The sequence below is a fragment of the Vanessa atalanta genome, chromosome 16 (assembly GCF_905147765.1).
Source record: "Vanessa atalanta chromosome 16, ilVanAtal1.2, whole genome shotgun sequence".
In the NCBI taxonomy this organism is placed as follows: domain Eukaryota; kingdom Metazoa; phylum Arthropoda; class Insecta; order Lepidoptera; family Nymphalidae; genus Vanessa; species Vanessa atalanta.
In genome coordinates, this window is record NC_061886.1 from 6124695 (window position 1) to 6364282 (window position 239588).

A 239588-nucleotide genomic window follows, 5' to 3' on the forward strand; every position below is an offset into this window, starting at 1 on the left:
ATTTTTAAATTTTTCGTTCTATTTGTTGAGAGTTTATATATTTTTGTTGGTTACGCTCACGTAAACGGCTAACTTTACTGACTTAAAAAAACCAAGTTAGATTTTCGATTATTTGGAACCCTGCTGCCTTTACATATGGATAAACAAAGTCACTTTAATTCTACACTCTACTGCATTAAATTAATAAATTATATTAACTTTTATTAGTATTTGTAATGTTTACATACGTAAATTCTTACATACGTTAGACATTCAGTACTTTTTATGGAACTCACGGTGGAAATTATATTAAAATTTTTCAAAATTACACATTATGACTTGAAATTATTTTATGGAAATATTAAAGAAAAATTAAGCGATGAGATTATGATAGATTCAAATTATGAGAACAAAATATTTAGGTGTTGTACAAAGGAAAGACAATTCTTGTGAATAAATGTAAAGTGGATTTAAAAAAAGAAACTGTGATATTAAACTTCTTAATTATTTTATTTGCAATTTCTTTGTCCCTATAATCCACATAAAGATTCTAAAAACTGAAGTTTAAAATTACTCATTCGCAAGAGATATAAATAAATACTTCATTATTATCAAATAAAATAAAATCTAATCAGTTTTAATGAATTATACTTTAAATATTTTAAAATAGTTTTTAATTTTCTAATTACATATACATATAAAATATTTTTATATTCACAATCAAGAGTATAAAATCACGCAAATTTAACATAATGTTTATTACTTTAAAGAATAAAATATATTTTTAATTTTGAACGCGGCTTTATACTTCCCACATGGGTATCCGGTAGCCATGTTAGTTTAAAAAGTTATCCTTTTCCGTTTTGTTGTCGAGAAAATGACGGGCTTTAGTAATAAGGTGAGATAAAATTTGCCAATTTTGCTGACAATTAACGAAATATATAGTTAAAATTTGTATTACTAGTGAAGATATGTTCTTCTTAAATATAATTAGTGTTAAATTTTTAGTAAATGTGTAGAATTTAACATGCCCTGCGACATACACGTGCTGGCGTGTCTAACAAGTGAAATTATTTTTGAAAAACGTGGTATTTCTATCATAATATATTTAATTTGGATCTAATTCATGCTTTCTAGCATTAAGTTTTATCTCTATTAAAGTTTAGATACATTTAATACCACGTATTTTTTTTAACATTGAGGTTAGATTTGTATAGCGGCAGTGTTTTCAAATATTAATCCTCTCAATTTGTTTTATTTTAGGCCATAATTATCGATGGCCGTGGCCACCTGCTTGGCCGACTGGCCGCAGTGATTGCAAAGGTCCTTTTAGAAGGAAACAAAGTCATTGTTGTGAGATGTGAACAACTTAACATCTCAGGAAACTTCTTCAGGTATGTCTTTGTAATAACTTACCATTTAAACAATATTATAATTATGTTACACGTTTCATATGATGTTTCATTGGGTAATTTGCGACTGAAAGCATTTATGTTGTTACTATTGTATTTTCTGATTTTAATTAATTGATAGTATTTGATGAGACATGAGGAACATCATTATATTTTTATCCATTATTTCAGGAACAAGCTGAAGTTTATGTCATTTTTGCGTAAACGTTGCAATGTGAACCCAGCCCGTGGACCATTCCACTTCAGAGCTCCCTCTAAAGTTTTGTGGAAGACCGTTAGAGGTGAATTTATGTATTTTTATGAATGTTATTAGTTATTCAAAATGTTCTAAAATTAGGAACTTATCTTTTCTTGCAAGTAGTTGCTTATTACCATCGTAAAGTGTTACAAAATTGTATTGAAATTGGTTTAACTGTCTAGTGGTATCTTGAGGCAAATATTAAAATATAAAGCTAGACAGGAACTAATTAATTACTTCTTATATCAGTTTATTTACTTTTGATGGTGGTTTCTGAATTTGTATTCAAACCCAAACCATTCAACATAGCTGCTGGCCTCACAATCAAAATTAAGTATTTAATGATTTCATTAAATTGTATTTTTATTAAGTATTTGTTTTCACAGCACAAGCTATGCCTGCCAAGCCCTAAATTTGTTTATTTTTAAGGCATTACAATGTGACAAAATACAAATGAATGAACTATCTTAGTAGAGTAAAATATATAATAGTTTTTATATTCAAATCAATACGAATCTTTGACTATTAAAAAGTAACTGTAAATATATTTTATGTTCAATTATTTAAAAAAAAAAAAACAACTTATGATTATTTACTTTTTTACCTACATTATTTGATGATTCTGTGATAATACAAAATGTATGAAGTTCATTGAAGTATTAAATTAATGTTACATATTAGGAGTTCTATATATTAATTTGTTTTAATATGTTTATACTAGGTATGATCCCACACAAAACTGAGCGCGGAAAGGATGCACTGAGAAGGCTCCGCGCTTATGATGGATGTCCTCCTCCATATGACAGCCGTCGTCGTGTGGTTGTACCTGCAGCTCTTAGAGTGTTCTGCTTGAAACCAGGACGCAAGGTAATGGAAATTATATTAATCTATTATTTGGATTAAAAGATAGTTTTACTATAAATATATATTACATATTTAATAAAATACATTATTGTTATAAATATTAGAATAGGTATCAAATGATGTTATTTCTTGGGTAATTTGCGACTGAAAGATATCAACTAATGTTGAAATTTTATATTTCTGATAGTAATATGTTAATAAATCTTAGTATGGGTGTATATACTTTACTGAGTTTGTATCAAATATCTTCCAGTACTGTCACGTGGGCCGTCTTTCTCATGAAGTTGGATGGAAATACCGTGATGTTGTCCGTAAACTGGAGGACAAGAGGAAGTTCAAAACCATCCACAAACTTGCATATGAGAAGAAACTTAAGGTATGTGCAGCCATCTTCTTATTTTTTTAACTTTAATCTTAAATTGATATTTCTTAAGTTTATATTTGCTGTTAACAGACTTTTATTTAATTCAACATATAAATCTTTGTTTTCAGATAATAAAAGATTTCATGTAAAATACAAAATTAGGAAGTCCTTTTTTTAAAAATTACTGTAAATTTTGGCTAGTGTCTATGATGATTATACCAACTTACCTACATTATTTGATGTTTATGAAAAGATAAACCAACTGATTTATTATAAACTTCTCACTATTTTTAATTTTATGAAAGAGCAAATTACAATATATACATTCCTTTTTTTACAGAAAATCACCAAGGAAGCTGGTGAAAAAGTTGCGAAGGTTACAGCTCCCTTCACTGCTGTCATGCAATCCTATGGATACAATTAGGACTAAGGAAATTATATAAAAAATAAACCTTTGGTTGCCCAACAGTTGTTTTATTTTAAATAAATAAACGCTTATTTAGTTTTTAAGTGCTCTCTTACAAGTCAACAAGCTTTTTTGTCATTGGACAATACAAATGTTTTGAATCTGTAATATATTCGAAAATATTTATTTAAATTACATGCTGTAAAGTTCAAATATTAAATGCACTATGTATTTAGTCATTTAATTGGATAAGGATTAATGCTGAATTGCATAAAATCGCTTCGTAAATAAGGCATTATTTATCCCTAAGAGAAGACATAAGCGCAACTTTTTGTCTACATTTTTACGTACGTATAATCAGTGGTGTAGGTATCATAGGCCCAGATCCTGTAGTGCACCAGGGCCCTCTAACCTAAGCTTTGAAAAGAGCAGGTCAGCTAACTCGCCAGCTCCTGAAGCTAGAAAACCTCGACTCTGCTCGCAAGATTTTTTTCTTATCTAATGTTATAGGGCAATATAAGTCAAAGAAAGGGTGAGGGACCGATTCTTTTACACGCCACTGTACAATACTGCAGTACATTATTTTGATCTATCTCGTAGGGTTCAGCCAGCATTTGCAATATAAGCTCAAAAAATGTGTTTGAGGTTTAAGTAAAAACTCGGTATGTACTCTGTATGTTTGAACTTCGCCGACACTAAGAAGTGCGATGCTTTCAGGTACCGCTACATGTGTTTACGACATCACATTAGAAACACACTTAAAAATATACATATATCGAAAAATTAGCAAGAAAATAACTAGTAGTAACTACTATTAGGTACCTACTATTTTAGTAATAGAGTAACCAATACATCAAAAAATATTTATATTACTAAAGTTATATGAATACCATCTGATATTAATTTTCAAAATAGAAGTCAATGTCAAATTTTCAAGTATAATTACTACTGAATTTTCATGCTCTTTGCTTATGCTTATAATAATTTATCGCAACAGAAAGGAATCTGCGTGGCGGATGAATTTTTGTTTATTTACGCTTATGGCTTCTAAGCTAATACATGTAACGATATGCTTTAAATTACACTCGAACATCCTAATTTAATTATGTATTCAAGGTAAATTAAGCTCTTGATCCTTATATTTTATAGCGAAAACTCTCAAGTTTTCATAAATAGTTAGTGGTAGGGCTTTGTGCAATCCCATCCGGGTCTGTACGAGCTACTCATTCTACCGCTTAACAGCATTAGTTAGTATTTTGGTGTGAAGACTATGTCATTTGCGTCTAAGATTCTAAGGTTGGTGGAAGAATGATTAATATTTCTTACAATACCAATATGGCCAGCGGAGACCATTTATCATCAGATGGTCCATTTAACAGTCCGTCTACGTATACGACAAAAAAACCGTGACTAAAGTTGGTTCTAAGGTTCTAGATCTGACATGAATGGGCTTTTCACAAGGAGCGATTTTTGGTACTTTTCTGTTCCTGCTAATCATTTAAAATATTTTTTGTAATAGAAGCATTTGTTTTATTTTATTGGTTTTTTATGACATGTGTCATAAAAAACCAATAAAATGCCTTTTTTTGGACTAATGATTAATGACAAGGAAAGTGGTGGTAGCAGTAAAACAAAGTTAATGTAAAATTGATCGTGAAAGCGTGAATCATTTAGGGTGAAATGGTTATTTAAAAAAAAAACTGTAACCCGACTCTATGTAGTAGTAACAAAAGGTAAAAAGTTTATCCTAGTTCAAGTACTTCGTATATAATAGTGACGTAAGAGCGTCACCATTATATACAAAGTATACCTATAACAGAATGGTGCTTTAAGATTTTATAGGCATGTAAGATTTGTAGACATTTGAAATTTCTATAGAAAAGTCAGCGACAGCACATTATCCTTTCTTTTACGCATATATTGCATAATAGTAGGTAACTATGTACAGTACAAATTTAACTATAATTAAATTGAAAATATTTGAATCATATTTAAACAGCTGTATTACAATACTAAAAACATTAACACAACTTTCTTGTCTAACGGAATAGAACTAATTCCTATATAATTAAACTCGATTTGATTATATATATACATATAGCAGATGTTAGTTATCTTTAAATATATACCTAGTGTGGACACACACAAGTTAAGTACATGTTTTTTTTTAAATTGATATATTTTCTCACACTCGTCACTCATGAAATATCGACTCCAGTACTTGGTTATGTCGTATTCTGTATAATATGCATATATTTTAGCACCAGCTATGAGATAGTGCACTTTGAGCTTTTTTAACGTAGGTGCTGCTTGGTTCTTGGTTTCGGTATAATCTAAATTATAATTCAGCTCTATAGCTACATTTAATAATAATCTTTTAAAATGACTATCCAAAAGTTTTTGTGACAGCCTATTTGAATACATTTTTATAATATCATGATTTACACTCATAACAATTTTTTTTTTTTATAAATAAATAAATATTGGAACAACATCACATACATTACTCTTATCCCAATGTAAGAAGCTAAAAGACTTGTGTTATGGAAATCAGAAGTAACGACGGTACCACAAACACCCAGACCCAAGACAACATAGAAAACTAATGAACTTTTTCTACATCGACTCGGCCGGGAATCGAACCCGGGACCTCAGAGTGGCGTACCCATGAAAACCGGTGTACACACTACTCGACCACGGAGGTCGTCAACTGGTAATTTGTTATTTTTAATATAGAGGTATATGATATTTATTTGATATGTTTTCTCAATTAGAAAACAGAACAGTATAGGTATAATTGTTGCCCCATTTTTGTGTGTAAATATAAATATAATTAAATAAAATTGGAAGTGCGTCTCCAAAGATTATTTGATTTCAAAATAACTGCCTTGTAAATTAATAAGGCTGAGATTTGCAAGTTTACAAAACCACAACAGCAATTTTTCTGTCTGGTTTGTAATTTTTTAAATAGGGTAAAGTAAGTAATGTAAGTATGTAATAAATAAACTGGATTGAGTATTATGTAATATAAATATATCATTTATTCGTTATAACTATCTTTAGGTTAAATACAAATGTAGTATGAGATAATAAGCATTGTTTAACTTTCGTTAATATTGTTAGGTGATTGGATATAACATTATTTTATGGACAGGTGCCTTATACAAATTTAACGCGCATTAAATCGCGTGATAATAATAGTTAGGTACTTTGTATAACACGACTTGATGTGCCCACGAATTCGTGCGCGTATGAATTTACTAAAAAAAATATTGTTGTACCCTAAATTAATCCTTATTAGATCAGCTATTCATCTGCCAGTGAAAGTCCCGCCTAAATCGGTCCAGCGGTTCCAGAGATTTGCCGGAACAAACAGACAGATAGACAGACGGACAAAAATTTAAAAAAGTGTAATTTTGGTATATGTACCAACCATGTATACATACATATGCATTTAGTAAAAAGCGGTTATTTTAATATTACAAACTATTACTTTTAATAAACACGTATTTCTATAATATTAATTATTAACATTAAGGCATTAATTATATTCAAATAAAATTAAAAATAGGTATTGTATGAATCATGATCGTGTGGAATGGTGACAAGAACGCTAGCAGCATTTTCTCGTCGTAGTTCCGATCCTTTGAGCAAAAATAATCCGTGAAGGAAATAAGACGAGGTGTTATACTTTTAATGAAATTTGGTTTTCTGTAAAAAGTTTCTCAATTATTTTATTTTAAACCAGTTGTATTTTCCTTCCTTTCTTCGTCGCATATTCGAATTAGCTTTTCGTAAATACTTACTGATCAGATAATAAGAGAATCTTCATATAAGTATTAAAAAAAATCAAAAACTGCTTATATATTTTTACAATTTATGTGCTGCGGTATTTGGATATATTTTATATGCATTCAAGGACGAAAACGTTTCGGACAAAAATAACTTTCGTTTGACGTCATGTATAATTTCAATTTAAGCATTCCATATATTGCTCCAATGGGTTTGATCAGATAATTATTTCGCGCGAGGACAAATTTTCTTGTGCAGCTGCGACCAGAGATAAAGCGAATGGGGTGGTTATAGCCAAACCAAGTATTTTTAATCCTTGCGCTTGCAAAAGTATTAGAATGTTCTTTTTTTCTAAAAAAACATGAATAAAAATAATAAGATATAGGCAGAATATAGATTATACGAATCGTGTATTTTTGCAAATTTGAACATCTATTACTACTAAAATTAACTAACTAAATAACTAAAGAAAGTCATTTGTCTTATCTTCGTTTTAGTAAACCTTTAATTTTTATTCGTCCAGGTCTGCATCAGGCAAATTTTATGACAGCTTATAATACTACTAGTATTTCATGTGACACAAACAAGTATCAAGACTATCTGTTTCCACGTCCTAAATGTGCTCCTAAAGGTTATTCGAAAATTGGATCCGTTCTTGCGTTTAATAGCAGTTTAATCGCCATAGTCACCGATACAGTATAAAAGGGCACGTTGTCTGTTCCAAAGCATCAGTACAGAAGCATCTTCTTACAGTTACAGTCAAGAAAGTAATAAAAACAAGTACAACAAGTTAATACTATGAATAAGTGGCGTTTACTATTATTTTCAATTTTTGCCCTATTACATATAACAACATCAGAGCGCCCTTTTATTGATGGAAGGTACAGATGCTACGATCACTCGCCACGTATCTTGCCTTCCGATAAAAGCTTCTCCGCTTATGAAACTAATCGAGAACGCCAATTTTTACCTGAAATACGACAACTGAATCCACCTGATAATTATCCAAATTCTAATTTACGGGACACCGAAATTGTTCGGCTATCAAGAAGATGGCAAATAAGGGACATAAAACAACATTCCCGAGATGAAAATCGTCAAACTATCAGTCCTTCAGTTCCTATACGAGATAAAAGAGATAACAGAGAACAAAATTTCGTTGAAAGTACTTCCGAGCGCACCAACGATTTACGAAGCAACCTCCGACATAACAGGCTCGATAGAAATCGAGATGCAGAATATCAAAGAAATATTCGAACTACCTCATTATCTCGCGAAAATTATAGAAAACACTATGCCACAAGAACTCCCGTCGAAAACAGAGATGTAAACCGATACAGTAATATCGACCGTGACGTACGTTATACTCATGATAATAATAGAGATCAAACCCAACGCCAGTTTTCTGATCATGACGAACTGAATACACAACGTTTTACTAACAGCGATGCTATGAGAATTGGCTTTAACCATGTCAGATATACTAAAACTTATGACAGATATATTCATGAAGAACCGGATCTACGTAACTTAAGAACAATAAGGTCTGAACGAGCCAATGATAACAATAAACTATCAAATGTTCGCAACAGTAGACTTGGAATGCAGCGAGACTTATACGAAGATCTTTCTCAAGGAGAGTCGAGTAACGATCAAAGAAATAATCTAAGAAGCCTCGATAGAATGGACTCTAGAGAAAATAAAAGGCGTTTCCCTGGCGATAGCCAAACTAACAAACGTTCATTGGTTCGAGATATTGCAAATTTAAATTCGTTGTATGATCAAAAAAGATCTGCACGTGTACATAACAGAGCCGTACATATAGAAAGACCAATGGGAGAACACAGGTTGGCACTACATGAAACATCTCTCGTATCACGCACACAAAGAAGACGGAGTCAACCTTTTGATCGAGTTGATGGCGAAAGAGAAAATAGATTAAGAACTAGGCGTAGTTCCTCTGAAGAAATGTATCTGTTACGAATGGGTCAAATTAATACTAGATCTCAAATTGATAGAAGGAATGGAAATAACAATGCTAGATCTACTAGGGACACAGTTGAAAAAGAATCTTTAGCAAACAGGGAAGTAAGAGAAAACGTTAGACCTAAAATGTATCATATAAATATGAATTCCAGATTGCAACTCACGGAACACGAAACAGTTGTATCTAGACCTGATAGAAGGAATAGAAATAACAATGCCAGATCTACAAGGAACATTAATGAAATAGACACTTCAGACAACAGGGAAGTAAGAGATGACTTTAGACATAAAATTAATCGTGTAAACATGACTACTCGATTGGAAATGAATGAACGCGAAACAGTTTTATCTAGACTTGACCGAAGGAATGTAAATAATAATGCCAGATCTTCTAGGAATTCAAATGAAATAGAAATTTCAGAGAACAGGGAAGTAAGAGAAACCGTTGGACCTAAAATGAATCGTGTAAATATGAATTCAAGATTGAATATGAGGGAACGCGAAACAGTTTTATCTAGACTTGACCAAAGGAATGTAAATAACAATGCAAGGACTTTTAGGAATACAAATGAAAAAGAAATTTCAGAGAACAGAGAAGTAAGAGAAAACGTTGGACCTAAAATGAATCGTGTAAATATGAATTCCAGATTGGATATGAGGGAACGCGAAACAGTTATATTTAGACCTGACAGAAGAAATGCAAATAACAATGCCAGATCTACGAGGAACATAAATGAAATGGAAACTTCAGAGAAGAGGGAAGTAAGAAATGACTTTGGACCTAAAATGAATCGTGTAAATATGAATTCCAGATTGGATATGAGGGAACGCGAAATAATGATGTCTAGACTTGAAAGAAGGAATGTAAATAGTAATGCTAGAAATACTAGAAACATAAATGGATTAGAAATTTCAGTGAACAGGGACATAAAAGAAAACGTTGCACCTAAAATGAATTCCAGATTGGAAATGAGGGAACGCGAAACAGTTATATATAGACTTGACAGAAGAAATGCAAATAACAATGCCAGATCTACGAGGAACATAAATGAAATGGATACTTCAGAGAAGAGGGAAGTAAGAGGTGACTTTGGACCTAAAATGAATCCTGTAAATATGAATTCCAGATTGGATATGAGGGAACGTGAAACAATGATGTCTAGACTTGAAAGAAGGAATGTAAATAGCAATGCCAGAAATACTAGAAACATAAATGGAATAGAAATTTCAGTGAACAGGGACGTAAGAGAAAACGTTGGACCTAAAATGAATTCCAGATTGGAAATGAGCGAACGCGAAACAGTTATATTTAGACCTGACAGAAGAAATGCAAATAACAATGCCAGATCTACGAGGAACATAAATGTAATGGAAACTTCAGAGAAGAGGGAAGTAAGAGATGACTTTGGACTTAAAATGAATCGTGTAAACATGAATACTAGATTGGCAATGAAAAAACGCGATATTAGAGGTACAAACGAAAATATGATAATTGTTCGAAGGCGTAAGGTTGTAACAGATTTATATAGGGATAATATAAGAACAGTTCGGCGTAATGTACCATCACAAGAATTTCGTGTCAACGAGTTAAGACGGTCTGAAAGAATTCAGCGAAGCATCAACGATGCAACTAATACAATGTCAAGACGTACTCGTGAAGCATTAAGCTTATCTCCAGAAAACCGTATACGCTATGATGCTAGACAAAATTTGAGGGAATCACAATATGTTAGGTCTAGAGAAAACCGTATTAATGTCGAGCGAGATGAAAGACAACGATCATATAAACATGAAATTAGTACTGATAGAATTCACATTAACAATTTACAACGTAGGGTTCAAATCAGAGCGAGTATCCGACAAGATGAAAACAGGATCACGTCTAGAAATGACAGAAACTTTGTAAGCGGCATTCATATCTCAAGGAGTACTACTGAAAACGAAAACCGCCAACAATCTCGAAACGTAATTAGTGAAAACCAATTATCAAATAGAAGACATGAGGTACGAAATGCTCGCGATGAAAGAAGACAAACTAAAATGACTCAGGTAGACATATCTATTGATATGCGAAGATTAGCTACGGTGCGATATGAGGATAATGAAAAACCTATTCCAGTTCAAAAGTTACAATATGAAATCCATGTCTTTGAAATGAAATGGCAATATCTATTTTACGTACTGCAAGCTGTTTATATATTTAGCATTATTATGAAGATGCCAAATTCCAATCAAGAAAATAAACATACAAAGTGGTAAGCAAAATTATTTGTATTTGATTCTAGTTTTCAAATCTTACAATTTTATTCCAAAGGTTGTTCAGAATAAAATTTTACTTGAGCATTACTTATTAATTTAAAAAAAAACTGTTCTTAATTGTATTATTAAAAAGTGTATTTCTCATTTCAGGATATCTACCTGGTTTACACCGACCAAATATTTAAAAATGGACTAAAATGCTGTATCTTTATATTTTATAACCAATGTATAGACAAATTGTACACAAATGTAATGTTATATCCTTGAAATGTTTATCTTATATTTAGCAAAAATAAAAAAAATATTCAAAATGTAATGTTTTTAATATCTTCAATAGCCTACAACATCAATGCAAGTACAATTATAATTGCTCTTACAAGAAATAAAATATTCTAGTTTGTTTTGAAATTATTCTTACAGATAAATGTAACTTAAAATATGGTCTTAAAAAAATTATACAAGCACATCAGAGGTCCAATGTGTCTGACTTCTTCTTTTGTTGACCTTCATACCAAGCTTTTGAAATCATTCTTTTCATTTCATCATCACCAGTTTCATACCTGGAAATCACAACATAATGAAGCAGAACAATTCTTGTAAATGAGTTAAATTAAATAACAAGTTACTTTTAATTCTATTATGCAGTTTTAATTGTCTGAGCCACAGAGCTCAATAAATTCTTTTAAAAATGTATAAGCTGTGTTATATGAGATATTTCATGATACAACATGCATGAGTTTTTGGTTTGTGTTTTCTTCTTAAATATAAAAAGATTAGTGACTTCTGTTCCTAAGCTTACATTGTATCCTCAGTATTCCCACACATATAGAAAAAAAAAGTGTTATCTCAATTTCACAAAGATTAAGAATGACTAATTTCAGGTGCTATTATGATTATGTAAACAATCAACAAAGTCTAAGAAAAAGTTACTTTGAATCAAAATATTATTATGATATATTGAATGGAGTATTAATAAGTGAAGAATTCCTGATTACTTAAAAGCTTTCAATACTTACATATTCTTCATAAGACTCATGATAGATTCTTGTGGATCTTTCTTTTCCATATCATCAGTCTTAAATTTGTTGTTGCGTTGGTCTTCGAATTTCTTTTCAAGTTCTGTCATGTGAGACCACTTGATATTCTGTTGTGATTTGGCCAGGAAAATGACAACCATGTCTAAAAATTAAGACACAAACAGCTACTTACTAAGTATTTACTAATCATTTGTTTCCACTCTCAACAATTATATAAAATCTTACCTAAAATAGACCGCTCAATCAAAAAGATCTTATATAAAAAGGATGAAAGTACTACTTCCATATTTTTGCAGTAATTAGAAAAGAATGAATATAATTAATGTAAATAGTATTAATACTATAATATTAACCTTTAGTATAAATACTTTTTTATTAATGAAAACCCAATTATTTTAATTTTCATTAATTATATTACCTGTTTTTTGTTTCCAATGACTTTCCTCAACATTTATAGAGTTCAGCAGTTTGTTGATAACAAGCAAATAATCTTTATTCTCCAAATTGTCAACATGTAGCTCCATTGATCGCTCAGTCAACTTACAGTAGACCTGTTCTTTTGGTACATTTTGCACATTCTTGAGTGTTACAAATATTTTAACATATTTATCTGATTGATCCCAGCCTAAAATTAACAAGAGTAATGATATTAGCTCTCCTTAATAATAATGATAGTTTAATACTGACGCAGTTGGAACATGTCTAATAATCTTTAAAATGAACAATTTGGAAATAACTAAAATTAGTCTAAGGAAAAACCTTTTTATGAAATTTTTATATAGTATTTATTGTTTTTATTTCCATAAAATTAAAATAATGAATCTGTAAAATATTCTATTCATAGCCATTCTCTTTTAAAATTAAACATACAAAAACGGTTCTAATTTCTTATTGCAAAATGTGTATGTTAAATATTGTTTATATTGGAACTTTACCATATCCGTTTAATTTTATTTGGTATCGCTTTTGTGACTGTGTGGATGTAGTGGGTGTAGGAGAAACATCCATAGCAGCTTCATTTTTCTCGCTCTCCTTAAGAGTAATTAATTCTGTTTCAAGTTTGCGGATTTCCAGAGAAAGAATATCCAGAACTTTCTTGCGTTTGGCTTGTTTAAGCAGTTCATTTAATTCGTCGATATCACTACGCAGCTGTAATTATATATATTAAAATACTAATAGGAAAAACATTTCAAAAGTAATTTTGCTTCTAAATTAAAACCTTACCTCGATAATTTTTGCACCAGACATAATGAGAAATATTATAGCAAATTCGGCTTTTGGATATTACTGTTTTGAGAAATGTATATAATTTTTTTATTATACAAACGAGGATTAATGTGAATAAATTGTGTTAACCGGTACTGTAGATTTGTAAAACAGAAATGTTTGCCGAAAGGTTAACAATACATTAAGTGTAAATCAGCGTTTTTGATAGACATTAGACACTCACTTTGACAGTACGGTATGGCTATGGTTCTAAAAATAGATACGACAATAGACTATACTCTCCATTTGGGCGGTATGAGTATAGCTATCACAGATAACAAATTCGGTTCTTAAAACAAAGAACATAATAAGATTATGTTAGTAAAAGTACCTAAAACTGAGAGTTATAAAAAAAATATATTATTGTAAACAATAATAATTTTTTTAATACCTTAACAAACTGATATTTTATTTATGTTCCAAACTTATGTCTAGGTATATGTTTATTACGGCAGTAATAGCCATAACTCTCCACGCTTCTCTTTTAAGCCTTACAATTTAGATCACGCAAGTTATTACCTCTAATAGTCAGACTAATATTATACTAAATGGAATTTTACATAATTTGTTAACTTATTATATATATAAAATTTAATGATTTAATAGTATTTCTCCTTGATATCTGTTCCTATTCCTATACAATATATATAAAGTAAAAAACTTCAACTTCAAAGGGAAAGGAAGCCTTGACCGAGCTGTAGGAAATTTACATGCCGTTACTTTTATTTCATTTTTATAATTGAATTGACTGTAATAAGGCAACATTTTAAGTTATACGTTCCTATTTCCCTTAAGATAATTTACAGTGTGCTAAAATAATTATATTAATGAAAAAAAAGCGTAGACTTAGTATTTGTCGATTTCTAGGCAGAATATATATAAATTTAATTGTACTTCATAGATATACTTTGCAATTAAATGGTGGAAATTACCTACCGAGTTTCTTGTCCTTGATCTTTTGGGTAGATTCTACTTTCCAAACATTACATTTAATTAAACAGTGTAACATGAGGATTCAGATGCTTTTCTGAGCCTACTTGTATAAATATAAAGAGTATACAAATTTCGAAGCCTTTGACAGGTTTTTTAATTTAATTTCTTTGTTAACTGACGACGTCTGTTCGCACGATTTTCATTAGTTTTTTACGTGGCCAGTAACTTTTTTTCGTTCTCTAAAATTAATTCATAAAAAATGTAACTAATTGCAGTCAAGAATCCTCTTTATTTTTCTGCACTACGCTCTCCTAATTGAGACTATAACCGTTTTTTTATCTCTCATAATCACTGGGACGAAAATCGTCTTACGCTATTAATATAAATAAGATTATGAATAATTATCATTGACCTATTAACTCATTTTGCATAACTAAAACAGAGAAAAGAACCCTTAAAAAGATTTTTCAAAAGTTTATTTACTATTCTTATGATTTAAGCCTAATACATATTGCATTATAAAATGCAAGCAAATCTAATATAACACATAGGTACATTTTACTCATCTTCATAGTATTAAGGAATATTTTAAAAGACAAATAGAACAGATAAAAGTTATAAAAGAGATCTACAAAGGTGACGTAATTGCTTTTTTCAAATTTAGAGTTTTAATTGTTTTATTAGTTTAAGTATTTTTTACATATATTTACGATTAAAGAGTTTAATCGGAATGAATGCACATAAATTACTAAACGTAAAATACATCATAAGTGTTTTATTACTAAAATATATTTAATAGTTCTTAACATTTTTGCCTTTTGTTCTTATGTGAATGAATTCTAGAAGCATTAATATTTTTTATAGCTAAGTTTAAAAATATTCTATAGATTTGATTACAAAAACACAAAAAAGATCAAAAATTCGTAGTAGGTAGGAATTCTTAGATGATAAAAGCTGTTAATAAACAAGAAATTTATATGAAACAAATAATACAAATGTTTCTGGTGATTACAACTTTACCATTTTTTATTTGAATATCAGCAATGTTGTTTTCTATATAATATCAATCAATCCTGTCATTATATCCGTCAGTATAGTAAGCAAATTTTCATTTTTACATATTCAAGTAATTTTTAAGCTTGTTATACACATCAATAGCTTGAAACATTGAAATGACTATTGATACTGAAACATTTTTCTATGAAATAATGTAATGAGTATTAAAAGTTTTATTATGGATCGCAAGTGATCACGATTAATCATTAATATCTATTATTTAAAGTTTACATTTAAAATGGTTTCAACTTTACAACAGCATGTAGTTGAAGTCAGTTCTTGCGATGTGCGCGGTTCCTACGCATGTTAGTTTGGCACTGCGGGCAATACCACTTGCCCTTCGGAGGTGCGGTAATTCCAACACATGGATAATGGAACCATTCGTATGGACACTGAAATTATATTATTAGATTGTTATTGCAATATATTCTTAAATATATACTCAAGAATAAAATATAACATATAATCATTATAAATATAATTAACAAATTGAAATTTGAGTTAAAAACTTTAGGTCAATAAAAAAATCTGAGTATAAACTTAAATTGCAATCAGTATCAGTAAGTAAAAATATAAATAAATAAATAAAATAAACTTTGAAACTATATTTCCGTGTTTAATACTTACGTCTTGATTGTCACAAGCAACCATGTCCCCATAAGACACTTGGTTGCAGATGCAGTAGCGTGGCTCGTTAGGATCGTACGTCCATTCCTCCTCCATTGGTTCTTCGATTGCTACATTGTTTACAACAGTACTCATTGCACTAAAAAGAATAAAAAAATATTTGTCACTTTTTATAAAAAAATTTTTATATATGTATGGAAAAGAGTGTTTTGAGGAGATAGTTAATTTTAATCTTAAAAAAATGCATAATAAAAATTAGACATACATTGGTGCTGTAAGAAATATTAACCATTCCTTAAATCGACAATGCGCTGATAAACTTGGTAGCTCAACCAAAATATACTTTATTCAAGTAGGCTTTTATAAACTTAGTTGTTATATCTGTGTGCCTGTGTAGTAACACTGGCTCACTCACTCTTCAAACCGGAACACAACAATACTAAGTATCGCTAGCTGTAGAATATGGGTAGAGTGGGTGGTATCTAACCAGACAGATTTGCCCAAAGCCTCACCACCTAGTGGCAATTCATTTTATATCATATATATGATTTAATTGTGTTTTGACAACTCATAACTAGTTGTATATTTTAAAAAGAAACATAATGACAATTTTAATGTAAAATTTCTTACCCGACAGTGGGAGAGGAAGATCGGCTAGCAGCTGCTGAGACAGATTGTTGGGAATGCAGTGATGAAACATTGCTTGAAGAGCTGTAGGTGCTTTTCCTGTAAAAGATTAGAAAACATACTTGTTACACATTAAAAAAATAATGCTACATAAATTATAGAAATTTGCAAACTTATACACACTTTTGTTTGGTATGCCGCTTGTTAGATGACGTAGTTGAGGTTGAGTGAGCACTAGTACTCTGGGTGTGGGCTGTTGGAATGGTTTGACCTGTAAAATTTTTAAATTAATAAAATTATGTATATTTTTCTTTTAAATTTATAATATTCGATTTTAAAATTGTTATTGAATATTGAAGTGTTAGCAACAACAACATACTTTATAATTTGAAATAAATGTAGGTAAAAATATTTACATTTAGAATTATTCGGTTACCATTTTAATAAACTCTAATTTATATATATATATATATTTTTTATAGGATTGTTACATACTGTGGTCGTGGTGAGAATGATGAGCATGGTGGTGAGCTTGGTGCGCCAGTTCACCAGCTACTGCTTCGTATGACGCCTTTAACGATGCGGTGCGTCGACCTTGTTGCATCTAGGGGGTAAAAAAATTAAGATATGACATGGAAATATATGTCATCCATAATGAAATTTGATTCTTAGCATAAGAAAGAACTCTTATAGTGAGAATCAAACTTAGGAACTCACATGTTTCACTAGTGATTAACTCACTAGTGAGACATGTGAGTTTTCAACTTTATTTTTCAATAAAATTATCATAAATATTTTATTATTATATTTTACTAGCGAAACGCCCCGGCTTTGCACGGGTGCAATGCTGATACTAAATATACTACAGAATATCTTACAACTTTCACAGTTTTTCAGTCATTAGGCAATACAAACTGCTTTGTCCCTGCATTTTAAATCTATATCTTCGAAAATATTCATTTAATTTACATGTTGTAAAATGTTATATTGCTCTAGATTAAATGCAGAATGTATTTAAGGTAGTTAATTAGATAAGAAGAAAATAAGCAATTATTTCTCGTAAAGTAAAGGATAAAAAATGGTTGTTCTGGGCTATTCCTAAGAGATAGTCCATACCATTGCGGACTTTTTTGAAGACCTTTCTAAGGTGTACAATACTGTAGTACATTATTTTGATCTATCTCGTAGGGTTCAACCAGCGTTTGCAATGTAAGCGCAAAAAATGTGTTTATTTACGACATCACTTAAGACACCTCTAAAATTATCAATGTTTCTCTTGTGTTTTCTCTTCTCTATTCTCTTGTGTTTGTTTATATTGTGCATGTATCATACGTATAAACCTTCCTCTTGAATCAATCTATATAATAATAAAACCGCATCAATATCCATTGTGTAATTTTAAAGATCTAAGCATCCATAGGGACAGACAGCGGTAAGCGACTTTGTTTTATACTATGCAATGATTAGAATTCTATCATATAATTAGCAAAAATAAGGTCCAAACAAAATTACATTTAAATTCTTTTTAATTTAGGATTAAAAGAAATAAATTTACCTGTTGTGTAGCAGCTATGGCTTGACTTGCAGCAGCCGCGATAGCACTACCAGCGTGACCCAAGGAGTATGAATCTCTGCCCAGTGCAGCCTACAACATTAGTCAGTAAAGTAATACTTAAAAGGGAAATAAAATGTATGATCTGGATTCTATTTCAAATTTAAAGATTTAAATCAGTATAGAATTTTAGATTACAAAAAAAAAAAACAATCATTTCCAGTGTGCGTTAACTTATGAGCAAAAATATGCACCGGAATAGCAGATTCAGATCTGGAAATGCTTCCATTGCTTTGGTGAGCTCGTGAGTCTCGCGTGGCCCAGCTATCACGACGTTTCTCAGCACGAATACGATACCTAAAAAGAAGGTATTATTAATAAACATCAAGGTGATTGCACTAAGAAAAGATATATTTTATGTTTACTTTTTTAAACCACTAACTAGATCTAAATATTTTTAATAGAATGAGAAAAATAAAATTTTGTGAGTATGAATAATGATGCAAATTTTTTGACCTCTTATTTTCATAAACCATTTCTATATTTAATTGGGTTACTAACATAGAACTTATATTTCTATCAGTTGTAAATATATATAATTAATTTTAATATTATTCAATAATATTTTGTTTTATTCACCTGCTATCCTTATAATGGTTGTTATTTGATGTGCTGGTATGATTGGTATTTGTGTCGAGATCTAGTGAGCGCTTTTCTAGAAGCTCTGTTACACCCTTATTATCAGCTTCCAGTTCACATTTGAATTTGTGAAGCTCTGTGTCTATAAATTACAAGCAACATTGTTATTAAACATTAAAAAAAAGTTATCTATTTTAAAAATAATTCAATCGTAATAGATTTATGATCATTGTGTTTCATTGTTTTTTATTAAATAATTTTTTTAATAAATATTAAACTAAATTTGATAGTAAAGTCAAATATTTATTTAACATACCTAGCCTACGAAGATATCTGTCTACTAAGTCGTACATCTGATTTGCCAAAGTTACTTTCTCATCAGCTTCTTCGAGAGTCTTATTGTAACCTCTCTTTATATCAGTAAATTCTGTATTGGCTTGGTCTGTGTTTATCTCACCACGTCGACACCCACCAAATAAAGTGCGCACTCGCTTTTCCAATGTGTCCATGTTATCTAAGAAATAAAATATATTTTAAAATAAGTTGTGCTGGAGGAGTCATCCAATCTCAACAGAAAAATAATAATTTTAAAATAAAATGTTCATAAATAATAATAAATGTGAAAGGACACGTAAAACACTTATATTTTAACAAAAAAATACATAAGTTAATATTTAAGAATGTTTGTTTAATAAACATATTTACTTACTCTGAACTGATAAATCCATTTCCCTCATTTCTGTGAATCTGTCTCTTAATTCTTGAGGAAGATGCTCAATCACTGTAAGTTACATGTCTGGATTAGTTATGTTCAATTTAAATATTTATTTTTTCAATTTAATTTAAATTGTCGCGGTCAAAAATAAACTATGCTTACTTCAATGCTGCCAACTGTAATGGCGTATATGTTCGTAACAAAGCAATTAAAGAAGGACTTACTTTCTAAATAATCTTCAAGGTACAGCATTTTGGTGAGTTGAATTAAGATTTTATTGAATATTACAGTTAATACTACACGATTGAATATCAGCTAGTTAATTTAACAAGCAATATTGAAAAATATGTTAAGCAAGCTGACGTGTACACGGAACAGAGAACACTCAATAATGGCGATAGTGATGTGCGATGCGTTTTATGTCTGACGGTGGTTTACGAAGTTAGACAGAAAGTTATCGATGAGAGTCTCCATTTTAATTTTGGCTTGAATAATATGCCTCATTTACCAAGGTTTTTTGGACATGATATTTAAATTTATTAAAAGGCCAAGTTATAAATAATTCTAAAATTGTTATAAATTACTCCAATATGGAGAATTAATAAATACGTAATTATTAAATTTTATTAAAAATATTAATTGATAGATATTTCATGTTATACTTATAAATAGATATTTTAAACAGGAGGATTTATAGGACAATGTACCTAGCATTTGCAGAATATTATTGTTTGTCGATAACTTTAAATGTTGCATCTCTACAATGTGTTTGTTACAGAGTCTACCAACTCTCAGATTCAAAAATTAAACACTCCAAACGCAAATTATGATGCGTTCATTTTATAATTTTAATCCTTTAAATTTACAGATACAAAAATGATACGAAGACCTTTAACAGAAATAACTCTCAAACTTGATGATTTGCAAGAGTATGAGGCTTATAGACGCGAACAAGCAACCAATTCATCGGTAAATAACGAAATGCAGGAAGATACCCCTAAATCATTAGCGGGCGCAACAAAAACAACAGAAGAAATACACAATAGAATAGGATATGCTCCAAAGAAAAAGCCCAGTGGACCAAGTACTGTATAAAATAAAAACATGGTGTCATAATCTGAATATTTAATAAACTTCATTATATAATAGTAAAGTACATTTATTTTATTTCTAAACTAAAAATACAAATCTATAGGTACGTAAGAAAAATACGCTGTTACTACCACCTTCATTTGAAACAAGTGCAGAAGTAATTGTGTGAATCGCCGTTATCCTTAGAGTGTCCGCAAGCGACATACGCGCGGCTGGTGGCTCGTTTCTCTAAATGTGTTGAGCGCCACCGCGACGTCGGGCCTTAGGCGGAATTGCAGAGTGGACTCACTTCGTGCACAAGCGCGAGTTTTAGCGTTTATTTAAAAAATAAATAATTGTAATGTTTATTTGAAGTGTGATTGAACATTAATAAATATGCAGATCCTTAAGTTTTCCATTTGTTGGATTTAGTGCATTTTGTTTTAAAACGTTACGTTTTTTAGATTGCTGACGTTTCCAAAGTAGACAAAACAGTCTGAAAATAAAAAAAAGTTAAATATTTTTATTTTTTTATATTAGAGTTAATGTTATATAATACTGTACCTGAGTGTAAGAAAGTATATGATTTCGGCGACGCTAAGTATCGAAAAGCCCATAAAAAGACCCAGTAGACCGCCGCAGTTGGCTAGAAAATCTGTTTGACCATAGAGTTCTGAACGCCGAGAAGTAATAAACTGGGCTTCTTTGAAAAAAATCATTACACGTGCATATAACAGGCTGAAATAGATATATTATATTAATGCAACAATACGTTAAATTAGGTAAAAATATTGTCCTTTATCAAGTTAAGATACATCAAATCATAGATGCTAAGTCGTTTAGCATTGACATGTCTGATGTACAAAACATGACGGTCATAGCATTACAAATAGGTAGGTATAATATATTTTGTAATGCTATGACAATAGCAATTCACTGTAGTAGTGGTAGATATACAAACAGACACGACCGTGATCTTATAACAGTATTTTTATTGGCTGTGGGATGCTGATAAAATTAATGTTTGTTTTTGGCATTCCTAACATAATTGAAATTTTGTACACTAGCCCGAAGATTTCATAGTATTATAAACGCGACATTGAGCACTATATAGAATAAGGAAGTGAATTCTCGTTATTTTTTTAAAAAAGAAAACGAACTAGTGATTTGTTTTGCAATATTTGGTAATACATATTCATAAAATGAGTTTAATAAAAAAAGAAAAATTGTGATTTAACAAATTATTTTATTTAATCTTGAATCCATTCTTACTCTTTATCCTCTTCGTCTATTGGTAAATTGAAAGCTTTAAAAATTGCTTTCCAGTCGTAATCGGCCTGTGACGTTTCTGCTTCATACTCAATAGAAGTGCAAGCTGGTAGACATTTGCATTCTGAAGCTACTCGTCGAGCTTCACCAAGAGTGTCATTGTCATTGGTTTCTTTCTCCAATCCACTTTGAATTTCAACTGTGACTAATTCCACTGAAATTGCAAGAATCATTATAGTAAAAAATTAAATATGTGTAAAATTAGTTAAAAACATCTCTTAGCGAGTGTGACAGTAGTAGTCGAACATTAAATTAAAAGTAATAAAGTAAGTAAAGTAGCGAGACAGAATGGCACTAGCGAGAAAAAGTGGGCTACTTGGATAAAATTAGTTGCCACCGCTCATCTAAGAAAAATTCAACATCACTCACATAGTGCGCCAGCAACGTTGGGAGGGAAATAAATTTTTCTTTACACTATTAAAGAAAAATTAAGTAATGGTGTTTGGCAGTAGAAAATGTGGTTAAAGTATGGTATTTACCGAGACGGACGGTTTGCAAGCCCGTTTAGCCAAGCAATATATGCCATTAGTGGTTTAGGGATAGTATATTAGATATCGTAGGTATAGGTTAATTTACTTAATTAATAAATTGGTAGAAAAATAATAATTATAAAAAAAACTACAAAATGAAACATGATTAAATAAATAATAATGTTAATATTTAAATGTTACTTTAAGGTAACATTATTAATTAATTAAATCAAATATGCTTTAAATAAGCTTTAAGTGCTTTCTATGTACATATTTATGATCATGGCTAAAACTTTTACTTTTGTAACTGGCAATAAATTTTAGTAAGCTTTAGAAGTTTTGGTTAAGTACTGATGATTTTCTGAACTAAATTAAATATTTTTTATTTTTAGTTTCGTTTTTAAGCTTTACCAAATGATTGTAAATTTCAATTAAATTATCTTCCGGTAATACTTGAGGAAATTGTATGGACATTAAGAAGCGGATATATAATACGTTAGGGAACTTTTATAGTAAATATATGTTATGTATATATCAAAATAGTTCTAATTGAAATTATTCAGATACATAATATCGATATTATGTAAAAAAAATGTTGTTACCGGAAGTATTATATCGATTTAGAACCAAATTTAAATTTTAAAAGGGAAAGTTGTAAAAGTGTCATTATAAATAAATGTGATATGAATAATCTTTATCGAAATGATGCAACTAATCGATTAAATAATACACTCATCGCTATTTATATGTGTGTATGTTTATATATGTTTAACACAGAATAGTCTACTGATAGGTCTACTATGGGTATGTTAAATCATTAAAAAGTACCTATATAGTAAGATTGTTTACGTTTAAATCTGAATGTATTTGACATTTTTTTAATTCTAACATTTAATCTATAATGATATATTATTGGGTAAGTAATATATGGGCGAAAAAATTCAACAAATTTCGATTCTTAACCGAATTGCAAATGGAATGATAGAACAGGACAACTATGTATCAGTTTGTTAGTTTACCCCTGACTAGAATTTACCCCTGGAATATATGTTTTAAAATTATGAAGAAAAATTTAGAAATAAATAATTATGCTTTGCATAGTTTTGTTCGTTTCAACATTCGTAAATCTTTTTTATATTAAACTAAGTAATTATTGTTACGTTTTTGTTTCCATAAATAAATATAAAATAAAGTATGAATTATATTAAATTATATTAATATATATTTTATTTATTTACTTATTTGAGAAAGCTTAAAAATTTAAGAACGTTTTAAATTGCATCTTACCTATATTTTATATATATTGTTAAATATATACCCGATACGAGATTATTTTTATATTACATAATAAATAATAATATTACATTAAAATTGTGAGGACTTAATGAATAAATTTACTTACTTTGAGCTTGTTTTATGCAACCTACGCTTCCAGCATTGCATACTTGCATTTCGGGACCATCTGAGATAAAAATAGAATTTAGGTTAAAACAAGATGTTACGAAATAGCGGAAAGATGCAAGATATAATTTAATTTTAAACCAACCTACAATTTTGATACAAATATAATTCATATAAGTACCTACATAGATTTTCTTTGATGGATTTATGAATACTTCTAATTATGTTTTCTTTATTAGTTTATATGTGTTCTTTATTAATTCCTAAATATTACTAAGAAGTAATAAAATTACAAGTAGTATAAGGTAGCAGTAGGCATTAGTAGTTGGAGGTTTTGATTGCTTTCAAGCTAAAGTCTTGTTACTACTCTATCTAGTTATTACTGTACTTACTAAGTGCTACGATGTCGTATATATGTATATCGTACCTATATATTTTTATTTAAAACGATGTATTTAAACGTATATTGACGCAATTGTACAGTATTGTAACGGTAGCTAAAAAATAATAATAAAGCAACTGTAAAAACGTATAGATCATTTTTTATTTGTAAAAGACTCACGTGGCATGCCAAAGTGGACGCAACCGCATCTCGCATAAGTAAATTTGGTTAGGCATTCCATTTCGCAATTGGCTTGCGTGTACACTTTAAAATATTTCAGGTAACGTTCACTTGGGAAATAGCATTGACGTCTGTAAATAATTATCAGTTTTTATTATGTCATATTTTATTATTTTATCTCGTAGTCTGTTGTCGCTTTGTCCATAATAAAAGCAACCTTATATTTAAGGATAAAAATCTGAGAATAAAAAAAAACAGTATAGGAAAATAATATTACTTTGTAAAAAGAAGCACGCCTTGAGTCTCAAGGGATCAAAGAAAACTCGAGTGTTCTCGAATATTGATTCAGGTAAGAAGCTGAGGACTGACACGCTACGTTGAATCATATTCAAGATGTTAAGGATACGATCTAAGCATTTTTGATAAGGTGAGGTCGTAGTAATGTAATGGTAATCAATGGTAAATTTAATTAATCCTTTAAATATAATATTATTATTGCTAAACCGATAGGATTGACATTGTAAGCCAATTAAAGTAGTAAATATAATCTAGTAGTTGACGCCCGCGGCTTCGCTCGTGCTTAAGGCGTTGCACGTCAGGTATTACTTAGACAAAAAAGGAGCTTATGTCTTTCTTTGGAGTTGACGCTTACTTCATACTCTATTTCATCAAGTTAATTTCAGTAACAAAAAGGCAGACAGAGAAGGTCAGGCAGAGAGTTTTTTTTAAGTTCGAACAGAAGCATTAAAGATCTATGATTTGAAAAAACTTACAAGTTACAACTATTTATACTGCGTTTAAACTCAAATAAATAACCATAACTTTGCCTTGATCTAGTATTTAAAATATTTATGACAATATTCATATGTATTATTGTTCATATATATTATTCTTCACAATCACAATTAATAACTATAATTATATATTTCTACATAATTAAGTGTTTGATATTCAATAACTTTAAAAAATATTAGTCGTTAGGATGATTTGATGGTCACCGTCATTGATCGCTGGGTAGCATTTGTGGGCACAGTAAACCAAAAGTTAACTTCGTTAATCGTTAATTCGTTAGATAAAAAATTTAACTTCGATAATAGGTAGAGCGTTAAATTTTCCAAAATATAACGCAAGTTAAAGTTAACCATTTAAAACTAATACTGCTTTTGGGCTAAGAGAAATAAGAAAAAAAAAACAAAAACAAGTAGAAAGGACAATAAAAGACACATTTATTTATGTCGATAATAAAGTAGGTAAGAATAAGGCTAATATTCATCGTTATTTTGCATTAGGTAATTTAGACGCATGTTTCCCTTCATAAAAATTAGCATATAAAAATTGACATCCGACAACGATGGTCGTTTAGCCCGTAAAATATCTTTGCCCAAAAAAAAACTTTCTATTGCAGCACTAGATTAAAAGATTTATTTACACTGGTTCACCTAAGAAGGCAGCACCCATAAAAGATTCTTTTAACTTCCTGTCCAGCCATGTTTTTATCAAATTCTAAGCTTTGTTTTTCAGAGATTTCTGGCTTCTAGACCTATTTTCTTCCAAATTAGTAACAGTGCTGTAAAAATCATCCCCTTCTTCTTCATTATTGCTGCGTCCGCTATTGCCGACAGTCGCCGAACATACGAGCGTGGCATGGCGAGTAATTCAAACAAAAATGACGACAGCATGTCAACAAACGACTAATGTAACGGACTAAAGTTAACAAGAGCGTTAACGTTTTTTTGAAGTTAACTTAAAAGTTAATCCGTTCAGAAGATTGTTAACTTCGTTAATTAACGATTAATGGATTAACGAGTTAATGCCCCCCTTTGCTGGATAGTTCTGACTTTTGTGCTCTTAAGCCTTTCCGTATAGGCACACGGTCGGTCAACGGCTTATTAATATTATACTCATAGTTTCACAATCGAAAAGAAGAGCAACAAAATATAAGATTTAATATTATTGGTAAATTGTACGATTATTATTTAACACAGTTATCACGTTGCTTACCCGATTGGATTGTAAGGTTTTAGCCCTTCAGAGGTCGTCATCATTTTTGGCTTGACAGCTACAACTACTTCTTGGGACAGTGGTGATCTAAAATATTGCTGCGATAATCGTGGTAATTCAGCCGGATTGTGTAATAAAATCTGTAATTATAATCAAATTATACATTTCTATTAAAACCTTTACTATATTTAGAATTTTTTTTTTGACGTGAGTGCGTCACCTTAAATCCTTGTACTGGACCTCTGCAAAGATAATCCAAGTCTACTTGTTTAGCTCTTAATAGGAATACCAATCCAGCTTTTGCACCATAGCCCTGAAGGAATAAGTAGATAGAACATTTTATAATTGTGCTTTTTTATTAAAAATTAAATTTTTTTTTATAAAATACGAAAAAACAGCGTTACCTGGTAAGTTTTTTATTAAGCATGGAAAAGAACTAATAATAAATGTATAAAAATATATGTTTAAGCCTTACTGTTCCTCTGTGTGGATAAGTTTCAAGCGGTGTGTTTGGAGGATATCCATTTTCTAGAGACCAAGTTTGCGATCTATTTGAATATTCTAAATAATCGTAGTCAGTATTCAAGCTTGAAAAAACAAAATACTTTTTTATAAAATAATTAAATTGCATATAATTTACGAATTAAGATAGATTACTTTTCAGTCCGAAATAGTTCTTCAGCGCCCATTGTGTTAAATGTGTAACAAAGACCCTCTTCTGTCAGGATAGGTGAAAATAAATCGGAGCAACTGTCTTTTGGTATATCCTTCCATTTACATCCCAAAAACACTTCAGTTACATTCGGTGACACCTATTTAATGTAACAAAATGAACCGAAATATTAATTCCAGATATTATTTATTTACCTAACTTTACGAATACCTATGATATGTTTTGTTTTGATTTATACTCATTTTTATTCCAGGAAAGAATAATCAAGAATATGACTTCTAACGTATTTTTTGTATTGTGTATAACATACCTGCTTAAGATTTTCGACTGTGTCATTTCCGAGTGAAAATTTCCTTCCTCCGGTAGGGGCAAGATGATCGTCACATACTAAAGATACGTCTTCAAATAAATTGCGCCTACACATAAATTTGCTATAGTTCTAGCTTTAAGAAAGGTATTAAGTGGCATTTACACAAATTCTATGTACTCTACAATGAGTAATTTATGACAACACTATCCACATCGTTCTTTGTTTAAAATTTACAAAATAAAAAATATTGTTTTTACTGTAAGTGAGTACTTATAAGTGGTTGTGAAATGTATATCTTAATAATGTAAATTATCCTTTGTTCATATACTTACTCTTCATCTGTAAGGTTTCCAAGAGTGCTTGCATTGTTGTAGAGGTGATAATATTTTGTAAAATTAAATTTCGTTTGTTGAGCTTTTGTTTCGAAGCACACAGTTACAGCTGGATATGGTATCTAAAATGTTATTTTTATATCATAGTTTTCACAATCATTTTGTTATGTAAAAATATAATTTAAGTTTATTGAATCTCTAATTAAAATTAGACTATCAGACCCGACCACGCATTGCTGATGTTACTTTAAACGTTAAAGTATATTGTGTGTTAATGTTTAGCCAAAAACTTTCTGTGAAAAACGCTGAATATGAATTTCATGTTAAAATATTCAATGTTTTTTGTGTAATAAAAAAATAGCGATATTTTTATAGATAAAGAGATGTGTCATAAATCATGGGCCGAGATGGCCCAGTGGTTAGAACGCGTGCATCTTAACCGATGATTTCGGGTTCAAACCCAGGCAGGCACCACTGAATTTTCATGTGCTTAATTTGTGTTTATAATTCATCTCGTGCTCGGCGGTGAAGGAAAACATCGTGAGGAAACCTGCATGTGTCTAATTTCAACGAAATTCTGCCACATGTGTATTCCGCCAACCCGCGTTGGAGCAGCGTGGTGGAATATGCTCCAAACCTTCTCCTCAAAGGGAAAGGAGGCCTTTAGCCCAGCAGTGGGAAAATTTACAGGCTGCTAATGCTAATGCATAAATCATAATCGAATTTGTACCTGCCACACTGGGGTCGAATTTTCTGCGAAGCTTACGATTACAGGACTTTCGTTCCATTTTAACCACACTTTACGTATTAGACCAGCACAGAGTACAACACAGCAAGTGAACATGAAGAGCCAGAAAATTCTGAAATAAATAAATAATTATAATAATGTTAATGTGACCACAAGTGTATGCGTAAGCACAGGGGCACTCTCTATTCCCTCACTGTCATAATCTGATGGGATTGTCAAATCCGTATCGAACGGAAAGAGTTCAGTCATAGGACCAATAGTAAACACTTCCAACTTTCAAACTCCAGGCTGCTACTGAGAATTCGTTCATTGAAAAACCCAATACTATTTAATGGACCGAGGTCGGGACGAACCCCAGGACCTCGGGATCTGCGGCCTGTGAGCCACTAGACAAACGAGGCAGTCTGAGATGAGATGTATAATAATATCCTTCGCTATCTATCAAGTTCGAGACTAAAGCTTTATTACGCGTATTTAGAGCGATTTTTAATTTTATTTATTATATGCTCACTTTTCGACCGAAGTTCGTTCCTTTTCGCCAATATATTTAAGGCCATGAAGATTCGAATTAGCTGAATAATCAACCAAATATTGCTTTATTAAGCTTATTTTCCCTCTTTTGATTTTAGGATTTCCTTTTGCTGCCGATTGTTCTATTTTATCAATATCGTTCTCTGGAACATTTCCCATACTTTCAGATCTAGAAAATGTAAGATAAATTAATCAGGGGCTTTCATTTGATGCTTTCACTAGTTTTGCAAAGGTATGATGATTTTTTTTTCTTTGTTGATAAAACTTCAGTTCAGTTAAATGTCTACATCAGCTCCAAACCAAGTTTTAATTCCTGATGAGCTCTTAAATATAGTGGAGGATTAATTTTGGTAAAGGAAGTTAAACTAATAAACACTTCAAATTTAAACAGGAATTTTCACTATAATAACAAAGAAATTACCTTGAGTGTCTCTTCATGATGATAACGAATGACTGCTCAAAATGAAGGTTTGAAGAGTAGTGTAGTTGGGGCTTGGTGACGACAATACCATATACTCATTACTGTTACCCCATGGAATACCCATTTGGCTATTATGAAATTAGAAATGTTACGAAGAATTTTACATTTGATTATGACATCAACATAAACAGAAAACTATGATATATACAGAATAGGTCACTCGTAATGAAGGAGTGTCAATCATTTAATTAAAATTTAATTTGGGTTGGGTTGTTTTTTAGTTTTGCATTCCCATGTGGTTTGTGAATGGCTCATTTGATAAATATATGTAATAAGTGAATAAATATGAAGAATTTACTACTTGAATATGTATATTAAAATGACAATTATAAAACTCGTATGTATCTTTGTCAGTACGTGCCTTAGGATTTGAAATGCTTTTTGCATTAGTCAATTTATTGAAGATTTAAAAATTGATGAAATCCTTTTATCAATAATATTTGCCAGTACCAACTTCTGTTTATGTGTATGCAACCATTTTGATATTCAAAAAATAATAGTATACTTTATGTTATAGAAACAATATAGGTATAATTAGGTTTGGTTAGTTAATTCAGAAATAAATGTTACGTCAAAATGTAAATTGTTATGTGTTTACCATAAAATTTCTTTTTTTACTATATTAATAAGAAACATCCTCTTATTTTCTTGGTTTATTTCAATAAATAAAAACTTCTTAAAAATACGATTTTGTTTTTTAAATCAAAGACATATTTCCAAACAAACGAAGCAGACAGTACCAGAATTTACTTTAACTTATCTAATAACTGCTATCTTATCAAAAATCAACAAAGGGTTATAAAGTTCGTCTTACATCAACGTGTAGCTACAAGCTAGTTATCTAGATTTTATTTTACTTTTTAATACTTTGGATTAAATTTTAAGGATTTTAATAGTTTTAGGTAATTATGATCGAAATTAAAATTGTCTTGCATATTATTAAATATTTATTTATTAATGTAGTCTGTACTCTCTCTATTAAATGTACTTATATATTGTATCAATACTCTAATAATGCTATAATAACGTGTATAATATCAGTATCGCTATTTATATTAAACAACAAGCTAACAAGGTTGAGCCGAGATGGCCCAGTGGTTAGAACGCGTGCATCTTAACCGATGATTTCGGGTTCAAACCCAGGCAGGCACCACTGAAATTTCATGTACTTAATTTGTGTTTATAATTCATCTCGTGCTCGGCGGTGAAGGAAAACATCGTGAAGAAACCTGCATGTGTCTTATTTCAACGAAATTCTGCCACATGTGTATCCGCCAACCCGCATTGGAGAAGCGTGGTGGAATATGCTCCTAACCTTCTCCTCAAAGGGAGAGGAGGTCTTTATCCCAGCAGTGGGACATTTACGGGCTGCTAATGCTAACAAGGTAACATTTTGGATCAGAAATTCTTTGCAGACTCACACATAGTAAATCTTGTGTATTTATATATACGCTAATGTTATTATTTCATATTATTATTTTATTTCTCAGGGTTCAAGCTCATTAAAGATAAGTAAAGGTCCCAGATCAGTCTCTATAATATTTGTTTATAAAAATATACGAATACTATCAGAATTAGGTACCAAGTTGTAGGTTGATGGCTTCATAACGTTACATTATTAGGTTACGTGTCTGATCTACATACTAATGGCGTTTGACAATATTTAAATTCGTGTTTAATTTACGCATTTTTTATGTAGTACTAATACATACATATATATATATATAGGTATATATTAGTAATAAATTTATTGACAGAAATTTTGTCCGAAACTATTTAGTAATCTGAGTCTGGTGCATTATTAATAAATATTTGACCAAACTATATATCATATCTATATATTTGAGAAATATATCTTACCAGATCATACCCAGATCTTTTTACGAGTTTTACGCCGTCAGTAGAAATAAATAAATTATCAATATTTGATGTAGTTGTTTATAAATTAAAAACTAAAGAGAGTGTATGAAGTAAATACGTGGTAATATTTTAGTTTAGTTTTATCCTTAATAACCGTCATTAAAATAATATATTATATATTAAATTGGCGAACCTGGCTCTTATTCGTTCAGTGTTTAAAATTATTGTATAAATTTGCTTACGAAGACAACTGCTAGTTGATAGGTATTTTAATATTTTTAGAATAAACTCCTAGTAAAACAGTAATTTTAGCTCCATCATAAAATGTAGAGCTTGTAACTAAACGATTTTTTTGTCCATAAGTCTCATAAAAAATATAGAAATATTTCGAGATTAATAAAAATATAGGTATCTGAATATTAATCGATATATAAAAATATACAAATAATATGTATACATATGTATAATAAAATCAAACGCTAAATCTTCGCATGTTACGAAGAGATAGAATACTAATTCATTCGATCAACTAACTTTTTATTTATTTTTGTGACTGATAAAATTCATCCACCGGATGTTGTATCGTTCAAGACAATGAAAGTCCAAAGTTCTGCCAGTGTCAGATGATTTTGAAATTATATTCTTCGAATACGTGATGCGGTTGATTTAAAAATAATTAAATTATAGCCATTACAGTATATACGTATTATATATATGATTTGAGTTTAATCTACTATTTATCTGTTGTGATAATTATATGTTTAATTGTACCAATAATGTAAGTACGTATAGGAAATTCCCATAGCGCACATTAAGTTACAGTTAACAATTACAAAAAAAATAATGTTTTTTTTACTATAATTAGTCACAACTCACAACGTAATAAGAACGCATGTAAAAATATCATATTATTATTTATAAAATAAATAAAACAAGTAGGTAGTAAGCATGTTTTGCTTTTCTGAAAGTACTATTTTAATTATTTAAGGAAAATGTTACACGACTTGTATGACGAAGAAAAAATATTTTCCCTTTTTCCATAAAATAAATACATAAATGCAATTAGCATAGAGTATAAGTACATAAGCATTGCTTATTATTATAAATACTTTTATTATAAATAAATTTAAGCACTAAAATTTTAGTACCAAAACTTAGGAGAATAGTTTTTTAGACCTTAAATGTATTCATTGAACATTATGTGTTCATATAAACTAATTTAGATATTTAATTTAATCTATTTGTAACTGTTGTACCGTTACAGAATGATAGAAAGTAAGTAAATAATTTGAATGACAATATAATAATTTAGTACCATCAAGCTGATCTTCTGATTGAGCTAGAAGTTAGAGGTATAGTGGAAATCTTTAAAAACTATTAGTGTATCTCTCTAAATTTGGGTTAAGTTGGTTATTGGCTATTGCTTGCGAAACCCAAAAAATATTACTCATAAAACATTTTTTTATTTTTTTTTTGTTAAAGTATTAGGTTGAATCTTAAGTAATATTTTTTTCAGGCATTTATTATTATTTCATTTATAAAATATTACATTCATAAAGTGGGTATTTGACACTGGGCATATATAGGCATGTTTTGGCGTTGCTCGGCAGAAGTCGATGTCGATCTCGATCGCTTCAGTATCGGTTGGCGCAATAAAACAAACCTTTCATCTACTTTTTTCTTGAGTGAATTTCATACAACAAGTGCGATTCCTTTGCTATAATATGCGGTTGCGTTTTGTCGTGTATGAATGAAGAATGACGTCGTTACGATTGACGAGGCCACTGGTTTTCAGTATTTTCCTCCATTTTGTGGTACCCAATTGATAATGGCGTATTAAATGTTTCTGACATAATTCCTAAAGAATGACGTAAATTTCTCCAATATTATTTCTAATAGACATATATTAAAGAATTATTATATATTATAGTCAGAAAGCTGTCCCATTCCCAGTGTATTTTGCCTTCTCTGTATATTATTACAGTTTTCGCTTAGCAATATTGCTTAATAATAATTCCCAAAGCAATTATGCACTTTTTAAATTTTTAGTGTAACGAAAAATCGTTTAATTTAATAATAATTTTCCAGAAAACGGATTATTCAAGACTTTGATATATTAAGAAAAGTATTTCGTTAGATGTCAAATGAATGAATAAAACCTACATAAAGCTTTTAGGTACTTTAAGTTCTGACCTAGACCTCTTTGCCTTGAACTGATATCTACTTGACAAGACTTATTGGACTTCTTTAAAAGCTTTAATTTGCTCTGTGCTATTGTGTTGAAAATAGAGCGAAATGCAACCTTTAAACAAATATTATGAAAATATTTTTGCCATGTAGAACATTGTATTTTATAGCATATAGCTTAAGAAGACTTTTAGATTAGAATTTTTGCTTAAGTGTCGAGATCGTGATGTATCTTACCGCAAGGGCATTCGTACAGTGAAGGTTTATGACTAAGTATTAAACTTTATTTGTATCTCAGTAGTAGCAAGATTTGTTTGATCGTAGAATGGTGCGCGGCACATAGTTGCGTCGATTCGTCCGTCCCCCGCGACTTGATTGTGATACGCGGGAGCGCGGAGTGCGACGCACTGACTGCTGTGCCGACTGCGGAGTTCAGACCGGCCAAACAGCCACAGCCAGTGCCCGTAAGTTCGTACGATAGTGAACAGTGTCTTTACGCCGTGCGCAAATCTCGTCTTTCCGAAAAATCACTTTTTTCTACCTTTTTTCGCGCGCATTTCGTCTACATAATGGCAGCTACTGAAGAACTTAGTGGAATCCTAATGAGGAGACAGGCCATAAATGAAAAATTAGAGGAAGGTGTTGAGGTCAAGCCCAAATATAAATTCGTGAACGTTTATACCGAGTTTCACGAATTCTCTAGGAAGGAAATAAAACAATACGAAAATACGTTCAACAAGTAAGTTCAGGCTTATTTAACCTTTAATACATTTTCGAAAGATAAATTATTTACAATGCGTGCTTTGTTATTAGACAGGTTACAACCCTGACAGGTGTTTGTCGTAGTTGTTTTAGTAAAGCCAGGTTGTAAATGAATATGCTAAGATTTATGGACTTAATTATCATGGAAATAACTTGTTTCAACTTTTAATTAAGGAAATTATTATTTGTATTACTTATATCTTTTATTTTATGAAGTTAAACAATTTAAATGGGCTGGTAGTCAAGACTAGTTTAACCTTATACAATACTTACCTTTACCTTCTTAAAATATTTATAATGATAAATATAATATATATAGTTTTTATATGAGTACCTACCGAATACCACAAACGAATGCCATCAGTTAAGGATATATACATACGTATATAATATCCGCCTACCTTAAACTAAAACAAGCTAACTTATCCGGTACGAGTCACGTACAACATATTAATAAAAGTTTCAAACTTTATCGTTTTATCCCATTCAAATCACTGACTTTCCTATGTCAACTGATTTTTAAACAACCTTGTGGTGTTACATTCTTCGCATTAAATATGCATGTTTTATAACCATGTTTAAGTGAAAGTAGTAAAAGCACAATATTAAATTGATAAAACTATAATAGATGTAATTTATTAAGTAATATGGTGAATCGTCGTGGGAGACTCTGAGTATGAATAGGACGCGAACTTATTATGAGAGTTATTATTCACTTCATTATAACTTTCATTTATCTTTTAATAAGATAACCGTGGATTCACACGGCGATTTATTGCAATTTGACGACTTCATTGTGAAAAATACACTTACATTCATAATTCAGGTCAATAATTAAATAGTTAACGACTTTAAAAGGAATACTTTTAAATGTAATTGTTTTTTAAGTGAGGGTAATTGTCGAAACTTATAACATTCGCCTTCTTTAGTTTGTATCAATTTAAACTTCAGCATCCATAAAAATATTTGTGCGTGACATTCAATCTAAATGTCCCCGAACTATAATATTCCTATGAAATTTTTATGGGCGTCAATTTATCAAATGTCACAGACATTAGTGTAGTAACTTTAGTTCTGTTTATACTTTGTATTTGGTTTCACTTATAAGATAGATAAACATTATATACAAGTGGTAAATAAAAAACAACGCAGGCGAAGCCGCAAAAAACCGCAAGGTACATTTTAATGTGTCTGGAATTCTGGATTCAATTTATTAAATTTTTTAAAACGCCAAGTAGATTATGTTTTAAACTTTAATAAGCTCCAGAAACAGCAATTTTACAAAACGACGATGTTAGCGACCCGCATAGTTATTATTTTCGGTAAACCGTTTGTACCTACTGTAGTTATAGGTATGTATTATTATTGTATTACCCAGACCATACTCCTTGTCGGCATTCATTAAACAAAAACGGTTATTGTTTGCTCTTCGCCAAACAAATAAACATCGCGTCATTCATTACAATAACTATAGAACAACAATTAGGTAGGTATGTACTTATGAAATTGCCAAATATTTTTTTATTGTGCATTCAACGAGCATTTAAGTTGAAAATATAGCTTCCTATTTTATATACTTAACTTACTTGTAGAGAAGTCTTTAAAAACATAGTCAATTAAAAATATTCAACCCAAAGAATTGTGTTCAAAAAATACTTTTTAAAATAACTCAACATGGATAAAGTAAAGCAGATAAAGTTTTATTATTATTATTATTATTTTATAGTCTTTTAAACACTGCCGAAGTAACCATGTCAGGCAATACTCTTTTCGGGGACCCTTTACCCCTTTTACCCCTAGACCATTCGAGACCTGAGGCAGTTGTCCACTCTGATTAATGGATAACTTAGCCCTGTTTTATACATAGTGATTATAGAGCACAAAGACTTATAAAAAAAATACTTTTTAATCAACCTCAATAGAATAGGGAAGGTTCTTAATACGTCTGTAGGTATATATTTTCTAATTTCACTGAAATGATGGGCTATAATCATATAGGTTATAATGTAGTATGACATTTTTTATTACATTTAGCGTATTAAATTTATCAAAGAAGTCGGAGTGAAAAATTGTATACCAACATATAACTATTAATTATATACCTAAGCATACAAATGAAAATTATTCTAAGTAATTATAATTTGTATCATATAGTATTTTAAAATAATAAAGTACTAATTCTTATCTTATTAGATTTGATAGTAGTGAAAAACTTTCCACCTTAAGATAATTAAGGTAATTTGAAGTCCCAGACTCCTTTTCCTTACCTCGACCCTACGACACATATTTACTTACATATGTAAATGTTATTAAATTCAACAATAAACAAGTCATTTGATAGTATTTTTTTTATTTTCTTCATAAGCGCGAAGAGAGTTTGTTTGTAAACTGTTAACTTCAAGAACTTAAAGTTACAGACAGTTTATTGAAGAATGTTAGTCTAGTATTCTATACTTTAAACTTAATACTACGAACTAAGCAGTTCACTCACCAATACACAACCAAACAATTACCAAACCGGTATATATACGGTGTATAAAACAGAGATATATATAAGATCAAAATTTAATGAAGATGAAATCGCAGGGCACTTTAACTATAAAATAAATATCATGAAGTATGGTTGAAAAATGCGCAATATGGTGACCTGTTTAATTTTTCGAAAATTGTCATTGAAATGTGCCAGACCATTTGTGACTCATATCTGAATACAGTTTTGGAAATTTAATAACCAGGACGATGTAGAATGTATATAATAGATCAGTCAATTATTATTTTATTAACGTCATTTATGTGGCATTACATAAAACGAGCAATTGTTTTTATACCCTTTTATATAGCATGTTTGCCTTGAAAGGTTTTATTAATAAAATAGCGCCGTAATTATATTTGTTCATTAACTAGTTAATTTTTTGTTTATTTAAGTATCTTTTTAACTTTGTTTTAATAAGCTGTTTCATATTTTTTAATAAAAGAAAAAAAATACTGATTCATTCCGTTATAGTTAATTGTATTGATAAATAATTGATATGTTTCGGTTTAGTTCACCATCATCGTCATTCATTCTTCCGGTTCCGTCACTAATTAATCGTAAGAATCAAAAACGTGGTTTGACTGATTCATATAATTTATAATACAAAGTAAGCGGTATATTGCTCGTTTTAAGTATAACGTAAAATACCTGTTTCCTTGATAATATATAGTGTCAACAATTAGTCATCAGTGTCTCATTCTTGCGGTTTATTCATAAACTCCAACACGCACACTCATTTTACTTTTAGTATTTTATGTGTTTGTACTACCAAGATTGGTTTAGTCCCCTAAATTAAAATTAATCATGTTCATATATGCGCACTTAATTCATCAAATTGAATCGTTTTGAATGTTAACCATGGGAAATGAATTTATTACATTATTTCTTTTAATTTTGTGCCGAGCTTTTAAGGGCCGAGATGGCCCAGTGGGTAGAACACGTGCATCTTAACCGATGATTTCGGGTTTAAACCCAGACAGGCACCACTGAATTTTCATGTGCTTAATTTGTGTTTATAATTCATCTCGTGCTCGGCGGTGAAGGAAAACATCGTGAGGAAACCTGCATGTGTCTAATTTCAACGAAATTCTGCCACATGTGTATTCCGCCGTAATGGAACAGCGTGGTGGAATATGCTCCAAACCTTCTCCTTAAAGAAAGAGGAGGCCTTTAGCCCAGCAATGGGAAAATTTACAGGCTGCTAATGCTAATGCTAGTAATTTACCTAAATACTAAAACCAACATTGATAAAAATTTAGCTAGGGCCCTCTAATATGCAAGTTAATATAATAATTTTATGCTGTTAGTTGCATTAGGTATATGTTTGTTTTAATAATATTTAGGTACACCTCCACTATCTCACAAGGGTAAATGATTATTAAACATAATATACAATAACAAATAAACTTTAAATTACTGTTACGAATCTAATCAAATTTCAAGGAAATATGATTGCACTTCCATGACCAAGTATGGCAGTTGTTATGATAAATGCACTCGTCGTGAGTTTAAAATTGATCAGCGTGGGGAGTAAGTGCGACTGTCGAGATATCAGGCGACAAAATCAATGACGGGTGCCCGGTGAGGCGGTGACCTGTGACTCACAAAAACACACCCGCAATTTTTTTATTTTAATATATTTTAAAGTTTTAAAATTATTCTTTGATACATATATTGCTGTTTTCTTAAAATTGATATAATCCTGATGAATCAAGCCGAGTACGATATGGTGTTTGTTAAGTTATTGTTTTTTTTTTTTACGAATTAAGATAATATACGAGACAATATGTTGAGAGGAAGTTGATGTTATCGCTCCTAGAGAGGATGGGGGCGTACTGCCACTGACTGTATTGATAACCATCATCATTGTCGTCATGAAATTGGTCATTTAGTTACATAAGTATTACATATATATATATATATATATATATATACTTATATAAGTTATGATACATATATGTACTTATGTTTGAAATTAAATGTTATTAGAACTTTGACTTTTTTAATTGTTAAGTAAATTATGAAATTCAGAAAGAAATTATAATATGATAATGATAAAAAAGTATGGCAAGTTTAAGTAACTATTTATATCAAGTATATTTCAACAACAAAATCTAAGAAGGTATATTACATATGAATGAATCTACATTTAAACGATTTCTGATCCCTTCTGAAGCTTCCCGTAATTCTGCAATTTTTCACTTATGATCTTAAGGTCATTCTTTTTTTAGATTTCCCCTTTGATTCGTTTTATTTCAAATATATACTTATATGTAATATATTATACCTGTATATAAATGCAGAATAACGTATGTTAACTATATATATATTTTTAATCATATCTAAGTTTGAAGCAAATATGATTAATCGGTTGAATTTATCTAATGATGTTTTGTATTTTTTTGAAGCAATCGGCGTTTTATTGTTTAAATTAATATTGTTTTATTACCATGTCAGATAAAATGGTATCAAATGCGATTACTAATATTTTAGGTGTAGCTAATGTTTTTGTATTTTTTTTTAATTAGTTATCGTTAAAGGAAAATAATAAAAACTCAACGATCGTCTACACGATAAATAGTTATAATAACATGAAGAATTTGTTAAAAGACAACGTTTCAAGTTTAAGTAAAAAATAAGAATAATAATTTTTATTTTAACTTTATGATTAGGTCGAATGTTAAATTCTAAAAAACAATGTAAGTATACATATTTATTTATGTTGTAATTAATTAAATTTGAATGTAATATGTGAATATATAATTTTAGTTTCACATCATGCACATTAGACTATAACGATATTATCGATTATTACAAAAAATAGACATTTTAGTCAATCCAGGGATTAAAGCAATGGTTACTGCATATTATGATAGCTGTAATGTCTTTTGATCCGGGGCATATATTGGATAATCTATAAAAACTACCAAAATAAAAAGGATACTAATAGCCTGTAAATAGACTACTGCTAGTCTAAGGCTAAAAGATCCTTTTGAGGAAAGAGTTTGAATCTTATTTCAACTCGTGATGCTCCACTACGTGATGGTCAATACACTTGTCGAATATTTTTATCTGAAACATGCAGCTTCCTTGCGATATTTACCTTTAACGCCGAGCATGAGATTAATAATAAAAACAAATTAAGAACAAGAAAAGTGGTGCCTTGCCGGACATGAACACACAATCTTCGTTTAAGTTTCAAGTGTTCTAGCCACTGAACCTTCTCGACTTTACTTTCAAATAAAACTTATTGAAATATATCAGTTGTTAATGGTTAATTACTATGCACACAATTCCAATGTTTATATTTTTATTTATTAACTACGCACCTTGTTATAGATTCAAGACAATTCTTGTTTACTTTGGAAATTGTAAACTAAAGCTAATGTACAGCAATGAAAGGTTATGTGTCATCAATTTAAAATACATTAAATCAATGTCTCGTGCAAATATGCATCCGTAACTTTCTCTTATAATACATTTATTCATAAATTGAATATATGTTTGTGTTATTTTCATCTAAAATATCTCTTTAATGTTAATTTTTTGTTAGTCGCTCACTACTTAAGTACTGGGTTAAATAGCGTGTTTTTGTACTACGTTTTCAGATTTATGATTACGTTTTGACTGTCTATTATATATGTTGTATATTGAGGTACAACTTGATCAGGGGAAAAATGACTAAACTTGGTAATATTTTCGATTGGTCTTGAACTCCTGATATTATCTATTTTATATAAACTAACTGTCCACCATTAGATATACTATTATTGTAGATAAGGTATCTTATCAAATCTCACCTTTTTACCCAATAATACATTAACAAAACCCATTTGGTTATAAATGGTTATAATATACATGAAGTGATTGAAAAGTTTTTATGGATTTGGCACGAGTACAACCACACTTCTATTTTAAGTTATTTTGAAGAATTGCATTTACGAAATTGTTCTGAATCGTGTTGCGGTCGATAGAGCTATTAAAGAAATAGGAAATTAAACGCAGCTAGGTCGGAAATAAACAATAATAGTTTGTTGGGAAATCGTTTTGTTTCACAGTTAATTCGTTTAGTTGCTATTTTGCAATACATATTTATGCAATCTACATAGATAAGTATTGCGAAATTACAACTTAAAAAAAAAAATATTCTTTTTGGTATTATTTATGCTATTAAATTGATATTTATGTGGTCTGGATGAAAAAAAATCTTTTTAGACATTACTAAGATTGTAAACCACCATCCATGTAATTAAAATTAATACTTGCCTTGGGCCCATGATTGGAATATCCTAATACTAATTCATACTGGAACTGAGAAATAATAAAAAAACGCTCTTTCATGTTAGAATACCTATTAATTGGGTGGTATGCAAACATTCAGTAACAGTAAAAGTAGAGTTCGTGTCTACTGTATTTGTCGGGTTATATCTTCTACTATCCTTAAGCAGCTTAAACTATCTATATTTAATTATGGTAACGTAATAGACACCAACTATCTTGTCACACGTCATTAAACTTTTGTTTTAATAGTTTGTATATGTGTTATATTATAGTACCTGCCTGTTATTTTTACTATCAATTAGGTTGTATATGGTTTAGTATATTTAAATTCATATCATGTCATATAAAGAGATAATTATTCGTTATTTAAACGTACTTGTTGCTAATCATCCGTTTGCATATTCTACGTACTAACACAACTATCCAGTTACGATACGTTCGAAAATGGATCGAAATATAATCGGGATCGTGTCGTAACCGATATAAGTAAAAATTCGCCCTCGGTTACGATTGAAATAAGTTTTATTTTTGTGAGGAATAATCGAAGTAAGATCGGAATAGAATCAGGAACGTATCATAACTATAACACATAAAGACCCACTAGAAACTATTGAGAGGTCGAAGACAAAATTTGACATTCGACCAAAACTATTTTACCTCCAACCTCTAGATCCTGGATCCAATAGAACAGAAGCATTTTTCAGATTTTTTATGGTTTATATATTTTAAATGTCCACACCAATTGAATCTAGACCAATATATCCATTTAAAAATTAATAATGTATTAAAAAATACATATTTCAAAAATCATATCCAGTTTCTTAATTCGACCTTGCATTTACATAACTATCTAAAATATCCATCACACTTTTCAATGAAATCCGCACGATAGGTACATAAACATTACGTAACACTTTCAAATAATAATATCAATTTTAATCGGTTAAATAACTTACGGAAAACATTTTTAACCGGCTATCTGACATTGCACAATAAAATTCGCCAAATCGTCCACATACGCCGATATAATAAAATAATTTTCGAAACTGACAAACCTAATGAGTCATTTAAAGTCGTCGATGTTATTCATACCTATAACAAATTTCATTTAATTATTTTTAGATTTTGAAATCGAATTTTGTTTGCAAATTTAGCAATTAATATACAAATATTCAAGCAAAAATGTATAAATGTTTTTATTTGTTCCTGTGATATCGTTGCCTGAGGATGTGGACTTCGTTATTCTAGATAGTAGGGCGATTCCATTTCATTATCTCTGACCTCGTTTGCTTTAGCACCATTGCTTATTGGAGGTTTTTTTATGACAAGACTATCCTAATTGGAAAATCTAATGAATGTATATTGTGTATAGACAGATATTATGATGCGAATCCGTTCAGTATGTTGAGAGTTTTTGTCAATTTCGAAGTGTACTATGGCCCGATGAAAATTTACATGACACTCGCTTTGGCTCGTTTGTTGATTCAGTAATCAGTAGCAGTACGTCAATGCCCGAAAGTTAGGTAAAGTCTTCCCTTTTTATCGTGTTAAGGAGATCGATTGCAGTTTAATTCAATACGCTACTTCAGTGCAAGTTTGTGGATATGTAATGTATGTTAATTTCATATCTCTTAAGTTTAAGCTATGCCTTGCATAAAATCAGTTAGTCAAGTAGTCAAGACATTTTATATCCAAAAAGTTTTAGTTTGTCTTGTGAAGGAAGATAATATTTAAGGTTAGAAGATGTTAAAAAAAGAATAGATGACAAGTGTGCGCACTTATATAATATTACGACTCCCGCAAAGAATTCCTTGAATCATGAATACACAAGGAACCACGTTTGGGGCATTTAGTTAAAAATACAAAGTTTATATTTCCAAAATATCTTCTTATTTTTGTTCTCATTCTTTATGAGTGCTTTTGAATTCAAATTATGCAACGAAGCTATGAAATGTTTGTTCTTTAAACATGAGTTTTTTATTATTTTCGTACCAAGACTAAAGTTTTATATTCATGTTCAAGTAAATTTATGCACGCATTCTGCTGCATGAAGCGAAATGAACAATATTTTTAAATTAATCTTTATTGGGCATGGATATCGTTCACTTATTGATTGTTACGAATTGTAACTGCCTTATTGGACTAGTGGCCTAATAAGCTATAAAAAATAAGACCTTAGTTTTGAATTACTAGGTTAGGCCATTAAAAGTTATTGGATTTTTGTCACAAATAAGTTAATTTGCAAATACAAAAAAGCAATGGTAGGTTTACTTGGTGGTAAGACTTTGTGCAAGCCCGTCTGGGTAGGTATCACCCACTCATCACATATTCTACCGCCAAACAGCAGTACTCAGTATTGTTGTGTTTCAGTTTGAAGGGTGAGTGAGCCAGTGTAACTACAGGCACAAGGGACGTAACATCTTAATTCACAAGGTTGGTGGCGCATCGGTGATGTAAGGAATGGTTAATATTTCTTACAACGCCATTGTCTATGGCCGGTGATGACCACTTACCATCAGGTGGCCCATTTGCTAGTCCGCCTACCGATATCATAAAAAAAGGTATTTGGCAATTTTAAATGTCGTATAATAAAAAACGTAAAGCTCTTAATTCCGCTCTTGATCTCTTTACAATGTCGGAGGAAATAGAGAATACGAATTTGTTTGCGCACACAGACTTTATGCACTATAATATTTTTGTACACATAGCCAGTCTCCGTTTAGAATGTGTCAGGAAAACGTCATCAGAACGTATCTTTTGAGCTGTTACCACTTCGTAAAATAAAATTAATTAATTAAAAATAAAAGAAAATATATATTCCGGAGGACTCTGTAGTAATAATCAATGCATAGTACAAATAGTAACTAAAAAAAACTAAGAACTCAATAGTAATAATTATACATTTTTCTGCATAAACGGAAAGTTTTAAAGTATCTTTATATCCAAGGTAACAACGACGTATGTTGTAGAAAAATATACAAGTTTTTTTTTTTTATAATGTATTCATTATCGTTACGTGTATTTGTAGTTACGTGGTTTCAAGGTACCTACACGCGTTCTTTGACATGGCTTGCCTCGAGACAATACAATTTGTAATCCGCAACTAGCGTTACGTTTTGCGAGTGAATGCATTTCAATAGCGTATACTTTGTCACAATGTACATATATCTTTTGTGTAGGTTGTTGACATCACTATTCTATATGGTATACAAAAGAATAGGTATATGTAGTTTGAAAGAGAACAAAAGCAGCTTTGCGGTTAAATTAAAAGTTGAAAACTTAAAAATCTTAAGCATTGTTTTATGTCGGTAAATCGGTCAAGTCACAAGTGTGCAGTAAAGAGGTAGCGAGTTTACACTAGGTACACGTGTATATTATATACTCCAATAAACTGTTCTAAATAATCTTGGACGTTGGATGACGTAATGACTTTTATTGAGTATCTATCTTAAACATTGTAATATTTAAACTGGTCGTGGTAATAAAATGATTGTCATTGTCTCAATGCAAAACTCGTGATGAAAATATTGTTGTTGATTTCTTTTGCAAACGAAACATGTGAAAATATTTAATTAATTAATTAATCACATTAAACACACATCATATAACTGTGAATAACATTTCGGTATGTAATTATTCAGAATTGAAATTTTAAAGCAATGATAAAGTCAACTAGAAGATAAAATATCGTGATTGTATGACACTCCCTAAAGGCAATCATTTTGATAAATCTGTTTTATTAAACTATATTAAATAAGTCGTTAATAAAAAAATTTTATCAATGTCAATAACTAATAATTATTGCAGATATTTGTGATATAAGTCAATATTATTACATAATATTTATTAAACGACTTGGAATATTAATTTTATACACGTTATATATATCGTATAATTTTAAATACTATATCAAATTTAGATCTGTCTATCAATATAAATTACACATGTAAAATTATTTTCAGGTAAAGTTAATATTGCTTGCTGTAATGACATACAAATATTTAAGTTTACCTTTAGGTAAACCTTGTCTAAATATCAAGATCCGCTATCTACCGTACCTACCTACCTACTTAAGAATGATAGTTAAAACAGCTTAGGTAAATCCTGATCAATAACGTTACGATCATCTATAAAGCAGAAAGGATTCGCTTTAAAATAAAATATATTCGGCGTGGCGCATGTTAAAGTTAATACATAATATGACTGATACGTCATTCAAATTTATTATATTGTTTTCGACAAGGTGATAGTCTACGAAATTAAATTAAACAAAATTTGCATACAAATTATTGCTGGTTGAGTAAAAATTTAAGTTGGTATTTAGACTAAAAATTGAATGAAAAGAGAATAAAAGATATTTTATTAATATTCTTTGGATATTTAAATGTTGATGCTTGTATTAAATCTTTTAGCAATATTTTATGAATAAAACAGGCCCAATATAAACTTTATAAATAAGAGGTACCTAGTCAATTTACTTAATGAGCAACTGCTCATTTTTTATTTTATTAGGATTTATTTCTATAAGAATTATTATTATCCAACATTGGGGACTTATATGAGCACCTATATGTAAATAATCAAAGCAAATAAAATTGATTATTTAAATATAAGTATTAAAAAAAAAACTTGAAATATTTTGATAGACTTGTATTCAATATCATCCATCAACATGCAGTCCACGCGTATAATAACTTTCTTTATCAAATAACTTGCCTTACAGCAGTAATAACGGTTCTCCAGTATGGAAATCTGGATAGGTATTTGTTAGGTACCTACTGTTTGTGGCACATCGTTTTTAATCACTTGTAATTATATAAAATTACGTGTCTTGACTCTTGACACATCACTTTATGTGAATACGATTAAGTACGTGATTATCTGTATTTATTTATGTTATAATAAACAACATTCTTAGATGTTTTTTTTATTATAAAAAACAAAGAGCAAAAAGTTATGAATCATATAAAAAAATGAATGAGATTTCCTTTTGCTGTCTCATTTGTCTTAGGTACCTACCTAATATACTTTTGTTGTTAGTGTACAATTTCATCACGATCGCAGATATGGCCGGGTAATATTCGTAGTTCGGCTTACGGAGGTTTTTCATAATTTCTCTAAAAATCTACCTAATAAGCAAACACACATTTAATTACTACATGTTGAATATTATTTTATTGCCAGAATCAAAAAACAATAATTATTTAATAATTGTCTACACATAACATAAACTACGAATGAATTATACGTTTAAATTTTAAAATTATAAAATGGGCATAGGATAAAAATTATATCCTCTACACTTTTGATTATGCAATATGACAAACACTATGATGACTGTATAGTCATCATAGTGTTTGTATTAGTAGGTATCTACTAATACATTTATTGTTTGTATTTAATATATCAAGTAGTAATTCATATGCAAATTTTGTTTCAGATTCGATGAAGGTCAAGACGGGTTTCTGGACCTTACCGAAGTTAAACGTATGATGGAGCGCCTTGGAGCTCCACAAACACATCTCGGCTTAAAAGCTATGATCAACGAAGTCGATGAAGACGGCGACAACAAGATTAGTTTTAGAGAATTCTTGCTGATTTACCGGTTAGTTAATTTGAAAAATACGTAAATCATAATTTTAAATATATACCTAATAAAGGATTAAGTATACAAAAAGTCTTGTATAGGTACTAATTTTTTATAGTTCGAAAGCTTTAAGCTCAAGCTACATACGTAACGGACAAGTAGATTAACGTAACATTCTTTAAAAGGCCTGTCTGCGAGCGTTTCTCTCGACTGGAACCTAATGGAAAAGTTATTGATTACAGATTCAGGGACGTATATGGCTACATAACATTAGTTCAATATTTAACTTTCATTTTTTTTGTCTAGTTTAGTGAAACTTGCCATGCGATAGCGGTAGTTGTAACATGAATAATGACTAAACGATTGCCTGTAATCCTAATTAAATCATAATTTATTTTATGCGTACGACACACATTTATCTATATTTTAAAGACCAAAAATAATTATATATTTAAATAAATGTAATTTATTAAATTTTCGCTTATATTTTAGAAAAGCACGAGCGGGTGAACTTGAATCAGACTCTGGATTAGAAGCCTTTGCGAGATTGACAGAAATAAATGTTGACCAAGTTGGTGTTAATGGAGCAAAGAATTTCTTCGAGGCAAAGATTGAGGAACTTGCAAAAACGAATAAATTCCACGACGAAATCATTCAAGAACAGGAGGAAAAGCGCCGCGAGGCTGAAGAGAAGGCCATGCGAAGGCAAAGGTTCAAAGAAAAAACAGCCGTATTTCAACAGTAATTAAGGCGTAAAGATAAGTTGTTGTCTATCTAGTCTGTAAGCTGTTACCACATGGCTTTAGAAATGTAATCCAATGTTATATATATAAAAGTCTAGGCAAATAATCAACATTAATGTTTGTCTATAGTGTTTTAACTGCCTTCAAGTTTAGGCATTTGTTTTAATCATTTATTATAATAAATTAAAGTAACAAATCTTGTGTGTCAAATTTAACGATTATTTTTTTTAGTTATTGCTAAATGTTAAAGATTTCCTAACACACTAGATGTATTATGTTATATTAGTATATTAAAATAGTGTTATCTAGGTGCGGTTACTGTTAAAATGTTTTTATTGCTTAAAGAGAGCAATGTAAATCTGTCTGACATTAAATCAGCTAAAAATAAGATCACTCACACAAATCGTTGTTTGCATGTTGAACATGTAAAAACAGATATTTAAGTAAATTGTGATGGAATGTTAATTTTTAAATATATTTAAATAAACATTTGTATTAAAAGGCATATTTATTTATCTATTATCATTGAAATAATAATTATTTGTCAAATTTACTGATAATTGAAAATAAACCGAAACCGAACCGATATCATACGGTACCAAATCGAGCACACTAATCCCTTTAATTCTTAAGTTTGCAACTATTAACCATTTACGTAATTGAAAATATGAAGACTGGATACTAATCATTAAAAAAAAACAATATTTATAAATAGAACAACAGCAAAACAAATGATTGATTGGGAAAAAGAAATTTACGCACAGAAGTGTTATTATAAGTAGTCGTTTTAAATTGATTGTTATTTTTTTCATTTTCTGATTGAATTATTGTTACTAATATAATAGTTAGGTAGTCTTATAAACTCAAAAAGAGTTTCGGAACAATAATATGAATACTTCGTCTTTACAAGCCGCACAAATTTTGGCATAGGTGCGACAAGGCAGTTAAGCTAGAAAATTTCTAGCTTAAAATTAAAGCCATTTTACGATTTCTAGGGTGCACGGAATATTTGTAAAGTTTCTTAGAAAAGAAGACGTAGGATTCGGGACTATAGTGTCACATCATAATTTCCTTAGTGGGTTAAAATAAAAACGGCTCAAAGAAATGCACGGAGTAAGCCATAAGGCGGCTAAATTAAGGCACTTTCATCCCTTTTGAGTCGTCTGTAGTTCACGTTCAGTTCAGTCGTTTTAGTTCAGTTGATGGGTGAGGGACATGATTAAATCGTGCAGACGATCGCAGAAGAATCTAACGTGCATTAAGGCCCCTTGCATATGGCGTATTATAAACGCACAGACGACGCGCGTTTTTTTTGTTTATTTTTGCGTTTTTGTAGATTCGAACGCGATACAAACGCACGTGTGGTCAGCAAGCAGCCCGGACCTTGATCACATCAAATTGGCCGTTTTAGTAAAAAAACGTTAAATTTTTAGGATTACTACGAATTTGTATGAAAAAATTTGCTTATTTGGTTTTAATATTTACTCCGTCTTACACTGTATGTCATACAGGCTTGGATTAAGCTATTTACTTTCTTTAAAATCAATTCTATTTTAGACCCGGCTTTCACGCGTCCAGTGAGTGCATCGCATTAGGAATCACAATTTTAAGGGCTTTGCTACAAAGTTGCAAAGTTATTCGTCAAAATCCAAAAGTACCAACTAGGACTATCAGTCAGGCTCGTACTCAACGACTTTTTCGCTATCAAATAGTCCGTCTCGTCTCTCGTCCGATGCGCGTAAATCTTATAGCCATTCTTAAGGCCCGTTAAGGCCATGAGGGACAAAAGCAAAATATGTATAAAAAATATGCTAATGGCATATTGTATTTTTACTATAATGTTAGAATCAGCTAATTTCATAAAGCTTATGCTAGCTCCTGCATTTTATTTAATATATTCAAGTGTCTTACGCTCGTTGTTTCCTTTTCAATTATGTTCATAGTTGATAGTTATTTTTTTTTTATACAGGCAACCCAAATATAAACAATCAATGACATTAAAAAAAGGCTTTATTCAACACTTTCAATCACAAATTTCAAATCAAATCAACCAAAAACTAAGAATTCCAACGTTCAATATAGAAATTAAATAATTATTCACAACATCAATTTTTTTACCATATTAATAAAAAATAATAATGTAATTACAGCTAATATATTTACAAATCATTGTAATTCTTAGTCCTAATTACTGAGATTCATCCATACTGTTTCTAAAACTGTCATGCTGTTCATAAGACATATTCTGATTTGTATGTTGGCTTAAATCCAGTTGAAGGTGTTTTACCGGAGGCAAGTTTGTTATATTTATCTGCTGAATATTTGCAAGACTTGCTATTGTTGAGACATTCTGGAAAATATGTAGATTAGAATTTTAAGATATTTATATAATATATTCTACCACTAAGCAACAATATTTCTTTTTGCTGTTTTGGTATTGATGAAATCACATTTTAATTCTAATGGTTCATAGTGAATAATGTCTTTATAAAGAATGATTAATATTAGTGATATTGCCAATTTCTATAAGAAGCAATGTCCATCTACCATCAGATAACTTCTACGTAGTCTGCATTGCTATATTAAAAAAAAATAGTATTGAATAGCAAAACAAAAATATATAAGTACCTGTTTTATGTTCTCCTCAAACTCGCCACCTGGATTAGTAAAATTTTTAATTTTTTGCACCTCTAATGATCTGCAAAAGAATCGGTGGTTAATATTTGCTTTGTGTTTATTCTTTCATTGGTAATATTAACTAGTTTAAAATTATACCCTTACTAATAAATACTTACATAAGCCTTAAAAGTTGATTTGCAGTGGTCAGTTCATTTTGTAAATCTTGTTGTAATTGCTGAACATTTCCAGCTGTTGACATGATTATTAAAAACTATTATAAAGCAGAAAAATGATTATTTTGCTATTAATTTGAATATAACCGTAGGCTGACAGTACGTAAACTTTAAACAATAATTAAATGACATATCCTAACTTTCAGTTAAAATTTGAAATTAAAAATACAAACTTGACCTTGAAAACAGTTGTCTTGACATCTGTCATCATCGGATGTGTTCATTTAGCCAATTGGTTATTCATATCAACAAAAAATAATAAGTTATTAGAAAACTATTATTAAAAATAAAAGGGTTGTTTTTGTTTATTTATTTAGTTGAAAAAATATACTTAAAATCACTCAAATCAATGATACTCATGAAAGTTATTGTCAATAATTGATAAGTTACTCTACGCAGTTACAAATGAATCAGCTCATAGTTTTACAGCACTTTGTGTCTTACAAATTAGTTCTCTACGTGGTAAGTTTAAGGGGGTAAATTCCTTTGAAGAGATAAAAACCAATATAATTTCGTTATTATGATATGAATGTATTAAAGTTACTTATTAAATGTGTATGATTTACTTGAAACCTTTTCTTAATTATCTAAAATTATTGGTTGTATTAATAATTTTGTAATAAAAGAAACTAAAAAGAAGTAGTCGTATTCGGATTTTTTGTCAACATACTATTATTTTGGCGAGATTGGTGAGATTGGGCAGGGAAAGAAAATTTACATACCTAGTAACACAGCTGTTGAGCCAGTTGTCAACTTTTTTTGTCAGATGTAAAAATGGAGGAAGGTATATCCGTTAAAAATGAAGAAAAGAGTATTGATATTAAACAAGAAAACGAAGAAAATGTTGATAACTTTAAATGTGACTTTGAATCTGGAAGCCAAGACAGCAGCAAAAGTGGAAGTGGAGGATATCAACGATGGGCGCCTAATTTAAATGGAGTTAGAAAAAGTGCATTTACACCTTACAAGTCTGTCCAGTGCACGGCTTTGACTAATTTACAAAGAGGTGACGTTTTTCTTTAACAATGTACATTAAGTAGCGTTGATTATGTCTTCTATCGATTATCCTTTGTGAGGACTCGTATTAGTTTTAAAGAGTTCAAGGTCGCGTTTTTAGGTAATACGCAGGCGCGGGTCCCCGAATTGCCCCAGCCCGATTGTAGCTTTCACGCGAAGGCTGGTCGCGGAGAAGTTACCCGTGAGGACGTGAAACTGGAGCAGTATGTTGATATCACGGACGAGCACGGTCTCACGGCGCTGCACTGGGCAGCAAGTTATGGACAGTTAAACAGCTGCCAGGACCTTGTTTGGTGAGAATGCTATTTCCATTGTTTGTTGAATAGTAGGTTGTGTGGGTGTTCCTATTGAGTTGATGACAAAAAAGACTTTACAGATCTTTTTCTACTTGTTATATATATTGCTACAAGATGAATAATATTAATGATATTGTAAATAGAAATATTAATTTATTTTGAAACAAAGAAACAATCCATTTCAGTGGTGTGACTAGATGACAATTGTAAATATTTAATATAAATGGATTACCAACTATGCAAAAAAATACAATAAACTATTTTTTAATATATATAAATTTTAATTAAAGGAGTGGTGCCAATGTTAATATTAGAGGTCCTGAAGGTGAGACTGCACTCCATCTTGCGGCTGCAGGTGGGCACCACGAGGTTGTGAAATTTCTGTTAAATGAAGGAGCAGATGCTGATATTCAAGATGATGTAAGTAAACTAAAAATTATCAACATAAATATGAATGAAACTTTGAAGATAAAAATATTTTTATAAACAGTGTTGTATGTTTTGAAAATAAATTGTGAATTTTTGTTTCCATATATTTCCGTATATATCATAAATATTCCGATTATATTACATTAAATCTCAAGTTTTTGGCACTTTAAGATTTTAAGATTGGAATTTTTAAAATTTTGATTGTTTCTTATTTTCAGTCTGGTAGTACAGCATTAATGTATGCAGCAGCTGCCGATTTTCCCTACACTTGTAATGAGCTCCTCATCAGAGGTGCTGATTTAACACTTACTAATGACTATGATCAAGATGCCTACACTCTGACCACAACCAATAACTGCAAACTGGGTATTAATATATTTGTACTTATTCTAGAGAGATTAAGTTATCATTACTTTATTGAGTGATATTTAAATCAAAGTTTTATTTTCAGCTCAAACTGTGATAGAAAACTTTTTGATTGGCTGCCTCAGCAAGATGTGAAGTATTTACCCATTCATGTTCAGTTGCCTTGGACAACCAACACAATGGATTCATTTGCTTACAGCAGTTAAAATGAAAATACAGGGATTTAGTTTTTAATATAAAACGTATTTAATATATATTTTAAGTTCAACTTATACAAAACATGTGATGTTATGTGACTCAATAGACAGACAATATATGAATTAAACCTTAATTATTGTTCTTTATTTATTCCTCATAGAAAAATATTTTTATCACAAGTAAACTTTAACACTATACATAATAATTGTCACTTATAAAAATTCCTTTAAAATTTGTATACCCCATTTATACCTTAAATAATATAATACATTCATTGAAATATAAAATATATGTATAAGAATCCTATAAACCACAACATAAAAGATGTCATTTTTAATACCTTCTTTAACAAAACATACACCAAAATCCCATTTTAATTACATGTACCTCTTTGTTTTAACAAAAAATATATTGTTACAAAATAATATGTAGTTTTAAATAGGATTACAGTTTTGATTCAGTGAGCCAATTGAAAGTTTGGGGTTTTCTATTAGCCTGTGGATTTATCAGTATATTAATAATACTAGGTCTATCTGTAACGGCAACAGCAGCCTTTAGAGCAGTTTGTATTTCTTCCACAGTGCGACAGAGATGACCAGTAGCACCGAACATTTCCATCATCTTCTCGTATCGAACTTCAGTTGATAATGCTGTAGGTGGTGTACTAAAAAATGGAAATGATTATTAAGATAACAATATTTCTTCGATGAATGTGTTTAAGGCAATATAGAAGTGTATATTTTTGTGGTTATCATTTTAGTGTTACATATTGTTATATATATACTAATATTATAAACGCGAAAGTAACTTTGTTACCTCTTAATGGGGGAGGCACCCCTCCCTGTTGGCGGTTGGTGTACTATAATTAGTTTTATGAATTTCGCGCAGTTCATCGAGTCATTTGTAAGTCGAAAAATTTAAGCTAATTTATTTAAAGTTGAACATACCATTGAGCAATATCTCCACTAGATTGAATATCTTTCATCATTTCTTTGTCAAATCCACTATAAATTCCATTGTTATTAACAATAATAATGATCACGGGCAGTTTATACCGGAACATCGTTTCAATTTCCATTCCTGTTACAGAAAAATATTATTTGGAGTAAATTTTATAGTATATTGTTTATACATTTTTAGAATAAAATTTGTGCCGTTTTTCAAAAACACTGATATTATAACCATCTACATACAGAAATTTCTTGTAACTAAACTTACCAACTAGGTCGATAAAGTGATATGAATAAACTCTCCTAATACTTTTTTTATTGATTGCTCTACCTATAATTACACTAGCCCTAATCACTAGAATAATTGGTACTGAGTAATGAATACCCAGATTGTTAAAATTATTTTAATATTGTAGAAACTATTAATTAGGTATGAAGTTTAAATTTTTCGGGAATACCTGAGAATCCAAATGCTGAATCGCCTTCGACACAAATAACTCTCTTATTAGGAGCGTAATCACGACACCACATTGCTGCTGCAACAGCGAAGCCAGGTCCTACCTAAAAATTTAATTAAGAATCATAAAATTACAGTTTGTAAAATTAACATAACTTTTCTTTCTTATATAATATGCTATTACTCACTCCCATGGTTCCAAATGTTCCCGCGTCAAGTCTGTGCCTAGGTTTATTATTTAAGAGCAGTCCTCTACCGATGTCCATGGTATTAGCACCCTCGCTCACAATAATAGAGTCTTGTGGTATATTTGCTTGCACTGTTTTAAATACTGCATAGTAATTTAATGGTACAGATTTGTCATTAGATTGGGCCTGAAAGTATTTTTAAATGTCATTTTCATAGGATTCAATTCTTAATTTATTCCTACAATGCATTTCAATAATTAATAAATAACAACTTCCAGAACTTGATATTATAAGTATGCTGTATTCATTTATAGAAACTTATAATCTTTATATAATTTAGTAAGCGGTAATAATTTACTACCACTACTTATATGATTGTAAAGTATAAATTAAAAATATATTATTTGTTTTTAAACTAATTTGTGTTTGAAAGCAAGTGTATTTTTTAATGTTCGGTGATACCTCTACGAATTCCGTATTTTTCATCTGCTTTTCTTTTAAAGCCTGCCACCAGCTGCTGGACGTTTGCAAGGAATACTTTTTCTCAGTCAGTTTTTGAGTTAGCGCATCTACAAAAGGTTTTATGTCGGAATGTACAGCTATTTCAGACTTGACGCTGTTGTGTAATTCTTCTGGGGTTATATCAACCTGTAATATTAATTTAATAATTGAAAAATGTATCAAAACCATTGTATGATTTTGTGACATGCAAGTATAAGGCGTCACTGGCTTACGATTGTTTCTGTATTTTGTATACCTGAATGATTTTAACGTCAGGTGCATATCTAGGCGTCTGACCAAAGTGCAGCATCCAGTTCATTCTAGCTCCTAGCAGTAATATGACATCGGCCTTTAGTAACGCCTGTGTGCGGGCCGTGGACACGCAGAATTCGGAATTATCCGGAACTACGCCTTTCCCTGGAAATATTTTATGTCCAATTACTTTCCATCGAAATATACATTTTCATGACCATTTAGACAAATTTATTGCAACATTAATTTATTTATGAGGTTTATTTATCGAACTAGTCATTTAGTGGGTTAATTATTAATAAAGAATTTAAATGTTACCCATAGGTGTCGGCAAAAAGGGAACTTTTGTAACGTTGACAAGTTTGCACAAGGATTCTTCGGCTTTTCCATAGGCAGCTCCCTTCCCCACGATTATAAGTGGTCGCTCAGCTTTTGAAAGTAATTCTGCCGCTTGTTCGACAAGTTCTGGATCAGGGTGAGCTAGCCTCGCTGGTCCTGTCGCGTAGTAATCCAGAGGTACTTTATCTTCATCTACTTCAGCCTGAAATATAACGAATAATAAAATTACATCTTCCCATGTGGTTTAATTCCGGTTATTTTTTTAAATAGTTATTTATAATGCAATTGAAATAACAATAATAATATAAATTATTAATTATAAATATATAAAATAAATAAAATAAAATAACAAAAAGTAATTGTACTGCTGATTATGCGATATTACGAAATGAAAGGAAATACTAGTTTGCTTCGGTTGTAGCCAGAAGAATAAGTTTTTTCCAAGCTTTTAGCTTTCAATAAGGGATAGTTTAAAACAAAAATAATAATAATTAAACGAAAAACTAAATTGAAATTGTCAAATTGATTGCCAATCGTAATTACTGAAATATTTAAAATAAAAGTTATTCTTTACCATGAGCAAAGTTGCAGGCATATCCAGATAGGCAACACCAGGTCTGCCCGAGGACGCGTACCGAACGGCCTTCTCCACGTGCAAAGGTATGAGTCGTGCTGACGGCGGTCTGAACGCATACTTGCAGTACAGACGGCTGGACTCCACCTAGTAATTACATATATTTTTTCATTCCAAACAATTTTAAGCTTGAAAATACTATGTCCGCATTGGGCCAGTATGGTGGAATAATCTCCAAACTATATTAAGAGGGAAGGAGACCCGATAATGGTTCATTTAGGCTGTTACTCTGGTGTACTATAAATGGATAACGTCAGTCCATCTATAATAATATTTATATTATATTTTTAATTCTTACTTATTTATAGTTAAGGGCTTAAAGTTAATAATTCTTATGTATATAAATGTTTATTAATATATATATATATCGGAGCGTGGTTACTTTAGTTGTTAATTTGGATAATTAATGAATCGAGTAGTTGGCAATAATGTTTGATGGCTGATTTACTTATAAGAGCGGGTCACCCCGAATGGAGTTGTAAGCGTCATGGCAACGCGAGTCGTTATGTTTTGACAAGCTTCTCGAATGCGATGGTTGCTTGCAAACCCATTTGCTCTTAATCGAGATGAATTATTGTAATCCTTTGATATTATTGTGGTGTACGATTATTGAATCAATGAATACAATGATTAGACGATATTAAATACGTTTTATTTTGTGAATATCTCCATTGCACGCCCACATAGTCCTCCAAATGTCGGATCAATCCCGAACACAACTGTTCGGCATCCTGCTTCTCCGACATCAGAAGTGGGATCAGAACACATATCAGACCACGCAGGCTCACTCAGCAAGTTAACAACGCCAAAGCTCAAGCAAGCAAGAAATACAATGGACGTCTCGAAGAAAACATCCCCGCTGACGTGTTTTTCCTGCGGCGAGCGAAGCCACATATCGACGCGTTGTGCGAAGAAGGAAAAACAAAACAAGCGAGTCGATTGTGGAACGTCGAGTGGATGTCTGCACGATGAAGCCAACTGTAGGCTTATTCTTTATTGATAACGGTGGGCAGTTTTCATTTTGTTTTGATTTTGGTGTTAACAAATTACTTGGTAAGAGAAAGCACAGCATAGTGACCCTACTAGAGATTGACTTGGTGACAAAATTGGCCTTGGTGACAAATGATGGCCTTGGTGGCAAGTGACAGCCTTGGTGGCAAATGACAGCCTTGGTGGCAAATGACAGCCTTGGTGGCAAATGACAGCTTTGGTGGCAAGAGATTGACTTAGTGGCGTAAATAGACCTTGGTGGTCTTGCTGGTCGCTTACCTTGTAAAGTTATGCTGCTAGAGAATATTATGCTATTGAGATAGCATGGACGGTTATAATATTCATCGTGTGGTGGTCAGAATGGCCAAGCGGGTTATGATGTGTACATTTGTTGTTTTATTGTTCACAGACGAGGAGGTTTACAGCAACGAGACACACGAGGACGTGTGATAGTTCAGGATGGCCGTATCGGAGCGTGGTTACTTTAGTTGTTAATTTGGATAATTAATGAATCGAGTAGTTGGCAATAATGTTTGATGGCTGATTTACTTATAAGAGCGGGTCACCCCGAATGGAGTTGTAAGCGTCATGGCAACGCGAGTCGTTATGTTTTGACAAGCTTCTCGAATGCGATGGTTGCTTGCAAACCCATTTGCTCTTAATCGAGATGAATTATTGTAATCCTTTGATATTATTGTGGTGTACGATTATTGAATCAATGAATACAATGATTAGACGATATTAAATACGTTTTATTTTGTGAATATCTCCATTGCACGCCCACATAGTCCTCCAAATGTCGGATCAATCCCGAACACAACTGTTCGGCATCCTGCTTCTCCGACATATATATATATATATATATATTATAATAAATGCGAAAATAACTCTGCATATCTGTCTGTTTCACGGTCAAACCACTAAACTGAACCCCCAAAGAAGGACACCCGACAACTAATCTTTGAAACGCGAGTGAAGCTGATGGTTACAACTAGTATTTGAGTTGTCAGAGATAAATCCAATTTCATCAATTTATTTTTATTGTGCTGTGAAAACATGGTGATGGAATTTGCCATTCGAATTGGAGCAGCTTGTTTGAACGATGCTCCCGCTCCTAACGAGGAGGACCCCTATCTTTAGCAGAAGTGAGGCATTTACAAATTGTGACATTAATGATAAATACATTTAATCGTTTCATCGATTGTAGCTTTATATAATGTAGAGGTTAAAATGAAACAATTTAAAACTGATTCTATTTGCATTAATGACGCGACAATAAAAAAAAATGTATAGTGTCACGAGTATCGATACTTGTGACACTATACATTTTTTTTTAACGACCATATAACATACCATATCAATCCTTCGTAATTGTATAAATGTATATATTGGAAATTCGAAAATGTTGTACATATTTAAAATTTAAATGATTCTAATAATTATATCAATTTCTTGTTTTTAATTTATTCAATTCGAACAATTTATCTTTCAATAGCAAGTCCGAAAACGTAAAATTCATTAACAATTCCTAATTAATATTAGGAATATATTTGAGAGAGTTTTTGTGGTGGTTAAGAATTTAATTACAATATTATATGCATTAATTATCATTTTCGTTAGTGTAGTATTATTAGTATTTTTAATCATTAATATTGGTTTGGCATGAGCCTAGTAGATATCTCATCGCGAATTTAATATATTATATTTGTACATAGAGAATTTATTGTAGATAAAACACATTTTTTAGTCACCAAGTAATTAAGGCGTCATGATTGTCATCCATCATTTTCCAAAGTTCATATTCCAATATTTTTATCAATTTTATCAAAATATAACGAATATCCATATCTTTTGTTTTATCTTGCCTCACGTGTATTATATCTTTACTTTTAACAATTAGAGACAGTACCTAAAAAAACTAGGGTGTCGTATCGATTTTAAACTTTGCAAGGTTATATGTACAATATACACTATAATACTACCATAAAGCTAATATAGTGTAGGAGCTAATACTAATAGTAAATATTTTGAGTTTGTATGGGACTGGACTAGAGACATTACATTAATATATGAGACTCTTTACAATGGTGCCTACTATCACCAAGCTCTATACCTGCAGCCATTCTTGGAAGCCTCCAATGCCTTCATGATCTTCTGGACACGAACCCGCGATGACTATAAGTGGCCAGCAGTTCACCTGTGCATTGGCCATACCCCCTATACAATGTAGAAGACCAGGTCCAGACACAACAAGACATACTCCCGGTTTACCTAAAACAATGAACTATATGTTTGATAATGGCATAGTTTTAGTGTAATATAATTTACAGAAATGTATATTTGAAGAAAAGAATATGTATTATAAACATCTTTGATAACTAAATATATTGTATATAAGTTACAATGTTTTATTTATTCATGTAACAGATTTCATAACTTTGATTTAAATTAACTTAATTACAAAAAATGCAAATTAACTAAAAGCAATTGTTACTTTATTTGAGTAGGCTCATAAAAAGTAAATTTGAGTCATTCTTTAAAAAAATAAAAAAAACTAGTACCAGATCAGTGTACATATTATATGAAAAGAACAACATTAAGTATAAACTTATTTCTTATCTTAGTTTTTTTACTAGTATTTTACTGAAATGTAGTATTTAAATATGTTTGAATAATAATTAGATCAATAAACTTAACTACAACTAAATGAAAGGAAATCATTTCCATATTGTTATTCTACATGATAATAAATAACGTAAAGAGATTAAAATGATAATAAAATTAAATTAAGGAGATTACGTGGTACATAATATCGAGCTATTAAAACTATTTATTAAATCACATGAATCTTGATTATAATTACGAAATTCAAATTGTTAAGTAGATTATCAAAACATTTGTAAAATTTAGTTTGTTTTATCATCAGTTTATTACTCTGAAGTACTTAAACAATCTTAATTTAAATTCAATTATGTGTTAGTTTTTTATGCTTATATTTTAATCAGCGACCATTAAGTTCTTTCAAATTGCTCCATGGACAGAATAATATCCAATCAATTATTTTAAACATGAATTGTTAGTTATATACTAAATTATATTTCACTGTATAAATTTGACAGTATTTATAATGTTATGTTTCGCTGATTATATTTTAGAATAATTATAATTGATGTCAATTAAGATATAAGCAGAGAACAAATGTAATAGATTATATGGATGTATGAAATTAATCATGTATTTATAAGATAAGGTTTTTAGGCAATTATGATTATTTCTAATAAGGAACACAATTGAAACAAAAAAAAAATAATTAAAGGGAATACAATTACTACTTAGTTTTTTTTTTTTTAAATTATTATAATTTAAAAATAGATACAGTATGAATAAGTAATTTTTGAAAATTCTCTTTGTAAATTTTTACCTTTTAAATAATATTTTTTTTGTCAAAACAACATTATATGACTTAGTTATGTAACAGAGTATGTATATTGTACTCTAGCTAGTGATTTGTTAATAATAATTTTAGAAGTAAAATATTTACCCGTTAAATAGCCAATAGCTTGTGCTGCATAACATGCTGCTTGCTCATTGCGCATACCAACATACTTAATGCCTGCAGCTTGAAATGCAAGTGATGTCTCGATCACTGGAATACCAACAATCCCAAAGACATATTCAATACCCTGTAAAAATATTTTAGAATTAGTCCATTTTTATTTTATACAACTTATTACTTTACAAAAATTTCATTAAGGTGTTTTGATAAAATTCTAAACATATCTAGCTTATTTCAGTTAATAAATATTGGCCACAATATTTGAACATAACATGATGTCAAAATTAGAATATACCATATTCTCAATGAGTTAAGATTCAATTTCAACTAGTTAACCTTTAGATCCCCACCATAAAAATTGTTGAAGAGAATGTATTAAATAACACAAACCTGTTTTTTTAAGCTTTCGGCCAGTATATTATTTCCATCAATCCCCATAGCTTGGTTTAACTTTGGTGAAACGTGAAAAGACCTACGGAATAAGGGTTGTGCAAGTCGCGTTAATCGTCCTAACAACATTTTAATTGTAATATTTACATAAAAGTGATTATAAATATATAATTCGTCGAAAAACCAACAAACGAAATGAGTCTCTATCTCGTTGTTAACTTACTAAAAACTTTATCAGTTATTGTAAAACTCGCAGCAAAAAAGTTATTTATTTTTATCATAAAAACAATAAAGTTATCAGGTAGGTGAATTATAAAATATTTTACGATTATCACGACAACACAAATTTCGTCAGTGTTGGACACTTGATGAATTTAATCTAAGACCTAAGTACATATTTTTTATTCGCGAAGTCGATAACAGTTTTTTTAGCTATGTAATATGCATGAGTTTACAACTTTGTTTTGACGTACAAAATTAGTACAGATATTTTGATAGCTGACTTAACGCTGTCACTGTGACAGTTGCTCTTTTGTAACTGTCAGTAACTGTAACTGTCATTTTGAATTCATTTACACAGTCGCGCGACTGACGATTTTACAGTTTACGTTATTCTCGCAGTGCGCTTTGACAGTAATCTCACTAGTAGCACGGAGCACGGACGAGTGAAAACTTTAGTTAGCGCTATCTTTATAATAGCGAATTGGATAGAAATAATCACTAATAATAATAGAAAATAAATATTTTACATAATTATTAACGTCTTATTTGAAGTCGTCTCTTTAACAATTTCACAAATATAATATCTGGAACAATACTTTATAAAGCATTTAGTTTTCGATATATGTAGGTACTTACATTACTAATGGCTCGGATTTTAAAAATAAAAAGCAAATGGAGCGCGCTGAGAATTATAGTACAGGAACAAAAGGGAATAGAAGATCAAATTTCCATCTGCCTTTGGTTTTATAATCTGAGACTGATATGTACTTCAAGAGTCATTACTTATTAGTATAAAAAAATACATTTCTTCAATTGCAAAAAATTGCTGATGCATCTAAAACTTAATCGACGTTATTTATTGCAAGTCGGATTACAAAAGAAAACCACGCTAACGTTTAAACGGATATAATATGTAATGTCGATTGGCGAAGCAAATCGCGAGTGTAAAAGTAATAGATTATTATGTAACAAAAACGACACAATTTTTGATAATAGCAGTGATTAACTTGTGCCAGATATATACGTATATATTATGTATACATATAAGGAAACGAATAACTTCAAGTTAATATTGTGTATAACTTCTAGTCTAGTCTATTTTATTTATATTTATTTGTCCATTGTCATTAGAAATTAAAAAAGTGCTGAAGAAGAAGTTGTTATGGTCTCATGGATAATAAATGAATATTTAAAAAAATGAATATGACCTAGCTCATTATTACATGTAAATATGTTATCTTTGTACGTTTAAACAAATTATTGTGATAACGATTACGGCTGAAAACAATGTATTGACTGAGGTTGATGCCAGCTGATCTTCGACGGTTGGTTGGTAGTTCGATTTGAAATTTCATAAAATAATAATACGAGTCACTAATGCGACGAAAGTTTTAATAAAATCTTTTTCTTTAACAATGTTGAAAGTATAAGCTAAAGAAATTTAATTTCAATCTACTGTTTATAAAGTTTTATTGTACCTACTTGAAAAAAAAAAAAAAAAAGAAATGCTATTTATTGAATTAATTTTATAATTTTAGACTCAACTCCATTAATTTTGATATATTGTATATATTTTATAAGGAAGTAACTAAAAGTATTCTTGCAAAATATACCCACTGAGCAAGCACGTCATTTAATTGAACACCGTTCGCTTTGCTGTCTTTGCACTCAATGAAGGGAAATTTTAAAAAAATATGTTACTGAAAACGGACAAAAATTTGCCCATTTTCTGCATAAATATAAATCAGACTACTGCTACTACTACTACTACTACTACTACTAGTTTACTGAGATTGGAGCAACTACCACTACTAGTTTACTGAGATTGGAGCAAGCGACGTGTTATTGCCCACGAGAGTAAATTCGTTAAATTCAAACCGCACATTAAACGGGAAAATGGTTCTTGATATTATGTTGGTATAGGGCATTTCTAACTGAAGCTCTTATAAAAGTCATTTATTGTGTACCATTGCACTTTGAGGAAACTATAAAAAATTGTCACTGTGTCGCAATTAAATCGAATAAAATGCCGTTTAGCCGTTTTCCTATTTTACTATCACAACGATCTAGTTGCAGTTTAGCGAAAACTGTTTCGGAATGTTTCGAGACTGTTACAACGTAGAATCAAATTCACTTGGTTGTTGGGTTTAGTTCAAGCCCGTCTGGGTAGGTTCCATCACTGATCATATATCCTATCGTCAGCCAGAAATTATTTGTACTGTTCTGGTTTCGAAAGTGAGTGAGCCAGTGTAACAACCGGTACAAGGGATTTAACATCTTAGTTCTCATGGTTGGTGGTGCAATTGCGATGTAAGCATATCTTAAAAATTCTTACGGCGCCAATGGGCAGTGGTAACTATTTATAATTGGCCCATTTATCCGACCACCTACCAATGTTATAATAATAAAAAAAGGATGGCCCCATGTTTCGATAAGGCTGCCATTTATTTTAGGGAAGAATAGTTGATTTTGGATGGAAATAGAACCGGGAACGTATCGTAATCGTTATAAATGAATAGAATTGGCTCGCAAATATGGCGAATTTAGCATTGAAAGATCTCTTCGGTGCTGTCATTCTCAATTGTGCCAACAATTTGCTGCACATTGCAAGATAAAGATCTTCTATGAAGCATTTCATTGTATATTACATTCTGTGAAAGCCGAGTCATGATCATATTTTATTTTCTATATTTCGGCCAAAATTATAATGATTGTAACGAGAAACATGTAAGTTGATAACATAAATATTAAAGATCGCATTTTGCAGCAAATTAAATATCTTGCACCGTTTCGTATTTCGGTCTATTCCATTGACCATGAACTGTAACCAGAAAAATGAAAGAAAAGCATGCAGTTCGAATGTACAGTATCTATTGTTCGTAAAGCATTTGCTAAATTATCTTATATATTTATACTATTCCATATAATTATTTATTTAATTAAAATACATTTTATTTTGTGTTCTACTGTATTAAGAACGATATAACAAAAACCCTATTGGATTTATCCGTACATCGGTGTTCGTTGTCAACACTTACAGACTTAAAACTATAATCATATTACTTTCGTCTTCAAAATTCTTTCATGTTGAGTTCCAATTGTATTTCATCACAACGATTGCATATCGAAACAAAATCAATTGTTTGACATAATTTGCTAACATTGCTCTTATTCTCTGTTTAGAGGACTTCTGTCCTTTTCCGTATGTTTTCCAAAACCGAAAAATGTATATGTCGCAGCCAACTGGTTGAATAAGCTTTTTAATTAACAGTCTAGACACTTTACTAAATTATACTCCGTTCAACTAGAGGCCTGAATAACATCGGCAAAAACGTCTTCAATTCATAAAATAGGGGCTCTCATGTAAATAAAAATATTAATAATGATAGTTTAGGTTGGAACATAACTATTTGGCTAAATGCTAAATATTTATATTAACGCGCATTGAGACAGATATTTTTGAAAGGTTTTGACATCATAACTACTAGTACTAACTAGGTACTTATTAACGCCACCGCAGCAAAAAAGGATTGGTTTTTTAGAAAGAGTGTGAAAATCTCTAAAACAGGGGATCACCCCCTTAGTTTATGCTACTAAGAGTATGGATATAATAAAATATAACAATTTGAAGCAATTTACACCGTTTTCAGTACTGCACAAGACAAGTAAGCTACAAGATTCTGAAGTTCAAGCTTAAATATTATGGCGATAGATTAACTCTCAAAAATAAGTCTATCGAGGAGACGTAATAAGTACTAGCTTATATAGCGCCATACCGGGAAAATCGAAAATTCCCAAAAAGAAACATTTGAGTTTGAGTATTCAGTGAAAACAGTCTGCGTCGACTATTGTGCAGCAGCGGCCACTCTTGATCGAAATGCGCACAGAAATTAGTCGATAGGAATTATAGTCAATCTGCATAATGTTGCAAAGGTTCAGTGCCGCTGGACTACATATTCTAGAGTTCGAGGCACTTAGAAAAGCCGCCAAAGTGATAGATAAAGTCCAGTCCTTTCATTGAGGAGTTGAAGGGATATTAAAAATAAAGACGCGAAAGTTCGTCTTTCTGAATTGAATAAGTACATGATAGCTTACATTATGACAGAAGAAATGACTAGATTTAAAGTAGTCGTATTGGAGGATGGATTCTGCAACTGAAATTCTCGACTGAACTCGAGTGGATAAAGTGTACAGGGTAATGATCACAGGGCTGGTATGTATACAGCAGAGTATTCACTCCACTCTTACTACCGATGCCAAACCAACCAATTCCTTCTTCAAGAAATGCTAAAAGGATCATAACATCAAAATTATGTCCCAGATTAGAGGCATCGTGGTTGATGGTAACATACAGTTGCGGTTAAAAATGTTATTTTGCGTGGCGGAATTTACGGCTGTTTATACAAAGACAACAAGAAAATATGTAAAAATTAGAACATCGTTAAATGTGTTTATATAATACGTAAATGTAGACATATATGTACATAATGAGATTAGAAATTCGCAATTAACGGAGCATAACAAAAAAAAAAAGGCACTGACATATATAATAAGTCTGTTGAAGTATTATTATTATTATAATTAATAAAAATCAACGAGTAATTTCAAACGGCTTCATTCGCCTCCGTTCCTCATCTGGGGTACCTCAAGGATCTCATTTGTACACGATTATTTTTTGATGATTTTATTTATCATATTAATTTGGTGTTTAAAATAAATCTTGACATTTCAGTTACTAATTTAATTTACCACCTTAATGTGAAAATGTTAGCTTTTGTAAAATGAACTTGCAAAGACTTCAATAACTTCGCTTCGTTTCGAATAGTTACATGTTGTCCTTATAATTAAAAACATATAAGTATGTATATTAATAATAACGAGAAACTGAATAATTTAAAAGGACACCACTTGAAAAACTTTGTAAAATCATAGACTTCTAATCTTAGGTATTACATACAACAAAACAAATATTAATTGTTGTAAATAAAAGTTGTTGTCTCGTTTATTTATTACTTTTATTAAAATTTATTTACTTGTCATTAAGCTAGTTATTCGGATAAACTTCAATTTGAGTATACTAATAATATTACTATCACCATTTATGAGTAAATGACTATCAAATGATTAGTAGACAAAAAAGTTTTGTGTAATATATTTAAAAAAAACTAATACTTATATAAACGCATATAGACGTATCGAAGGATATTTTTCAAGAAAGCGATATCAAATAATATGTACCTGCAAAGTAGGTAGTAATATTGATGATAATGCCCTGCTGATAGATTTCGGCCTTTGTCAATGGATACTTTCCGACTACTCAGGAGATATTATAGTGCATAAAAGTGAGCCCAAACACTCTTGTACTATGAAACCACTCACATAATCCGATGAAATGACTAAAGGCAAGACTGAACAGATTTAAGGTGTTTCAATGCCAAAGCCCTATCATCGGACTGCAACTCATAATTTCTTAACACAATATCAAATACGAAACATTTTATTAGTCCGACATGGAATTTTAACCTAAGTTCTAGACCAGCAAGGTAGTTGCAATGTAAGTAAAACATAATTATTTTAGTTAGTATAATTTTACTACAAGAAATTACTATGCATCGCAAAACTTATTACGATAAACTAACTAACGTTATTTTTAATGAGCTTCATTGAACACTAATCGACGCGACAGTTTAGTACGCAAAACAACGGAAACGTGGAATATTAGATCTTGCGACTATTCTGCGACTGGTTACTGTTGTTCTGTTATTATGTCGCCGACGTAACCGACGGCCGCGCTGCGTCTGCAAACATCACACTTGCCTGTGAGCAGTCCACGCGGTTAACAGTCCTAGCTAGAATGTACGCACTATGAAGTGATTTCTTCTGTTTCGAGATTTTTTTTATTGAAAATTAAGTTTCATTTCGAGTTACAATGCCTGTGATAAATTTGAAGATTATTGGTGAGTTTTTAAATTTTCTCACCCTCATTTATAAATTGTAACAATAAGTTTTGGTTTTTTTCGTTATAAAAAATGTATATTTTATTTTTATATAAAAATATGTTAATAGTGCAGTATCTGTTTTTTATCCCTTTTATTTTCTTAGTAATAATTACCGGTTTAATCCTACTATTTTTATAAAGGTCAATTACTTTTATAGGAGAGGCTTTTATTGCTTATGAATAAATTATGTTCCTATTTATTCAAAGTTCTTGAATAAATAATTGAAATAATAAAAATAATATTAAACTGTTTTTAAATTCACAATTGATACTCGGGCCTATCTTTTAGAATATGTATTTTTTATCATTCAATATTCGTTTTTTATCATAATATGAAAATCTTAAAAATAAGTACCAAGTACGAAAATCTAATAATTCCTAACAATATTTTTATGAAACATGGTGACAGTTCATTGTAATGTTTGTCAATTTAAGTAGTTTCAGTCTTAGTTTATTACTAGTAATTACTGTCATACCTTTAATAAAAATGATGTACCTTCATAAATTAAACTTAATATTAACTCTCCAAGCTACCTACACCGACTCAAGTAATCCTGTAAAACTATAATTTTGTATGATATGGGTTGAAATTGGAACTATTGAAACTAACGCTTACATATAGAAAACTATTATAGCTATTCCTATGTTTTAAATAAGCACTACGTCAGTAGCCGTACCGTTAACTTAGCTTTTGTTTGTATGAATTAAACAATTTCGTACTTATTTAACCTTATTAAATACTTTCTAGTCCAGTAAACGTCTTCAAACATAATAACAATTACTGAGCTAACGTGTATTCTGTATACAGTCCTTGAAAATGTGAAACATAGAATATAGTAAAAAAAGTCCCTATATTTATTTATTTTTATTGATTATCCGTTAAATTGGTACAAGCTATGGTTAAAGCTATTATTAAAATGTATTTACATAAATGTACATTTTACTTAATAAACACATGAAATTAAGTACTTCTCTTTATTTCAACTTGAGAGTTTGATAGGTTTGCCACAAATGCGAAGTAAGTATTTGTTAGAATGAAAGTGTATTCTCGAGACGAAACTATTTTAGAGAAAATAACCGTAAACTTATGTTTATATAAATTTATTTCATGTCTTTCAAAAATAATATTCTAAATAAGGAATGTACGTAACTGTGGGAACGAAGTCAGTAAATAACTGTCAATAAAATTTAAATTATATTAAAGTAATACAAATAATGCTTTTAAAAAACGAAATGGATAAGCTATTGTTAGATATTTTAGACACGTTGTTGGTCGTTTGTATGATTTAAAGATATATTTTCAATGGTTTTATTGTTTTATGTACCAAAAAACGCCATTAGTTATGTAATAAAACATATTTTATTTTAGTTTTCATAGTATATCATTTTTATTTAATTTTTCTTAGAAATATAATATATATTTACAGTCACCTACTATAAATGTTTATATACTTTATATATATGGTATTATGTTCTATATATGTATCCTTAGAGCTAAAGTTCAAATTGATTTGCTTAGATTTGTTGAGTACCTATGTATGTGTTTGCAATATATCATATTGGTAAAATATAGTAAAATTACCTTCTAAATCTCATTGTCTTTGATTAGTTACAAAAGGCTATGTTAGAGAAGGCTATGTCTCATGAACTCCGTCGTAATAATCAATATAAAGTGTAAATAGTAACTTAACAAGACTAAAAACTAAACTGAATACACAATGAATAATATTTAAAATGAATGAATGATGATGATGAATGTTCTATGATGTACTTTTTAAAGAATAAACCATTAGACTTGATATGATATTTAGGAAACATTTTTATTATAACAATGGAATGGTATTGTAATTCAAAGGCATACATATTTTAAATATTTGCCATAGTGTTTTAAAATTGCCACACGGTATCTGTGACATGATACTTTTACTTGCATTGTACATGTTTTGAATAACAATACACGTATTGTTGAATGGAGCAAAATATTTTGAGTGTATTGTAGGTTCTTATTAAACATCAAATAAAAGTTTAGAGTTACTTTTAATATTTTTGTTTTCACAGATAAAATAAGTTTATGTTAACTGTACTCATGTGACATTGCTGACATTTGTGGCAGTTTATAACCAACGATGTTTTGTGTTTACTTTTTTTCCGGTGTTATCAAATACCAGCGCGATGTTGATGCTAAGGAATGCAAACGATAAAAGAAAATTTCAATTACCTAGGCGTTTTGCGGACGTGATTTTATAGGATTTTTATCTGAGAACACGATGTGGTTATGTGACCGATTACTTTTTATTTAATTTATTAAATTCAAGATGAAATAATGTATATGTACTTGTATGTTTAGGCACGAAAAGCCACATTCAACGAATCAAATAAGTTTTATAAATTATAAAATATTATTTGGTATAGGTACTTTTTCTTTTCCTCCAAGAAACAGGAGGCTTATTTCCACCTATGTTTTCTTAGCTGTAATTTATCTTCCTTTTTTCTTCAAAAGAAAAGTAAAGTTACATACCATCTTCAGCGCAAGTTGGTGAAATACATGGTAACATGCATACAGAATTTCATTCGACAAATGCAGCATGCGAATTATAAACAAATTAATCACGTGAAAATTCAGATGGAATTGTTCGGATTTCATATCACGATCTTTGGTTGAAGATTATTTCTAGTATGATACTGGGCCAATACGGGTTTCAACCTGTTAATTAGTTGTTTAATAGCTGTAGTATTAGGTCCAGATCTCTTTGGTCTGTTTTACTGGAATACAAAAGAGTTATAATTAAGAAATTAAAAAAGTGTATAAGTATCAGTTGTTTACCAAAAAATTAAAATAAATAATATTAGATACATTTAATTTCATTTAAATTCCGTGAACTTTAATTACGGAATTTAAAGGGTTATATATAAATGCAAATAGTAGAAATATTATATCGTTGTATAACTGTTATTTTAGCAAGTATTGTAACGGTCATTTTGGTTTTATGTTATTCGTATAAATGCGTTCACTCGAGGTCATCCTATCAAACGCCATGACATTCAATGTACGATTTCTATAGCTATTTCCTGAAAAATAACGTTCCGGGTAATTTGACTTTTGTTATTTACTTTACATGTATAAAAGCAACATCATCTGTGGTATATATATACTTTTAATTGTATCCCATTTCATGACAGAATTTTTTTTTTTTATTAATTAGGCTGTGTGGTGTGTGGCTTTGTATTTTTAAAACAAATGCCAAAATCTGTCAATACCAGATTTTTCATTCGATAAGTGAAAGCATAATACACAGTTACTAGCAAAACACGAAAATATAAAAATAATAAAAATGATTTATAACTTGACCCATTGACACCGTGTCACATAAGACATCCTAGTAACAGTATAGTTTTGACTCATCTTCACGATAAAACAAATACTTGTATAAATTTAATCAATCAAGTTATTTAGAAAGACACGACCAATAATAGACGAACTAATTTATTATATTATATTCAGATTAAATATTTTATTTTGATTGATTATATTTTATATTTAAATAACGTTCTAAAATTTAATAAAGTACATATTATTCAGTTTCGAAACCAAATAAAAATATATTTTTAAATTCTCTAAGAAGAACTTTGTACTTATTGTTATTTAAATATTATATTTTTAACTTTAATATACCAGCATTAGGTAATTATTGACAGACAAAGTATGTAACATGAAAATAGGAACAGGATTGATGAATTAATTTTTGTCCAAATTTGTATGGGTTCGCTCTCGGATTCAATAACTCATCTCATCAAAATTAGATTACAAATATCACGCATTATTTTGTTTTAGGTTTAGTATTAGATGAATATTTTCTTCTTTTTTAAATATATATACAAGTATGTACATAATATATACGAATTAAGATGACTTGAGTCAAAACTACGTGAATTTTTGGTATAATAAAATTGTAATGTAATTGCTAAGTCTAATTGTGTTATTATATAATGTAATTGGTATGTCTAATTATGTTATTACGGTAATGAGCAAATACTAGAATTGAACCAGTTATTTATTCTAAAGAAATATCAATGTAGACGATATGATAAATACATGGAATATTTGGTATAAGTGGACTAAGAGGAAAATCAATTCAAAATACATATTTGGTCATCTGTAATACTAAATACATATGTATGAACGCGGGATTTTACGTTAAAGTTCACTAAATAATTATTTATAAAAACCGATTTAAATATTTTTTTATTATAATTTTATTAATGTCCGAATAAATCGCTAGACCAAATAATTTTATTAATATTTTTATTTAAATTGTGTATGCGTTATATATTAAGCTTTCTAAAAAATTACAATCAGTTCTATTAAAAGAAAAAAAAAACAAAATCAAAGGATTTTAACTTTCAATCAGGAAAAAACATTATTCTTAAAACTAATCTAAAAACTATAATTTATATTTGTAATAATATTGCAAATGATTTTTCTCGATAGACATTATAAATATCCTATCATCTGGACGAGGTTCTTAAATAATTTTGTGTAAGTACATAATCAATTAATTAGTATTGCAAGCTGAAATATTACGACACTTCCGGTTGTGTTTTTAAGTGTTATATTATTTCAAAATATGCATCAAAATTATATGTTTTATCAAATAATACTTACGATGTAAAAATAATAATTTAAATAATTAGACCAAATCAAACTCAAATAAAAGTTTCTTTTAATTCAAACATTATTTTAAATAGTCGAACACATTCGTTATTTTATCTTTATATTATATTTTGAACTATTTATCATATATATACAATATACATAGTACAAGGCTATTTACATGAATCCAAAACTGACGGCTCTTGGATTATAAGAATTATTGTTCATGATACAAAATAATCCTAAAGCTATATATATCCTCTAGTGTTAAACATTAAAAAAAGTGGATGATTATTACGTAATACGTCATCAGTCTTGTCATGTTTTATAAAATTTCTAAGCATGTGATATTATCAAAAACGATTAGGCTCGCTTGGATGATCGACATAATGTCAACTCATAATGTTTCTCGAGTACGAGTTTATAGTCGTACGGCGGCGTGAGGTTGCACATCGTAAAATAATTAATTTACCTACCAAGAAGATTGCTATTGTTTGTCAAGACTATAGAATCATAATAAATCCTTAAATATATGTTCTTAATAGAAATAAATAAAGTTGAATTAATAAATGTGTATGAATTTTTACATGATAGTCAAACTAAGAACACCATTTGTAAAATTGTTATTTTTTTCGTTACACATACCTTATGCGTTTTTTTTAACCGCGTATGAGTATATTGTCTGTTCCTTTTTGCCGCCCAAGGCTTAAGCCTACTCAGCCTGCATATCAAATGATAATTTTATCTGAATGTGTCGAAAACTAATTAAATTGAAGCCTAAGAAAAAGTAACATTACAAATTTAGCTTAAATATTAAATATAGCCTACCAAAATTAAAACAACCAGAAGATGGCAAGTCATGGTCATCATCCATCATTATTGTTACATATTATTAAATCTGAACCAAATTCGGTAAAAAAAACACTAATCGTTTTTTTAAATACACTTCCAAGAGTAATTCTATGCTGAAACCTCAAAATTCCAACTGGATTTCCCAACACTTTTCGTCACTGTCGAGAACTATAATGTGGCTATAATTAAAGAGGAGTAGACTAATTTGCCAGTTGCGTCGTTATTTAAACATTTCAAGGTATTATATTTAATATTTATTTTATTTGTTATAATCTATTTGTTATCCAATATTGATAAAGCATTTAACCAAAATGTAAGTATTTGTACAAAGCCATTAGTGACAACTACGTTAATATGGATGACTATATTTAAAATACCCATTAAAATACATGATTGATTCTATTTATTTCGGAGATCTCGTGATGAGTCAGTGGTATTTCGTTTATATAATAGCAGATAGTAATAATTCTCCACGCATGTAGGAATTAATTAAAAATGTTAAAATAACAAATCTAAACAATTGAAACGTCTAATCCTTTATATAATTCATACTAGCTTTGTCGTGTAAGCATAATAATAATTATATTAATTAATTACCTATGTAGAAACCAATTGTACACCATATGTATGTATCGTGGTCAAAGTCATGGTTGTTTTTATTGATTATCAAAATCTATAAACTATGAAGTCACTTCGGTTTGGGAAGTACCGAGTTTTTGCTAAACATTACGATATTAAAAGTTTAAATTTACTTATCTAAAAAAAAAACCTTACTTAAAGAGTCATGAAACATTTTGTGATAGTGATTATGATACGTAATAAATTACATCCGCCTGTGAAGTAAGGTTATATCAGGCTTGTTTAGGAACCACATACTAATAAACATTTATCTTATATGTTTTTACAGGATATAAAGAGGCTTTAATATATAATTTGTTCTTTGTGAAACCCCTGTTTGATTAAAAAAGGTAAACACATAAACTTTTCATTTATGGCATTGAGGCATTAAGGGTTCAGGGTGTCACGGTAGCATGCGAAAGCGATCTCGTGGCGCCCGCCGTGTGTGACGGAGAGGATACCGCTGGTTTTATAGGGGATATCCCCGGTGAACCGAAGCGCACTCGGCGCGTCGAAGTCGCCGCGGTGTTCTGGGCACGTAGGGGAAACAAGTAAAGCGTTTTTCCAACAAAACAAAAAAAATAAAGTACACGTGTTACCAAAATGTATTCTTAAAGTTCTATTGCAAATTGCAAAGTAATCAGTTCAGACGGTAATTTTATTTATAGGATGTACTAAGTAAGTAGCAGCTATTATATGTTCAACTAAAAAGTCTAAAGACTTCTCTGCTTTTTGAGGATTAATTAGATTTCAAAGCTTTCATTCACCGAATACTAGATGCATTATTATAAAAACAAATTTGGACCGGACCCCACAATTATCGACTAAGATTCTTGGGCATTTTGTCACTTTTATATACAGAAAATGTTTGCAAATAAATACGTTACTTAATGTATTTTTGATAAGGAAAAATTTTTTGTGTAGAAAAAAAAATGTTAAGGGGACTACATGAGCTAAATGCAAGTTTTATAATGCAAAAAAGTATATGATCCAATGCAGTAAACCAAATGAAAAAAATATATGATAATCTTCAGGATACATGCTAAGTATTTGTTATTTTGAAAACATGATGTAATTAATTTGGTACGATAGAAAAAAATCACAAAGTTACCTCTAAAAAGATCTTTTAATCAATAATAACTATACTTATATACGTTCCATAATTCTGGTTTTTTGTCAGATTATTCTACAAGCAATATACTATTTAACCTCGGTTTCACTTTTTTAGTAAAATCAATAGATTTTTTTTAAATCCGATATTCTTATTTTCGAACAAAATGCGTACGCATGTGTGCGTAAACGCCGTGTACAGACAATGCCGGCCGAGGCCTGATGCTATACAGACGTGTCGATCTTTTCGCCGCATCATTCATTACGTTACGAGATATTTTTTTGTAATTTTAATTGTAAATTCATTGTTTCATGTTTTCTTATAATAAATTTTATTCTTTCTTGTAAATAAATATATTAAGTTAAAATAGTGTAGTAGTAATTAGGCATTTGATTTTTAATAATATTTTTTGTTATAAATTTTAATTGTGTAAATATGGGAAATAAAGTGAAACGCGTGAGGAAAACTAAAAAACGTTTATATAAATCAAGCGCCGAACATACATATGAATGATATTAAAAGGTAAGAGTATTTAATTAGTAAACATATTTTTTTTTTTATAAATTTTGAATATTGAAAACATCTATTAGAAAAATGTGCAATCAGTTCGCATATAATCAGATTTTTCGAGCAATTCTTAATAATTACGATAGAGTATTTGGTCAAAGGAAGGAAAACATCAATTGACTTTCATGGGGATCAAGTGACTACATTCGATCCCCATGAACTCGAAGCATTTTTTTTTCATTATAACTACTATGACATATTAAGATACATATTTTTTAAATACATAATTTTATAATTAATAAAAATGTAATTACTAACATATATTTATTTTTTACAGAATAAAGAAAGTCAAAAACAATAACACGGAAGCTATTTATATTGCGTAAGAGTTTAATTTTATCGATTGTTTATAATAAGAATTAAAGTTATGTATGAACTAATTTTAATAATAATAAAAAAAAAGTAAAGTCGTAACAAAAAAAATTTAATTGTTGTGAACCAGAGAACTAGAATATTTAGAAGTGTCATTTGTACGTAATTCATAAATTTAAATTTTTTTGTAACGTCCGCCATATTGGATTGAATATAGCAGCAATTCATGAATCGTGCATTGTCATCGAGATTAAATATGTGTGCCAACTTTTAGCTGAAAGTGGGTGTAATATTTATTCCAAGATTCCAGGACATATGTAATAACATTAATACATACAAGTGAAATTAAATAAAAATTTTTTAAAAAAAATTAACACTAAATGTTTTTTTTTTGTAGTACTAAATATAAATAAAAATATTTTAAGTTTAATTAAATCAGTTTTATTTTTTAATCATTTTCGAATAACAGTCAAAAGCAATACAAATAATTCTAATATCCTATCTATTTTTATGAGATTTATGATTAAACCTATTATGATTAACCTTTCATTCATCAATGATTCAACCAAACCGAATTGACAACTTCTTTTTTAGTAAATATTTAGATTTTTTTTTTTTTAATTTAATATATATTTTTTCTTTATGAACCAATATTAATAAAACGAACAAATACTACGCTATATGTTACCCCACGGTCACTACACTACAGATTTCGAACACTTACGATTTTATTATATAAATAGATCATTAAACTTTTATAAAATGTTAAAAATTGGTATGTTTCAATATTTAGTATAAGAACTAATTGTGGTATAATAATATAAATAATAGAAAAAAAAGGTTAAAACTAACTGTCTATTTTATTGTATACAAAATATAAATAAAAATATTGTAAGTTTAATTGAATCAGTTTTATTTCATAATCATTTGTTAACTAACATCGAAAGAAATAAAAATAATTCTGTTGTCCTATCTATTTTTTATGAGATTTATGATTGATCTTACGTCGCTCGGTTTGGCGCCATCTATTAGAATATTTGGGCGTAATCTCGTTACCTCGCTTAACCCTTAGTACACGGGCTTGCCGTTTTTGTCGATTTTGTAAGTGTGTGCGTGCGATTCTCAAGGGCACTTAGCTCTTGTAGTCCTCTTAATGTTAGTTTTTTTGAGATTTATAAATTTTAAATAAAAAGTGCTAGAATGAAAAGCGGCACAATTCCTTCTCTTTATTTGTTAACGCTTATATCTAATATAAAAAAAAAAACAATTAAAAATGTATATAAAATTATTATTTTTCATTAGTACAAATTTTATTAATCATTTTTTATTTCAAGCCTGTTCGACTTTGATAATTAAAAAAAACAACCGTTATAATTTCTTCTTATGTTACAAAAAATATGTTTAAATAAAATGAGGTAATTAAAAGTAATTTTCAAAAATGTCGTTTTCAAATAAATAAATTTAAATAATATTTTACAACGTCAAAACCATATCTTGCGTTCATCGCTTTATTCGTAACCAATAAAAAATAATGCAATCACTTGCGGTTGAATAAACGTTGCTAGAATAAAAAAGTATGATCACAGAGATGAGAAACTATTAATATTCTATTTTTAAATTAATATGAAGAAAAAAAATATATAAATTATTCGTTTCATATTGACAAGTTAATGCGGGCTCTGTTACAGTACAAACGTAAATGAATATTTATTTGATATGATATTTTTATCTAGAAATATTTTATCTACAAAAAGTCAATACATATGGATATATGTAAACGAATACCTGACGAACGAGTTTGACGCGTTTTTACATATTTTGAGTAATTTAAGGATTAATGAAATTTATGAAATTATAATATTTATTCTGATAGGTATAATTTACGTGCTTTTATAATATAATTTTATTACATCCTATGATGTAAAGCCAGGTGCCGGTAATGTTTGTATAAATTATGCTTGAATAAAATTGGAAAAAATAAAATTGATATTTCGTTTGTTTATATACGCTTATTATAAGGGTCGTTGGCATGTAGAGTTACAGGAAGAAAAGAATTAAACGAGAGCGAACTCTTTCCTAATATATATCTTTCACCATTAGTCTAGTGGCTAGCTTAGATGGCTTTAGATCAAAAGGTCCCCAGTTCAAAGCATCCGCATCGATACATTCATTAATATTCCGTCTTTCGTATTTTCTACGAATAATTTAACCGATCTTAAAAGAAAAGAAGTTTTCCGGTTTCCCACGGAGTGTTTATAATTATGTTTTCAATAATTTATATTATAAATAAACTATGGAAAAAATGCACATATTAGTTACGATAATACTCACATACATGTTTAGTGTTTAAGAATTTTGTCGACATTAAAAATGGTTATTTTCCAAGTCTATGTTCATGTCTTTTTCTCACGATGTTGCGACCAAAGAAGATAATGCGATTTATAGAAATTTCCTAAATGTGATATTAGGTTACAATGTTTTAAAAGTAATATTTATCTGAAGATATTATTTTATGTTCACTTGAATGCATCGTTTGGTTTCAGATATTGTCCCAGTGAGAGTGAATCTCTGGATAATGATATTTACGAGCTGTTGGGTAGTATACATGCTGCGTGTCAACATGAGCCTGAACCTGATCGCGATGGTGCCACAGCCAGCTAAAAATATCTCGTAAGTAGCATTTAATAGTTTGCTCACATTTTTGTAGCGTACCTAAGACCCGTTTGTGACGATTAAATCTAAACTTAGATCCCTATTTTAGAAAGTAAAGTTGTCCTCATGTTGTATGTAGTGCTCGAGGAAATTAATAAAATTATCGTTATGAAAATAACCGTTAGCTGCGGCTATTCGTAAACAAGACGATTTTATGCCAATGAATTTATTTTATATTTCCTCGAATAACCAGGAATACCTTTTTTGTTTGTCGGTTGTAGTTATGCATAAAACGTTGAATTTTCTATATTTGTATAATATAACTGACGTATAGTAAGATTTTATACAAAATTAATAAATATTTTTCTCTTTTATATAAAACATAAACGAACAAGTTCCTTATAGTTAATATGTAATAGAATATTTTTTTTATTATAAGTTTCGTTCACTCGATCATCATTAATTTATAGTTTTATTGTGCAATAACGTTGTTTCATATAATCTATTAAAATAATTGTACAATATCTCTTCACATATCAAACATTCTGTACAACATTTTTTTTGTGTATAAATAAAATTCTTGCAATAATTGTTATCATATTTGTCACGACTTGAAAAACTGTTTTAAATCTTTATTTCCATTATAAAATTACGTTTTATATGGCGTTTCTAGGGATTTAAAAATTTTCAATGAGATTTATGTGAAGTTTTTATTTATTACAGAGTAATATAGTCGAGTTAATGGATATAGAATTCAATGTTTCTCTGTTTATGCCGTATGCATTCCTAGATAGTTGTTGTTGTCACTTGGCATATGGTTTATAAACTGAGTTATAAAATGAACGTTTACATAATATTGTAGAATAGTATTATTGTTTTAAGTAAAAAAAAAGATGCATAGCAATACATGCCAGGAATTAGCTAGTAATAATTATCCTAAAATAAGAAAATTGATGTAAATTATCACGGAGATAAAATACGGGCGGGAAATATAATATTAAGGGATGTCGTCACTATTACAATTTCCTCAAAATTTGATGTATTTGTTTTCATTGAATTTAAGTACTGGTTAGAAAAATGTGATACAGAATTATAAGAGGAATCCAGTCGTCACCACAAAGTCATGTTTGTATGTGCAAGTAATTGTTAAACTAGTTAATCCAGTTTAAATGCAAAAAGCAATGGCCTATGAGAACTTTAATGAGATTGATGCTCCTTCGCTTTCTAGATCAATTATGGAATTGCTTGCAACAATAGCTGCTATTTTATTTACATGTATCTAAATAGACAAAAATAAAACAGTACAGCTTTTTCTTTACGTTCACCTTTTTATCGTCAAACGTTTTTTTTGTTTGGTATCTATTGACGAGCTTTTGTGTTATTTATAAAATAATTCGTTAAAGAAAGAAATGAAAAAAAAGGTTCGAACATAACAACTCACAAATGTTTCAGATTTTCAGAAATGATTATATTCGAATTTCGAATACTGCACGACACACCTTATGTTACGAATATTTGTAAACGTTTATAGGTACTCTTTTATGTACGATAATATATATATATATATATATTTTTCAAATATTTAACATGAGAATATCTTTTTTAAAATCTATACAGGAAAAATAATTAAATTTTATACAAAGTTACATGTAGCTATGCTTTTATAAATGCAAGTACATAATAAGTGATTGTTCGAAAATGAAACCTGGCTATGACTACCGGGCCTCCTTATTCCTCCTAAGGGCCTCCTAATCCTTTAGTTGTTTGTGTGTGTGTGTTGTTGTGTTAGCTTTTTCACACAGCTAACGAGCTGTGTGAAACATCACATAACAAATGTCTTCTCATGAAATAGTTTATTTTAATACTATGATATCATCTTGAACATATCCATAATACTGTTTATTCACATATGTTGATTTTTCATGTTAGTTGCAATGAAAATATTATAGCTTGATTCTTTTATAAATTTGAAAATGTGTATTGTTTGTCACACAGGATACGAAATCAATGCTCTCCAGATCCAAAGGGGGTACTTAACGATTCGTTACGACATGTAGATATAGCTGAAATCAAAGAGGCTCCAAGACAGGTAGGTTTGAATATTTGTATCAATTAAATTAAAATTCCACAGTACATTAATATTGCGTGCATAAACTTCTATCGGTGACAGATTCGTTAAAAAGCAGTTGTATTTTTTAAGTCCGAGTATAATACTCGATAATATTGATTATTTTATGTCAGGCGCGTCAATCTGTGTGTGGTCAGCCCCATCTTTAAGTCGTTGACGATAAATTGAAAATAAATATAATGTTAACCGCTTCAGAAATTGAGACAGAAAAAATCTGAACGAATTAAACATTTAATATTAAAGTTATACCTAAAATTATTCTACTGTCTTACTTAAATCAGAATGAATGGTTTTTTAATCGAATTTATGAAATATACTTTTGAATTATTTTAAATATCAAATTTCATAAATCACATAAATTATTACGTCGTAATATATTAGTCATGAAAAAACATATGACAATTTATGTCTACTTCTAACCTTGTATAGTGTTTAACATTTGTATTAGGCTTTTAGTCAATATTTAGATTTCTCTATCAATTTACTATTGATGCAGGGTTGAGAAAACGCATATATAAATTTAACTTTTGGAATAATTAACGATATATTTGGTGCTGAAGTTGAAGTTAAAATATTATGATACTCGTATCCACCAAAGCACGCCTAGGTAGGGGAGAAACATAATAATGTTTAGTTTATATCCAATACCATATTATCGATACCATTATTCGCACATCTCCGTTCCGCTTTGCTTCAGTAAAAACATTTTAGTAGACATATAATTGTAATTTTTGTTTATAGCACAGTCATATATTGTGGTTATAGTATATTAAGTTTCGTAGCAAATGATCCATTTTCAATCATTTATTTTTAAAATATATAGTAATAATAATCAAATATAATTTTTCATAAATTAGTTTTTTAAACAAAGTTTTATACTTTTAGTTTGTTTACATTTATTAACATTATGGTTACCATGAATAATAAAAGGTTATAACATAAAATAAATGGCTCGATGTATTCAATTGATTGGTAATATTTCATATTCAATGTTCAATACCGTCTGAAATTACACCTTTGTTTTGACTCAAGGTTTTTGATGGAAATAAAACTATTCGTTGGTAGTTTTTACTTTAACTATCAATAAGAAAATGTGATTAACATTGAGTTAACGAATTCGAATATAATGTGGTTATAAATATACTTACTTGGTGGTAGGGATTTGTGCTTTGTGCTTTCCCAAGGTTGGTGGCGCATTGGCGACGTAAAATAGATAGTATTTCTTACAGCGCCATTTTCTATGAACAGTGCTGACCACTTATCACATATCATAACAAAAAAACTTATCTATATTAAAATGTTCATTTTATATAAATTGCAGATACAGGGTGGATCGTTTAATTGGTCTAAAGATCAGCAGGCAATGATTCTCGGATCTTACTTCTGGTGTTACCCTATCACCTCACTAGTCGGTGGAATGGCAGCTGAGCGATGGGGCCCGCGATATGTAATATTGGCGACATCGATTATGAGTGCGCTGCTAACTGTAATCAGTCCAGCTGCCGCTAGACTCAATTACATCGCTCTCGTGATAGTACGATTCTTTCTTGGATTTGCTGGGGTATATAAAACACGACAATTACTAATTACATTATATTAATTTAGCATTGATATTAATGGTATGCTTTCGTGCAGGGTTTCATGTATCCTGCCCTTCATGTTTTAGTAGCGCGATGGGCACCGCCAGAAGAAAAAGGAAAATTTATAAGTGCGCTTATGGGAGGAACTTTGGGGACAGTTGTCACTTGGTCACTCACAGGTCCTTTATTGGAAAGATATGGATGGCCCTCTGCATTTTACGTACCAGCAGCATTAACGTTTATTTGGTGCGGTTTTTGGTGGTATCTTGTAGCCGATACACCTACTGAGCACCCTAGAATATCAATATCAGAAAGGAAATATATCTTAGATGCTCTGGGTGACAAGATTAAGAAATCGAAGGTTAGTTTAAATTTCTTATTTGCATTGTAGATAATAGTTTCACATATAAGTGTTATTCAATGACCGAGTCATGTTTAAATAACGTAAACGTACACTTGTTTGTTATTTGCGAATAAATTTAAAATATCAATTATTATCTTTAATAATAAAATTACTAAAACGAAAATATTGTATATATCTTTTAATTGAATTCATATACTGTTGTTTCAGGGTCTTCCTCCATTCAAGAGTATTTGTACGTCGTTTCCGTTTTTAGCCATGGTTATACTACATTTCGGAAATCTTTGGGGGTTGTATTTTATTATGACAGTTGGACCAAAATTCGTATCCAGCGTTCTCGGCTTTGAACTAACAGCAGCTGGTGTTATATCTGCTCTTCCCTACCTTGCTAGACTTTTCATGGCCACTATATTCGGAGCTGTTGGAGACTGCATACTAGCGAAGAAACTTATGACAACAACTGTTATAAGAAAATTCTTCTGTCTTTTCTCACACGTATTGCCTGGAGTACTTCTTGTGTTACTCATGTACACTGGATGTTCAACTGCTTTATCAGTCGCAATGATAACTATGTCGATGGGTTTTAATGGAGCAGCTACTCTGACAAATCTTCAAAATCATCAAGATTTAGCGCCTAACTTTGCCGGAACTCTTTATGGAATTGCTAATTTCATAGGAAGTACCTCTGGTTTCTTCACACCAATGATAACAGCGTATTTCACAAGGACTGGGGTAAATATTCAAACGTAGTTATTATTAGAACGTTGGCAATAACGAAAGTGCTGAATTATATATTTTTCTAATTTTACAGGATAGTTTCGATCAGTGGCGTCCCGTCTTCTTTGTAGGAGCATCAGTATATGTAGTTTCTGCAATATTCTTTATTTTGTTCGGTACTGGTAATATTCAAGATTGGAATTTTTCTGAAAGCGGAAAAAATGAAAGTAAAGGGAAGACCAAAACTGATGATGCTAATGATATGAATGAAGCTTCTAAGAACGGTCAAATAAGAGATTTAAAAGAAATGCCTACTAGTATAACCACCCGGACATAAATTTTACCATATCAAGTAGTCTAATTGTAAGAAAACACTTAAATGACTATTTATTACTTTTAGGTGTATCTTAAAATTTTAGTTATATGAAAAGGATCTGACTACTTTACTAGACATTATTAACGAATTATTTAATTATTGTGTCAGATATTGAACTGAGTATTTTCCTATATAAGATGTATAAATAAATTATAATCGTTAGACGATATTAATAGATAATAATATTTATAAGACTATGCATTTTTAAATGTTTCAAATCGAATAATTTTACATGATTTCCAATACCTAATGTGCCTAATGAATATTGATTAAAAAATTTGTAACTGTGATGTTTTTACCAAAAATGTTATGTATATTAGTACCTACTCGTTTCAGTTTAATTTTTTACCAATATTTATTAGGTTATCATCAAGTAGGTTTTATAAATGAGGACGTATACATTTACATGACATTATTTAAGTCCTTTATTAAATCAAATAAATTTACAAATATAATTTTGTGTAATTAAATTCATTAGTTTGTTTATTTTAGTTTTATTATGTGACTATACGTTATTCAAAACATTATAATATATAAAATTTAATCATAATAAATTGACTTTTATTTTGTAACTAGAATTATCAGATTTTACATAAGAGTTTAGATGGTTCAACTCCTTACACTCTAAGTCTCAATGCATCGTCAGACATGTTAGCCTGCAATTATATATGTCTTGCTAGCGGTGGCTAACGGACGAACCAAGTTGCTCAAGGAGGCGCCACTGACGCGCACATTACGTACCCTCAACGTCATAGCAGACAGGGTAGATTTGTTTTATAGTAGCCTGAGTGAACTCACAACTATAGCCACTTGGACTATATCATATTTAATGTAGAGACTTATTTTAAATATTGTTAATAAACGTGCTGAAATATCGAATTAGGACAATCATGTCCTGTAATGATATGTATACAGTTTTATTATAAATAAATAAATATTTAGTCACTCACCGTTCAGACAGTTATTTTTATTATTTAGATTATTGCATAATTTTTTGCATAAATTATTAGAATGCGTGGTACAACTCTAAACGGACCTTCATAAAACCGCCATCTGTGTAGTGTACCCTACTGGGTGGATAAAGCGTAACTTTCTCGTACAAATTACAAGACCATTAAAGATGATAAATGTTGGCTCCGATTGGTTATTTCAGAATTCAGGTTGGCTTCATTTATATGTAATATTTTATTTTGTAATGTTTAAAATTTGTATTAGAGCTCTTGTAAGTTATAATTTTGAATCTCTCAATATTATATAACAATAATTATAAGCTTAATATTTACAGTTCGTTTCTAGGTTGGAATAATGATATTTATAGGTTATTTTCTAATCTACATAGTGCGTTATAACCTTAGCGTGCATATCGTTGATATGGTTGAAATACCGAAACGACTTTTCAATGTGTATTATAATGACACTCCGTCTCTTCGTACTATTTTAAATACACGATCTGGGGTTTGTATTTACCTACGTATAACTTTAGAACCATCATAATTATTAGATTATATAGAAATATCATAATATTTATATCGATTATAACATTGTTTATTATATATCTTCACGGTGGAATTTTCAGAATATTATTGATATAATACATTGGAATGAAATGAAAATTGCCTTGTTACTCGCCGCTTATCACATTGGATATTGTATATGCTTTCCATTATTCCATAATATTGGTGATACGTAAGATATATTTATATCCCATTTTGTTTTTACTTAATACTTATAATAAAAAATCACCTAGGATGGACATATGGACTTTAAAACCGTGCTACTATAACTATTTTTTGTTAATTGCAAAGCGACTGTTACTCATATTTTGTCACTTCATAGTAAATTTAAGCAACATATTTTTTTCTAAATTGTTGGTTTTATTCTTTATTGTGATTTGTTTATATCGTTTATCTAGTGGCTTAACTGGTAGCTTATAAGTTTGCAGAACCCTAGAATCTAGGTTCAAGTCCAAGATCGGATCAAAAAAAATATTTGGGTTTTTCTGTCAAGAAATTCTCAGTAGTTTCGAAGTTTATTATTTTTATTATGCTTATTAATAATTTGTCATTATCACCAAAAAAGTATATGAGGCCGTTATCATCATCTATGATATTAATAGAAAGTAATAAAAAATGTAGCTATAATACATTCTAACCCCTATTCCAATATATATAACAATAAGCATCTCCATGTATTTCCATTAATATGAAATTTCCAGGTTTGGACCAATGTGGGTTGTTGGCACAGCGGGCTTAACATCAGGTGTCTTAAATTGTCTTACTCCAGCATCTGCATATTATAACTTCTGGTTGCTTTTTGTTGTACGCATTTTAATTGGTTTCTGTGCGGTTAGTAGTTTTTATAGTTAATAAATATTTTGTTTTAAATTAAATTATAAACTTGGTCATAAAGAGAAGCCTTACTTGTCTTCAGGGCGCGATGTTACCAAGTATGGTTCAAGTGCTAAGACATTGGGTACCACCAACTGAAAGACACCACTTTATGTGGGCGTATTGTGGTAAAATTCGTAAAATTTTATTAAGATTAGACATTTAATATTTTAGACATAATTGTAATATTCATTAGTATTTTTTCTATTTACAAGTATCTTAATGCGTTTACTTTAATCAGGGATTACGACAGGAACGTGTAGCACTTTTCTTATTTGCGCAGCTGTGCAATATTACTTTCGATGGTCTTTTGGGTTTTATATTTCGGGAGCGATGCAAATGTTTTGGGCTAGCGCTTGGGTATTTTTAATAACTGATAGCCCTGAAAAACATACCTTCATATCTAAAGAAGAGTTAGGATATTTGTCAACAACTATCGGAACAGTTTTTAATATTAAGGTAATTTGATTTGCGTTAAATTTCAATCATTACTTGTAATATAATTTTATTTGTTAATCGAAAACATAATTCCAGTTAACAAATTCTCAAGCGCCGTGGAAAATCATTTTAAAATCGACCTCGTTTTGGGCTATTTGTATTCTTAATTTTGGTTACGCCTGGATGATCATATCTGTTTGTATACATGGACCTCTTTACTACACTGTTACCCTGAATTATAGTGTTTATGAAGTAATTTTTCTGCACACTTTTAAGATTAATTGTAATAAAATAGCGAAAAGTTTGCTGATTTTTTATTTATTTTTGTAGGCATCAGCGTTGACTGCACTACCTTTTCTCTTAAGACTGCTATTAGGGACAATTATAATTCAAACGTATCACTGGTATAAACATAATAACAAAATTAGGAGAATTAAACACATCCGAAAATATTTTATAGTTTTTTGTAAGTATTTCATTTATAGTGTGACCTCGTTTATGTTTGTGTGTAGATATGTTTACGTTTAAATTTAAACTTATTAATCTATTATATTGTATTGTTATTAAAAACGTTTTATATTTAAAATATTTGACATAGCTCACGTGTTGCCGGGAATTTTAGTGTCGATGGCGTGGTTCTTGCCGATCAACCCTGGCCCAGTTCTGCTGACCACAGCTATTGCCTTTACCGCAGCGGGAATGGATCTTACTTTAGATATTTGTTACGTAAGATTTTCTGTTTCATTAACTTATTTTGAGAAGCTTAATAAATATAATTAAATAGTTTAAACATATCAATGTTATACTATAAACACAGTATTATGTAATATAATCAATCAAAGAAATTACTCTCCCGTTGAGGAGGTTTGTAAGCTTGAGCTTATAATGCATTTCACTGCGTGTTTATACGAGACGCATATATTTTATTCTTAGGTAATGTGATTTATTTGTTTAACCATTTGCTCTTTTAATAAACCACTTAAGCGATTGTAGGAACTTTCTCCGAATTACGTCAATTCAATCAATACTGTAATTAAAATAATTGGTAATTTACCTGGAATCATTATATCTCTATGTGTTGGAGAAGTTACACATAAAAAAGTTAGTACCAACTTAATTAGGCTATCTATTAAGTACCTAATTAAATATTAATATATAATCTACTCATTATCCCTTTCGCAAATTATAATTGATCGTTACAAATTACAATTATTTTAATATATATTATGTTTTTTTAAGGTATAGGTTGGCCGACGAGCATATGGGCCACTTGATGGTAAGTGGTCACCACCGCCCATAGACAATGACGCTGTAAGAAATATTAACCATTCCTTACATCGCCAGTGCACCACCAACATTGGGAACTAAGATAGTATATCCCTTGTGCCTGTAGTTATACTGGCTCACTCACCCGTCAAACCGGAACACAACAGTATTGAGTACTGTTGTTTGGTAGTAGAATATCTGATGAGTGGGTGGTACCTACCCAGGGTTTGCACAAAACCCTACCACCAAGTAGGGCTTTGTGCAACTTTACCACGAAATAATCGTGGCAATACATATCACGATTAGTTCGTATGTACTGAGTTGAATATTCACCTGAAATTAGGCCTAATACATTTATTTCCTTTAACTTATTGCGCTTTTTATCTAATAGCGTATTTTTACACCTTTGAAAAAAAAGGGTATCCTACAATTAAAATGAAAAAAATAATAAAGAAATAGGTTATAACTAAAAGCGTACATATTTCTTTATTTTAGAATTCTGCTTTTGTATGGCGATACGTTTGGAGTTTCCATGGTTCAATATTGTTATTGAGTGGACTTATATTCCTTGTTTGGGGTGAAACGCATGTTCAGGAATGGAATGAAATGCGGCGAAGGTAACTGACTATAAGCCTGGCCTAATGAGATGCACAACATTTAAAACAGAAGGAAATCATTTAATTACTATATCATTTTAGTGTAAAATAAACTTTTAAAATGTTGCTTGTGTCATTGTCCATGCAGAATTTAGGTTTAACAGGTTAAACCTCATTTTAAAATAAATATGTAATTATATATTAATATTTACAAAAATAATTCTTGTATTCTTCTGAACCGATTTGGATGACATTTTGTATGTGTGTTTTGAATGATTCCCTCCTTAGATAGATAGTTTGAACTTGGTAGTTGGGTTGAGTTCAGGTTCCAGGATTTTTGCGAATTAATTTATTATTTCACCCGTACCTACGAAGTCGGGAAGGGTAGTGCATCATTTATAAAATCCCACTATTATTGCAAAGGCCGCGGCGAAATAGACGCCTCGTAATGAGACCATCTATCATGTCAAACATTGTTGAAGTGGATGAAATTGATGAAGCATCGTAAGTAACAACATGAAAAGTGAGATAGAAGCAGTATGAATTGTATAATAAAATATATGTTTTGTAATAACAGGTATCGTTCTTCATTACCTCAGCGGCCAAGGACATTGAAATCGATGATACTTTCGTCGAATTAAGATTTATGGTATTCATTTCAACATTATCATAGAAGTTACGTGATTAGAGAAAGTCAATGTGTTGTGGAGCAGTCGGCCAAGTCTCTTTGTGGCCACACCATAATCGGAATGAGAAAAGTTTGAAGGAACATCGCTTGTCTAAGTTAAGGTCTAATATTGTTTGTATTGTTTCGCAAAATAAATGAATTGCCAATTTTCATAATGAGTATGATACTTCTAATGATTTATATATTATACACATTTAATGGTTATACCATTTTTTACAGTTTTTCTGTATTTTTTATTTTTATTAAAATTGGTTGCTTTTAAATATTACTTCTATTAATTAAAAGAGGAAGCCTATGAAGGTTATTGCTCAAATTAGCTAGACCTGCAAACATATTACAGCTAAATTAGGTAAATTCTACTAGTTCAAATTAAAACGTTGGGGTTACTGTTTTCATAGACATTTTGGTGATCTACAAATTTTCTACGCAGGTGTTTATAAAGGTTGTTTAATGCCAAAAGTTAACTAATGCTTAGGTTAGCCCAAATGGCTCATTTCTCCAGTCCTAATATATTGGGAACAAAGAATGATGTACATTATACAGTATCACAACAATGTAAAATTGATTATTTTAATTAAGTATTGCGTAGTATCATTAAACAAATTAAATGACGTGAAAGATTAAAGACCGTAAAATAAAAAAATATAAAGAATATAGATTATACTAATGAAATCATCAGTTGCTTCACGCTTGACCTTATCCCATTTATTTGGAGTGGCAATGAGTAAACTGTATTAAAAAAGATTACATATAGAAAATACTTTTGCAGTGGAATGTTTTTCCATCAGCATGCGAGTGGTTGAGACGCTTGTGTTATTGATCGATGGATGCGTTTTACAAAAACCTTTTAGTCGCCTCTCTCGTCCCTCGCGGTTTGTTTGCGATTGAGTGGTATTAAAACTCCACACGGTTCGGCACCACTCGGCATTTTATATTAGAATGCACTGTGCATAATACCTATATCTGCGCTTTAACTTATTTTATAATTTATTGTAACAAATTGTCAGGACTATATGTATAAATCATTAATAATTAGTAAAACGTCTAAATCTCATCGCCTTTGTAAGAGTTATAATATAAATAATAAATAGTTGGTATTATATATGATAGTAAGCCAGAACGCTATGTAAGGGTAGAGTCTTTGCCCAATAACTGTTATAATAATTACGTATAAAACGAATAATAATTAAGCAAGACTAATAAACTTATTAGTGTTAGAAATACTTATTTATGTAGTTACATTTATATTATAATGATATATTTAATAAACTCATATTTTGTTATTGTATCCGATTTCATAAAAGTGTAATCGATTTCCGAACGTCATTCGTATGGCTTTAAAATATAATACATGATGTTTTCCCGCGCAAAAGGAGAATTAAAAAAATAAAAGAGAGTCGCGCATGGATTAAAAATAGCAGATTTTAGGGAATTGGATTTTTAACTTCAGAACTATAATATTTATAAAATAAAACAAATAATAAATAAATATTCTGTGTACTGGTGTATTTATTATCAGAAGTAGGATAAATTTCGTTTCAAAAATGCATCGCTATAAACGACCACGCTCAAGATCTCGCAATCCATTTGATAAGCGAAAAAGACAATCTGATGAAGACGATGATACTTCTTATAACAATAGAAAAAATTCAAGAAAAAATAAAAGTAACGCAAAGAAGAAAATCTATACTACAAAAGATACGAATACCCACATTAGAGGAAATAGAACAAGAACACCAAGTCCCATACAAAGCAATAACAATAGAACAAAAGACTCGGCGACTAGACAAGATTACATCAATTTGACTGAAAACAGTTATGCAAGGAGACACGATGGCGTTGGAAGAAGATTGAGCTGTTCTGCGACCGGACGAGATCTTACGATTCCGAGACTCCATTCTGCGACCGGACGAGACATTGCGACTTCAAGAGTCTATTCTGCGACCGGACGAGATAGTGTTAACGATGAAGGTGAGTTCCAGACTAGACATTCCCGTCCAGTTCAGGAACAATCGATCAATGACGTACCTGAGACAATTTTTTCTCCGAGGTCATCGAACGTGCCAAAGCGCATACCAATGAGTGCATTAGGTGAGGCCGATAATTTAAATTCCTCGAATGCAATACTTAACTTTAGTGATTTAGCTAAATTTGTTCAAACATTATTAAAGCCTAGTTTACCGCATAATAATAACTTGTTACCGGAATTTGACCCATCTGTAAAGAATCATCGTATCGATTTATGGCTATCAAAGGTAAATGAGTGTGCAAAAATATACGGATGGAGTGAATCTCATATTGTGCATTTTGCTTTACCTAAGTTGTCTGGTAATGCTAAAAATTGGTATAATAGTCAAAATACTGTCTTGCATACCTGGTCAGAGTGGCAAATATTACTTCGAAAAGCTTTTCCATCCGAAACTAACTTCGGAGTCATTTTAACAGAAATGCTCGAAAAACGAATGAGGGTAGGAGATAGTTTAGATGATTATTTCTATGAGAAAAATAATTTATTAAATGTGTGTGATATTTTTGGGAAAAAGGCAGTAGATTGCATTATACATGGTATAGATGATCGTACAATACGTGCTGGAGCGTCATCCGCTCGTTTTACAGAACCTGAAGATCTCTTAAAATTTCTTAAAGACGTTTGTAAAGAACACAAAGATATTATTTATCGTAATTCTAATTTAAATAGAAATAAACTAAATAATTATTTATTCTGTAATAAATGTAATGAACCTGGGCATCGTACAATACAATGTCGTATCAAAAATACAAAGTTAAATTCTGAACATGATAGTTTTTCACCGTTATGCTTTAATTGTAACGAAAAAGGGCATAGACTCTATCAGTGCTCTAAACCAATTTTAAAATGTGATAGATGTAATAAATTCGGTCATATTATTTCAAACTGTCCGCAGAAAACTAACAATGTATTGAACAATGAAAAACGTGTATTATTGTCAGAAAGTACAAGCGTAAAAAATTCTAAATATTATAAACAGGCAGTAATAAATTCTTTATTTACAATTGAATGTTTTGTTGACTTGGGAAGTGACTGCACGCTTATACGACTAGAAACTACTTCTGAAATTGGGTTAAATATTTCAACTGATAATTTACCAATTATACGTGGGATAGCAAATGTTGGAGTTCAACCTTTAGGGAAAACAAATTTTTTTATTACGTTTAGACTCCGTAGAAGCAAACATTATGGCATATGTGGTTGCTAACAATTTTCTACATACGCAAATGTTAGTAGGGCAAAACTTTACTGAGTTACCTAATGTGATTATTACAAAGACAGAAAACTCACTAAATATATTGTCAAAGATTAATAATGATGATTTAACTTGCTTAGAACCAGAAATTAATGTGAAATATAGATTGTATGTGTCTTTTGATTGTGAAGTAGATAAAATAAATTTAATAAAGTGTTGTAGTTATGAAATAATAGATGCAACAATTTATATAAAAGGTGGTTATCGAAACGTTAATGATAAAGAGTATTGCATCCAAGAGGGTTTATACATGTTAAAAGATGGTAAATGTCAAATCAGTGTAATAAATTTTTCACACTGTCCATTATACTTTACAAGCAACTTTGTTATAACCAGATTTTATTTAATAGGACAAGATAAAAATTGTAGATCTTTTTCAGAAGTAAACTGTTTTAAAATAAGAACAAACCTGAAACCCATTCCTCGCGAAGAAATAACTTTAAACTCTAATTTAACCTACGAACAAAAAATGAAAATATATTCACTTATAGACACTTATAGGGATTGTTTTGCTCAAGACCTCTCTGAGCTTGGTTGTACTAACGTAACAGAGTTGACCATAAAACTTACTGATGAAACTCCGGTAGTTTATCGTCCTTATCGACTAAGTCAATCAGAAAAAGAAATAGTTAGAACGCTAGTAAGGGAGCTCGAAGAAAACGAAATAATCGAAGAGTCTGACTCATCATATGCGAGTCCAATATTGCTTGTATCAAAAAAGACAGGTGGATATAGATTATGTGTGGATTATAGAGCACTGAATAGAAAAATTTTAAAGGATCATTTTCCATTACCTAGAATAGATGACCAGATAGATCTCCTTAGTGGAAATTATTTTTATACTAGTTTAGATATGGCAAGCGGTTACTATCAAATTCCTGTTCAGAAAGACTGTAGGCATCTTACAGCTTTCATTACTCCTGATGGTCTATACCAATTTCGTAGAGCTCCATTTGGATTAGTTAATTGTCCTGCAATTTTTCAACGTACAATTAACAAAATACTTAACAAATCCCAAAATAAATGTGCAATTGCTTACATGGATGACTTATTAATAACGGGTAAACATTTTGAAGACTGTTTTTCAAAGTTACAACAAACCCTTGAACTCATTCGTGAAGCTGGGCTTACTTTAAATATTAAAAAATGTAGATTTTTTGAGACAGTAATAGATTATTTGGGACTAGAAATATCCGTAGATGGAATAAAACCTGGCAAGTCAAAAATCACAGCCGTAGATTCTTTCCCAGAACCAAAGAACGTACATGAAGTCCGTCAGTTTATAGGCTTAGCAAGTTATTTTCGAAAGTTTATCGAAAATTTTGCTATTCTTGCTAAGCCCTTGACAGATCTTACTAAACAAAATGTGAAATGGAAGTGGGAGCAAGAACAGAAGGAATCCTTCTTAACATTAAAGAAAAAGTTGGTGCAACGACCAATATTAAGTATTTTCAATCCCGATTATATTACTGAATTACACTGTGATGCATCTAAATTAGGTTTGGGTGGAATTTTATTACAAAAGGAAAATGATAGGTCTAAACTCAATGTAATAGCTTATTTTAGTCGCAAGACTACAATTGACGAGGAAAAATTACATGCCTACGAGTTAGAAACCCTTGCAGTTGTTGCCTCCCTCAACCGATTTCGCCCCTACCTTATAGGCAAAACTTTTAAAATCCTTACAGACTGCAATGCTTTACGATCTACGTTTTTAAAACGAGATCTTATTCCCCGAGTTGCTCGTTGGTGGATAGCTTTTCAGGAATATGATTGCTCTATAGAGTATAGACCGGGGCATTCGATGCAACATGTTGATGCACTCAGTCGCAATCCTATTCTTAGTGAAAATGATTCTCAGACTTATGATCATTTTACTCGAGTATTGCAAATATCTCAAGATGACTGGCTCCTTAGTTTGCAATTATCAGATCCAAAAATACAACACATCAGGTCTGTTTTAGAAGATAGTAGTTATAAAGACTTAATTGATATAAAAGAAAATTTTGTTATACGAAATAATCGCTTGTATCGTAAAGTAGGGGAAGATTTAAAATGGGTTGTACCCAAAAGTGCAAGATGGCAAATATGCCAACGTAACCATGATGAGATAGGCCATTTTTCAACTGAGAAAACTTTAGATAAAATTAAACGTGATTTTTGGTTTCCACGAATGAAAAAATTTGTCTCTAAATACGTAAAGGCATGTTTGCATTGTGCGTTTAGTAAGGAACCGGCTGGTCCAAAAGAAGGCTTTCTTCATAGCATTCCAAAAATTGACATACCATTCCATACGGTCCATATTGACCATTTAGGCCCGTTTATAAAAAGTGCTAAGAGAAATCAATATCTTTTACTAATTGTAGATGGTTTTACAAAGTATTGTATTCTTAAAGCTCTTCGAAATACAAAGACGGCACCAACAGTTTTAGCACTTCAAGATGTGTTCAGTTTATTTGGATATCCTGTCAGAATTATTTCCGATCGGGGTACATGTTTTACTTCATCCGAGTTTAAAAGGTTCTGCATAGAATACGAAGTCTCTCACATACTTAATGCGGTTTCAGCTCCAAGAGCCAACGGCCAAGTAGAGCGATATAATCGGACGGTTTTAGATTCGCTCAGAACGTATAATGACGGACTTGGAGAGAATAAATGGGACCAAGTAGTAAATAAAATACAATGGGGATTAAATAATACGATTAATAAGGGAATAGGAAAAACTCCGGCTGAAGCACTATTTGGGAAACGTTTGTTAGGACAGGGTGAAGGTAATCTTGGTGATACAGTTTCCGATACGAGACAAAATGATAAAGATTTAGAAACTATAACAAAGGAAATAAATAATTATATCGAAAAAGACCAAGAAAAACAAAGTCTGAGATTTAATAAGACTAGAAAGAAGGCTAAAGTTTACAAAATAGGTGATTTAGTAAAAATTTTAAAAAATTGTCCTTCTAATGACGGTAAAAGTCGAAAGTTATTACCCAAATTTACTGGTCCATTCCGTATATCAAATGTTTTAGACCATGATCGATACGAGGTTTCTAGTATTCCAGGTTCAAATATAACCAAAGGCCGGTATAGTAATGTTTGGTCAGCTGATCGTATACAGCCTTGGATAAATATGTCCTATAATAATGATGATGATAATGAAGGAAGTTCTGATGGTGAAGTTAGTTCTAATTAAATTTATAATTTGAGTGATCTTAATAAATATGAATTTATATAATTTTAATGAATGTACGCTCAAAACTAATTGTAACAGATTATAATAATACTTTTATTGTTTGGATTGTAATAATATATTTTGTCTTTTATATATTCATTTAAAGTGTGTAAAAAAATGCATAATGTTACAAAATATGATTGTGATTTTGAGCTCTGGATTTAATAATAATTTATATAGTATAATATATAATACTAATATAGAAATTAGATTTAAGAAAATATAATATTATAAAAGGAATAAAATTTAAATGTATAAAAAATGTTGATTAGTGTGATGATGAATTATTTTTTGTTGGGAAGTTTCACACGGTCACACAGGTGATGAGGGGTGAAATGCCAACAAGAAAAAGAGAAAAGATTTTTGTTGGGAAGTTTCACACGGTCGCATAGGTGATGAGGGGTGAAATGCTAACAATATAGAAGAGAAAAGATATTTTTTTATGTTGGGAAGTCATGCACGGTTGTGATTGCGGGAGTTGGCTAGGACTGTGATGGTTGGGAAGGCTCACACGGTCACAATCTGTGACGAGGGGTGAGGTGCTAACTTTTACAGTCAATGTTACCGTAGTCATTAACGAGGGGCGTGGTGCCAACTGATTAGTTGAGATGAATAAGTTTGAGGACAAACTTTATAGTCAGAATGGCCGAATGTTAGAAATACTTATTTATGTAGTTACATTTATATTATAATGATATATTTAATAAACTCATATTTTGTTATTGTATCCGATTTCATAAAAGTGTAATCGATTTCCGAACGTCATTCGTATGGCTTTAAAATATAATACATGATGTTTTCCCGCGCAAAAGGAGAATTAAAAAAATAAAAGAGAGTCGCGCATGGATTAAAAATAGCAGATTTTAGGGAATTGGATTTTTAACTTCAGAACTATAATATTTATAAAATAAAACAAATAATAAATAAATATTCTGTGTACTGGTGTATTTATTATTAGTGATAAAAAAATAGAAATAAATTAAAAAACCACATAATAATATAATATTGTCCGGTCATAGACTAGCGATATTCTAGGTAGGACATGTTTCAACGGTTTTTAAACATAAACACACTACTCTACTGTAGTGCAACAGCAACAAATTACTGGAAATTACTAGTTCAGATATCTATTAAGTAAAAAAAATCTCAAATGGGATATTCTTGCAGTAATGTTTAATAATTTGTCTTTTTTCATATTTTCATTTATGAAGAGTCAAACATTTTCTTTAAAGGTTATGAGATAGTGTTACTAAACGTAAATGTCAATTATGAATTCTCCATTTTTGACATTGACAACTGACATTTGATTCTTTTGTTTGTCATAGTAATTCGATTTTGTAAATTATACAATTTTAAAATTATATAAATATGATGAAACGTAGTATAGTTGAATACTTTTCTGAACACGATGGCTATAAATGTGGTTATTGTAAAAAACCAAATTCTAATTACAATTACGGTAATTTTTATAAAAGGCATAATGCAAAATCTAACTAGACTTTTTTTATTATTGAATGAAATAATATTTAAAGTTTCTTTTTTAATAACTTTTTTTATATATGACATAAATTGTAATATACATACAGGAATGTGGGCTCACACGATGACTGTGACGGATTACCAAGATTTAATAGATAGAGGATGGAGGCGCTCTGGAAAATATTGCTATAAACCAACCCTAGACATCATCTGTTGTCCGATGTATACCATTCGGTTTGTATTACTTTGCTTCCCTTTGTCCACAAAATAGGAAACATAGTAAAGAAAGTTACATTTTTTATGCACAGATGTAGAGCATTAGAATTCAAATCGTCAAAATCACAGAAAAAAATATTGAAAAGATTTAACAAATTCTTGATGGGCCAAGATGAGAATAAAACGATGTCTAGGAGTAACGAAGACATGACTATTGATGATGCTGAGGGTAGAGAACAGTTTGTAGAAACCACAAGAGCTCATCAGGAGGGAATAATAACTGATATAGATTTACCATTTATTGAAGATGCAAGTGACCCAAGGAATGAAGAATTAGGTACATTACTAATAAAATATTTGCAAAAAAAAAATTTTAAGTTAATATTATTGCTTTGTCTTTAATAATCAATTATAAAACTTCATATTGATCTTGTATTTCAGAAACAATATCCATTCAAGAACCTCACACAAGTAAAGTGGTTACACAAGAAGGTATTATATTGTTTAATTCCTACCTACAAACCTATCAATAATCAGCTTAAAAGACCCTTTGGTTTTGCTAGAGTTGGATAATTACTGTTCAAAACTTTTAACTAATGCTACTCAGCTCGATAACTGACATGTCTGATTAACTTTGGCAAGTCACCATCTCATTCTATTCTAATAGCACACGGATAATGTATGTAAATATTGATAATTATAATACATATTTTACTATAAAGTAATATTGCCTTGTCTTGCTACAGATAAATCAACTTCACAAACAGACCCAGTTAAGGATAAATGTACAAAAATACATCAAACCAAAGGTTTGTTCATGTGTTACTTTTTGATTAAATTTAAGTATTATGAAGTATTAATATAGTTTTTGTTTAGTGGCCGGTCCTGATCCTACAAAAGGTCCATGTAAAAAAGCTAAACAAGTCAGACGCCAGAGGATGTTAGAAAAACTCAAAAATAAAGGTGTTGACATAAACAATTTAGCCACAACCAATAAAAATAAGGAAAAACAGATTGAAGATTTTATAAATGAATTGCCTAATGAAGTTACAAGGAAATTTGAGGTATGTATATTGTAAAAGAAACACAAAATCAGATTCCCACAAGTAACATAGTAATCAGTGTTGCCAGATATATTTATTTAGGTCATATTCAACCAATTTTTCAGTTGTTTTATACATCTACTGTACTGTACAGTCTATTATAGTCTACCACCAACTAAATATATACTTACCATAAATCTCTCATCTCTCAGTCTAATAATTATTAAGAATAATGAGTTATATTACTATCCATGCACATGACAAATACTCTGTATCAGACTGTATAAGTTGAAGCATAAAGGAATCAAATCTCAATTGTGCTAAAAATGAAGAACATAGAAATCGGGATTAAAGTAGATTAAATCATTATTGTGTATTCTATTCTCCTCTCTTAAAATTAAGTGATAATATAGTATAAAAGAAGTTGTTTATCTTGTAATAATTATTTTTATCATATGTTGTTAAATTGTTTTTTTTTTTATTTCAGATAAAGTTAGTTCGAACATCACCACCCAGTGCAGAATGGCTAGCAACATCGAAAGAGACTCATGAGGTTTATGTTAAGTACCAGACAATAATTCATGGCGATAAACCTGAAAAATGTACAGAATCAAAATTTAAAGACTTTTTAGTGAATAGCCCATTATTGGTAATATATTTTATATTTATATTGAAGAACAAATTATAAAGAAAACTTATTCTAATTTTCAGTTTTTATTTCGCTACAAAATATTCTAAGTAAATTACTATAAAAAATGGCTCAATTATGTTAATTAATAACTTTTTGATGTGTGATCATCTCCATCCATTATGTGTCTATGACGTGTATACCATATTCTTCGTTGATATATACAATGATGAGAAATATTTATTTATTTTATTTTTTATTTAAATTAATCTATGTATTTATTTAGTTATTGGTGTCTTCTAACACTAACTATTTCAATACCCCAAATTTTGAGATATTGTCGTGGGTATGCTAAGTTTTTTTCACTAGATAGATCAATGGTTTAATGGAAAATTATTTAAATTATAAAAAAATTAGAACTTAAAAAATATATATTGTTAATTACAGGAAGAGTATTCAGAGATTGGTCCTTATTGTGGTTATGGATCATTTCATCAACAATACTGGTTGGATGGAAAAATTATAGCAGTGGGAGTATTGGATATATTACCTAAGTGTGTTTCGTCTGTCTATTTTTTTTATGATCCAGCATATAGAAACCTGACCTTGGGAACATATGGTGCCTTAAGGTAACATTTTTAGGATTTAATTTTAATTATGAAGTTCTGAGTTTTATACATTTATGACTTTGTATGTAGCAAATTTATCAAGCGTCATATAATACAATCATTTAATCTCTTTCTATATGTGAAAATAATTTGAGTTGTTTGTTCATATTAATATGTTATTTCCTTGTGCAAATAAATTTTGATTTACCTATTATGGTTATCTTAATTAGATTATTTTTGTTGTATTTTTCAGAGAAATAGCATTCACTAGATACTTACATTCCACATGTCCGTCTCTTCAATACTACTACATGGGTTTCTATATACACTCTTGCCGTAAGATGAGATATAAGGGAAATTTCTACCCATCGGATCTACTATGTCCAGAGACATACAAATGGTTCCCCATAAAGGGCTGTTTGGAAAAACTGGAAGTTGTGCCATATACGAGATTTGATCCCGATATTGATAGTGTAGACGAAAACTTTCCTAGTGAGAATGATATTAATTATATACAGGTGCTATCAAGGGGAGAAGTTATGCATTACAAGTTGTATAGGCGAAGAGTTGGGAGGAGAGGTGAGAATATTGAAGAAATGCAACAATACGCAAAGCTAGTCGGCTCCAAAGCAGCTAAAAGCTTAGTAGTGGTCAGATAATATCTTAATCTTTATATAAACTAGAAAAAGACATACTCGAGATAGCAGTCTTTAAGTATCATCTATCAACTATACAGGTATTTTCAATCCAATTCTAATAAATATAGCCTATTCCAATGACTGAAGGAAAATATAAATAAATATTTCATTTATATGTATGTGATTTGTAGTTCTGCTATTTTATGTACGAAACTGAATATGAATATAGTTCTATTTATAATTCAACACTATTCCTCTTAACTGTAGCTAATTCCTATCGAAGAAGTAGTAAAGATAAACAAAGATTTACGTATTCCATCCGATTTGCTAATAGCTCAGTTGCTTCGTGCACTTAAAACAGTTCTCGATTAATATACCGTTATTTATAAAACAATAATATTCCACTTTAATATTTAAATCCACTTCAGTTATACTTTCGAAGTTACGATAGCAATGTTGTCACTTGTCAGTTTGTCACTAATCCGTAATGCATTACTTTTGATGCTGACCAATGATGTCATGACGATTCAAGGTCAAAGTTATTCATTTGACATTGGAATAGATTATAGTCAAATTAATATTTTTTTTCAAATAAATGTTTTAATACTATAGATAAATAAATTTGACTCTAAAACTTGACAGACGCAAGTATACTGAATTTAATTTCTCAGTTATTTGTCGGTATAGCTTTTCTTAATATTATTATTATCTAAAACTTTTATGTTTGGAGGGTCTAGATAAGAAGGATTTTATAAGTAGAAAAAGAAAAAAATATTTAAGAACTCATAAATTTAGACTGTCGTAGTAATTTGTAGTATTTAGTTCTGAAAGTGTTGGGTTTTCAGTGAGGCTATAAGGATAGATGTGTTAAAATTACAGATTTTGTATATACGGAAAACTCCTTCTACTCTGCATACACTTGTGTTTTTTTTTTAACTATAAATTAACTAAATAATGAATTATTTAAAATATACCTGGTACTTAATTTATTTTAATAATCCATTATCGCATTTTTGATTTACCCACCTCCTATTTCACCTATAATAGTATTCCTTGTCTAATTTGCATACTAATTAGTTATGTATAATTATAAGTTATTTTAATTAGTGTAATGTGTACTATAATTAAATTATATGTACATAGTCTGGATGGATTGAATAAAATGTTTGAAACATTATAAGTTTTTCTTTAAAAAAAAAAATGTAACTGTCAGTCTTTATTAAAGCCGCATTGAATGAATAGTAAATTATTTTATTTTAACGATTACAATTTATCATCAAACCCATCATACCCAATAAACCGGGTGCAAGTATTATTCTGGCGAACTCCTTTATCCTAAAATGGATTTGCAAGGGTCATGGAGCGCCTCACCTATGGTCACTTGAAAATTATCGGCGAGTTGCCCACCAACGCGCGACCTCAGGATCTTGTAACCCGCCCGTAGTAAAAGTCCAAGTATGGCTTCGTGGATTTTTTTTTTAAATTATGAAAGTACTTTTAAATCGCAACTTCGACTTAATAAAATTTTAAAACTTTTACAATTTTTTTTATGTTAATTTTTATAAAAAAAATATAAAAATATACTACAAATGAGACAAAACACGGGCTCAACTGGCTCAACTGCAATTATATATAATACCAATTACAGAAGATGAAGAAATCTTAATAAATTCCGAAGGGAAGGAATTTTGTCATTTTTTAATTAAAAAACTTGCTATGGAAAATAATATTGTAATATTTCTACTCAAGATGAGACGGCTGGTCCAGTTGTGCCACTTTAACGGTCTATAGCTTAAGAATTAATTGTGATAATACAATATGTATTAATAACTTCAATTAAAGTTGTTTTATCGCAATTATTGCACGAAACATAATTCAATTACGCTAAATGGATAATCAAATAAATCGTGCAAATTCCTTCCAAAAATTGGTGGAACAAGGTCAAACGAAAACCAACCAGTCATAATATTATGTTTTGACGTCGATGTTTGAAAATTGACATGAAGAAGGTTTATATATTTTAATGATTCTTCATTATTTTATATTTTCTATCAAGGTTATTCTTAACTTTTATATTTAATCATTTAAGTACTAAAGTAAATGTGGATATCAGTTATAATAAATATACATAAATAGCGCGTAACTTCGTACGTGTAGGTTTAATTTTTTCCTATTATATTTTTTAGCAGTGAGATATAAACACATGATACAATCCGTATCGATATGACCGATCTATGAATATAAAGTGCTAATAAAATGACCTAATGTCTTTATTTCTCGTGCTTTTTAAATATAAGAAAGTATCAGAAACGCATAAATAAAATACGTAATATATTTTGATTATTACGATGCGATAAAAAATCGACTATAGTTATAATTTATAATAAGATTACTTTAAACAAATTTCAAATATTATTGTAGCTTATATTTACAAATATATGCTGCAGTAAAAATTTCTTAAGATATTTCGGAGCTCCAAAAATATCGGATATAGAGATCTCCCTTATCAATTTGTTATTGTTTATAGCGTTGAGTGTGTAACAGGTGTTGAATTTATCATATCCTTTTGGCATGTGATGAAGATTTAATATTAAAGATCAAAACGTTCTACGATAAGATAATTCTGTCGAATTTGTATTATGCATTTTAGATTACATGAAGAAGGTTTATTATATGAAGAAGGTATTATGCATTTTAGATTACATAATAAATTATATTTAAGCGTTCAAATCTTGAGTGTTACGTAGGTTTGAACTCGTAAGACGTAATATATTTTTTAAATGTAATAAATATTATAGTAATAATAAAATAAATTGTTATAATGAACACCAGTTTTGCCAGTGAAATCAATTAGAATATTAATATAGAGTCCGTATACCTCCAAATCTACAACTTGTATTATAATAGTATTTAATTGTTATAGAGAATATAAAAACTATGATTCAGGCTCATAATGTGAATGGTGATTTGGTCACGTATCACGTTAAAACTATGAAGAATATGTTTAGATATACGTTTATATTCGCCGATTACAATGCAATAAAATATTCATTATTAAAGGGATATTATATCCCTTTCAACAGCTTTAATACAGTTAAACCATTGGAATCAAATTTGAAGAAATTTGATCGTATGAAGTAAGCTTGACTTCTAAAGAAGGACATATTATGTAGGTTACTTTTTATACCAAAAACCTACGACCAAATATGCCGACGAAAATTGGGGAATTAATAAAGTTATCTAAGATTTTAACGGACTTCAAATACACAAAAGGTGAGGTGAACATGTAATTAAAAAAATAAATAATAATTCAGGATGTTACCAACGAACTTATATTAACTATACATCTATTCAATATTAACTATACGGGATACCATTTTTATTTAGATATTATTTATCAAGATAAATTACATAAATTCACAAGAAGCTGAAAATTTACTATATGTAGTAGATTTGATATGTAGTAGATTGAGATCATTGTTGTTTGATAGTTTTATCTTATCGTAAAACGTTTTGATCTTTAATATTAAAAACTTCATCACATGCCAAATAGATATGATAAGTTGGCCTCCTGTTCGCACGTGTGATTTTTTTTTTGCAAGTTTTAATTTCTCAGGAATCTGATGTTGGAGTTTTTAAGTAACAGACTACCCGTTTTTGTTAAAAATAGTACATCATGCGATTATCTACAAAAATATTCTTACACCTTTTTCCCCTGAGATTCACGATCACTGAAAAAAAGCGATTCTAAAATTCTCTAATTCTGATTATGAACCTAAGAGCAGCAGTTTTTCTGAAGCAATATATTATCAAATGGTCGCAATGTCATGAAAGTTGTATAAAATAAATAAAACTAAGAACCTTCAAAACAGTTCACCGTTTTACCTACTTATTCCACCACGCAGCTCAAATGTCAGTACATGTATACAAATCTGAAAGATTTTCATCAGACACATGTAGGTTTCCTCGCGATGTTTTCTTTAACTTAATTCGAACACGATATGAATTATAAACACATATTAAGCACATGAAAATTCAGTGGTATTTGGATTCGAGTTTTCGGATAAGATTCACGTGGGTCAACTCGGTTAATGTTATCTAATTATAAGTCTATGAATTATAATTGACAAATGAATGAAAGCACAGCCAAAAAAATTATCACATTCATTAATTGTACGAGTAGCTACATACAATTCAGATTGTATATGGGCAGAGCCGTCTCAAGCTAAGCTGGGGCCCTTGTGCACCCATGAATTTGGGGCCCATTTAGTAGATATTTATACTACCATGTACAAATACTTTGCTTATGGCGAGGCCTTAAGTATAGTTTCAAATAAACGATGCGGTAATTTTCGTAAATTCGTAGAAATCTGATTGGTTGTACAATCTTATGCTATTTTATAGTATATCTATTTCTTTCATGAAGAGCACGTCTTTCTACTTTCAATATCGACTATCGTCAATCGCCTTTTTTGATGAATATGTTAGTTATTTCTTACAAATATATTACTTTCGAAAATATACATAGCAGTCAACGCGAGCACAAAAGTGTGAAGCAAATTGTTGTTTCTTCGGGGCCCTCTTAGGATGGGGGCCCTTGGCACGTGCCCCTTGCGCCCAATGGTAAAGACGTTAATGTATATAGGTTTGTGTATAGTATATGTATCATATTTAAAACAGGCATTATTTTACTTATCTGTAATTTTACTAAAAATATTACACACTGATATCATACACTTAAGGGAACAACTTTCACTGAGGCATACTTTTTGTTTTATCGGCCTCTAAAACGCGAAACATTTTTGTTGTTTCACGTAGCTATTGTAATTAGCAGTTTGTAGATGTTAGAAAGAAGCCTTATTGTAATAATTATATATCTGAGTAACTATCTATCTATGATAAAATTTATATATTATGGAGATTAGTCGCTTAGTGCGGTAATAAGTGCTACTTGCTATTTGGTTTGTAAACTGAGTGGAAGAAGGGCCTGACTACTTAATAAGTTAGCTACTGCGCAAGTCCGACTAATACTTGGCGGCGCAAGTTCAACTCATACGACGTTTAGGTTATGATCAAGTTAAAGTTATTTTAATCGGAATAATGTTACACTTTATTTCACTATATTCTCTGCTTATTTTTATACATCATATTATTATGTTTACACGCATAGCACAATAATTACTTTGTTTTATGTTGGCATATGTGCTTTATAAAATATTTGCAAATTAAGAATTCCCGTCTAGATACTTAAATTGCAGATTGCGATTGTCAACACAAATCAGCCAAGTTTTTCTTCAATATTTCACAAAAACTACTCTATTATAAAACGACTAGTCTCTTTATTCTAGCAAAAAAATGTTGGACAGATATTAAAAAAAAATTATATTAGTTCATATATTATATAAGTTTTATATTGCTAAAGTGGCAGGAACGAGAGATACCACTTTTTCTCAAAACCAAAAGCGACCCACAAGGGTTACTTTTTCTACTGAAAAAATGCACAGAAGTGTCGCCTTGATTTATTCAATTTCTTATTCATTTCTTATTAAAATTAGCACGAAAATCAAAGCCAACTTTTGAATAAAAATAAAATTTATGACTAAAATTTCACACCACATTTGAAAATACTAATACATACATATATAAAAATATGACTCGATACAAACTGTGACAATTCTACAAACAAATTATCACTTTATCAATCCAATCGAAAGGTAATCGTTGCCTTTTAGCCGTTTTACTATTCTATTAACATGGATCAAGTTGCGGTTGGTGGAAGTTCAGAGTAGCTACGGGACGTTTGGTAATCGTTATACTTTAGTAGAATAAGTCCCCTGTTATTAAACGGAAATAAATATAATAAAGATTAGTTTATTTTTCCGATGTAATTATAAGTTATTGTTTATTGATTATAAGATTAATGCTCAGTAACCCTTCTCGGGCTCAAATCCGGACAAACACTATTGATGCTTCTTTGTGCATCATTTTTATTTATCACGTGCTCGATGTTTAAGGAAAACATCGTAGGAGAACCTACTAATGGTACAGCATGGTGTATGTATATAATATAATGGTGGAATATGCAACTATTTTAAACACGCATTCAAAATGGTGGATGCCTCTTCCCTGCTGTATGTTATTTATGAGTTGTTCCCAGTCCCTTAATCATAATAAGCGCCCAAGTTCAAGCAAGCAGTCATTTAGGGAGTCCCCCCGAAAAAAAATTACCTTCAAGAGGACATCACTTATGGTTTAAGACTTGACCATCATTGAGAATTAAAGTCGACTTGAATAAATTACATTTTGATTGAAGTTACTCTATATAATTTCCAACCAAATAATTTAGTTCGTGTTCTGTCGTACAAAGGCGTATCAGTAATAACCAGTTCTAGCAATAAAAATATACATGTCAATTTCGTTGACATTATAAACTAGATCTCATAAAACATAAACATGCTATAGTTATCGTTTACGACAAGCAAGTCAGGATAATTTTATAACTAATAGTTTCAATAATATTTTATTTTTTCCTTACATTGTTCAATGATAACAATCAGAATAGCAGTTCATCAGATTTTTTCTTATATTATATATAAGATACACAAAATAACAAATTTCACGTGCCTACGTGAAACTGGTTACATAGCAAAGGCATGCTTATTAAATATGTAAAAAAAAAAACTAAATTATATACATACATGCAATTTAAAGGTGATCCCGCACGATGAAAGTTCTTTATATTATTGATGTCGTAAAGTGTTATCCTCACTTATTCGATATCTTGATAATTTATATTCAGGATTATATTTTAAGGTTTCAAAAAGTATAATATTAATATAGATATATTTATCAATGTTATTTTTTCCTGTAAATGATTACTAATTTGGGCAAAGATTAAAATCTAGGCTTGTTTTTGTAAGTTTTTATTGTAATAAAACTAATTGAGAGTATAAGTCGGTTGTGTAGTGCACTAAATAAAATATTTGTTTTGGATGACGTGTAATATCGTGTAATAATACTTACGCGCCTTGGGTGTAAAACCGACTCGTACAAATGTCGTGACGGCAAACTGCATGATCTTATAAACGAAAATAAAATTATTATTTATTTTACTTCATATTTATTTGTTGTTTTACTTTAATTATATATGTTTTTTTTTCAATTGAATAATTTCAATATTTCATACCTGAAGTCTCGGAATGATCTATTTTTCTTCCTAGAACAAACATTTTTTTTTAAATTATTTTTTAGTCTTTTGTGGCACAGGGACGAAATACACACATCGAAACTATAATTTACAAAGTTAATTTTTATCTTAAGATCTTGAACTATACCTTTACTTGCATTTATTGTTATATTTGCAATAATACATGAAAGTTAAATTAATAATCTTGTAGCTAAATATTCAGGTTTCGAGTTCAGGGTGTGTAGCATGTACAATTTTATTATACCTATTAATATTACATTCCTCCACAAATATGAAACAATTAAATAAGGTTTTTACCCTCTATAAAACGAGTGAACTGGTCTTAGCTGCTGCAACCTTAGGACATAAATCAGACGACGCCAGAGGTTTTAAAAAAAAAAGTGAGAAGGTACGTAACATGGCGCAGCGAAGATAATAATTATATGTTAGTAAAATATGTAACTAGAACAATATTAAGGTGCTGTAAATTAATATAAAGCAATATTATAGCTAATTAAAAAAATTATAAAATAGTTCCATAATTATGTTCTGCATAATGCCATAAAAGGCATCTATGTCAAATTTTAATTTAATTTAATTTAGTTTTGTTGGAGAGATTGATTTAAAATACACATCAATTTTGCATTTATAATATTTGTAGGATTGTTTTGAGTTGCTCTTTCTCTCTCAATTACCATTATGCGAATAAATATTGAAATTATTTACTAATTTGTATATTTTTCGATATAACAGTTCTTACGAAAATAACATTCGAATCACAGGGAAAGAAACCGTTATTTAAGGCTTACGTGTAAGACAAATAATGAGATTCACAAATAATTACAAAGTCGTATTAACGGTACCCAATCGAGTTCCACGACGGACGTTAATAAGTACTTAAAGGCTAGTGTTAGGTACAGCTTAGTATTTAGGTCTCTAAAGACCCATTGTGTGATTTCAAAGGTATATAAGTAACGAACAATGTAATCATCTTCTTAAAACGTATTGTAATAAATTCTCTCAATCTTATTACACAAATTAATAATTTTACAGAATGATAAACAATAAAATTTCAAATTACAGACTATATACAAAAATCTGTTTTTAAGCGTTGAACCTTGCAATCTAAAAAGAAACAAAAACATCTATCAAAACAACGTACATTAAAATAAGTAAGAACTGCAATACCAAGAACACTTGCAGTTTATAGCTTCTTTTTTCATACACACTCGTCGCAGAGACAGGTTTATTCTATTACGACCTTATTTACTTTACAGTATCACATGATTCAATAAAAGCCTGAACAAGTATGAGCGTATGCAGCGCCTAGGCATACCTACAGTCACCTTTAGGAGGGTCTTGATGTTATCATTTATGTACGTCGTTTTAAGTTGCAATGTTCATTGACAATTGTATGGTTGAGTGGCACGCGAGTCCGAGAGGCTTTTACCATTGCGAATAGCAGTCTCATAAAGGCAAGCGCGCGCGCAACCCGCCGCAACCTAACATTTATGTGTGCTTGAATTTTGGTGTGTGACGTTATAGTGTCAAAAATTGCGGTTATCAGTTAACATGAAAATTAATATAAAATTATTCGGTGAGTTTATTATTATTATTATTCCAGTAAACGATTTTTTTCAGAAAATAATTTAACCGAATTTGACTTAACTATTGATGGACGGTCATTCAATTAAAATAAACCGGCTAAAGATTTTGCATCCTTGAATATAAAAAAACTGAGATTATTTATTTCTCATCAAATTTAGCATCATTTAAATATTATTTAGCATGTATAATTTAAAACAGTGCGAATAACATGAAGTTAAATAAAACGCGATAACTATTTCTAATATATTCTTATAGGTATGTAATTGAGGTAGCACGCTTTCTTTTTCACTCAACTTGGGTCTAGGAATGACTTAAGTCTAACTGACCGCTGGCATTGGTACCTACATGAAACAGCTTTTAATATGTGATTAGTGCGATTTGTTTTGTACAACTATAATTAGGATATAAATAACTAAAGCTTTAATATTCAACGTAGTAAGAATAAATCCTTGATTTATATTATAAGATAACCTTATTATCTGTAAATTAAGTAAGAAATACTTATAAGACAATAGAATAAATTTGCAATAATTCAGATCTGATATAATAGCATTGAGATATACTAACAAAAAACGTACCTTATTATAAACAAGCATCTGCAATTAAAATTAATTTTCATTTTCCATCGTCATTATTCTATTGCTTTTATGCCATCCTATTGCTTTTATGCTATTCTAATGGAAGCGTAGTGTGTTATACTCGTAACTCGAACTACTTCTAGAAAAAGATTCAGTAGACAAGTTTCCTTTTGCTCGTTTAGTTTTCGCCACCATACATGTTGTTGAAGCGCTCCGTCTTAAAATGATTTTGACGGATATGCTTAAGCCAAAACATCCCTAAGTTCTTTCTATAACCATGGGTTGAATGGTGGACCTATTCTGACTATGGAGACTTTCTAACTACCTAAAGTCCCTAGTCGCTGTCGTGTATAAAATGAGATGTTCTATTCGACTACCATGGCTCCTGAATTTCCATTTCCTCATATATTAGTAATATGAGTTAGAAATTAATCACTTTAAAAATATGTGATTATTTGATTCATAGATATTTTATAAAACACTCATTTACTTTGATCATTATTTCTTTGTACAATTCCTATATTGCCATGATAAAATCGCTACAATTGGATATTATATTTAATGACAAGTATTGTTATATAAGATCATTCAGTTACTCTATTAAGTTGTCATTTGTAATTCTGTATAGGAAAATACAATATTTATCGCATTCAACATATATTATTATAAGAATATTCCATTCAAATATCTTCTTAAAATTCTGATTAGAGAATTAATATTTTATTCAAGTAACCTTTTATAAATATTTAACGAAACATCTTGGATATTAAATGTAAAACCAATAACCACTTCGGGAAGTTGATTAAACAAGTGTAACTTAGGAGAACTTCAGCAGGTACATACTCTTATTAATTTTTAATATGCATGATATTATGTATATTTATATACTAAGGCAGCATAATAAAGGTGATAACAAAAAGAAATAAATTGCCTTTTGTTTAATATTTACATAATATATTATGTTTTTGTATTTGCCAAATTTCATACAAAGCTATCAATATATATATATATGTATTTGATGACATGTGTACGAGTATCAGAAATGTCAGATAAATTATTTTATATATTTATTTTTAGGAGCATCGTGTTTCAGAAAAATAGTTCAATATCGTGTTTAAAAAAGTATTATTTAACAATTTATGTCTTAATATACCTACTATATTTCTAACTAGATTGCACAAGTTATCGGTTTATTCTTGTGCAAGTCATGTATGTTTCAAAAAAGTATTATGTCGTTATTATTATTTAAGGACAAAAAACATTTTAAAATAGGATGTTTTGAATTAGTCATCATTATTTAAAACATGCAAAACCGGTTACATTGATTAAATAAAGCAAAGCCCCAAGTTCTTTTTATAAAATATTTTGATTTTCTACGTATTATCTAATTCCAAATTACATACATTTTTGTACCATTTGTACTAGAAAAATTTAGTCTTGGCCGTAATGGTGTAACGATAGTTTAAAAAAGATATAATGCTTGTATAATTACCACCAATGGTGTAAGAAGGCTAGTTAATTTATAGCTTAGAGTTACGATTCTAATGCTACTAAAATTATTGCCAACATTCTACTCAGGCCCTTCCAAATCCAGGGTAGCCGCACCAGAACGCAATAATCCCGGACGTTAGAGGGCGCCTCGCCGAGAATTATCATGTCTTTGATCAGTGAAGCGCCCCTACAAAATAAATATAGCGCAGACAAAACACTAGGAAAAACCTGTTTCGAAAAAAACACCACGTTATCACCATTTCTATAAAAATATACTCGCATTTGTACCTACTCTACAATTTGTTTGCAAACGTTCAGTATGTTGATGCCCACTTGTTATATTGATTCAATGTAATCTCTATTTATAGAACTTAATATTTTTGATGTACTAAATTGACAAATTTGTTGTCTTCTATTTTAGATCTTATTATTAATAAGAAAGGATATAATTTATTTGCAAACCTTTTCCGAAACTTAGGTGGTGATATTCGGACCAGAAATATGTTTGCGATGTGTACAAGCAAAAATATACTGATTTGCAATAACACCAACAAGCTAGATAACACCAACCAACAAACCATCAATTGCAATTCTCGATAGTCCAGGACTTCTCTTTAGAGAATTTCCATACAAAATAGTAACAGTTTATAAAAATGCTGTAAGGTTTGTAGTTTATCAGATCAAGTTTCTCCATTGCGGATTACAAATGTGGTATAATTTCTTCTGTAAAAAACAAGATTCTCACTGAATTATAAACACTAAGCCTACGATTTCGAGTTAAAAATTGAGCTTATAGAATAATTTGTTCGAAAAAGATTATTTAAGGGATACGACCAAACTGTGACTAAGCTATCGGATATAACTATGACGATAGTAATATGTGTTATCTTTTAAATAATTTACATTTTCCTCTGGCTTTTTATTATAATTTTATACTTGTTTCCCGGAAAAACCACAACAATATCGATTGAGGTTAAGGTATTTAGTTAGCCTGCTGTTGTTTGAGCTTTGTTCAAGTTTGTCTGGGTAGCTACCACCCACTCCTAATATATTTTGCCACCAAACAGCAATACTTAGTACTATTGTGTTCCAGTTTGAAGGGTAAATGAGCCAATGTCACACTTATTTCCCAAAGGTTTTTCGCATTAATGATATAAGGAATTGTTAATATTTCGTATGGCGCCCATGTCTATGGGCGATGGTGACCACTTACCACCAGGGGGCTCACTTACCCGACCCTATTTTATAAAATAAAATAAAAAAGTTTTTTAATTTTAATTATATATTTTTTATTTATTCATATAGTATTTGTTGTTGTACAATAGATTCTTTTGCAAGTATTTTCAAATCGTACGTGCGCCCGCATTTCGGTAACAACTTACAACATTTACTAGATACATACTTAGATATTTCAATGCACAATATTGCTCTCATTATTCAAATACTAACATATTTTTTAAAGAAATAATGCCTTTAACAATATTCTATAACTTGTCCATTGTCTACTTTTAAAATGACTTTCTTTTGTCTGTAATAATTATTTATTCTGTGAAATTGGACAGCATTATTGCATTTTTTTACTGGTTTAGTGGCTAGCTGTCACGAATTTTTGAGACAGCCCGGATTGAGAAAGTTGAATGCTGTTTCGTAAAGCACGCACAGCTGTTGGAAGGAGCGCACTAATCTTTCTCCGGTGGTGGCTTATATTCTACAATATCAACTGCGTGTAGTTTAAAATAGCACTCTGCCAGTAGGAGCAGGAGGAGCAGGAGGAGGAGCCGAATAAAAAATATTTTATGTTAAGCGAACCCCTTAATACTATATTCAAAGCTCAGAAAAACTTTCAGTAACAGCCTGGAGTCTGGATGTTAGAAGTGTGTACATTCCCGTGCCTCTGAAAACACGTAAAGCCGTTTATCCTGCGCCTGAACACTTACCGGTTGGTTCGGTTCGTCCCATCAGATTATGAGAGTACAAATGTATTTGCGCACACACTGCTCTATAATATGACCTGCTTAGTTGGCCGGTCTCCCTTGAGATTGGCAGTGACCAATTTCTGCCATCACTATGGCAGAAATTGGTCAAAACTAAATCACAGTGGCGGGACACAGTCCCAACAGTTGTAGATACTATCAATTTCTTCGTACTTAATTTTTGTTTAATGTTGTGTACTGTACTTCTTATCTTTGTGAATGTATATATGTAAATGATTTTATAAAGTTTAACATTGAAATAAATCAATTTAGAATTTCTCGTGTAATACGCGGTAAGATTAATTTTCATAAGCCTTTTAACTATTACAAATAATATTAATTTACAAATAGGTACGTTTTATTCCATAATAAATAAGATAATATTATCTCAATATGTCTACACTTACATCTTGGCATAATGCAACACGATACTTATTTTCTACAAATACTAGAAGTATAAACATACATTATAAAAGAAAAAAAGTGCATTTGATTATTTGACACTCATAGTTTTCATAATAACAAAATAAGGCCTTATATGATATTTTTAAATAAATAAATTGTAATAACAAATGCAAAAGACTTGCTAGTACATTATTTTCCGTTTATTTCTTTAGAAACTTAAGATTAACGAGTCTTGCGTGGTTCATCGCTCGCCTTGAGATTTGAACTCGCATTTCTTACAATCGACGATGCATAACAAATATAATATTCCATACAACTTGATAACGCTATTGCAAGCTATATTTTAAGTGGACCGTTTTTTAATTTTGCGTTGTAAAAGGCTTTAGACAGCAAAACGCAGCGGATAAGCAGTAGGCGAAAATAAGGTGACGCAGTAGGAAAGTGATCACAATACCGCGAATAATTGCGTCTGCGATGACGGTTGCGTTTATTTACTTACAGGTAAACAATACTTTAACACAGACATAAATATTTTTATTTGTATTTTGAATCATAAAAGTGCTGTATCACGGACTAGAGCAGAGAATAAATTCTTTTTCAAACGTTCTTAATAAAGACGACATCCAAAATTCTTACAAGTAGATATATACTCTACAATTAAATTGAAATATTTTATGATGGTATATTTTATTACTTTAGTTTGAAGAAGACAATTATAACATACCTACTAATTTTATAAGGCCGATCTTTTTTCCGATTACTTTACATTTAATTTAATCTTTTAAAATAACGATTCAAAAGTGGTTATAAGCCTCTATTTAATAACGAATATTTTGTATTCATTGTTATATTTTTGTTACTGCGATAATCTTTTGTGTCTAAAGACATTTGTTTTATTTTAGTTCAAAAAGAGGTTTTATTTTCCGGATTTATAACTTAAGTTTTTTTTTATTTAGTTTACATGTCTCATGGTAACTACGTGATCATTTATTTTTTTATATTAATACTAAAAATGTGTAATCGTTCAAGCAAATACACGGTTAAATTGTCATGTAGCTAACATTATGTCACGTAACATTTCGAAGATAATTGTTAGCCCGTGTAGATATATATTTACTTATCAAACAGCTTTTGGGTCATAATAAAACGAAAATAAAAGCAAGTTAAATATGCCAATGATTACACATTATACGCAGTGGCGTAGCTATCGTAGGGCCAGGTGGTGCAGTGCCCCAGGGCCCCTGAGGTCTGGGGGCCCTCTAACCTAAGCTATGAAAAGAGCTTTGAACAGAGATGAAGTATGAATTTAACTTACTAATGATATGTTCAACTCACTGTAACCTGTATCCCATTCTTATTACTATCTATAATTTTGAATGCCAATATACGTTAAAGAGGGGGTGAGGGCCCGATTCTTTTTCTATGCACCGGGGCCCTTACCCACCTAGCTACGCCACTGATTATACGTTCAATGTATAACACATTATTTTTTAATAATTACTTTTATTAATATTACCTTATCTATATGAAGTAAAATATATATGTTTTGTGAAATAAAAGTACATTATTAATTATTATTACCGAGAATAATGTCAGCCTCATTTCTTCCTTCACATATATACATTTCAATAGAACTAAATTAAGTGTTACAAATTTTAATAGAAATAATAAATGTCATAATATAATTATGTCATAGATAGAAAAAAAGAATGGTGTCGAAATTATTGCTTACATATTTATTTTAAAACGAATTACAGAACGAATTGTATGAATAATTTATGTATCAAGGATAAAGTATAAGACAATAGTTTTATAACAGTTCGATTTGAAAATATTTTGCATCAACATAAGATCCGATATAGTATCATCAAACTAAAAAAGAGCGATCCTTAAAGTTATCGCATATTATGAAAATCGTCCGTCATCCTTCCTTGCTCATAAACAATATTATATCCTCTGAAAAAATTAGTGGGTAGTATAGGCACAACTTTAGCACTTTTTACCATTTTACTAGGTACCACCCACTTATCAGATATTCTGCCGCCAAACAGTGATACTTTTCAAGTAGAACGAAGTGAACGTATTGTTGTGTTCCGGTTTGAAGGGGAAGTGAGCCAGTGTAACTACGGGCACAAGGGTTTTAGCATCTTAGTTCCCAAGGTTGGTGGCGCATTGGCGATGTAAGCGATGGTTAACAATTTTTACATCGCCAATTTATATGGGTGTTAGTAACCACTTAACATCAGGTGGCCCATTTGCCGGTCCGCCTACAAATTACATAAAAAAAATAGCATCGTACGCTCTCATTGTTCAAATAAAATAGCGCGCGCTCCTGTTACACACTTTCGTTTTACGAAATTGTTCCCACAAATTGCAGAAAAGCGAGAGGGAAGTTATTACAAATCAAAATCTTTTTCTTTATATATTTCTTTAATCATCAGCGTCATAATCAGCCTGTATTCAAAAAGATAATAATTACCTACTTTAGATTGACATGATAATTGGCAGGAACTCGTTTTTGTAATTTTCTCACATATATTTGTGTCATGTGGAAGTAAACTTCCATTCATTCTATTTCGGCCTTGACAAATCGCATAAAATGAATAGTTACGATCCAACGATTCTGTTACAAATAGATAATACATACACACAGTGCAAAGCAAAGGCACTAAAGTACTAAAAACAGTTTGATTATTACCTACGACAAGCATAAAATATATGTTTTGTAATAGCCTTTTACATTGATAATTGTTTTGTTATACTATAATTATTTCAATGTAATCGATATAACATGTAATTTTCAATATATTATAAGATATATATATATATATATATATATATGGTAGTGTAAGAAACACTATATGGAGATATCATCGATCGAAATATACTTTTCTGTTGAATACTTGAAAACAGTCAATAATACAACAACAGTTAATATTTTACCTACATTTATATCGCTTTGCTTTTGTATATGTTATCTTAGAATGAACGACAATGTAGAACAACCGACTATATGTAGGTTACAATTTATTGCCATTAAGTTAAATTACAAAGAAATAATGCCCCGCTCTTACTGTGTTATGCAAATAATATACACATATTTTAAACGGTACGCAAAATGATGTGTGAATAACATCAGTTTGAATCAATAGTTTGTTATTATACGAAAGTAGGTCTCACCGTTAATGCTCATTCTTGAAAGTTGTGTTCGATATCTGTCACTCAGATATTAATCATTATAAGTTTTAAAAATAAATTGATAAGATTTTAACTCGGGTGGAAGTGACAAGACGCCGCCGCGGCGACGTCGCGTCGTGGTGTCGGTGACTTGGGCCCTGCATTATTGCACTTTCACCGTAAGCGGAATCTTCCAGAAGGCAAGGCTAAAACGAGCAAACCGTTACGCAAATGTTTACAGTCTTGTGATTCAATAATAAGTGTTTAACAAAAACATTCGATTATGGCAATCGCCTAGTAAAAGGTCACCCATATGACCTTAAGGACAATCAGACTAGGCAAACGGTTTAAATACATGTACTGTAAAAGGCAAAAGAAATATCTCTATAAGAAAAATTAGCTCACAAAAATATTTTTTTATTCACATTTTAATAGAAAAAAAATCGTTAAGTATATTGAAATATAATTCCTTTTTAGACGAAATTATACCAATCGAAATAATTATTTAAGCACTGCAATTAAAATAAAACTAAAATCACTAAAAATAATTACCCGTATCCTTCAATTAAAAAGTAATAATGAAGTGCAGTGATAACTAAACTAGACTGTTCGAAAAAGTTTTTAGTTACAATTGTTTGTGTTTCGTATTTGATAGTAAGCGATTCACGAGCAATTTTAAAGTCAACTATTTAAGTGCTTGGTATAATGTTTAAGGCTGTCGTATCTACCATGTTAGTAAACAATGAAATGATCCAACAAAGAATAAGAATGACTTGAAAGGACTTAAATTGCATACAACGATTGCGTTTAATCCGACCTGTACTTCTTAATGATACCTTTATTGTTTTTTTTTATTACAATAAGGAAATGAATGTCAAGTACAAGTGGTTAAGATGAAAAAAAATAAAAATTTTAATTATGTTAAATTAATTAAAGATATATTGTATACTGTAGTAATTAGAGATTTTTTTGCACTTTAATATTTATCTATCCTTGTATCGATTCTTCTATTATTCTTTATAAGATGCAGAGTAGGTAACACAGCCCACGCTCGCTTAAAAAGCACAATATTTTACAAAATTTTAGTATTTCAAATAATCAATTATAAAAAAGGTTAATTATAATTTTATCAACTATCAAAACATTTTCATCAGGTTTTGAGTTAACATATGTATGTTAAGATATCTGATAATGTTTAATATGTCACTATTCACAATCAATTTATGGAATAAGCTCAAAATGTATATCATCCACTATCAAAATATTAATTTTATTGAGAATTATAATTATTTTAAAAACTGCTGTACTTACGATATAGTTTTTTTTTGTAAGGATTGCATATAATTTAGATAGTGCCATCGAATAAAGCTTCGAGTTCACTGAATAATTATTTCGTTAAACTAGTTCATCGGATCTGTTTTTGGCTTTCCCTTTCACTTGTCTCGATATGTTTTATTTAAATACAATATTTCTATTAAAATCGTCATGTGAATTCTAAGCGACCTGTTGTCATGTTCATCCGATATTGACATTGCATTTGAAAGTTATCTTCCGCGAAATCGATTTCAGGTTTGTTTGTCGAGGTCGCGTACTTGGCTACGACTGCGATTTTTGCAAAACTATATTAAATACTTACGTTTTAACTCTGAATTTGACATTGAATGCTAATAGAAGATTTTTCGAAGATGAATAAAAGCTATTATAGATCGATCGGCATTCCGTTTACGAATACTTCTTTTTCAGTTTCGATTTCTGTAGCCAGAGTGATCACTATAAGGTAGTCCATATAAGTAGACAGATGTCACCCTACATTATAAAAAAAATAAAAATCATGAACAAGAATGCGGCACTGTCCGTCTTATTTTCGAATTATTTGTTTTGTTTCGCTGAATAGTAACACTGTTCGAAGAATATTTAAAATATATTCCAATTTTAAAATATAACGATATTTAATAAACGTTATATAGCGTGGGTCTTTCTTCTTTTGTCGTCATTGATTTAACATTCGAAGTTACATTAGTCAACTAATCAACATTTACACGTAAACCCGTAGTGTTTCTTCTGGTTATTATTTGTAATAAATTACAAAAAGCAAGTTGTGTTCGACTAAATGTATTCTTATTTTTCAGATTTCATCCCGGCGCGGTTTAACGTGGCCTTAATGATGTTTTTCGCTTGCTGGGTTAATTACATGTTAAGGGTAAACATGAGCGTCAACATCATCGCAATGGTTCCAGACGATAGCGAAGTTAAATCGTTAGTATTATTCATTTATAGAATTTTCAATCAAACAAGGTTATCATATATGTATATATTTATATAAGGTAATATTAATGAACTGGAATTGCAAGACATTCGGAGAACTATTTACGATTACGTACACAGCGCTACCATTCGGCTCACCAAGGATACTATAACACGTGCGTCATTTATTATTCCTTCACACTTCATTGGCCTCGATGCTATTAATTATTTCCCTTTCCTCCCTCACCAGTCACTATTCCCACTCCTAAACATATTAACTCAGTTTTACAATATAATAAAGATATAACAAGGTTTACAAGGAACTAAAGCTTTACTTCATGCCTATATACTTTAGATTAGTTAAAAGTGTTTTTGGAGAGAAAATTCGATAAAAATATATATGCATTTTATGTATTAAACAACTCGTCTTAATTAAGACCTTCACAGAATGACTAACAAATTCCTTATGTTGTTGTGCCATCGATTTGCACTAAGTTTATCGCTGCTGTATTCAATCTATCTATAATGAAATAAAAAACAAGTTCGTACAAGGCCAGCAAACATCTTCAAATCATATTTTGATTTGATTTTGCTTAGATAATTTGCAAAAATATATTTTATTTTCGTTTCTCTCTAACACGTTTCTGTTTAACACGTTGTGCAACTTGATATCGTGTTTGGAAGTGAAAAATTATTATATAACAAACTTTTGATCAAAATACTATTGACGTAGGTAAACACTTATCCTGATAATACCTAGACTGGACAGGTGTCTCGTGTGATGATAATGTTTATCAGAACAATATCTTCAAGGTGAAGTTGTCTGAAAAAACCGTTTTATTTTCCATTTATGCGTATACATATAATGAGATAAAAATCTTAAATATAGTATATGAATATTATACAAGACGATAGATATATTATTTAAACATGATACATTCACTTTATTTCGAAATATATAGTATTATACTCAAAATAATCAGTCACTCGACTCCAATCAATTCGTCATTCATCGTGTACACCTTCAGTTAACCTTAAACATTTACTTCCAACTAGATACGACTGCGAAGGTTCTAAAATGCTTTGTATATCAAATTCTTAGTTTGATTGATTTATATGAAAAATATTTTTTTATTGTTATTATGTATTGTTTACTTATTATAAAGTTATTTTTCATTACTTTATATGACTACAAAATAAATGCTATAATCAGACTGATGTCTTCTGATATTATGTTCTATGTATTCTATGTTCATGTAATCTACCTCTCCCCTACTTATAGGTAGCAACATCAGAAATCAGCCGAAAAGCACGGGAATCCCCTTTAACATACTCATAACTTAAAATATGTACGTACCTATACAAAAAATATGATGATGCATTGAAAAACTTAAGATAATACAATTCATTTTGTTTTAAATATACACTTATTAAATATTTTTTCCATGAAAACGATCACAATGATATTATGAGGACAATGCTATAACTTAATGGTTTAATATGGCATTGTGTTCACATCAAAGAGGCCGACAAATGGACTTACCTATTCACTCAACATTAGATATGCAAAGCGAATGACCTCTTAACTTTCATGTCTGTTTGTCAGAAACAGACGTTTGATATTTCGAAAATAAAGTATTTCTATGGCCTATTCCAATCGAAGAAGTAACGTTAAAAAATCGTTATATTTAAATTTTTGATTTGCTAATAGCTTTATTTATATCATGCACTACAAACAATTCTTGTTTAATATATATATCTTTATTTAAAATATAACACTATTCCACTTTAATTTACTCCCGAATTCAGATATTAAATTACTTGAAGAAAAGAAATGATGATGATGATGATGTAAAACACAGAAAATGAATACTTTTACCAAATTAATAACGCATATGAAACCTATTTTATCCGTGTTAACGTATTGAGCTGGACGACCTGAATTTATCCGGTAATGCTTTTTGGTAATTTCTAATTTATTAGAAAACGTACAATTACGTATAATTACGTTGTCAATAAAGTATTTAATTTCGGTTTAATGAGTGATTCACTTACTTAGCCAGCAAGACCACATCGCGGACGACAGCGGTTAATGATGATTTTAATAATGCCGCTGTAGTTTTCAAGACTACATTAAAAAAAGGTTTCAGAGGAAAAGTTCAATAGTCTCTACATTGAAAATCGCTATTCAAACAAACAAAGTAAATATTTATTATAGTTTTATAAGTCGCTATTTATAATTAAAACAATGACAGTCTTGAATATAGTTATCTTCATCAAAGTAATTAAATACGAATAAAGCAGTAGCTGCATATTTAGATAATAATGTGTTTTATTATGATTATAAAATATTTAAAATATATTTTTATATTATACAGTCGATTCAGCGAGGACTGATCACATTGTTCTTTTGTTCACAGGGTGAAAAGCGAATGCGAGGCCATCGCTAATGACGATAGCTCATTATATAACGACACTATAAAAGTGATTACGAAGCGGGTGCTACGGCAGGTAATCACATACTATTATAATTACAACTACTATATCGAATGCCTTGATTGCCTCGTTGGTCTAGAACTAGCAATAGCTACAGGTCTTGAATTTAAACTGCAGGTCGGATTAGTAACAATTTAACGACAAATTCTCAGTAGTAGTCCGGAATTGAGTAGTAGTGTTCACATTCTTGTGCATCAGAAAGCACATAAGACCCTGTGTCCTGCGCTTGAACTCTATGCGTTATATTAGAAATAATTTGAATCTTATTGTAAGAAGTATAAAATTTAATTTAAATAGAAATGTTTATGACTTTATAATTTTTTTCTTGAAGTTCGAAACATTTATTACATAAGATGACAGTATACATAACCATAAAATGTATGATAAGGCACTTATATGAAACATGGTTTAGATTTAGATCTAGTTTCCAACACGTTTTCTTTAGGTGTCGATGTTATCACCTGTGAAGTAAAATATGACAAGATATTATATGTTAAAAACATCAAATTATTCTATAATTAAATTATTTTAATCGGAATAATATTTCGTTGGTATTGTAGAATATTTCATTAATACTGCGGTCATTACAATAATAATCTAATTGGATAATTTATTTTACAACCTCTAAATCACAAGAGCTGCTGGTAATAATCGTCATAATCCGGCAACACGGGGTGCAATGACCGTCTACAAGATGTACCATAATACATAGAATTACGGATAGACGGCAATGTTCTACAAATTAGACTCCACGAATTGCCAAACAGTAAAGAGAATTCATATGTTTATCGTAATTTATGTTTTTTTTTGCAGCCTGAAGGTGTTATCACTTTTGATTGGTCAGCCCAAAAACAAGCCTACGTATTATCTAGCTACTTCTGGGGCTACGCCATAACTTCCCTACTTAGTGGCACAGCAGCCGAATTATGGGGTCCAAGGAAAATCGTCTTTTTGACGATGTTAATTAGTTCTGTTCTTACGATTCTGACACCGCAAGCAGCTATATGGGATTATTCCCTACTTGTGGGTACACGATTCGTCATCGGTCTTTTATCGGTAAGTTATACCAATAAGTACTTATTCAGTAAAAAATATTATTGAACATTTTAATACAATTTATAATTAAACATATAATAAACTATTTTGAGATATTAATTATAAACACACAAATTGCTTACATCGTCTTCATCAGTAACTTTATCCCCTTTGGGGTGCGAATATAAAAATTAGCTTACAATCGTTCTTGAGGTTCCAACTAGCTTTGTATCAAATTCTTTCAAAATCGGTTTTGTTGTTTAGCCGTAAAAGCGATACAGACAGACAGAGTTACTTTCGCATTTATAATATTAGTATAGAACTTTTGTTTTCATAACAAATATTCGATCAGATATCATTGATCTACGTGGTATTGATAAAAACCAGTATATGTTTACTTTTTATCAGATATGATGGAAAAATTCTGATAAATGAAGATCAGAAAATCTGTAATATGCATGCTTAGAGATTAAAATACAAAGATTTTTTTTTTTATTTCGTGAACTGATTAAATCTTAATAAAATTATTAGTGCTCGTATCACTTTCAAATATATTTAGAAGTTAGACGATTATTTCATTCAACGAATTCTGAGATTGATATCTGGGTTTCTAATATACATTAATGCTTCTCTAGGGTTTCCTTTTTCCTGCATTGCACTCGCTAGTTGCTAGGTGGGCGCCTCCAGCTGAGAAAGGAAAATTCGTGAGCTCACTTTTAGGTGGTGCTATAGGAACTGTCGTCACGTGGTCACTTACTGGGCCGCTGATTGAGAACTTTGGTTGGAGCTATGCATTTTACGTACCTGGTAAGTTTTATAAAAAAATACTGAAGTAAAAAAAAATACGATAATACGAAATATGTTTTTCTTACTTGATAAAAAGTGTGATGTTTTTATCAATAAAATTTAGTTTATGCAATATAGAAAATATTTAACATTTTATAACTATAATTAAATGCCATCTTCGGATTAAGGCTCACGTTACGACGAACGTAACAAGTAACCTAATAATGTTTTTTTATAGATATATTAGCCTATTCATATCCTGGATGGTTATGACTGACCTGACAATATTCTTATTTAAACTCATTATAAAAAGATTTATAAATTACAGGTATAATTGGTGTAGTATGGTGTTTGGCTTGGTGGTTCTTGGTATATGATTCCCCCATCCTACATCCACGTATCTCATCTGCAGAAAAAGATTATATTTTACAAGCCATCGGCGATAAAGTGCAGAGTTCGAAAAAGAAGAAAGTAGGTTCTTAGACTTATTGTAATTTTATTTTTAAATTTCAAAAACATGATAAGTAAATCTGAGCCACATTTACTTAGCATTTTGAAATTTAAAAATAATTCGTAATTTTATTTACCTTTTAAATTAGTTAATTTTTTATTTAAACATAACAAATCTTTTCAGACTGTACCTCCTTTCTTAAAAATCATTACTTCATTTCCCTTCCTCGCTATGGTGATTCTTCACTACGGTAACAACTGGGGACTGTACTTCGCGATGACAGCGGCACCTAAATTTGTATCCAGCGCACTGGGTTTCAATCTTACCTCAACCGGAACACTGTCTTCCTTACCATACTTAGCTAGGATGATATTCTCATTAATCTTCGGTGCAATTGGAGACAGGTGAGAAAGTTGTTACACTTTTAATCAGATTATTAGGTCACTTGTATGTTTATGTTCCTCAGTTTTTTGAATTTAGGTCGTAGGTTTGGATGGATGTGGCCATAACTTTCTTTTACTATGACCTACTGATATTAAATATATATTTACAGTTGTAATGCTTACTTTAATTGTATGATATGCGATTGAAGTTACCGTATATTTAAGAAGCTTACGCTATTATTTCAAATAATTAATATCCAAAACAACAGGATCATGAGTAGGGCTTTTTGACTAAATCAAATATAAAGTAAAAATAAAAAAATAACTTCGTCTATCTACGGCGTCTCTTAAATTCCAGTTTTCCAGTTTATTTTAATCATTAAATTCTTTTTTTAAATGAGCAATGGTTTTTTTAAGGATACTCTAATATTTCTATTAAGACAAATTCAGACAAGTATGTTTTACTGGTAGGTATGAGAATACACCAAGGTCAATTTGTAGTTCTGCGTCTATATCATTACTAGATGCCTTGACGCTACTTATCTTCTGTGTTCGGTTTAATCAAAATAAAATTGGTTTTTTATGTTTTTAGAATCATGAAACAAAACATAGTTTCGACGACATTCGTTAGGAAGTTCTTCTGTCTGTTCTCCCACATTGTGCCTGGCTTACTACTGATAGCTCTTGGATACACTGGATGCGCGCCGATACTTTCAGTGGCTCTGATAACATTCTCGATGGGATCGAACGGCGCGGCAACTTTAACCAATCTGGTCAACCACCAAGATCTTGCTCCTAATTTTGCCGGTACATTGTATGGATTTGCTAATGGAATCGGTAACACGGCTGGATTCATTACGCCTATTGTTACTGCCTATTTCACTAAGAATGGGGTAAGTGGTTTAAAATTATTAATACAAATTATGTAATGACATTTGTATTGAAGTAAAAAAATATTTTCTTATATACCTAGTAGTTTGTTACATAGTTTTATTTAACTTCATGAATTTTTCATGTAGATGCTTATCGGAAATTATATAAATGCAATAATTAAAAATAATTCATACAAAGTGCAGTAGTTATGTATGTAAGTTACCATAAAAAGAATAAGTAACCAGCTTTTATAAATATTTACAAGGAATTCATAACACTGACGATTAACAGAACAGCATTGCTAGAAAAAAGTTTCCTATAATAAATAGGTATAATGTTTAAATTAATATATATATTTTTAAACAAAGTATTGTGACAAGCCTTCCATCTTTCGTGATTATTTATTTCGTATTACAAACGATTCATAAGGATTTAATATTTCTAAATGGTGAATTGTTTTTAATTTTAGAACGGTTTTGCGGAATGGAGACCAGTTTTCATCACCGGGGCCTCTTTGTATATCGCTTCAGCGCTGTATTTCATCCTGTTTGGAACTGGAGAAACACAACCATGGAACTATATTGCGCCAGAGAATGATGAAGATGAAGAAGAAAAGAGACCAAGTGCAAATTCCACCGATACCACTGTTACTATCGCCGTTAAAACATAAAACTTTAGTTTTATATCGTGACTGTTTTTGCTACTCTCAGATAAAATAGTAGTTACTTTTTTGGCAAAGCCCAAAGTAGATACTTTTAAATAATGTCACGTGTAGCCTATTCCAAGCACAAGTGGAATAAAGTCAAATAAAAGAAATACATCGAACTGACGCAGTTTAATTGATCGTGCTTGACGAAGTCATCGGGACTATTATAATTTTCAGTAAAATTAAAATGAATATAATGTGCATTTATATGGAATAGTGTTCTATTATAATAAAGAAAAATAATCTTGAACGTTTCTAGTGCACAATATAGCAGAGCGATTAGCTTTAGCAATTACGTAAATCTTTGTAAAGGTGTGTTTATCTGTATTTCTACTTCGATTGGAATAGGTTATAGTTATTATCTTACGATGTTTATATGTACTTAATAATAATATAGTTAATTTAGTGTAAGTGATATTACGAATTTAAAAATATGACATATTTTAGTACGAAAAATAGATTTTTTATTTGTATCGAGGCTTGACTGTGATCGAAATATTTGTTTGTAATGTAAAAAATAACGATTAGGCTTTTTTTTTACGAAAAAAGAGTTCAAGATTTTATTGGAACAAATACTTTTGTATAAAAACATGACATTGGTTTTTAAAAATTAATTGAACAATTTTATGTATCGTTGCTTGCAACATATACTATAACTTGCATTAATTATTATAGTATAACTTATTACAATAATTTATCTATAGCGTGTTTTTATGTGTGATAAGGTTCCCTTCAAAATATATTGATGTAATAATTGAGTTCCCTTTTATTCACTGAAGGGGTTGCTAACTAAAAAAATGGAACACAACTATGTAATACGAATTATTTGCCAATAATATAAAACAAGTCTTTTTATAGGCATGCCGAGTACTTACTTAATACTTAAATGATAAACTTAAATGATAACTAGAATATTTGTAAGACTGTGATGGAATTTGAGAGTATTTGAGAATTAATAATTAAATTATTTTAAATTTAATTGTTATTTTTTTTGTGTGTGCTGCAGACTTTATTTTATCCTATTACTTAACTTAACACGATATAGACTAAGCTTATACATAACTATTCCTAAACAAAATTGTTAAAATATTCATTGTATGGAGATAAATATTGAATTTTAAGTACATGTTGAATTTGAATCAATAGTTTTAGAATGATTACAACATATTTAAAGATACATCTAAAAGAGGCATACTATGAAGTATGATAAATGCATCATGATGATGATTAGATTTAATTCGCTAAAAATAACAGAAGACTAAATTGAAACTAATATTATTTCTCTTAATAGGTTGTTTTCGGTCAACTACAAAATGTAATGCAAATAATACAACATCACAAATAACATAAAAATAATCATTTATTTATAAAAAGGATAGGATTAATTTATAAAAATAACCCAAAAATGATCCTTGTGGAACACCCATTCTTAGTATAGATGCGGAAGATCTTGTCTTTTAACAGACAACTGTTGTATTACTTGATATAAGTATGCAGCAATGAGATTGATTGATTGACATGAAAATAATTTATAATTGTATATTTATCAATAATTTATTATCTTTATATGTCGTCTTTTTGTAGGAACTAGCGGTTGACCTTAAATTAGTCTACATAGTTAAACACTGCGCGCTTTCAGCTCTCAAACTCGAGAACGATTGAAGGTATAAAAAACATGTTCAAAACAAACTTTGCGGATAATTTATCCTCTTAAATATTAATTATTAATACAAAGAGCGAGATATTGCAAATAATAAAATTTTGACCTTAATTAAGGGCAGTCCCGTACACCTACCCTACCATATGGATGTTTTGTGACAAGTTATAAGATGTCAAAATAAAAGTTTAAGCAAGTTTATAGCTGGGTATTTCGAATTCCGAGGTGAAACTACTAAGATGATTGGCCTATTATATAAATGGCTAAGAAAAATGGACCAAAAATATTTCCTAGCTGGAACCTTGCTGGAGCCCCCAGTGATTTTTTCCCATTTAACCCTCTAAATTCGATTGTCCAGCAAATAAGAAAAAGCGCTTTATCAAAAAATTGAAGATTTCAGAAAGAGCAAGGTTAATACCGGAGGTTGTGAATAATAATAATTTTATAAGCTCGTAGCTTGAATAAACACAGTTATGAGGTTCCTTATGGTAGTTATTTAACGGACAATGAATTTATCACAATTTTTATTACGAAATACGGATTTAGTTGCGATGACAATTACCCATTGTGGTAAGGTTTTATTGTTCTTTCGTAATTATATTACATAACTTGGTCATATTGTATTTTTTCAAAGGCAAGTAGTAATCAAGCTCATGAAACAGGCAGTTATAATCTGAATATAACATAGGTGGTGCACAGCAAGTTCAATATAGATTTGCACGACCTACACTGCTTATTGATTGCCGGAAATTTAAAATTTAAATCTAAGATTAATAATTAGATAAATAAAAAGATCGCTGTTTTTAAACGAATATCACGCAAAAACCTGAATAGTTTGACATTAATTTTGTACTACTATATTCATTATTCAGTGTATTTCAGAGGTTTTTAGCTATATATTATCATATAATATAATTCAACGCATAACGTTACGTAGCCTCAACAATGCACATCTGAGTCTGTTATTTTTTATATAAATAAGTAATTGTGAAAAAAAAGAAACATTTTAAGTATGATTTAAAACAACTAAAATTAAATAAAACACAGATATAATTACATATCGTATGTATTTTAATAATTATTTAGTAGGTATATTTAGATACACTATCATACACTATGTACATATCTTTCTATTTGTTTCATATTTATATTATAATATATTTTAAAACTCTAACACATACATGACACAATAGATACTAGCTTTACGTATATTCCAATAAACAAAAACTAAATAAGTAAGTAGAGTTTAAAATTTTAAAAGTGGTTGTTTTTAATTCTACATATTCCACTAAAATAAATTTATAATTTTATCAGAATCTCATTGGAAAAGATTACCTGTATATAATACAATTATGTTTGCAAACTATTATTACGTCTTTGGAATTACATCACCAAAACAGCTCAGGTTATGGTCACATATATAGAAAATTTTAAGGCGGGATTCACACGATAACGCTAAATTAAATAGAAGTACTATAATAACATCTAGAGTAAATACAAATAATAAAAATGTAGACGAAGATCTACGCGTTTAAACTGTTTACTTTGAAAATTTACTAGTTACTAGAGTGTATTACAGTACTACTATTAAACCCTTAAAATATGTTAAAATTAATATTGTGTTTGTGCTGCGTTCACACGTATGACTCCGATTCTGTGTCAGATTCTGAACACCCCAGAGCTACGACCTTTTGTCCATTTTTTTCTGTACTCTTAGGAGGGTCTCTGTACAGAGGAGGTACTGACTTCGATCGAGATGCCTTGTCATCTTTATTGACATGAACTGGTTGAAACTTTTTCAGGACCCTCTGATAGACCATTTTTCTTGGTGGCACGGGTGGAGGCATGTGAGGCGGCTTCTTGCTGTTGTTATTCTGTTCTTTTTCGGAAGAATAATCAGGTTGCACAGATGTCGGGGTAGCTTTATAAATATCGGATGAGAACATATTATTCTTCTCTTCGTGGAAAATATCCCTTCTGCGATTATAAACGGACGTATACAAGGGTTCAATGTACTGGGTCGTGTAGCAATTTTCAAAAGAGTTTTCGCTAGCTGTTGATTCTGTTGAACGGCTATTGAATGAATTTTGCGGTTGGTACAGCGTATCGTTGCTGCTCGAGTCACTTTGCAGAATTATATTTGCCAGAGACTTCGATTGGTTTAGTTTCGTATTGTTATAATTACGGATCCTACATTTTTTATTTTCTTCTGCATTGTTGCTGTGAATATCGTCAACGTAAGCATAGGAGTTTTGTGAGTTTCCAGTATGTTTCTCTTTTTCTCTATTATTTATCATCGAGAGGGTTATACAGTTTTTCGTACACATATGAGCAGGGTCAAATCGTCTCTTCCGACAGCAATTTACGATGTTTATTTCGTAATTGCCATTACGAGTTTTGTCCGCAACGTTACTGTGCCCATCTTCATTAACCTCTAAGCTCTTCGTCCTCGCTGCTTGACGAGACCAGTCATTTCTTATAAAAATGGTGGCTGCCGGTGTTGTTTTTCCATCTGTTTTGTTTTGCGAGGATTCTCCCGAATTTTTATTCATCTGGCCATATTTATTTTCATTAGAACACGGATTTATTTGAGTGTTATAGTTTGCGCTTTTTTTTTCCCAACCAGTGTAAACTCGAGAATAGTTCATATTTGATAACATATCCGCATGTGATTGGTATTGGTTTTGACGCTGAATATTTTCTGTGAACATAGCAAGGTCATGAATATTACTGTACACGATATTCTCTTGGCTGGAGACCAGGTCGCGTTTATTTTCAACAGCCTCTTGTTTAGATTCTAATAAATTGTCAGAGCTCTTTGCTCTGTTAAAATTCTTATTCGTTATATTCTGGTCGGCTTCTTGAGTTTCTGCGTACATACTGTACACTTTTGAAGTTCTAGCTGCCTTTGAAACATTACTTCTCGGAGGTTTTTGGGGTTCTAAGCCTGTAATATATTTCGCAGGACTTTGACCATAAATATCAGCTGTTGAACGATGTACTGCAGTCTTAGAAATGTAATTTCTGTCATCGATTCCGTTCCCAATCCCAACGTTAATAGAATTATGTACATATCTTTCTGACATATATGGCATTGTATAAAGCTCCTCATTCACAGTACTATATAATTCGGCTTTGTTAGAGTATATATTTTGCTGTCGCTGATTTACTTGAGGAAGACCATTAACATTGTGATTATCAGCACCATATCTAGGTAATAATTTTTGATCTTGTAAATTGCAAGTAGGAGCAGAAAGGCTATGCAATATATTTCTAGGTGCCGGGCTGTTGCCTCCGTTACTGTTTGAATCGTCTTCTGAAAGTGTTAACCCCGAGTCTCGGCTTAACGATAGTTTTTCTTTTCTGGGTGTTGATAATTCCATTGAATCTAACGATATGCCGACTGAATGGAGGCTGTCACTTTCCTCGGCTCCTGAATCAAGAAGTGCATTAGAGGATTCAGGACTACCACTTCCAAGAAGTCCAGCAATTTGCGGTCCAAATAAGGCCTCAGCTTTTACAATAAGAAGTTCGACAACCATTGGCACTGCTTTGGGAGCTTTATCACAAGGAACGTTTGGCCACAGCAGACTTGGACCGACGCATACACCCAAGTTCATTGGGCACATGAGATTTATGTTAGATTTTTTGGCGATCGCCTGCAAAAGGCATACGAAGTATGTTAGCATGTTGTAGTGTGATTTCGGAAGTTTCAATAGCAAGGAGCGTACGGCAGCAACTTTTTCTGCCGGAGGTAAACCTGAAAAAATAATCGTTTATTTAATATCCTCCCATCTTTCAGATGTTATATGTATAAAATGTGAATGATAAATAATCGAATGACCAATCAAAATAAGGTGATGTGATGTCACATTTGAAGACTAAATCAATCTGTTTTTTCTACAATAAGAAACTTACTAAGCACTTGCAGCCAAGAGGGGTAAAGATCGGCAGCAAGTAAAGGCTGTGGTAACGCACGGAAGAACTCTTTAACTAGTGCTGCCAGAAGCAGAACGGGAGCTCTTTCCAGCTCAGCACAACCCTCCGCCCATGGACCCAGCGTGTCCAACTAAAACAAAGAAATTAATTTTAGTTTATTATACATACTTATTTAGGCTTCCTAGCAATAATTTACTTACCAATCGAGTTACTTAAAGTAATTGAGATTGGATTTTATGTATTTTCGATTTTCAATTTATTTTACTATATATTTGAATCCTAATATTGCTTGTAGCGGAAAAATACAGTGAATATTAACTGTACAGTTAAGTTTTAATTTTGATGAATACCAACAATTTTGGGTTATATTCCAATGAATTCAAATGTCAGTCAATAAAAATTCCTGACATACTAAATACATACAATAGATTATATAAGTAAGGTTAATGGGGGTTTTACCTTATCCCTCAGTAATCGCAGGGCCTTTGCGTTAGCGCTTCTACGGAATACACCGTGAGTCAAAGGCGCCGCGACTCGCAGGCGACGCAGAGCGTGCAATAACGCGGGAGGGGGAGTTCCATTACACAGGCGAGTGAGCGCCACGCCGAACAGCCGACCGCCGCGACGTAGCAGTCGTAGGCCACGTCCGGGGGTAGCGTTTGTGCTGTAAACATCATTAATATTGCTAGGAATTGACACATCATATAAATTTGAATAAGTTTTTTATTGGATTATAAAAGGCTAAGCGTACTATTTTTATTTTTATTTGTTTACCTTTTTAACCCCTGATTTTTCTTCCTCAATTCGAAGACCAGGCCACATGGATTATTTTTAGCGTTGACGTGTTCCAAATCGAAACCGTCTTCATTCGAAAGCGTTTGTCTTATTCTTGACATCTGAAATGATAATTATATTTGTATTTGAGTTTTTAATGCTAATAAAATTAAAATAAAGTCTAACTTACTGGCAATATTTAAACTCGGTACATTATAAGATGCTATACAAAATGATTACTCGCGTGCGTTAATACCAAAAGTCTGTGATATTTAAAAAATATCCAATCAATCACCTGAACAGCGTGAGGTCGTTCTATACCCTGAAGCGGAGCGGGAGCCGCGTCCCGTCCGGCTCGTACGCAGAGTGTAAAGTCTGCCGCAGCTCCCCACCTCCCTTCGTCGCTCTCGCCCTCCTGTTCGTGTTCCCCTTCACCCTCGCCGCCGTTTTGTAGCACGTGCAATGCTTGGCGGACCACGCAACGGGCGTTCATTTCAGGACTTATGGATACCGTTTTGCACTGAAACAAGCAGTTTAATATAAGACTAATTAAATTTAAATTATTATAAAACCATAAATGAGATATGTGCAGGTAATGACATAATTTGTCTTGTTATAATTTATTGAAAAGAGGTTTTGTAATATATGAATGTGATGGCTTAAATCTTTACATGGTCAGAACTTGCCTTCGTCGCATACTAATTAGTGCTTATTTTAATTTATTTATTTGATCTGTAAGAATCTTTTGTAACTTTCGCAACTACATTCACTTTAGAGGGCCGCCAAACGTGATACGACTAACAATTCACTCAGGATATATGGATGAGAATATCCGTGAAAGAGAAACGATTGAAAGTTTTTGTTTCGACGTGACGTTGCGGATGTAGCGAGAGTAAAACTTTTACATGATACTTACGAATTCTATTGAGCTAGTCAGATCCTTATAGAAAATCTGAACATTCGTTGACTTTGGTTCGGAAGCCAGCTGGACATTTAAGGCACTTTGTATTTTCCTGAAATAAAATAAAGCAATATATATTTCTCATCGTTAAATATTATTTTAAGGTTTAATACAGGTAGGAATTTTATTGGAAACTTACCTGTGCCAGGTATCTCTGGCAGCTTGCGTAGGATACGTAGCGAGGTAGTTTGTAACACCAGATGCAGTAGGCCATCCAATTAGAAACCCTGTGTCATCAGTTTCAGGCAACGAGAGCCATAACTCAGCCAGCCTTACACTCTCCTTGAGCTTAAAGCAGTTCGTGCCTCTAGCCTTGCCCACTAAGAGAAGGTCACTAAACAGAAATAGGTGACGATCCAACGGTGGGGAGGTCGAACCAAGTGGACAGAGTTGTACGGGAGCTTCCATTATGAAAGTGCGTGGTGACAACGAGTTGCTGTTACCGCCGCCGATACCACCAATGTCCAAACTTGGCCGCTTACGAAGACTCTTCGACTTCTGTAATATAAGAAAAAAAATTAGAATACATAGGATGCTCTTAATATTTGATTTTTTTAGTCTACTTTTATTCAAGCTTAAATATTTTTCGTTTACTCCATTATCGACATAAATATAAATAGGTTTTAATGAGATTTTAATTGGAAATTTAAGTAAAGCCTTGTTGTTTCTTTAGGAGTATTCGATTGCATATTATCAAGTTCAATAAGATGTATGACATACGGGCTACAAATAATACAAAATTCTAATTTAGATAACATAGTACAGCATTCTGTTACATCCTAATGAACATTTATTTTTATTTGAGTAAGACTCCAACTGTTGAATTGTTTAACGAATTCGAAATGTTACCTGCGCATGGTGAGAAGCGAGAGCGGCGGGTGCGTCAGCGTCGTGCAGAGCGAGGTAGTCGTGCGGAAAGAGGTCTTGCACGCGTTCCAGGTCAGAAAGACGAGCCGCGCGCCGTCTCGCGCAACCGCCGCCCACGAGACGCTCATACTGCGCTAAACGCTCAATCTAAAACAAAAAAAAAAAAAACAAATCAATCAACAATGATGTTTAATTATATGTTACTAAAAAAATATTTAAATATGATTTCTAAACCTAAAAATTTAATAAACATCAACAAGTTCTATATAAAAGGAAAACAACTTCAATATAATAATCTTATAGAGACAATTTATGTCGAGTTTGATATATTTCAAGTCGAGATAATTTGCTAAGTTACTTGCACTAGGAAATATGTGAGTTCCAGGATTACAGCGCCAGCGGCTCAGTTTGATGTATGGTGATATTTCAACTATGCGGCTACCCGAGGCATTCGACTATTACTTCGAATTATGAGCCACTACTTACGCTCCCATGATAAATAAATTATAGCAGCTATTTGAATTAACAGATATAATGCGATAAGGAGTTGAATATGAAACTTAATTTCCGTTTAGGCTTTATGCTTCATTAGCGCGTGGTATTGTAAGGTAACGATACAAATCTATATTCTAATGGCATACGGAGTCCTGAGGGAGACTTCCCGAGCGCACGACGCTCTCTCAAGCGTGTCCGCGACAAAGCTACTGTATTATAACACGGCACAGACCGTGAGAGTTCTTACTATTCATTGTATGCACCTACAGTTGTAAATTATCTACCGATACGCCTTTAAAGAGCGCTTCAGTATTTATAGATAATATATTAAATAAAGCATTTTATGTGAATACGTTATTCAACATAACTATCTCGATAAACTTGAGAAAAATTCTTGGAACTTTACAGGAAAAACAGGTATATACTAAAGTAGTACTACAGAAACCACTAAATCCACAAAGTGCTGCTCATTGAATCGCGAAATAGCTAACGTTGACCTGTGACTAATGAAAGACATCAACGGGCTTACCGACGTTATTATTCCTTCTGAGAACGCTCAACATTCCGCTTATCATCGTCGTAATAAATTATTGTACTTTGGAGATGATTTGTGAACATTTTGATAATTTAGAATATGTTAGCGAGAATAGATTAAGTTCGTCTTACTTAAATGATTGGATTGTGAATTACATCAGAGGCACTTAACGGTTTAAATTCTTTAGAACTTCTGTTAAGGCAGAATCGTATTTAAATTTTAATCGTTCATGAAAAATAATAGAGAAATAAAAAAAATCTGTCTTATCTTTTGTAACCAATGGTATTCAATAATAATAATTTTAAACTGTTCTACTTATATAAAAACTTAAATGGACGCTATCAATCAAAATTCTTTCGCTTATAATACCTCACCATTTTTCCGATGGATTGACTTCTGACAGCTTGCAAAAAACTAAAAGCGTTATTAATGCTAAGGATAAAGTGCGGGCACATGACATGGAGTTATTGTGTTGTAAGTAATTGTACATATGTCAGTGTATAGTCACGAAATCAGGAGCTCTAATTTATTTATGTACAAGGTTCAAAATGCAAGTTAAATTTCTATTTATTATGTCGCCTATCGTATGACCGCGATCAGATGTTGAGAATCTTATACGAATGGACAAGCCCGTTACATGATCCAATTTGTGGCGATTACATCAACACACATGATAAGTATGTTAGTTTTTTTTGATAACGACTAATTTACGATCATTATCAATATTGAGCCATGTTTGCTCGTGATATATTATGATTGCCTTAGAACTAGTACGCTTTCTTTGATTACACGTATCGATACATACCGATTATGACGATCAATATACATATATATTTAAAAATAAAATCAAGAATTTAAATGTATGTTAACGTATTTAAAATTATCAGAACGTTGTCGTTATACATGTACGAAAGTGCAGGACTTTTTAATCTCACATTGTATTCGTATCGTTAAAAATACCAAAAGGATGAAAGTTCCAACGGTATGCAGTTTTTATCTCTTTTAAGCCACTTTAAAAAGAACAGATAAATGTTTTGTTTTCAAATCAACAGCTAACAAAGATTAAAGCTGACAAACAAAGGTAGGACGTTGATAAAAATTGTCTATTATAATGTACTTTTAGACAAGCTTAAATAATTTATCGATTAGAATTGTTTACTCCATAATCGACACCTGAATTTGGTTAAGTACCAAGAATTCGAAACAACACAAATAAACACGTAAAGCTTATCTTGGACGAAACATGAAACTGCACTTTCTAAGTCAAATGTTTACTTCGAAGTAAGTGGAGATGGTAACGTTAGTTTTTTAGATAACGAGCCAACTGTCCTAATATACCGAAAAAACATGCGCGTGCGCACCCGTGCTCAATGGTCATCTGCTTTCTACAAATTAGGTCTACGTGCATTTTCATCTTCTTCCAATTGATGTCAAAGCCACATAATTAATAAAAAAATACAAGAATGATCGCAGCAGAGTCCTCTATGTTATCATAAGGAATCAATGAATTGATTAAAGGTATTTAAAATATTTTGTCCTTTTGTGTGATAATTCGTTCACCATTCTGATTTACTTACTTAAATGGAAACCTTGTTCAATGTAAGAATTCCGAGAATTTTACTAGTTAAGTTTCTATATAAACGATTTAGTTTATTGGAATCTGCAAGTTATTACTGACAAGTTAATGTTGATCGGAAACTGTGAAGGTTTGCCGGTTGGGCAGGCATAAAATAATTTACTTAGACAAGCTATGTTACCTTTCACTTTCTTACACGTAACACGCATTTGAACGCGCCCTTCGAAGAACATGATTTAATTTATCTTTTTGTTGACACTATTATACGACATTGCCGAAAGGCGTGGAAAGACGAAAGTCGACGCGTTCTGAGACATCACGTAACGTTAGTTTGTTTAAGCGAAACTAATGTTTGTTATATTATGCAACGAAGCTTTTCCGTCTCAATCAGTGAATCAGTAATGTGTTTTTAAGTGGCCAATTATTCATAATTACTGCTCATAGATAATCCTTTTATCGTCAAAATATTTTAGTGGACGATTTTAAGGCTTAATCACCATGCAGGATATTCAATTTCAAGTAAGGCTATTCTCTTATTAAGTTATTGATTTTTCAAAAATTCCTGTCGCGGTTGACTCAATCGGCTATCCAGAAAAAGCATCATCTTAAAAGACCTACCATTTGTAACTAATGTTTCCAGGTTAGTCAGTTCCGTTTACAACTTCGTCATCATATCACTCACTGGTTTAAACAGAACTTCCATCCTCGGTTAACAGCTTTGTTAGAACGCGATGTTTATCCTACTTCTGGTAAATATAATTTTACCGAGTTCCCATTTATGATACTACCAAATAAATGATTTTTATTCTATTCATTCCCTTCTACTCAATCTCTACTATTATCATTTAAAAATTCTGTTTTTGTGACTAAGTATGTAATTATTGAATTGCTTAATTACAACAACATTACTGCTGTAAGTAAATTTACTGCTTGATGGTTATTAACGGTAAGCAATTCAAAGTTCAGAGCTTAACTGTTACAGGTTCGCAGAAAGCAATAATTAGGGCGTGATTCACTTGGAATGTAAGACGGCCGCCGGCAACCGGCTTCCAATTCAAACGTGGCCTACGAAGGAATTCAGCAACATTGCTTAGATAAAACTGTTAAGATTAAGCAATGATTGTTTGATTTTTTTAATAAAAAGTGGAGATACAATATAATCTGTTTTTACTACATTAAAAAATAACTTTACTTATTGATTTTTTTTTAATAAAAAAAGTAACCTAATCTGAATGCATAAATTTCATCGGCCGGTAAAATATGTATATTCTTGAACTTTTATCAGAATGACATCGCAAAAGGTCGGGACACGACGGGTCGCTGTGGCATATATTTTCGCCATTGTTGTTGATACTAAAGAACTGTAAACTTGCCAATTCATCTCCGGTGAAAACAAGCCTTTTGCGATCACTGAATGATAAAAAATTTTTGAACTAGTCCTCGATAATATTTGGGCGTGCGTTCAAAAACAAAATTATATATTATTATTCAACTAAAATTCAAATACAAATTATTTATCAAACAATTTTTTTTTGTCACAAAATATAATGCGTATGGTGACGCAGATAAATAACATGAATATAAAGTCAAGAGTAATTACGATTGTAGCTATCATAAATCATAAAGAAAGTAATGATACTCCCAAAGAAGACATCAAGCGTGGAATTCTCGATAGGGAATGATGAAGGGCTGCGGTATTTCAAAATAATGCATTCGGACTGAATCACGACGATATCGAGGCCATTGACCTTCTTACTGCACCCTCTTGTATCTCGCGACAATCGTTTTTAATAAAACAAAAAATATCAGAAATTCTTCAGCATGCATTTATTTCCTTAAAGTTTAAACAATGTTATAAATTAACATACGTTGTTACGGTATTTGATAAGAAAGAAACAACTCAATAATTGTACTAGATTAAAGAGTCCTTACGAGAACACGCTGTTATATTTCATCATCGTTTGAGATGAACAAATAAGAAGTGAAATGTACTTTGCCTCGTGTGATAGCTATGTTAATTTTACAACATACACAATAGCAGCCTCTTTGAATGCGCTAGAAGTAAGATATCAACGGGCACATGTTAATTTAGCCCACATTTGATCCTAGTTTGTACTAAGAACGTGTAATGAATGAACAAGGTTCTTGTTTTGTTTGTTCATATAAAGCTGTGGGTGATAAACTTTACAATAGTCAAATATCGGCTGAGGTATTTTATATTTATATTAGTCCATATAAATAAAAAATATCGTTCAAGCTTTTATCAATTTATAATATAAACTATTCATCTTAAATGTGTCATGTTTCTTATGCCTACAATTATATACATACTAATAATATAATATACTAATTGTCTGCTTGATTGGGACGACAGTGGTGAATTGTATTTTGACATTAGAATCGTATCGTATAGTCGGGTTTATAACCAGATGAGCTTGAACAAAAAATGCTGACAAAATGCTTCACAATAAATATACGGATAAAATTAATTTGGATGCGAAAAATATTGATAATATGTGTATTGCAAATGAGAGTTCACAAAGCAAAAATGCAAACACGATTTATCATAACAAAATAAATTGGTTAATCACCCCGGGATACGTCAGTCCGATAGGCAAAATAAAATCCATCAATTTTTAATTCAATCTCATCTTTAGTAACTATTGGTACATAGGTTAAACGGACATATCTATTGCCTAACAATTAAATGGCAAGCGTATAGAATACGCATCATTACACATTGACAAAACAAAATCATTTGAAAATATTCGTTTGAGTGACGGCACATGAAATCGGTTTATGTAATGATTAGGGTTACAATAGAGCGAGTCAATCAAGCGTTGGAGACGATTTAAATAAGTCCAAGGGAGAAAGTGCATTGCCTCGGGTTTAAGGCGACGACGTTGAAGATGATTGTATGAGGTTACAGTATGCGGTTAATTGAGGTGGCTCGGAATGATGCCCTCTAGACCCGGGACCTCACTGTTGCAGCAATAGCGGTAATACGCTGTATTCATGAACCATACTCGCTTCATTAGATAGACGATCGGATATTTCAATTTGCTTAAGTCACTAAGCTCACCGGTTATGTAAGAATACACATTAATGTTTTAAAAACTAATACGTACTGCGATCGTAACGACTTTTATTACGTGACTATTAACGATGCATTTAAAAATGTCAACGTTTATGGTTTTAGTTAGTTATGCAATAATCTTATTACTTAGATGGAAATAATTTATCGCCCGAAACCCGAATGAGCTCTTAAGAATAAAATCCCAATACCGTTAAAAATTTTGAGCGGATTTGTGTCAACTCGTGATACATTGGTCCGATACCCCTGCAGTAAATTTATTGTCTGTCAGTATAAATTTAAAACGTATTATATTGTAAGGAATTTAAACTAAAGAAGTTATTAAGCTGTTAAATTAAGAAGCCACACGGTGTATTTAAGATTTTAAACTGATTGAGCAAGAACAATTCGCTTTAATTTTATGACCTTAATGATTCCTCATACGATACTATAATATTAAATAATTCAAGATTTGTTTAATTTATTTGAAACGATGAAAATGAGTGAAGTCATCGAGAAGCAGTAAAACGGCAGTAAACTATTGGTAACTCACCGTTTCCCGCTTTCACCTTGCGCAACGTTGTTTTTCAATGATTTATTTTACATCATAGACTGACATGTGTGATGGTTAAGCTAATTTTACTCTTTTCATGCTATACGTAATATTTTATAATTTTGTATACATAAATATTCTACAAAATAAAAATAAACTTAGCCCGCTATAATCCATATAACAGCAATGTACGTAATTTTTACTTTCAGTCTAAATGTTTAATCTCTTAGTTAATACTGAGAAACAATTAATATTTGGAAGTAGATAGTTATGTTTATAACGTGCTAAAAACGAGAGATCGACAATATTAGTGATAAGGAAATTGATTCTTTATACTGTATGCAACATCTATTGTCCCACTTCTCTTTGTTACGTAAACATTTTTATCGCAGAAATATATTCACATTAGAAGTGTGTGATAAATGTGGACGTCGACGACTTACAAGTTGCGTGCTGGAAGAATGAGTGGTCACTAGTATTTCGAAACAATACATCAATAAATCATTGAACTTTTCGTTACGTAAATTATATCCATATTGTTCTAAAAACGAAGCCAAGATTTTCACGTGATGATTGACTATTATATATGTGATCGCGTTAATGCTCGGAATGACATCACAAAAGGCATTGGATGAAAGCCAAAAGAAACAAGAATATTCCGCATGAAAAATAATTTGAAACGCTTATTAATTACCTTATATAATCGATTTTATATAATTAATATTTTTTTTCCTGATGGCTTAAAATTAATTTTAATATATATAATTTATTACTACCAGTCAAAATATATATTTGTTATAGCAGCATGGCGTAATGGCAAATTTACATTAACATCATTTCAAAGACAACTTGTAACCAAATCAAGTGAAAAGGACAAGGTCTTCACCTCGAATTCTACAATTATTTAATTCGCTTAAAATTCAATAACGGTATACTTACAACTAAACCTGTTTCCATTCAAGTCCGACGTATCAAAGGTGATCTTAACTATATGTTGTAATGTTTCTGGGAAATCGTACGATTACCTAATTGTTCTAAAATAGAAACATTTCAGAGAAAACGTTACTCGTTTATGTTTATGCGAACATCGGTCGTAAGACAGGTGCATAATAATATTGTATAATATGTCAGATAGACATCGAGCTAAAAATATCATCGTATTTTTTACATTTCCAGGTGCAAAATTAACAAGGTCGCTTTTCTATACTAAAACAAGATGTTGCTATTATAAATGGATGTGGTAACTAACAGATAACATCAATTGCACCTTTAAGAGCAAGTTTACATTAATTTGTTACTTCAATTACTAAGAATAAACAAAACATAATATAAGTCAGATCATCTGGAAATTGTTTCGTAGGGAAGCTAACGCATTGTCCGTGGTTCCCGGAACATGATCCAAACACTAAATGCAGTTAACCAAGCATGATGAAACAAAAATATAACTTTGATTCTTATTCTCATAATAATACGATCTATAATTGAAGCGTATACGTTTTGCTGTCTAAATTTGGTTGATCGTACGGTGAAGAGTGACACCCACAAAATTAGCCCGCTTTGTGTGGATACGTCATTACGTCATTATATTTTGGGGTTATTTTTTGTTGCTCTCGTGTCTTTGAATATTAGTAGATACCGCAAACTAATTATATATATCGTATACAGAGATGACCTATGAAATAACATAATGATAGTTTGTCGTTATCAAACGTGTTTGATTAAAAACAACCATAGAGGCTTGGGATCAATGTTTTATTATAAGTTAGTAGTAATAGTAGTAGTTAGTTGAGAGAAGTCAGAACACGTGAATATTGATCGAAATTTGCAGGTTCAAACTCGGTCAAGCGAATTTACATGAGCCTAATTAATACGTATTTAATTATTTATAATTAATTGGTATCTCAGCGGTGCAGGAAAATATCGTGAGGCAATTTGCATAGGTAGGATGATATTCTGACACGTGTATATTTAACACCCTGTATCCTCCTCCAAAGGAGAAGAAGCTTTAACACTGAAATATTCCACTGCTCAGCAATGTCTTAGAAGATTTAAGAAGCTTATTTCAACAAAGTGTTTTATTTAATTCAGAAATTCATCCAACATGTGCTAGTTTCCTCGATGGACACGAGATGAATTAAAGCGATAATTTAAGTTAATTAAATAAATGTACCCGCAGCAATGAGGCATTCGTTTTGGGCATCAAATTAAAGTTAATTTACGATATTCGATTAATCCATTTTGTTTGACTTAGTTAACGCGTGACTCAGAAGTTCCTTTGACATTGACATATTTTGTAGGAATGTGTTTATGCATATTAACTTCGATGAATCCACGACAGTCATCTTGAGTATTAGTAAGTATTTAATACATATTTTATTGTAATAATAAAAAAGGCAGATTAGACTATTACAATATTTATTCTAATATTAGTTTAATGTTTCAATGGTGAATCAGATATTTGGAAATTAACTTAACATAAAAATTAACATTCCTGGGAATTCAATTTTAGAAGACAATATGGTGGTCCAAAAAAAAAGGGGCTTTATTAAATTTGTCACGTACATAACTTTAAATTTCTACATCCTTTTCGGGACATCGATTTTTTTTTTACAGAATTTTAACTAACTTTAAAGAATTCCTATCGACTTTTGTTCAGTCTCTCTTTTGTGAGACTTGTAAACAATTCGACAATCAAAAGGGATATGGACAACACAAAAGTGCAGTCACCGCTGGACATCAATTAATGACTTTGAAACGTGGTAGCTTTAATACTTTTAAATAAGCGCCTGAATAAATTATTCCTCATGTTGTCTTAAAACAAGCAAGACCAATCTTGTCTTTAAAGCGGTTACATTATTTTTATTTGGTGTTAGGGTTTTATGCAAGTGGTCTGGGTAGGTTATTATTACATATTCTACCGCCGAACAACAATATAGTATTTTTGTGGTTATTTTTACATAACATCCTAATTCCATAGGTTGGTACGGCATTGGCGACGTGAGGAATGATTAATATGTCTCTGGGTGACCACTTACCATAAGGTGGCCCAAGTGGCCATTCTACCTTCCTATTATATAAAAAAGAGATAATAGTAAAAAGTAATGATTTTTATCATTAAATTTGTCACGTACTAAGTCTAGTTAAAATATTATTTTTCGTTACCAACATTTATGATAGATATTCGTGCCTTATCGTAGAAAACACTTCTCTAGATATTATAAATCTAGATAAAAACTAGATTTCTCGTGTGTCCTCGATCTTTAAAATAGGACCGAACTGGAGAAGTGTGATTTAACATAATGTGCAGAAATATCATTGCAAATAATTCCGCTTAACGTCGTGCGTTCGCGTTTTCAGTAACGCTACTTCCTACGTGATTTCATTATATTTTTGCGTTGTGTGGGAACCGATTGAGATGCACAATGATGTCGGGTGTATTAGAACTCGTCGATCAAGAATGCACCCAGAAACGTTGTTCCTTGAACATAGAACAATGGTTAGTAATTTTGTAATGTCTTCTTATTACTTGCCACGCATCAGCATGACGCAAGCTCAAACGTACACATTATTTCCATGTACCTACGTCTAAGCTCATTATTCATACAAAGCTAGGCAATTTTAAATATAATCTCGTACGCGTTTGAATTCGCTAAATGACTATATTGTTTTAGCAGACGTTCTATTTAAATATAATGGATTTTGTATTAATATGTACAAGTGTTGTACTGGTTTGGTATGAGTGAATTGTTCGAGTTTATCGAGTTAAGTACAACAATTTAATATCATTGTAGGTACTCATAAGCCATTCTGATGGGCATTACAATTATGCACAGGTGCATTAGTAATTAAATTAGTAATTGTTTATAGTTAACATATATATATATATAGATATGTGTACGTCATTAATAAGTATATAACTCGGCCATAAAAGATCAAAAAGGAACACAGGTAGTAAACTGACTGTGTAGATAGGGATGAAAAAAATATAACAAATAATAATAATGAATTATCGCTCTAAGCAGTTTTTAATAACAAAAATTAAACGTCTGCCCATAAAGATGAAATATAAAGGATAAAATTTAAAGGCTTCCTGTTATTAAAAATCAATATAGAAAGCAATTAAAATACCGTGTTAACTAGGATACGCTATCCCATCGTTACAGTCGTCGTTTAAAATGAGAATTTAATGCTCGATTAATAAAAGGAATAAGCTTTAATGTTTTATAATTCATTAATCTTTGCTTTATCTTTATTACCAAATTCGTTTTTATTTTCCTTTTTTAATCCTGAATTTTAGGGGTATTAAATATACGACTTTGACATTACTAGTAAAATACATAATATGCTCCATGTGACGACTGTTAGTTAAATGAATATCTGTTAGGTACTCTTTCAGTTATAAGAAGATTATGGAAATAATATCTACAAAAAATATAGTCTCATTAATGTTTTCTGTGTTAATATAATGAGACTTTACTTTATAATATATTAGTTATTCATTAGTGAGTAATGCTGCAACTCGCAGTCTTCGTGAATGTTTATAATATAATCTTTAAAATTCTAAATAATGCAGTCACGTTTAGAATACTCAAATTGAATACTGATTGCTGGAATGATTTCATGACCAACTAGTTAAAGAAACATGTTATAAAATCTGTGGATAAAAAAATGTAATCACTTTGAATCAAAACTAACAACTTGTACAAGTCCCACAGTTGGGCAAAGGCTTAAGGGTAAGGTTTAGGGCTTCACCACGTTGCTACAATGCGAGTTTGTGGATACACACGTGGCCTAATTTCACCTCGTGTCGGTTTAGTCACGATGTTTTCTTTTAAGTGCAAAAAAAATTATAAACACCAAATAAGTTCATGAAAACTCAAAGATGTTTTCCCAGAGTTCAAACCCGCAATCTGTGTTTAAAATTCAAGTGATGAACCATTAGTCCACTTTTGCTTTTAATCAAAGTAAATATACATAGGAATTAAAATATTTGTATTTTTAATTTTCCTATTTTTTCAGATTATATAATATAATTTTTGAGTAGATTAAGAAAATATATATATTTTTTCAATTTAATTTAATGAATCGTTATAATTTTATCTGAACATGACTATGGAACGAAAATAAAATTAATTTTATTTTTGTATACATATCTCACTGACATAAATATTTATTATTAAATATTTTAAAACGCAAATACGATTTACATATTAACTTTTAAATGATGAATCAAATGTATAGAGAAAATTAGGTTATGATAGATCTAGTTCGGAGTAATTACGAAGCAATTACGAAAGCAAAATCAATCAATCGAATCTTCCGATGCGAAGCGAGGCTTGGTTGTGTAACATGTATCGTAAATAATTGTGATAAAACACGCATCCCTATTATTATCCCATTTTGCCCCTGGAGTATTCCGTCTATTCATTAAGCAATTACCGCTTCAAAAATCAGGTAAAAAGAGGTTGTTTTGTTTATATTTCTAGTGGCGCTTTGTTGTTGTAAACTACATTGTTTATAAAACAGATTTATCTTAAACCTATCTTTACATAGGTTAAGAAGAAAACCACTATCGAGTTCCGAGAAAGGATATACTTGCATATGTCGCATTTACGTACAATTTAAAATCTCCCAACTTTCATTTTGTTTTGTTTTTTTCGAATGAATAATAAAATAAATACATAATAATATATTTTATTATGTAATAAATATTCTGCGAAAACTCTTTCTTTTATTAGGCGACTTGATTTGATTATGATCATAAATAATAAATCTCTAGTTCGTAGAAGAAGCCCAATGATATCAAATCTCAGTAACAGTAGATGTTTGTGTTGTTTATTGCAAGTAATGTAAGCATAGCACTTTACACTTCAACATAAGTACATACGCTATTTTATCTTGGGAACCTGAAGCCGACGTGTTCAGTTTTATTAGAAGAGAACATGATCCCAACCATATCATTAAAAGACAATAAGCCCTATAATAACAGACCCCGTATGCACGGGCGGACTCTAACGATACATTTCTTTGAATATTATAAGTTGCATTATGAATTTATAACGAGGAATACAAGGAAAACGTGTATTTTAGTCATTTGCTAATTATCTATTATTTCAATATTAAATAATATTTTTATTTATTTTTTAAAATTTGGTATAAAACTTTTATAATAAAAACCTTCGGCAAGGGAAGGTCAAGTCAAGGCAGACGTGCTATGACACTTAAGCCACTTAATTTTAATTAAATTTGGTTTATTATTTTATATTTAAATAACACATATATTTTTTTATCAATCAAAAGGAATTAATTTAGAAATAATGTTTATACTTAAAATAATTAACTAATAGACAATTAAAAAAATTAAATAAAACACTCACATGCATCATAGATATAAATCACGTAAGAAGGTAGTCCAAATAAATTCCACTAACACAACATTATAGCGTGGGTCATGCCCTACGCTTGTTTACACCGACCAATAATATTCGGACACGAGGACAGCCGCAGTCGTGCGTCTACGAGCGCCGCGCGATCAGGACTGGTGTTGAGCGCCTTAGAACTTGCGCTCGCGCACGCACGCCACAAACTTATGCTCTTGCATGTGCAACTGGCTACCATAACAATGGGACTAATAGACGTCTTTTATAAATACTTTGGATTATTTAAACCTATTTTTATAACAGATGCAGTTCGATTTTATTACTGGTCCTACTGTAACAAAAAACATACAGGTCTAGATGGCCGCCTCGTCGTCCTTGTCATTTAAGTTTTTGCGAACAAACTCGCTTTAACAAATATAGAATCATCATAATTTATTTATAGATCCATTTTTAAAATTGATGCCATTTGTATTAAGATATAAGCGATTTCTCTTCTTAATGCTTGTTTAAAACTTTTATCTAAGTGTAACTTCAAAATATTAGCGCAGCTTTTAACACAAAGGCTTTTTTATTTATACTTAAATTAATATTTAGTAATAAATTTTAACATTTTGTATATTTTAAAAATAAAACTAATGTCAAATATTTACAGCGTGTTTTTTTACAACATACATATTTAAAAAAGCTTTAATATTTAATCAACTGACGCTTTCTTTAAGATGTATATTGCAAAAATATCATGTTAGAATCTATTTTATAATCGACGTTCTCCCAGTGCGAAGTGACAAAACTCACATAAATCATTGTTGTAATATATCAGTGAAGTAATAAATGTAAGAGGCATTATTTATAACGAAAGCTTCGTGAGTGGAGATTGCGGCGGGCGGGCGGTTGGCACGCGTAATACGACTTAAGGTGACTACTGACTACAGACATACGACTGCAACTATAAATTTATTGTACTACAACAAAGACAATTTTGCTATATGAAAAAAAAAATATGATTTCCAATCTTATAAAAGAGATCTTACACGCTATACAACATTTTGTGAAACATGCATGATTACACTTCCATGACAGTGTAATCGTCCGTATGCGGAAGCCTAAACGGTACGTAATGAGAAGTAGAGTATGTCACACGACTTATCAATCAAAGCAACACGTTTATATACATCACGCTACGGAGATCTGATATGGATTACAAAACAATCGTGGAACGATATCATCGGATATAAATCTAGAAAATATTATCTTCACTTCCACATTCATTAGAAATGCTTTTTCTAGATTTGTCCATAGACCACTGTGAGTGTTTAATTAATTAACATAATATTCCGTGACCATAATCTGGCTACTAGTTGGTGTTGAAACTTCCGATCGCTTGCGACAGACTTCTAATTAGCATCAGACGCTTATTTGGTTGTCAACTATGTCAGTTGAATAACGATTTTATTGCATAATAAGCTTATAAATGTACTATAATCCCATATGATGTCAAAAAGATTTGAAATATTAACGTATTAACATTGAAAATGATCAAACGAACATTTATGTTTTATAGGCTGTCATAAAATTATTTTTATTATTTAATACGAATTAAATAATTTGAGTATATGATTTCAAGCTTGTGTTTCAAAATCGACTCGAAAAAGGAATAGTAGTTCCTTCGACGTCGTAACCTAAATTCGTTGACTCCGAGCTATGTCCAATCCAATTAAACCAGTTAAATTATATCATTGGCCGTCTTACAGCATTAATTCGATTACCAACCGCACGACACGCCTCGCCGCGGAAACCAAGAGCTCTTGATCTTTGTGATGTGCTTTTATGAACCCCTTAAAATGAATTAGAATGCCTGTTTATTGTCTGGTTTACTACTGAGATATCTATCGAATCATTTGCGATGACAGATTTGTATGTATTTTTTGTTAACTGGAGACAACAGTTTTCTCCAAATAAATAAATACGGCAATAAGTTAATCTTACGTATAAAAAAGTCAATGCCCTGACTGACAGATATCAACGTTCGGCTTTAACTATAAGACATGAAATTTACAGGAGACCTTCGTTTCGTAATGAACAGGTAGGCGCACTAAAAATGTATTTTGCGTAATATCACTAAATTTGGTGTTGCACCCCTTCTTTTTTACGTTTATTCTATCCAGTTAAAACTATCATTAATACTTATAATTATAATCTTATACAGGTATACAATATATAGTATGGTAGTTTATACATATTTAACAGAACAATAAATATATACAGCTCTTAGTTACAATAAAACGTTAATTTTACACTCCATCTTCGCTTTTTATTCTGCGCGCGTTTGTATTCACTGGCATGATATGAACCTAAACATGTGTCATAACCAAACTCATCGGACGAAGTAGGCTCACATACTAAATGTGTTGAATCGACAATAGACTATTAATGCAAATTTGCAGTATTATCATTTTGTGCCTGAACGTCTTAGTGTAAGGTAACGCGGGCGCGTGCTATTCGTTGTCTGATCTTTTTGGGGTCATGGCAAAAGGTTACTAGTGACAAGAAAAAATAGCTGTCCCGAATTATTTTCAGGGATACAATTTTCGTTATTTCAAGTTTTGTAGACTTCAACACAACTTTTTCTACCTTTTAGATTCATTCACCTGTCAACAAAATAGGTTTTTCAAACGTTTGAAAAAAGAAATAAAGTGAAGAAAGAGGTCTTGGCTGAAAGAGATCCTTTCATGGGAATACGACTGCTTTTGTATACTTGTCTTGTTAAGTTTACTGCTTGTACGGGTATGATTATTTTTGTACAACTGGAACGTTAACATAAAAATATCTGATATTTTCGGGTTTATTAAATAGTAATTTTATAAAAAAATGTATGTAATGTAATGTAAATTCATTTTGTTTTCATTAAATGATTAGTAATACATATATTGAATTACGTAAAGGCAAATTTTGAGACGAATCACAAACTCACGGCGGATATTTTATAGTCTCAAGGTTGATTGGTAAATTAAAATGTGGACCGCAGTCCGCAATTTTGAAAGCGTTCTTGTGAATATCTCAAGTTTCAACAGTGCAAGCAGTTGTTAGGTGTAATGAATTTGAGCTGTGAAATATCGCGGTTGTCACGATGATTAAGAAACGACGACGCGAAAAATGTGAAAGACACAAAAAAATTAATAGATAAATTCAATGGTCTGTTATGTAAAAGTAAAAAATTAAAATTATATAATATTAGAGTATTAAATGTTTGAAAAATTAATTATCTTAAAAAAAATCAAATGACAAGACTAGTATGTGTAGGTATATCTGAATATAATCTCTCTAAGAGGCTAGCCCTAGCAGTTGAAACAAAATAGGTCGGTAGGTTTGTTAAGCTGTTATTTGTGGAGATATTATCCAATTTACCATTCTTAGTCTATTATATGAATGGATACGTGGAAGTGCGTGATCTGAAATGCTAACGGCGCACGCGAGACTCACTGTACGTATGGTTACTTATATTATATTGTATGTAAATTTAGAAGAAATTATGAACCGAAATGACCCAGTGGAAAGAGCACGTAGATCTTAACCGAATATCGTAGATTCGAATCGGGACAAACATAAAGATTTAGTAACAATTTGTGCTCAACTTTTGTTTATACGAGTAGTATTATAGTATATTCGTCTCATTGCTCGACAATTAGGAGATATATGAGAACATATGTACATAACCCAAAACAGCATGACGTAAAAGTAGTGTGGTCGATTATGCTCGCTTTTTAATAATAACTTTTTTAATAACTTTTATCATTAACAGAGGAAAATACTACTGCCAAACAGTTATTAATTTACGCGCTGTATTTAGTTTAAACCAAAACGATCTATAAAATATTCTATATTCTATTATTGTTATTAAAACCGTGATTTTATTATACCATGCCGTTATTCCCTCTTTTATTTAGATACTTTATACAACAATGCTTGTGATATATCGTCCTATATTATAAGATGAAGGTATGTTACCGACTGACTCAGTAATATTTGTACCAATAGAAAATACAGGATGTATTTTTTTGATACAAATGTATCGATTATCAATATCTATCTTCCTATAAAAAATAAGAGTACCGCGAATAATAACAAGTCATGATATTTAATTTAAACGTGCGTATATTAAAACAATCGGACAATCTACGATATTTGTTCTACTAACCTTATTGTAGGCAATTGTTATGGTTTTTTGTCTTAGATATTAAAATGAACCAGTTCAGAAGATTAACGGACACATTCATATAAATTATCAAACGTATTTTAACTAAAATATTTGTTGTCTTCATTTTCCAAAGACATATCAATGTAAATAACAATGTATGTAAATTTATGATTATTGTGATATTTACGGGTATAATGATAAAAAAAATTTTCCATTTTTTTCAAATCGTTCTATTATTTTAATCATTAAAGACGCAACTTTATGACTAAACTGTGTGTATTTTAAATACAATACTATATTTGACTACAGAATATATTTATGTAAAAAAACTTAATAAATAAAATTATTGACTAACAAAATAGTTTGTATACATAGTATGTGAAAATGTTGAACTGTTTCTAACTGTAATATGGTTTAGAAGCTTTGCAAATATATGTAATTTGGATGACATTGTAATAATTAATATCAGCTAGCTGATGTACAGAACCCTTCGAGTTTAAATTCATTTATATTGTTTTGATGAATAAATTTCAGTGATGAAAACATTTTAATAACGAATAATTAAAAAAGTTGTCGTGAATATAAAAAATACAAAAAGGGCTCTTTTTAAAAAAATACTTTTGGAGCAGTGATTTTTTTTACTATTTAAAAGTTACTTTAATGTTAAGGATAGATATATATTAACTAAGCCGTTATTATAATAAAAAATATAAATAAGGAAGTTCTGATATGATAATTCAAACTATTTAAATTTTCCGATGAAGCAAAATGTATACAATGAATTGTATATCTTTATATTGGACTAATTCAATTGACGTATATCTTAGGCCCATTCAGAAGCTTTATACACTATTTGATTTCAGGTAATAAAACAATAAAACTGTTTATACTCACCGATATGTCTACTAAAAACCGTCTGGTTCGTTTTTTACGTCGCAACAACTCTCTGTTCTCAGGGTAATGACATCGCTTTCTCCAATAAATACGTATTACTGATTTGGAAACAAATATCGTGTACAATGATCGAAACCAAAAGTTATGTGAGATTTAAACTCGGTCTTACCAGTATTACAAGATTATGGCTATTTACATCGAGACCGTCAAGGTTTTCGAAACTATATTTATATAAACATGTTGGAATTCGTCAAGGAAGTATTGAATACAAATTAGGCAATAAAGTAGATAGATAAATAAAATTTGATAGTGGAAGAACTTAAGGCTTGTTTTTACGCCGTTCATCCTCATCGCCATGCAACGTGCATGCGTGGACGCATTAGCCATGCGAGTGGGGTTACGATGTCCGCAGCGGCACTATCGATTGTTTACAGACCCACACATTTATTAGTTACTTGTCAAGGTCGATTGATCTTGGATTTTGAGCCTTGTCTTCGAGTAATAGAGGTGCACTTCTTATGAATGTAACGTATTAAACAGCTACCAGTGGCCACACGGACGACATCGATATGTCCATTTCAGGAGTTTGGTCACGAACTTACGCACTCTAGCATGCCACTTTAGAAGGGGATATCGACGTTGACCGATGGTTATGACGTTAGAATAACTTTGAATAGAGTAATTAAATCATGAATACACAACTCGAATAAAAGTTACCCGAAGTAAATTATTAATATGTAATAACTTTTATTGCTTACTGGGTATTAGTAAATAATGGGTGTTTTATGAAGGTATCACGTTAAGGGTGAACATTCATACGATTTAAATGAAAAATAAAATCGTTAAAACATGTCCTCTGTGGGCAGAAATTTGTGATGTTTCTTTTTTTTTTTAATATATATCTTTCGTTTATTACTACATTATTTCACGAAGTATGTTATGCATTTTATAAATTCCAAATCGGGTTTTAGCTGCGACCGTACCTTATTGTTAATATTATTTTATTTAGTAAACTAAACTGTTCAATAAGATTTATTTAAGAAGAAAAAAAATAGCCAAATCTGTAGTATACTTTTTACTATGTAACAAGGAATAACTTAGTCTATGAAGGTATTAAGCCCATATTGAATTAATTATGTCCTCGTTGCCAACTGTATATCGTACGTAAGATCTTGATAGTCGTAGCACGCGCATACCCTTCTACTGGATATTACTTAACACCTTAAAGAATACCAAATCATTTTTCGTAGTAAACACTACAATGGTCAATAATTTCTATTATTAATACATTTTGTTACAATTCGTTTCATCTAAGATTTCATTAACATTAGACGAAAACCTTCCATTAAAAAATACATATAATTGTATAATTATGGAAGATGATATTTGCTTCTTAATAAAACTACAAACAGTTGTGTTAGAGGATTAAAGAGATCATTAAGATGTTTGATTAAGCTTTTAGTATGAAGTTATTATATCGAATCTCGAAGATGATAGTCATTATTCATATAAAAAGATGGCTGCAATCAATCCTATACTGATATCAGTTAAAAAATGTTAGACGTCACTGGACGTTCCAGAAATAACGCCGGGGGCGCATGAACGTCATTTATCCGACCTATCTTCGGTAACGAATGATGATTTCACGTTTCTTAATGAGCTGCATAAATCTCAGTGATTTCAAAAGCGATCACTTTCACTCTGTAACGAGCATAGGACGAAATCGAGATTGAAATAAGTTGGCTTAATTTCACTGCGCATTGTGACATCGTCCGAAGTGAGCATAGTATATTTATGATTGATTGGTATATGTATATCATTCAATTAATGTATGAATGAATTTAAAACAGGAATACGAAATAATTGAAAAAAATAAAACATGTTCTATATAAAAATCAAACAATAATACGAAAGATGCAAAGTTAACTAACTTTTGTTTTGTGGTATAAAATTAGAGTGTATAATACTAAAAAGGGATTATAAAAGAAAAAAATAAATAAAAACTATAATTAATAAAGAAATATATTCATAAGCAATAACGTTATTAACGTTAAAAATAGCGATATGTTAGTGAAAATAAAAATTCAATAATATATCATGCGGTAATAATACTGATTGACTGTATCAAAGAAATTTTTATTTTTGAATTTTGATTTCCGAACTTGATTGGCCATATTGGATTTCAAGTTTGGCAGCTTTTTAACCCACTTTATAAAAGAGCAAAGGGCCGACGCAACTTTTCGAATTACGTAAGAATGTGTTGACATATAGTTAAAGATGAAACTTAATTGGTTTCAATGTTTTATATTCTCACGATGATATTTTTCCTCTAGAATCGTTAAGCGTCCTCCATTAAAGTTTCACCCACGGGGATGACTGTTTTATTCAGTAACATTCGATCATCATGATATATCTGCATTAAAAATCTTAAAGATATATCTTAAGACGTTTTCTTTGAACTTATATTTCTTATTTCTGTTTTATTTATAGACTTATTCAATGTATTTAAACAAATTCTATAACATTATTAGACAAGATTTTCTTGTAAGAAAATTTATTTTACTGAAACTCTCGCAAATAATTTAGTGATACGTTATTATTAAATTAATACTTTTGTAGTTTCGTAGTTTATATTATTTTACTTATTTCAACAAATTTATTGTACGATAATAAATAGATTAATTTAAGATGTTAAGTAACAGAACATATCTAGAGATGAAATGTCATTGTCCTTATGAAAGCTTCTTTGTAACGACTTACAATAGAATCTTGTTAAGACACAACCTGACTTAATCGGCATTTTAAATATTATCACAGAAGCTGTAGAAAAAAAGACAATTTACTATGATAGAGTGAACTAAGTTCTTAAGTATTGCTCTGAGGTAAGTCGTCGTAAGTAATGGCCCGGGGGTATCATGATCCTCACGCTTGTTATGTAACGCCTGCAATAGATAATGGATAATGCTAATGACAAGCGATATTTAAAATGTATTAGAGGCCGCACGAGTACCGCCACATGATCGAGCGAGACTAATAAGATAAGAGCTTGTGATTAAACTTTAACTTTCACTAGGGCTTTAACTCCCTACTTTTATTAAAATATGACAAATATAAATAATATACGAATATGATGTCGTATGACGGCTCAGCCACGTTGCTCAGGTTTTTATTATATTTTCGTCAGTACAGAGACAGTTTGTCGGTAATTCGTGCAATTAGCGGTGTGGTAGCATACATGTCTCACGGCGACATGTTTCGCGCTCTGAACCGTACGCAAAAACTTTATACGCATTCGACATATTATTTCTGGTTTCGTTATTCTCGTTTGCTATACACATTTAACTCGGTTTTATTTCGTAAATGTTACGTTATTTTAATTTAAATAGCAATTAATCAAATATCGTATGAATGAGACATGGAATAATCAGATTATTTATCTAACGATTTACACACTCATAAGCCTTCCAAAACGCCGTCTATAAAATATTTTTATATGTGGCTGTATCGCAGCGTATTACATTAAAAAAAATATTGCTTCGATATCCTGATACTTTAGTACGCGATATTTAGATATTCTTAATACTTGCTTCACTTAAGCGCTGACCATACTAAGATCAGAAACCGTTTTCTCGGGTGGAGTTCTTATCACGAATTCCTTGTTTAGGGAGAACTTTCTCTGATAATGTTATGGGATTTGAGTTGTGTAACTACTATCTTTACGTTGACCGTCGCTTCGGTATCGGAATAATTACCTCTCTCGATATTAATTATGTCCTAGAACTTTCTAATGCGCGAGATAAATGGCACCGTGGTTGGTAATTGGTGGTGGGTAATGAGACGGCTATGGGCATTTCTCAGACGGATGGCAGTCGCCGTCATTAAGCATATCTTGCGTTACCACTTACGATGTTTATTAAAACTAGTTTATGGCACTGGATTTGTTTGCGAGGTATTGCTTAACGTACGTATGGTCAGACTTGTTTCGGTCTGAGCCTTTTTCTCTCGTTTCGTTGCTCAATCAAATTATATTGCCTTCATAAGCAAAGATGTTTTATGTTGATAAATGATAGTTAAAATTTATCAAATTATCTATCGCATAAAAAATACTAAAATTTTCTTAAAACAACAATAATTCGTCGATATTGAAAAACATTTAAAAATAAATTTCTGAATATAACAAAGTCATATTACATAATATCGTTAATATTATTTTTAGATTTATCAATCGTTAAGAACTTTTATACTCGTGATATAAGGTAATTTTAATAAACGTTTATTTGTTTATGTATACAATATCGATTACCGATAAATTGCATTAAATAAAGCAAATTGACATAATTATATATTCATATAACGTATTGCTTAACTGCGATTATTTACCAGGTCACAAGCATTAAATTATAATATTACATGATCACGCGTGCAGTAATTGTGATTCATGTTAAATATATCGATTATTACTATGAAATAATTTTAAACGGGGAAAAAATATAAAACGTTACCGCAGTTGATTAGAGGCTGTGTAAAACGACAGGGAAATCGCACTTACCTGAAAAAAAAGATGTTATCATTAATTTATGTATTATAATGCATTATATTTATAAGGGAATTAATAACACAAAGCTTTAGGACTAGTGGATAGAATACGTCGATCTAAAGTTAGAATCAATCGATTCCTTTTTCGTTCATTTTTAGATTTCAATTAAAATGACACTACTAAACAAAAAAAATCAATGTTCAAACTCGGGCTAGCTCTAGTAATAAACATATAAGAAAGTATATAATTTAAATATATACGTAGAGATAGATAGAACAACTTACAGGTAGTTCTATATTTTTGTAATATATTGTTTTATGATTAAATGCGTGGTTCAGCTTAATATTAAGTTAGTACAATAAGAGCAAAAGCGGTTACATTATAAAGTATTATATATATATATATATTTAAATACAAAAATATCGCAGCCTATTATATAATAAAGTCCTCCCGTGGCGTCTGTGTGCGATGAATTCAAAAACTACCAAACGAATTTTCATACGGTTTTCACTGATAGACGAAGTGATTTATGGGGAAGGTTTTGGTGTATAATTCAATAGGATTTTATAATTGGCTAAAACATGATGATTGTTGAAGTTGTAAGAAAAACATATTATTCCCTTATTCTACTCTTGCGAAGTCGGATCTGGTAGTTAGTACTTATTTAAATATCACGCAAGGTAAGCCTAATATCCAAATATTTCATCATCGTTACGGAAGCTATATTATTTAAATAACAATTAATTATTGAAGTTATTATATATTATAATTAATATCCTTTAACTTAGAACGTATTATTTAATTGTTATTCTCGATAAGATCGGTCACGTGACCGGGTGGAGATCGGTAAGCGCAAATGCAATTTCTGCAGTCCGTTTCGCAACACCTGTACCACACGATGGTAACATCCGCCGATCGCCACGTGACATATCGCACACGTGCTGATATTATTCTCCAGCGTGTTTTTGTTTTGCTTTATAAAACAATGTACGGAAGCAGAGTTTAGAAATATTGAGATGATTGCTTTTGGGTTATATAAACATTTTTTATGTTTATTTTAGAATACAAAACATCAAATCGAACTACCGCAGTAATTAATTATTAATTATTCGTTGAAATATAATTCATTCGCTTAACTTTATTCCATTAATTTGGGATCTTTATTCTGTAAAGAAAGAAATATGAAGCACTCTTTTACTGCCAGTCGCCTGTTTGACGACAAAGTGTGTCCATTGGAGAATAGACTTCATTTTGGACTTTTAATAAAAAAAATATGTATTCGACTCTTACAACAACAACTTAAAATGGGGTGCCTTTACTCCTTAAGGTTGAAAACCAAACGTCTAATAATTAAAATGTAATAATAATTAATTATTAAATAATATTATATTTTTATTCTTCTATTAATTAATTTACTTATGCAATATAATATGACTGACTATTTATTTTATAAATAATTGATTTCATGAATTCATATCGAGTTTTGACCAACATAAAAAGATATTCTATATTTCCTCAACAATTATGAAGCTGCAGCATCCGTTGTTGCTGACACCTCACTGCTAGTGAATGATAGCATGTCAATATGTACATAACAAGTGACTTTTTTAAAGTAACAAGCATGTTACAAGTTATGCACCTGCATAACGCAAGTGGAAACTGCAACATCCGCTTAATCTAGTCCTTTCTAGTCATAAGTTATAATAAGCCACTATATTCCAGAAAAAAAATATTGCCGTTTCAAACAGACATAGAGATACATTGTATTAAATAAAGCATCACATAATTATTTAAATCATTAATATATTGCCATTGTATTTTAAGCTGTCATGATTAGGCATAGTTCGTAAATTTTTTTTTAATTGTCCATATCATTTGCATAAGGTGTTAATATTTAGAACATACGATGTTTTTTTTTAAATTACATCGAGTTTTAGGTATGTCATTTAAATGTTAATTTCAATAGATCTAGTTTCATAGGAAGAAATAAAAACTTTAAGTGACCCTGTCTTTAAAGGTTGACTACCATCCTTAAAGTCCGATTAAGTTTAATGTTTTGGATCAAGGTCTGTTAAATAATTATTATTGTTAAAAAAAAAAAACATCAACGCAAATGACATAAGTCCTCGTTTCCACGCCTATCTTATATCTCTAATGTTAAATGTAGCTACGCTATTTGAATAGAAGATGGTGTAGTTTAATAAAACAAAAACAGTCGAATTTTGCATATAACATCCTTCTTTTGACAATTTCACACAAGTTAACAAGTTATCTAGTTTCATTTATATAACAGGTATAATCTTCACGCACGTGAATATAAAAGTTTGAAAGATAAATCAACTGGACAACAAATTAGAAAGAACATTATGACATAATATAATGTTTTATGCATCGGAACTAAATCTTAAGCAAACAGTGCATAATAACTGGTCGCGCGTCGTTATTCACATGTTGTCACAAAAATCTATAATTTTCTTCTATAAACGTATACAAGACAGAATGACGCGGTTACGGTCGATCTATTTTAAAGAGAAAGTTATTCTGTGTCATGTTCTTACTTTTAAATTGTGTCGGAAATTGAAAAATGTTCGCTTTCTTTATAAAAAAGTAATTCTCTATTAAAAAAACGGTAACATGAAACTAATAATTTCTTATAAAATTCGTAATGTCCATCATTTGATTGTCATTATTTTCAGCTTTTATGATTCATGAAATGTTCGTTTTGTTTTTAAATATAATAGGCTAGTTGACAAAATTTGGAAATTAGTTTAAAACTATAGCTTAGCATCTATTACACCCCAAAAATATACTATTTTAGGAAAAATAGGTTTTTTATGTTAGTATTTTGAGTTTTTAGGAATGAACTTGAAATTGACCGCGAAAAAGACCAAGATTGTCATGGCGTCTTGAATGACGTCACACCTCGCGAAACAGCCGTGTTTGTGTATGACAGTCAATTGTGTTTTTTAATAAATAATGAATTCCTCGTATTATAAATACTGTATGGTGCCCCAATGTGAAAGTACAACGATAAAACCGCCAGACAAATTATTCATATACGTACCAAACAATAAATAAATACGAATAAAGTGGTTAAATGGCATGGAGGCAAGATGCTCTTACTTTGTCAACTAATTCCACAATTTATTTCAGTGAAGATCATTTCTATGTAAGTATTAAATACAACTTGATATATCTATTTATAAATGTATAGTAAAAGAAATGAATTTAGCAAATATAATATATCACACATAACCTATAAAATGTTAGGACTAGAATAGGATTTTATGATTTGTTTGAGTTAAAATATTATTTTCGTTTTATAAAATGTAATAATTCAAACTCTTCTTAGTTTTTTTAGTTGCCAAATGATATGACTAATTATACAGAGTATCATTTTATGGGTAAAGACACAAGTGCGCATGAAACCAGGTTGTATACCAACAAAGTTTGAATGCCAAGAAGATATATGTTGAAAAACAAAGTTTGTCAATAATCGCAGAGTGTTTGAAAGATCCAGAACCAAGTAGTACCCCCAGTTTAACGTTTATCTGCCATAATGATAGCAACAACGTAGCGTTCCGCGCTTGTTTCGCGAGGTGTGACGTCACGCGACTCTGATTGGTGTTTAATGTCACGTGATTAAATGCCTCATTTTGTCGATTTTATTTTCCAAAAATATTATTAATCTTTTATTATTTTTGTAGAAAAGTTGTTTTTTTATTTACTAATTATCATGGTTAATCATTAGAAACTCAAAGCCATCCGATTTATTATTAGTGGAAACAAGCCTATTCTAAAGATAACAAACTGCGTGTTTTGTTTAATCAACTGAGACGGAAAATTTCGTCAGTTTAACAGTCTTTTTTATTGCATGCCCACGTAGAACCATTTTAAACTTCTCATAAAGTTTCTAAAAATCTTAATGACTGAGTTTATATGTGGCAAGAATAGCATTTTTTTTTAGACGCAAAAATATTCGATAACATTTATCTTATTGAAGACATACTTACTAATTAGTGTACATATAGTTTCAAGAAGCGGCATAGTGTATTCATACATGCATGTTGTGTATTTATATTTTTTTCTTGCACTCTTGAAACACATATCTTGTATATTACTTGTCGCAAATATAAAGCCAAAGTTTTAAATTTTTTATATGTTATTTATTTTGACAAAGATTTACGTGTGCAATAAATTACACTTAACTTATAACTATTGTCAGTCGGTATATTACTTTGGGGTAACGCAAAAATAATTCTAAAACTGATCATCAATAAACTAGTAAGTGTAAAATATAGTATAGTATAACATAGTTATAGTGGTTTTTCTGATGTGCGATATAATAATTACAAAGTAAACAGTTGTTTTTGATACAAATATTTCAACATTAACGTATAAAGTATTATTTAAAAAGCAATAATAATAGGTAAGCATATACCCATAATATTTGAAAAATTAAATTGTTGGTGAAATAATATAGTAATTAGTAAGTCTGTAATTGCTTTTAATCGTGTATATAATATTAAAGTTGACTTCGTCGTGAGTCGGTTGACTTTGTCGTATATGGACAAACACACCTATGTTTTTAAACAGGTTTACATAACTTAGAAGGTCGGTTCGCTTTTCATTTATATCTATAGTGTAAACGTACTTAAACAGGAATCCACTCTCACTTCTTCAGCAGTTCACATACACAATACAAGCGATTAGCTTCGATGACGCATTAAATACCTATTAGCCTCATATTGCCATTATTCTATCCATACAAAGACGATGATGTAACAATGATCACATATTATATATTATGTAGTGTCAATTTCATTTATATAAAATTAATAATATACAATAAACACAGAACCGATTTAAATTCAGTTCTATGGTTTGATACATACATACAAATCAGCTTAATTAAAAGCTGTATGTTGTATTATAGATATAAGTTATTATTTCCATTTATTTATTTAAATCCCAAAATAATATATTATGGAAAAACACTCAAAAGAATTATGTCTCTATTTCAATAATTATGATATAACTAGCTGAAAATTTCATCTAAATCGTTTCAGCAGTTTAAGCGTGAAGAGGTAGCAGACAGTTACTTTCGCATTTATAATATTCGTATAAATTATATAAAAACAGACAGTATAAGCAACAATTGTAAATTAACGTAATTTTTTTTGGAATTATTATACAAGCAGGGAATGGAACTTACATCCAAAACGTACACATATTTTTATCCATACAATAATGTATGGATAAAAATTGGTGAAATTTCGGAAAAAAGGTTTATTTCAACCACGCACCAGATCAAATCATCAAAGATTAATTATTATCAATTTAATATATGTATACATAATGAATGCATAATATAAGTCAAATTAGGCGCGGTGATAGTATAAGTCTAGGTCAATGTGATTTGACTATCTTCGTCATATTAAATATTAGAAAACTCAGAGAAATATATATGTATGTCAAAGGTCAACTCAATTGGTTTCACCTACTCAAAAAAGCCAAAATTTTCGGAAGTAGTCGAAAGATTATTCCTAATTACGGTAACGCTATTGAGGAAGTTCGCTATCGTTTAGTTAGTTTTTAGATAAAACTACTGTATTTTATGGAGTAAGTAAGTAAAAGTTTGGAGCTTATTCCACCACGCTGCTCCAATACCAGTTGGTGGATACACATTTCATTGAAATTAGATTTCCTTATGATGTTTACAAATTAAGCACATAAAATTTCAGTAACGCTTGCCTGGATTTGTACCCGCAATAACCGGGCGATTCCGGCTCTTTTTATGAACAGTTGTATTAATTGTACCTGATAATTAGCTCATTGCTAATTATTATTATAAAAATATTAAAGTATTCCAAATATTTCCATAGATATTTATAAAAAGGCAACATTCTTAAAAAAATAATTACATACATACTTTTTCGAAATAATATTTATGTTTAAATGCTTACGAGTATTTTTTTTATAAAGATTCTATTTTACTGATTTTGTCATATTGCATTACGTGATTACGTAAATATTATTTAACAATAATAACATTACAGGCAATAGCTAACCGCTTAGTGATACGAAATTCGCAGTTTCGATTATGAATTATTGTATCATTAACGTTCTTATTGCACAAAATAATCAAGGGGGAAATATATACGAGCAATGGCTTGCCTTGCTGCAACTAAATAGTAAATAAGCTATAAAATAAACATCAACATAAACTCCGCAAATGCAAGGTGATCTTAATTCATGCAATTTGTATTATTAAAAGCACTTATTTGGTTGCATTTATAACCATTTACCAAGAGTTCATGAATGTAGACACGTTATTAAAAGATAACGCACTGAAATACCAAAGCAAATGGCTTGCAATTCATTGCATCGAGTTATCGGGAATGCTTAAACAGCATCGCCATTAATTTGAACATTTGAGATAACATGAGAAATTCTTCTTATGCCTTTACATAATTTATTATTTAGCTGTTGTTTTCTCTTAGAGACATTTTAACACATTGTCGTGGTTGTACGATAGAAATTTCTCACGTAAACATGCGTCGTTGAATGACCATTCAACTGAAATAATATTGCGACACCTACTTTCGTAGAAAAGTAATGCTATTGCCGGTTGTTAACAACAAACCTGGGAAATAGTATGGTATTATGGAGTCTACTTTCAATCTTAGGCACACTTAGTACGAATCTGGGGCTATGTGCTGCTATGTAATCCGAATTGTATTGATTATAAGACGTGACTGGTAGGAGTGGGTCGGTGGTCGGCGGTTTCATTTGAGAGCCGATATACAGGGAAGTGATCGTTTGACGTGTGCACATAAACCGGACGCATCTAATGCAGTTTCTCTTCGGTAGCGGAGCTCGGTCAGTTACCGCGGGCTAAAGATAGAGAAATTAGCCGTGCAGGAGTGCGAGTGAGTGCACTCGAGCGTTGCGTCTGCGCCGCCCCGCCCCTACCATATACGAACGAGCGTAAACAGCGAGATCGATTACCACTAATTACTGCCCTTCGCGCGAAGCCTCATCCTGAAATATTACTGGGCTACACTCGAGATTGATTATCCATTTCTTCTGACGATAACACCATAGCTATAATCATTCCATTTTCATGTTGTATATTATTAATTTATAAATATAAATTCCAATATCAACATTTTTCAATGATGTATAATTAAAAACCGAGTAAAATCTCCTAAGAAAATAAATCAATAAATGTAAATAAGATTAAAATGGAAATATCGGATTGCCGTATTTAATCAACCTTAAGAAGAATTCAGTCTACTTGTCTATTTACCTTAACGTATAAAACATGCAATTACTGTCGTACCTGATTTACAATAATAATAACATGTTTTTATTGCGTGCATCAAGCATACCATAGATTTCCGCAATGTGACGTCTGATTTTATTCAATTATACCTTTAACTAAACTGTCAAGAGTGTTAATCATAACGTGTGGCTGAGCCCTTACGAGAAAGCAGAACGACGTAAAGACATGGGGTATTTATCCTTCACGCTAAACGTGATATTCAATTGCAATTTGATCGCTTTCTACTAGTTAGCCGATGTACGTATTATTACACAGTTGAGTTGCGGTTATTACTCAAGTTTATAAATCTATTCGAAATTTTCTACTAATATTTTATTATGAAGAACTTATGAAATAATGCCCTTTTAAAATGATTTGTACAGGAGTCTACTTAATTATTTTATAAATCGTTATGTTTGAAACACTTCTACTAAGCAACTGGATCCACAATTGTAACAGTTTCAAAAATAACTAATCTATACATGGGGCTTAAATATATCTATAATCTGCATAATACTATTTATTTAATTAATTTAAACAATGAGTTATAAATAACAGAAGATAATTTTATTTAGATAATTAATTCTAAACATCGTACCATTAAATCATAACTTGAAAAGACAAATAGTATCCACACGTATAATTGTTGTGGCATTTTAGACAACGTTTTAAACTACCTAGAAGGTATTAAATACAAATGCAAATTAGATGAAACAAGGTTAATTTTCCGGTCATTTAATATGGGTCTTATATCGACATCATTGCATAATGAAGTGGCTCGCCATACTTAGTTAGTGATAGTTTGTCTAAGTTAGGTTTGTTTAGTGAGTGGTCATATTACTTTAAGTTTATGTCGACTAGTAAATATATCATTATTTTTTAAATAATTAATAATTATAACAAATAATTCTCACGGCCTTAAACTAATTTTTAAGTGCGATATTTTTACAATAGCGGACCTTTTTTCTTAAATTGAAGAGTTTTGAGAAGAATAAAATGGAATAATTATTTTCTTATATTTTTTTTTAATTAATAAATAATATCATAATTACGGTGTAAATAAATTACACTTTCAATGTTTCTGTAATCAGTTGGATAATTTATGAAGTCCATATTTTATTATATATTTTACTTCCAAGAAAATTTGTTTTACACTTTTTAATCGCGCGACCAATGAGGTGGTTGCAGAGGTACATTGACCGTTTGTTTGAACAGTAAGTACAGTTCTTCCATGAATCTGATAGTGAAAACGACATTGAAGAGAAAATAACTGCCAAAGAATCATTGGAAACAATTTCTTCTTATTTTAATTTCCAAGTTACTTTATTATATATAAAACATTGTTTTAAAATATATTCAAAAATAAGATCTTATACAAATAATGCTATAATTATTTGAACGTTCTTAAGAAATAAATTAAGTATTCGAGATGAATAAGAGAGACAAGGCGAGGCAGTCAATAAATAAGCCGTATTCGGAAACTTGATCAGATAGCCAACTTTAATTAATAATAAAAAAGATATACATTCGTTTTAATGTGTAGAAACTAAAGCTAAATAAAACTAACGCAGTACAGTACAGCTGACGATACATTTATAGATCTCCTTATGTAAACAAGAAATTCTTTAAATAAAATTTCCTCCACTATAAACGCGACGTGTGTGCATACTTTTATGTGAAGACAAAAAAGATAAATCTTCTGTATAGAAAATACAACGCAGAAATTAATTCTTTATGTAATTTAAAATACAACAAACACACACACATTCAGAGCTTTATAAGAAAGTGGAAACATTGAGGCAAAGGTTATAATTGGCGCGGTGCATTTCCCGTTACATTAGCCGCATTCAGTGACAATTTTCTACGAGACCGCCCCGTAATAACTGAACGACACTAATGAAACAACACTCTGCTGTGTACTTCCTACATAATAAGAGACAACCTGCACGATCTCTGAACATTATTTCCGCCGCAATTGAGACGTCGAAGACAAACCACAAAGTTGACTCAAGTTTGAAAAAACTCTCTCAGATTCTTGAATCAGTCAAAACAATTTAGATAATTCCGAGGTTTCTGAGCCAGGTGGTTCAAACGATTTAGTATAGTTGCCGGTTCGTAAAAACCCAGTAAGTATAATTTTACATTCAAGATCTATTGATAAGAGAACGAGAATCATTATGAATTACAATTTATCCATTCATACATGAATCGAATGGTCTATTAAATGATAGAATTTATAACTCTTCCTGAGTACACACCTTACAAAGCTTCCGCTTGGAGCAATTTGCTCTTTATACTTTAAAAACTTTATAGCGTAAAAGAAATGCTACTGCACTAGCGGGACTGTATAGCGGTTAAGGCTATTAGTATTGCATTCTGCGGTCCTAAGGCACACCTGTGACTGAGGATGCGCCTTTCACTAGTATACATCGAAAGTGCAGATTTGATGCAACCTACGCGACCTGTGACCCCGAACGCGATGCAATATTTCAGTCGGCCCTTCATTCCCTAGACGTCTGTAGTTACGACATATTAGGCAAACAGAATTCTTAGTCTTTTATTATTTATAAAATACTAAGTTTTCGTATGAGTTTACACAACTAAGGTTGCCAATATTTAAACTGCAGTTTAAAATTAGTAAGAAACAATTACTGCATGCCTCAGTAGCAGCATTAAAATAACTCAGCAATCCTCCGGTCAGTGTAAATTGATGTGGAATTATGCTTGGACATGAATCGGCATCAAGTATTAATGAGACACCAAGTTTCCCCGGTGAATGTTATTCGGTTAACCACCTGTCAAATGCTTACCATTTCGCCGGACAAATCGCGGAGACCACCTACTGGGAGGGACTCGTAAACATGCGAATACATAACTTATAAGACGATCCTTGCGATGATAAAATATCGGTATGTCACGGTAACAAAGGTTTGAAGCGAATAAAAAATAATCAATGTTATAAATATTGCGTAACATGCGCTTGCGTATCTAATAAATTAGCTGCTTGTATAAAGGAAATAATTTTTCACTTGTTATTGTATCCTTATCGCATGAATATAAACAGCCTTTCATTATATAAATAATATTCAACCAATAACTATTCAAACCATAATTCTATAATACTTGTTTTAAACATCTAAGAGTACTTATACAACATGATGCGTATGTAAATGGTATCTTTACAGTAAAGGTTTCAAGATGAAATATTAATTTACGTATGATTTATGAGAAAAAATATTGCTAGCTGTAAATCATGCAGATATAAATGAGAGGAATGCAAGTCCCGTTGCCGAGGAAGCGGTGCAATCTCAGCATCCCGTAATCTCCGGGATTATAACACTCCGCGATCCCGGCGATCTAAGTGACGAATTAACTTTCAAATAACAAATTATATGCTGTATCTGACTGTTAAAGTGAAATTTGATGTCTCTTCCTTTTTGGAATGAGATACTACTAGTAATTTAGAAACCAAGTTTAATTCACAAATACGTATTTTTTATTTAATTTTTTAATATTAAAATATGTATATATTATAAAAGTTTCTATGCAATATTGTCGGGTGCCTGTGTTATTGCAAATATTTTACTTTTTATTATATCTTTATAATTATGTGAAATGAGATAGACGTGAGATAGAATTTTTTATAAAACTTTCTCTGCTTAATTGGGAATGGTTCTTGCTATTATGACAAGTTTATCTAGTGGGCGTATTACTACTAGTATCGCCTACGTACTAATTGAGTTATATAACGAACTTTGTTATTTGCGTTTATATATTCGAATAACTAGCACTACAGGTCGCAGTTGAGCCGAAACATTAGTTGAAAATATAGCTGTCTGTCCCGGCTTCGTCCGGTGAAATAATAATTTTATTTACTTTCCGAAAACTGCGTCACCTACCGGGTCGAACCCTACAGGGTCAAACCACTCAAATACACACAAAAAAAATCTTAGAAATCGGGCTAACTGTTCAGATACTGACTGTAGGTAGGTAAGTTAGGTACTAACTAAAAATATATATTTAATATGGGTTTTCGGCGAGAACCTATGTCTTCATGACCAAAAATAATCGATCAAGTTTAAGATTGATTGTAAAGGTACATTGCTCTCCCGACTGTTTCTTCGGCTTGCTTTAAAAAGCTATAGATCGCGAGGTCCTGGGTTCAAGTGCCGGGTCGTACGAAGTGATTGGATTCAACAGTCATACAATTCTCATTTTGCAGCCGAAAATTTATGCCGTTATAAAAATAAATATACAGAATATACACATGTATACGCGTTTCGGTAAAATAATTTTACGTACGTCTAAGTAAATCATATTCGTGAATAGATATATTTTAATTTGTTTTGAATAATTGATCTTGTATAAATTGTCAATATACATATTTATTTTAATTTTCTTTTTTTAATTACGATGCTGAACATGAAAGTGATTTTTAAACGGAAGACATTCAAACTTTTTATAGAAAAAAAACCTTGCAATTGTAAATAGATAAAACACCTCGTTTTATTATAAGATAAACATCATCAAATACATAAAACGAAATACAAATATAAATCACCTGATTTAAAAGAACATGTTATCATAATACACTTTCTCCAGTCAAACGCAACGGGATCAACAATTCCATCAATAAAGGTATAAAAGGTAAAATAAAATTTATTGGAATGTCGATTAACAGTTAACAGAACTATTAAGTTCAGTGTTCAGTTAAATAATGATCCATGTTATATGTAATGTGAAGTATAAATGTATTTTTACGTGCTATCACGAAACGTGTTAAGTAGATGCGCACACGACGAGGGTGGCATTTTGTATGTTTTTTATATCAAATTTTATTTCTAGGTGTTAAGTGGTATCACGTGTTCACGTGGCGCGTGTAGGTTTGACAATATTTTGGTAACTGAACACTCTCTCTCTCGACGCCTATAGCAATTATTAAGCTATTGTTATTAGGTCTAGTGTACTGTCCATGAAAGCGTTAAAATGTATATACTAAACAAAATTAAAAAAGGTATACAAATCATGATTTCGTGGAAATACACGTGTGATGATAGGGTTGACTAAATATTATAACAATTATTTTTTTTACCTTTGTTAGTATTAGTACTTAGTTATCTAACCAGTTATGATTTCAAAAACAAAAAATAAAATAATATTAGTGTGATAAATTTGACTGTTTTCTTAAGTGACTTTCATAAATCAACATAAACATTAAACGTGATGTTATTTAGACGTAAACGATAGATGTTATTAAAGACTAAGATATGTAAATTTTAATCAAAATAGGTTGTAAACAGCCCTATAAAACTCATTAATTTGACGAAAACAAACTACGAAACCGAACACTTTACAACCAGCTTACGCAACAGAATTTTCCATCGGTTCGTTGTGCAATTACGAATATTAAAATTGAGTTCCAATGAAAAGAGAAGTTTTTCTGTTCTCCGAAATTAAAAAAGTTTTTAAACAAAATTGCCATATAATAAAATACGTCGACAAAATTGACCGTTGTCGAGAATGAGTCAGACTCAGCAGGATAAACCGCTCGTGTTTAATATACGAGCATGTAAATGCCTGAACGGGTATTGAAAAGTCGATATAAATTACATTAGCGATCGAATTCGCGTCGCTGAAAGAGCGAAATAAATATATCATGGCGAGCAACGACTCCGGCCCGTCTATTGTACTTTTACGAGTGTTTGAGTAACAAAATGCTCTATTCACGTAATAGTCGTATGTAATGAAAGTTATGAACGTAAACTTCATTTCAAACTGAAGTTATTATTTATGAACATTATTTCACTGAAACTAAATTGAATTTGACTAAAGATGATTTCCTTCTTCGAAACTGTGTTTTATTTTTCGTTCTTTATTTGAGTTATTTCTATTTTAAAGGGGAACGTGGCATATAATTTATATAAAAAGATTTAAAAGTATCTCGGAGTTAAAAGCTAAGTGTAATTGATACCTTCGATAGCAGTTCTCGTTGTGCGCGGCTATCTGCTATCGAAGCGCATTATCATTGCGTCATCCATTCAGTGGCCATTTACCATCGATTACCTACCTGTACTATTATTTTATTTATATTATAAGAACTTATTTCTCATGGAAAGTTTTTTTTTTTAACGATTAAAACAGTCTATGTTATGTATACATACTGTCTTATTATAATATAAATTTTATATATTACAACGTACTGTAACAACAAAAAACGGCTTAAACTTTCTTAAAAGTTTTAGATTAGTATTGTATGCTTCAGCTTGATATTCAATTGTAATTCCTAAATGTTTATCAATATCCATTCAATATTAGTTCTATTAGTATCTGCTATTTATATATATAGTATCCGTTACTCGATTTAGAATAAAAATATAGAATATACGAACAAATATAATAATTTTTATTTTCATTTGATAAATAGAATGATACCGTAGTCATAACTTTACTCTCAGTTCATTTCAGATGCTAACAAATATCGAAATAAACTTTCGCTTTGATAGTAAATTAAATTTATATTTATTTATACCAAATCTCCAAGTAATTTGTACGGTAAGCACGTTTTGGGTGCAACCTGTTTCCAACGGTTTTATAAGTCCAATAAACCACATAGGTGTGTAGGCCCGTACGGGTGATTTAAGGTTTTTATTAGTTTTAATGAATATCTTTAATTTATATAGTAATAGATACTTTATATAAGATTAAAAAAAATGGTATTTGAAGTTAATATTCTTGTATTAAACAAAATATCTAGAAGACCTAGTAGAAATAACAGTACAAAAGAAAATTCCCAGCAACGAAGAGGCGAAAAAGTTGTCAAGTGTCAAAGATCACGTTAGTTTGAAGTTCGATATGTCAGCAAACAATGAGGTGCGTAGCGTAACGTAGGTACGCCGGGTACGCATACTCATGTGAGATGGATCGCGGGTGCCGGGTGTAATAACCTCAGTATGCACATCGCGTGCGCGGGGAGTTAGCGAGGGGAGGGGAGCCCGGGTACGAGTGCGAATTCCACGGCCCGCCAAGGAGGACGGGTCTCGTGCAAGACATCGCGCCATTAACACTACGGTTACCAGTCTTACCACAGTACGCTGAGGTATTTCAACTATGTTGAAAAAAATGGCGCATTTTCAAAGGAACTTTTGTCTGTTGTGTTGTTAAAGCCTAATAAGAGTAGTAATATAAGTATTCACTTGTATAAATGAGAATGAAATAGTCTATTTTAAACTGTTTTTCCATTTATTCATTAAGTTTTTATGTGGTTATTTTTTGCGGTTCGTATATAGATTGTTCAAGTTTACAAATAAACAAACGACTGACAGTACGTGACTTTAAGCTTTACGTAAAATACAAAATATTTGTAAACGGTCCTAAATAAATATGGCCAAGATCGATAAAAAAATATATTCGAATCTTCATGACCCAACAAGATTTTGAGTAAATATGGATTTTTAACTAAAACATAAATATATGGTAATATGAAATGAAGTACAATCACCTACATTAGACCTTAAGTTAATTTATTTTGATAATTATTTAAATTTCCTTAACTTTTTGAATCAAGTAAGTTTTCTAAGAAAATTTACAGTTACTATTTAACAAGATGTATTTTACTCGTTTCTGCTTTAAGTTGCACATCTCATTGACCTGTTCTATGCTAAAGCCTTCAATTAGATCTGAATATTCTCGATGCCTATCAAACAGGTACTTAATTCAAAAGAAGAATATACATATTATATAGAAGATACTTAGTTAATTTTTCATAGTAAATTGAAAATATTGACTTATATTTTTTTGGAATGTTTTGTACTATTACTTAACTACATAAATATATATTAAATCGAATTATAATAAAAATATATTTATATCTATTTTGGACTAGACATAAATTAATTGTCTGAAAAAACTTTTGAGTGGTCAGATGTAATGGCAGCTGTATCCGTCAAATGGTTTATAATTGTCCAATGGCAGGTGTAACACACCTTACATTTAACTGTTCCGACTACTAGTTGTAAGTGTAACTTGAGATAAAAAAAAACAACAGTAATTCAATGAAATCATCAATTACCCGTAGTAATAATAACGACATTGAAACTTGGTTATATAATTCAAATGGCAGGTGATTCATGCATTTTAACTTTGAGATTTGCAATGATATACTTGTAAGTACATATATATATGTGAAATTAAAAAAATAGTAGCAATGCGATTCGGTCTGTTCACATTATCAACTTCATATATGACACCTATACAAAAAAAATATCTACATATTACAAAAACAAAAAAAGAAACGGTCTCTATAGTTGACGCAATGAAGGTCACAGACACGTCGCAGAATTAATAATATCAAAAATTATTAAGAGTCAAACATTAAATTTGTCATAAGTTGTAAAAAGGCAAACATTGACACAAAACACACTCAGGTAAAGGGAGAAATAGAGACGGCAATTCTTTTAAAAGACAAAAGGACATGGATTATTATGGAGTATATACTAATACTAATATTTTTTACTTGGTGGTAGGGCTTTGTGCAAGCCCCGCCTGGGTACCACCCGCTCATCAGTTATTCTACCGCCAACAGCAGTACTCAGTATTGTTGTGTTCCGGTTTGAAGGGTGAGTGAGCCAGTGTAACTACAGGCACAAGGGATATAACATCTTAGTTCCTACGGTTGGTGGCGCATTGGTGATGTAAGGAATTGTTAATATTTCTTACAACGCCATTGCCTGCGGCGGTGGTTCACTCACCATCAGGTGGCAAATTTGCTCGTCCGCCTACCGAAACCATAAAAAATACATTATAGTCTTTATGAAATAGAGTGAATATTAGTGCGTCACTTATATTGGTAGCTGATATACTTAATATAAGATTTCTACCTTCATAACTAGATCGTTTTCTGGGCCATGTTATTGCTTTAATATAATATCAAAGCAGTTACGAAAAACAAAAAAATGGTTGCATATAATAAGACTGGTACCAGTAATCATAAATCGATTCCATCTTTAATTGTTAGTCATTGCCAAATAGCGAGCCAAAAACAAACAAATACAATGGCATTTATAACTAAGGTTACCGTAAGTAGGACGGTGTACAGCGTTATTAATTATCGACATACTATTGAAACAAGTTTCGGTTCGCGATCTCGAACGGACGCAGAATACAATTGAATCTTATATCAATCAACTGAGAATAAAATAAATGTTTTTTTTTTTTATATAGCTTTTGTTCGAATTCTGTTTGACAAGTACTCCATCAAAATTTGCCTTTTTTATGATATTAACAAAAGAAAGTTTACAACGGTATTTCCTTGTGCCCGATACATTTTATATACAATACCTAACATAGTATAAAAATATACATAGAACACAATTTTAAACATATATCTAGATGAAATAAACGTTGTCTTTATGACATCCTAAAAGGCTTAAAGATTTTACGAGAACTCAACATATTAAAGTGAAGATAAATATTGTTACTAAACATATTTTACACTGTAAAATAATTTTAACGACAAGTGTACTATGTGTTTAATATAATACCTTTAAGCCTTGCAGCGTATTTTAAAGGTTGGTCGTCTTATTGTGAAGTCTAAATTAAAGTCTCATACATATTCAGTGTTTTATTTTGGACGATTAATCACTATTCAATGAATATCATTTAAGTACCATTTATCTTAATATATTTATTATATCATTGTATACAATTAACCATTAAATCTTCGCATATTTGTAATTAATGCACTTTGATCTTTAAATTGTGGAAAATACTTAATGATTTATCATTTTGTTTAGATCGATTACATAATTATAATTATTATTAATGAGCAAATAAATTTCGGTATTATAAATCCAACCTTATGACCATTTTATTATACAATGTTTAACACGTCGTATTTATAGATTTCTTTCTCATAGTAAAATTGTAAATATTTTTTTTAATAATTTAAGACGTCATTGAAAATTCTTATCACGGTATTTATTACATTTTAATTAAATCATGTTTAAGTATATCTCACAATTGCTTAATTAATCTTATTTTGGTGACGATGTCGCGTTAGCCGTTAGCCGAGCTTGCACAAGTTACTTCCAGGTAAATGACTCGCTTTACTTGCAAAAAACTACACCGTGGTTGTCGTTAAGTTCTCGTCATCAAAAAACAGTTACAAGTTGCTTGTTTAAAATGCTACATTTTATTTCTTACCATTTTAATTTAAACGTTTTTATTAACATTGATTAAATAAAAGATATTTTTAATATAAATATAAATATTTCAAAATAAAAATTGTATCCCACCCAGGCCATTTTTATAAAAAAAAATATATTCAAACAATCCAACAAAAAAGAAAATGAATGTATATAAAGTTTCTTGATTTAGTTTTTTTTTTTTGCGACATGCCAGAGAGTTCTGTTTTCTTAATCTATAAATACAAAAAATATGAAAAGTAAGTCAATGTAATCTTTAAGAGAAAATCGAATAACGACTACTTAGTTGGACTCATTCGGAATTTCTTTATTTAAATTTATGTACAAATTTATGTGCTATTATTTTTATATTGATGTACTATTTCAAAATCAAGAGGATCGAGTGTAATTACTCTTCTATCTCTCTACTATCTACTTAATATACTAATAATATGCTTTACTAACCCCATACACTATTTGTTTTTATACCCAAATTATTTGTGGGTATTTAATATAAAATCAAAAACCATAAGTCGATAAATCAGTCATACATACTAATGTATTAACTTACTTAAGCTAGCAGAAGATATAGTGAGCATTAGTACATAGACAACTCTTGTATAACATGTACAAGCATGTAGACTGCTTACATATTGTATCTCAAATATATTAACCTATTATGTAACTGTATAGCGAGTTCGTTATATGAATACCGCTCGTAGAGGCAGGTGAACTGACTTCTATATTAATATTTAAAAAAAAAACATATGTCACTTATTTGATGATACGAATACATACGTGAATATAAAAAATAACACATCATTTCGTGCTTAAATGCCAACAGGCTTGTCAAATTGATATCCATCATAACAGGCTAGACAATGAAGAGCGTCTAGTAAGTCTCGTAATAACCAGTCGACCCGGGTACGTATGTATGGTATATATTTAATAAGAGCTTCTTTAAGAGCAGATGTTCCCATTCGATGCGACAGACAAAAGGCGTTAACGCGTTGAGATGGTTCACAAAGCGGCAAACAGATGCGCAGCTCGACGTGGCATTTGTCTGTAAATCACATGGGCAAATAGCACGCACACTGCGCTTGCAGCTCGTGGCCACGCGGTGTCGCGCGTGGGTGTGTGAGTACCTCCAGTCAAGGCTAAGCGTACCTGCCCCTACCTGCCTATCGCATTCTTGCTCTATCTGCGGAATATCGGAGGTTCGCGTATGTCGTAACGGTTCAAACTTCCCAGGCATGCCTTGCGTTAAACTTCGACGGTGTCGATGATTGACAATGTAATTACAAATGAAGAAAATTATTCTATACACCTTATTGTAATCGGGACCAACAAGAAATAAATAATATTGTAACGTACTCACAGAAACATTTTTTACTTAACACCAAAAAAAGTTGACAGTAAAAACTCGTATAAACAACTAATTTCATTTTAATACTGCTATCAATACAAATCAATGAGTTAACAGTTGAGATCCGTGTAATATTCATTTATTTATTGAAATAGTTATACTATCAACTTATGACTAAACAATTAAAATGAACAACTGATACAGGTGTCATACCAAACATTACGTCTTAAAGGTGTAAACAACATTGAATAAGCAACGTGTTATACTGTTATAATTACATTTCATATTAATTATTTTTTGTATTATATTTAGCTACTCTGCACGAGCTGATGATACACAATAGGTAAATGGTAAAATCTTTCCTTGGAATCATAATGATAAAACTGTTCTAAAATCAATTTACCTACAATATTTTTTTTAATTCAACATATCGTGACGTCGGAACATGCCATATTAATATAAAACGATAATAATAAATATATTTGAAAGTAAATGCACAGAGTAGGTAGAAAACGAAAGGAATATTTTAAAATATCACGCGTAACTTGTATCTTAAATGCTTACTATAGCATCGTAAAATTGTATTCATCGCTTATAATGTGGGTCATGGACTTTTTAATCTGCAACATAGATTTATTCTTCCTAGGAAATGAAGAACAAAATTAACAATGCAAATTTTATATGTTTCCGATTTCGTTTATGAACACGAATTTGTTTACTCCGAACTGCCATAATATTGGTTTATATATTTTAAACCGACTACAAAAAAACACAACCTATGTTCGACAACGTTTTATTTTTATGTATTTTTATTTCTGTCTTGTTATTCTATTGATGTCGTTAGTATATTTAATTTAAAAAAATCAAATATAAGCAAAATCCAATCGAGTTTTCACCGATTATTATTTATATTCTAGTCGTGTAGGTTTGTAACTAAAAGGTAATATATTCCTCATCCAGGATGTCAGAACAGATTTCGAGATGGCAATTTCCAACTGAGCCTAGCCTACTGCTCAAGATATACCTATTATATTAGACAGGTGTGAATTCCAATACAGGTGCACTCTCCGTTGCCTTACTCCCATAATTCGAGGGTTACCGTAACGTAACCGGAGGGAGATCAGGCGAAAGTCCAACAGATTTTAGTGTAGGCAACTTTTAAACTCCGGGCTGTCACTAACAATATTTTTTTATAGCAAAACAGAATAAGTTTTTTGGTGCTAACCTAGTATTTGAACACAGGCCACTAAAACAACAAGGTCACTTAAAATGTAATTCTTATAGTACAAAATATTTCAAAAGAGAAAAATAGTCATACTATTCATCGAGACTATATTTATATATATATGTATGCACTAGCTGCTAGTTGCACCTTGAATATGAATATCAGATTGCGTTATAATTCAGCCATGTCAGAAATTCCACAAGTCACTCCGACGAATGTCGATTCCCTTGTATTGTTTGTATTATCTTTAACAAGTTACAACCCAGTGTGATGTCATAGTTCAAAGGAACGCCCCATTACACTGGTTCTATTTCGCAATTTGACGGACGCTGTTATTTGTTATAGAGGTCTCATAGACAAGGCATATAATTCAATAAAAGATTATATAGATGATAAAACGAATGCTATAAATATTCTTGGATTTTCATGCATAGTATATATATGTAACTGTAAGTAACTAATGTATATATTGCAGAAACCCTTCTGGCATTCTTGGTGTATTTAATTTTTTGTATTTTGTCGAACTGGCGGTAGTATCATTAGTCATATAACATGATATAATACGATAAAGTTACGATTTAATTTTGTTTTTCAAATCCATTTTTACTTCAATAAATATATTTTGATTCTAAATATAATTCGTTTAAGATATTGTCATGTTTTAAAATAAATGGTGCGACGACAATTCAATCAAAAATAAAAACAATTAGACAACACAAATTGATTTATAACAGCATATAAAACATAATACTTATGTTCATTTACATAACGCAATGTGATTGAATTGGACACATGGCTAATAGTTGTATATTTTTAAGAATAGATATTTAGACTGGATCTTTGCCAGTATCACAAAGATAAACATTGTTATGAGAAACACTCACCTCTTTAAGACCGTCGAGTCTTCCAAGGGATTTAGACTGTCGCAATGGCAAGAAGGCTTTAAGCGCATCCATGCGAGAAGTTCTTTCTGGTTCGCCATTGGTGGCAGCGGTAAGGTCTGCGCAAGATAAACGAGCTTTGCGTCGCTTGTCTAGGAGGTGCTTGGCATTCCTAGAGCGTCGCTGTACAGGAGCGGCTTCTTCCTCCGGCTCACTGCATACTTCTCTAGATGCGTGCACCGTGTGTCGCCGCCGAGATACTGGCGGCGACGTCAGTCGCGACACCAAAGATTCAAACATTGCACTTAACCGCTGTGATACTTTGAAGACCAATCACGCGGAATGCTCACATCACCTTCACTAAAACCCATTTTTCGTAGCTCGTATCCCCGATCGCCTACAACCAAATAATACTATTTCACAATTAGATCGTTATTAACTCAGAGTGGTGAATCTCAAATCCTCAACGCCGCAAGTCCGATGGGATTGTTGACCGAACTGTGTTGCTTTTGTCATTGAACTAATTTATCATGAGCTCACTCGATATGGTTTGTTTGGGATTCATTCACACAGGGTGTGCACCGTGACGGACAATACGCAATTCCGGAAACGACCGCGCGCTAGGGCCACACATTTTAATAAAATTCAGTAACGAACACTAGCCTATTGTTTAAACAATTAAGACGAACTTTTCACACGTTTTACGTAGGTATTATGCACCATAGGTTTGTTAACCTGGTTACCGCGTTTTGTAATTAAGAGAGACTCGCATCGGGTCCTAATGCGAGCGTATTACGGCGCGGGCGGGGCTCGGTCTTCGAAAGTGTGCCATCGCCGATCCCAAAACATTGCGGTGGCACCTTGCCACGCACTAACCGTCGAAATAGAACCACTCAAGGTCAATGATTGATAGTGAAAATAGAAACAATCCCAATGGCAATTCCTGGTATTTGCCGACTTAAAATGTACAATATATTATACGTTTATTTTATTTGATTATTAGCAGCAATTTATTTTCACTAATGGTTTTTTTTCTTCTTTCGATTGAGAGTAATTTTCTAAAGAAAATGTGGTATAACAATTTATTCTTATAAAAATACGCAATATGATAATTGATAAAAACAATTTTATTAAAATAATATGAATCATATGTTATTATTATGCGCACCTGTGTCAAGACATAATTATTTCTTTTAACGTTACGTTTGTGACTTGTGACGGTTACATTAGTAGCAAGGTTATGCGAAAGAAATAATTCGATTAAAGCTAATCTTACATATAATAGCTTGCAGCGTGTTACTCTATTGATAGCATGTGTAATAATTCAAACATCATAGATGACGATTGCCTGCTGTACAAGGTGTTGTGGGCGCGGTGCCTGAGGGCTGTTAGCTCCAGTCGGTGGCGATCGTTTGTGGAGCATGGCTCAGCTAATAAAACGGTTAGTCCTAAGCCAGCCTGCGACGTCGAAGAAACCGGTACGGAGACCGGTCTACCGCCCCCCGCGCAAGTTTCCACCCCGCACGCTTCTAAAATACACGCATCCACATCACCTTATCAAGAGAGCCATTGCGGCTAAGCTTGTTGTTCGTCCGCTCTCCTATTTCACAGCCCGCTCGAACTTGAGATAGCTCATATCGAATTCATCGTTGGGAGCGAACTCCGGCTAAACTGGCAATATGATACGTAACTAGTGGTCCGACAAACCGCAGTTTAGATTAAATTTAATAATAGAAGTGCTCGCCACTAGTTTCGAATGTAGGATGTGTTATAAGGGCACGGTTTTAATAATAATTGATTCGTTATGCACGTATAATTGTGATGCAACCGCGACCAAAGAAGCGAATTCTTATAATCAAGAAGACCGAATAGATATCTAATGTAGCGTGAAAACAATTGGCGAAAGTCTGGTATAACAAGTTAACCAATAGGCGAGTAGTGACAAAGGCGCAGATTAGAAAGTGTGTTGTGTTGTGTATCAGAAAGCCTGTGATACGGTGTGCGCACACGCTCTGATTGGCGTCCTATCTGTAAATCTGTCACAGCCGTGACCATAGTACACCATGGCGGCTCGGCAAACACCATCAACACGCTAAAAGCACGCTCTACCTAAAATAGGCTACGTTCAACAAGAAACTGCTCTTGTTGCTACAACTAACGTTCGTTCCGACACTCTATCAGCAAAAACTAAAACAACTTCGGCAAGTAAAAACTACAAATTTACCGCTCTTCTATTACCCCTGCGACTCGACCAAACCATAATGAGGCATAGAATGCTAAATTAAAATAAATAACGTTCAGGTATTACGGTCGATCTATTTATAAAATGAACACGGCTAAATTGTTTTTTACACTTTTACCGTGGCATGAATTTGGAACAGAAATTGTGTAAAGTATTGTACTGTATATAATCAGACCGTTAGATTATTTTTTTGTAAGATGTCAAGGAAAATCACAACATGACACTGTATTTTGACAGTTACGTGATTACAATACCGTGACTGTGATGTATTGTTGCTCTTAACCTGGCTGGATGACCCAATGTAGGAAGATACGGAAACAGAGAGATTAGGAGGTCAGACAGTGACCTTGGTTGAAAGTGGGTCGGTCGTGAGATAGGCTATCGGGTGTCACTGAAGCAGACGTCACGCTTCAAACACCAGCTCGTGCTAACGCCGTTTCAATCATTGATCAGGAACAAATCTACAGGTACATACTATATTGTAACGGGTTGTAACTAATTCTTCTGGACTCTTTTAGTTAAACCGAAAAACAGCAGATAAAATTATCTTTAAAAGATTTTTACAATATTATTTAATATATTTATAGAATTTCCCATGTAGTATTATCTGATATTTAATAATTATATATTTTATAATGAATTATTATTTGTATTCAATCTACAGCTAAATTCAAAATATGTATTTAGAGATATTATTTCAAATCCTTAAATTTTATTGATAAAAGTTAAAAAGCAGTATAGTGTATCGCTGAATAACAATTTACATTTTTTTAGATACGTTGAGCTCACCCACAGCGAACAAGTCGAGCTGGTTCTATGGTTAATAGTTGAAGGGAATTAAAAGTATTAAAAAATACCTAACCGCTGAGCACGGAATCGTTTACTCTAACGACAAGACGTGAGTGAAAGCCAAGGCCCTCGCCGCTTATCTTATTTTATATTAAAATATGCCAGATAAACATTGTAATAGCCAAGTAAAGTCCGCGTCACACTAACGACAATGTCAGAATCTAAGTACATACTACACAACGGCTTACACAATGCGTTCTATAAGCTTCTTTTCATTGAGTTATAAGCGTAATAACTTTGGCACTCCTTCGTGATTACAAAAGAAATTTACATCGATAGTAATATCATAATATTCAGTTAAATATCTAATTTATTTGGATACTATTATGTATATAAGTACATACACAAGACATTCAATCTGGAACTGTAAATAATCTGTACACAATCTATTTTATTACATCTAAATGTCACAAACCGCTCACTGGTCAGCTTTACGAATTATATTTACGTTCGCTTCAGTTATGTAAACAACTCGTCGGATCGGTTTATTGAGTGTCAAACAGTAATGAAATTGTGTCGATAGAGTGGACTTGAAATCTATGTTCCTAAATTTGTTATGAAGGGTGTATGCCCTTATAAGGCCCTTATGTTATAAGCGTATGAGCATATGAAGCGGTGGCGTGACAAGGTTATTTAAACGACTCTAACTGTTGCCTCTCAAAGCGAAGTAACACGGTCGCTGACTCGCGGGTGCAGTCGACCACCTTAAATTACGTTGAAGATTATTACTAACATCACGTAATTATTTATCTTTGATCATGAAATTACGTTACTCATTTAAGGTCACTAAAAGGTGAGATAAAAATATATTTATAAAAATACTTAATGTATTAGTTTGAGGAAAACTTTAAATTTTAGCTTGTGGAGTTATTTGTAGACCTTTAAATATATATATATTCAAGTGAAGCATATTTAAACTTACGCTTTTAGAAATAACAATACAATGAATACCTACTATGAAAAACTAAATTGTATTTGAATAAAAAAATACTCTAAAGCCACAAAATATGCGTTATGTAAATGAAAAAAAAAACTTGAAAATTTCTTGTTCAAACAAATAATATTTGTAGATTTTCCGGTCATGGCCTAAAAAACCTCACTGTACACATACGCTATACACTATGTGAAATCCATTCTTTCCAATAAGTGCTAATACGAACATACAATTGTTATCTAACGCAAAACATTGACCCGACCCGAAGTAACATATATTTGTATTATACTATTTGAAGGTATAGTTAAAAAGTATGTCCTGCCTTCGTTCTGCCTTGGGTTATTTTACCTACTTCATACCAAATTTAAGTAAATTTGATTTAGTGGTTTAACCGTGAAGGAGTTACAGACAAACAGATTTGCTTTCTCGTTTACAATATTACTATAGATTTACAGATATATATTTTTTGTAATATTATTAAAATGACATATTATTTTACCCAAACAGTTTATAAAACACCGTGTCTAATAATAAAATATATAACTAGCGACCCTCCCGGCTTCGCACGGGTGCATCGAAATAAAAAAAATGAGAAACGCGTTTACCAAGAAAATATTAAGTTGGTATATTTATTTTATAAAGCCCAAATCACTAACTTATATATCTGAATATAGATTAACAATAAAATGAAGAAAATGTCTTCGCAAACAAGTTATGATAAACACATGCTGTCATGGAATTTTCGGTAGGCTCTTCTAAGACCTACGATAGTATAGTACATTGTTTCGATGTAACTCCTAAGGTTTTACCAGCGTTAGCCAAATAAACGTACAAAAATAGCATTTTTGAATAAAACACCGTCAGATTAACCGTTTTGTACAAAACATGTACAAATATACTACATGTATACAAATCTTTCTCTTTTATCATTCTATCTATTAGAAAAAAAAACATATCAAATTCCGTCGAGTGGTTTTAGAGGAGGAAGGGAGATATAGACAGAAACAGAAAGCGATTTTGTTTTATACTATTTATAGGTATATATTTAATTGTATAATAATCATGATATGAATATCAACATTTTCAACGTACCCGTGATGTGTCTAACTCATTTCAACAAAATAGGTTATTGTTGTGCAACTATACAGCCTCGCGGGTTTTTTGTAAGTTCTATGAGTATTGTAAACATGTACTACAATATTTGATATACATCATCAATAATTTTCGCAAAGCACGCCAAATAATTACAAATTTTAACAAATTCTTGACACAAGGTAATTGACATTATTGGTGCTTTCGAAGGAATTTCTTTATTAAAAATAAAAATATAGCTCATAATACACCGGAATATTGTAGCTTTGCATTGGTGAAATAATTTTTAAAATCGCTCGATTAGTTTTTGAGTCCTATTACAAACAAACTACAAATTAAAGATAGAATAAGCTTTTTAAGTTTATTTTAAACATATTTGTTAGTAAAGTAACTTAAAAAATATTTGGCAGCATTCATAACGTCTTATTATTATAGATACTATTAGTCATTCTTAGAAAAATTAACCCTAATCTACGCTTAGACTACATATCTCATCCTCTTACGGACGATTTTTTCCCCTATTCTTTTTATCACATTTTCATACAAACTTTAATCCCTCATTTAACCTCCGTAGGATATGAATCGTAGTGATCACTTTCCTTATACAAGGAATTCATAGGCAAAATTTCATCTCGTTTGCCTCAGCGGTTTAGGCTCTGCGTTATAAGTCAGTTATTTTAAAATATTTATTAAGTAGATTATAGATAAAGACACAGAAAATAAATGATAGAAAATATCTTAGTTTCTTATAGCCATCACATATATATGTATATCTCCTGTTTTCTTTCTACTACTATTGCCGTTTTGATATTTATATTGTTGTAAAACTTGTTTGCTCAAGTATTAGGCTAAAACATTTTATGAATTCCGAATGATACATTATTATATTCTTATTCATAAAATAACATTTGAGAAATACAAATGCCAAAAATGGTCCAGCGGTAGAACACGTGAACAAACACGTTCAAACCTGAGCCTGAACCACTGAATCTTCACGTACCTATGTTTGTTTATAATACATTCCGTGTTTCATAGACTGTTAAGGTAATCGACTCAGAATAAGCTACAGATCTTCTTTTCGAGAGCAGATCAGGCCATAGCCCTGTAACAGTGAGACATCTGTATTAATTATTTTTACCGTCTTACTGTACAAGAACACGTTGAGAAGAAAATAATCTAAAAAATAGTTTCATAATGTAATTGAAACTCTAAACAAATATTTCTTATGAAATTTCAAGCATTTTACTAAAAACTCTATTTTTAATTTCATTTTTGTATCTGTAGTCTTATTTATTTTACTAACACTAGGACAAGATAATCGTTACTAACAAATATGGAAATAAATGATTTATTATTATTATACACTTATTCCAATGTCCCATTTATGATTTTAATCGCTGTCTGGGTTTATGTTAAAAATATAATTTGCTTTCTTCGTGTCAATAGCTGCTAAAGCATTTATAACGGTCAAGTAACTCGTTCTGTCGGTGAGATTTTCTAAGGTACTTCAACATTTAGAGATCGTTAGACCCTCGAAAGGTTAAATTATAAATATTTGCTTTAGCTAAAAAAATGTAAGCTACTTAATTTATTCTAATTACTCTTATATCATCGTCATAAGTGTTCTAATGAGCAGCTTTAATTTCAATGAAAACTAAAAACAAACTTAGAAATGGTATTTATAATCCAAGGGCCATTAACCGTCCTGTCTCTCTCCTTAAAAATAATAAATTTTTATGACCTCATTTCGAAGGTAATAAAAATTCTTTCTACTCGTTTTTAAAAGAGCCACAGACCCAGCGAACTCTGCAAAGAGATGTTAATCCATTTAAAGTCACCAAAACACCATAAACAATGGTTGAACCTTTTAAAAAATCTTAAAATAGCTCGTTTGATGTTTAATATTTCCATTCACACGTTTCACAGGTTTCTAAACATAAGGTAGTGGGGTTCGGTTACGAAACAATGTACGTTGTTAATGATAAAATCAGGCTAGCAATATTTATTCTCAGATAAGTAGCGAGAGACGCGTTAAATTTGATAATTACTTACAACAATTATCTTATCTTGCACCATTAGCTCCACCCACTTACACCGGTTAGAACATTTGGGTCAGTTTTTAAGTGTCTCGTTTAAAACGACAACTCTAAGACATAAATCTTCCAATAGTACGAGAGACATGAAAACATTGACGTACCGTGATAAAAAAATAAGATTTAAACTACTTAATAAAAAGCGCTACGTATATACATGACATGGTATAAAAAAATATATTTAAGATGCGAATGAAGTTGTTCCACATAGAGCATTCATAAGGGTAAACCAAACTTTAAAGCATACTTTACCTATTTAAAAACACTTTCACAAAAATCATGAATTTCTGTTTAATTGAAATAGGAAATCGAAATTCTTAGGTAACAAATTAGTTAGATATTATTTTAAACGACTGCAACGTAACAAATTTAGATCATTATAGAGGAGTACCAGAAATATTGGCAGCTGCTTTGAATGAGTCATAATTATTATGAGCATTTCGAAAATATTTCAACTGTCCTCGGTCAATTGGAGTATTTTGAAAATATTTAGTTACAATTATATATATATTAAATATGATGTTCGTTTATATTTTGGAGAATAATAAGACTTCAACCCCGTTTGACCGATCACTATGAAAATTGGACATATTGTGTGTATTTTTTCACAGAAAACAGAAAAGTATTTTATATTGTAACTTTATAGTAACTCGCCGCTAGACGGCGCTGCACGTCAACTTCTATTGCGTTCACTGATTGACATGACGATTGGTATTCCCTGGCAGGATAACGTCTGTCAGTTTTTTGATAGTAATTTTTAAAAGTTAGAGTACATTTTAAGGTTTTTATAGTGTAATTTATTCATCTTTCTTTAATCTAAACTAACTTACTAACAAGTTTTCTCTGGATGAAATATGTAAATGTATTCTATATTTTATGTAAAATAATAATACAATATTTGTAAGCAGAATTAACTTATTGTTTGCATAAATTGTGGGATTTCTTTACTCTTACTTGCTGTTGTATAGACGTTACATGTTATGAAAGTTTTGAAATTATATATCGATTCTTGTATGCGCTGTAATAATGGAAATTTAATTGGATATCTCCATAGTAATGTTTCGTGTATTTTTGAATCTTAAACTATACAATATAAAGTCGCTTTTCGCGTTTAACCGTTTGTTAGTTAACTTCTAAGCTACACGTTGAATTTTGATGCAAATTTCACAATTATTCAGATTATTCCTCCAGGAAGGATTATTTTGTTATGTATTCAAATTTAATTTGATAATAGTAGAGAAATTTAATGCTATGTTATCAAGTCGTCAGAGAATGCGTAAACAGTATTATATAGTATATCAGTGTAACAGTTACATCAAATTAATGTACTACAGAATCGCAGGTAAACCAATCATAAAAATCGGTGAACGCATAAATTTATTGTTATTCGATTAAAAATTTCAAGAATATAAAGCTTACCACAAATCATTAATGCTTAAATGTAGTTTGTAAGAACGATAGTTTAAAAAATAATAGTAAGACATTCAACCGGATCTCCCGGACCAGTTTAGTGACTAATCCATTCTTGGGAGTCGTTGAACAAAGCTCTAAATGTTTCAATGTAACACTGAAGGGAAAATGAAAGCGAAACGAAGTTAGTGCAACAAGTGTCAAGTTAGTAATGAGGTTATAATCAGTCTTTCCGGCGTCGCATCCGGCGCTAACTTATGTAGAAAGCGCATTCGCTCTAAGACTTAAGTCTATTTTATTGATGAACTTACTTGCGATGAATATATAAAGCCTTAAGCATTAAGAAAGTTCATACAATATACAGTATAAATTCTTTATTCAACTGTTCTAAAAAGATGCCTCTAAATAGTGTCAGAGAGTTAAAAAGCTCTTATACCTAACTTGTATTTATATTTAACATGTTTTCTTGATTCGTTGAAAATAAGGTCAAAATAGATATTTCATATTTGAAATTAAATATTATATTATTGATTTTTCATTACCATGCATTTTAATTGATACGTACTGATGAAATATTAACGAATACTTTTAATACCGGTTTCACAACTCGTCCTGCCTTGTGCGTTGAAGTCGCATATTTTCGAATTTCGACTACTATGACGGTTGACTAGAAACCCGTCTAATATATCACCTAAAGTGTGGACCTGACGAGGTTTAGGTATCGTTTTTAAGCACATAAATTCTAAATAAAAAATTGCTAGTTTTATACGCTCTCGTCCGTGATGCTTTTGATACTGTATCATATTAATCAAAAACTTTTCCTTTACTATGCATTTAAAGTGGGTCTATTGCTCTACTTTGATTCTCATTGATTTACGATATCTATGCACTGTTATTGTAAAGATAGAGCATTTTATTGAACTTAATTGTTGAATAACGTAGTTTTTCAACCATTACGTGTTAAAAATGTTCATTGCTCAACAATATTGTTTAAAATGAATGATATTTAAATTACATTACTTTGGCGTGAAATTTGTAATAGTTACGAATCATACACGTGGTTTTTAACTTCGTCTGAAGGTATAAAAAATATATCATAAGTAATAATAACCAGTTTTCCTACCAATTATAGCCAATAATGATTGCGGTTGTCTTTTGTACTTTAACTATGTATTAAGTTTGGTAACATTATTTGTAGAGCTTAAAGTTTCTAATTGTTCTATATAATACTGGTAAAAATAATTCAAACTTTAAATGAAACATTCAAACACAAATATATCGATATAGTTATAAATGCTTAGGAACATTTCGGCACTTTATTATTTAAACGGGTCTTGTCATTCAAATTTCAATTTGTCCGTTACTATTATAATGAATGTTACTAATTAAATACATTATTTGATAATAACATGATTATATAACTGTTAAACACCTGTATTTATATACGTAACGTCTGTGTATTTAAACTATAGTACCTATGTTTTAAAATTTTTGACGTACGAAAGAAAAGGTATAAAGGTGAGACAACAGTGTCTATATATATATATATGTGTTTCCGAAAACCATATCGAGTGGCTGCAGTACGTATGACGATGATCAAATTCCCATTTAAAACATCACTAATATATTGTTATTTAAGTTAACGGAACACGCAAGACGTTTGCTATTGAGGCCGCAGACTCACCACCCGCTGAGTAACCACTAAATAATGTTGTACTTAATTATCAGGTTACTATTTACCGTGAATAATAGGACATCGCCAACATCCGGAGGTATCGTAGTATCAAATGCGATTAATGCAATTTTTCACAATCAAAATATAGTCACTTACACACGATCGCAACTTACAGCCTATTGCAAGCGATGCACGCAATCCAAAACAAAAAATAACACGGTTTCTGCACTGAGTCAATGGCGTACCGAATGTAATTACTCTTGACGGGTCACACACAATTCAATTAAAGTAGTCAATTTACTATTTAAACACTCAAAAGCTGCGACATCAGTTATTTTCGACACGAAAAAGTTTGTTGACAGAAAGCTTGCGCAGACAAACAAGCAAGACGTTCACGCTGCTCTCGCGCATACTTCGGTGTGAAGTCGGCCGCGGACAGCTCGGTGTTCGGATCTCTTCGGCACCAATCGGCGACAATCGGATGGAATGTTCGGCACGCAAGCCGAGCCAGAGCCTACGAGTTCTGCCGGTAGGTACTGATTCCGATCTACGTGGCGTCTGCTTCATATCAGATACATACTTAAAATATAATTAAATTGCAACGATCGCTATATTAGCGCTATATTATACACTTGCCTATGATCAGGTTCCGTCCAAAGTCGGCATTAAGTCAACGGGAAAGTACAGTTAGATGCAAGCGCGGGAATGCGTGAGCGAGGTCACGGAACTAGTTGTAAAATCACAAATCTCCTGAAGAAGAATATGTATTTACTATACGGTAATTAGAAATTAAGAAAATGTCTTTCTAACCCCAATCAAATCAAATGTTTTATTTTCAAGTTGTTACTTACAACCTATTTAACATAAGTTAACAGTTCCAAACTAGTTATTTTATGTAAAACGGAATAGATTGCTTAATTTAGTTTACTTAAATTAAGATTCCAGTTAGTTGCTGAATGCGGATCCGCGACTTTTGCGGGTCGTTGACGCATCTCCGCCCACACAAGTCCCGATCAAAGAACCTTTAAAGAGCCTAAATTCCAGCCTGCCTTAAAATCAATTGGCAAAGATCAAGTTTCACGAATGCACGTCGAAGATATCTATACAAATTTGAACTGCAGATCTTTTTGCAAGATTCTGGTTCATGTTATAATAAACAAACTTATTAAGGTCTTATTCCTCAACAAATACAGCTCAAAACGTTTGTGTACACGTGCGCCGGTCGTCCTTCGTTTATTGTGTATTCAACTTTAAAGATTCCGCTCTATACATAAAAACATGGTTGTTTACTGAGGCAAGTTTTTTTTCTAATATTTCTTGAATAGCATTCATAAATCAAAGTAACACGTGCGATTGAATTTTTTGCATTTTAACATATGCCTACATTCTCTTTGGCCTCATTATTATGACGTGTCCCACAAATACTTATACGATCTTAGAACTCAATCAGAGGATATTATACCGCGGTGCATCATAATAGCCTTGCAATGGGATTAAATTCGTACAAAAGACCGGATGTTGCGTGGACAGAACTACAGAGCGTAATCGCTCCAGGCGAACTTCCGTTGTGCCTTTATTATACAATAGTAATACCTACAGTAGAGTTCACATCGACGCCGCTTCGCCAAAGCAATTGTTCTTAATAATGATCGTTACAAAGTCTAAATTTATTAATTTGTAAAGGAAAAATAATGATTTCCTATAATTTATTTCAAATTAAATTTACAAACAACTTTAATATCTTATATCCAAGAAGTCTAAAAAGAACTTAAGAATGTGGGAATTGTCTACGAGGCGTAATTCATTGCCTGATAAATATTTTCCCTAAGTTTTAAGTCGTATGTACGTGACGTATGTGAAATACTTAACTCAAAACGATCGGTTACTGATGTGCAATAACGTTTAATATATCAACTGGGCATAATCTAGACACGCGGTAGCGTGTCAGCCAAGTTCTAGTAACAGAACTGGCGAGCAGCACCGTGTGTAATATTACACGAACCATTTGGAGCCACTTTTAACCTCCTCATAACTCAAAAACTATTTGACATAAATGTGTCAAATTTGGCTCATATATTGAGACTAGCCAAGACAGACCTTAGGCATCAATATATAATCCCAAGTTATAAGAAGAAATGGTATTTTATGTAGTTATAAATAAATTTCAGAAGGGACTATTTAACTTGGCACCCATTTAGATCTCACTTCTTTTGTCGTTAAAGACAACAACCAAGGTATATATCATAATGTTTGACTTGGCTCTCATTTTTACATTTAAGTTTTTGATGGGATTCAATAGCTACATTACGAAGTTACTATTGTGAACATCTATTGTATTTCTTGTAAAATGACCGCAGGAAATTCTGTGGTGTTTTTTAAATAATTCCTTACAAGAATTTAACACAGCTAAACCCTCGTTGTGCCTACACGATAAAAAATAAAATATTATAATCGATCATGCAACGATCATTTTAAGTTGGGATAGCTATTCATATTGTACAAATCAAGCCAAACTAATTTTGAAATTTCATATTTTTATGTTTAAGGACGATTAATGTGGTCCAATTATTATATAACAAACGTCTATACTATATATCATATTATATTTATATTATCACGTGAAGCAATAACTTCATACCCCTCTTTACAAAAAGACGCAGACGGAGGCGTGTGAAATTTGGCACTATTAAAGTTTATATGGCGAAGTACTTCAGAAAGCTTATGTATTTATAAAATATGCACTAAAATATACATTAAAATAATATTTAAAAAAAAAATAACATTACACAAACTACGATACGTTTAACACATACACGTTTATCTACACAAGATTTTATATGAAATATTCATAGCTTACGTTTATACTGCCAATGATCACGTCAAAGATGAAAATCAATGATTTTTTTTTTATTTGTAATTTTTTATTGTTGTGACAAGGTAACGTCCGGTTGAGCCTGATTGTTCCTACGTATTTTTCGAATCAATACATCTAATACTTATTATGAATGAGTTACGGTCGAATTTCGACCAATAGTCGACCACTAGTAATCGGTAATTCATGATAACGCCTCTATAGTTCTATATTAATGAGCTTAGTCGATTTTTCGTAACACACAGGAAAAATAATAGAGATAATATCTATATTATAAAATGTTAATAAAATTTCAAATAAAACATTTTCAATGTAAAATATATACATTAAGACAATAAAATAGACAAGGACGCGTCTTCCAACTAGTTCGCCATAATAGCACATGTCGCGGCTCCAATACGTGACTACTTTGCTTGTAACCTGTTCGGAGACCTTCGTGTTATATTTGTACGTTTGTACAATAAGAATAATATTAACCTCCAACTATTGCATTGCATGTCATTTAAGAGACATTTAAAAGCATCTTTATGAATCCTAATAAATAAAAAGGTTTCTTATGTTATGTTTGTTCTCTATGCGTTTCTAACCTATTTATCCGATTGTGACGAAACTTTGATGAGGTGTTCTGCGTACGCAAGCAAATTCCCAGGTTCAATTAGCCTTATATATATTACACCCTTATGAAGCCGGGACGGATAGCAAGTAAGTAAAAAACTTCGAAAATATAAAAAAGGCTAATAAAACAATAATTGTGGGTTAAAACAATTGTGAATAAAGGTTTTAGACCATAGTAATATAACTAGCGGAACTTCTAACGTTGTATCAATAGCAGAGACCCGATTAAAGCAGTTTTTACCATAACTGTTTACCCTTTACACAAAAAAATGCCTGCCTCTGCATTGACATTTCCAAATTAGACGATAGAATTTTATTTTATATAATGTTAATTTATGTTTGTCCAACTTGTCATAAAAACTTTTAGCAATCATTTAGTTTGCGTATATGGAAGTTACGGATTTTTTAATTGGGCAGTAAATAGTCGAGATGTCAGCCAGGGCTTCGGGGTCTTAGTTCTGACTCAAACGTGAGTCATCGACGCTTGCGCAGCAAAGAAAGCTACTATAGACGGCATTCTTACGTGCATTGAAATAGTCGAAGAATCCTATTGTGATCACTGAACAATTTATGACCTTATCTATAACTACTTCTATAATATAAAGAATAACTAGAATTGTTACGACGTCATGAATCATTTCAATGATGTAAATATGTTGTTGGCTTTTGTATGTGACAGTACTTTATACTGTCCGTTTTTTCGTCATATTCAAATTTAATTTACAAACAACAGATTGTAATCGTTTTTTTTACCAAAATAATAATAACGAAAATTGAAGTATTGTAAAATATTTTACGAATACAGACGAAATTGTCAAAACAATTACGAATTTACGATAATATAACTAAAATTGAAATTAACGTATGCTTTATATTTTCGCTGGGATTTCTATGGTTTAAAAAAAAAGGTATAATAGGGCAGCATATAAAAACATGTGAGGCCACCTTACCTTACGTAAATTAACTTAATACAAACACCCACTGTAATAGGTGCTAAAATAGTAGACATTCGTGAAAAATCGCGTGTGGCGGTATAAAAAGCGAGTCGGCGCGGGCGCCTCCATCAGTGAAATCGCGCGTAGAAAGCAGAACTTAGGAGGGGGATATAAACACGCACTGTTGATTTTTTTTATGAATATAATGTTAGTTACTGTCAGTACCTTTTATGAAATTATTATTAATTTAAAAAAATATATGTATGACATATGTACTGTAAAAAAAATTTATACAATTTGACATTTATAATATTTACGGAAATAAAAAAAAACCCCTCTGTTATTCATAACTTTTAACATTTTTATCATTATATTATGAAAGTGCACGTGAGTGAAACTTTTAATTTGACATTTACGTTGATACCGAACTTTCGCAGCAATAAAAATAATAAAATGGGTCGTGATCATTTTTCCATCAAGGTAACAAAAAAAACAATTTGTAAAAATCTACAGATTACGTCAACACATGACAGAAATAACAAATTTGGGCGTGACAATATGAAATATATATATAATTTATGGAGTATTTTATATTCAAAGTTCGGATGTATATTTCAATGCCATTGGCAAAATAAATGAAAAACATTTTTTTTATTATAAAACTAAAACATAATCCATATGAAAATATTCACAAACTCAACATTGCAAAAATGTATGAAATCGTGCTCTATCAAGCGCTATACTATTTGCGTCATAAACAATTTTGCGTAAACATACGGACACTGTTCGTAATCACATATAATAAAAATGTTCATATTTCCTTTAAAAGCTATGTAAAATACTGCGAAGTTCGTATTTTGTGATGATTTTATGATGTAAAACGAATATAAAATAAACTCAGTTATCGTTTATTTTAGTCGAAACAGGTAAAATACCCACAAACGAACTAGAGATTAACATAAATTTAGGCAAGTCACATCCAGTGAAACATATACGTAAAAGGAAATTTCGTGCCATGTTGGTCAATACAAGACTCTCGGTTGCAGAAAAATGCGAATAAAAAGTCAATATACGCCTATTGGAAACTTTATTAGTGAATTACACGAGAGTCGAGTCGAATATTTCATCCAATTTAGAGAGTCGCTATGAATACTATTTACTTGAAAATATCGATGTCTATTTTCATTACTTACCTTGTAACTTTAACTAAAACTTTTTAATTCTAAATAAAAAAAGAAAAAGTTTTTTTATATTTGTGTAGATCGCTTCAGATAATTATTATTTACAGACTTGCCATATTACAAGTATTGTAAACATTCGCTATAAACTTATAAAAGTACATTCCGAGATTCTGGATTTGAACTTACATATGACAATCCAATAATAGATGTTGTATTTTTATGACACTATTGACGATATACCTTGAAATTTATAGTATTCTCAACATCAAATTATTGAGCTATAATAAATTATTGATATGAACTTGCCTTTATAGTAATTGTCTAATCTACATAACGACTCAATCTTCTAATTTGAAAAAAATTATATATGTATATTCGCTAGTAATAAACGAGATCATACAGAACCCATAAGTTCCATAACTCATAACAACGTTTTTTGGAGAAGGCAACGAGGATTAGTATGTTCTGATAAAAAGCAAAAATGATAATGTTAAAATTATGTAATTGATATTGTAAACTTATACAATAAACTAGCTGTTACCCGCCCGCTTCGATGGGCGTTTTAAAATAAGTATTATTATTATTATAAATAGAAGCCATACTTTTTTATTTTGAATATATTTATTGAACATATAAGATGATAAAACGATGAGTCATAAAACCAATACTAATGACGAAATTCTACTAAAAAATTTAGTGTACAGACAGACTCTACAAATTTATACCGTATTATAGATATAGATATCTAGCCTATCATTTGCGCAATCACGTGTTCTTACTGTATACCAATTTTTATAAAGATTGGTTCAACCGTTCTTGAGTTGTAGCGGAACATACAGACAGACAAAAATTTCAAAAATGGTAAAACTCAGTCAGTCATAAAATGAAAATTTATGACGAAATTCGACAAAAAAATGGAGCGTACAGACAGATTCTACAGATTTATATAGTAGTTGAGATTAGATATAAATAAATGAAAATCATTTCAACGATCTCGTAGTTAATTGTATTCTCATGATCGTTTCATTATCACTTTGTGCAATGAACAAAAAACTGATCTACAAAATCCCATAACAAAGAGAAAGTGTATACATTATTTAATACTATTTACGTAGGTAATTACAACGGCCGTTGTTATTGAAGTGTAAACATAATGAAACATAGGTATAATGAAATGAACACATGCCTAAATTAGATCGTCTGTGTCAGTGATTTGATAAAACGTAATACGATACAAGAGTTTATATTACTCTGCTATAATAATATACAAGTTGCAAAATAAGCTTCGTGTTGACGTATGCTACATACAATGTAATGTCTACACCTTATATAAGCAGTGCGAACTGCAAAATTTTAATCGTAGTCATTGTAACCTATCCATTCTAAAAAATTGTATTCGATATTGAAGACATTTTTTTATATTATAAATTGAGTTTTAATTTTATGTAAGTGTATAAAGTTAAATATTTAATTTACTGACGATGTAAGGAATGGTTAATATTTCATAAGTACTTATATTGTCTATAGACGGTGGTAACTTCTTCCTATCAGGTGGTCCATTTGTTCGTCCGCCGCCCTATCGTTTATTTGAGTTATTGGAATATAATAAATTAATAATTATTATTTTCAAAATTTTGTAAGTAAACTAAGTATTTATAGGACAGAATAAAATGTAGCAAAATATAAAATGACTTGTAATAACGACACCACAAAAATGTTTGTAATTTCCGCTTAGGAAGTGACGGGAGTGCTAAATTAAAAGTATCAGTGATTGTCTTATATCGCATCTTGTGCGAGAAAGAGAACGATATATAGCGATATTATTTTAAGCTATTAAAATCTCGTTACAATATCAGCTGTATATCGAACAATAAATATGTATGTAAAACATCGTAAAATAAAACGAAATTTAAAATTTTACTATAGTAAGTAAAATGTGGATCTCATGAGGGTCGCGGAAAGCCGCTGGATGCGGGTAGCGTAGATCGGCTGTTGAGAAAGCTTTTGTCCACCAGTGGACGTCATCCGGCTGAGATGAGAAAGATTAATAAATTAAATAATATTTTGTGAGCGATTGTAACGCCATCTATTGCCTTAGGTATTTTGAAAGATAAAAATCACTGGAAACAAATTCAGACGTATAGTGTGATTTTCCGGCGTCGACATAATGTGCACCAAGGCTTTAAAAAATCATCATTTGTTTTGATTGATAAAAATATATATGTGTGTTCAATTTCTTGCTTCTTAAATTACTTAAAACTACAAAGATTGCAAACATCTCGAAAATTCAATATAATTTAGACCAAAATTACAAGAACCCAAGAAAAAAACGGTTAACAAAGACTTGTGCCACACTGTGTTTATTCCAGTAAAGGGAACAGACTTAGAATATCAAATTAAGTCACGTCCGTATCCTAATGTCCTCAATCAAACTCATTTGCAACTTCTGAGCCAATCTTTACAATCAAATGTCTTTTAGCGCGAATAAGTACTAGACAAGAAATAAAATTCATCATATACACATATAATATAGTTCGTTTATATATTTTTATACTCTTTATTTTGCACTAAAAATAAATAAAAGTGCACAAGATCTAATTATCACAAAACAAAATCTCACGTTTGACATTCCTATCACTAAATATATTGATAGATATATTTGCTTATAACCAAAATATACTTAATTGAAAATTAAAACATTCAATATATGTATATGTATGTATGTAATAAATAATAATGTAAATAAACTCAGTAATTACTCTTTTACGTATCTTCTTTACTTCCTACCTAATTTTATATTATTTACAAAAAAATCTAAAAAGTTATATTTTTCTTTAAATATCTGTCCCGATAAGTTTTCTAGTGATGTTCATCGTCGGTAAAACAAATGTTTATCCAAAAAATATATTTATGAATTAAATAATGTTTTTACTCGCCGAACATGATGAAACCTGTTAAACTGGGTAAAACTTCGTAGAATCTTTCCTCTAAAAGATCAATTTAAACGTATTCGCTTGATCATTATATTGCTATAAGTTTATTACAAAACATAAATGTAATTTTAATTATGATCATCGTTCATCGCAATCATAAAAACTTTACGATTATGTTACAACAGAAATTAATGATAGACTTGTCGACAAATCGTTAGTTGATAAAAACATATTTTCTTTACATTTAATTATTATAAATACATATTTCTATTATTTTTAGTGATAATCAAATATTAAACTGTAATAAAAACGTACCTTTTTGTGTGTGTTTATATACTATATATAATATAAGGAAAGATTAATCACTATACTAAATAAATGGCTTACTTATTTCATATATACGCTTATTATTTTAAACAGATTTTTTATTTACGTTCATATAAAATAACATCTCCTCGATCGTTCTATTCTCTCAATATCTCAATGAAAAGCGAACAATTCAATGTTTAATGAGATTGCATATCTTTCCATACAGCAGAATTCTATCAAAACGTTATGAATACAAGATAATATTATATTGTTAGGCTAACATCTGACACAGGTTACTCATGAGCTCAGTTTAAAATGATATAGACGTGTTTTTTGTTATTTCAAGCCTGTTATATTATTTTTACCGGTGCATGAAAATAATTAACCCAATGTTTTTGCAAATATGCTTTTCGAAGCGTTGCAATTACAATTTTATATGTTAGATTTAAAAGTTCATCGACCCAATTGAAGCGGTAATAGTTAAAATATTTTGTCACGAACCCTCTCATCTTTCGTCGTATTCGCAATAATCGATCGTTGAAAAAAACTAATTGGTACTTACGATTGTATTACAATGGGGGTTTGGCAATATGGAACTTGGGAGTAACCTTCAAAATCAAATTTAGTGATTTGGCATTTTAAGTAATTACCTCTGGATCTGATGACAATAACGTGTGGGCGATGCAGCACAATAATGTAGGCGTGCCGGGCACCCAAGGCACTTGCTTCGGGATTACGTCACAAAAATGAGTCAGTGTGGTCATAAAATAACAAGTAAAACTGTAACATAATGAACTAAAAACTAAACTATAACTGTTGTTCTACATATTTTTTAGTCTAAGCCACAATTTTAGGCACTTTACTTCTTTAAAAGAAACAATAATTAACTTAAACGATCTTTTTTTTGTATATTGTACAGTAAATCTTTTACTTTAAAAAAATACTGACTTTCTAATTAAGTTTTGACTCAAGCAATATATAATCTGTAGTCATTGAAACAAATTGATTAGTCAACAGAATCACTTTAGTGACAAAGGCCATCGTAGTCGATGACATTGGCCATCATCCTTAATTAAATTAACCGAATAATTAAAACCACAAAAAATTAAGTAACTTGTATCTATGGGACCGTAAAAGGACTGACGCCGTCAGGCTACTTGTCGTACAAAAATTATAATGATATAAAGTAGTTTTTGTCCGTTGTTCTCTTTTATCATGTGTGGTCGAAACGCAATTCTTTATACGTAGTATTTTTCGAATGATATAAGATTAATTATTCTTCAATAAACACTAAAATTTATTGGGACAATTATTAATGTCTTGCATTGATATCTTGTATATATATTTTTATATATTATAAAATAATGTTTATTTAAATGTAAGTAATAAATAAATTCATAAACCAATAAAATAAAAAGGCGTGACCGACTTCTATAATTTGAAAAACAACGGCTCAGATTATTATAATGAACTTTTGCTAGGACGATTGTTTGCAAATATTTTTAAGGTCTTTGTGTCAATGCCATTTTAAATAATTATATAATGATTATTCAATCGAATATTTGTAGTAAAATAAACTTTTAATGATATTTCGTCCTTCAAAAATTAAAATCTGAAAATGACGCTAAAGATTGCAGAGCCCGGCGTCCTGCAATTAAATCACAGATAGAGCCAAAACCAAGCTATTGCATTTTGATGTCATTTTTTTAGAAACTGCCCCCAATATTGAAATTGACAATCGCTCGATGTTTCCGAAAGCACGTAAAATCACTTCTAATTCTTGTTATACACACGTTAGCACTATAATCTGGTCTGCGCCGTAAACTAGTGTGCAGTGCGAACAGGCAGCGTAATCGAAATTGGTTAAGAGGACATACTCATAATCATGAGTAGTATGATGTACCAATTTATAAACGCATGGTTAAAAGATGTAAAATATTCGCCGTCTTACAAGATGAGTTCCATTGGCGAAAAAATGGCTGGCTCATTTTCGGCTAATCGAATTAAACGGGTAAATGCCATGCAATACGACACTTATTTCAACAGAATTTTATCTCTCTATCAATCTTTTAATTACGTACTTTGTTGATTAATTCCGTATATTTTCTTATTTAATATAATATTGTATATTATTATTTTTGTATAGAATAACAAAGTATGCATTATAGATATTATATAGCGTTTCCATGCTATTTTATTTGTCTACTAAGTTTCAAGGTCAAATAAATATAAAAGCAGTAGTAAGATAAATTATGTAACAGTTATATTAAAGTGTCATCAACCCTAAACTCAACAAATCGTTAAATACTCGAGTGGTGTTGATACAATCTGAAGCACGAATATCCTTATGAAATGAGCAAAGGTTGCAGCGGAACTTTTAAATTCATACTGTGGCATTTCGGTTACCAGCTCTCATAATACAAGGCATTTTTAATATATTACAATTCAAGTACACTGAATTTAATATATATCTGTCGATATTTTAAGGGTGGTTTACGATTCTGTCTTTTTATTCGATAACACGATCTCGTTTTCATTTTTTAAATTATGCGTGGCTTCTAGTGCACGTAAAATCATGTTAATATGATTTTTTAAATATAAATCGACGACCACGACAATAGTAGCCTATTGTCGTGGTCGTCGATTTATATTTATATTATTAAAAAATATGTTCACTTCAAACACTTATTTTTGAATAGTAATTTAGATACGCTTCTTTTTACTCTGCCCTTTACCTTGGCAGTCTACAAAACACGAGTCGTCCAGTCCAATGAGATAGGTCCACGACATCGTCAGAGTAGCGGGTGTTCCCTTTGCATAAAACCGACAACAAAGAAAATAATACCATTCTTGAAGGGATGAAAGGAGGCTCACTATATATACTAATATGTAAATGTAATTTATATTGCTATATTTTATTTTAATAAAACGATTCACACTGCATTAAATGTTAACCCAATCTGGTGTTCGATATACAGTTCCTGGCGGGTGTAATTGGCTTAGAATCAATATCATCATCAACCTTGAAGATCTAACTTAAAAAACATTTACGATTATATTCGATTATATTATATGTCCATAACCTACCTACAGAGAAACCCATCTAAAATCACTCACGAACTTTAAATAGAATTGCGGTAATACAAACCTATTATATTAACTTCCTTCTAATGAGATAAGTTTCAGTTATGTAGTTATTTTTTAAATGGTGACAAGGTGAATATCTCGTCCTAAACGAAAAATATGGCGACATCAATATCAAAGGAACCTGAAACGGCGGTGAAGCGGTGGGAAAACAATGCCTGTAATCACTGAGAGAGAGTTACATGGGCACTCTTCCGGCCCATTAGCATTGAATAGCGGCGCGTGCGCATGGCGCGCGTATCATTGTCGCGCGGCCGCCATCAAACCCATACTGAATCAATCCGCCAAGCAATGCTCTTCGTATAATGTATTGTTCTCGATTAAACATAATGACCACATTTTATACAAACTTTTCATTCCAACGTCGATATGGACGCTTGCGTTAAGGTCAAAGGCGTGAAAGAAACGATTACATCTCATTACACTTTTTGAATGCTTCGACTTTTCCTGTGACGAAATTTAATCAGATACGCTCCGAGGTGCTTTGTTATAGATTTTTACATATACTGCATACGTAATGAGAAATAATTTCTCAATTGTCAATTACATAATATACATATATTCAATTTATAAATCGACTTAATACAAAGTTATGTGACTTACCGGTAGCTCCAGATAATCGCCAATACTATATTTTGCAGCTCCTCGCCTTATATCAGCCAATGCCGCGAAGTGTTCGTCACGACGTGTTTTTCTCCGCAACAGCGCTCTCGCATATGGATACGTGGATAAATATTCTCCATAGGCATCCAAGAGTTCACCCAGAAAAAGTTGTCTCAGCAAGATATTGCTCTCGTTCAATTCATTTTCTGCTGGTGGAGGTGGAAGTTCACGGCATTTCAGTACCTCTGGTATATTTTTTGGAATAAATGAACTAACTCCGCTTGTGGATTCGCAAGAAGTATATGCGCCCGTGGAATTACTGGAACCGCACTTCGAAAAAGGAAACGCGGATGAGGTTCCACTTTTCTCGCTACTTGCGGAGCTTTGTCGAGTAGCACTTGACTTCTCGTAAAAGTCCGGATACTGTGGCTCTGAATGACATTCTGTTGAAGGAGAAGACTCCTCAGCCGCCAAATTATTATACACGGTATTCTTTATGCAATCGTAAAGATCTTCTATTGATTCATATGGTGTAATACTTCCACAAGATTCCCCTTCGTCGTCGCGTAAAGTTTCATAAATCTCTTCATTACGTCTGCTGACTACTGGTGTTATGGCAGATTCAGATCGGCTTCTTTTTACATTTGGTACCTGATCATATCCAAAATCTGTAGGATTGAGAAAATCCCACCGAACATTAGACCAAACATTTTCTGTTATATCAGCTGATATTCTGTGATCAGCACAACATTGCCCACCAGTTCTTATTGTGACCGTCGTTATGTTGTCATTGCTTTCTACAGTGGAGTTCTCTACGGTAGGTTCACAATTATCAAGTGGAATGTCAACGATTACTTTACGAAGTGAAGAACAAAGCGAAGAAGTACTAGATCGATTGTCATCTTCTAATTTGTGAGTCCCACTTTCTTCATTACATTCCGAAGCAGTTATCGCACAAGACAAGTCGATGTCTTGTTGCGATAGTATTCCTTCTTGAAGAAGTTCATTTAATATACTTTTCGATTGATCATCATCTGTGTCCTTTATTTCTAACGGCTTTTCTTCACTGTCTGATTCCTCTTTATTTTTAAGTAAACCGGAATCAATATATTTTCTCATTCTTTGCGTAAGGGCGTCACTTGCTTCAGATACAGATTCAAGATAGTAAAATAGTAAATGATATTCTTCTTTGGTAATAACGGCAGCTCGTAGTAGTGGTTTTCCATAGAGTTCTAGCGCAGAAAATAACGTTGAAGCTGTGAAAATTAAAAACAATAGGTTAATTATATTTTTGAATAATTATATATGATATACTAATATTATAAAGTAGAAATATCTATTGATATTCGAAACATTGATATTGAGATTGCTATAGACTGAATAAGGGCAGTCTCTTACCGACATCACTCGCCTATGATGTAAATCTAAGATTCGATTTTGAGCATTACGTGACAGAAGGTACTGCTTTACTGGCTGGCGAGCATTCATGTCGAAAGAATGCAATGTTCTATATGAATGTAATGCTCGGTTGAGCTCTAACGCTGAGAAAATAATACAAATTGTATTATTACAGGCTGTGCACTATAACGCTAAGTTCTCTTCGCTTTAGTAAGTCTGAACTATTCCAATACAGTCGAATGCTCTCGATGAAAGACCGCCCTAACATAACGCTAAGACTGTGGGAGGGCGGATCACCCATGTTTAACACGGATAAAACTAAGTGTAGCAGCTAGTTAAAACTAAATAAGAGTTATCATTGATTCCTGAAGTTGTTTTGAATACTTAAATAACAATTTAAAAAAACAATATATAAGAGAGGAATCATTGAGATAGCGAAAACACCTAATTTTAATGTTCATATACAATGTCCTTATTATATTTACATTTATAACAAAATCCTATCAACATAAAGCGAGTGTAGTCAGTAAATTTAAATTGATACATGGATCAAGTTCACGAGTAGTACCTTTATAAAATCACCATTAGTACTACAGAAGCAACATAGCTAAGCAACCGAACTTAATCAATATGACGGTCACGGTAGTTGTATTAGTTTTGCATACAAGTCGTTTCTGCGAAAGATTACCGGACAATGGGACGCGCGTTTCATTATTGCCAAACAGCTTTCTACAAACATCGCTCAGTTGCCAGTGGAATACTCAACATGATATGCAATCTTAATATAATAAGGCATTATTTTATCCTTATTATTTCTGTTAAATCTACATATTAAAAACTTCAATATTCAGAAATGTTTAGGAGTTTTTTCTTTCACCGTTTTTATTTTATACTAGTTGTCGCCTTCGATTTCGCTCGCGTTTTAGATGTTAGGCATAAAAAAGTAAGCCTATGGCCTTTCTTAGAGTTTAAGCTTACTTCATATCAAATTTCATTAAATTCGGTTTAATGGTTCGGCCGTGAAAGAAGCAACAAACAAATCCAAAGACAAAGTTGCTTACTCATTTTTAATATTAATTCAGATTATCCCGTACCACATTTTCAATAATTACTACTAAACACTCTCGATTTCTGTAAATACATAAATTTTATGCTAACCGTTTGTACTCAAACTCAAAGCAAAGTAGTAAATAAAAAATAAAGTGACATAAATTTGGGCTAAAACCACCTCTTCTTTTAGTGAAGAAGGTAGGAAAATTCAGTGGTGCTTGCCCGAGTTTGAACTCGGAATAATCGGTTCTTTGAAGCTCTCAGCTAAATAATTAATAAAATAGAATAGTAGGTATATAAAGTATATATTTTAGCTGTGTGAATAAATAGTTTAGTTTATAAATTGAGTGCAATATAAATATCAGTAGCAGTGTTATAGAAACCGATGTAAATACTATATAGCTACAATTATAACTTACCATAAATCTTTTCCCAGGCAAGGAAAACTTCAAGATCTTTTCCGTCCCATTGCGGAGGTTCATGTTCAACTACCAGTACTTCTCCTTCTAAGGACATAGCTGAAGCACGTGGCTCAACTGGAGCTTTCGATCCTCCAAGGAACAGTAAAGCTGTGGGTGGAGCTGTAGCCATTGTGGGAGGTGGCAAAGGTTCAGATAATGGTAAAGCCAATGGTGCTGATAAGGGTCCAGTAGGTGTTCCAGCCAAAGCTAATCCTACTTCGTGTAAAGTTTCGCAAACAACTTCTGCAACAGTACTGCCCCCCCATACCGTCACCTGAAAAAGGAAGATTATGTTAATTATATTCGATACATGGTTTTACTTTTTTGGATCATATATTTTCTCAATACTCATTTTTAAAAAATCAATTAATAACATGAAAAAATTTAACCGAATCATGCAAAATTACTAAAATTTGTTTGGTTTTATCATTATGATATACAACATCGTATACGTTGTTATTTATAATTTCTATAGCTTTAATTAAGAAAGTTTCAAACGTCCATATTTCAACAACGATACTCAGAAGTTTTACTAAATCATATTGCACTGTAACAGTCCATCATCTGATAATATCTTAAGTAGAAATTTATTTCCATAATGACACACGCCATTTCGGTACGCAAACAAAACATGCAGGCATTAAAATTTTATTAGCTTTATATAATATGCTTTATTACGCGACTAGACGAAATTTATCTACGTTACACTGACGTGTCTTATTCTCTTTTAGATTTCTCGAAACTAATCTGCTCCGAGCATCAGCTGCGACACAAAAAACAAACGGCCTCTTGAGATATCTGTAATTTTTTCTCCGAAATAAAAACCGTTAAATTATATCTATACACTTAGTGACATATTAAAATTTATATTGATAAACGCAAATTCAATTTAATGACTACAATTAGTTAATTTTAACAGCAATGTTATTGTAAAATAATATAACTTCGTATCTCATTCGTGGAATGTTGAAATCCTACTAACGGTAATATACGCTGTTTTGATGCGTGTAGGATACACGCTTTAATCCTTTAAATGTTATTATTATAGTCAAAGTCGCGCATCACTATCTGACTTTATAAAGTAAAGAAATTGAGTTACAAAGTATAGACACTGAATAACCGCTGATTATTTCAAAGATGCAAAAAGTGAAATATACTTAAAGTAAATTACCGTAAAATTGCGTCCGATGCTTTCAACTTACTACTATTCGCATTACTAGCGATCAAAAATTTACGACAACAAAAATTTACAGAAACTTTATCAAAATAACAAATACACTACCAAGTATAAATATTGACGAAGGTGTTAACCACATTTTAGCCAGGATTGGATTCGCAGTGGACACCTTTAAAAAATATACCCAGGACCCTAGGGAGAAACCGGGTTATATAACATTCTTACAAACTAAAACTACTGTGATAGCCGTTTTCGATTCAGTTCCGAGATTCTGCGGGATGAAAGATTAATGTGTCTTAGCCATCTCGATCCTTACTGTCACTATGTTTTACTTACTACAAAATATCCGAAAATGTTCAGTCATATAACTAATATGAGTACAGAGATTTAATGTAAATGCGCTTTATTTCATTCGTTTGAACACAATTTTATGAAAGTGAATGATTTCCTACTATTTCAATTTCAAATTAAAAAACTACAACACAAAAGCTATTGATATTGAGGTAATGTACATGATAGATTACGCAACTATGTTTTATGTTAGTACTTTTATGTATTTTTTCAAATGTTAAATATTATATTTCAAACTTTCATATTTGATATCTTTCATACTATTTATAATGAGAAATAACTTGGAATCAGCATGGAATAAGCCAAATTGTCTATAGATATCAAAACTGAAAAGCTCGATGTCAAACACTTCAAATCTTAATAAAAGAAGATAATAATATTCAAACTTATCCTATCTTAGTTTGTAATATACCTAACATTCGTAATGTATTTTTTTAATTCATATTAGCCGAAGTTTGAAGATTTAATCTAAGATCAAACCTTGAAAATACTATTATAAGAATGACTGGAACAACAACTCTTTATCCAAACTCAATAATAAGTTAGCTTATTTTATTGCAAATCTTCTATATCCTTAAACAAAAAAAAATAACAACAAAAGATAAACCTCTCGGCATGCAACGTTGTTCTCCGATACAGCAAATAAATGCGAAGAAATCGTATAACACGTTTGTATATAGCGACATGTAAATGCAAGTCTCGAAGGCCTTGACTGTCCGGGTTCATGGAGTTTTTACCGTCCCTCGTGACGTCACGCCCGAGTTATGCGCACGCGCTCCTCCCCGCGCACACATCTGCCGCCGCGCCCAAAACGAACCTACAGGATAATGCGTTGATATATCTTCCACGAGGTAAAAAAACTGAAACGAGCTCCGTCCAACAAGAAGCAGTCAGTTTTACACGGCCAACGCGTTTTGATATTAAGGAACGCGAAGGAGGATCATTTTGTTTTGTTTTACGAGTTAAACCGGCGTTAAATTATCCTTCTACAGCTTTTCCGGTTGATGAACACGTTGGTTTTGATAAAATAATATACAACAAATAACGTTCCTCAATATTAAAGTATATATTTGCTTGGGATAAATTACAAATTAAGTGTTTGATGGAAACTGAAATAAAAATGTATGGTATGGGTCAAATTCAACCAAGGTACGTATAAAAAGATAGAGAAAATTATGGTTTGATTAAAAAGAATAACGAGGGTATACCAATAAGTTTACGTTATGTGAAAAACATTAACAAATTACAATCACCGAAGAATATCATAAGATACATAGGTACTTATATGAGCTAATTTTGATTCCATAAGTAACATGTCCAAGACAATCCTGAACCATGTTGTAACTTCTTACTGCTCATATTTTAGTTATATTTTTATTGCAAACATAAATGGCTTATGTATAAGAAATAAATTATCGTAGGTATTGCTTATCTTAAAAACAAATTAAGTAATTCACTTCCAATGAAAAACTAAATCCATTTAATGTGAGATCGTACATGTCAGAAAATAATAACTTAAAGAAAAGAAAAATTCCAGGCAAAATAAATAATCATCTTAATCTGAGCATTTATGTAATATAAATTGTTACTTTATAACCAAACGTTAATTGAAATTATATAACCTCCCTTGGGTTAAATTTCTTAACGAAAGAGATAGAAAATCAACGATGAAAAAGTTACCAATATTGTCAGCAGTTAAAATGAATAAAATACATTTATTTTATTCATTTTAACTGCTGACATTTTTTCAGATATATGATAATTGTAAAACATTAAATGGATGGAACTAACATTATTATATTATACAGCATAAGTATAAGAAGTATTTTTCTAGTAAAAGTAAATTCCTACTTAAATAGTACTCTGTGAATAAAATTTTGGTGGATTAACCACGTCAACGCAACTGCCACCTAATTTACTCAAAAACTTGATATTAAAATAAAACTACTTATTACCAACACCAATAATCTAGTACAGTTCACACATTAGCTTAAACTAACCCGAACAAATTCTAGAACAATCTTGATAGTGCGACGTTAAAAAAAAATGACAACTCAAAAACGGAATAAATACATACTAAATTGAGTACTTATTATTTGAGATTAATTGGATTTTATTTTAAATATAATAACTAGATATTTAACTTTTTGTTCTCAAATGTAGTGAAGATTGGTAAGTAATAATTAATTTTATATACTTTATACAGGTGCAGAAAAGTAAAGAAATAAAACAAATAATAGAAGTGTGGGTATTTTAAATAATGTCCACAAATATATTTATAATGTATAAGCCTATAATATTATTATGCTAACTTGAAGTTATCGAGTGTACTTCAAGGTTAAGCTTTGGAGTGTATGTGCTGGTATTACGAGTAAATTTTTTTTTGGATCGGTAATGAACCTTCTTTACCTGTTTGTATTATGAGGTAATTGAACTGACATAAAAAAAAAATTATAATTTCGCACAAAAGGAGCGATTCTGATGAAAGACTGCTAATTTAATTGACTTTTCCCACCAAGAGACCTATTTTTCTAAGAAATCGTTTATTTTAATCTCTTTCGATTAATAACTATTTTTTTTTCCATTTGAATAATTATTTCATACATGCAATTTCTACAACACTGTAGAAAGAAGTAGGATAAACACAGTTTGAAATTAAATGCCATCTAGCATTAAAATGTTGAACAAATAAGTTATTGAACAACGCCATCTCACGTAATTTTTGTACATCATTTTGTACACACGTAACGGTGCGATGCAACATGATATTTCTTCGTATAAGTAGATGGCGCTGTACATTTATTACATTTAAAAATAAGATTTTGTTTAACAAATTAACAATTATATAATTATTCTTAGTCACACGATATAATATTAGATTTTAAACGTTTTTTTTATTATACTAAAAATAAACTTCGACTTATCAACCTTATGTCTAAAGAATAATGAATTGATGAATTTGAATGCTTATTTTTTTGTATTTTCAAACTTATAATTATTAGTCAACAATTCGTTATAATTTCTAATTATTAAATATTGAATTGAACATATTAACAAAAATACAAATGAAAATTATCTAGATGCCTAATAATGTGGTAAATTTTTTTTGTATATTATTTAGATAGGTCGGTATTAATCGGTCGGTCGGTACACAGTAGAAAAGAATCATGTTCTAGAACGAAAGTCATGAAAGTGTTTAGCCCTAATTGGATTTAGAAACCGGTCGATATGTTTATTTTCACTATCGACTCTGGTTTTCATAAGTACCTGTGTCTTCAATTAGTAAACATACTAAAACCTACTCCTTTTATTATAATAAACTACAACATAAAAGACCGTTGAAATGGTCGAATTTTTGTCCAAAGAAGGGGCGTATTTCAACAGCACGCGATAACAATAATAGTTAGTAATTGATATCTTAATTTTTTTTAGTTATTGTTTGCTACATTGTTTTGTTACAATTACTCTATACCGAGGTCTTATAATAGATATATAATATGGAAGTAGTGTTTTTTTTTACAATTTTATCAAATCCATCAAATCGACTAAGAAATAAAGTTAGAAATTGTCTAGTTACGTAAAACAATCAGAAGAAACGAGAGATCTCTGATGACATAAAATTAGGACTTTATATACACTAGAGGCACGCACCGACATCACATCGCTGCATTTTATAAACAAAAAGAATGACAAGTGCTCTTAGCGATAAAATATTAATGAGGTTTATTTATTACTTTGCTACTTTTACATCCTCCTAGCATGTCATGAATTAAATTATATACAAATTGTTTTGCTCCGTAATTTTATTGTAAAACAGAACAAAATTTAAATCTAGCGTATATACCCTGGATAAGAAGCATAATTAATAATTATTAGACTAAGGATTAATAATGAATTGAGGGAAATGTCTACCTAAATAACCTATAGTTTTATATTTATCTGTAAAAGAGAAAACAAAATTATTACGAGTGTACCTTAGACGACAGACAAATGCTATTGCGGACTTTACTATTGGTTTTTTTAAGAACTAAAAGTATCTAGTACATTGTTTCGCTGTTTCTTTTAAGGTTTAGCGAGAGTTAGCCATGCAAGTGTTAGAAAAAGTTTTTTGGTTAAAACGCCTTCACGGTTCAGCCATTTCGTGAAAAATGTTTACGAATTTTTTATATAAAACTATATCGTCTATTGCTCTTTCTATTACGGAAAAGGTTTAGAAGAGGATACAGGTGATACAGACAGACGTGTAGAGATGTTTAATACTAAGGTTATTTTGACCAACAGATAACATACTATCTAGCCTATTGACCAATAGTAAACAATACCAAAAGAATTAATTTGAAAGATTAAAAATACTTATTCCAAAACTTATCTATATATTACCTCATAGATTTCTTTGAATACGGCCATCTAAGACAATTATTTTAAAGAAAATAAGCCTTAATAATAAATAAATATGGACACAGGAAATAAAGAAAATATCACACAAAAATATTAAATATTTTTTGTGTGATATTTTCCTGTTGTGTTTGTGTAAAAATATTATATATTAAAAAAAATTATATTTTGATTTATATGACAATAAGCATACAAAACCTCCTTAGACAAACAGCATATAAACAAAGATTGAATTAAAAAAATAAATTATAATCTATATTTTGCAACTAAACGAACAGATATCGATAAGGCTAACTTATAATTCTGTGAAGCTTGTTCACTTAATGCAATTCAGCACTAAGCCTCCCAACTGCGGAAGCTCTTCGCAAGCTCGCATAACATAACCATTACGCACACCATATTAGTAAATGTCATGTCGAACAACTTTAACTAATTCAACTATATAACTTGTAAGTAAAAAGTTTATTCGCTTTTATAGATGCTTTCCGCTTATCTATATAAAACCCACTTACGATTTGTGTCTGTAAAATGCCCAATTATGTTCCAATATTTTATTGTAAATATTTCACATAATTTATTATGTACGTCAATTTTCTTGCAAACTATGTCAACAAAACAATTTAAAAAATTGCAATCTTAGAAATAAAAGATTATTTTTTACAGTCGATAATCCTTCTATTATCTCTGGTAGTAAAAAAAATTTAAATAAAAACAAAAGGTAAAAGCCCATATTACATTGCTGGACGAATGATTCAATTAAACTGCTTTTAAGCTAACCATGATTAAAATAAAATTAGTTTTTTAACGGATTTAATCGCGTATATTAATTATTTTATTTTAACATCCCGACGTTTCGAGCACTTTGCAGTGTTCGTGGTCACGGGCAGACTAAAATAATAAAATAATTAATATACGCGATTAAATCCGTTAAAAAACTAGTTTTATTTCAATGTGTAATTATAGCGAAAATCTAAGACAACATTAACCATGATTATTTATTTAAAAAAAAATCTCACACCAATTCACACTCATAAAAGCGGTTACTTAGCAAGTATTAATCTAATACAAAAATTGTTCTTTGTTGACTAAAAATAAATAATAAAAATCTTACTTTACGTTTTACGGTTTGATTTTAATTATTCTTATTATGAAGGACTACTAATCTGGTTTCCTCGCATTCTCATATTTATCTGTGGTGACGTGTTACTTCCAAGCAACTTTGTGCTCATCCGAATTTCTGTGAAAATTACTATAACGTTTAATTAAGGCTTTGCCTTTTAATGAAGTATTAAAAACAAACAAAAATATCAATAATATTTAAGAAAATATTATACAAATCACAGGTATACATACATACAGGTATATATATATAAGGTCATGGGTTTTTCAAACATTAAACAATTTGATTCATCTAAAAAATAGAGTTTAACTTTGTTAATAACAAATAAATTTTACAATACAAATGGCTAACTAATACAAACCTAAAAAATAGAGAATCGACAATTGCAATGTTCATGCTTTATTTCTTTCCTTAAAGAGAAGTGGAATTGTCCTTTCCACTCTTAACTGAACTAAAATACTAATTAATAAAAAAAAACGTTTATCACTAAGTTTACAATGAATATTTTAAATTAATTGACACTTCTTATGTCATTAAAAAAATATTATATGATTTTTTACTAAGACGGCCTCCTTCGACTCAACTGCCAACACTCGAATGTAATCACAAAACTTACATATATACATATATGTTTATTTATTACAAAACAAATATAGATGATATTTAGAATTTATTTAGATTTTAGGTTAGGTATATTTAATAAAATCTAAAAGCGTATTTTTCTAAAATTGCATTTAAATGTGAATATACAAATAAAATATAACTTAAAACGAAATATAGTGTAATAATATAAACATTATACTAGTTATACTTGTTATAGTAACGAGTTAATCATAAATTCTACGAATAATTTCATAGTAAATAACATCAAAGTTTTGTTATCGTAGACCGCGGTCGGCAAGACTAGTGAAGTTCCAAGAAACAAGCAAATTGACTTTATACTAATTAAATTTCATAAAGCCTATTGCTAAATTCTAGTAAATGACAATTAAAATCCTTCCTCGCAGAGAACGGCAGATAAGCAAATTCACCTCCTGATGTTAAATGGTCACTATGCCCATAGAAATTGGCAAGACTAACATTACCGGTTGTCCCGTACGTGTAGCATCATGATTGTAGTATTGCCAATTTAGAATCAAGACACGTGTTAGTTACGCAACGAAAAAGGGGATAATGAGTGAGTGACCGATTTTCACGTACACGAATGTAAATAAATTTCTATACCGAGAAAAAAACGATCGATGCATATAATCAAGAGTATTCAATGTAATAAAACTTTATTTCTTTAAAATGCATTAACTTTATATAAATTATTGTTGTCATTATCTAACTGGAAGTTGATTAATGTTTAATAAATTTGTAAACTGTAAAAATAAACACTACACTTGGAAGGGTGAAGTCACTAAGACGGGTCAGATCGGAACATTTACATGTTTAATATTAAATACATTTTTTACCTATTCCTCATAAAATGAGCAGTGAGTTTGATTGATTGCCTTAGTAAGTATTCCAATGTATCCTTGGAAACCCAACTTTTGACAGTTTTTTAAGCTTATACCTGCAAGTACTATCGTCTTCTGGGTCTGGGACCTACCAAGAATTCGTATCCTGTGTCTGTTTTTTTTATTTATTTATTAGTACGCATTCGTGAACTTTTCGTTTCGTCTCATATACATTGACTTCAGTCTAAAAAAATCCGATACGTAACAGAATAATTTACCACTGATGAAATTTCCATTATATTTGATTCGGTTTTTCCTATAATAACAAAACAAAAATTGAAAAGGTATGCTACAATATTTGTAATCTAAGAGCGCTTTTTTTAAATTAATTTATTACATAACAAAAATTAGAACGAAGAACGAGTTATGTTAATAAATCGTTATTACTTATTCAATAAATAATTTAATTTATTTGTTTGATCCATCAAAACAAATCAGTTGATGATGTGATTTATTCCCATTATTTACCTGACGTGACATTACAAAATGGGATGTTGCTTTCATTTATTAATTTGTGACAGTCTCTTTCACTTGTGTGGCAGTAAATGTATGGTCGCCTAAACGAGCGACGACAGGCCGACTGACACACTTTCCTCTGCTCCGCGATGTTATAATTATATTTTATCAATATAAGAACACACATGACCGAGCGCTCGAATTTCGTGCGCCCGTATACATATAGGTATATCGGAATGTTGTTTACATATTTTCTCTTTTAAAATTTTTCTGCGAATATTGATAAAAAAATATATATTTAAGACACCAACCTACTTAAATGTTACGAATCTTCCCAAAGGGTCAGCAAAATAGGTTACTTAATTTATAATATTATTATGAAATAAAAGTTAGAGGATACGATAGAAACATATGAATTCTTATAGACAATTGATCTTCATGCGTTGTTTCTATAGCATATTGAATTTTAACTTTAGATATAATAAAAACGTTATATAATAATAAAACAAGCAGATCCGTGGAATTGAGGAAAATAAAAAAAATGTAGTTCATGAACACAGAAACCCGAGAGTAATGTAATTTTATATTCTGTTGTAAGTATTCAAGATAACGTAACATGAAGGTATCAATAATTATGTTTCTTTATTTTTATTTTAATATAAAAATTAAATCATTGAAATTAATACATGTAATATATGTACATAATGATATTTTTATTTACATAACAGACATTTATGATAAGGTAATTCGGTTTAAAATGAAAATTGAAAATTCAGCGAACCTATTGCAAAACAGTTGATTATTTTTTTTTTAATAATTGTTTACTGAAATACTTCGTAACTACCGAATTCGTCTCTTTGGAACCGTCAAGGATCGTTAATCTCTAGACGCTGGTAAATCGTTTCCGACCTTTGTCAACTTCACTTTCTAATAGTGTGGCATACTGCACGAATTTTAGTAATGGCGATTCGCTCTCATTCCAGTTCTACAATATACAAAGGCCCTTTATGTAAACAGTTTTGAACTTATTTACAACAAACCGAGAAAATTTTCTGATGATTAAAATGCTATCGAGAAAAATTACAAATAATTAATTAAAATGATGTGAACAAATAGTATGTGTATTAATTATTAAAAAATGAATGTATTATTAATATCGATTTCGATTGATGACATAAAAGGTCTTAAAACATTGGCATATTAAATACATAAAATCTTAACCAGTACGTTAATTCGAGTATTAAGATATCGTCAAATACCGATTATATTTAAATAAAAAAAGAATATTATATCCACATAGACGGACGAAGGTCAGATAAAGACTATTATTAGTTTTAATCAAAAATACCTTTGAAATTAGAATAAATGAAATAATATCTACAAACATAGCTTATCCGTCCGTACGTACAATACCTTCAGTATTTATACTAAAAAAGTGACTTAGTACTTTAAAAACAAGTTTTTGATAAGTAAATGACGCAATACAAATTCAGTTTAGAATTCCATTTGATTAAATAGCTTTAAACTTAGCACATTGTTGTAAGATAATTTGATTTTTTAATTAAAATGAATGTGCGCAATAATGTTTTGTTACCACATACCGTGCGACCGGGGTACCGGGTCTCCTTAATGTTAAGAATATGATGAATTTAGACTTTATTAGATCTATAATTAAGTATAAATACAAATTATTTCGAAATGTATTATTATCAAAATAAGTGTCTAGACTTCATTATTTATTAATAAATCTCATTCCCACAACAGGAAGTGTAATAAATAAACAAACTTCTTTGACATAGAATTGACCGGATATCAATGGATCCGAGATCTTATTGTAACTATTCTCATTAACGTTACATATACTCTATTCGAACAATAACAGGAAAAAAACCAAATAAATAACATTTAACAGCAAATTAACGCGAGATCATTGGTCGAGAGCTTGATTAATCTATGATATTCACCATGGATTTGCGAAAAAATGGCGTTTTTAACGTCGACGAAACTGTTATCGGAATTTTGTAAGTAAAATTAAAGTATAAATAAGTAGTTAAGTGTAATCGTGTTGTGTTATAAATAAAGATATATTTATTTATTTATTTATTTGGGAAACAAACAATTATAATTACACTTAATAGTAAAAAATATATATATAAAACAAATATAAGAAAAACATAAATCAATCAAGTTTCCACTTAAAATAATTAAGTCGCAAAATATTAGCAAATCGCAAGAAATACGTAAGTCTAAGGTTTGTTTATCTTTTTTCCTACTTTCATTGGAATAAGCTTCGGCTTTGAAAATAAGTATATACCTAACTATCTAACATAAATAACATACGACGGAGATCTTTTTATGAAACAAATAAATATTTTACCGGTATCTGTATTTAAACGAACCTACTAGTTTGATTTTATTATGATTCTATAACATCTCATTACTATACCAAGAAATAAGAACCAGTAGTGGCTGATTCATTGAGCCGGAACGTGGGTAGTTACTGTTTCTACTCCATCGGTGTAATTACAGCTTTATTTATTTTACTTTTAGCAAGTTATTAAAACGTACTGTTACCGCTTCACTATTTTCTTTTATTACGTAATTAGTGAATTCCGGCATTCAGGGATGAAATGTAACTATCTATTCAGGATATCGATATATCCAAATTGATTTATAGTATTAAGACACGGCTGAGTTACAAATATCATAAAACATTCAAACTTTCTCAGTTATAATATTAATATGTAATAACTTCTGATATTGCCACTTTTAAAATGACATAATCTTCATTTGTTTTTTTTTTAATATATTTGTAAACGGGTTTTTTTGTGATTTGAGAGTCTCTGAGTAAATGACAATTTTATATTTCTTAAATTATATTCACAAACTAATAAATATTTATTACTTTTTGACAGGAACATTAACATACGTCCACGCATAATAAATGTTCCTGTCTAAAAACGTTTTACGTCGAAAGGAGGATCTACGTTAAATTTTAAGTCAATCGGAACTATAGTTTCGAAGATATCGTGATGAGTCAGTGATTGGTATTCCATTGATATATATATAGATTGTAACGTATACACTACAAACCGTTTTTATCTCGTACTGTATTAGCTGTTTTATAACTTTACTATTATGTTTAATATTTCCTGTACAAATAAATTATAAAATATTCAATAAGCAATGATAATAAAAACGCTAACTAAATCATTTCTAGTATTGTTAATCTAATACCGCCAGGTTAGAGTTAAGATAAGCGTTTTATTTATTTTACACGAGACAGCCGTCCAAACCTGTTTACTGGTTTCTGCGAAAGGCGAATCTAGATAACAATATATTATAACATATACCACATATCGATATTGTTAATGTAAAAGGTCGTATGTTACAAATGCGTAGTTCACAAGAAAAAACAAAACCGATGTATTAGTATAATATTATTATTAACATATTTTTAGTAAGTAAGTATAATATAAATTTCTTGACAAAATTCACAATTAAAAAAAAACAGTAACATATTTTTTGCATTTTGAAATTGGATCTTGATTTGTACATTTGATCTTTTCTACTAAAAGTAACGACATACGCAGTTTGTTATAAACATAAAATTCCTTATTCACCAAGATAACAGACCAATGACTCGATAATAATAGAACTACTGAATCGATGTCAAAACGATATACGACTGTTTGCATAATTAAATTGGATTGCCTCTAAATTCCTCATAATTTATTGACATCAGCCATTATTATAACCATCAAAATATAATTTTAACATAATATTTTTGTAAAAGTTAGTAACGTATTTATACATCAGATTAAATAAATAAACTAACACTAAATCGATACGAATATAGTTTTATTTTATTTTATGTATATAATTAGTCGTAGTCTATCATTTTTTCACTAGATGGTAAGCAGTCACCACTGTCCATAGAAATTAGCGCTTTAAGAATTATTAAACATTCTTTACATTGCCAATTCACCACCAGCCTTGGGAGCTAAGATGTTATGTCCCTTGTGCTTGTGGTTACACTGGCTCACTCACACTTCGATCCGGAACACCATAATGCTAAGTATTAGGTACTGCTTGGTGGTAGAATATATGATGAGTGGATGGTACCTTACCAATTGGGCTTGCACAAAACCCATAATTTTAAAGAGATCTATATTTTTATATACAGCTTATTTTTCGTAGTATCAAAATTCTTATAAAAAACTTACTGTTACACATATTATGTAATTGAGTTTTTTTATTTTTTATTATGTGCTATATGTAATATCAAAGCAGCTCAAACAAGGACGTTATAGAGCCAGTTTACTTTATAGCGTATTTTACATAATCACGGCTTAATAATGATTACTCGTTATACTTGAATGTTATGTTTTTCGTTATAACGAGAATACAATCATAATTTTATGAATAATATCAGAATTGTAACAGTATTGTAACGGACCTGTTCGATATTATGATAAATCTCAAGTAAGAACTGTTTAATAAAACAAATTAATAATTATTTCAAGAAACTAGTTTATAGAAATGTTTCGATTATCTAAGCATATATATTACTTTGTATTGTTGTTTCGGTTTAAGATATAGAATTTATATAAATAAAAATATTATAGTAATACAAGTCGTTACCTACTGTTAATTAAATAATTTATGATCAGTGAAATGGCAGTACTTAATCAGAGAATTGCGTTGAACTCTACCATTAATGAAAATAACTTTTAATATCCCAATCAATTGCATGATACACATTACTAGGTAAAAAAAATAATATTAAAGAATTATAATTCGCCACTACCTGTCGCCATTATTGATGAAGTATAATTTTTTTCTTATAATTTATTACTTTTTGCACTAAGTTTATATAAAATCAATTGCAATCTACCTAAGCAAATACTTTAGAAAACGTTACAAATACATTGATTGTTTAAAAGAACCTCATTTTTAGTTTACTTTTTTTACTGGATTTTTAATAGTAAATAATAATTATTATATTTAAGTAGTAGTTTCTACAAGTTACTTCAAAACTCTTGTATTTTTAATAACAAAAAATATTTCCAAAACAGAAATATGAATCTGTTTTCCTCACTCTATCCCTTTCTTACCTTACCATAGTTTCTAAAAACAGGATCCATAATTGATTTACTCGTTCATTCAAATGGTTTAACTTTATATCGTATCATATGAACATAAAAATTGATAATTTAACAAAGTCACATCTACATAATTGTAAAAAACATACTTCCTTTTTCACTAATATCTAAGATTTAAGCTAACTAGGTAATTTAAGCTAACTAAGTGGGAATTTTATATTTAATTCAATAACGATTACATGACGTAAATTTTTCTATGAGCCTACTTTAAAAAATATGTTGATCAAATACAATAAAAACAAAACATAAACAAAAAAATATAAAAACAAAGTTTTTTCTTTTACGCATCTCTAATCTATAATTGAAAATTAATTATAAAGTGTGACTAGTTTTTTGCAAATAAGTAGCTACAGTAAAATATATACGACACAATATTAACTTTAATATAACCCCATTTAAAGAATAGCGGTTTTCTTTGTAGTCACAATATTTAATGACACTATAGTGCTAATAAATATGCAAGGCGCATGTCACCTTGGACGAAGTGGAAAGAATTGAGTAACATTCGTAAAGACTTTTTGGGATCTACCAAATTTCTATTGTATTTGTTTTAAAACATATACATATTGAGCATATTAATCAAAATTAAGCGCTTGCAACGAGCTCGCGGGACCGAATCGAAACATTTTTGTGACATTATTGCTCACGTTTTACTCAAACAAACAAGACAATATTAATTTCAAAGACTACATAAAAAGTAATATAAATAAATTATTTAAAAAAATCCTGGTGTCGAATTATATTTTGCCACATATAGATCCACCACAACGGAATGGATATGGAATTAGCTTCTCCTTAAAAGGAGAGGAGGCCTTTACCTAGTAGTTGAACAATTATGTTATTTTACTTTAGTAACAAAAATAATTTCCTTTGTGCGTTACACTAAAGCCAATCATAAGAATGAACAAAGGGAACTGGATACTATTAGACAGTTCTGACTTTATCTTTCAAATAAACATATAACCTTCTTGGTGTAATAGGTATATGATTTTAAACGAGTAGAGTAATCGTTACATTAGACATGAGTCATAGAATTATTATTAATCTATGGTGAGAATACAACACAGAAAATTACGAAAGTATACACTTTGTTATTTAACATATTATCTGTAAATAATCAAGTTTTTCAAGTGGCCTTTGTTATGTGTATTAATACAGTATTTTTCGGCGCTCAATATGTAATCAAAACACTGGACATATTGAATGTTTTATCTATATTATTTATCTCTCAATTAGACGCGAGTGAAACGATTTCATAGCCTAAGCAACCTCCCACGTAGTCATACTTCATCCATAAAAAGTTCGAGGCAAGGTCACGTTCTGTTTAGCAAAAGTATTACCAATGTAAGATAAATAAAATAATCGATAAACTGTTTTTTGTGTATATTATATTTGAATACTTAAATATAACTAATAGTAATAGGACCGAACGAATGAAAGAAAAAAAAAAGTCATAGACATTATATTATCATAATACACTTACTTTTAAATAAGGTATAATGTTTTACGGGAGAGAAAATAAACAAAATTTATTATTAATATTATACATATAAGACTGTTTTTGGAATAGCATGTTCTGGTTGGCATAGTTTTTATTCTCAATATTCACGTTTTTCACACTGTGTGAATATAAAGTCTAAATTGGCGAAGGTTTCATTTAAATGTCGGATATTACTTAATAGATATTAAAGCTTTGTTTTTCACGGTTGATCCTACGCTCCGAACCGGTGGTAGGTAACTTTAAAATTTAATTTAATCTTGCAAAATGATTTAAAACTACTTGAATAAATTATATTTTGTTTGATTTAAACATAACATAGATAACATAGATTTTAAATAAAATCAACAACAGTGCTACAACACATTACTAAACTTTATATAAGATCTAATAACGGTATAAAGTACTTAATAATTAAGTGATACCAATTGTAGAAGTCTTGTAATTATGAACGTATAGTTAAAATGATACGCGTGACTAATCGATTCAATAGTCTCAAATGCAACAGTTAGCTATTACGGTAATTTACAAGAGATCGCGTGCCCCAATCCACCAATATCCGGACGGACTTGTATCACGAATATATAATATGGTATTATATAAATTCAAGATAATATGACATGTGTGAGGCAAACAAAAATTTGCGATTAATAACAAAATACATATAAAAATAATGTATATTATAAACGATGTAAATTAGCTACTATTTTTTTTTTAATGCAAAAAATAAAAATATATATAAAATCAAATATTAATATATATAAAATCTATACTAAGGTAAGTATGTTGTCACAAAAAAAAACATTTCTTTTACTTCGTTGTTAAGTTTGTTTCCGCATTACGCAACCACTTTCGGCTTACTGCGAAAATTATTCAAGCAGAAATTAGAAAACGATGCTTATGCTTACCTTATTTATGTACATTAATAAAAGAAGAAATTATTAAAGTATATGTTTAAAATCAGCTGTTAGCACTGATTATAAATCTATTGGCGATACCAAGCTGCATTTTACCATATCCCATAGCGTTGAGCTTAATTCGTAAAATATTTATTTTAAGAATTTTCCATAACGGCCCGTAGTCAGCGCTTATTTTGTTTCCGATTAAAAAAAAAACAACTTAATAAACGAAGAAACGGTAACGACATACGTGGTCGGAACTCCTAGTGGTCGCGTTAATATACGAAGATTCTTTTGGTTAATATATTATGAAGTCCTGATACCAACAATGATTTCACTGAATACGTACATTATCAATTAAATACAACAAAGCGAAAATAATCCTTTAGTCATAAATGACACATCAAAACTTGTCGCGATTAAAATGTGACTTCCTTGTCGCTTAATACCATAAATTTATGCAGGTTTTTTTTATTATTCGTCAATTTAATTAAACTTGTTTCAACAGAACAATAGCTATTTTAACTAAAATTATATTTATATAGTTGATAGATGTATACCTAATTTATTTATCCTTTATTTATCACAACATATTAAAAGAAAGTCCCTCGTCGCGTCTGCCTGTCTGAACGCGATTAAGACAAACACTACCGATATTAAGGTGTTAATTGGTTTAAGTATGACGAGGATTGTTAAAGATATCTAATAAAATCATGCCAACTTATCGACCGACTACTGGCATGTGCCGCGTAAACAAATAAACTTCTAATAAATATGTATTACTGTATAAACGTTATATGTAGACCAATATTCTTCCCGTGTGAAGCTGGGACGGGTAGCAAATATAATATTTCATAGCGGACAGTTTACCTCTTGAACATAATAAGTATATAATAGTGTTTTAATACAATTGATTAATTAAAAATAAATATTAACTGTTAATTATGTATCAGTTGTATAAAAAAATATCTAATCCCAACAATTTTTAGAATCTAAAACTATGTAAAAGTTGTTTGTACTGGATACGCATAAAAGGAGGAGCATTAGCATCTAGGTGACCAGCATACGGTTACGTGGGTGTCGAACAAATATAGCTTTAATCTTGAAATTGACATCGCCTACTTACATTACTGTTAAGGATCTGTTATTCAAAAGGAGTAGTCATATAGTCTTTTATTTAGAAAGCTTCGATGGTTCTTTTTCTAACCCTATAAGTATTTATTATTTAGAAAACATTATATATTATTTCTTTCTCTTTTTAACGTTATATGCGAGTATATATAGCTGCTGTATAAAATACTTTCCTTTTATTACTTCGTTATCTTTGTTGCAACTTTATATTGATTAATAACCCTAATAATAACAATATTTATCAATAATGTTTAAACAAATGAAAGAAATTGACAAAAGCCAGCAGTTTATTCAATTCTTTTTTTAAATTGTTATATATGTTACATTTTATATTTTGCTTTATCATTAGTAGATATGTTTGTTGTAAATTACATATATTCAGTGTTATTTGTGTAATTACCAAAACCGGTATTGACCCCGATTGTGAAATTTAGAGCGTAACTAATGTTGTTACGAACACTTTATCATTATTACTTTAAGTTGACAATATATATCTGTATTTGTAAGAGTTTATCTGTGTTTAAGAAAGTGCGAAATAAGTTCAAACAAATATATTAAATCTAAAATTAGAAGTAAATATATATGTATTATATGCTGAATGAATTGAAACGTAATTACACTAACCCACACGTAATGTCCTCCTTAACGATTCCTCCGAGGCCACTCTTGACTAGCCTGCTGTTAGGATCACTGTGAGGTTAGTGCATTCTCTATTCCCTCACTCTGGTAATCCAATGGAAATCTTTGCTTTTAAAGATAGGGTGTAAACTCTACATACTTAGGAATTCCAGTTGCTATGGAAATTTCATAACAAAAAAACCAGTATCTTTTAAATTACCTCCATATCTGCAACTTCTATAGCCGGATCAGTTAAACTAACAAAAAAAAAAAACAGATACAACTAAATATAAAAAAATAAGGCTTGATAGGTTGGATCCTTGTGCAAGCCCGTCTGGGCAGGTAATAGGTACTACCCACACATCATATATTCTACTACCAGACTTACAATACTTAATATTGTTGTGTTCCGGTTTGAAGGGCGAGTGCCAGAGGTGAGAGCCATTGTTCCCAAGGTTGGCGACGCATTGGCGATAAAAGGAATTATTAATAATCCAACGCTAATGTATATGGTCCGAGTGACCACTTATGATCAAATTCAACTTATCAACACAAACTATAATAATAAAAAAATAAAAAAATTAAGACGATACTAATTTTCTTTGCATAGGTACTACAGATGTTCATGAAAATATAAACATTAATTTATGGATGTAACGAAGAAGATTCATGAAGAGTTAATAACAGAGAGAACGCGACCTTAATTTAGAAATGAAGCCAGTTCACTGAAAAAAATCTTTTCCAGGAAAATCCAGTATTTCAGCCAAGAAACCTATACAAAAGCGTCTAATGAGGCTGGTTTATTCCAACGGAAGATACTCGCAGGGGCTGAATAGAAAATGAAATATCATTTTTAATCCCCATAAAAGAGCAGCCCGAGCTTGATGAAAAAGTATTCATTTCGTACTTTGTAGGGCACAGTTGCCTTTTATAACCTCAGTCATAATAGATACTGCTACAATAGAAATTATTACGTTTTTAGCCTACTTTAGAAAAAGAAGGAGGTTATATATTCAGCCTTGATTTTTTTTGAATGAATGTTCTTCGATAGCTTTACTAATTGTGAACAGATTTTTTTTTATTTTCATTCCAAATAAAGCTCTTTCAAAGTAATTTTCGAAAAAAAAAATTATATTAAGAGATAGGTACCTAGGTTCTAATTATTAAAAAAGCATTTTCAAACAATAATTATATTCAGAAATATATATTTCTACTTACACTATATTAACACTGACAACTTACTGAATTTTGGGTAACTACTGGGAATTTTTGGAAAGAATATACAAGAATAGTTTTATAGACACGATCCTCTTTTTGAACCCAGGGCTACTACCAACGAGGCATTCAGTTTCTAAATGTTCCACTAGCATGCAAAGGCTTACTCGGAGAGCAATAAATATAACAAAAATATTAAGTCATCAGTTGATCGTCTGTTGTTTGTCTGTATAGTACACAAGCGTAACAGTTTATTTGCAGCACGTGAATAAAACAAACGCTGATAAATAGGACAGGTGTACAGACCAAACAGAAACGTTAATTGTAGTTTAAATATGTAAATATCATTCACCTATATTTAATTTACAAATTGCAAGAGTATTAATTTTTGACTGAACACGTGGAAAAATAAATCTTACAATATACATTTATACAGGTAGTACCTGTTACGGAATTCCATTTTGTTAATTTATAAACCAACTCTTGATATTCAATATAATATAAGTAGGTAAAAGTATGAATAAAAATAACATACAGATATCAGATTAAATATATCAACATAGGATTCCAATGGGTCATGATGTTATAGTAATATAACACAACAAAGCTGAACAGTTGTATAATGAGTAATACATTATTCACAATTAACATGTGTTTGGATGTACAAATAATACCGATTCAATTTTACCAGTAACCTACTTAAATTGTTTTTACACAGTTTAAACCTAACGAATACAAATCGTTTTCAATAATTTAATGATATACAAAATACTAACTATCTTACAAAAACTATTTGAGTTTTAAATTAAATCTCTTAATTTAAAAAAATACAATGTTATTAAATTTATCTGAGTGGTTTTAAAGACCTTTACAATGACTATGTACAAGAGTTGGTCACGTTGTCATTTAAAGCGGTCATAACGGTATATTGTTTGACTTAATGTTCGTTTACTATGTAAATAATATTATAAAGAAACACATATTAATATACATCACTCTTTCAATATCAACATCACCATCGGTCACCCTTGCCCGTGCTGAAATGGACATACTCCATTTCATTCATTTACATCATTCATTCTATTATTTTTTTATTATTAAAACACCACCGTTTTTAAATTAAAAAACTTATTCTTAACAGATACCACATTAAACTAAATACTATATGAAGTAGGTACAGGTAGATAGAGACTTATACATCTGACAAGACTTATTATACATAACGTACCACTGAATTTAAGAAATGAAAGGAGATTTGAAATTTTGAATGTAGTACTATTTCTTTATCGTAACAACATAATCTACTCGTATTTAATTTGATTTTAACTCTACTAATCCAATCATAAACACTACGTTTTCTGCAAATAAATCTTGAAAATGAAGCTAATTTTGTATTTATAATTAACTTCGTCCAAATTAACAATTAATACATGGTAAGCTAGATCATGATTGTTATAAACAAATAGAGAGGAACTAAAATATATACCTAGACCATTGTTATTAAAATATGACATTCTAAACGAATGTTTTTTCTAGTATGTCTTTAAGCTGGTCTTTTTGGTTAGGTTACCATCTACTGATCACATATTCTATGACCAAACTGCAATACTGACCACTATTGTGCTAAGGTTTGAAGGATGAGTGAGTCAGTGTAACTACTAGCACTAAGGACACAACTCCTTAGTTCCCAAAATTTGTAACGCATTGGCAATGTAAGTAATATGGGCGATGGTGACCACTTTGGTCAACTTGCCATTCCGTCTATCTTTAATGACTAAAACATACTATTGTGTCTACTTATGGAATCCTGGATTAATGGAATTGTTTTTTCTCCTTACCAAATTATGGATATTTCAGTATTTACATATGTACGTAAATAATAAATAAAACGATATAATACAAATTACAAATCACAGAATCATATATAACAAAATTATAGTTGAATCTATGTATCAACTGATCGCCGACCTTGAAATGTAACAACGCTAGATGAAACATTATTACAGTGTAAATATACATACGTACATAGGTACCTACATCGAAATTGATTGTATTTCGAGGTCAAGTTTTTTGATTTTTTGTACACCTAAAAATAATCAAATTATCCTGGAATATTTCAGATATACCTATTTTGTGATAGTGAAATAATCTCTTTAGTTGGACACATACATCATATGTAAAATTTAACATAAGAATTATTAAAATCACGGTACTACTTAACTATATACCTACAAATAAAAATTAAAAATAGGTACTATACAAATCATGATCGCGTGGAATGGTGGCAAGAACGCTAGCAGCATTTTCCCGTTGAATCGCAATTCCGATTCTTTGGGCAAAAAATGAACCAGCCCTCCTGTCTCCAGTGGAGGCAATAAGAAGTTAATGATATGAAGAAATGTTATTACCTTATTGATATTGTTTTAAGCTTTTATTTTTTCAAAAAACTCTTTATTACATTCAATGATCTTATTAACTTTCGAAAAGTATTAACATTAATTTTAAGAAAAGTAAAGTAATGTCCCAATAAATGATCCATATTTGGGCTAAGGCGTCATCCCTTTGAGACGATTTGGACTTGGGTCTTATTTCAAATAATGCTAATGTGATATGAATATGATCTTATGAAATCTGTAAGTGAATTAAAAGGAAAGTAAGTTTATCATAACATCATGACGCATAAACGGTTGGCACCTTCAGTACCATTGTTCATTCACTTTATCCGCCCGACTACGTAACCATCGTCGGTTGACTGCTGACTGCGACACACAAAGCATTCATAATCGTTATCAAAGCAATTATTAAATTAGAAATCACCTTAATTGTTTGTTGTCGTTTGTATATTTCAAAAAACCAATACGATAGACTTAATAAAAATCTTAGGCATTCTAGTTGAAGACGCTGAGGCGGGATTACTGTTACTCTACCATAAATTTACCTGAATGTACTTTTCAAATAAAAACTTAACAATGTACAATAACAATGAAATAAACAGGGACCACCTTGAAGTTATACTGAAGTTTGAACCCAAAGCAAAAATAATGAAATTCGACTTTTATAAGTACATAGAATTAATAAAAGTATTGTATATTTGTCAAATTAAGTATATTGTAGTACTCGGTTGTAATTATAACATAATATTAAATAAATAACTAAACATTACTTCAATTGTAGCTACTTAAAATCGGGTCGTACTTCTAATAAAAATCTAAACGTGTATTAAATATTTTTAATTATATATATCATAAATATTATTATTCAATGTGTCATAACATTCCATATAAGAAACTAATCTTTTTATATTGTTTAACAGATGACGGTGCTTATTCTTTGCGGTTATACCACCACGAAACTACACAAGAAAATAAACAATGCCGCTATTTACCTATGATGTAGTAAATTTCTACCGACTTTGGTGAGAACTTAAGCGGTAAGTTGCTTTCCAGTGAACAACCTTCATCAACACAACAGAGGAATTGAGAAATCATATAACGTCCTTACAAAATACACACGCGTAAGATCGATATTTCATTTTAAAAACTAATATATTTACAAGTGATTCTGCTCGTGATAATTCGTCCGACACAAATTACATAATGTTCGACAATTTATTTTTTTGACTGAATATAGTAGATTTACTTTTGCTCGTAGGCCTATGGTACTTTATCCAATGTACGTGGTTAATAAACTTTATCTAAATTGCAATGGACAAATTTCCTTTCGAGTCCTGACTAATTTCGTCCACAGCGACGATTTGCAAGGCAAACTAAACATGTGGAAAGAAAAATTTTAGAGCGCAAGTGTGCAAAACACAAGTGCTCTTTCACATAATCGGATGGAACGACAAGAAAACGGTAAGAGTTCAGGCACAGAATGAACGATTTAGAATGCTTTCTCATGCATCGGAGTGTAAGGGCTGCCCATTTTCAAACATTGGGCTGAATCCAAAAAAAAATATTGACTCAACCAAGGTGGCATACCCACGACACTTATAAAATTATAGCTTATATGGCTCTAGTACTGTGCTAATATTTTATATTCGTTGAATGTTAGACAAATATTGATAGAAAACTTTAATAAATTTACAATTTATTTAAAGCAACATAAGCATAAATGGCCATGAACTCGGTGTGCATAAAAATTTGACTGAAATCTATCCACATACCCACGGTCTTTTGAATCGTTAAAATACCATTGTTAAGCTGACAAAATTCACATCCGGATTTTTTGCTCATCTCTATTCTCCACAGAGTTCAATATACTTTTATGTAAAAGTTTGATAATATTGTAAAATGAGAATTTTTTATTTCACTTATTTAAATAATTGTTTAAAAATTCGTACAGATTAAGTTTTCTAAAAAAAATATTTAGCAATTTAAATAGAGTTCAAAAGAAACTCGTTTTAATATAACTTTCTAGATTACTATCTCATATTTTATCACAAAGAACTACTCTTAGATTTTATTGTAAAATTACAGATAATTTTTAAATCTATCACGAAGTCTAACAAAATTGTGTTATATCACGTTTTTGATTATAGGACGTGATAAAATATTTAATTGAAAGCAATATTATCTATAGAACCAAAACACTTAATAATTGCAACATAGTTTTAAGAATATTAAGAACACGAACGCAGTATTATCTCGAAGGCTCGCCACATCCGTTGACAAGGATAACAGACAACAGTTAGTTACTTAAATGCTTATTCGCAAATGTGTCATGAGTAAAAAAATACATTGTTTTAAAACCATTAAAAAAAACCTTTTCTGAATAAGTACTATTAAGATTTTTTTTTTCAATAACCTCAATTTATTTTTAATATGCCTAATAATTATTTGAATAGAACATTCAAATAGAAAAAAATATATATAAAATTAATTATAATATTTAATATTGTTATCTCAACTTGAACAAGCAAAATAACATTTACTTAGCTTTTATAATAACTCTAAGTGATATACATTTAATTATACGCTACCAGAGGCTTTATCACGTGACATTCATTGTCAAGTAACAAAGTGGTATAGTAATCGCGTGCTCATTTCATGCCATGAAACGCAAGTCTTGCGCTGAGATAATACAAGGTTATGCATTTATTTTATAACTGCATCTACAAAGTTATGCGATACCCTAAGGAGTATTACGTTACTTCATGCGAATTGCCAACTGCGTAAATCGTAGGAAGAAGCCGTAGAAGTGGGCATCTACATTCAATAATGCAATGACGATACATATACTCTAAATTTATCGCAATACCAGCCTGGATATAATTTTATTTAATTATTCTCATGATAGTATCAATTTATACCGATGAGATGGCAACACCTTAATTAAGCGTTAAAAGTATTAAAACCTATTTATATAACTACTATTTTGCTTTTTATATCCGTGAGATTCTTATCGATTCTGCTCGTATAAAAATAATTCATTATTTTTATTTGGTCATATATTAAAGAGTATTTGTCAAACGTCCATATACTTAAAACCTAAGAATAATAGAAAGTACCAAAGTTGGTCACAGCCGATATAACACGAACGGTTAACGCTACGCTAAATCGCGAAATGCATTTAAAATAGTAAATTCTAAAAGCTAAACGCTATACCGTTAGGTCGAACATAACGTATTGGTTACTCATAAAATACTTTAAAAAAAAGACGAGCTATAGAAAACCTATTTACTAGTATTGGCTGGTTAATTTGTAAATTGACGGAGTTGCTTTAGAAGCTTAAGTTACGATTTAATTGTTCACTTTAGGAGCCCCATAATTGCATTTAATTAATAAAACGAAAGTTGTAAAACGAAAGTATCAAATAACATTGAAATATCCTTAAAACTTTAGAACTAAAAATATATTCATATACAAACTAATAGGGTTCACGACGCTGATGACCCTGGGAATACCTCGACCCAACAGCTCCGCATTTCACTTTCTTACAATAAGGCTTTTATACTGCACATTTGAGACCTACTATTCATTTCCTTACAAAGTCACAAAGCCATGAATCATATATCTATTTAAAGATCTTAATAACATGACATTATGAACAGATTGCAACTGTTTGTAATAAAATGTGTATATATATTAGTGTTGTAATAATTGGTTTGCTATATAAACGCATATATATATATCAGTCACAGTTATATAAAACGAAAACAAAATAATATTCAAATTAAGGAAACAATATTTTTGGTAATATTAAGATAATATTCAATGATAACACCCTGGCCTTAATAAACCTTGTCGAACTTGATTACGCTTCGGTGGTGTTTATTTAAAAAAAAAATCGAAATAAGTGCTACCGCTAGCCCGTTGACCGAGAAGGACATTCCATTCACTCTGCTAATTGCATAACTGTGCCATCCTTTTTACTCACTGAGTACTTGCTGTTCACGCTCTCACGTAAGCCGAGAAAATTTTACCATACATATATATACCTAATGTATGTGGTAAAGGATATATATATGTTAGGTCAGATTTATTTATTTGTAGCTAGAAAATAAACTGCTTACGATATAAGGTAAATCACTTGTCTATATTAAGTGATATTATGAATATTATCAATCATACTGTTATCTGTGATAAATATTTATTTTATCAGTAATATTCTGATGCAGTTAATTATTATTCACATTTGTTAAAACATCGATACAAATAATATTTTAAATTAATTTAAAAACATTTAAGCCTGAGTTTCGTAATATATTCGGAATACATAACTAGTGGTAGGTTTGTCCTACTTGTTATAAGTTATTTATATGTAATTATATACTTTGAGATTACACGTACACATACACGAAAGTGAAAAGTCCTAATAAAGTAGGTTATTAAATAATGTTCTAATCTAGTTCATTATTTTCACATTAAAAAAAAATCAATTAAATTACTTTCGAAAACCGTTAGTAAAAATATATTTGCCGAATTTGCTAAATTCTCACGACATGTTAAGATTAAGAATTATATTATCTGTTGATAATGCAAAATGATAATTCAGCTTAAAGATTTCAGACGATAGGTGTGACCACGTTATGACATTGTTTTTCAGCCGTGCTCAAACTTTCTCATATAGATGTAATTCAATATGTAAATAATAAATTTAAAAATTATTCACATGTAAATGTTAAATATATAATTAAATATATAACTAGAACACAACGATATAGTTTCTACAAGAAAACTGATATGGCATGAATCATGTTATTTAATCATATTCTGACAACATGTGGCATCTTTTGTTGATTAGTAAATTATAACATGTCAAAAATGACATAAATATTTGTGTGAATATGAAAAAAAATGTTTGGTATTCAAGAATATTACGTGTGACCCAAAACTGCCGGGATGACTCCGTTGTGTCAAACTGCGCCTGTCACACGTGTCACTTTCTCCGGCGGAGATCTATTTCGGTGCACCGATATTGGAGTTCGTTGCAAAAATCGAAATAAATAAAATGGGTTCCGTTTAAATATATTTTTTTTAAAGTAATATAATGATGATAGTTCTGTTTTGCTGATGTTTTTTTTTTACATAAAATAATGCAATAACTATTTTGGGCCATATTTAACAAGTAATATTATAGCTAAACTAATATTATAACAGCGAAAGGAACTCTGTCTGTCTGTGGGCAACAGACCCACGGCAACCACTAAACCGAATTTGATGAAATTTGATATGAAGCTCTTTTACCCCCTGGAAGGACATAGGCTACTTTTTTAGTCCCAACACCTGACAACCAACTACAGAAGCCACAGGGGACAACTAGTATCATATAAAAATGGATGTTGATATATTTGTGTGAGGTATTTTTAACGTTGTAGGATCATAAACATTAATTATCTAAGTATTATTATAAAATTTTAACTCTGGTGATCTCAATTATTAAATGCTACGTTTTTCAGCATATCCAGATTCCCATTAAAGTTAACATATATTTAATAATGTTTGTTTTAATGAAATAACCAGGCTCTCGGCTCGGCTTTGCGTGTATAATTTAGATTTCATGTATAACAATATAAATACTACAATATAACAATACAAGTATTTACATTGAATTTTCAAAGGCCCTTAGTACAGAAAAAGGTGGAATAGGCAAACTTAGTACATGCGCATCGTAATATGAAACATTAAATTATGACATCATGCATTTATATTTTTAAGAGTTACAAAAAGCTAATAACCTTATCTGATAACTGAATCAAAGTTGAGGGTAATTATATTGAAAAGGAAAATTATTTTTACCATTTAATTTTACTTACACTCCTTCCATTCCGCAGGCATGTGGACCTCACCTCGTAATTTATTATTTAAAAACTGCTCTATTTATAATTTGTAAGCCCAGAATCGGATTATTCGTGCAATGAAGGCGACTCACAAATGCCTATGGGCCTGGCGCCGCTCCCCTGTATAATATGAGGCCCGCAGCTTGTACAAAAAAATCTAAAAGTTTGGATTTTATGTTTGCAAAAATTTCAATTTTTTTTAAGACTCCAACCAACCAAATAAGGGACCAACTCTACATATACAATTTTGCGATCGTTATTAGGACCGAGATATTAAAATACGGTAATACATATTTTAATTAAAAAAAAAATTAAAGAGAGCGAATCACCGGACTTGCTTTGCCTTACCCTTTACTTAAAGAGGCCCTAAGTATGTTATGTGTGTATGTTAAAGCTGTGTCTGATTCGACCGTAATCATAAACGCGAAAAGTCGAAAAAAAACATAAAATATCAATTTACATGTTTCGAATTTGCTCTTTCTTCAACAACACTAACGCTCGTCAATGGCTATAAAAAAAAAAAAGAAAATCCGTTGTCAAATAGAGGAGAAAAAGGTACTGAATTGTTTTTTTCTTTCCATATTTATATATAAATATCATTACATAGGTAAAAAAATCGTAGGCTCACAGGAAAAGGTATCGCAATAAATCTATAAAACATTACTAGCCTTAACATGTTGTTATTTGCCCCTGAAAAATCATTGAATAATCGTGTTCATGACTCGTTGGGCATCAAAGCATTTCCACTCTATTGGCTAATTGCCTGTCGTTCCAATATTATATGACTGCAGGACGCCATAATATCGTAGGTTTAAACCAGTACATAAACTAAACTACAATGAATAATTAACACATTTTCAAATCTCGTTTAAAAATTAACTATTTAAATACATATTCGGAGAAAATTTTATATATATAAAACATACAATGATGCCTTAACGACACATCGGTTAAATTGTATTCAAGTTTCACTTTCTAATTAAACCTATAATGTTATGAAATACTTTACGTAAGTTGCAGGTAACATGTAAAGGTACAATATAAAGTATTAACACATCATATTGTATGTACATTACGATTTTTTCCGGATTTGTATTTTGTAAATCCGCTGAGATATTAAACTTTACTCTGACAGTATTTATGTACAGCGTAATTTGTGCTCATAGAATTAAAATTTATTAATTGTATCGGCTTTACACACACACAATAGGCATTACACAAAACTTCAGATAATGTATATCAAAGATGAAATTATACATAACTGAAAAGTGTTTCTAATACAGCTTAAAGTATTTTTAAATTAAATCTATTTATAGAATTTATTTTCGTTTTTTATGCCATTGTTGGCATAAGATCTTGAGACACTGTTACTGAGATAGATACTCAAGTTATTTTTAGCCTTTTATTCTAGTTAGTGAAACAGGCGAGGCCTATATTTTAATAAAGGTAGGTTAAGAGCACTCGGCACTAACAAGAAAGCCCTCGTGATGTAGCAGGGTTGCAAAAAATTAATGATGCATAATATATGATATTGTTATCTGCCTAGGTTCATTTAAATCTAGGCTTTTGAAAAAATCAGAGTCTAAAAAATTATGTTTATTTAATATTCGCAATTCCGTTGCAATATTGTTAACAGATTATTTTTATTTGTTATTGGATAATCTTCTTGCATAACGATTTTTTCATTTTATATAACTCTCCTTTCTTATGAATACATCGTCGAAAAATATTTAATAATAAAAAAAAAAAAACTGTATCATAAAAAAATATTAAAGGGACTTTGTCCAAACAAAAGTAATTTCACAATGTACATTGTGAAATTAGTGGTTGTGCATATTACATCTTAATAGGATGTTGATTCGACTACAGATACGATCTGACAGAAAGGTAATACCATCGGGAAATTAAATAGCCGTGATTAAGAAATTGACAGTGCTGAACCCCCCTTCTGACACGCCCCCCCCCCCCGCCTTTCTGACTAGGTTGGTCTTGCGCGTGGTCTTTCTGTCATCGTGCCGGACTGCCGTCTATGAGAGTGATGAGATGTTCTTTTGTTCGCTCACACACATGGGCACTGCAATATCTCCTACATAGATTCCTTGTCTTCGTTGAAAATTATCACCGTGACCGAAACGTCGAATCATCATCATCGAATCGATGAAAATTTTAAAATTTCTTTTAAAGAAAATTGTTTTTAATTGCAAACGATAACTATTGTTTTTCTATTTCTTGTGTACATGATATCTTTATCACATCATATCATTGGATTCATTTTTAAAATTCTTAAATAATTAAGTTACTTTAAAAAAGATACTGACTCTTATGAACTTTCAAAACATTTTTATTCCGTATAATTTCATATTTTCGCTAGTGAATGCTATACCGGATACTGCAGCTACGCATATAAGCATAGTTGAGTAATTGCCGATCTCAAAATATATTTCAACATACATCCTAATCAGACTGGTTTCGTAAGCCTAAGCCTCGTGCTTCTGTATTAGGCTTGATGACCATCTAGAAAATATATTTTTCATTAAATTTATTTCCAAAACAGATTTATAAATCTGCTGGCAAAATAAGTTAAAACACGCACCGAAAAAAAGTGGTACAGCCATTGGTTATATTGTATATGTATATGTTATATTACTAATTGCCTATCCCGACTTCGTACGGGTAAAATTTATTCAAAGTTACCCCTCCCTCTTGATGTTGAAACATCCGAAAATTCGTCTCATGCCTTCTACATCACAAAACAATTGCACACATCGTTACGGAGATATCATGATGAGTCTCTAGTCTAGTCTCTCTCTAGAGTCTGAGTGGTACTTCACTAAGCACTGAGTACGTTTTTGGTAATTATAACTTTCTTAATTAATTACAATTTATACATTTTTGACTATAGTCAAGCAATTATATTTAACCTACTACATATAATATTCATATTCATGCCCAACTAATAAGATTTTACATATTTGAAAATTATTTATATTCAAAACAAACTTTTTATGAACTCTCGTCACGTAGTCGTGACAAAGGCAGTTTTTGTACGGATCATTGCTACAGCGAACCTCCGTTGTCTCCATGTTAATTGGGGACGAATACGATAATGCAAAACTGTTTGCAAAATACAATCGTCTTTATATCACCTTGTGTTAATTTGTGAATATAAGTATTTTTTTTTATTTTAACATTTAAAAAAGTATTGACAAAAAAGTTGCGTTAAGAAAATATTTTTAGATATTCACTGTTTTAAATTTAAAAATATTTCTAAAAGTTGTACTTAATTTTATTTAAATAAAGTGTAAATTAATGTATATGTTTTTATAAATCATTATTAATATTGAAAAGTTTAAACTGTTTAATAATAATTTTACATTGGACAACATCATATACATTACTCTGATCCCAATGTAAGTAGCTAAAACACTTATATTATGGAGAATCAGAAGTAACGACGGTACCAGAAACACCCAGACACAAGACAACATAGAAAACTAATGAAATTTTTCTACATCGACTCGGCCGGGAATCGAACCCGGGACCTCGGAGTGGCATACCACGGAGGTCGTCAACTGTAATAATAAATTAATGGTTATACTAAAATAATTAAAAACTAGTGCATAAAATTGCATCAAGTTTCTACCTAAGTCAATGAAATACTCATTGCAAAAGACCGCACTTTATATTTGCCAATTATTGTTTTATAATGGTATTAATCAAAAAAATTAAAGACCATGTTTTAGTTTCTTTTAGGTTTAAAAACCGAGAGAGCCGAGTTGGCCCAGTGGCTAGAACGCGTGCATCTTAACCGATGATATCTGTTTCAAACCCAGGCAGGCACCAATGAAATTTCATGTGCTTAATTTGTGTTTATAATTCATCTCGTGCTCGGCGGTGAAGAAAAACATCGTGAGGAAACCTGCATGTGTCTAATTTCAACGAAATTCTGCCACATGTGTATTCCGCCAACCCGCATTGGAGCAGCGTGGTGGAATATGCTCCAAACCTTCTCCTCAAAGGGAGAGGAGGCCTTTATCCCAGCAGTGGGACATTTACGGGCTGCTAATGATAGGTTTAAAAAAATAGTTATAATGGAATAGATAGATTTATATATTTATTTATTTATTTCATTTGTGAATCCTAATTTTATTTATCGCAATTATATTTAAGCTCAAAGCGTATGTAACAATAGAATTGCTTGAATTATGAGTTAATATTTAATAAAACCATAAATGTAAACCTTTGGATTTGACGTTGCATACTTTATTAATCGATGCCCTAGAGATATAGACTTTACGAAGTCCAGTTTTATGCTTGCATCCACCTACCATCCAACCGGTTTGCTCCCGATACAGAAAAGTGATAGTCATCTCGCCTCGAAACCTAGCCTAACCTAGTGTTTTATACGCTTATTTACACACAAGGATTTTTATTATTATAAGTGTTTATATTCATTTCACTTGGTGGTAGGGTTATGGGCAAACCCGTCAGCGTAAGTACCAACTCATCCGATATTCTACCACCAAATAAAAACACTTAGTGTTGTCGTTTTCCGGTTTCAAGGAGAAGGCATCCAAAACTCGCGGACGTACAAATTTACAAATATACATACACGGGTGTAGAACGGAGTCCCTTTATTAAAGTAAGTTAAAAAGCTGCCGATCTTCAAACAGCTGAACTGATCATAACTATGTACCTTTTAGTAGCTATGATGCCAGACAGATACACACGTTATACTTATAACACCCCTCACTGCGTCGAGCGTTAAAAACAACCTCATTTACACTTTAGTTTTGCTTGAAAATCTTTCTACTTCAACTTGATGAGGAAATTTACATAACAACAGTAATCTAGGAACATTACTACAAACTAAAAATACAATTATATATTTCATATAATTGAATTATTCAGATTCCTATAAGTCATATTGTTTAATAAACAGATGATCAAAACCATTAATACCTAGTTATCAATGAAAATGGCAGCACTCCAAATAAAACAGTAGTCTGCTTACAAATACAGAACGATCTAAAGAAAATAATCGAAGTTAAACCAAAGTATTTAAAATTGTATGATTAAAAACATTCATTCCTCTATGCTTTTGTTATTCATAAATAGTTGAATATACGTATTTTAAGTTTAGGAATGTTAAACCAAATTTTATCATATTTGCTTTTTCCTCAAAACATTATTACACATGTACCCACATAATTTATGTCAAAATACGCAACTACCAATTTTACCTCGAAAATTAAATAAAGTAAAAACATCTAATTTAAGAAGTGTCAAACCTATCTCTAATTTAAAATGGAACATGATAGTTTTATTAAAGTTGTTATCAAATAAATATTATATATAGATATAAATCTTAAATAATAAAATATTTTTTTTTTTTACGATACACATATGTGAACTAGATTAATAAAAATAAAAAAGCGTTTTTATGATGACAATTTGTTGTTTTTAATCATTGATAAATGATAATTTTCTCTTAACAATAATTTAAAACAATAATATAAGTGTATTTGTCGTGCGTTTTAAATTCAACGCAAAATATCGGACGTGACTTTGAAAGGTGCATATTTGTATCAAATATTTCTGGTTATCACTACACGAACGTCACGAATTATAAGGCTATCTAATTAAGGTGGCTACTGCGAGCCCGCATGTAAGCACGCAACTTGCACCGTTTGATTGCGACATCACTTTCACTCATAAAGCAGTGCCAATTTATTCCACCTATGTTCTACTACCTATTAATGTATGATGTTCGTTTTCCTCTTTAATAGTTTGCTATTACGAATAAGTGATATGATGTGTTATTTCCTGTCATCTAATTTCTGCAATGTTCATCATTTATTGTTAAAGAACAAGACGTAGGCGTTCTTCCTCATTCTGGGTAAATGCATCTTTAACAAATGTATTACTTTATTGTCTGGCTTTTGTTGCACTTACGTCAATAATAATATGGCTTTCGTAAGACATGTAGTCCGATCGTACGGCCAGTTATTAAGCGAGTGTTTTTTTTTCGAAGGCTGATCTTTATTAATCTCAATACCATTTGTATAAGTTGATTGTGTCACCTTGCTTAAAATGTCAGGGAAACTTGTAGTAAAATGTCAAAAGGGGCAAAAATCTCTCTCTAGGGGAAGTATGTTAGTCCATTATTATTTTAAATTCAAAGCAAATACATTATATTTTCTAAAAAATACTTACCAAAGTAACTTATTTACGTGTTACCACTTGCCTCAAGACTTGACAGTTGTGTCGGTTTTTTAATCAACGTATTTATTATGCTGGGTATTTTTAAAGTTAGTTAAGATTTAAATTGTCTATTGGTCTAATAATAATAGTAATGGTCTATATCTCTTTTAATTATATAATAAAAAATATTATAATGTCATAGAGCGTTCACCCCATTTGTAGGTTTTTATTTTTTTTTATGATATAGGTAGGCGGATGAGAAAATGGGCCTCCTTTGATGGTATATGGATTGATGGTAAGTGGTCACTGTCACCCATATACAATCTTTCATTTAAATTTAACATAAGATGTACTAATTGTTCCCACGACGCCTTCCGCGGACATTTAATTCCGTAAGTAATATGCCTGATCCGATTTAAGTGCCACCCGACTTTATAAACAAATTTCATTACGATTGGTTAAATATTTATCACGTGGCAGTAAATAAATAGGTAACAAATAGACGGACAAAGTTATATTTGCATTAATTATATTAGTACAGTCTATAAATTGTTAATGTTATGAATTTACATTATCATTCCAATAAAAAAATTTAAAACAGATGTCATAATTAGGATTTATGTTTAAACATTTGTTTATTGGTTTATCATTTAACGCTATTATTTTGTTTCAATAATAAAGTAGTTATAAGCACACTGTATAAGCATGAATATAATTTTTCGTAAAGTCCTTGATTTTTCCGCACGAAAAAACACGTTAATAGGCGATAAACAAATATCTAATTAATTCGCACCAGTTAAATTAAATAATCGTTCGCCAAATCTCTTCTGTCCTTTACTTTTGTCAGGAAATAGTCATTGTAAAAAAATACTTAATTACTTGCCCTGTTAAATTATATACGGAACTGCAATCCACGTCAATGTCTAAACTTTATATATAAATTCTAACGTTTCAATAACATTTGCTACTCGCTAACGTACGGATCAGGAACAGGAACATACCGACAAATATTTAAAGAGCATTATATCATTACTCCATACGTGAAATGTCTAACCGAAATAAACCTTAGACAATCAATAATTATTATAGTGAAGCTGGTAGCCAATTGGCCTGTAGTCAAACAATCGCCAAAGAGCGCGCAATTCCCCGGTTCAATGACAAAGGCAAACAATGCATGACGGATTCGAACGACGGCAATTGCGGCTTATTATTATATCAATGGAGAAATCCACGGTGTGGGCGACACTGACGAAACAAATATAAGCAAATTCATAATGAAACAAACACGCGTTTTGAATGCGTTCCATACGGTGCCTGTGCGCGTGTGGTGACTTAAGTAAACAAAGTTCAACTCGATCGGTTCGAAGATTTTATCAGATAAGGATATTGTTATGTAGTAATGTTAAAATATGCTGTATATTGTACTTTGGTCATTTTATAACAAAAATTCAAATATATGGCTAACCTTAATATCCATTCACTTAATAGTTCAATTTGAAAAAACCGGTAATGATTGATACTGATACGTTGTCTCAATTTTGTTTGAACGTAACGAAGTTTACATTTTTTCAAAGACGACTTAGGTACGAAGTAGGTGAGAATATAAAATGACATAATTCAAATAACCGATAAATATTGTTTACCTGTCTTTGAGTTTTATCCGGTAGTATTAGAGACAGCTCAAAGGATCTGTTCTTTTTATCGCGACTGCCCGATCGTATGAGTTTCGACGAAGATCGTGTTATGCTCTGCGCCTTCTCCGGCAGCTTCAGCGCAACGATAGACATGCTGCGTGATAGACGCCGGCCTAACTTGCGTGTGCGCAATGACATCGACCCGCTCAGCCCTCGTCTGCGGGGTTCTTGTGCGGGTCCAGCCGCATTTTCTTCCACAGCCACACCTTCCTCACTAGCACCTGCCATTACACTATTTTACAAAACAAATATCCCACAGGGTCAACAATCACATCTCCAGCGACTCGCAAGTCACGAAACTGACACCAAAACACTTGAGAAAGTCTTCCGTTAGCACTGAGTCATCCTTCTCGAATCCGTCTTACACAATTGAACTTTAATGGTAAATCCGCATCATAACTCCGCGCTGCTATTTGAGAGGGTCGCACGGTTCGAGCGGGTCCAGTGCAGATCATATGGTCACGAAGCCGGTTTTAAGATTGCGCCGGTATATATTATGATCTCAAAACGTCGACGTAATTAATTTTATTACCACAAAAGTATACACGTTACTTAATTGTGGTATGGCTTGCGCTAGAGCGAGTATTGCGTTTAAATAGGGCGCGTTATCTTGCAGCGTGTTGTGAGACAAGTCAAAACGCGACGTGCGCGCGGTTGTTCGCGATCGGACCGACTAGAGCACCGGCAGACAGACCGAGCGCTCGCCGCCCCCGCCGCTTGACATCGCACAACACAACAGCTAGACTGAAATGAGAAATCCAATTACTTATCGAATCATATTGTATCGTTAATGATGCGACACTAAGCAAATGATCTTGTATCTGTCACAATATGCCGACAATGGCTCTCACGAAATTTTTCACTCTGAATCAGGACACTCGGTAACGGGACATTATTTCTAGTTCTTTAGTTAGCAGAGACGTTTAGTTTTACTCAAAGTTACGTCATGATATTTAAAATATTAATCATTTTATAACATTTCAGTTTGTATTTACAAAAAGTTAAGCCTTGATAAACCGAAGGATTCTTAGTTACCGGGTTTATGATTTGAACGTAACGGGTTATTATACCGTCAAACAATAAAAGAGCTCAGAACGTTATAATTAATGCATTAGAATAAAACTTGGGCTTAGATTACATTATTTTCTAGACTTTAATCGTTAGAATATAATGCACATACGTATGTTTATGGTATATGTATCTCGAGTGTTTGATGTTCGTCTATTACTTGTGCACGATATTCGGTTATTTTTTCTACAGATCTATGGCCCTGTACCTTTCAAATGATATACCTACTTAACAAGTCTAAATAAAAATATAGACCAATTTTAATGTTCATGATTCGACGTATTACTACCATTAGTAGCAAATTATTGTTTGTAGTTTAGTCGAAATTACACAGAAAACCAAAAAATGTGCAAAGAGACAAGTTTCTGGGACATATTACTTCTACTTCCTAATTATGTATATAAATACTATTACAAATATATAATGTGTACACCGGTTTTCATGGGTACGCCACTCTGAGGTCCCGGGTTCGATTCCCGGCCGAGTCGATGTAGAAAAAGTTCATTAGTTTTCTATGTTGTCTTGGGTCTGGGTGT

At 30.8% G+C, this 239588-nt stretch overlaps 14 protein-coding genes and 1 non-coding gene across 22 annotated transcripts; 9 read left to right on the forward strand and 6 right to left on the reverse strand.

Moving 5' to 3' along the window:
- The first annotated feature begins 744 nt into the window (after positions 1–744).
- Positions 745–3323, forward strand: LOC125069728 (60S ribosomal protein L13a). The gene is made up of 6 exons (XM_047679288.1): positions 745–877; positions 1243–1373; positions 1563–1672; positions 2351–2496; positions 2747–2869; positions 3198–3323. Exons 1-6 carry the CDS (start codon positions 857–859, stop codon positions 3279–3281), a joined length of 615 nt encoding a protein of 204 aa, XP_047535244.1. The 5' UTR covers positions 745–856; the 3' UTR covers positions 3282–3323.
- LOC125070166 lies at positions 2206–2281 on the forward strand. The gene has a single exon (XR_007119870.1). It is a non-coding gene; the product is annotated as a small nucleolar RNA SNORD34 (small nucleolar RNA).
- Positions 3324–8979: 5656 nt separating the features above from the next.
- LOC125069981 (putative uncharacterized protein DDB_G0282133) lies at positions 8980–11605 on the forward strand. Its single transcript, XM_047679632.1, has 2 exons — positions 8980–11296; positions 11451–11605. Exons 1-2 carry the CDS (start codon positions 9024–9026, stop codon positions 11494–11496), a joined length of 2319 nt encoding a protein of 772 aa, XP_047535588.1. The 5' UTR covers positions 8980–9023; the 3' UTR covers positions 11497–11605.
- Positions 11605–13808, reverse strand: LOC125069982 (calcyclin-binding protein). Its single transcript, XM_047679634.1, has 5 exons — positions 13562–13808; positions 13273–13486; positions 12756–12962; positions 12317–12479; positions 11605–11860 (listed from the first exon to the last, which is right to left on the reverse strand). Exons 1-5 carry the CDS (start codon positions 13583–13585, stop codon positions 11767–11769), a joined length of 702 nt encoding a protein of 233 aa, XP_047535590.1. The 5' UTR covers positions 13586–13808; the 3' UTR covers positions 11605–11766.
- A 1525-nt stretch (positions 13809–15333) lies between these two features.
- LOC125069783 (inhibitor of growth protein 3) lies at positions 15334–20129 on the reverse strand. The gene is made up of 11 exons (XM_047679356.1): positions 19977–20129; positions 19747–19818; positions 19354–19551; positions 19038–19179; positions 18653–18755; positions 18402–18491; positions 17342–17450; positions 17030–17117; positions 16850–16945; positions 16220–16358; positions 15334–15984 (listed from the first exon to the last, which is right to left on the reverse strand). The coding sequence occupies exons 1-11, from the start codon at positions 20002–20004 to the stop codon at positions 15865–15867; spliced, it is 1185 nt and encodes a 394-aa protein (XP_047535312.1). The 5' UTR covers positions 20005–20129; the 3' UTR covers positions 15334–15864.
- A 746-nt stretch (positions 20130–20875) lies between these two features.
- LOC125069782 (pickpocket protein 28) lies at positions 20876–29637 on the reverse strand. Its single transcript, XM_047679355.1, has 14 exons — positions 29602–29637; positions 29161–29349; positions 28632–28761; positions 27902–28023; positions 27570–27675; positions 27244–27398; positions 27062–27173; positions 26807–26899; positions 26587–26726; positions 24586–24716; positions 24025–24084; positions 22096–22306; positions 21388–21561; positions 20876–21319 (listed from the first exon to the last, which is right to left on the reverse strand). Exons 1-14 carry the CDS (start codon positions 29616–29618, stop codon positions 21211–21213), a joined length of 1749 nt encoding a protein of 582 aa, XP_047535311.1. The 5' UTR covers positions 29619–29637; the 3' UTR covers positions 20876–21210.
- Positions 29638–34056: 4419 nt separating this feature from the next.
- On the forward strand, positions 34057–48119 carry LOC125069784 (EF-hand domain-containing protein D2 homolog). The gene is made up of 3 exons (XM_047679357.1): positions 34057–34447; positions 46725–46889; positions 47364–48119. The coding sequence occupies exons 1-3, from the start codon at positions 34278–34280 to the stop codon at positions 47614–47616; spliced, it is 588 nt and encodes a 195-aa protein (XP_047535313.1). The 5' UTR covers positions 34057–34277; the 3' UTR covers positions 47617–48119.
- A 1487-nt stretch (positions 48120–49606) lies between these two features.
- LOC125070008 lies at positions 49607–50626 on the reverse strand. The gene is made up of 4 exons (XM_047679673.1): positions 50410–50626; positions 50243–50312; positions 49801–49964; positions 49607–49755 (listed from the first exon to the last, which is right to left on the reverse strand). The coding sequence occupies exons 1-3, from the start codon at positions 50490–50492 to the stop codon at positions 49803–49805; spliced, it is 315 nt and encodes a 104-aa protein (XP_047535629.1). The 5' UTR covers positions 50493–50626; the 3' UTR covers positions 49607–49755; positions 49801–49802.
- A 577-nt stretch (positions 50627–51203) lies between these two features.
- Positions 51204–52905, forward strand: LOC125069876 (DNA-binding protein RFXANK-like). The gene is made up of 5 exons (XM_047679479.1): positions 51204–51472; positions 51584–51776; positions 52070–52199; positions 52427–52574; positions 52660–52905. Exons 1-5 carry the CDS (start codon positions 51241–51243, stop codon positions 52707–52709), a joined length of 753 nt encoding a protein of 250 aa, XP_047535435.1. The 5' UTR covers positions 51204–51240; the 3' UTR covers positions 52710–52905.
- Positions 52906–53032: 127 nt separating this feature from the next.
- LOC125069875 (2-hydroxyacyl-CoA lyase 1) lies at positions 53033–61507 on the reverse strand. Of its 3 annotated transcripts, none has more exons than XM_047679478.1 (12): positions 61503–61507; positions 61030–61111; positions 60625–60766; positions 59197–59354; positions 56034–56180; positions 55439–55661; positions 55125–55285; positions 54830–55015; positions 54368–54553; positions 54181–54283; positions 53720–53852; positions 53033–53436 (listed from the first exon to the last, which is right to left on the reverse strand). In XM_047679478.1, the coding sequence occupies exons 2-12, from the start codon at positions 61075–61077 to the stop codon at positions 53217–53219; spliced, it is 1707 nt and encodes a 568-aa protein (XP_047535434.1). In that variant the 5' UTR covers positions 61078–61111; positions 61503–61507; the 3' UTR covers positions 53033–53216. The 3 variants fall into 3 exon arrangements, with proteins under 3 accessions (XP_047535434.1, XP_047535433.1, XP_047535432.1); XM_047679477.1 differs by lacking the exon at positions 61503–61507 and adding an exon at positions 61253–61488; XM_047679476.1 differs by lacking the exon at positions 61503–61507 and having other exon boundaries at positions 61030–61488.
- A 5518-nt stretch (positions 61508–67025) lies between these two features.
- LOC125070048 (sialin-like) lies at positions 67026–83690 on the forward strand. The gene is made up of 7 exons (XM_047679720.1): positions 67026–67208; positions 77904–78030; positions 80008–80101; positions 81462–81701; positions 81776–82081; positions 82292–82813; positions 82893–83690. Exons 1-7 carry the CDS (start codon positions 67181–67183, stop codon positions 83133–83135), a joined length of 1560 nt encoding a protein of 519 aa, XP_047535676.1. The 5' UTR covers positions 67026–67180; the 3' UTR covers positions 83136–83690.
- Positions 83691–84373: 683 nt separating this feature from the next.
- LOC125069960 (sialin-like) lies at positions 84374–88701 on the forward strand. Of its 5 annotated transcripts, XM_047679592.1 has the most exons (13): positions 84374–84396; positions 84460–84629; positions 84751–84860; positions 85390–85519; positions 85605–85689; positions 85803–86020; positions 86096–86251; positions 86330–86465; positions 86598–86725; positions 86993–87100; positions 87761–87882; positions 88285–88365; positions 88439–88701. In XM_047679592.1, exons 2-13 carry the CDS (start codon positions 84480–84482, stop codon positions 88500–88502), a joined length of 1488 nt encoding a protein of 495 aa, XP_047535548.1. In that variant the 5' UTR covers positions 84374–84396; positions 84460–84479; the 3' UTR covers positions 88503–88701. The 5 variants fall into 5 exon arrangements, with proteins under 5 accessions (XP_047535548.1, XP_047535550.1, XP_047535551.1 ...); XM_047679594.1 differs by lacking the exon at positions 88285–88365; XM_047679595.1 differs by lacking the exon at positions 86993–87100.
- Positions 88702–96386: 7685 nt separating this feature from the next.
- LOC125069744 (arginyl-tRNA--protein transferase 1) lies at positions 96387–100552 on the forward strand. The gene is made up of 9 exons (XM_047679310.1): positions 96387–96521; positions 96649–96775; positions 96850–97094; positions 97199–97249; positions 97504–97566; positions 97634–97821; positions 98288–98449; positions 98876–99057; positions 99290–100552. Exons 1-9 carry the CDS (start codon positions 96431–96433, stop codon positions 99693–99695), a joined length of 1515 nt encoding a protein of 504 aa, XP_047535266.1. The 5' UTR covers positions 96387–96430; the 3' UTR covers positions 99696–100552.
- Positions 100553–108200: 7648 nt separating this feature from the next.
- On the forward strand, positions 108201–126025 carry LOC125069996 (uncharacterized transporter slc-17.2-like). Of its 2 annotated transcripts, none has more exons than XM_047679655.1 (9): positions 108201–108457; positions 118222–118348; positions 120757–120847; positions 121646–121888; positions 122503–122674; positions 122982–123124; positions 123288–123508; positions 124080–124380; positions 124830–126025. In XM_047679655.1, exons 1-9 carry the CDS (start codon positions 108433–108435, stop codon positions 125028–125030), a joined length of 1524 nt encoding a protein of 507 aa, XP_047535611.1. In that variant the 5' UTR covers positions 108201–108432; the 3' UTR covers positions 125031–126025. The 2 variants fall into 2 exon arrangements, with proteins under 2 accessions (XP_047535611.1, XP_047535612.1); XM_047679656.1 differs by lacking the exon at positions 108201–108457 and adding an exon at positions 116275–116297.
- A 1810-nt stretch (positions 126026–127835) lies between these two features.
- LOC125070087 lies at positions 127836–238703 on the reverse strand. Its single transcript, XM_047679787.1, has 11 exons — positions 237934–238703; positions 202237–202552; positions 199370–200625; positions 133247–133411; positions 132537–132895; positions 132353–132449; positions 131732–131956; positions 131437–131558; positions 131122–131326; positions 130642–130792; positions 127836–130483 (listed from the first exon to the last, which is right to left on the reverse strand). Exons 1-11 carry the CDS (start codon positions 238210–238212, stop codon positions 128358–128360), a joined length of 5301 nt encoding a protein of 1766 aa, XP_047535743.1. The 5' UTR covers positions 238213–238703; the 3' UTR covers positions 127836–128357.
- Between the last annotated feature and the right edge of the window lie 885 nt (positions 238704–239588).

What these genes read in the sequence shown, in the direction of transcription:
- LOC125069728 (XM_047679288.1), top strand. Translation starts at nt 857, where the DNA reads ATGACGGGCTTTAGTAATAAG. An exon ending in TTTGTGGAAGACCGTTAGAG is followed by an intron (nt 1,673 to 2,350) that starts GTGAATTTATGT and finishes TGTTTATACTAG; the next exon opens with GTATGATCCCACACAAAACT. An exon ending in CATATGAGAAGAAACTTAAG is followed by an intron (nt 2,870 to 3,197) that starts GTATGTGCAGCC and finishes CTTTTTTTACAG; the next exon opens with AAAATCACCAAGGAAGCTGG.
- LOC125069981 (XM_047679632.1), top strand. Translation starts at nt 9,024, where the DNA reads ATGTATCTGTTACGAATGGGTCAAATTAATACTAGATCTCAAATTGAT. An exon ending in GAAAATAAACATACAAAGTG is followed by an intron (nt 11,297 to 11,450) that starts GTAAGCAAAATT and finishes TTCTCATTTCAG; the next exon opens with GATATCTACCTGGTTTACAC.
- LOC125069982 (XM_047679634.1), bottom strand. Translation starts at nt 13,585, where the DNA reads ATGTCTGGTGCAAAAATTATCGAG. An exon ending in CTGGTGCAAAAATTATCGAG is followed by an intron (nt 13,487 to 13,561) that starts GTAAGGTTTTAA and finishes ATATAATTACAG; the next exon opens with CTGCGTAGTGATATCGACGA. An exon ending in TCATTGGAAACAAAAAACAG is followed by an intron (nt 12,480 to 12,755) that starts GTAATATAATTA and finishes CTTAATTTTTAG; the next exon opens with ACATGGTTGTCATTTTCCTG.
- LOC125069783 (XM_047679356.1), bottom strand. Translation starts at nt 20,004, where the DNA reads ATGCTGTACCTTGAAGATTATTTAGAAA. An exon ending in CAGATATCTTCGTAGGCTAG is followed by an intron (nt 19,180 to 19,353) that starts GTATGTTAAATA and finishes TGTAATTTATAG; the next exon opens with ACACAGAGCTTCACAAATTC. An exon ending in AACCATTATAAGGATAGCAG is followed by an intron (nt 18,756 to 19,037) that starts GTGAATAAAACA and finishes CCTTCTTTTTAG; the next exon opens with GTATCGTATTCGTGCTGAGA.
- LOC125069782 (XM_047679355.1), bottom strand. An exon ending in CAGTCGAAAATCTTAAGCAG is followed by an intron (nt 27,399 to 27,569) that starts GTATGTTATACA and finishes TACATTAAATAG; the next exon opens with GTGTCACCGAATGTAACTGA. An exon ending in GTCCAGTACAAGGATTTAAG is followed by an intron (nt 26,727 to 26,806) that starts GTGACGCACTCA and finishes TTATAATTACAG; the next exon opens with ATTTTATTACACAATCCGGC.
- LOC125069784 (XM_047679357.1), top strand. Translation starts at nt 34,278, where the DNA reads ATGGCAGCTACTGAAGAACTTAGTGGAATCCTAATGAGGAGACAGGCC. An exon ending in TACGAAAATACGTTCAACAA is followed by an intron (nt 34,448 to 46,724) that starts GTAAGTTCAGGC and finishes ATTTTGTTTCAG; the next exon opens with ATTCGATGAAGGTCAAGACG. An exon ending in GAATTCTTGCTGATTTACCG is followed by an intron (nt 46,890 to 47,363) that starts GTTAGTTAATTT and finishes CTTATATTTTAG; the next exon opens with AAAAGCACGAGCGGGTGAAC.
- LOC125070008 (XM_047679673.1), bottom strand. Translation starts at nt 50,492, where the DNA reads ATGTCAACAGCTGGAAATGTTCAGCAATTACAACAAGATTTACAAAAT. An exon ending in AATCAACTTTTAAGGCTTAT is followed by an intron (nt 50,313 to 50,409) that starts GTAAGTATTTAT and finishes ATTCTTTTGCAG; the next exon opens with ATCATTAGAGGTGCAAAAAA. An exon ending in TTGAGGAGAACATAAAACAG is followed by an intron (nt 49,965 to 50,242) that starts GTACTTATATAT and finishes CATATTTTCCAG; the next exon opens with AATGTCTCAACAATAGCAAG.
- LOC125069876 (XM_047679479.1), top strand. Translation starts at nt 51,241, where the DNA reads ATGGAGGAAGGTATATCCGTTAAAAATGAAGAAAAGAGTATTGATATT. An exon ending in TTTGACTAATTTACAAAGAG is followed by an intron (nt 51,473 to 51,583) that starts GTGACGTTTTTC and finishes TCGCGTTTTTAG; the next exon opens with GTAATACGCAGGCGCGGGTC. An exon ending in ATGCTGATATTCAAGATGAT is followed by an intron (nt 52,200 to 52,426) that starts GTAAGTAAACTA and finishes TCTTATTTTCAG; the next exon opens with TCTGGTAGTACAGCATTAAT.
- LOC125069875 (XM_047679476.1), bottom strand. Translation starts at nt 61,158, where the DNA reads ATGTTGTTAGGACGATTAACGCGACTTGCACAACCCTTATTCCGTAGG. An exon ending in CTTTTTGCCGACACCTATGG is followed by an intron (nt 55,286 to 55,438) that starts GTAACATTTAAA and finishes AAATATTTCCAG; the next exon opens with GGAAAGGCGTAGTTCCGGAT. An exon ending in TTCAGCATTTGGATTCTCAG is followed by an intron (nt 53,853 to 54,180) that starts GTATTCCCGAAA and finishes TTTCTGTAACAG; the next exon opens with GAATGGAAATTGAAACGATG.
- LOC125070048 (XM_047679720.1), top strand. Translation starts at nt 67,181, where the DNA reads ATGCCTGTGATAAATTTGAAGATTATTG. An exon ending in CAGCCAGCTAAAAATATCTC is followed by an intron (nt 78,031 to 80,007) that starts GTAAGTAGCATT and finishes TTTGTCACACAG; the next exon opens with GATACGAAATCAATGCTCTC. An exon ending in ACAAGATTAAGAAATCGAAG is followed by an intron (nt 82,082 to 82,291) that starts GTTAGTTTAAAT and finishes CTGTTGTTTCAG; the next exon opens with GGTCTTCCTCCATTCAAGAG.
- LOC125069960 (XM_047679592.1), top strand. Translation starts at nt 84,480, where the DNA reads ATGATATTTATAGGTTATTTTCTAATCTACATAGTGCGTTATAACCTT. An exon ending in TTTTAATTGGTTTCTGTGCG is followed by an intron (nt 85,520 to 85,604) that starts GTTAGTAGTTTT and finishes ACTTGTCTTCAG; the next exon opens with GGCGCGATGTTACCAAGTAT. An exon ending in GATGAAATTGATGAAGCATC is followed by an intron (nt 88,366 to 88,438) that starts GTAAGTAACAAC and finishes TTGTAATAACAG; the next exon opens with GTATCGTTCTTCATTACCTC.
- LOC125069744 (XM_047679310.1), top strand. Translation starts at nt 96,431, where the DNA reads ATGATGAAACGTAGTATAGTTGAATACTTTTCTGAACACGATGGCTAT. An exon ending in TAAAGTGGTTACACAAGAAG is followed by an intron (nt 97,250 to 97,503) that starts GTATTATATTGT and finishes GTCTTGCTACAG; the next exon opens with ATAAATCAACTTCACAAACA. An exon ending in GGAACATATGGTGCCTTAAG is followed by an intron (nt 99,058 to 99,289) that starts GTAACATTTTTA and finishes TGTATTTTTCAG; the next exon opens with AGAAATAGCATTCACTAGAT.
- LOC125069996 (XM_047679655.1), top strand. Translation starts at nt 108,433, where the DNA reads ATGAAAATTAATATAAAATTATTCG. An exon ending in GACGATAGCGAAGTTAAATC is followed by an intron (nt 118,349 to 120,756) that starts GTTAGTATTATT and finishes TTTTGTTCACAG; the next exon opens with GGTGAAAAGCGAATGCGAGG. An exon ending in TCGTCATCGGTCTTTTATCG is followed by an intron (nt 121,889 to 122,502) that starts GTAAGTTATACC and finishes ATGCTTCTCTAG; the next exon opens with GGTTTCCTTTTTCCTGCATT.
- LOC125070087 (XM_047679787.1), bottom strand. Translation starts at nt 238,212, where the DNA reads ATGGCAGGTGCTAGTGAGGAAGGTGTGGCTGTGGAAGAAAATGCGGCT. An exon ending in GCGATTATCTGGAGCTACCG is followed by an intron (nt 133,412 to 199,369) that starts GTAAGTCACATA and finishes TTTTTGTTTTAG; the next exon opens with ATTGAGCGTTTAGCGCAGTA. An exon ending in TGACTAGCTCAATAGAATTC is followed by an intron (nt 131,957 to 132,352) that starts GTAAGTATCATG and finishes TGCTTGTTTCAG; the next exon opens with TGCAAAACGGTATCCATAAG.